The sequence below is a fragment of the Podarcis tiliguerta genome (assembly GCF_965153285.1).
Source record: "Podarcis tiliguerta genome assembly, chromosome: 13".
In the NCBI taxonomy this organism is placed as follows: domain Eukaryota; kingdom Metazoa; phylum Chordata; class Lepidosauria; order Squamata; family Lacertidae; genus Podarcis; species Podarcis tiliguerta.
Window position 1 is genome coordinate 27,679,083 of NC_139546.1, and position 280,696 is coordinate 27,959,778.

At 41.6% G+C, this 280,696-nt stretch overlaps 29 protein-coding genes and 1 long non-coding RNA gene across 37 annotated transcripts; 21 read left to right on the forward strand and 9 right to left on the reverse strand.

Moving 5' to 3' along the window:
- The first annotated feature begins 11,073 nt into the window (after positions 1–11,073).
- Positions 11,074–20,835, forward strand: LOC310663426 (epididymal sperm-binding protein 1-like). Its single transcript, XM_083411249.1, has 7 exons — positions 11,074–11,240; positions 12,589–12,735; positions 13,999–14,163; positions 15,720–15,881; positions 16,304–16,450; positions 19,435–19,599; positions 20,588–20,835. The coding sequence occupies exons 1-7, from the start codon at positions 11,174–11,176 to the stop codon at positions 20,620–20,622; spliced, it is 888 nt and encodes a 295-aa protein (XP_083267375.1). The 5' UTR covers positions 11,074–11,173; the 3' UTR covers positions 20,623–20,835.
- Positions 20,836–23,175: 2,340 nt separating this feature from the next.
- Positions 23,176–30,629, forward strand: LOC310663439 (epididymal sperm-binding protein 1-like). Its single transcript, XM_083411272.1, has 5 exons — positions 23,176–23,447; positions 25,698–25,844; positions 27,668–27,832; positions 28,801–28,860; positions 29,749–30,629. Exons 1-5 carry the CDS (start codon positions 23,381–23,383, stop codon positions 29,892–29,894), a joined length of 585 nt encoding a protein of 194 aa, XP_083267398.1. The 5' UTR covers positions 23,176–23,380; the 3' UTR covers positions 29,895–30,629.
- Positions 30,630–33,953: 3,324 nt separating this feature from the next.
- Positions 33,954–35,744, reverse strand: LOC310663349 (olfactory receptor 2AP1-like). Its single transcript, XM_083411153.1, has one exon. It carries the CDS (start codon positions 35,349–35,351, stop codon positions 34,344–34,346), a length of 1,008 nt encoding a protein of 335 aa, XP_083267279.1. The 5' UTR covers positions 35,352–35,744; the 3' UTR covers positions 33,954–34,343.
- Positions 35,745–37,626: 1,882 nt separating this feature from the next.
- Positions 37,627–40,708, forward strand: LOC310663353 (olfactory receptor 2AP1-like). The gene is made up of 2 exons (XM_083411158.1): positions 37,627–38,171; positions 39,448–40,708. Exon 2 carries the CDS (start codon positions 39,464–39,466, stop codon positions 40,448–40,450), a length of 987 nt encoding a protein of 328 aa, XP_083267284.1. The 5' UTR covers positions 37,627–38,171; positions 39,448–39,463; the 3' UTR covers positions 40,451–40,708.
- A 3,589-nt stretch (positions 40,709–44,297) lies between these two features.
- On the forward strand, positions 44,298–54,327 carry LOC310662487 (olfactory receptor 5V1-like; the record flags this gene model as incomplete). The annotated part of the gene is made up of 2 exons (XM_083409420.1): positions 44,298–44,680; positions 53,542–54,327. The coding sequence occupies exons 1-2, from the start codon at positions 44,513–44,515 to the stop codon at positions 54,325–54,327; spliced, it is 954 nt and encodes a 317-aa protein (XP_083265546.1). The 5' UTR covers positions 44,298–44,512.
- A 2,558-nt stretch (positions 54,328–56,885) lies between these two features.
- Positions 56,886–59,827, forward strand: LOC310663410 (olfactory receptor 2D3-like; the record flags this gene model as incomplete). The annotated part of the gene is made up of 2 exons (XM_083411229.1): positions 56,886–56,905; positions 58,879–59,827. The coding sequence occupies exon 2, from the start codon at positions 58,898–58,900 to the stop codon at positions 59,825–59,827; it is 930 nt and encodes a 309-aa protein (XP_083267355.1). The 5' UTR covers positions 56,886–56,905; positions 58,879–58,897.
- A 3,602-nt stretch (positions 59,828–63,429) lies between these two features.
- Positions 63,430–64,383, forward strand: LOC310662488 (olfactory receptor 1f45-like; the record flags this gene model as incomplete). The annotated part of the gene is made up of 1 exon (XM_083409421.1): positions 63,430–64,383. One exon carries the CDS (start codon positions 63,430–63,432, stop codon positions 64,381–64,383), a length of 954 nt encoding a protein of 317 aa, XP_083265547.1.
- A 1,881-nt stretch (positions 64,384–66,264) lies between these two features.
- On the forward strand, positions 66,265–68,906 carry LOC310663346 (olfactory receptor 1E16-like). The gene is made up of 2 exons (XM_083411148.1): positions 66,265–66,381; positions 67,760–68,906. Exon 2 carries the CDS (start codon positions 67,790–67,792, stop codon positions 68,825–68,827), a length of 1,038 nt encoding a protein of 345 aa, XP_083267274.1. The 5' UTR covers positions 66,265–66,381; positions 67,760–67,789; the 3' UTR covers positions 68,828–68,906.
- Positions 68,907–73,128: 4,222 nt separating this feature from the next.
- On the forward strand, positions 73,129–74,115 carry LOC310662489 (olfactory receptor 8A1-like; the record flags this gene model as incomplete). Its single annotated transcript, XM_083409422.1, has 1 exon — positions 73,129–74,115. One exon carries the CDS (start codon positions 73,129–73,131, stop codon positions 74,113–74,115), a length of 987 nt encoding a protein of 328 aa, XP_083265548.1.
- Positions 74,116–79,476: 5,361 nt separating this feature from the next.
- LOC310662491 (olfactory receptor 2AP1-like) lies at positions 79,477–82,935 on the reverse strand (the record flags this gene model as incomplete). Its single annotated transcript, XM_083409427.1, has 3 exons — positions 79,477–80,445; positions 80,740–80,820; positions 82,879–82,935. 3 exons carry the CDS (start codon positions 82,933–82,935, stop codon positions 79,477–79,479), a joined length of 1,107 nt encoding a protein of 368 aa, XP_083265553.1.
- A 1,298-nt stretch (positions 82,936–84,233) lies between these two features.
- On the reverse strand, positions 84,234–88,388 carry LOC310662492 (olfactory receptor 2AP1-like; the record flags this gene model as incomplete). Its single annotated transcript, XM_083409428.1, has 2 exons — positions 84,234–85,205; positions 88,332–88,388. The coding sequence occupies 2 exons, from the start codon at positions 88,386–88,388 to the stop codon at positions 84,234–84,236; spliced, it is 1,029 nt and encodes a 342-aa protein (XP_083265554.1).
- A 4,910-nt stretch (positions 88,389–93,298) lies between these two features.
- LOC310662493 (olfactory receptor 1E16-like) lies at positions 93,299–94,538 on the forward strand (the record flags this gene model as incomplete). Its single annotated transcript, XM_083409429.1, has 2 exons — positions 93,299–93,390; positions 93,537–94,538. The coding sequence occupies exon 2, from the start codon at positions 93,567–93,569 to the stop codon at positions 94,536–94,538; it is 972 nt and encodes a 323-aa protein (XP_083265555.1). The 5' UTR covers positions 93,299–93,390; positions 93,537–93,566.
- Positions 94,539–97,689: 3,151 nt separating this feature from the next.
- On the forward strand, positions 97,690–100,751 carry LOC310663351 (olfactory receptor 6B1-like). Of its 2 annotated transcripts, none has more exons than XM_083411155.1 (2): positions 97,690–97,986; positions 99,682–100,751. In XM_083411155.1, the coding sequence occupies exons 1-2, from the start codon at positions 97,942–97,944 to the stop codon at positions 100,636–100,638; spliced, it is 1,002 nt and encodes a 333-aa protein (XP_083267281.1). In that variant the 5' UTR covers positions 97,690–97,941; the 3' UTR covers positions 100,639–100,751. The 2 variants fall into 2 exon arrangements, with proteins under 2 accessions (XP_083267281.1, XP_083267282.1); XM_083411156.1 differs by lacking the exon at positions 97,690–97,986 and adding an exon at positions 99,368–99,459.
- Positions 100,752–106,553: 5,802 nt separating this feature from the next.
- On the forward strand, positions 106,554–112,943 carry LOC310663347 (olfactory receptor 10A7-like). Its single transcript, XM_083411149.1, has 2 exons — positions 106,554–106,880; positions 110,598–112,943. Exons 1-2 carry the CDS (start codon positions 106,824–106,826, stop codon positions 111,564–111,566), a joined length of 1,026 nt encoding a protein of 341 aa, XP_083267275.1. The 5' UTR covers positions 106,554–106,823; the 3' UTR covers positions 111,567–112,943.
- Positions 112,944–113,885: 942 nt separating this feature from the next.
- On the reverse strand, positions 113,886–114,896 carry LOC310662494 (olfactory receptor 5AP2-like; the record flags this gene model as incomplete). The annotated part of the gene is made up of 1 exon (XM_083409430.1): positions 113,886–114,896. One exon carries the CDS (start codon positions 114,894–114,896, stop codon positions 113,886–113,888), a length of 1,011 nt encoding a protein of 336 aa, XP_083265556.1.
- Positions 114,897–122,149: 7,253 nt separating this feature from the next.
- On the forward strand, positions 122,150–139,896 carry LOC310663332 (cytosolic phospholipase A2 gamma-like). Its single transcript, XM_083411117.1, has 14 exons — positions 122,150–122,383; positions 123,244–123,360; positions 124,138–124,280; positions 126,623–126,821; positions 127,588–127,696; positions 128,852–128,992; positions 130,631–130,684; positions 131,377–131,442; positions 133,931–134,059; positions 134,242–134,367; positions 134,989–135,096; positions 135,945–136,099; positions 137,031–137,205; positions 137,681–139,896. The coding sequence occupies exons 1-14, from the start codon at positions 122,360–122,362 to the stop codon at positions 137,836–137,838; spliced, it is 1,704 nt and encodes a 567-aa protein (XP_083267243.1). The 5' UTR covers positions 122,150–122,359; the 3' UTR covers positions 137,839–139,896.
- A 3,889-nt stretch (positions 139,897–143,785) lies between these two features.
- Positions 143,786–161,229, forward strand: LOC310663331 (cytosolic phospholipase A2 gamma-like). Of its 2 annotated transcripts, none has more exons than XM_083411115.1 (15): positions 143,786–144,056; positions 144,870–144,989; positions 145,159–145,301; positions 147,580–147,778; positions 148,943–149,051; positions 149,817–149,975; positions 151,144–151,197; positions 152,217–152,282; positions 153,249–153,374; positions 154,061–154,186; positions 155,552–155,596; positions 156,693–156,776; positions 157,771–157,925; positions 159,279–159,444; positions 159,970–161,229. In XM_083411115.1, the coding sequence occupies exons 1-15, from the start codon at positions 144,033–144,035 to the stop codon at positions 160,131–160,133; spliced, it is 1,740 nt and encodes a 579-aa protein (XP_083267241.1). In that variant the 5' UTR covers positions 143,786–144,032; the 3' UTR covers positions 160,134–161,229. The 2 variants fall into 2 exon arrangements, with proteins under 2 accessions (XP_083267241.1, XP_083267242.1); XM_083411116.1 differs by having other exon boundaries at positions 144,873–144,989.
- Positions 161,230–166,523: 5,294 nt separating this feature from the next.
- LOC310662495 (olfactory receptor 11A1-like) lies at positions 166,524–167,498 on the forward strand (the record flags this gene model as incomplete). Its single annotated transcript, XM_083409431.1, has 1 exon — positions 166,524–167,498. One exon carries the CDS (start codon positions 166,524–166,526, stop codon positions 167,496–167,498), a length of 975 nt encoding a protein of 324 aa, XP_083265557.1.
- A 3,433-nt stretch (positions 167,499–170,931) lies between these two features.
- Positions 170,932–171,891, forward strand: LOC310663362 (olfactory receptor 6B1-like; the record flags this gene model as incomplete). The annotated part of the gene is made up of 1 exon (XM_083411172.1): positions 170,932–171,891. The coding sequence occupies one exon, from the start codon at positions 170,932–170,934 to the stop codon at positions 171,889–171,891; it is 960 nt and encodes a 319-aa protein (XP_083267298.1).
- Positions 171,892–174,424: 2,533 nt separating this feature from the next.
- On the forward strand, positions 174,425–175,381 carry LOC310662496 (olfactory receptor 6B1-like; the record flags this gene model as incomplete). The annotated part of the gene is made up of 1 exon (XM_083409432.1): positions 174,425–175,381. One exon carries the CDS (start codon positions 174,425–174,427, stop codon positions 175,379–175,381), a length of 957 nt encoding a protein of 318 aa, XP_083265558.1.
- A 3,261-nt stretch (positions 175,382–178,642) lies between these two features.
- On the forward strand, positions 178,643–189,017 carry LOC310662497 (uncharacterized protein; the record flags this gene model as incomplete). Its single annotated transcript, XM_083409433.1, is given in 4 exon segments — positions 178,643–179,617; positions 181,541–181,639; positions 188,040–188,729; positions 188,733–189,017. Coding segments are annotated over 4 exon segments (2,049 nt in total).
- Positions 189,018–195,444: 6,427 nt separating this feature from the next.
- Positions 195,445–196,407, reverse strand: LOC310662498 (olfactory receptor 14J1-like; the record flags this gene model as incomplete). Its single annotated transcript, XM_083409434.1, has 1 exon — positions 195,445–196,407. The coding sequence occupies one exon, from the start codon at positions 196,405–196,407 to the stop codon at positions 195,445–195,447; it is 963 nt and encodes a 320-aa protein (XP_083265560.1).
- An 8,198-nt stretch (positions 196,408–204,605) lies between these two features.
- Positions 204,606–206,809, reverse strand: LOC310662499 (olfactory receptor 14A16-like; the record flags this gene model as incomplete). Its single annotated transcript, XM_083409435.1, has 2 exons — positions 204,606–205,571; positions 206,723–206,809. 2 exons carry the CDS (start codon positions 206,807–206,809, stop codon positions 204,606–204,608), a joined length of 1,053 nt encoding a protein of 350 aa, XP_083265561.1.
- A 4,589-nt stretch (positions 206,810–211,398) lies between these two features.
- Positions 211,399–216,850, forward strand: LOC310663381 (olfactory receptor 5G9-like; the record flags this gene model as incomplete). The annotated part of the gene is made up of 2 exons (XM_083411194.1): positions 211,399–211,998; positions 216,180–216,850. The coding sequence occupies 2 exons, from the start codon at positions 211,399–211,401 to the stop codon at positions 216,540–216,542; spliced, it is 963 nt and encodes a 320-aa protein (XP_083267320.1). The 3' UTR covers positions 216,543–216,850.
- Positions 216,851–219,597: 2,747 nt separating this feature from the next.
- LOC310663329 (albumin-like) lies at positions 219,598–237,685 on the reverse strand. Of its 2 annotated transcripts, none has more exons than XM_083411111.1 (15): positions 237,433–237,685; positions 236,222–236,279; positions 234,223–234,358; positions 232,940–233,151; positions 232,045–232,177; positions 230,587–230,684; positions 229,206–229,335; positions 227,852–228,063; positions 226,731–226,863; positions 226,201–226,298; positions 225,335–225,473; positions 223,252–223,475; positions 222,884–223,016; positions 221,510–221,566; positions 219,598–219,765 (listed from the first exon to the last, which is right to left on the reverse strand). In XM_083411111.1, exons 1-14 carry the CDS (start codon positions 237,515–237,517, stop codon positions 221,519–221,521), a joined length of 1,839 nt encoding a protein of 612 aa, XP_083267237.1. In that variant the 5' UTR covers positions 237,518–237,685; the 3' UTR covers positions 219,598–219,765; positions 221,510–221,518. The 2 variants fall into 2 exon arrangements, with proteins under 2 accessions (XP_083267237.1, XP_083267238.1); XM_083411112.1 differs by having other exon boundaries at positions 219,598–219,761; positions 237,433–237,621.
- Positions 237,686–239,184: 1,499 nt separating this feature from the next.
- Positions 239,185–241,831, reverse strand: LOC310663452. Its single transcript, XR_014504493.1, has 2 exons — positions 241,615–241,831; positions 239,185–240,705 (listed from the first exon to the last, which is right to left on the reverse strand). It is a non-coding gene; the product is annotated as an uncharacterized lncRNA (long non-coding RNA).
- A 2,198-nt stretch (positions 241,832–244,029) lies between these two features.
- On the reverse strand, positions 244,030–260,773 carry LOC310663327 (alpha-fetoprotein-like). Of its 5 annotated transcripts, none has more exons than XM_083411104.1 (15): positions 260,435–260,773; positions 259,843–259,900; positions 258,281–258,416; positions 257,040–257,251; positions 256,105–256,237; positions 254,057–254,154; positions 253,402–253,531; positions 252,488–252,702; positions 251,141–251,273; positions 250,319–250,416; positions 249,570–249,708; positions 248,316–248,539; positions 247,335–247,467; positions 245,480–245,536; positions 244,030–244,210 (listed from the first exon to the last, which is right to left on the reverse strand). In XM_083411104.1, the coding sequence occupies exons 1-14, from the start codon at positions 260,517–260,519 to the stop codon at positions 245,489–245,491; spliced, it is 1,842 nt and encodes a 613-aa protein (XP_083267230.1). In that variant the 5' UTR covers positions 260,520–260,773; the 3' UTR covers positions 244,030–244,210; positions 245,480–245,488. The 5 variants fall into 5 exon arrangements, with proteins under 5 accessions (XP_083267230.1, XP_083267231.1, XP_083267229.1 ...); XM_083411105.1 differs by having other exon boundaries at positions 244,030–244,205; positions 260,435–260,671; XM_083411103.1 differs by having other exon boundaries at positions 244,030–244,205; positions 245,480–245,559; positions 247,313–247,467; positions 260,435–260,671.
- A 3,458-nt stretch (positions 260,774–264,231) lies between these two features.
- LOC310662500 (olfactory receptor 6B1-like) lies at positions 264,232–266,361 on the forward strand (the record flags this gene model as incomplete). The annotated part of the gene is made up of 2 exons (XM_083409436.1): positions 264,232–264,279; positions 265,371–266,361. The coding sequence occupies exon 2, from the start codon at positions 265,378–265,380 to the stop codon at positions 266,359–266,361; it is 984 nt and encodes a 327-aa protein (XP_083265562.1). The 5' UTR covers positions 264,232–264,279; positions 265,371–265,377.
- Positions 266,362–271,513: 5,152 nt separating this feature from the next.
- LOC310662501 (olfactory receptor 6B1-like) lies at positions 271,514–272,476 on the forward strand (the record flags this gene model as incomplete). Its single annotated transcript, XM_083409437.1, has 1 exon — positions 271,514–272,476. One exon carries the CDS (start codon positions 271,514–271,516, stop codon positions 272,474–272,476), a length of 963 nt encoding a protein of 320 aa, XP_083265563.1.
- Positions 272,477–276,970: 4,494 nt separating this feature from the next.
- Positions 276,971–277,960, forward strand: LOC310663352 (olfactory receptor 6B1-like; the record flags this gene model as incomplete). Its single annotated transcript, XM_083411157.1, has 1 exon — positions 276,971–277,960. The coding sequence occupies one exon, from the start codon at positions 276,971–276,973 to the stop codon at positions 277,958–277,960; it is 990 nt and encodes a 329-aa protein (XP_083267283.1).
- Between the last annotated feature and the right edge of the window lie 2,736 nt (positions 277,961–280,696).

Below are 280,696 nucleotides of genomic sequence, written 5' to 3' on the forward strand. Positions count from 1 at the left end.
GGAACAAGATGATATGAAATGGGTTAATAAACTCCAGGAATTCTGGATCAAGTTTTTTTCCCCTCCAGCCCGCAATGTTCCAGCTCAGGACTGATAGGGGGGAGTTCCTGTTGAGTCCGATTCGCTGTCATTTCGGGGAGGAATGTGAGACCTTTGGGGGCAGGGCAGGCCCCACAAAGAAATCAGTTATTTTACTTTGCATAGGCACCTGCTGAAGGGTCCTGGTCTTGAAGTTGGTATTGAGGTATTCTGACTGAGGTGACAGAACGGGTCTCCCGTTAGCTAACCCAAGGGCGGACACTTCAGTGGGGAACACCACGGGGTTAGCTGAGACTGCCCCACCGCGAGGTCTAAAGGTCGCCGATGAAACCATTTGGTTTATATGTCCGGCCGGATCTTCAGTCAAATCTGCGCCATTTTTTGATGTAGATGGAACACTCCCCTGGCCAGCTGCCAGCAAAGGTGCTGGGGATGCTCGGCGTGCAGGTACCGTTTGTATGACGGGTCTATGCCGCTCAGGGGAATATGAAGACTCCAGTTCCGGCATTGATGGATTAGATGGTAAGGAATTGTTTTGGTGGGAGGCACTCTGAGTTACACTCTTCGGCGGAGGGCTCTTGGAGGGCGAATCAAAATTTATCAAGAGTTGGGATGAGCGGCCAACTTGTGTGGCAAAACTTGAGTCTGCCAAGCATCGGTGGGATTTACCCACAAGTGGGGGAGGTATGGGTTTAGGAGCTGGGCTGAGGTATGGAAGACTTCCTGCTTCCTTAAAGCACGACTCCGAAAAGCTGGCAAGGTTATCCTGAGAAGTGGACAGGACTTTTCCGTTCTTCTGGACGTGTATGAGCTGATGATTAAGTACTTCTAGTCTATCAATTATTTCTTGTTGTTCCCTCGGTGGAAGGTCGCCAAAGGTGGCTAAAAGCTCTCTTTCCTCCGGTGGGGTCAGAGAGTTACTTGCGCCAGTGGGATCCTTTAAGGCTCGTGGGGACATGGAATAAGTCCAGTTTCGAGATGGATGGATATCCTCCGGAATAGGAGGCACGATGTCCCGAGGTGTTCCCAACCTCTCCGACCGGGTCCGCTCCGTGTCGTAACCGGCAAGTAGGAGGGGATGGATCATGCTATCCATAAAAACTCTTGTTGGGATGATATCGTACCTAGCCAAGAGTGATTTCTGCCTGATGATAGCTGAGGGGATCCTTGGAGAGTAAAACGCAAGCATCACTTTCTGTTGCCTGAGGTGCTGGTTCAAAGGTAATACTGCAATGAGATCGCATTGTGTGGTTTCTATGTTTAGTAGGTTGCTTATATACCTTTTGGCCCCATCCAGAGTGAGCCACCTTGCTGACCCTACCCCGATATTTAGGCAGATTTTCTTAGGTTGCAGAGACAATGCTTGATGTTTCAGTGCGGGATTTGGTTTATATTTAGGGATCCCTCTTCCTTTTTTGGTTGAGGATAAGGTTCTCTGGCACTTCATTTCCCCCGTAGCTACAGTTGGTTCGAACTTTGGCCAGAGGTTATCAATTTTCTGTTCAAGGTTACATAGCTGGGAGGATAGCACATCAATCTTCTTGAATATGCAGTTAAGGGTTCTGACCACAAGGTGGAGATGTTCGTGTTGTTCTTGTCTTGCGCAGTCCTCGACTCCGGCGTCCACCCCCAGTGGGACACTCCCTCTTCCTCCGAGCTTGCCATCCACAGCTGTAGTCTGGGGTAAAAGTAAAGGTAATTCCTCTGGTGTTGACGTTGTTTCTGGTGACATTAGAGGGTGAAAACGGTTCTGAGTTTTCACCCTATAGCAGTGATCAGTGGGGACACTCCATTTGCCAGACACAGGGGGGTCGGTTTTAGATTGTTTGGCTCTTGGGGAGGGCAGAGCCTCGTCACAGTCCCTTAGGCGTTTGCCTTGGCCCATCGTTGTGAGTCTTTTAAAATAGCAGTGGTTAAAAGGTAATAAAAGGTAATAAAAATAGAAAAACAACCTAATGTGGGCTGGCGAAAAAAACCAGTGTGTCGAAGGCTGCCGAGGGGTACGGTTATCTGCTCGTTGAAGCTGATTTGCGATGCAGGCTTTGTAGATTATCAGCAATGTAAACTCCTGGTATGGGCTCCGTCACCCTGGTGCAACCTTCAGCAAGAACTTGAAAGGCTGGGGGCCGCAACACAAATTTTAGGGAGGATTCGAGATGAACTCCGGCAAATGCGTCTTACCTTGTCGCCATTTCTACAGCAGCTTCCCCAGATCAATCCAAAGCAATCCTCCTTCGTCAGACTTAATTAAAATCTGGCATCACATCAGTGGAGAGTCCAGCAATTACTTGTCTAGCAAAATGCAAAACTAAAGTAAATAACTTACTCCAGTGGTTGTAAAATCCAAATCGGGAGAAGAGGTCGGAGAGAACTGGGAAGAGGAACCTTACACGGTGGCCATCTTGCCTCTGCTGTCAGAGTAATCTATCAAGTACTGAGCAGGTTTAGCTACATCAGGTTTACTGCACTGTTCTCATACTTCCACAGCATAACCCTGGTTCTAGTGATTCCACGCACAGTACAGCTTGCATGGGAAATGAGTGAAGTCATGAATGAATGAATGAATGAATGAATAAATAAATAAATAACTGATATGCAGAAGCAGCAAACATGGAATCTGTGCATCCCCTTGTGGCCTTGGTGATTAATTTGGGAGAAAAGAAAAGAAAGTGCTGATTCTCAGGCTGTTTAAAAGCTACTCCTTTCTGTTCTCAAAGACTCATATGTGTGTATATGCGTGGCTGTTCACATCCCTTTTCATGTTCAAGGACATCTGTGCCATTTCTTTGCACATTCCAGGGTAGATTCCTGGCACCAAAGACAGATCCTGTGACTGAGTCCTGATTAGGTCCTGACTGAGTGTGCTAGTAGGATTCATCTGTCATGATCCTGGAGTTATTAAGGTGATGAACACCCACGTGAGAATAGTGAACATTCTTTCCAAATATCCCCCAAATGCAGCAAACAGATGCTCTGGGCAGGCAGATCTGTTAAATCTGATTGGATCTTGCTTGCTCACTGCCCCCTTGCCAAGCATTCTGCTTCCTAACCTTTGGCCATGGCATTGACCTGATCAAGTGGTCAAACTGAGACCATGAGTGCAACTTCTCTTTAAACCAACAGTGGGACAAATGCCCTGTTTGTCTGCTCTCATTTCTTGTAAGTTATTTGCATTGGTAAATAAAAAAAATGCTGAGGTTTAGAAATCCTTTTTAAAAAAATTAAAATTAAAAAACTCCCTCCTGGAAACTCTAGTGAATTGCTGGACAGTCAAGGAGGAGGAGGTAACAGTGGCAATGGTGAGGTGGTCCCAGGAATTTGGCCATTCAATAACCATGGCCCAATGGGAAAACTTATGGAAGATCAATTGGAAATTCACAAATTGTTACACGATTAGAGAGAACTTTCAAAAAATGCAACACCGATGGTATCTAACACCATGGAAACTTTCGAAAATGTATAAAAATGTGTCCAGTAATTGTTGAAGATGCGGAGACTCAGGAACTTTCTATCATATGTGGTGGATATGTAGTAAAATACAGGTATTGCGTGGCGATTCCCACCTCCCACCAGTTGGAATAAATGAAGACACAGGACAACGCTATTTTAGGTTAATGGGCGAAAAATGGCCACAACTTTATTGGTTACAGGTAAGAGCGGTATTGGCTTTAGGCACTGGTCCTATCAGACTATCCGGCATGAGAACCGGAAAGTGTTAACACCAGCAGGGGGAGCCCCTGAGATGCACATCTCTAGGCACTCCCCGAGGGGTCACCGCTCGGGCGGGCGCTTTAGGCCCTAGCCTCCATAGGTTTCGCCCCCTGGAAGCCTTTACCGGACTACCCTTAAATATTTGGGGGAGGTGATGGCGCTCCCCCCCAACTCATCTGCATAATAATACCCCTACCAATGCCTAACTGCCAAACCAAGGATGTTGTGACGATTTGCTATGAGGTAGGGGAAAAAACCAAATGGCTTTTCTTCAGTGCCAATTAACCAAGTGGAAAAATTCCTACCAGGCCCCTTACGGCGACCAACCAAGGTCCATAGCAAGGTCAGAGGGAAAACCTAGAGGGTGGGTGGGTGGGAAACCACAGCTGCTGCGAGGACGAAAAGGGGAGATCCCGGGGCTGTGCCGACCTTAAGTGACCCAGGCCATGCCCCCCAGGCCAGCCGAGGATTGCCCAGGTCGCGCGGGGCTGAAGCCAGCCCTGCGCACATGTTGGGGACATGAGCCCGCAACCCCACCCCCTCCTTATGTCGGGAGTGGCTTTCTGGGAGAGTATCCATGCAGAACTGCAAAAAATACTAAAGATCTCTTTCAATAAAAAACCAGAGGCCTACCTCCTGGGAATAACAGATTTGGATATTCTGCAAAAGAGGAAGGGTATCTTTTTATAAGTGACGGCGGCAGCAAGAGTTCTGATCACAGCAAATTGGAAGAGTAATGAAATCCCCTCTATACAAGATTGGATCCAAAAGCTGACAGAATATGCCGAATTAGATGGTCTATCAGAAAAAATAAATAATAAATCAAAACAGGAATTTGTTTCAAAATGGGAGGTTTTCAAAGAATATCTGAAAAATAAATATAGTAGTTTAAATTCTGTTGCAGCATTGGAGAAACTTCAGTAATAGTTGCAAGGTAGATATAAGAAATTAGATATATTAAGAAAAAGTTTAATTATGATAGAAGTGTTTATTGGCAATAAGTACAGTGGTGCCCCGCAAGACGAATGCCTCGCAAGACGGAAAACCCGCTAGACAAAAGGGTTTTCCGTTTTGGAGGTGCTTCGCAGGACGAATTTCTCTATGGGCTTGCTTCACAAGACGAAAATGTCTTGCGATTCCTGGTTTTTTTTTCCCGCTCCCCACCCACTTTTTCTAAGGCACTAAGCTGCTAATAGCCTTTTAGCAGCTAATCCGCTAATCCCTTAAGCCTTTAATAGCCGCTAATAGCCGCTAAACCGCTAATAGCGCTAATCCGCTAATCCGCTAATGGGCTTGCTTCGCAAGACGAAAAAACTGCTAGACGAAGAGACTCACGGAACGGATTCTTTTCGTCTTGCGAGGCACCACTGTAATATGAAATCGAAATATGGAATAGATGGGAGGTTGTGTCTTTAGTGTTAAGACCAATATATGTTTTATTGTTTGCTAAGAAAATTATGTGTCTATGGTTATTCCTGTGTGTAATTTGGTATTTGTGTTTGTTTTCTTTTTTCTTGCTGTATCAATAAAAATCTTAAAAAACAACAACACAATGGTAAGAGACCACAGGTGAGCAAGAGGAATGCCATTATGGAGCCCATCTCTTCTCTAAGGGACTCTGACAGGCATGAGGCGGGTATTCTTTTTATAAGCCCCACTTAGACCTTTCCTTCCTTCAACTACAGTTGTCGGATGTTTGCACAACCACAAGAAATGGCAGATGTTTGTATTTCCCAACAGCAGCTCAGTGTGCCTCATCATTTTTTATTTCTTCTTTCTACACAATGCTAAGAACAAAGTGAAGTGGGTCTTGTAATGAGTAAATAAGGAGGCTTCCTTAGAAAAGGATTACATCTGACCTGAAATAGAGAATTACTCTCTCTGTGTATCAACATACAGTGGTACCTGGGTTAAGTACTTCATTCCAGAGGTCTGTTCTTAACCTGAAACTGTTCTTAACCTGAAGCACCACTTTAGCTAATGGGGCCTCCTGTGGCTGCCGCGCTGCCGGGGCACGATTTCTGTTCTCATCCTGAATCAAAGTTCTTAACCTGAAGCACTATTTCTGGGTTAGCGGAGTCTGTAACCTGAAGCGTATGTAACCTGAAGTGTATGTAACCGAAGGTACCACTGTACAGTTCTACCTTGTTTGGAATACAAGGCATGGCTTCTGATTGGCTGCAGGAAGTTCCGGGCTCCCAGTCCTCTCTTAAGAGGTGTGCTGATTTCTGAGGCACAGTGGGGCCTAGCACTGGATCACATAGCCCCACTGAAGAAACACTCCCACAGGGGCCAAACTAGGTTTGTAGGGATCTTTCTTTATAGTTTTGAAGGCTCTGGCTCATGATCTTCTGGATAACTTCTTGTTGGGTGACTTTTTAAAATATTAAGCGTGGTTGGGATCAGGGCAGTCAGATTAGAATGCCATCTTTGGCGATATCATCACACACACACACACACACTGGCTACAGTACAATCCTGTTCAGTATGGCAGAGTCTTATGCTCTTCAGTAACCTACTTGAGGTTTGAAAGCCTGTAGGAAATGTCATGTTGTCTAAAACAACACAACAGTTCATCAGAAGCGCTTCCTTTCCTTTGTCGGGCTCCGTTCAACCATTTGAAAATGGCTATGTGATGCTTTCTGTCTGTTCTGCCAAATATATGCATCAACTATGCTTTGTTTGCTGTGCAAAATCAACAAGGTAATGGAAGGTGATAATATGCAAATGATCAGCTTAAGGCAAGGCAGGGATATGGATCAGTGGGAGAGTTTGTCAGGGTGCGATATACCATGGTAAGCAGGAACAGATATTCAGACCACAAAAGGGGGAAAGTTAAAGTCCATTGTATGGAGTACAAAGCAATGAAGTACACGTCTACAAGGCTGCCATGCAACAATTCAAAAAGAAAATTCCTACAAAACTTCAGTCACAACATGGGATATAATTCCTGTTTAAAGGTGGTTCACTGCAGTCAAAATGACACATTCAGCCGTCTTCAGATGAAGTGAGTCCTGGACTTTTTTGGTCAGTGCAGGGCACTAATGGAATAAGCAGACCTTCATATGGTCTGTTATATACATAGTTCTGCAAAGCTCGACTTTGATTGACACCACTGCATGTTCTCACCCATTTTCCTTCTGGTTTCCCCCCTCCTTTTCCTGCAACCTCTTTCTCTTCTTATGCTAGTCAAATTAAATATCTTTATTTCAGTCCATAGACCCACAAAACAGTTTCAAAACAAGATACAGTTAAAACAACCAAACAGCAGGCGAAAGATACAAACATCGTATGCTAGTGTCTTCCATTCTCTTGAGCTTGCAAAAATTGCATAATTTCTTTAGATCATGCCAGATCTGATACCTACACAGCATGATCCCTGCAAAAAATATCTTTATTTTTGTTTTTTCACTCTGGAGTTGCATAAAGCATAAAGCTAAACACAGATTCAGAGTAAAATTGTTGCTCATGTCAGGTCAGTTTGGAAGGCAATTATTCCACAATGGGATGGAAGCGATTTTAAAAAGCATCCTGTTTGAAAGATGCAGAATGATGATAAGAAGTTTCCTGTTTCTGAGATGGAGACTAAAGCTAGAGACAAATATAACCTATTTCTAAAGAATTGTTTATAAAGATGCCCAGTGCTAACTTTTGGCAAGATCAACCCATGGTTCTAAAAACTGAGCTACCAGGAGAAGCAAAGACTGTGCATCATTAAACTATACGGGGAAAAAATAGTGATGAGGAAAAGCACTACCAAGCAGTACAGTGGTGCCTCGCAAGACGAAATTAATTCGTTCCGCGAGTCTCTTCGTCTAGTGGTTTTTTCGTCTTGCGAAGCAACCCTATTAGCGGCTTAGCGGATTAGCGCTATTAGCAGATTAGCGGCTATTAGCGGCTATTAAAGGCTTAAGGGATTAGCGGATTAGCTGCTAAAAGGCTATTAGCGGCTTAGCGGCTTAGAATAAGGGGGTGGGGAGCGGAAAAAAATCTCAAGACTCGCAAGACATTTTCGTCTTGCGAAACAAGCCCATAGGGAAATTCGTCCTGCGAAGCGCATCGAAAAACGGAAAACCCTTTCGTCTAGCGGGTTTTCCGTCTTGCGGGGCATTCGTCTTGCGGGGCACCACTGTACTTTGCTGCTGTGGTCAATAGCAGTTTGTTGGCTTTTCAAATAAGCATGTGGATAGCCCCACTGCAATAATAAATCATTGTGGATCCCTCTCCAATCAGTTTGCAATTACAGTGGTACCTCGAGTTACAAACACCTCAGGTTACAAACACTTCAGGTTACAAACTCCACTAACCTGGAAGAGTTACCTCCAGTTGAGAACTTTGCCCCAGGATGAGAATGGAAATCGTGTCCTGGCGGCGCAGCAGCAGCAAGAGGCCCCATTAGTGAAAGCACACCTCTAGTTAAGAACAGTTTCAGGTTAAGAACAGACCTCTGGAACGAATTAAGTTCTTAACTAGAGGTACCACTGTATATGCAACAACAATCAATTGTCTGATTGTCCCCCCCACCCCAAAGTGGCTATTGCATACCCACCAACATTTCTCCAATGAAAATGGGACATCCTATTTCATAGTAGTAGTGAAGCCTTATTTACCTGGGGATCCAGGGCCAGAGCCCATTCGCTCGCACTCCCCGCCTTGAAAGAGACAAGTGCACCAGGGATCTATTTCTTCAGAGAGAAAGGCCTTATTTGCATCTGTACAGAGGACGCCAGCAGAATCATTTCTAAAGACTGGCGCGCCCTTCGAAGCACGCATACAGCTTTTATCATCCCCACACCGGCCCTTTGACACCAAGTTTCCTCCAATCACACAATGCCAGCATACCTTTTTACCCCTTTTTGGGCATTAGGTAGTAACTTACTCTATTCCCTTCTTTGGGCATCGGGTGGGGAGGTTTCCTTGCATTTCTAAGCATGCGCAGCAGCCTTGTTTATCTCAACTTGCACAGCCCCTTGCACAACCCTATCTTGCCTCACCAGTAACTGTCACTCTTGCTTCACCCGTTACTGGCAAGTCAGTCTTGCTTCACCAGTTACTGACAAGTCACCCTCTCTTCCCCCAGGGTGCAGAAAAACTCTTCTAACGATGAAATAGAAGGCTCTAAGGTCTTAGGTGGTAAATCCAGCCCAGTAGGTTTCGAGATCTTAGACATAGGTTCTGAGGCATTAAAGGAAAGGTCTTCCACAGAAGAGGTACGGCCACGTTTTAGGTTCGTCATGCTGGGCCCCTAGAGCAGCTCGGTTATCTAAGAGTCCTTCAAAGGCCAAGCAAAAGCTGGTGGAAGGCCAGGGAAGCGCGGCCGGTGGCTGCAGCTAATCAGGTTGTTAGTGAAGCTCATTAAAGAGATTTATAGCGCTGAGATTGCAAGCTTCCACAGGGTGAGTTCCTGGCGTTAACATCAAACCATTATCGTGCCAACTTCTCGAGAAAAATAGGAGCAAAGTAACTTACAGCATGAACTGAAAGGGGAGCTCCGGCAAGCGCGTCTTACTTCGTCGCCATCTTGGCCCCGCCCCCTGTATACAGTGGTACCTCAGGTTAAGAACTTAATTCGTTCTGGAGGTGTGTTCTTAACCTGAAACTGTTCTTAACCTGAAGCACCACTTTAGCTAAAAGTGCTGCGCTGCTGCTGCACGATTTCTGTTCTCATCCTGAAGCAAAGTTCTTAACCCGAGGTAATATTTCTGGGTTAGTGGAGTCTGTAACCTGAACCCTCTGTAACCTGAACCGTCTGCGACCTGAGGTACCACTGTAGTTACGGTACCTATCTTCTTGGCCTGGGGGTTGCATAACTCTACCCTCCCAACATTTCTCCAATGAAAATTGGGATGTCCTACCAACATTTTTTTGATGAAAATAGGGGTGTCCTAAGGAAAATAGGGACATTCTGGGATCAAACCAGAAACCAGGACAGTTTCTGTAAATTTGGGACTGTCCCTGGAAAATAGGGACACTTGGACAGGCGGTATATTATGTGAGTGCGGTAAAATTTGGATAACCAATTTTACACAACACAAACATAGAACAACTTAGAGACTGCTCTGTTGCTGTTAAATTATCAAGAGAAATGACTCATGCTTAAGCAGATACAGAACATCATTTCACGAGGCCAAGCTATGAGCCTTACATGGCAGGACATGCTATGTATGTGTGGATTGCTAGCTAAAGACTTGAAAGAAGAAGTTAGAGGTTGTGCAAACTCAGTATGATAACCTAGGTTCACCATCTCTTATAATCAAAATCTTCTCCCAATCTTCACTAAATCAGCTCTGTATCACAGAGATGGGGAAACAGTTTGTAATGCAAGGGCCACATTCCCTTCTGGGTAAACTTTGGGGGCCACATGCCCTTGGTGGGCAGGGCCAGAAGCAAAAGCACAAACAGCAATTATTGTAATTTTTATTTTTATAGAGTAGGCTAGGTTCTACAAATATTCAAGCACCCCTTTCTTTCCTCCACTCTGGCAAGCAAGAGGCATTCTCAGAGTTCAATGACACATTCCAGCCAGTGACAGATCTACACTGGTTGTTTATAATGTTAAAAATGTGTTAATAAAATGTGACACCAGAAGGCACTGTAGAGCAGTGAGCCTTCAACAATAGAAAATTGCATTGAGAATGATATAACGTCATATTTAATAACATTTTTACAGATCAATGTAGATCCAGCCCAGGCCAAAACACTCAAGGAGCGTTCAAGCCTGGGCAGGGTGTATGACTTAAGGAACATCTTGAGGGCCAGATAGAGAGACCTGGGTGGAATCTAGACACATATAAAAACCGTTCTGAAAATGCTTTTTAAAAAGCATTTTTTAAAAAATACATTGAATTTTCCATAAGGCTCATCATTGCCCTCTAGTGTCACATTGTATATTCTACTTAAAACACACTTAAAACATTTTATTTGCAGCTGTATAGCTGAGTCCCTGGAGGCCAGGCCTGAGCTTCCCTACCCCTGCTTAGGGATGTAAGAACAAGCAATTTCTATTCTGACCTGTCAAGGTCATCTTGTTTCCATTTGTTTTGCCAAATATGAAATTATTTGTCTTATTTGTCTGCTATATAATTTATGTAATTTGTAAATATTATTAATTTTACATAATTAACAGTGTACTGGTAATTATTTCCTCACTATACTTGTCAGCGAAAAGGTCATCCTTTTCTAAGGAAACCTCCTTATTTACTCATTGCAAGATAAGACCCACTTCCCTTTTTCTTAGCATTGTGTACAAAGAGGAAACAAAAAATGATGAGGCACACTGAGCTGCTGTTGGGAAATACAAACATCTGCCATTTCTTGTGATTGTGCAAACATCAGACAACTGCAGTTGAAGGAAGCAAAGGTCTAAGTGGGGCTTATAAAAAGAATACCCGCCTCATGCCTGTCAGTGTCCCTTAGAGAAGAGATGGGCTCCGTCATGGCATTCCTCTTGTTCACCTGTGGTCTCTTACCATTGTTGACTGAAGCTACGGGTAAGAAATATTCCATGAATTGTTTCTGATTCATCTTAACGAGGCTAGTGGATCATTGATCTCAGCTTTCAAAGGATCTCTTATAGCTAGCCATCACTTGCATCAACTTCTGTTTAGCTATGGTCCTGTCTTAGTGGGGAAAAGATGACTTACAGTCTGTCCGCCCATCAGTAAGCCCCATTGAGTTAATGGGCTTACCAGTGCTATTTTTTCTAGAAAAAGAGGTGCTGGAACTCAACATGAACAGCTCCCTTGTTCTGTTATAATGGCAATGCCACCAACCTGAGAGGTGCTGGAACTGAGTTCTGGAGAGTTCCGGCTGAAAAAACAACCCAGGGCCTTACTCCTAGGTAAGTGTGCACAGGATCGCAGCCTTCATAGAGGTTCTGTAGCCCTTAAACTAAACCTCAGGCATGTATAACTAAGGGTAGACTGAAATTCCTTCCCCTTAAAAACCGCCACATCCTTTCCTTGGAAAAATGGGGCATGGTTTTCTACTGCTTTTAGAAGACATTTGAAGGCACTTTAAACATCTGAAGGTGCTGAAAAACTTTAGGGAAGTTTTTAATGCTTGATTTTTTAGTATGTGAGGTGAGCCACCCAGAGTTGCTGGGGAAACCCAGCAAGATGGGTGAGGTATAATAATAATAATAATAATAATAATAATAATAATAATAATAGGCTAACCCATACTTACCTTTGCTCCACATTTCTAGGCACAGGTCTGGGATTTTCAGGTCCAATTCTGACTGCTTATTTTTGGACCTGGCACCCCTGAAAACCCACTCTTTACCTCTGAATTGGAGCAAATGGCAATCCATGGAAAACCCAAATTGCCATTTGATCCGATTCAGTGGTAAAGATTGGGTTTTCCTGGGAAACTGCTGGGCAAAATAAACAAACAAATAAGCACTCAGACATAGACTGAGAAAGCATGGCTGTTGGTCCCCAGTGTCTCTACCACAGCCCAGGTTGGGTGGGATGCTCCAGCGGCTACATATGGTACCAGTCTGTGGCACACTGGGGAGGGGGGAATGCCAGCCCACCACAGGAGACAGCATGAGAAGCAGTGGCTTGCTCTGCATCCACTGCTTGCTCGCTGCTAGTTTTTGAAGCCACATTCACATGATATTAGCCACTATCCATATTGATGCTGTAGTTTCTAGACAAATACTGCTGTTTGGTGTGTGATTTTCTTAAACCAGCTTCAAATATGACTAGAAAACTGAATGCCGAGTAAGTGGAAATCGAGACAGCTGTTGCACATGCATGGGTGAAAACTACACTGTTTCCATTTAATGAATTGTAGTTCTTATTCTTACACCTTTGTCCCCTGTTTCCATTTCAGTTGAGCATCCCTGTGTCTTCCCATTTATTTACAAGAATAAACGCTATTCCTCTTGCACCAAGGATGACCACCATGAGCTGTGGTGTGCCACACTGACTGACGATGCCACAAAAAACATGTTACAATGGAAAGCATGTTCCCCTAAAGGTGACCTGTATTTTCTTCTATTTCTGGTTTCCTATGTCACACATGCATAGCCATTTTACTGAAATAAAGTAAACAGATCCTCCTCATGAACTTTCCAAAGGCATCTGATTGGACATCGTGGAAACAAAATGTTGGATTAGATGGGCCTTTGGTCTGATGCAGCTGAACTCTTTCTGTGCTCTTAAAGAGGTTTGGGACTCCCATCAGTAGCTTTTATAGATCTTCCTTAAACCCGAACTATTACAAATTTCCTTCCAAGGATCAGTGAAAAGCTCTGAAGAAATGAAACACATCACCAGTATGTTAAGTTGAAAATATGGTTCAAACTATGTACCTAAGAGGCACTTTTGTACAAATATTTCCTACTAAATAAAAATCACATGTCATCTTTTCTAACATTACTGATATTAAAGGTAAAGGTAAAGGTACCCCTGCCCGTACGGGCCAGTCTTGACAGACTCTAGGGTTGTGCGCCCATCTCACTCAAGAGGCCGGGGGCCAGCGCTGTCCGCAGACACTTCCGGGTCACGTGGCCAGCGTGACATCGCTGCTCTGGCGAGCCAGAGCCACACACGGAACGCCGTTTACCTTCCCGCTAGTAAGCGGTCCCTATTTATCTACTTGCCCCCAGGAGTGCTTTCGAACTGCTAGGTTGGCAGGCGCTGGGACCGAACAACGGGAGCACACCCCGCTGCGGGGATTCGAACCGCCGACCTTTCGATCGGCAAGCCCTAGGCACTGAGGCTTTTACCCACAGCGCCACCCGCGTCCCTAACTGATATTACATTGGCATAAATGCCAGCTATCTTCATGTCTTGTTTTATATCTAGAATAACTGAATTCATGCACTTAATCTTTCTTTATACTTTCTTGTTTCTTTAACATTATTGTCAGTTGAGTAATTGCCACCTGCTCTCACAGGCTCCTGACCAATTCTTTTGTCCTTGGTTTGTAGCTATCTTTCTAAGTTTTTGCAAAGGAGATCCCTGGCAAGGTTTATATATATGTGACTTATGGTATCTATATGGTGTCTGAAGAAGTGTGCATGCACACGAAAGCTTATACCAAGAACAAACTTAGTTGATCTCGTAAGGTGCCACTGGACAATTTTTTTATTTTTAAATATATTTCGACTGCGTCAGACCAACACGGCTACCTACCTGAATATATGTGACTTGTTTACCATTTTGTTTTGTTTTTTTGTATTTTGTGATCATCACTAGTATGTTTCAATGCATATAATCTCACTCTGTTTGGGTCTAGAGTATGGAGGTAATGATGGTGGACGAGCCTGTGTCTTCCCCTATGCGTACAAGAACCAAACCTTCTATACCTGCACCAATCTAGATTCGCAGAAAGGGAACTTCTGGTGTGCGACAACAGGGAGCTATGACAAGGACAAGAAATGGAGCTACTGTGCTGATACCAGTGAGCATAATGCAGGGGCCTGGAATAACAGGAGTGGTTGGCTGGATGAATAATTAGTCAAGGCACTTTGTAGGCCAAGAAGAGTGAGAGGGAAGTTCAGTATTCCCCAATCTGGTGCCCTCCAGACATTTTAAACTGCAGTTCCCATCACCACTGACCAGTAGCCATACTTGTTGGGGACAGACTGATGTGAAACACCTGGAAGGCCCCACGTTGGGAGCACTTGCTTTGCATGCTAAACATCAAAATTTCATTCCCCAGAATCTCCAGGTAGGGCTGGAAGGGAGTCCTTGCCAGTCAGAATAGATAACACTAAGCTAGATGGATCTAGCGTCTGACTCAGTTATAGCGTTGTAACATTATGCATGTTACAACGCTATAACTACGTTATAAACATGTGGCTCTGTAGAGCACAAAACTTTGTCTGTGCAATTTCACATATAGTTTTTTTTCTTTTGTTATAACGATTTAATTTATGACTTACTTATAGCGTTTCCCCTCTGTGTGTTGATCCAGCCTATGTCAGCTTTCTATCTTCTTATGAAAAGTTTGCTTATTCTTAGAATTCATGAGCACAGTTCTAGGTTCAGGCCAACACATCTGAAATGACAGGTTTGGATAGGACCACAGAGAACTGAGTAAATAGTCTTCAGAACAGTGAAAAAAGGATTAGTTAGATGAACCACTAGTCACACATGATATAATAGCTTGGTGCACAGTATATACCAGTAATAGCTTTGTGAGTTTATATGAGAATAAGTGGCACGATAGAAGTTATAGAAAAAGGAATATTATAGGACTCAGCTACATTAGCCAAAAACCCGCGTTTTAAATGTGTTATAAACATGCAACACCAGATGGCACTGTAGAGCACAAAACTTTTCTATCTGATTTTAAATAAAGTTTTTTTTGTTATAATGATTTGATTTATTACTTATTTATAGCGTTTCCCCCCTGTGTGTAGATCCACCCTACGTCTTGTGACTCACGTCATGGAGATGGAGGGGGCTGACCAAAGACATAATCCTCCCTCTCTCCCATAGATCAACCCAAATATAATTCTGAAAAATTAATATTTATTGATTTTTAAAAGAAAAGTTGAGAAGGTGGATTGGCATTACAAAATGTTCAAAACAAATACAATCTTTCGAAATAGGTGAACATGGTTCAAACCAACACCAGAAAATAAAATAAAAATAAAATTCAACCACCAATCAATATGCATTAGTCATCAGAGCCCTTTTTTCACTGTTTCATATTTTAAAGCAAATATTCTTGATCACAATGAATATCAGAAAATCGTGTGAGCAGAGCAATATAAAGAAATGTAGCAAATTCACTGTGCCCACAGAAAGGGGGGTGGCATAGAATTAATGAACCTTTCTAGAGGAATTAGTGCTGATTTACAAGTCTGCTTTTAATATCTAGTCTCTAGTTTGGTAATTTTGAATGTGTTGTGGGACAGAGAAAATGGATAGGAAATAGAACATTAATGACAGGATTAGGGAACCCCTGTTGTATGAGATGACCATCCCTCTATCTCCACCTTTCTGCAGGACTTTCTGCCAATTCTCAGGGGCCGTGCGTCTTTCCTTTCATCTACAAAGGCAAATCCTACTCATTTTGCACAACAAGTGGGGCATCTACTGGAAAGCTCTGGTGCTCCCTCACCAGCAATTATGATACAAACCCCAAATGGACTTACTGCGATCCTTCAGGTAGGGGATGAAATCCAGAGGGAAAAGTCAGATACCCTTGTTTTACCATTGGGGAACATATAAGAGGAGGTGGGTGGGTCAGAAGAGAGACAAGGTTGTTTTGCGTGATGGACTGGAAACATCTTCTCCTCTTTGGCAATTTTATTCAGAATTAAATATTCACATTGGTGGGCGCCTACATGGTGTACATTTATGGAGAAAAATCAGGGATGTGTGTAGGATGTACATTCAAGATATGATTTTGGTAATACTTTCGGATGCATCTAGAGTTTGGTCTTCTGCCTTCAAAGCTGGCTCATGAGTCTGGAAACAGCAAAACTATTGCATATGAACCTTGAGTCAGCTTTCTTCTTATCATGCATTTCCCACTAATCCCTCTTAATGTAGTTTTTCAATTCCCAAACCTTTTATTTCTTCCTCAGAACCATGCCCATGCACCTTCCCCTTCATTTTCAATGGGAAATCCTACTCTGCCTGCACCACGGATGGATCTGGTGATAACACACTGTGGTGTGCCACGACTGCGAACTATGACAAAGACAGTAAATGGAAGGCATGTGCCCTTCAAGGTAGGCCATGTTGTGGCAGGAAACTTGTCAACTATTTTCAGGAATATGGGAACTTATTCCATGGAAGTTTGGTAGAGATGTAAAACAGTGGTTTACAGTGGTTCCTCAGGTTAAGTACTTAATTCGTTCCAGAGGTCTGTTCTTAACCTGAAACTGTTCTTAACCTGAAGCACCACTTTAGCTAATGGAGCCTCCTGCTGCTGCCGCACTGCCAGAACCCAATTTCTTTTCTTTTCCTGAAGCAAAGTTCTTATCCTGAAGCACTATTTCTGGCTTAGCGGAGTGTGTAACCTGAAGCGTATGTAACCTGAAGCGTATGTAACCCGAGGTACCACTGTACTAGGGATTGCTATATGGGATTGATTGGGACAAAAAAAGACTAATAAGGATAATAATAATATTATATCTGCATATGAAGTATCTTTAAGTTCACCATTGATTTTCAACCATCACTAGGCCTTATTTTCAATTTACAGAAGCCCCATTGTGTAGCACCCTGCTTGTGGTTAACGCTTAGCTGGAATGAAATATTCAACGCAGCAATAGAGAAATTAAAATAATAATTTATTTGTCAGACAAATAAATGATTGGCACAGTGGTATATTTACCAAAAGCTCTGCACACCCCAGCCCTGGTGGCCAGCACTTATATTCCCTCAGCCCAGCCTCCTTACTCCTCCTTTGGCTGCCTCTGTCCAATCAGCCTGGTTGAAATTCCTATTGGCTGTTTGCTAGAACCAATCATAAAAGATACACCCATTTCCTATTACCTTTTATGGGAGACAAAGAGCTATATTTCCTTCTATCATATATCTTACATTTGCCTTGACAAGGCATCTTAATTATCAGATCACCCTATGCCCTTTGCTCTTCTGCTCTTGGCTCTTCTGCCCTTGGCAACAGGGGCAGATGGCTAAAACAGATGGCTCATGGTTTTAAATCTTGTCATATAAACAGAGGTCTTGGGTTCACCTTCTCACACACCATCAATGAAATAAGAATCTAACATAAGAATCTAACATTTCTTACTTTCTAGATTTTGCATAATTACACTAAAATCAATACATTTCATATATATATATCATAGATTGATTTTTTGGAAGAAACGATTAGTAAAGAACAGTTTCCAAAGTGACCAAAAAACAACCTCAGAGCAGTCTCTCTTCCTCACCAGGCTGCAGCTGTTGTTACTTTTAGCTCTTTGCCTTTTAACCTTCTCAGGATATCTTAAACCTTGAGAAGATATGGCTGAGTTTGAGTAATTACCAACTCTAATTAATGTTTTTGCAGCTTGGATTGTATTCTGTAATTTGTATGACATTGTTACCCGCTTTTGCTCCTTTTTACAACTTTGAAGTACTGCAACAAATCAATGAGGGGCCCTGTTCAGAAAAATAAATATCTGCCAAGGCTAAACCTCTGAAGCAAGCATCTCCAGATATATTTTTAAGCTTATTTTAAAATACAGATCTTTGATCAGATGCCTCAATTGCTTGTGCTGCGCTTGTACCCAGGCCAGGACTAGCCCACCCATGAAGCAAGCTGAAGTGACTGCCTCAGGTGGCAGGATCCAGAGGGGCAGGAAATCTAGCCTCCAAAGAATACGCTGCCCATTGCTGCCACCCCAGGGGCAGCAATGTCTGCGGTGCGCTCCTTGGAGGCTAGATCTGCTGTCTCTTTGGCAGCCTCCTCAATGCTGCCTCTATAGTGGCTTCTCGGTGAATAGGGGGCACTGGTGGTCTCCTCCTACCCCTAAGGAGGAAATAACGGGGGCTGCAATCTGATTATTTTGTAGACTCATGCAACATCTGAACAAAAAGGACTGAAAACAGAACAGGGGATAGGAGTGCTTGGGGAAATGTTGGCTTGGAACCAAATATAGACACGGCACCTGAGAATTTACATATAGTTTAAATGAAAACACTATCCACCATTTGAAGTCGATTATGGAAATCAAAAGTATAGTCTGAGCTTTCAGGGTTGCCATATTTTGAAGAGCAAAAAAGAGGACACATTTGCCAACTTCTACTTTTAGCTACAGATTGCTATGACAACTCTCATTTTAAATACCCCTACTATATATAGTAGGGCCAACCTCCTGCCAACCTAGCAGTTTGAAAGCACGTCAAAGTGCAAGTAGATAAATAGGTACTGCTCCAGCGGGAAGGTAAACAGCGTTTCTGTGCGCTACTCTGGTTTGCCAGAAGCGGCTTAGTCATGCTGGCCACATGACTGGCTCCCTTGGCCAATAAAGTGAGATGAGCGCCGCAACCCCAGAGTAGGTCACGACTGGACCTTTACCTTTTTACTATATATAGGCTATAGAAGCTGTGATATATTGCTAGTAGCAATGTTCTTAATTTTCAACAACAACAACAATAATAATAATAATAATAATAATAATAATAATACATATTGCTACCTCACTTGGCACATGAAAGTATTTCAGCTCATGTCCACATCTTTGTGAACATAAATGTGCACAGAACAATTTATTGGACTATTTGATGTGTATATACGGACTCTCCTTAAGGGCAGGGGGATGTTAACTGTTGCTCTCCCAGACTCCTTCTCCAAGATCTTGTAGCTGAGCTAGTGTCCTTTTAGTTCAGCCACAAGAGAAGGGATTTATACAGTATGTAGCTAGTTTAAAATTCTGCTCTGTTGTGACTCTCTGCTGCAGCTTAGCTTAGCTGGGTGCCTTAAATCTGAGTCTAATGCACTAGAAAAATTTTCCTGGGTTATTGCAAACAAAAAAACCAAACCAAAAAAACCTGGACATTTTGCCAAATTTTAAAAATCTGCCAAGACAGAAATTTTAATCTTGAAAAAGAGGACATATCCTAGAAAAAGAGGACATATGGCAACCCTAGAAAGGTTGCTCAGTCCCTGCATGATTGGCCTTGGTCCACTTCTTCAACACATAATTTTTAAGCACTCTTTCCTTTTTGATCCTTCTTATTTTTGTATTCCCTGCATCTGTAGAATATGAAGGGAACTCCAATGGCCAGGCCTGTGCCTTCTCCTTCACCTACAAGGGCCGCAAATTCTTTACCTGCACCAATGAGGATTCTGATCATGGCAGATTCTGGTGTGCAACAACAGGCAACTATGATAAGGACAAGAAGTGGAGCTACTGCGCTGACACAAGTAAGATGATGCTAATGGTAGTGTGCTACTAAGTTTAGAAAACACCTGAAGGCAGCCCTGTTCAAGGAGGTTTTTAATGTTTGATGTCGTATTGTGTTTCAAAGGGTGTTGAGTTAGATATTTTGGTTGCTAAATCAAAGAAAGAGGTGTGATGCATCGTTAAGTCACACCCTCCAACCAGACTCCAAATCAAAGAAAAGAATAGGTTGACTTCCACCCAATTCAGGTATATGTGGCTCACTGCCTGTCACGTTTTGGCACACAGTCAAGACCAGAAAATGTAGCTAGCTGACTGAAATTTTAGTTTGATTCAGCAAGCCCTGCCTGCCTGCCCATTTGATACTTTAGATGGCACCCCAGTTCCTTTGTTTTATTGCGGACTTGTCATCATGGCTTGCAATTTAGCCCTTGTGGTGACATGATTGTTTGTGGGCTATGGCTTTTTGCTAACAGTGCCAAAACTCTCTTCGTTGTTCAAGAGTTTATGTATAAATGCATCCAGAAGTGCAGTGGGTCATATCCCACTAACATGTACTCTGAGTATACCCACTGAAATTAGCCATGCCCATTAATTTCACTGGGTCTACTCTGAGCATGACTAACATTTGCAGAAATGAGTTGACATTGTACAGTTTGTACTGAGCATTCAGTAGACGTCAGTTGATCAAACAGGAATGGATCTGGAATGGAATGGGTGCTGAAAACTTGATGTATGGTGCTTGCAATATGACTCTAATGCAAGGTTTGAAAGTGCTAAAAGGCAATGCTATGATGAGTCACTGATGTTTAGCATGGGGAGAGAATTCTGGGTCACAGTGTCTGAGTCCACAGGTTTGTTCTAGATATATGTTATGAAGTAAATCTGTTGTACTTCCCAGGACTTGATAGTTGGAAGAATCCTTTCCATTTTTTAATCATTTGGGCTGTAAGTTTCATTGGAACTGTTCAACATTAATGGTATTTTGACTACTTTGTTCTCGTTTTCCAGGAGCTCAACCAGGTGGCGGCAATGAATGTCAGTGATTCCAGTTATCCAGTTTGGATCACAACAGGTGGATGGGTAAAAGAAAGGTCATTGGGTGTGCCGACTAGAAGCCTTGCTAAGTGGGTTGTGCTGCAAACAATTTAGAAGAATGATGATCCTGTGACATATATATATGTATCTCTGCTTTGGGAGGGCTTTACCCTGTGAGGTGGCCTACAAATAAATAAGATGTGGCAGTGGGAGATTATTAATCTTTGTCAAACTGTATCTTTGTGCTACAAAAATAAAACATTCCTTTTAGTTTGCTGGGCAGCATAAAAAAATGTACAATGAGTGATCACTATGAAATATGACAAGTGCGGGAGAAACTTATTGCAATTGCATCAATGAGATTGCATAGTCTTCATTGGATGAATGAAAATATGTACATGTGGCTGGTTGTATGTGAGAGTTTGTGTGTTCTATCACACACTTCACCCAAACATCCAAAGCATGACCTTGACAGAAAGAGATAACAGAACCAGTTGAAGCCAGCTGTACTCAGCTTCTCTGAAGGAGTAACCCAAACATCAGGAACGTTCTGCTTGTTTCTTTCACACTGAGAAGCTTCCAGAACCCTCTTGAATTAATTAGAACAGGAAAGATCTCTACACATCAGATCAATACTTTCTGTACTAAGAAATGCAAACTGATACTGTCATCCACTCCTAACTCGGACAGCCACTCCAGAAGGATATCATTGAAAGCCACTGAGAGGTCAATGAGAATTAACAGAGACACATTTCGCCTATCTCTCTCCTGACAGAGGTCATCATATAGGGCGAAGCAGTGCCTGTGCCAAAATCAGGCCTAAACCTTGATTGAAATGGGTTCATTTGATAAAAAACCTCAACATTTACTTCTATTTTCATTTTATGAGAAATGTTGGTGGCACAAAATAGCATATGCACAGTATGCATAATAGTTTCTCATTTGCACATATTTGTGACCAAGCATCATGAATAGAAAGAACATTTCATAGAATTTATGGCATATTGAGTTTATTGGTAACTGGGAACCATGCTAGTCCTGGCTCCCAGGTTATGACTCATATGTTTATTGCATTCCTACTTTATATTTGTATATATGAATGTAAAACATTTTAAATGTGCATTTACAAAATGGAATATGTGACACAGCCCTTAGATTAATAACAAAGATTAGTTTGATGTTGATCAACAAGATTACCTGGAACTGTTGCATGAGTCAGTAATATGGTTTCAGAGAAGCCTGCATTACCAGGAGCAGGAAATTGTTCCTTTTTTTTGGAGGGGGGGAGCAAGTTATTTGAAATCCCAGACACTTTTACAGAACTGGACACAAATCTCTCATGCTGTTTGCTTTTCCAAGCTTCACTTCATTCCACTAGGGTGCTCTGACAACAAAATTGGACCCAGTTCCCATTTTTAATTAATGGGTTGTTGAGGGAACTGAGTTCACTCTCATTATGTCGAGCTTGTTGCAATCATTGCATTGCTTGTTATAGAACACGTTTTCTTGGATTTGCTGAAAAAAATTCTGTACACACTCAGTAAGCATAGCCCATTGAGACGCTCCCCTGCCACCGTTGACCTTAGCCAGATTTTTATTCTTTGCAAGGTACTGAATGACCACTATACGGTACAAGTGGTGCATGGCTGAGCAAGAGAGGTACGCCGATAAAACACACACGCTTTATTTGCTCAACAATTCCTGCGCTTTCATAAGAAAAAAAGCTCAACAACTTTGTTGGTGTCCTGGTTTTTACTTTTTGAAATATTGCAACTCTAGAGACGAGAAGAGTCTTCTTTTTTTTATGGAAGCAGAAAATATTTCCATGAGTTCGTGGAAACCATGCCCTATCTCTCTGTTGTGTTGCCAGTTGCGTTGCTAGAATGCGCCACTACATCATCCAAGTGACCTCTGAAGCATGTCAGTTTCAAATATTCTGATTATATCTACTAATTTCAGTTAAGTGTTTTTGTTTACTTAATTTAGGAGTGGCAGCTAACCCCCATCCACCTGGCTACACCCATGGTTACATGTCTTGGAATTGCTAATAATTTTCAGCAATAATAGAGGTCTTTGAAGGGAGTGTGGAAAGTCATAGAATCATAGAATCATAGAGTTGGAAGAGACCACAAGGGCCATCGAGTCCAACCCCCTGTCAAGCAGGAAACACCATCAGAGCACTCCTGACATATGTCAGTGTGTCAGGAATATAACACCCCCACCAGTGCTATTTTTCTAGAAAAAGAGGTACTGGAACTCACAAGGACATCTCCCTTGTTCTCTTAAATTGGCAATGGAGCCCACCTGGGAGGTGCTGGAACTCAGTTCTGGCGAGTTCCAGTTTTTTAAAAAGGCCCTACTCCCCACTCTCAGAACAGCCAATTCAGAATGACAATGAAGTTCTTCTGAAGCTGAGGTGTTGCCTTCAGGGTTTTGCACTAGCAATGAATTATAGCTCAGACCTAACACCAATGATTTGCTCACTGTAATTTCAGAAGTATTACGTATGTGGGAAATCTCACACCAAAGCAGTGCAGGGATACAGGAAAGGGGAAAAAAATGGCCCAGCCCAGCTGATTACACACCTCTCTTGAGTTTCTTGTCCCAGTATTTAGTATTTGAGATTCCTTTGCCTGGTATGAGTGTCATGGCTATTTATGGAGTGCAGTGTTTTGCAACCATAATTAAGGGTGTGTGGAGACTGTGCTAAAAAGAGGACACCACAAAGAAGCACAGGGATTTCAAACTCTGGAGTGATCAGCAACTATGTGGTTCATCACTCAACTCCTTGTTTGTACCTGGGTCCTGTTACCCTTCAGTGCAGCATATCCAGGTAAGAATTTCCTTCTGCCTCCCCAACACTGCACAGCAGGAACTATCTCCCTTCTTCTGTTTTCTTCTTTCCTGCTTCATTACTTTAAGAGTGGAAGCTCCTGTCCTGTGAGAGAAGCTGTGGAGAACATGGTGACTCAGAAGCAATGATTTTGTTTCCTGGTGGCACTCAGTTGTATGGAGTATCGAAACTTTTTTTTTAAAGAGCAACATCATGTTCTCATCTGTTTATTGGGGGATTTAGTGAGGTTTACTATTGAGTAAGATTGCATAGGATTGTACTGTTAATATATATAGGGTAGAAGTGGAAAAGAAGAATTTGTGTGAGGTACAGAAGATGCTTTCCTTGCCTGGGCTGTGGAACAAGGGCAGTGGGCAAAGTTTAAAGAAGAATCAGGGCAATACTGAGCAGGAAGTGTTATGTAATGCTGAATAGTGGTGCTTTGGGCTGAGGAGGCAATGTCTCTTTTGCTACCGAGCCTGACAGCTGTGGCTTCTGAGGAACCATCTCCTTGACACATTCCTTCCAGTTCCTTTGGTGGCCCATATAGGTATACAGTCTGCTCTGCTTCTTCTCATCCCCACCCACTGCCTTCTTGAGTGAGAAGTGACTGAAGAGGAGAAGGACTAAAAAGCAGCAGTCACTGTGAGGACAGTGCCATGCCAGTTCCCCACACGAAGTTCCCCCTTCATGGCAGGAGGGGATGGCAAAGAGACCTGATAAGGCAGAAGGCTGCATGACATTTGCCTTTTTATTTTGGTCATTTGCAAATGATTGTGCATGAAAACATAAAATGGCCACTGCTGGATCAGACCAAGTCTGATTCAGCATACTCCATTCAGTTTTGGTCAGGCGATTGTTTTTCTTAAGGCAATGGTTGGCGCATGCAGAGAACCCCCTTTCCCCATTCATGTACTCCCCAACAACTGGTATACAGGGGAATACAGATGGAAAGCATTTAATTGTTATGGCTAAGAGTAGTTGGTGCTGCTTTCCTCCATCACCTTTGTCTAATCTCCTGTCAAAGTCATTGAAGTTAATGGCTATCACCTTGTAAAATTAATTATGCTTGATATAATGATGCTCGAGACTATCTTTTATCTGTCCTGAAACTCCTGCCAATCACTCTCATTGGGTGTCTCTGAGTGTTATGTAGCATTATAAAGGAGAGATTTAAAACTGCTCTCTATCCTGTGTTTCCACATTATACATAATGTTTATTCTCTCTCCCTCCTCATTGTCTCAAGGTCTCCAAACACTTAGGGGTTCCCCCTCCTCAAGGATTGTTTTGCTGGCACTTTCCCATACCTTTCCCAGGTCCACAATATCATTGTATATATTGGTACACAAATGCCGCTTACTGTCCCACAGCTCCAGTATTAATAAATGGTGAGAAGGGAAGGGTCATAGCTCAGCTGTAAAGCATCTGATTTGTATTTAGAAGGTTCTGGGTCCAGTTTCCAGTATCTCCAGGTAGAACTGGGAGAAACCTGCATCTGAAATCCTTGAGAGAGACGACTAGTCAGTGCTGAAATAGATGCAACAGTGGTATGGCTCACTATAACAGCTTCTTATCTTCCTAAAGTCAGTGAACTCCACCTCCCCCCCAAAAAAACCCGCTTGTGACTTCCTAAGTTTACATTGCATGTTTCATGGTGTCCCCCCCCCCCCAATTTTGAAGAGGAAGGAATTATTCAGTGTTCAGTATAAATGATACTGATGTTCAAGGGCCGATTACAAAAATTCTTTAATATCTGGAATTCAACACCATACTCTTTTTGTAGGCTACAAAGTTGTGGAAAACAACATTACAATAATAGGTAAAGGTAAAGGTACCCCTGCCCGTACGGGCCAGTCTTGACAAACTCTAGGGTTGTGCGCCCATCTCACTCAAAGAGGCCGAGGGCCAGCGCTGTCCGAAGACACTTCCAGGTCACGTGGCCAGCGTGACATTGCTGCTCTGGCGAGCCAGAGCCGCACACGGAAACGCCGTTTACCTTCCCGCTAGTAAGCGGTCCCTATTTATCTACTTGCACTTAAGGGTGCTTTCGAACTGCTAGGTTGGCAGGCGCTGGGACCGAACAACGGGAGCGCACCCTGCCACGGGGATTCGAACCGCTGACCTCTTGATCGGCAAGCCCTAGGCGCTGAGGTTTTAACCCACAGCGCCACCCGCATCCCTATTACAATAATATGATCTACTCAATTTAAATCACAATGGTCTTTACCCGTTTTCTTTAACTGTTTCAGACGTTTCATCCTGTGTCTTCCCGTTTATCTATAAAAACAAGACATATCATACCTGCACCAAGGATGGATCCAGGTTCCATTGGTTGTGGTGTGCTACAACCAGTTCCTATGACAAAGACCACCATTGGAAGTCTTGCTATGAGACAGGTAAGCACATCACCAGAGTTTGAAAATCTCAGTGAAGGTAGCGTATGCACACACACACATATTTACTAAGAAGTAAATTCTACTGAGTTCAATGGGATTTATTTATTTGACTTCATTTTTGAATTACTACTACTATGACTACTACTACTATTTATACTCTGCCCATCAGGGCAGGTTCCCTAAAAAGATATTGAAGCAATTTCACAATAAAAATAATCAACAATTAAAAACAATTTCGTATGTGCAAACAATGTCATTTATACAAATAATTAAAAATTGTTCCATATATATAAGAACAATTTGAAATCTAATGAAGATTGTTATTGTTGGCATTTGTCTGTCTCAGGAGACCATGGAAGAGACCATGACTTCAGGGGTGAAGTCAAACCATTGGGAGCGCTTACAGTGCCTGCTATGGCTCTGGAGACCAATAGTGAAATGTTTTGATACAGATGCAGACCGGGATAAAGACAATCACTTCAATAGGCAGCAGAAAGACAATAGAGATGACAACAGTCCAATATTTAACAAAAGAAGAGTTCCAAAGGATAGGTATCACTATCCTAAAGGCTTGGTTTCCATACCATATGGAAAGGAAGTCCTGATGAGATGGTATCTGCGGTAGGCGCTCTACTGCAGAGCAAAGTGATCTGCGAAGTGTGCATAGAACTGCTCTCCTCTTCTTAGTGTTGAAGCTCTTCTCCTCTTGTTTCACCCACAAGAGATGAAAGAAAACAACCTCAAACCCTACGGAACGAGCAGATGAGTTCCTGTATGCCGCAAATGTATTTCTGTGCTGCCAAGCACCACAATTCAGTTGTTGTAGCAGTGGTTGTAGTAATCACCATCACAGTAATTTTAAATTATATATTTCAAAACAATGTGATAAAAATATATTAAACAAAAGCTAATTCCATGAATAGGATAAGAGCAGCATCAAGACAATTAACAGTCAGATTAGGCTGGTGGTGTGACCTATCCAAAATATTTTTGGGAAACAAGCGGTGTTTGCAGTGTTGCAGACAGCCATTAGAGAGAGAGAGTCAATTAATTATATCTAGATTTGTATCATCCAGAAACACTTTGAGAATCCAATGCAAGTTCAGACAGCTTGCCCAAGAATGGAACTTTCTATGCAAATCTGGTTTCTGCAATTTGCTGAATGACTTTGGTTAATTTTAGTATGATGTAATTTGGGCTCAATTACTCTGAAGTGGTAAGGCCAAGAAACAGGCTTACTGTTTGCTTTTTGTGGGAACCAGGCCGCAGTGTTTTGAGCTTCATTGTAACATGTACCCAACAGGCATTTTCAGCAGATCTCTATCTGCAGATCTTCCATATTCTTTCATTTGCATGCTAATTTATCTCTGGCAGAAGTAATAAGATTACCATCAGTTCCTATGACTTGTTTACAACTATATCTTTTAGCAATTGCAGTTAACATATCCAAGGAGTTAGCAGAAGATACATGAGGTATTACCTAGATCTGAGTTGAAATTTCTCAGGAAAAAAAGTCTGGTCAATTTTTGAAGAAATTATTTTTCAACTTCTGCCTGAACCTTTGGAGAATTTGGAGAAGATCAGCCCTCTCTTGGAGAATATTATGTGTAATGGTCCTCCCAGCTTAGCCATCTATGAATATTGGGTGCAACTATGAATCCATATCACTCTGCTGCTTATTATGCCAAAACACCAATGAAACTTTGCAGTCATAATTCAGTGCAGTCCTAAATATGCTGAAATTTGCTTGTCCCAGTGTGTTGTGAAGCACATAGACTCTGGTGTCATAATATTTGCCTCATATATTTCTTGTCTCCAAACAGAGCATGGTGGCAACTCTCATGGAAAGCCCTGTGTATTCCCCTTTGTTTACAACGGGAGGACGTTCTATACTTGCACAGATGAAAAAGTCATGCCCAGGAAGTTTTGGTGTGCAACAACAAGCAGCTATGACAAAGACGGAAAATGGAGCTACTGTGCTGATACTAGTAAGCCTGTCCATGATAGCCAGCTTCATGGTTCAGAACCTTCTGCACTACCAAAGTGGAAGTAAAGCAAAGCAACAAGCAGCAGATGGTAACCGCTGGTCTAATTAAGACCAGCAAGATATGGCATAAGCCTAGAAAGAAGGCAGAGGCACAAAAATAGCATTATGTACTGACCTACAGTAATATGTGTACTGGGGTGTCTAAGCAACCTATGACCCCCCCCCCCAAGAAGTTGTTGGGATACAACTCACATCATCCCTGAGCATTGGCAATGTTGGCTGGAGAAGATAAGATTTGGAGCCCAACAACATCTGAAGGACATCCCAAACTAATGCTTATTTGTTTTTCTTCTATTATGAGTTCAAGGTAATTTAAGGGACATGCTGCTTCTCCCAGCCAGCGATGAGGTTTTATTGTTCCTCACCCTGAGATCTTGGAATGAAAAGCAGGTTAAAATATTTTATATAAAATTACTGGCTTTATGAGCCCCAGTATCATTACTGGTCCTGATTTGGATTCTTTTCTTGCCTCTGGATGACATTTTAGGTTCAAAAGGCTAAGTTAAAATTTTAATAGTTACAGTGTCAAATTCAGCCGCCTTCCTTGCTTCCACTTGATGAATGGGATGCTGACAGAACAGATAAGCTCCAAGTTTGTTAATTATTTATTATCTCACAGCTCCACATTCTTCTGCTCCCCAGCTTCCAGATTAAAAGAACAGTTGATAGTTAATAAAATGCTTGGTTTAAAACGAGTAAAAATCAATTAAACCTCGATTAAAATCTGTGAAGCCCTGGAGCTGGCTGCCTGGCCTGTCGCCATCATAACCAGAAGCCAAAAAATTTAATAAAGTTATTTTTAACTGTTTCAATCCATCTTGTACATTAAGATGATAAGGCAGAAATTACAGTCCTTTCCCTTTGAATATCTCTTATTTATTATTATTATTCTCTTTCTTTCATTTTTAGTAGTTGTTGGGAAGTCTAAAACTGATGTGACTCAGGAAAGGGCTTACTGTGACCCTGCAGGTAAGAATATGAAAGCATCTGGTTGGCTGCTTTGGGAAACTTTTGATTTGATAGGCTTTTGATTTGACTCAGCAGAGTTCTTATGCAAGAAATTAATTGAGAAGCCCAGCTTGCTTCCAATATCCCAGCTATTGGATCCAGATTGCTTACAGCTGTGAGCTGTGACTGGTTCCGGTATCTTATTCCCAAGATGTGCATGTCTCAAAACAGAATCAGACAGCAAAGTTCAGAAAAGGACAGAAATCGATGAAATGCTATGTTTTGGAGATGAGACTTGAATAATTATACAGTGCTTATTTCAGAATATGACAAGGAAACTGGATACCAACATTTGGAAAATACTTTTGAGCTGTATTTATAATTTAAACCATTTGGAATAAAAAGTAATAATAATGGGGTATTGGATAAAAATGTAGTTACAGTATAAGAGCAGTAGCCTGCTACAGCAAAAACAGAAACAGCTAAGAGTCCTGAGACATTTTAAGGAATGACAAATTAATTATGGCATGAGTTTTCATAAACTTGACTTGATCAGATGCATGGAGCATTTTTCTTAGTTGGCAAGTGTATGTGTATATCATTAGCATAGTCTTTCACCACAGAAATTGTCTTGGTAGGTTATAGTAAATTTAAGAAACTGAAGATGAAAAATACTCTTTTCTGATGCCCAGATTCTGCCGTCCAATGTGGCTGCCTCCTGTTGCCTCATAGTACAGTCAGCTCTGCTCTGTCCTCCAGGAATTCATTCACACACACTGATCTTCTGGTGAAAAAATTCCTCCTCTGTCTAAGCATTCTCTCAAACTTTCAGCACACCAATGAATAACAAAGAGACCAAACAAATCAATCAATCATGCACCTAACATTTTGCTTCTTCTTTCTCTGCAGATCCTAATTGCCTTGTAGCTTCCAGAGGGCTGAAAAGGTTAGATAATGGAAAGCATGGAAACATCCTGCCCAAAGAATACAGCAGAGATGAAGATCATGGAAAGGATCAAGAAATGACAATCCAAGATCCTGCCTCATCCTTCTGATTCTTCTCAAGCCCTTTTCAGTATGCAACTTTCAAATTAGCAGAACAGTTTGTTGTGGTGGTGGTGACCGTGGCGAAGCGACATGCTCTGGCACCTAGAGCGGCGAACAGGCAGGGGCATGGCTGGCACGCATTGTGGGGGGCACACGTTGCACGTTGTGGGGCAAGGGGCATGCATCGCGCATCCCAAGGGTGCACGGTGAGCGGCAGGCATCCTGGGTGGGGGGGGCCCTGCTGCGATGGAACCCCCCAGGAATGGCACCTGGGGTGGAACGCTCCCTCCGCCCCCCACCTTCGTGCGCCAGTGTGTGGTGATTCTGTGCACCTCAACAAAACATAGAATGAGGGTCATATTGTTGATGTAGGCTGCAACTTACAAGTAATCTTTGGGCCTCGCCAGACTGGTGTATTCTTCAGCATGTTGTTGATTTAATAATAATAGTGCATTAGTAGTGGATCTATACTGGACTGTTTTATTAGTTCTTCCACAATGCAGTAGCACAACCAGACTCCTTCATCTGCCCCAGCTGCAACAAAACATGTCTCTCCTGTATCAGTCTCTACAGCTACAGCAGACGCTTAATTATCCAACAGTTTAGCTTCACTCACAAAGGCACACTCCTCCATTGTCTCCTGAGATAGATGGAGGCCAACAACAACAGTGTTTGTTGTTGCACTATTTGAGGGTCATTCTTGTGCTATAGCATGATAAAGGTGGGATAAAAATGAAACATCATCATTGGTCTTATATCATAGAATCATGGAGTTGGAAGAGACCACAAGGGCCATCGAGTCCAACCCCCTGCCAAGCAGGAAACACCATCAGAGCACTCCTGACATATGGTTGTCAAGCCTCTGCTTAAAGACCTCCAAAGAAGGAGACTCCACCACACTCCTTGGCAGCAAATTCCACTGCCGAACAGCTCTTACTGTCAGGAAGTTCTTCCTAATGTTTAGGTGGAATCTTCTTTCTTGTAGTTTGGATCCATTGCTCCGTGGCCGCTTCTCTGGAGCAGCAGAAAACAACCTTTCTCCCTCCTCTATGTGACATCCTTTTATATATTTGAACATGGCTATCATATCACCCCTTAACCTCCTCTTCTCCAGGCTAAACATGCCCAGCTCCCTTAGCCGTTCCTCATAAGGCATCGTTTCCAGGCCTTTGACCATTTTGGTTGCCCTCCTCTGGACACGTTCCAGTTTGTCAGTGTCCTTCTTGAACTGTGGTGCCCAGAACTGCACACAGTACTCCAGGTGAGGTCTGACCAGAGCAGAATACAGTGGCACTATTACTTCCCTTGATCTAGATGCTATACTCCTATTGATGCAGCCCAGAATTGCATTGGCTTTTTTAGCTATCTATGATTGAGTATCTGAACCATCCTGGGTCCATTTTATTCATGCAGCCAAGGTTCTTTTCAAAGCTCCAATGAGAATAAAACTTTGATGAGTGGTTTTCAAGGTGAAAGTCTCCATCAGAAGTCATGGATTTTTATCCCTTAGAGCTGCGGAATATTTTTGGTTCAATGGGCCAGAATCTTATCAGGGGAATGGAGAAGTCCCTGCTTTCCCTCACCTAGCCTGGCAAAAAGGGATCTGCTTGCTACGGCTCTTTCCAGCAAACTGAGCAAGATTTAAGCCCCACTTGTCAGCTGTGTTATCAGTGTTACAACAATTTAATTACTTTTATATACCTAAAATGATCTAACAAAAATGCAGTGCATAAAACATCTTTTGGCATCTTGGCAAAGTGTCTTCAATTTCTCTCACGTGGTTTTGTAGTGATTTGCAAGCTGCTGCTGACCATTGGATTCTAACCATCAGTCTATCTTATCTCTATCTCATTGTTCATCCATGCAGCTCAAGGTGACTGTGTGTGCGTTACATGCCACCCCAATCTCAGAGTAGTGCAAAATTCCAGGGGTCCAGACACTTAGTCAAGGTTTGTGTTTCCTTTGGAAATGAAGCATAGCGGAGACAGTAGTGTATTTATTATGTATGGCTTATTTACACACATATGCAACCTGAGCCGATGATGGAGGGGTTCAAAGCATTGCACTCCAATAGGGTCCTGTTTCTCCCATTGATTTAGCCTTGGATCAAAAAAGGAATCAAACATGGCTCTCTGTCCCTCTGCTCAGCTTGCTGGCTTTAACTGATTGACACTTTTTCTCTCTAGCCCATATGCTAGCAAACAGCTTTGTCTCTGCTATCTCTCACACCCATCTACTGTCTGACACAGAGTATCTGCTTGGTTAATCTCCCATTACCTTCCTTTTGTTCTCCATGATGATTTTCTGAGAATGGAAAAACTGGTTTGGCCTGTATTTTGACACTGCTAAATTCAGTGTGTGGCAGCCAATCTCAATACTCCAAGCAGTGATTAAACACCAACACCCATTAGACCCAGTAATTTAGAGGAGTCAAGGTGCCCACCCAAACACACATAAATGTATCCTCACAGCTACACTGTAGAGTGGATCAGGCTGAGAGAGAATGATAAACCAAAGTAATCTTTAGAGCTGAGCACAGATTTGAACTCAGATCTGTCCAATTCAAGGCTAGCCCTCTAGCCATTTCACTAGTCCTCAGCCTGGATCTCTTTTAAATTACTAAATGTCAGAAATCCCTTGAATAACTGTAGATTAATACCTGATAAATGTGTATCCTTTTTCTTTCAAGCTACCACGAGTTTCTCTTGAAACAAACCTCAGCAAATTGAACTGGAACTGTGCCATACTTTCACAAATTCCCATTCATTTCAACAGGCCTTGAGCAGGATGGCATTGCTGTTCATTGTGCCCCAAAAAAGGTTGTGCTGAAATTTTAATACCGTGGTACCTCGGTTTTCGGACGTCTCCATTGCCGAATGTTTTGGAACCCGAACGCCGAAAACCCGGAAGTAAATCCTTCCGTTTTTGAACGGGCCTCGGAAGTCAAACGGTTTCTGCTGAGTGTACCACTGTACTTTTCTCAATTTTCTGTGCCTTGGTTTTCAAACGTTTCAGAAGTAGAACAGTCTTCTGGAATGGGTTACGTTCAATAACTGAGGTACCACTGTATATGGTTTTTCTTCCTTTCCTGAAAAGACCTGGCTTACCTCCACACCATGTGTATTTTGTTGGATGGATTCAAATGCATACTGGAAATCTAGGATTGCACAGTTACAACACATGTTGTCAGACAATTTGTACCCACACATAGAAGCAGAAGAGGAAGAGCTTTGAGCAATCGCTTCCTGAACAGATTGGAGTGTGTTCAAATCTGCCCCAAGGAATGAACAGAACAGGGGAGATCTGCTTCTTGTTAGCTGTAAAGTAGCCTTCTTCAATGTGGTTCCTGCCAGGCCTTTTGGACTACAGTTCTCATTAGCCCCAGTCATTGGTGAAGGCTGCAGTATAGTGTCTTCTGGCAGTTATAAGACATCATGTTGAGCAAGTAGTTCTCAAAGGTTTAGTTAAGGATGCAAAACTCCCCATGGATTTATTATTTACTTTGCTTAATTTAAGTTACATAGTGAGGGAAACAAATCTCCCCAGCCTCCTTCACACAGCAAAAGACCAGAGGGGAAGTATAATCCACAGTGGAAATGAGAAGTTTCCTTTCGTCATTATGCAGACATGAAAGTTTCAAGGACCTCTTTTGCAGACAGAATAATGAGAGGTTTAAAAAGCAGTGGGCTGCATTCATCTATTTTTTATTCTGAGTAGACCCATTGAAATTAATCACCATGACTAACTCAGGCTCATTAATTTCAATGGAACTACTCCAAATAAGAAATGGTTGAATGTAATGATCTGTCCACTGGGTTAGAAACGCACAAACACACTCATACACTGATCGCGTACCCTCCCCCCATGCAAACAAATCTAACTGCAGTCAACTAAAGACAACCAACCATGCCCTGCATGCCCCCCTCAACCTCTGTCACTGACAAGGAAAAAATAATAAGTGACTAGAAAGAAAATCTACTCAAGTGATGCTGACACAAAAAACCTGAGTAAAAGAACGCAAGCTTTACCACCACAGCATCTCTCACTCTCTCCCCATTCTCTCCCCCCCCCCAACCTCACACTGTATCCAACATTAATGTCTCACATTGAATGCAACTGGTAAGTAAAATGGCTCTATGACCTGAAAAAGAGATAATGCAGGTATTTTTGTAACCCAATATTTTAATTTTTTTTTAAAAAGCCATCTAATATTATTTTCCAATTTAATCCAGATGTATCAGAATCCCATTTAAACTCAGGCCCATTAGGTAACAAAAAACAAAACAAAAACAAACATGGAAGCTGTAAATACAGATCAAATGGAGGGCATATGGCATGGCATTTTGGTGAGGATAAAAATCATGTGGATGCTGGGGGGAAAATGCTTGCATGAGAAGCACCACATCTACAATAAACCACTGTGTGTAAGTGCCCTGTGTCTCACACACCCATTTGCTTTAATGAGAAATTATTGTGAGCTTTTGTGTTGGCACACATTTGTCGATGGCTCTTTTCAGAGACTTGCTCACCTCCTTGTTCCTCAAGCTGTATATCAGAGGATTGACCAGAGGTGTAAAGACCGTGTAGAAGAGAGAGAAGACTTTGTTCATTCGGCTCAGTGTGTCTGTATTTGGGAACATGTACACTACTATTAATGCCCCGTAAAAGATAGTGACTACAGAGAGGTGGGAGGAACAGGTGGAAAAGGCTTTCTTCCTCCCCGTGGCAGATGGGATTCTCAGAATTGCAGTGATGATGTAAATGTACGAAGCAATGGTCAGCAGAAATGGCGGAAGGGTAAACACAGAGGTAGTGATGAAACTGGACAACAGAATAAAATGGGCACCGCTGCAGAGGTGTTGTATCAATGGCATGAAATCACAAAAGAAATGGTCTATTTCGTATGGAGCACAAAAACTGAACTGTGCCATTGTTAGTGTAATTGTGGTGACTACTAACAAGCCACTTAGCCAAGATACGAGCACTAACTGGACACAGAGACGGTTGTCCATAAGGGCTGTATAGTGCAGCGGTTTACAAACTGCAAGATAGCGATCATAAGACATCACTGCCAGGAGATAACATTCTGTTGCTGCTAGAAATGCAAAGAGCCAGAACTGCAGCATGCATCCTTTTGCAGAAATGGTTCTGTCCCCAGATAGCAGGCTGGCTAGCATTCTTGGCAGAATGTTTGAGCTGTAGCAGGTCTCTAAGCAGGATAGGTTACCCACAAAGAAGTACATGGGTGTGTGAAGGTGCTGGTCAGAAATGACTAGAACAACAATGAGGATATTCCCAGCCATGCTCGCAAGGTAGATGGACAGAAAGATCAGGAAGATGAATATCTGCAGATCCTGGAGATCGCTAAACCCCAGCAGGACGAAATGCATTATGATTGTTTGGTTTTTCTCTTGGATGCTACTCATGGAATGCATCTGCCATAAATCAAACAAAACATTAAACATGCTTTCAATGCAGGTAGCTACAAATAGAGAATGAAAAGATAAAAAAGAAAAGAAAAATGCAATTTTACTGACAACAGCAAAAGAAAGGCTGGGTCGATGGTCTTTATGGTAACAGTACTGGAAAACATTGATGTGAAAATGTTATTTATAAGAAGATATATACTTATAAGAAGATAAACACACACAGGACACCCTGCTGGGCCAGACCAAAAACCCACCTCATCCAACATCCTGTTTCCAACAGTGTTCATTATCTTCTTACATCACACTCCTGTATGAGACAGTTAATGAAATGTTTCTTACCTACTGGTATGATATCAAACAAGCGATAATGGCTTATTCCTTTACCGTATGGGTTTGTTTTCCAAGAAGAAGAAATGCTTCCTCTTTTGGTTTGTTGCAGATATTGAATCGAGCAGCTTTGAATGTTTGTATTTCTAAATGCTCTGCTCCATGTTTTTTAATATCTTTTCCAGAGGAAGGCTGGACACTATTTAACTGTGAAAGAGGAAGTAGTATTTTTGTTGTGGTCGTCACTGTTGTTCTAAATGACATTTTCAAATGAACATTGGTGGCTGGTGACTTTTGGAACTCATGGGGAAGAGATCCCAACAGGAGGTGGAGCCAGAGCCAATGATGAGCAGAGCCAATTAATTCTGCTCTGGTCCCCATCCGCCTCCCTGTTATGTTCCACAATTGGCAAGACTGATAATAAGGAGAAGAAAGCTGCCATAAGTAGTGCCATCCCCTGGACTAGGTGCAAGAAAGCAGGCAGTTGGGGGCTGGTTGAGGGAAGAATGAGGTTGGTGGGGCAGTGCCCCACTTGCTGCAATGGAGCAGCCTTCGTGGCAAGCGTTAATTTACAAAAACAGTGTTGTGTTGAGTGCTATGCCATTCCTTCAATGGCCAATTCTCAGGCCAATGTTGCTAACGTAAGCAAATCAGCCACACACATTCAGGAGGGAGGTATCAATGGGCTCAGGGTAAGTTCAAAGTTTCCATAAGGATAACAAACTTTAGGGGAAAGCTTGGGGAGGAAATGAGTTGGCCCAGCTTATGAAACCCTTGATGAGGACGGCTTAATTACCCCATCATACTACATTGTTTTGTCCCTATAGTCTGCAGCAGGGAAAAACATGTTCTCACATTGGTTTCTATTCCATTTAATTCCTTGTACAAATGAAGGTACCCATTTCACTGATGCATGAACAAGGACACAGAACCGCACAGAGATAGGAACTATTGCACAGTATGTTGTGTGTACTTGTGTTTTGTATTGTGTTTTGTATGCAGGTGGACTGTGGTCTAAATCACTGAGCCTCTTGGGCTTGCTGATCAGAAAGTTGGTGGTTCAAATCCCTGCAATGGGGTGAGCTCCAGTTGCTCGGTCCCAGCTCCTGCCAACCTAGCAGTTCGAAAGCATGTCAAAAAAAAAAGGGGGGGGGCAAGTAGATAAATAGGCGGGAAGGTAAATGGCATTTCCGTGCGCTGCTCTGGTTTCGGTGTTCCATTCCTCCAGAAGCAGCTTAGTTATGCTGACCACATGACTTTGTCTGTGGACAAACGCCGGCTCCCTCGGCCTGTAAAGCAAGATGAGTGTCGCAACCCCAGAGTCGTCTGCAAATGGACTTAACTGTCAGGGGTCCTTTCCTTTTTTAATTCTGTCATAAAATTATTACAGTGGTACCTCGGGTTACAAACGCTTCAGGTTACAAACACTTTGGGTTACAAACTCTGCTAACCCAGAAGTAGTACCTCGGGTTGAGAACTTTGCCCCATGATGAGAACAGAAACTGCACCCTGGCGGTGTGGCGGCAATGGGAGGCCCCATTAGCGAAAGCACACCTCAGCTTAAGAATGGTTTCGGGTTAAGAACAGACATCCGGAATGAATTAAGTTCGTAAACCAAGGTACCACTATATTTTTTATTATAATATTAATTATGATTTTCAGTTTCCTACATTTCAATAATTTTACAAGGAGGGGCACAGGGTTAGCTCATTCACACAACTCTCTTCCCTCCCATGGTTCAACAGCTTATGCTGCCACAGCCACACTGTGATGTGTATGAAGTGTGGACAAATTCCAGTATGCACATTCCTGTAAGCCCACTTACAGTAGAGCATAAAATACATTAATTTGCCTCTTTCTGTTTTGAGCCATTGTTTACTCAGTTTGCTTACTGTTGATTTCTTCCAGTGAAACTGAAAGGGGAAGGGCCATAGCTCAGTGACAGAGCATGTCCCTTGAGTAGAGAAGGTCCTAGATTCTTTGCATGGCATCTCCCTGCCTTAAACCCTTGGGAGCTTCTGTCAGTGCAAAGAATACTGAAATGACCAATGGGCTGACTCATTATGAGGCAGCTTTCTATGTTCCTATATGATATTTTTTTAAAAAGAGCAAGCTTTGAGGTCAGTAGTTTAATTGCAATATGCTTAAGTTCATAAGTACCAGTAGTTTGATGCTTCCAGCCTTAAAACACCTATTATTAAAATGATGTCAAAGGAGACTGTGATTTCCCTGTGGGAAGAGAGAGATGCAATGCACCAAGAAGGAAAATCATTCTGATGGAATATATATGGAGAGAAGAAACACTGAAAACAAAGATGCCTTTTTTAATTTCAAGAATGAATTGAGGTCAGGAATAAGATGGGGAAAATGAGAAGAGGCTGTTTTCAGAACAGAGATACAGCAGAAGAAGTAAATTGAATTCCGGCACTATGGGCATGTTGTAATCTATACATTTTAAAAAATGTTATTAATCAAAGCAAACAAACTACAGTCAACTGAGACATGAAAACAGCGATAATGAGGAATAAGGTAAGCAAATTACTGGCTTTTCCATTGATGTGTAAGAATGAGATAGGAGGAAGGGGAAAAGAAAGAAAGAAACAGAAGCATCTGGACATGGCTGGCAAGAGGTTGCCATGTGCTTTGATTGAAACTCTAAAGACACAATGGGCATTAAAAGCCATTTGTACATAAGGACAAATGTAGGTGTCATAAATAAAATAATAGAATAATAGAACTTGGAAGGGACCCTGAGGATAATCTAATCCAACCTCCTGCAATGCAGGAATAAGCAGTTGTCATGTATGGGGATTGAACCTGTTACATAATAATAATAATAATAATAATAATAATAATAATAATAATAATAATAATTTATATGCCACCCATTTGACTGGGTTGCCCCAGCCACTCTGAGTTGCTTCCAGCAAATTATAACACCAAACATTAAAAACTTCCCTATACAGGCTGCCTTCAGATGCCAGATAAATGTTCATCTCTTTGACATCTGATGGGAGGGTGCTCCACAGGGTGGGTGCAACTACCAAGAAGGCCTTCTGCCTGGTTTCCTGTAACTTCACTTCTCGCAGTGAAAGAACTGCCAGAAGACGCTCAGACCTGGACCTCAGTAACTGGGCTGACTGGGCTCAGACGATGGGCGTGGAGATACTCTTTCAGGTATACAGGGCCAAGGCCATTTAGGGCTTTAAAGGTCAGCACCAACACTTTGAATTGTGCTCGGAAATGTAATGGGAGATAATATAGATCCTTTAGGACTGGTGTTATATGGTCCCTGTGGCTGCTCCCAGTCATCAGTCTGGCAGCCTCATTCTAGAATGGTTGTCTTGTGTGCAGGCAAGTGTATGTTAGGTGAAATGTGCACAAAATAAGATTGTATGAATGTTTTCATGGTGTGGAAATGTGAACCAAGTATAAGACAGAAAAGAAAAACTAAGGGAAACTGAAATTGTGAGGTTTGTCCATCCCTAGTATTTGCTACTATTAATGAAGAATTAAAAAGCAAATATATTATTAAGGATAATGTGCATCATGCTCAACCTAGGTCCTGTTAAAAAATCCTAGTGATGGAGAGGAAATATATTTGTTTGAGCCCTCTAGTTGTGTTCACTTACGACTTGAAAAGTTGTCCTGGAAAACCTCCTCCCATCCTCTTCTCTCTACCCCTCTCTAGTTTAATATCTGCTGTATAACTGCCAACATCTAAACCTTATGGTGCAAATGAAAAGAGCTAATGTATATTAATCCTTTCCACCCATCTGAAGTAGAGTTTATCTAATCTTTCCAGGTGTGAAGCTAATACAATGGCAAAAGCAGAGCTGAGAAATCAAACAGTCCTCACTGAATTCCTTCTGCTGGGATTTGGAGATCTAGGAGATCTTCGGTTTCCCCTCTTCCTGCTCTTCTTAGTGATCTACATTGTGACCATGCTTGGGAATATTCTCATTGTCGTGCTTGTTGTGACTGATCGCCACCTTCACACCCCCATGTACTTCTTCCTGGGAAACCTGTCCTGCCTGGAGACCTGCTACAGCTCCAACATCCTTCCCATGATGCTGGCCAATCTCTCTGATGGAGGTCCAAGAACCATTTCTGTAACTGGATGCATGATCCAATATTACTTCTTTGGCTTCTTAGCAGCCTCAGAATGTTATCTCCTAGCAGCAATGTCCTACGATAGGTATGTGGCAATATGTAAGCCACTGCTCTATACGGTACTGATGAATGGCAGAGTTTGTCTCCAGCTCATAGCTGCATCTTGGATCAGCGGTTCATTGGCTATTAACGTGACTATATATTTAATGCACCAGTTAAGGTTCTGTGGCTGCAGTGAAATCAGCCACTTCTTTTGCGATTTCAATCCAATATTAAAGCTCTCGTGTAGTGACACACAAGTGATTGAACTTTTAACCACCTTCCTAGCTGCGGTATGTTCCTTGCCTCCCTTCTTGTTGACCCTGACATCTTATGTTTATATCATATCTACCATTGTGAGAATCCCCTCCACCAGTGGGAGGCAGAAAGCCTTCTCGACCTGTTCCTCACACCTCACTGTGGTGTCCATTTTCTATGGCACAATCATGATTGTCTACATGTTGCCCAAAACAGATGCCCTGCGAGACCTCAACAAAGTCTTCTCTCTCTTCTATACAGTCCTGACACCTTTCTTCAATCCCCTGATATACAGCCTGAGAAATAGAGAGGTCAAGGAAGCCTTCAGAAAAACATTTACTAAATGTTGCATTTGGGAAAGAATGCAGGGCCATCGTTTAATATGCTTGTTTATCTAGAAGTTGATTTTGCTCCTCGTTGAGGATGTTATTTTTTCCTTGGGGAAAAAATCACACACACATTACCCTACTTAATACTGTTGTAATGCCCAAAAGGCATTCACATTGGATTGCCTCCTTGGTAATGGCAGATAGCTTTTCCAGTGTTGTAGGTTTGGCTTTATAGACAACTTGTATATAGTAGTTCTTAGCTGATTATTGGTCCCATCTTTTTGTTGCAACCATTATTTTATAAATAGGAAAGTGTATAGAAATTATGCCAAAAAATAAAAATAAAAGTGTGAAGGGTTGTGCATATGTGGGTATGAGACAAATTAAAGTGCTAGTATATTCATGCCTGCCACAGTCACATATAAAGAAGGGTGTGTGTGTCTTTATTTTTATTTTTTGCAAACTTGAGATGGAATATGCTGGTGAGGCAAACAGTATCATTCCTTTTCCAACACATTTTTTTGCTGTCAGAAGTAATTCACCTGGTGGAGCCACAATGCTAGCTTGCTGAAAATGGTGTTGCTGCTACCTACAAGGAAGGACAGGAGGATGTGGTGAAGTGGCAGAGAGTTTGCTCTGCCCATGCCATGCACCTGCACTGAATAAACATCTGCCAACCTCATCTCTACCCCTCCCAGTAAGCAGCTGCCAGGAATCTAGCATTGCAGCTCTGCCCTTGTGGAGGAGACACTTCTGTTTGCTATCCTCCATAGGTGCAAGCAAATTTCTTTCCAGCATCCTTTACTTCTGATGTGAGCATCATGTCTTGTTTACATGTAATAATCATTTAGCTCTCAATCATCTTTCCCTCCATTCCAGTTAGACTATAATAATAATAATAATAATTTATTATTTGTACCCCGCCCATCTGGCTGGGTTTCCCCAGCCACTCTGGGCGGCTTCCAACAAAGATGAAAAATACACTAAAATGTCACATATTAAAAACTTCCCTGAACAGGGCTGCCTTCAGATGTCTTCTGAATGTCAGGTAGTTGTTTATCTCTTTGACATCTGATGGGAGGGCGTTCCACAGGGTGGGCGCCACTACCGAGAAGGCCCTCTGCCTGGTTCCCTGTAACTTGGCCTCTCGCAGTGAGGGAACCGCCAGAAGGCCCTCGGAACTGGACCTCAGTGTCCGGGCAAAACGATGGGGGAGGAGACGCTCCTTCAGATATACTGGACCGATACTGGAGTATCTGCAACTATTTAAATTTGTATATGAGGAGCAAGTTCAGTCTTCCCCTTCATACAAGTAGCTACTCCCTTTTGTGTTTGACCCTGCCTTCTAATACATTGATTATATTATGCATGACATACACACCTGACACAATCAGTGACATAGTGTGAAAAAGAACACTTGCATGCATTGGCTTTTTGTAATCTCAAGTACCATTGATTTAAAGGAGATCCCCTGCTGTCTGTACCCCTTTTAAACCATTTCCTTTCCATCTATACACTGAATGTGTGGAGAGAGAAACAGGAAGTACGTTTCCCTCTTCTTGGATGGGCAGCTTTGCAAGTATACCCTGGGTCTCCTCTGTGAACTGGCTAGATTGCAGGCTAGATCGTCCTCCTGCCACCAAATTGGCCAATGATGGCAGGACTTAGAGGGTGTTCCCCTATGCACAAGACCAACTGACCAATAGCGTTGCTTGGCCGGGTGTCCAGGGCAAGGATAAATTCCCAGCCTGCTGGGCCATTGGGCCTGAGGAATATCCCTACCAACCCTGACTCCATGATGTCCATGTGTTCAGCGCCACGCCTGAAAGGAGCTATTATGGATGCATATTGGGGACCTGCACAATTAAGTAGCCCAATTATTTCATTACATTTATTTATTTCATAAAATGTATATGCCACTTGTCTGTCGAAAACCTCAAAGCAGATTCCAAAAATGATCAAGCAATAAACTCGAGAAAAAATTGCAACCTTAAACACACAAAAGTTAAAATACTAAAGCAGTTTAAAATTACCTCAATTTTCTAAGCATCTGGGTAGGCTTGTCTAAATAAGAATGTTTTTAGCAGGTACTGACAAGAGTACACAGAAGGAACCTGCTTGGAGTTCTAAAGTGTAGGGGAAGCCACACAAAAAAATTGAGTTCATACAAATCAGAAATGAGTATGATGTGGTGTAGTAGTACTAATTCCACTAATTGAAGCATTGTGGTGAGCTTATGCCCACTGAGCTCTAGGAACCCGTTTTTGGACCAGATGATAGGGTGGGTCTGTCAGCTCAGGGAGGGGGGGTCCACTTTCTCTTCACACCTTGGCCACATGCCAAAAACATTATCTGAAACCCTCTTTAAATTCCCCTCTCCCAACTTACTGTTAGGCACAGAAGTGGAGTGGGGGAAGAGGTAGAAGTTGAATCATACCTGCCCTATGTCATGATCCTTAATAGTGCTGTAATGCACTACAGATTTTCAATTGTTGGGAAGCTCATAGCTCCACTAGAACTCCCTTTTCACTCTCTGATCTCAAGGTTCAACTCCATAGCTTTGCTAGAACATGGACCAAGAAAGGAGTGAGACATACTGTAGTCACAGTGATATAAGATTTTAAAGGGAGATCTTAATTTTCAAACAGAAGACACAGTTCTATGGTCCCTGACTAAGAGTTCCACTTACAGCCTGATCAGGTATACTAACTCCTTTTCCCTGTATAAATCAGACATTTTGAACTACCAGAATTAATTACCTGGACATTTTAAGCCCAGCCCTCAGAAGTACTAGGCTTTGGGCAATGTAGAAATCCCATGGAACGGTAAATAACCTAGGTATCTCTCTTGGGTTTAGGAGGCTGGTTGCATCATTCATACAGTTCAGAAAGCCAGCAAATTAGAAGCCACTCTCCCAGGATCATTTCCTTTAAGTGCTTATGGGAAGCTATATTACGAATATTCATTCACCATAGGTGAGAAGATGTCAGTTTCTTTATAAAGGATTTGGAGAAATGGTGCTAATGAATCCTGGGACATCTGTGATTGTGACAGTGACTTACTACAGGTAAGTTCTAGAACACTGCTATTCTTGGCAGCATTGTACCATCTTTCAAGGCCCCCTTTGACTTTAAGGCAAACAAATTCATTAATTCAATGATTTTTAAATTGACTGTCAGTAAAAAAAAAAAAGTGAAGACTATGCTCTCAAGCTAATGTAGTTTACTGTGTTGCTCTCCTCCCTTTTTATCCCAATTAAAGAGGCTGAGCTTATTTTTTGAAAAAATATATCATGTCATCATATAGAGTGCATGAATGATGATTTATCATGAACATCCAGCTCTTTAATGTTATTTTTTTCATCATAATGGATTGTATCTATTCTAGACTAAGTTGCTCTTTGAAATCCATGAAAAATGCAATCATGATTTAACTAAGACCCAATGATTTATATGGGAATGAAGTCCCAGTAATATTGAAATATATCCAACTAAATCATTCCCTCAGTAGAGCCGTTGGAATGGGCACAACCAAGTCCATGGTTTCCCTGGGTCTGCTCTGAGAGGACAGAATATAATCCTTAAATTTAGTTCGAAGTCACTGACTTCATTCTATGACACCTTGGAATGTACCTTAACCTGATAATAAGGGTAAATAAATATATTCTCTCCTTATATTTGACCGGACTCCTTCAGTGGCCTTAGAATGCTGACTGCCTGTTGGTGATGGTGAATGGGAAACCATGGGGAGGGAATTCAGTATCCTGAAACGAGGCATGGCATGGCTGGGTAGAACACGGAACAGGAGAATTCCACACTGCAACAGTTTGTTGTAGATATAAATGCCCTTCTCCTTGCCTAGGGAACAAACTCAGGATGCCTGCACTTTCAATTTCTGATTTCAACTGCAGGTCTTTCATATTTAAACTAAGTTGTGACCTTCAGACCAATCACATTCCATAGCTTCATTCCTAGTGTGGGGAACAAAATTGACTAACCTAACTCAAAATACACTGCACAGTTACAATAGGAGCTCATGTACAAAATGTTCTTGATATTTCTCCTACACTAAAACGTATGTCCTCCCGGTTAGATTTTAAAGTTGGTGTGACATTTGTTGGATAAAAAGACAATGTTGGAAATAAAAGAAGGAAACCAAACAGTCATCACGGAATTCATCCTCTTGGGATTTGGGAATCTCCCTGAGCTACAGCCTTTTCTTTTCTTGCTCTTCCTGATGGTTTATATTGCGACAACAGCTGGGAACCTGTTGATCTTTTTCCTGGTTTGGGCAGATCAGCACCTGCACACCCCCATGTACTTCTTCCTGGGGAATTTGTCTTGCCTGGAGACTTGCTATAGCTCAATCATCGTGCCCAAAATGTTGGCCGATTTACTAACTGGTGTCGGTTACATTTCTGTTAGTGGATGCATAGCCCAGTTTTATTTTTTTGGCTGCTGTGTAGCGATAGAAACTTTTCTCTTGGCAGTAATGTCCTATGACCGCTACCTGGCAATATGCAGTCCTTTGCTCTATGCCACTATTATGCATAGAAAACTATGTTTTCAGCTCATGGCAGGAGCATGGGTAAATGGTTTGATGGCTAATAGCATTGTGCTGATTTTCATGGTTCAACTATCCTTCTGCGAACCCCGTGTCATAGATCATTACTTATGTGATTATTTCCCATTGGAAAAAAAGTCATGCAGTGACACAAGCATGATTGAATTCCTCGTCCTTTTCTTTAATTTCATTTTTGTCGTCATCCCGTTTCTATTGACTCTCACGTCTTACGCTTGCATCATCACCACCATCTTAAAGATCCCATCCACCACTGGAAGGAAAAAGGCCTTTTCAACCTGCTCCTCTCATTTAATTGTTGTCTGCCTATTTTATAGTGATTTAATCATTGTCTACATGCTGCCGGACACCCCGATCCTGAGAGACCTCAATAAAGTCTTCTCCATTTTCTATACAGTCTTGACTCCTTTGCTCAACCCTCTCATCTACAGCTTGAGAAACCAAGAAGTTCACAGAGCCCTAAGACGAATTTGGAAGAAACTGACAATTTCTTTTTCCAATGAGTGATTTGAACTCTTCTATCTTCTTTAAGTTTATCAGGTAGTTCAAGTATCCGTGTCTGCAAAAGCCTGGGTCCACTGTGATCTTTCCACTCACAGTGAATGTTAGGGGGATTAGAGGTGGATTTTTTTTTACCTTCAATTCTGCCCGTGAACGAATTCAGGAATAGAATTGAGGTATGGTGATGGTCTCCAGGTTTGCCCAGGGTGGGGTGGCATAATTGGAAGCCCCAAGGATTGAAAGCACAGGGAAGATTGGAAGGCTGTGTACCACCATATTTTCTGGTCTTCTTCATGTGCTGAATCAGTTAGAGGCAGTTCTACTCAGAACAGAACCATTGAAATTATTGGACCTCAGTTAGTCATATTCACAGCTTTCCATGGGTTTACTCTGAATAGAACTGATGGATACAAGGCAATAACTTTTGTCTTAATCATTTCCCTCCAAGAACTGACCTTCCATTTCTGCTGTTTCTTGGGGTAAGTGGCACACTTAGATAACAGTGTATGGGAAGTCACTAGTCACAAGAAGAAAAAAGGGGCAGACTTCCAGGCACTTAGGAAAAGTGTAACAGTTTCCCATCAGGTATATAAATCACCCATGCAGTGTTTTTTTCTTTCTGCTGGGAGGTCTCCCATTTCCCATTTTAAAGTCATTTGCTGAACTTTAGAAGTGAGTGGGAATTTAAATCCAGGTATCCACAGCGTAAGCATCATGTTCTAAACCCACTCCAACTGGAGCACTGTATTGGCTGGGGCTGATGGGAATTGCAGTCCAAATCCTCTTCATGGAACCAGGTCAGGGAGGTCTGCTCTAACCACTGTACAACACTGGCTTTTCACCAAGGAATTTTTAGAAGAAGTGCTGATGAGTCTCTGTAATATTCTCTCTCGTTTTAAAGGCATGGGTTTATATATTCTAATCTTCAAAATGTCTCCAAGTGGACAATGCAAAAAGAAACAAACGCTCCTTGTAATTATCCATATTATGTGCTTTGTCAACCTTTCAAGATTGTACTTGTGTGCTGTGTTTGCAAAGGTTATGATGATCTGATGTTTTGTTGATATTTTAACAAGAATATAAACCAATAAATGAAATTCTCTCCTCTTCCCAATAGCACTGGAGTCATGTCAGACATGGGAAATGGAACAGTTGTTTAGTTCTTTCTTGGTGTACTAATTCCACTAATCAAAGCATTGTGGTGAGCTTATGCCTACTGAGTTCTAGGGACCCGTTTCTGGACCAGATGATAGGCTGGGTCTGTCAGCTCAGGGGGGTCCACTTTCTCTTCACACCTTGGCCACATGCCAAAAACATTATCTGAGACCCTCTTTAAATTCCCATCTCCCAACTTACTGTTAGGCACAGAAGCGGGGATGGGGAAGAGGTGGAAGTAGGATCACACCTGTCTTGTGTCATAATCCTCAATAGTGCTGTAATGCTGGGTGTGAATCTGGATTATAACTGTGGATCAATGAAGATTATGGACTTTTCAGAGCTTGTCCCCCTGGCTGGAAGAGTCCGCAACCAGAAGGAGGAGGAGTACCAGGAGGAATGGATGAAATTCAAAGACTATTTACTTAAATACGCTAAGATAATGTAATTGGAAAAACTTGCAAAATATGAGATAGGCTTAGGATTTAAATACGTGATGTTAGAGAATAATATGTTTAAAGTTAAAATGAAAAGAAAGAAAGATGTTAAGTGATTAAGTTTATTTTATGAGGAAATTGGTTTTGGAAAACTGTTACAATGATATACACTGAAACTCAGGCAGGGGGATTTGAGGAAGTCACTTAACAATGTTACTAAGATTGGATCAATACAGCTGAGATCTATGTTTGTTTGTCTGTTTAATAAAATATTTGGAAAAGCAATAAGGGCATCAGTGTAGTTGGAATTACCTGAATATTAAATATGCCCCCTAATGGGCTGTCTTTTGGATACATTTTTTATCAAAATCTAGGTCCTTAAGAAATGTGTCTTAGTTTATTACAACTAATGCAATTGCATGCTTTCTTTGTGTCAGGGGTGGGAAACGTTATCCGCTTGATGGCCACTCTCTTTCTGAGTAAACTTCAGTCTGGGGAAGGGCAGTAGAAAAAGTGGGCCAAGCAATCAATGCTTTTTTTTACTTTCTGCAGTAGGTTAAATTTTACACACAGAACTTGCTTTGCTTCATCCATGAACACAAAAGGGATTATTGGAGATCAAGGACTTTTGGAACTCATGGGGAAGAGATCCCAACAGGAGGTGGAGCCAAAGCCAATGATGAGCAGAGCTAGTCAATTCTGCTTTGGTCCCCATCCGCCTCCATGTTATGTTCTACAACTGGGAAGACTGATAATAAGGAGAAGGAAGCTGCCATAAGCAGTGCCATCCCCTGGACTAGGTGCAAGAAGGCAGGCAGTTGGGGGCTGGTTGAAGGAAGAATGAGGTTGGTGGGGCAGTGCCCCATTTGCTGCAATGGAGCAGCCTTTGTGGCAAGCAATCATTTTAATAAGCAGTGTTGTGATGAGTGCTATGTCATTCCTTCCATATCCAATGCTCAGGTGGTAAGTGTTGTTGCTAATGTAAGCAAATCAGCCATACACATACAGGAGGGGGGTATCAATGGGGCTCAGGGTAGGTTCAAAGTTTTCATAAGGATGATGACCTTTAGAGGCTTTTTAAAATACTTTTTAATCCAGCTTTACAGTACACATTTAAATTCAAACAATGGACATGATCATCGACATTTAGGATTCCCTAAATCCTTGGACTTCCCTCCAGCCTTCCATGGTTTCCATTTCCATTCTTTTTCAACTGCATCATATATTTCCCCCATTTTTCTTAAAATAATCCATTTTCATCTTAGTTTATAGTACATTACAAGTGTTACTCAAATCCTGCCAAAGTTTTTTGTTGTTTACAATATTTTCTTAGATGATTTGTAAATTTCTCCTATTCCTTATTAAAGTTTCTTTCTTCCTGGTTTCCAATTTCCTCAGTCATTTTCGCCATTTTGGCATAGTCCATCATCTTTTTCAGTCATTCGTCTCTGGTTGGGACTTTATCTTCTTTCCATCTCAGCATGATAATCCTTTGGGGAAAATTTAGGGAGGGAATGAGTTGGCCCAGCTTATGAAACCCTTGATGAGGGTGGTTTAATTACTCCATTACAGTGGTACCTCGGGTTACATATGCTTCAGGTTACAGACTCCACTAACCCAGAAATAGTACCTCGGGTTTTGCTTCAGGATGAGAACAGAAATCGCACAGCGGTGGTGCTGCAGCAGCAGCAGCAGGAGGCCCCATTAGCTAAAGTGGTGCTTCAGGTTAAGAACAGTTTCAGGTTAAGAACGGACCTCCAGAACGAATTAAGTACTTAACCCGAGGTACCACTGAATCTTACATTGTTTTGTCCCTATAGTCTGCAGCAGAGGAAAACATGTTCTCACATTGGTTTTCGCTCCCTTTAATTCCTCGTACAAATGAAGGCACCCATTTCACTGATGCATGATTAAGGACGCTTTGTGGGTGGACCCTGGGTCTCCTCTCTGATCGTCCTCCTGCCACCAAATTGGCCAATGGTGGCAGGAATTAGAGAGCATTGCCTTAGTGCGGGACCAACTGACCAATATTGTTGCCAGGGCAAGGATAAATTCCCAACCTGTTGGGCCGTTGGTCCTGAGGAATATCCCTACCAACCATGACTCCATGATGTCCATGCATTCAGTGCCACATCTGAAAGGAGCTATTATATATGCATATCAGGGACCTGCACAATTAAGTATCTCAATTATTTCTTTTAATTTTTTTATTTCATAAAATGTATATGCCACTTGATTATTAAAAACTTCAAAGCAGATTCCAAAAATAATCAAACAATAAACTTGAGAAAAATTGGCAACCTTAAACACACAAAAATAAAAATACTAAAACAGATTCAAATGATCTCAATTTTCTAAGCATCTGGGTAGGCTTGTCTAAATAAGAATGTTTTTAACAGGTACTGAAAGGAGTACACAGAAAGCACCTGCTTGATCTCAACAGACAGGGAGTTCTAAAGTGCAGGGGCTGCCACAATAAACAAATGAGTTCATACAAATCAGAAATGAGTATGATGTGGTGTAGTAGTTCTTGTTGTTTAGTCGTTTAGTAGTGTGTGACTTTTCGTGACCCCCTGGACCAGAGCACGCCAGGCACTCTTGCCTTCCACTGCCTCCCGCAGTTTTGTCAAACTGGTAGCTTCGAGAACAGTGTCCAACCATCTTGTCCTCTGTCGTCCCCTTCTCCTTGTGCCCTCAATCTTTCCCAACACCAGGGTTTTTCCCAGGGAGTCTTCCCTTCTCATGAGGTGGGCAAAGTATTGGAGCCTAAGTTTCAGGATCTGTCCTTCCAGGCCGATTTCCTTCAGAATGGATAGGTTTGATCTTCTTGCAGTCCATGGGACTCTCAAGAGTCTCCTCCAGCACCATAATTCAAAAGCAGGTGTAGTAGTACTAATACCACTAATCGAAGCAGGGTGGTGAGCCTATGCCTACTGAGCTCTAGGAACCTGATAGGGTGGGTCTGTCAGCTCAGGGGGGGTCCACTTTCTCTTCACACCTTGGCCACATGCCAAAAACATTATCTGAAAACCTCTCCCAACTTACTGTTAGGCACAGAAACGGGGATGGGGAAGAGGTAGAAGAAGAAGAAGAAGAAGAAGAAGAGTTTGGATTTGATATCCCGCCTTTCACTCCCCTTCAGGAGTCTCAAAGCGGCTCACATTCTCCTTTCCCTTCCTCCCTCACAACAAACACTCTGTGAGGTGAGTGGGGCTGAGAGACTTCAAAGAAGCAGGATTGCACCTGTCCTGTGTCATGATCCTCAATAGTGCTGTAATGCTGGGTGAATCTGGATTATAACTGAGGAGCAGGGCATCAGTGCAGTTGGCATTACCTGAATATGAAATATGCCCCTTAATGGGCCGTCTTTGACCCTGGTAACAGACCTTGCTTTATACATATCCCGGAAAGTACAAGCAAATATCTGGAACTCTTAATATTAAATTAAAGGTCAGCACCCTGATCCTGTGTTACTTTCCAACCAAGTTTAATCATCACGTCATGTAAAAAGGAATAGAATTCTGCCTAGATGATGAAATCGTCTTATATTAATAAATTCATTATTCAAGAAAAACACAGATAACCAATTAGTCATTTCTAACTAGGACCATGTCCCTTCAACTTCAACCAGAGTAAACAAAGTGGTAAACAGACAGGAACTTGCAAGAAAGAAGCAATGGTTCCAAGGAATGATGATACTACAATATTAACTCAACCAGGAAGCTCCACCTCCTTTTCCGAGATTTACATGGGTTCAAAATAGTGTTCTTGCCCCAGATTTTCAATTGTTGGGAAGCTCAGAGCTCCACTAGAACTCCTTTTTCACTCTCTGATCTCAAGGTTGAACTCTTTAGCTTTGCTAGAATATGGACCAAGGAATGAGTGACACACACTGTAGTCACGGTGATATAAGATTTTAAGGGCAAATCTTAATTTTCAAACAGAAGGCACACATCTTCTATCCCTGACTCAATCACCTACTTACAGCTAGATCAGGTATATTAACTCCTTTTCTCTTTCTGATTAGTATGTGTCTATGGCAAATGGTTGTTTTCACAGTTCAAGAGAATCTCTTTTACCCTTCAAATCTAAGGTACAGTGGTACCTCGGGTTAAGAACTTAATTCTTTCTGGAGGTCTGTTCTTAACATGAAACCATTCTTAACCCGAGGTACCACTTTAACTAATGGGGCCTCCTGCTGCCTCTATGCCGCCACCGTGCGATTTGTGTTCTCATCCTGAAGCAAAGTTCTTAATTCAAGGTACTATTTCTGGGTTAGTGGAGTCTGTAACCTGAAGCGTCTGTAACCTGAAGTGTCTGTAACCCGAGGTACCACTGGATATATACCGCTGTCCACCTGTAACCTTGCTGTCTGAAAGAGCATCTGTATACTCTGTCTTTCATTTCATGTCATAAACCAATTCTTCTTTAATGCTCTTGTTTGTGAACATTTTTATTAGGTATATGGGTTAACAGTAGAGATACATTCATAAGACATGCACATATTGACTATGGCAAAAGTTTCGAATCCTCTCAGGAATATGCATAGAACACATGTAAGTGGTGGACACACATATGGGTTCAGATGCATACCTTGCAACAGTGCTTCTGTGGGACTGAATCATTCCCTCAGTGTGTGTAGTCCAGGACTGCCTGTTACTAATATATAGACAAAGCAGTCCAAGTTAAATAGTTCCCAGCCTCTTTCTTTTTCAGTGGGAGCAATGCTAGCAAGTGCCTAGCTCTCCCTCTGGAAGCAAATGGAAGTTGAAAGTGTTTTGGCTTGACTAGTTCATGCCCCATGAACTTCAACTAGTTTCTTCCTGTACAGTTAATCACAGTAGCAAAACAAAAGGAAAACAATATTATTTTGATGGCTCTGCCTGACCTTAAATTTTACTGCATGCTCAAAGTAGAATTAATTTTCTGGCAGTTTAAAGTAGTTGACATTCTTGCTGTGAACAAATGTCAAGGGAGATTACACATTCCTCCAGGATAAAAGGAGTAAATAACCCAAAGAGGAGTGCTAAGCACCCCTCTAGGATCAATGGCAAATAAGAGCGATGCCTTTGGGACATCATGATCTAGAAGTGTTCAGATTGATTCCCTGCATTGTTGTTAGTATCAGCCTGAAGACAGGTACTGGAATTGAAGATGTCAAAGGATGTTTTGAACCTTCAGGCGCTGATATTGCTGCGGAGAGAATCCACAACACTGCTCATTCTACAGTAGACACGTTTAAAGGTAAGGCAACCTTTCTCACATATTTACAGAATGGGAAAAGACAAGGTCCACATTTTATCACCACTGGATATTTCTGATATTGCTTATTGATGTTGCTTTTTGGTATTTTGATATTGCTGTGCAAAATCAATTCAGCTTCAGAATTTAATAAAACCACTGAGATCTGCCCTGCAATACAATCTCAAAGTCTTGAGTAATCCTGTGGTCTAGATGATATGTGCCCCTCTTAAAGGTAAAGGTAAAGGGACCCCTGACCATTAGGTCCAGTCGTGACCGACTCTGGGGTTGTGGCACTCATCTCGCTTTGCTGGCTGAGGGAGCCAGCGTACAGCTTCCGGGTCATGTGGCCGGCATGACTAAGCCGCTTCTGGCGAACCAGAGCAGCGCAGAAATGCCGTTTACCTCCCCGCTGGAGCGGTACCTATTTATCTACTTGCACTTTGACGTGCTTTCGAACTGCTAGGTTGGCAGGAGCTGGGACCGAGCAACTGGAGCTCACCCCGTCGCAGGGAATCGAACCGTCAACCTTCTGATCAGCAAGTCCTAGGCTCTGTGGTTTAACCCACAGCGCCACCCGCGTCCCTTATGTGCCCCTCTTACTACCCCCCCAAACCCCCCCCCCCTCTGCTAGGAGAGGAACAACAGAGAGAGAGAGACAGAGAGAGAGGAGAAGAAGCAGCAAGAGCAGCAGCAGCTGCTGCCAAGTGTGTGGCTAAAAATATCCAGTTACAAATTCACATTGTGAGAGCCACACCTATACATTTTCTAGTTTCTTTCAAATACGCTTTCAGTTTAGTTCGACCCTTTTTCTCCTTTCTTTTTTTGTTTTCCAGTGTTCAGATCTTATCTACATTTCGTGCTGGCAAGTGCAAAATGGAGCAGTCATGTCATGATTACAGAATTTAGGTGATAAATCTGGCTAGCAGAAAGTGAATGGTGTTCAAACACCTCACCATTGTAAAATTCACACTCCAAACCTAGAATTACATATTACAAAGATTGCTTCAACACTGCTGTAAATTAAATCCTTCCATTCTTGTTTTCCAGTGTGCAAATCTTATCTACATGATCTCCTGGCAAGTGCAAAATGGGGCAAATCAAACCATGATCACAGAATTCATTCTCCTGGGGTTTGAGGGGGGTCAGAATCTGCAAACTGTTCTCCTGTTGCTGTTTTTGGCGATTTACATTGTGACCATCTCTGGGAACCTCATCATCGTTTTTCTTGTTGTGTCTGCCCAGCACCTTCACACACCCATGTATTACTTCCTAGGGAACTTGTCTTGCTTGGAGACCTTCTACAGCTCCACCATCCTGCCCAGGATGCTCTATAGTCTCTTTACAGGGGACAGGTCCATTTCATTCACTGCTTGTGTCACACAGTTTTACATTTTTGGCATACTTGTTACTACGGAGTGCTTCCTCCTAGCCGCAATGTCCTTTGATCGTTACTTAGCCATATGCAAGCCATTGCATTATGCTATCCAAATGACAGACAGATTGTGTCTTCAACTGGCTGCTGGTTCCTGGGTGAGTGGGGGCTTAGCTGCCACCATAACCACATCTCTCATGTCCCAGTTAGTCTTTTGTGGCCCTAATGAGATTGACCACTTCTTTTGTGATATTGGCCCAGTCATTGACTTGTCATGCAGTAATACACATACAATAGACACCTCAATTTTAATATTGTCATCACTGTGTGCCTTTCCTCCTTTCCTGTTGACCCTGGCATCCTATGTTTGCATCATCACCTCCATCCTGAAGATCTCTTCGCGTTCCAGCAGGCAGAAGGTTTTCTCTACTTGCTCCTCTCACCTGATAATGGTGACAGTTTTCTATGGGACACTGATTATAGTCTACATTGTACCCAAGACAAGCATCCTGAGAGACTTGAACAAAGTTTTTTCTCTCCTGTACACCATATTGACTCCCCTTCTCAACCCCATCGTATATAGCTTAAGAAATAATGATGTCAAGGAGGCCCTTAAAAAGGGTTCTATGAAATTTGCAATTCATACAGGAATTTAGAAGATGGGCTGCAAATTTCACAGCACCATTTATTTATTGGTAATATTCCCCACATACTTCTCTGCTTAGATGCAGATCTCTGGAGTAGTTTCAGCAATAAGGCTCACTTAGTTGGTGTGGGGGGATTATGATGTAAAATATTTATTAAGCATTTCCATACCAGTCCATCATGGGTGGTATAAATAATAAAGATAATTCATGTGGTAAAATAGATTCTCCCACTAAAATCTCTGAAGCACTTTGGTCAAGAAAGCTGCTTACTTCTGCATCTTGACTGTCTGTTGGGACTGCTCAGAAAAATAATTTTGGATTTTTTAAAAAATAAAAATAAAAATCTATGTCCTTAAGAAATGTGTCTTAGTTTATTACAACTAATGCAATTGCATGTTTTCTTTATGTCAGGAGTGGGGAACATTTTCAGACTGATGGCCTCTTTCCTTCTGAGCAGAGTTCATTCTGGGGAAGGGTAGTAGTAAAAATGGGCCAAGCAATCAATATAAATTTTTATTTTCCTCAGTAGGTTTATTTCTACACACTGGAAGAGGAAGACAGTATAGAGTTACAACAGGGGTTTGCAGGAGGTTACAGCTCAAAGGTAGATGGGAAAGCTGAGAAATAATAACTGACCAACATGTTGTCATTAGAAAAAATTCTAGACCCACCATCTTCCAGAACATGGCGAGCCTTAAAAGTAGGAAAGCAAAGAGGTCAAAGACTGAGGGCACTTAGCGGCACCTGTAAAGGAGGAGATAATGATGACAAATGAGGAAGTGGGAGAGACGGGGTGTGTGTGGAGATTCACTCGGAACAATGGCATTATCCCAGAGTCTGGGTTCTATAGCCTCTCTCTGTAGATTTTTTTTAATAAAAAAGGACTGTAAGAAACTTTTCCTTGTCTTTATACTTTCCTGGGCAACCAGGATGACAGCATCCTGACAGACACAGACCTCTTTTTGCTTCATCCATGAAAACAAACAGGATTATCAGAGCTCAAGGACACATTCCAGTCATCTGAAAACACTCACTGAGGTTTCTAAGCAGGGTCAGTGGGAGGAAGGTGGCCTGGAAAGAGAGGTGTGTGGCCAATGAGGTGGTGTGGTATTTGGGGAATCCCAAGATCCAAGCAGAGAAACTTGGAGGGACCCATTTGGCTCCTAGACATGAAGTTCCCCACCACTTTCCTACACTGTATGCTCTCATAATGTACATTGCGTGGCTTTCTTTCCCAGTTTCTTCCCAATGTGTTGACTTTCTTCCCAAACTACATGACAATACATTTAAAAACATTTATCTGAGCTTTAAAACAACCCCTCTCAAAACATTATAATAATTCTAATAGGTAGGAGCAGATAAGAAGAGGGATGGAGGAGGAATCAACCTTTCTCAGATTCAAAGGAGACACAGTTGATCCAAACAGGATGGATCACAATATGGAACAGATCAATAGGTCATTCAGAATCTGTGGAATAGTGGATGACTTTACCAGGTGGCTCAGTGGTTTTCTCACTGCCTTCATCCTTAACCCATTTCCCCTTTAACACTTTTAAATAAGAATATCTATCTGTCCACAGATCTATCTGGGCAGCCATCACATGGTGGTCCTTGCTGTCACACACTTACTCATAGAGCAATCACCCTGAGAGCGATGAGATTTGATGACATTATGTCACTCTCAGGGGGAATTGTGTGGTGAAAACATGGCTGCCCCATGTAAACACTGGTGGCAGATATATTTTTCTTAGTCCCATCCCTCTGAAAACAGGGATGGACCAGAGTTCAGGGGGTCTATCCATGCCTAGGTAAGAAACAATAATAATGCCAAAAACATATTCCGCTCAGTATAAATATTAAGATCCCATACATGAATATTTCTAACTAAAACCATTTTATGTATTTGGATATCCAGTCAAATCTTGTTTAGGGTTGGAGGTGAAACGCTATTGTGTGGCCCATTTACACAGTTTAATAGGAAAAATATATTCCATTTGCCACTTGCTATACTTTCCCCCAAAATACATTTCCCCCCATTTCTGGAAGGGAGACAAAAGGTACAAGTGGAAGTGGCAGTGACAGTAGTTGGTTGCGGGTCTAGTGGTGTAAACTCCAGTGTGAGATGCTTCTCCTCAAGGAGCACTGTGCTCCAATTGGGGCCTCTATATTAAGCTGGGGACACACCCATCTCTGAGGGATCCTTTTTGCAATATTCTCCCCAGTTCATACATTATAATCTCTGTATAAATCAGACATTTTGAACTACCAGAATTAATTACCTGGAGATTTAAAGCCTAGCCCTTAGAAGTACTAGGCTTTGGGCAATGTAGAAATCCCATGGAACGGTAAATAACCTAGGTATCTCTCTTGGGTTTAGGAGGCTGGTTGCATCATTCATATAGTTCAGAAAGCCAGCAAATTAGCAGCCACTCTCCCAGGATCATTTCCTTTAAGTGCTTATGAGAAGCTATTTTATGAACACACATTCACCATAGGTGAGAAGATGTCAGTTTCTTTATAAAGGATTTCGAGAAATGGTGCTAATGAATCCTGGGACATCTGTGATTGTGACAGTGACTTACTACAGGTAAGTTCTAGAACACTGCTATTCTTGGCAGCATTGTACCATCTTCCAATGCCCCCTTTGACTTTAAATTGACTGTCAGTAAAAAAAAAAAGTGCAGTCTATGCTCTCAAGCTAATGTAGTTTACTGTGTTGCTCTCCTCCCTTTTTCTCTCAATGAAAGAGGTTGAGATTATTTTTTTGACAAAATATGGCACATCATCATATAGAGAGCATGAATGATGAAGATTTATCATGAACATTCAGCTCTTAAACGCAGTCATGATTTAACTAAAACCCAATGATTTATATGGGAATGAAGTCCCACTAATATTGAAATATATCCAACTAAGTCATTCCCTCAGTAGATCCATTGGAATGGGCATAACCAAGTCCATGGTTTCCCAGGGTCTGCTCTCCAAGCCACTGATTTTATCCTATGCCACCTTGGAATGTACTTTAACCTAATAATAAGGCTGAATCATTTGAAAACAAAGATAACCTCTCCTTATATTTGACTGGACTCATTCAGTGGCTTAGAATGCTGACTGCCTGTTGGTGATGGTGAATGGGAAACCATGGGGACAGAATTGAGTATCCTGAAATGAAGCATGGCATGGCAGGGTAGAACATGGAACAGGAGAATTCCACACTGCAACAGTTTGTTGTAGATACAAGTGCCCTTCTCCTTGCCTAGGGGACAAGCTCAGGATGCCTGCACTTTCAATTTCTGATTTCAACTGCAGGTCTTTCATATTTGAACTAATTAGTAACCTTCAGAACAATCACATTCCATAGCTTCATTCCTAATGTGGGGAACAAAATTGACTAACCTAATTCAAAATTCACTGCACAGTTACAATTGGAGCTCATGTACAAAATTATTTAAGTTTATCAGGTAGTTCAGGTATCCATGTCTGCAAAAACCTGGGTCCACTGTGATCTTTCCTCTCACAGTGAATGGTAGGGGGATTATAATTAGAGGTGTTTTTTTAAAAATCCATGATTAAACATAAATTCTGCCCGTGAACGAATTCAGGAATAGAATTGAGGTATGGTGATGGTCTCCAGGTTTGCCCAGGGTGGGGTGGCATAATTGGAAGCCCCAAGAAGGGAAGTTTGGGCGGGCTGTGTACCACCATATTTTCTGGTCTTCTTCATGTGCTGAATCAGTTAGATGCAGTTCTACTCAGAACAGAACCATTGAAATTATTGGACCTCAGTTAGTCATATTCATAGCTTTCCATGGGTTTACTCTGAATAGAACTGATGGATACAAGCCAATAACTTTTGTCTTAATCATTTCCCTCCAAGAACTGGCCTTCCATTTCTGCTGTTTCTTGAGCTCCTGTGTGGCACACTAAGTGGCACACTAAGATAACAGCGTATGGGAAGTCACTAGTCACAAGAAGAAAAAAGGGGCAGACTTCCAGGCACTTAGGAAAAGTGTAACAGTTCCCAATCAGGTATATAAATCACCCATGCAGTGTTTTTTCTTTCTGCTGGGAGGTCTCCCATTTCCCATTTTAAAGTCATCTGCTGAACTTTAGAATTGAGTGGGAATTTAAATCCAGGTATCCACAGCGTAAGCATCATGTTCTAAACCCACTCCAACTGGAGCACTGTATTGGCTGGGGCTGATGGGAATTGCAGTCCAAATCCTCTTCATGAAACCAGGTCAGGGAGGTCTGCTCTAACCACTGTACAACACTGGCTTTTCACCAAGGAAGTTTTAGAAGAAGTGCTGATAAGCCTCCATAATATTCTCTCTCTTTTTAAAGGCATGGGTTTATATATTCTAATCTTCAAAATGTCCCCAAGTGGACAATGGAAAAACAAACAAACGCTCCTTGTAATTATCCATATTATGTGCTTTGTCAACCTTTCAAAATTGTACTTGCGTGCTGTGTTTGCAAAGGTTATGGTGATCTGATGTTTTGTTTATATTTTAACAAGAATATAAATCAATAAATGAAATTCTCTCCTCTTCCCAATAGCACTGGAGTCATATCAGACATGGCAAATGGAACAGTTGTTAAGGATTTCATCCTACTGGGATTCTCGAGTGTCTCACATAGCCGGATCCTTCTCTTCATACTCTTTCTGTCCATCTATGTGGTCACACTATCAGGGAACAGCCTCATCATTGGCGTCACTAGCATTGACTCCCGGTTGGCCACACCCATGTACTATTTTCTCCGGAACCTTGCAGCCATTGACATTTGCTACATCTCCAGCACGGTTCCACAGCTGCTAGTCCATTTCTTGAGCCAAACCCAGACAATCTCACTTCTGGCCTGTGCTACCCAGAACTACGCCTTTTTTGCCTTTGGTGTGACTGAATGCTTTCTTCTGGCTGTCATGGCCTATGACCGCTATGTGGCTATCTGCAACCCCCTAAACTACATGCTGGTGATGGGGCAGGGAGCATGTGCTAAGATGACGGCTGCTTCATGGGTCTGTGGTTTCCTCCAATCAGTGGTCCTCACAGTGTATACCTTTCATGTGCCCTTCTGCAAGTCCAACCGTATTGACCATTTCTTCTGTGAGGCCCCTCAGGTGCTCAAGTTGTCCTGTTCTGACACTTATATGAATGAAATGGTCATCTTTGCTGTGGCTGTAATGGTCCTCATTATCCCCCTCTCCCTAGTCTTTGTGTCCTACACCCGCATTGTGGGAACCATTTTGCGCATGAGCTCAGCAGCTGGGCGCCTGAAGACGTTCTCCACCTGTGCTTCACACCTCATAGTTGTCTCCCTTTTTTATGGGGCAGCCATTTTCATGTACATGAGGCCCAAATCCACCCACTCAGCCAATCAGGACAAGATGATCTCCCTGTTCTACTCTGTCATTACCCCTATGCTCAACCCCATTATCTACAGCCTCAGGAACAAGGAAGTGAAGGGGGCAGTGATGAGAATCCTGAGGAAAACACTGGATTCTTAGGCTGTATCACTGAAACAATAAATTGATTCTGTCAATACTCAGATATTGTCTCCCTCTAGTGATAGCACCGAGTCTGGGTTTTAGGGGACCCTTGGGTAAGATACTTTCAGTAGTGTCCCCCCCCCCCAATTGACTCACTTCCTCTTTTTTGCTCCTGTTGCCACTTTCCATTTGTTTGCTTATATCTCTGGGACCAATCTGTATCATTTCCTGGGCGGGGGGGGGGGGGGGATAATGCATCGGTCTCAAACTTTTTTTTAGACTTGTGTGCATACTTACATTTCTTAGCAAGTATTGTGGGTGGCACCCACATTGGTCACTTCTCCACCCTTCCCCTGTTGTGCTTTTTTTTTTAAAGGATCTGGGTCAAAGTTGGATATACAGTCATACTTTGGAAGCCAAATGGAATCTGCTCCAGAAGTCCATTGGACTTCCAAAATGTTTGACTTCTGAGGCACAGCTTCTGATTGGCTGCAGGAGCTTCCTGCAGCCAACTGGAACCCGCAGAATCTCTGCCAGATGTTCAGCTTCCGAAAGAACATTTGCAAACTGGAACACTCACTTCTGGGTTTGTGGCATTCAGGAGCCAAAATGTTTGACTGTTAAGGCTTTTGTCAACCAAGGTACGACTGTAGTAGAATTAACATGAGAACTGAAAAGCAAATAAAGCTAAAACAGGAAGTGGGAAAGAGTGTCACTCTTCCAACTTCCTCCTGCAGCTGTATGTACTTTACAACTGGGGGGGGGGGAGCCACTCCCAAATCACCTCACAACAAAGGGGGAAGTAAATGGAACACGATTATTCTCATTATTGAACGCAAGCTCTGTTGGACACAAGCTATGCTCATTTTTCCATGCCAGAAAATTGGAGAACCAATTTAAAAAGACAAAATAAATCAGGCTTACTAGGAAGTTGGGGGGGGGGAACGATGGAAATTTATATAGTTAATAACAAAAAAAGCAAGAGAAAATATTTAGGAGTGCGAAATAAATGAAACACAGTAACCTGTGATATTTCCACATGCGTGTCCCTCCCCCATTGCTGACTTTTGAGGCTGGTTGTCCAGCTGCTGTGGAATTTTAAATGTTTGCCCAGGAGAAACGTGGTAGCCGCAAAATATTATACTGTCTGTGAATGGGACTCTCTGGACTTCCATGTGTGTTAGCTGAAGATGATTGATGCTTTGTACAATAGGGCGGTTCACAAAAAAAACTTTTTTTTTTTTTAAAAAATGCCTGCTCCAAAGGTCTTATCCTACTACACTAGGGATTATATAGCTACATCTGAAATTTTCATGCATACCAGTTAATATCTTGACCCTCTCCACTGAATTGAAATTTCAACCTTCACAACATAGGAAAACAGCAAAGTAAACAGTTTTTTTCGTGGAGGAGGGTCAAGATATTAACTGATATGCATGAAATTTCAGATATAGCTATATAATCCCTAATGTAGTAAGACCTTTGGAGCAGGCATTGTTCTTTTAAAAGTTTTTTTATGAACCGCCCTATTGTACAACAGAGAATATGGAGAAAGAAGTAATGTAGGCACCTCTCTTGGGTATAGGAGGCTCGCTGCATTATTAATCAGCAGCAACTCTCCCAGGATCATTTCTTTTAAATGCTTATGTAGAGCTGTTTCAAGATCACTCTTTCTTCATAGCTCAGAAGACTTCAGTTTTTTAGCATGAATCTGGACAAATGATGCTACAGACACTTAGGATATCCTTGAATATAACAAAGATTTGCTGCAGGTAAGAATATTAATATTATAATAATTTATTATTTATACCCTGCCCGTTTGGCTGGGTTTCAACAGCCACTGTGGGCGGCTTCCAACCGAATATTTAAAACAACACAGCATCAGACATTAAAAACTTCCCTAAACAGGGCTACCTTCAGTTGTCTTTTAAAAATAAAATAGTTGTTTATTGCCTTGACATCTGCTGGGAGGGCGTTCCACAGGGCAGGCACCACTACTGAGAAGGCTCTCTGCCTGGTTCCCTGTAACCTCAATTCTCTCAGTGAGGGAACCGCCAGAAGGCCTTCAGTGCTGGACCTCAGTGGATGATGGTGGTGGAGATGCTCCTTCAGGTATACAGGACCGAGGCCATTTAGGGCTTTAAGGTCAGTACCAACACTTTGAATTGTGCTAGGAAACGTACTGGGAGCCAATGAAAATTTTTCAGGACCGGTGTTATATGGTCTCAGTGGCCACTCCCAATCACCACTCTAGCTGCCACATTCTCAATTAATTGCAGTTTCCGAGTTACCTTCAAAGGTAGCCGCACATAGAGCGCATTGCAGTAGTCCAAGCGGGAGATAACTAGAGTATGCACCACTCTGGCAAGTTATCAAACACTGCTATTCTCTGCAGAGTGATGCCATTTTTAAAACTCTTATATGTCTTTGGGACACATCAGTTCATTAATTCAAGGATATTTGGATGAATCTCAGTAGCAAATATGGAGTCTAATATGTTTTCATATCTCAGTCCAATTGACCTTCCTCCTCCGAATTTAGAAAAGCGGAGCTCATTTTTGGCAAAATATTTCATGTTGTCCTATTGAGAGCTTGAATAATGCAGACTCATAATAAAAACTAAATGTATATCTTTTGGTTGCATTCATGATGCTTTTGTTATATTGGATTTGATCTAGACCAGGAGTAGGGAAACTTTTTCATTCTAAAGGTCACATTTTATTTTGGGCAACGATGTAGCGGTCTAGAAGCAAAAAGCATCATCAGGGTTTAAGCACACACTTGAATCAGAAAGAAAGGGTAAAGGAGGCTGTCAAGAAGGACTGGCCATGGATGCCAGTCATTAGGGCAAAATGGGGTGGTGTCCTCCCACCTGCACAAACTCTTCCCCCTTCCATTCCGTCAACTCCTAACTACAATGCAATTGCTTCAATTCCACTATCTGCTTCTGCCTCCTGCTAGCTGCTGCACACAAAGTTCAGAACTCTTTATCTCTGTGGCTCACAGCTCTCCCTCTGCACATCCTGTAGGGTGGATGGGTGTTTCTTTCCACAACAGACTCTCTGAGGTAGAGGAGGAACACTGCCTAGAATCATTGTGATTAGCTTGGGGTGGGGGTAACTGAACAGGCACAACATTTCCTAGTTCACTCTAGCATTGCTAATGGCCACCCCTAGCCAATCCCATTGCTTGCCTCTGCCAGCACATAAGCAATGAACCCACCCTAGGAGAAGATGCGAGAGTGGCAGCATGGCCTCTGTTGTGAATTTGGGAAAGCAGTTATTATACATCAAAGGATATGTAAATAACAAAAAATTCAAAATAATGTACATATCTATTTGGGGGTAATGGGCTCATGTCAAACCAACCAAACAACTTTATGCTGGAGAAAAATAGGGGAAAAAAAACATTTCTAGCAACCATCTGTGCCATTCTAGGGATCAAACAGACTGAAATAAATTCATTTCATTGTTCACTTTTGATGGATTTGACTGACATCCCTGTTGCGTTTACAAGAAAATTGCATGCACAAAATATAATTCATGGTTCTTCTACATTAAAATGTCTGTATTTCAGATTATATTTTATAGTTGATGTCTCATTTGTTTGACACAAGACCCATGTTGGATAGAGAAGAAGAAAACCAGACAGCCACAGTAGAATTCATTCTCTTGGGATTTGGGAATCTCCCTGAACTGCAGCCTCTTCTTTTTGTCCTCTTCCTGATTGTTTTTATTATGTCACTAACTGGGAACCTCCTGATTGTTTTGCTCATTGTGGCTGATCAGCAACTTCACACTCCCATGTACTTCTTCCTGGGAAATTTATCCGGCATGGAGACTTGCTACAGCTTGATTATCTTACCCAAAATGTTGGCCAATTTGATAATTGGAGAGAGAACCATTTCTGTTCGTGGGTGCATAGCCCAATTTTATTTCTTTGGTTTGTGTGCTGGTATAGAAACATATCTCCTGGCAGCAATGTCCTATGACCGCTATCTGGCTATATGTAGACCTTTACACTACAGCACCATTATGCGTAGAAGGTTCTGTGTTCACCTCATGGCTGCAACATGGATTAATTCTTTGCTGGCGAACTTCATTGTGATCATCATGATGGCTCAGCTATCCTTCTGTGGTCCCAATGTCATAGATCATTACTTTTGTGACTTCATCCCGATTGTAAAACTGTCCTGCAGTGACACAAGCATGGTTGAAATCACCGCCCTTTTCTTTAATTTCGATTTTAATGTTGCCCCATTCTTATTGACTCTCACATCCTATGTTTGCATCATTGTCACCATCCTAAAGATCCCATCCACCACTGGAAGGAAAAAGGCCTTCTCCACCTGCTCCTCTCATCTAATTGTGGTTTGCATATTTTATGGCACTTTAATCATTGTCTACATGTTGCCAGACTCCCCAACTCTAAGAGGTCTGAATAAAGTCTTCTCCATTTTCTATACCATCTTGAATCCTTTGGTCAATCCTCTCATCTACAGCTTGAGAAACCAAGAAGTTCACAAAGCCCTAAGACGAGTTTGGAAGAAACTGAACATCTTTTGCAAGGCATGATCTGAACTCTTTCCTTTCCATTAAGTTTATCAGCTAGTCAAAGTACTCATGTATGCAGAACCCTGGCTCCAGTGGGAACTTTCTTCTTACTGTGAATAGTGTGTGTGTGTGTGTGTGTGTGTGTGTGAATTATAATTAGGATCACATCATCCTATAGTCCTGATCTTCTGTTCTCCATTTTCCCCTGTGGCTAGCTATTTGTTAAAGAATAATCAACTACTCAACAAAAGCAAATTATGTAATAAACATCAGATCTAGGTTTGCTGTTAGTTTTATTCAAGGGTTGTGTTTTTTAAAAAATATTTTCTTTATCACAGAAATGCACACTCAAGTCATATCCCTGTTTGTCTATATGTACTCCCATCTTTTGCAGTCTTTTTAATGGGCTGAATCCAACCAAGTTGGATAGATCCACTGAAATTAATGGATGTAAGTCTGTCAGCTTCATTCATTTTAATATATTTCTTTTCAGAACAAATGTTGGATACAAGGCCATGTTTTTTGTCATGATCATTTTCTTTCAGGAACTGGTGTTCCTGATGTTTCCAATTCTGCAGTTTCTTGAGCTGTTCTGTGACTTGGGGTTCATTGATCAATTAGATAAAAGTGAATGGGAAGTCATCAGTCTCAAGAAGAAGGAAAAGGTGGTTCTCAACCTGGTCTATCAACCACTGCTGCAGCTTCCTTCTGTAGTCTGGTGTGTGTGTGTGTGTGTGTGTGTGTGTGTGTGTGTGTGTGTGTGTCTTACCTCTTTCCTATATGTGGCACACAACCATGACTTAGGTGGCCCATATACCCTCCAAAGTTCTCTGCTTCATGCCTTACTAACTTCTGAGTTCCTTTGGACTGGGACGAGAATATGGCAGAGAGACTTCTCAGTTATGTCCAAGCTTCCCTGGGGAAGTTCATTCTTTCCTCTGCTACTTGGCCTTCCAGTGTTATATAATGGCTTTTCTTACCTACAATACATTTGATCTGCCAAGTTGTTGTCCTAGTTTATCAGCTTCAGTGATAGTATCTGCCATCTTTTCTCTTGCATATTGATGTTTTACATAAATGAGTTTTTAGGGTTCATTATGGTGTGAGCATTGTTGTTGTTGTTTGAATGACAAGCTAACCATGTTTCTAATTCATGTGATGAGCTTTTATCCCTTCATTGATTTTTTAAAATCAAGCTGCTGCATTCATGGATGTGATACTTTTTATTAATATTATTACATCTTTTATTGAAATTGATCTTTTATATTATATTATATTATATGTATGTATGTATATATATATATTATATTTATATTTTATATTATGATATCTTTTATTAAAATTGATTATTTGTGTTTGCTTGTCTTGGATGTGTTTCTCTGGAAAGACAGGATATAAATTTGTTAAACAACAATAAAGAAACAATAGCCTCTCTCTGCTCCCAGAACCTCCTGTCCAATACAAGACTCCCTCTCCATTTGTATTTTTTGCTGCTTCTATTCCCATACTAGCTACCAACAATATCCTCATCTTCCTGCCCTACCTGGGTTACATAGTACAAACTGATGCCCAGCTATAATACCTGTACATAGTAGCTGAATTTTAAAGGGAGCAGCTAATGAGATGCAAGTAAGAGAAGTAACCGCTAGGAGGAGCAGAAGGCAATTTGAGCCTAAGACTTAAAGGTAGATAAAGACATAGAGATCCAAAGTGCATCAAACTCTGGAGTGCAGGAAAAAGGTGACTGCCATCTCATGGAGGAGGAATTAATATCAGGATTTCCTTTGGGTTTAGAAGGTTGGTTGCATCATAAATGATTTCCACACAACCAGAAAATCAGAAGCACGTCCCCAGACTTGCTTCTTTTAAGCTATTGAAAGAAACCTCTTCAGAGGCACTCATTTTGCAGCTGAGACAATGAAGTTACAGCTCGTTGTTTTTCAACATAAATTCAGAGAAATCCTCTCCTACCTGTACTGATCCTGGTACTAATCACTGAATGCAGATACATAAGGGAAGGTAAGTACTAAATCCACACGCTTTATATTCATCATCTTTCAAAACCCTGACTAACATTAAGAACCAAAATCCAAGAATATTGGAAAAGATAGCAGAAGTGGAATGTGGCTCCTGTTGTTAATTTTTGGGTGCAATTCTATAAAGGGTGGAAGATCATGTGCATGGCATTGTTCCCCTTTGGGGGAGCTGTTTTAATAAAATGTTCTCCTCCCCAATGGTTTCAATGGTAAGGAAAATACATAAACCAGTTCCAAGATTTGATGTGCTTTCCTCCTAGTTCTGATGTGAGTGTTGGGGAGTACAGATACAGATTCATTGAGTATACAACTTATGGGTGTGTGTAAACAACAACTGAAAACACATACAGGTATCTGCATGTACACAGGTTTCTACATGAGCTGTACAAAATTAACAAGTGTACACTCTTTCACACAAGCACCTGTACATGTGTAGAGATAGCTTGTATTTGCATCCAGGGCAATGTGTTTGTATTTTGTGCACCTATACCTCAGGGGAATAGGAGGACTTTGGATCCAAAGTTTAGCCTGATCCATTTTCAACATGACTCCAGAAGCCCTCCTTTTTGCTTTGTCTGATATTGGAGCAACATTCATAGGGGAGGGGGGCAAAATTTGGATGGAAGCAGGAGTGGCTGGACACTGCTAAGGATGGAAGAATCTATCTAATTTGGTTTTCTCAGCTTCTATTTTTTCCACATTCAGTTCACCACATATCTGCAGCAATCTGTATTTCTTAAGAAAAATCCCCATGAAGGTTGTTCTGCATTTTTGTGTGTATTTCTTACAGACACATTCTGGCCAGCAATATACAGTGGTGCCTCGCAAGACGAAATTAATTCGTTCTACGAGTTTTTTAGTCTTGTGAATTTTTTCGTCTTGCGAAGCACCACTGTGTATTGACGGTTTCCCATAGGAATGCATCGATGGTTTAAAAAAAGGTGCAAGACGTTTTCGTCTTGCAAAGCAAGCCCATAGGGAAATCCGTCTTGCGAAGCAACTCAGAAAACGAAAAACTCTTTCGTCTTGCGAGTTTTTTGTCTTCCGAGCCATTCGTCTTGCGAGGTACCACTGTAATGCAATTTTGTATGGTACTTCCACAAATCTACATTTTTTTTTGCACACTTTCCCATAACACGTGCATATTTGTGAACACTGTTTGGATAACTACATCACAAAATTTGGATAGTATGGGAGGATGGCTATGTGTTGATTATCACATTATACCAGAAAATGTGAATTTGATAAATTTAGCATTGAATGTGAAATGAATCAAATTTCCACGCCATTCCTACCCTCCACCCATGGATTTCACTCTCAGTGTGCACCTCTGTATTAAAAGTGCTCTGATTATGTTATAGGGCTGCCTTGACCTCAGCTGGATAAAGACAATGTGGAGGAATGAAGAAGGAAACCAGACAGCAATCAAAGAATTCATCCTTTTGGGATATGGGGATCAGCCTGAGCTGCAGCCTTTGCTTTTCTCCCTCTTCCTCATGATTTATATTTTGACGCTAGCAGGGAATTTCCTCATCATTTTGCTGGTTGTGGCTGATCAGCACCTTCAAACTCCCATGTACTACTTCTTGAGTAATTTGTCATTCCTGGAGATTTGCTATAGCTCCGTCACCTTACTCAAAATGTTGAGCAATTTGATAACTGGAGAGAGAACCATTTCTGTTAGTGGCTGCATAGCCCAACTATTTTTCTTTGGCTTCTTTGCAGCTATAGAAACATACCTCCTGGCAGCAATGTCATATGACCGCTACCTGGCAATCTGTAAACCCTTACACTATGCCTCCATCATGCATGGAAAGCTCTGTGTTAAGCTCATGGCTGGGCCATGTATTAGTTCTTTGCTGGGCAATGGCATAGTAGCCTATCTGATGGCCCAGATATCCTTCTGTGGTCCAAATGTCATAGACCATTACTTTTGTGACTTGATCCCAATGGAAAAACTCTCATGCAGTGATACAAGCCTGATCGACCTCTTCGCTTTCCTCTTGTGCGCATTGTACACCATCACCCCATTCCTGCTGACTCTCATATCCTATGTCTGCATCATTGCCACCATCTTAAAGATCCCATCTGCTATTGGGAGGAAAAAAGCATTTTTGACCTGCTCCTCTCATCTCACTGTAGTTTGCATTTTTTATTCTACAATAATAATCGTCTACATGTTGCCAGCCACCCCGACTCTGAGAGATCTCAATAAAGTATTCTCCCTTTTCTACACCATCCTAACTCCCTTGATCAATCCCCTCATCTATAGCTTGAGAAACAAAGATGTTCACAAAGCCCTAAGAATGGTTTGTAGTAGATGGCTATTTTTTGTAAGGAGTCATCTGAATTTGTCAAGGATCCGGCTGAATTCATCCCTTTCCTCAGTGCTTAAAAGTCAATCAGAAGTTTTGAGGCATAGCTGCTGACCTCATCTGGGCGGCCACACCATTTGGTTGTTGAATTCCTTTTGGTGTACTCAAAAATGTTGTTGGGATAATTTTTGCTTTCGGTTCACATTTCTGAGCAACTCTTGTGCTATGACTTTTAGCTTAGCAATGACATGTCAGTTGCTTGCTCTGTAGCTGCTTAGCCCTGTGTTGATGGCAGTAATATGTATAAACAAACAAATGGAATATATCCTTGTGCTTCAAGGCATCATCCCAACATCCACATTTAAACTGGAGCTTTTATCCAGGAGGTTAAGATAAAAATATCCAGTATAGCTTGTCAGTGAATTGTGTGCCTTGGAAAGATGAAGACCTGGAAAGTTAAACAGCAAAGAAACAAACAAACAAATCCCAATTGGACACCGCATCTGACATGGTTTGAGTTTGCAGTATGAGGAGAGGTGAGTTTAACTGTTCCACCCATTGCATTTATTATGAACCTCTCTTGCCCTCCCCTTCTGCTGCTGCTGCTAGAATGTCAGAGCAATTTCAGCTGCAGTTCAGCACAGAAACTCAGAGAGGAGCAGTAAGGTTGAGTCTTTATTCAGAGGGAAACATCAGCGAAACTCTGTGGCCAGGTCTAGCCTGATGAATCAGTTGCCAGAAATGAAGATCTGAGCCTCACACTTCCTCCTAAGGTTCCTCCTCAGCTGGCTACCTTCCTAACCATTGCAAACTCCTTTGAGGAGGAGCTCTCTGTGCCTTTTGTTCTGCTTTATGTAATACCCTCCTTGATCTTGGGGACAGAAGAGGAGGGGAGAAGGAAATAGTGGAACTGGCAGGTTGCTGGGGATCCGTCACAGCCTCAGCCTGCTTCTCCTACTTAACTGCCTCACTTTCACTTAACCTGTTGCTTACTCAGCTTCCAACCCATCTGCTCCCCCTTCTTCCTCTGGTCTGTCTTCTGTATCCCACCAGAATTTTCCTGGCTTAGAGCCTTACCACTCTGATGCTTCCTGGGGTGTGTGTGTTCCCCAGCTGTAGCCTCCCACCATTCTTCTTCATCTAGGTAGTCCGTGACACAGAATCACTTGTTTTTCTAAGGGTATGGTAGTTTAGGAGAACAATTTTCCTCTGCACTGCACCAGGTGGGATATATAGGTAGGTACTTTGCCCACCTCATGAGAAGATAAGACTCCCTGGAAAAGACCCTGATGTTGGGAAAGATCGAGGGCACAAGGAGAAGGGGATGACAGAGGACAAGATGGTTGGACAGTGTTCTCAAAGCTACTAACATGAGTTTGACCAAACTGCGGGAGGCAGTGGAAGACAGGAGTGCCTGGCGTGCTCAGGTCCATGGGGTCATGAAGAGTTGGACATGACTAAACAACAACAAAAAAGGTAGAGAGAAATTCATTTCAACTTGCATTCCAAGGCAAACTTACCCAATTTCCACATTCTGAAACAAGATGCAAACTGAAATGCAGCCATGTTTCAAAATCCATACATCTCTAGATTCTGTAATGCAGTTCTTAAAGTAATGTGTACAAAAATGCCCGTGTGAGTGCCAAGTGTCGAAGTGCGCATATAAATGCGTTTATAGTCACAGCCATCCCTTTCTTCTGACAATCACATTTTATCCTTGTACTATTGTTAACAGATTAAAGATTTCATTGACTATTGGAAGGCAAAAGTCCTTTTTCACCCGCCCTTCTTGTTTGCCTTTTTAACGTACAATAAATGATTAGTGGCAGTGTTACAAGTTACTAGACACCCATAAGCAGACCTCAGCTAAGTTTTCTTCATTTTTGACAGTCTTGACTTATTTGTGGGGAAGGGGCGCAGGGATGAGAAGATGCTAGGGAGAGCCTCAACACCGAGCCTGAGCAAAGGGGAGGGGAGGTAAGTCCCTCTTTGCCAGCACCCACGTTGCGCAGAAGGTTTGCACACAGAGAGAGGAGGAGAAGAATGGGGGTCACACGACTGTTATGCTGGGGAAGGTATAAGGACCACCCACTCCCAGATTCTGCCAGCGACTGAGCAGACATGGACTTGTGACGCTCTGCACTGTAAAATAGTTTGTACAGATAATAAAGCCTTGAAAAGACAGGTTGGAGTCTTGCCTGTTACTCTCGAGCAACCACACCATCATCTGACAGCAGGCAAATAATATATAATATATAATTTCACACAGGGGTGCCAACTTGCCCTCAGGATTGTGGGTGCCCACTGACACAACATGGATGTGTGACATCACACACACATGCCTGCATGTAGTGTGTGTGACGTCACATGCACTATGTGCAGGCGTGTGTGCGTGACGTTGCACATCCGTGTTGAGGTGGCCTGCGGTGGGGGCTCCTCTTCCTCCTCTTCTCCACAGCCAGCAAGGCACCCTTTTCTGTGGTGAGGGGCTTGGACTTGGAAACAGAGACTTTGCCTCTGTGTCCGAGTCTCCCCCCCCTCTGGAAAAGGGTGCCTTGCTGTCTGGCTGCAGAGGGCGGAGCTGAACTGTTTCTCTCTCAGAGGCAGCACTGCTGCTGCCTGCTGGTTTTTCTCACTGATGTGATTCCTCCTAATATGATTTCTACAGCTGCAGTCTAAAATGGAACTATATGGGTTAGAGGACATACAATTGTAGCCCTAGTCCAGGGCACTGGTATAGGTTAAACACTCCAAGAACCTGATCACATGAAAAGAGAGGCTGTTCCAAAGGACATCATAGCAAAAATCTGGTGTAGACAATGTGATGTCCACCAGTGGAGATGTATTAAATTTGATGTATTAAATCAAATGAAAGTAGGTAATTTCCTCCTTATCTCCTTACCCTGAGTAGATGGCCATAATAAGTACAATGGCTGTAATATGTGTAATCTTTGTGCAAGCACATCAGGATAAATACTCAATAAACAGATTTTGTGCTGGATCCTTTAGATTTATCTGTGTCTGTTTCTAGATGTGTAAAGGGGACAACCTACAGCTGTGTATACAGATTACCCTGGCAGCAACCAAAGGGGCATGATCTATGCTGCTTACTGCATTTCTTTCCATCATGCCTAGCTATGGAGTAATATGTTTCTTGTAGTATATTTCTGTGAACTGTGTTCAGCTGCATACAATAATATATCCTATTCCGTCTGCTCAGACTTATGTGTGCATTGCTTTTGTTATTCTTGCCATCCTTCAATCAAGCCTGAAATCCTCACCCTCAAGCATCCATATTGCCTTCAAATCCCCAAAGGACCACTTCCTTAGGCAAAACTATCTGACCTTGGAAGAAAACACTGCCTACTGTTTAAAGTAATTGATGTAATCATTGATGTAACACCATTCTCTTCATTTCAAAGGCCATTCATTTCAATGCAAAGGGAACACAATTTAAATTGGGAAAATAACGCTATTGATTATGCTTAAAACCCTGCACACCAGCAACAGCAAATACTAATTGGTATTCACTTAATTGATTTCTATTCCGAATATGGGGTAAATAAGCAAGCTTCATCACTTTCCTCTTCAGTTTCCATTTCTATTTTTGTTTTGAATTCTCTAACATATTCTCTAACCTATAGATGTTCTAGGTCACAATTTACCCAGATGAGATAGTAGTCCACAGAGGAGGAATTAATATTGGGATCCCTGTTGGGTTTAAGAAGTTGCTTGCATCATACATGTTTTCCACACAGCTAGAAAATCAGCAGTAAGTCTCCAGGCTCACTTCCTTTTACGTTTTTGCAAGAGGCAGTTTCAGAGACACTCAATTGCATGGTGTTGTTCGTCACACAACCTCTGCTAGCAGCACTAACTCCTGGAGCATAATCCAACAGTAAATGGGTGCATGTAAGTACTAAAGCCATATGCTTTCATCAAAGCCCTGCCTAACCCTCAGAACTGAAATATCAGATATCCAAGAATTTTAGACTGAATAAGACACATGGCATTTGGCTCCAATTATTAATTTCTATTGAAATCATTTACACATTTTTCAAACAGGGAATAAGTTTTGTTGAATTTTCTGCAGTGGTGTTTCTGAGTAATCATGTATAGGTTTGCACAGTACTGTCACCAAAATATGTGAATGTTGTTGTTGTTTAGTCGTTCAGTCGTGTCCGACTCTTCGTGACCCCATGGACCAGAGCACGCCAGGCACTCCTGTCTTCCACTGCCACCCGCAGTTTGGCCAGATTCATGTTTGTAGCTTCGAGAACACTGTCTAACCATCTCGTCCTCTGTCGTCCCCTTCTCCTTGTGCCCTCCATAAAAAATATGTGAATACCACTTCATTAAAACCATTGGTTCTTGTTATGTTGTAGGGTTGTGTTGACCTCCAGTTGATTAAAGCAATGGGGAACACAGAAGAAGGAAACCAGACAGCAATCAGAGAATTCATCCTCCTGGGTTTTGGGAATCTGCTTGAGCTGCAGCCTTTCCTTTTCTCCTTCTTCCTCATGATTTACATCTTGACAGTAACTGGGAATTGTTTCATCATTTTGCTTGTTGTGGCTGATCAGCACCTCCACACACCCATGTACTTTTTCTTGGCCAATTTGTCCTGCCTGGAGACTTGTACCAGCTCAGTCATCCTGCCCAAAATGTTAGCTGATATGATATCTCAAAAGAGAACCATCTCTTTAAATGAGTGCCTAACCCAGTTTTATTTCTTTGGCGCTTTTGTGGCTATAGAAACATATATCCTGGCTGTGATGTCCTATGACCGGTATGTGGCAATATGTAGACCTTTGCTGTATGCTTCCATCATGAATGGAAAACTATGTTGTCAGCTTATGGCTGGGACATGGACAAATGGTCCAATCTTTAATGGCATACTAGTAGGTCTCATGGCACAGTTATACTTCTGTGGGCCCAATGTCATTAATCATTACTTTTGTGACCTCGCCCCAATTGAAAAACTCTCTTGCAGTGACACTAGCAGGATTGAACTCTTTACCCTTTTCTCGGCCTTCTTTATCACCGTCACCCCATTCTTGTTGATTCTCATATCCTACATTTGTATTATCAGTACTATCCTGAAGATTCCATCTGCTGTTGGGAGGAAAAAAGCATTTTTGACCTGCTCCTCTCATCTCATTGTGGTTTGCACTTTTTATGGTTCAATAATCATTGTCTACATGTTGCCAGACACCCCGACTCTGAGAGATCTCAATAAAGTATTTTCACTCTTCTACACCATCCTGAATCCCTTGATCAATCCTCTCATCTACAGTTTGAGAAACAAAGAAGTTCACAAAGCCTTAAAGACTCTATGTGGTAGATTGACAGTTCATGCAAGACTTTGCTCCTCTCCATCCTTTAACCTTATCAGCCGTTGAAGATCCTTGGTCATGGCTTACGAGAGTAAGATGTGAGAGGCTTTGTAATAGAGTGTTTACAGGAAGGCTGTTTACAGAAGACAAGTTCCACCATCCTAAAAAAATACTCATATTCTAAACCCTTTTTTGTACTGCTCTTCTCATCCTGCTATGGCTTGTATTTTTATGACACCATAATAATTCTCCAGATGTTTCCCAACACCCAAATTCTGAGACAGTTTAGTAAAGTATTCTGCACCCGACTCCCTTGAACAATCCCCTGACAAAAACCTAAGAGCTGTTTGTAGCAGATTACTATTTATTGCAAGGATTTACCTGACTCAATCCCTTTCCTTACGTTTAAAAGCTGATCAAAAGTTGTGAGGCATAGCTGCTGAACTACTCCATTCAGTTCCTTTGATTCTATATGGGTTGCTAGCATTATCGCTTGTTGTGAGTCAGCTAGTTTATCTGACTGTACCTTCATTTCTTATTTCTTACTAGCTCTTGCGTTATGGCTTTTGGCTGAGCAACAAAGTCTTGGTTTTATGTATAAAACCAATAGAATGTAGGGCATCTGTGTTATAAGGAACAAAACATGGACCCCACCTTATTTTCATAGCCCTGAGTAGACTGCTGTAATATGTGTAAATGATCAAAAGGAGGGGCTGCCTGGGCTTGTATATCCCAACACCCACACTAGCACTTCGTTCAGCAGTTCAATCTTCTGCCTCATGTTAGATCACTCTACCTTCTACTGCCAGGTAAATACATAATATTTTAAAAAGAAAATATCACATTTTTATCTGTGAAGGAAGCCCTTTCTGATTTCTACTCTAATCTTGCTTTTGATTTATTATGGATTTATTATTGTTTTTTATGGTTTCTAGCTTAATTAAGCTTACAAAGCAGTTTTGAGAATGTTTCTATATAGCTCAACTATGACACAAACATTTGTCTTCCCTGTTCTCATTCTCTGGTCCACCCTACTGCCATAATGAATGCAGTGGATGTTTCAACATAAATCACAGCCAGGTGAACTGCATAATTTTTAGAGTTCTTTGCAAGTGGCCCCTCAGAATTTCCCATGCTATTGGGAAATCTTCAAGTTTCTTCAGGGTTAGAAGAAAATGTTCCTCCAGAATAAGTCTCACCTTTGTAGTGGCAGTAGCAAAGCTTCTTTCTGAATGGTTTCCCCTCCCATTAGTTGTAGACATGCTTAAACATGCAAATGATTAAGAAGGTTGCAAAAAGAGTACTTGAAAGGCAATGGCCATAGTGGGAAATGATGTGTATATTTTATTCCTACTATACCCTAAAGTGAAACACAAGGCAACACATTCATGGACCAGCCCAAAATATATTGCTACCTGAGGCAAAAGACAATATGGTGTCCCTTCATTCCAAATAGAGACTGGATTGGCATCTTAACCTTCAATGCTGGCATTACCCCTGAAGGCAATTCAGCTTTGGGGGCATGGAGAGCTTTTCATTTAGTGCTTTGATATGGCTTTCTCTTCTGCAGCATTTGCTGCTTAAGGCAGGCAACTCAATCTGACCAAGTGATCAGGCAGTGAGGCAAACAGCCCAGGCTATACACTCATGCATGAGCATTCATGAGTCTCCTTATGTGATGCACAGTGACACCACCAATGCATTTGTTTGGGTTGGCAGAGAGCTAGAAGGGTAGTGAGCAAGCAGCAGCAAGACACCGAGGAGAGTTATGTCTGTGCCATGCAGCCTGTCCCACATACTGTCACTATTTTGCAAGTCGGATTGTAGCCCTTATCAGAAAACTAAATGTAGTCTTGCATAATTCAAGCGGAATAAAGTGTCCTAGTGCCCATGCCCTAGCATAAGCAATCCACATAAAACTCACCCAGAGACTGTGCAGTGATGGGGAAAGAAACTGAAAAGTGTGGGAGGAATGAATGATTAACAGGAAGATGTGTAAATACCTTGGAAGCAAATCAGGATGATTGTGCATTGCCTTATAACTGCCCCACAAACAAAACAGAGCCAGAATGGTTAATAAAAGTGGGGTGTAGTCTAACCTCTGTCTATTAATTCCTAATAGACTGCTACTGTCTTGTTAACTGCAAATTGCAAACTGTATTTGTTTGACTGTAACTTAGTGGCTGAACTATGATCATCATAATAAAGAATGATGGATTGTCATTGATGTATTATTTATTTTAAAAAATATTCCTCCGTACCACTGCCTTTATTGTGCACAGCCAGCTTCCATTAAGGAAGGAAAAAAACCCTAACAAAAATTAAATAATCAACTGTAAAAGCAAACATTTGGAAAAACAGAGAGGGGTGTAAAAGGTACAGAGCTTTTTTCAGCTGGAATCTTTTTGGCACCTCTCAGGTGGGCACCATTGCCACTGTAAGAGAACAAGGAAGGTATCCATGGTGAGTACCAGGACCTCTTTTTCTAGAAAGACAGCACTGTGTCCAACCAGTTTCAAAATCCAGCCCACAGAAAAATCCTCAACTTGGAATGTCAAATGGCAGATGCCAACTGGAACAATAATAAAAGTCTTAGGCATGGAAAAGAATGGAGGGTAGAAGGCACTGAACATCCTGAAGTAGAGATTGGCATGATCATGGAGAAAGGCCTCTCTCACATCTCAACCAGCCATTCCTCAGCCACCCTTGTGGCACAAGTGGATCCCCAGAAGATCCCAGGGAGTGAACAAGTTGGTATGAGAGGAGGTATCCTAGGCTCGTGCCATTTCAGCTAAGACTTGGAGGTTCTTGAAGTTTCATAGCCCACTTCCAAGTATTTTAAAGTTGAGTGCCTGTGTCAAGCTCTAGGTGTGGAGGCAGAGCTAAGGCAGTGAGTTCCAGAGCAGAGATGGAAATGTGGGCATTAACAATGGTCCAGAGGATATGGAGAAAGTTGTATAGTCACTGACAGCTCCTCCTTTATTTTCTCATTTATTGAAGCCGAGTCATTGCTTGCAGCTCGATTTCCCTCCTGCCACTGAATAGACCCTCCCACCCCAGTAGATCATGCGCAATAGAAGCATTTGGTAGGCAAATGGAGGCTTCTATTGAAACACTTGGCTTCCCATGTGGTCTGCTGCTCCCTTTGCTCCTGAGGCCAATTGACAAAGAGAACTGGAGATCAAAGCAGTATAGGGTAGGAGGAGTTATTGTCGGGAGCCATAGAAAGGGTATTTCAGGTCACCTTTAGATCTTCAGCTGGAACAAGGGTCTCCATGGGGCCCAAGCCCCTTCTTCCAAAGAGGTCCCTTTATAGTTTAGGTAAGACAGGAACCTGACATTGTTCTAAAAGAAGCAGAGGTGTGTGGGGGTAGACTGCCCCAGAACTGCAGCGCATGTTGCCTGCAATTAGAGGACAAACAAGCTTGCACTCATTAGACATTCCATCTTTGCCTTTCAGAGTCATACTTTTGTTGAAATGTTAAATTGTGAACTGTCCTGAGATCTATGGGTATAGGCGGTATACAAATTTAATTAATTAATTAATTGGGAAACCTGTTAATTTTCTGTAGGTGAGCTGGAGCCCAGCAATATTTCCTGTGCTGATGATTATAAATTGGGACAAGCAACAGCCTTAAATAGAAGTGAGAAGGATTAGATCACTATGTCCATTGCAGCATTCAATACACGGCAACATATTTCAAAGAGACAAGTTTCAGAGAAAGGTGTGAAGTGCAGATGGAGGACCACCTAGACCTACACAATCAAGTAACTTGGCTAGCACCAATTGCAATTCAGCTTTCATCCTCCCTTCCAGATTAAATCCCATCCGTTCAGTATATACCGTATAGTGGATGTCCTTGAACCATGTGAAATTTCTTGCTTCTACCTGAGAATACTCAGGAAATATTGGAGGACATCCTGCAAAATCAAATTCTGCATGTCAAATCTCTCTGTCTTCTTGTAAAAAGCAAACATTACTCTGGCTTTCCATAGAAATGTCCCAATATGTGTCGATTAAAATACACACACATGAACAGTCATGAGCACAGACATGCCAGATACAATTTTAATTTTATTACTTTATTTTATTTAAATATTGTTTCCCCTCCCCTATGTTTTTAGCTGTTATTATTTTATCTGTAAGATGCCTTGAGTCTTTGTCAGGGGAAAGGCAGGATATAAATAAATAAATAAATATACTAAAAATATTATTAATATATTGATGTAACTAACATGCAATCCTGTACATGTATAATCAAAATCCCCAATGGCTTTAACAGGACTTACTTCCAGAGAAGTGTGCACAGGATTGGATTCTTCCAGAACAATCCTATGCATGTGTATAGAAAAGGAATTTCTATTGAATTCAGTGGAGATTAAAAAGGTAAAGGTACCCCTGCCCGTACGGGCCAGTCTTGACAGACTCTAGGGTTGTGCGCCCATCTCACTCAAAGAGGCCAAGGGCCAGCGCTGTCTGAAGACACTTCCGGGTCACGTGGCCAGCGTGACATCGCTGCTCTGGTGAACCAGAGCCGCACACGGAAACGCCACTTACCTTCCCGCTAGTAAGCGGTCCCTATTTATCTACTTGCACCTGGGGGTGCTTTTGAACTGCTAGGTTGGCAGGCGCTGGGACCGAACAGCGGGAGCGCACCCCGCCGCGGGGATTCGAACCGCCGACCTTTCGATCGGCAAGCCCTAGGCACTGAGGCTTTAACCCACAGCGCCACCCGCGTCCCTTTCAGTGGAGATTACTCTGAAGTAAATTGGCATAAGATTGAAATCTTGATGACACAGAACATAACCACATAGTGGTGATGAATAAGAGTTGAACGAGAGATTGAAATGGCACAGCGATATGGCCATTTAGGCTGGCATTTGAAATTCCATTAAAAATGTTCATATTGGTTTAGTTCAGTGGTAGGGAATGAATGACCCATTAGATATTGTTGGGTAAAACCCTTACCATCTGAGACCATTTTGGCCAACAATATCTAGAGACCCTCTGTCCTTTAGCATTATAGAGATGGAGGCCAATTCAGTAGGTAAATGCAAGTAATTTATAGTTGTTCTATCAACAGCCAAATACACATTTTACAATATAAAAAATGATGCTTGATTTCATATCTTCACCAGCTACAATTTTTCCATAGTAATCATGATTATGAATTAACAGGTCCATGAAAATGCAAATCAGATCCCCCTGCTGAAAAGTGTGCCACAACAACTGGGGAAGTGAAAAAAATATGCTGAAGAACTGAATTGCAATCTGCACATTAATGTGAGGGGTTTTGGCTCAGGCTGCTTTATTGAGGTATTTGCAAATGTGAGATCCTCACATCCCATTAATGGCAAATCCTTTCTCAACCCTTCATCTATGTGTATTTCTGCATACTTCACCAGATCCAGCACAACCTTGCGAAGCTACAAAACTCTGCTGCTGAATTTTCTGACAGATCTGAACAGAGCTTCCTTCACCTCCCTATTTCTCAAGCTGTATATGAGGGGGTTCAGCGTGGGATTCAGGATGGTGTAGAACAGAGAAAACATTTTGTGTAGTCTCTTCAGTGCTTCTGTTTCAGGGACAATATAGACAAGGAATATTGACCCATAGAAAAGTGACACAACAATCAGATGAGAAGAGCAGGTGGAGAAGGCCTTTTGCCGCGCTGGCTTGGATTTAATTTGCAAGACAGTGGAAATAATGCAGCTATAGGAGGCCAAAGGTAGTAGAAAAAGGGGTAATGTCACCATCAGCCCTAGTATAAAAACTGCAGTTCTTACTATGTCAGTATTGCTACAAGAAAGGTTTGCCACAGGATATACATCACAAAAGAAATCATCAATTTCATTGGGCCCACAGAATGTGAGCTCTACCACAAGAGATGTTATGATAGTGTTGGCTAACAGACCACTCATCCAAGAAGTGAATGCTAACTGGAAGCAGAGTCTACCATTCATAATGGTTGAGTAGTGCAGAGGTTTGCATATTGCCAAATACCGGTCATAGGACATCATGGCCAGAAGATAACATTCCGTAGCTGCCAAGAAACCAAAGAAATAATATTGTGTGATGCATCCCATAATGGATATGGACCTATCCCCAGTAAGGAAACTGACCAGCATCCTGGGGAGGATGGTTGAAATGTAGCAAGTCTCCAAGAAGGACAGGTTCATGATGAAGAAGTACATGGGGGTTTGAAGATGCTGGTCAACCACAACCAGAAAAACAATTAGGAGGTTTGCAACAAGCGACAAAGCATAGATGGCAAAAAACAATACAAAGAGGAAGATTCGCAGTTCAAGGAGATTGCCAAATCCCAGAAGGATGAATGTTGTAGGGCTTGACATATTTTTCTTTATTTCTGTTTGATGATGAATCTCAACATCATCCTGAAATACAATTTGAGAAGTTTTAGTGAGCTTGGACACTCCTGTTTCACCATCCACTGATGTTCGAAGCTAAAGTTGGCAGGATCCAGGTATCCAATATGGTTTTCACATGCTGTATTATTTAAAAATAATGGTCATGGGGTATCATGTGTTTTAAAAGCTCTGCCACGACCCTACTTCTTTTCCTTTGAAGCACTTCTCGCATAGAAAGGGTTAGAGTTAGGGCCAGTGAGAAGGGCTGATTTGCAGAGGTGAGGCATTTGGAGAGAAGGATCGTGCTTAACCATTTCCTACCTGTGGCTTTCCCATTTCCTCCCTGAAACTAGGCAATATTCCCAAAGCTGGGATTCGAGAACTATGTTGCTGCCCTTCCCACTAGGGATAGTGATGTAATGAGAAAGTAAGACTGTACAATCTTGAGACGGGATTGTATCTCTTACAAAAGTATGAGGGAGTGGGATACTGTTTTGGGTGCTTTCAGGTAATACAAAATATTTTCCCTGGAAGTAGAAAACTTACACAATGGAAAATCACCAGATTGTAAAGCAGGCAGGGCCAAACGTGGCCCTCCAGATGTTTTGGGACTACAACTCCCATCATCCCTAGCTAACAGGACCAGTGGTCAGGGATGATGGGAATTGCAGTCCCAAAACATCTGGAGGGCCATGTTTGGCCATGCCTGTTTTAAAGACTGCAATCAGGGAAAGATCTGCAATGCAGATGTAATAAAGTGTGTGTCTGAACTCGTGTGTGTCCAGCACTCATATGTTTTTCAACATATGGTTTAGGATCTTCTGTTGAAGTTAAAACGTGCTTTTGCTGTGAATATGTGTTTCTACTCTTAACCGTATGCCCCAAGATGTTCATGCACCAGAGGAAGGAAGAAAGGTTGGTTTATTGCATGAAATGAAAGGGACAGTTTCATTAGTTTACCCTGCCCAGTTGGTATTTGAAAGGACATGGCCTTAGTGAGAAATGACTCACTTGTATCCTGAATCAAGTTTACCTTAGAATAGGGGAATGCTTTCTGTGTGGAACAGCATACGTTCCTACAGGATGTTGTAATCAAACTTTGCTGGTGACACAGTGTGCTGTCTGCTGATATTCACAGTATTAGGAGACACACTGTTACACAGGATGCAAGCACAGCACCGATGACAGATGTGTGCCCGGTCTGGGCATAAATAATAGAGGATAGACCAGGATTTCCCATGGCAGTCTGGTTTTTTAAAAATTTGTAAATAAATAAATGGCTTTGCATACTGCTTGATTGTAAGAAAACCTTTTAGCAGTTTACAAAAGCATGAAATAAAACATTAAGATTATCTGTAAAACAGCTCAAAGCAGGTATTTAAAAACAGTGAAAAGATGAGTGAAATCATCAATAGCTAAAAAAGAAGACACATTTGTTTTTGCTACATATCTGAGGAGGCTTGGCTAAACAAAGAAATTTTAGGCAGGCGTTGAAAAGAGTATAGCGCAGATACCTGTCAAATATCAGTAGGTTGGGCATTCCAAAGTATAGCCGCTGCTCTAGATTTCTTACACTACTGATTTCTTACAAGTGTGGAACACATGTTCTTTAGCACCTTCTACAGTGCACATTCCACAGAGCTAAATGTTCAAGTTGGTACATATGTTCCACTATGAAACATCTCTTATTTCACAGTTTCTTCTCACGTTTAGCTGAAATCTTCCTCCCTGTAATTTCTTCTGGTCCTACATTTTTGAACAACAGAGAACAAGTCTGCTCCCTTGTCTCTGTGTTATACCTTTAAACATTTGAAGAGAGCTGTTACATCTTCCCTGCTTTTTGTTAAAGGCAGCATTCTACCACATGTGTACCACAGGACTTCTAGTCAATCACTTGGAGTGAGTGCTGAACATACTGTAGCCAGGCAATAGCCAACCTTTTCTTTTTTGGCTGGAATTGGAGAAGGAAAGAAAATGTGCCTGGTGTCATGTAGCTATGGGGAAGGAGAAGAAACTCTGGTAAACAGTGAAGTCCCATTTCCCACTGCTGTCATCTCTATTAATACAATTGGTATTGCATTAACATTTACATTATTTTCATTATTTTAACTCTGAGCACCTAGTCCTGGAGTTGTTTTCTGTGAAATTCAAAGTGTTGCCTCCAGTATTCCAAAAAGTTTAAAAATAATTGCTTCAGTAAAATATCTCATTTTGTATGCTTGACAACTCTGTGACTTTCTTAATAAACTTGAGGACTGAGGAACATTATTATTTTGTACAATAATAAAGTGAGAAAGAAAGAAAGAAAGAAAGAAAGAGGAAGGTACATTAAGTAACTGTAAATCTGAACAAAAATGAGAACAAACAGATTTATGGAGCACATCTTTCACTTCCCATCAGACAATCCCACAGTTCCAAATACAGCACATAGTGATGAAAAGCTAATGCATAAATATTTACCTCCAAAATGATTATATTTCTAGGTGGAATTTCTGATGTGTTAGATTCAGGTTCCATCACTAGAAGACAAGTCTCTGATTTGCTGCTTCTCTATCCAAACCATCTTTGCTTCAGGTGGATGTTGTGGAGTCTTGCTTCCTTACCGTAGCAGAATATCAGTGTGCTCTTCTAAAAGCTCCTCATTTGTCTTGCTTCTATTTATTAGGAAAGTATCAGCAGATGCACTTATTCAAATATGGTTAAATGATCAAGCACAAATGTTTCTGTAGATGGATACTTGCAAGTACTGGGGGGATGGCACTGATCAATTTTTTTTCTATGCTTGGCTCTGTGTATCAATAATTCTGGGAGCTATGCCAAACATCTTAAACAATTAGCATGGTAAGGCTCACATAATAGGACATCAACGATACTCCAGCCAAATGAACTGGAAAAATGTTCTCAGATGCGGAAAGTTACAGGTTCACTCATGCCAGGGGAAATTCATTTTATTGATTACATATTACCCTCCCAAAGCCTGGTTTTGATATTATGAAACAGATGTGTTTTCTTTAAAAAATAAATATTTGCAAATATAACAAGATGACTAGAAGGAAAAAAGAAAGATAGCAGCATGTGACATTGACAATAAGCATTTTACACCAATCCTAATATAAACATATAGATTAACATACACAGTCCATGTATCCAGAAATGTATCTAAACAAGACTGACAGTTGGGAGCTTTGTGCTCAATCATAAAAGGGACAATGAGGTCTTCAGACCACTACGTAGTAGATGGTGGATGTTTGTCCTTCCAACATTGAAGTATACATCTCTGATCCAGCATAAGAGTTTCCAGAATCTACTTCTGCTGTCCACTTGCATCCTCTCCCCAGGGACGCTGGTGGCATTGTGGTCTAAACTACCGAGCCTCTTGGGCTTGCCAATCATAAGGTCGGCATTTCAAATCCATGCAATGGGTTAATTCCCATTGCTTTGTCCCAGTCATTTGTTGTCGAAAGCAATCATGGTGCAATACAGAGTTTAAATTTGTAAAAATTATGTGTCCATCTCACAAGAAACTACAATTACAAAATCTTTCTGTATGCTTCACCAGATCCATGAAGACATCCATCAGATCCATTTACTCGGAATAATCCTACAACAACTGAAGAAGTGGAAAAACTGGTAAACAGCTGAACTGCAATTGACACATTAGACCTGAAAGTTTTGGATCAGGAAATCTCAATGATGAATTTGGCATACATAGTTCCCTCAGACATCATCAAACATCCTTGATAATGTCAAATTCTTTCTCAGGACTCCCCTCACATTTCTGTATCCTTCAACTTCTCTATCAAGTCATTTTGGAGCTATGAAACTCTATTGCTGAATTTTCTGACAGATTTAAGCAGAGCTTCCTTCATCTCTCTGTTTCTCAAACCGTATATGAGGGGGTTGAGCAAGGGAGTCAAGATGGTATAGAACAGAGAGAGGGTTTTGCGTAGTCTTTTCAGTGTTTCTGTTTCAGGGACTATATAGGCAAGGAATAATGATCCATAGAAAAGCGTCACCACAATTAGATGAGAAGAGCAAGTGGTGAAGGTCTTCCACTGGGCAGCTTTACACTTAATTTGTAAGACAGTGAAAATAATAAAGGCATAAGATGCCAAAGTTAGGAGGAAAGGGGGACCTGTGCCTATCACTCCTAAAATAAATGTTGCAAGTTTTACGAGCTGAGTATTGTTACAGGAGAGGTTTGCCACTGGATATACATCACAAAAGAAATGATCAATTTCATTGGGCCCACAGAATGTGAGCTTTAGCATAAGTAAAGTGATGATAGTGTTGGTCAACAGGCCACACATCCAAGAAGTGATCACCAGTCGGATGCAGAGTCTACCATTCATAATGGATGTGTAGTGCAGAGGTTTGCATATTGACAAATACCGATCATAGGACATCATTGCCAGAAGGTAGCATTCTGTGGCTGCCAAGAAACCAAAGAGATAGTATTGTGTGATACATCCTGTAATGGATATGGACCTATCCCCAGTAAGAAAACTGGCCAGCATCCTGGGGAGAATGGTTGAAATGTAGGAAGTCTCCAAGAAGGACAGGTTCATGATGAAGAAATACATGGGGGTTTGAAGATGCTGGTCAACCACAACCAGAAAAACAACCAGGAAGTTCATGACTAGAGATAAAACATAGATTGCAAGCAACAATATGAACAGGAGAATTCGCAGTTCAAGTACATTGCCAAATCCCAGAAGGATGAATGCTGAAGGACTTGATTGATTTCCTCCCACTGCTGTTTGCTGGTGATGACTGTCAGCATCATTCTAAAACACATTTTTTTAAAAAAACATTAGCAAACTAATGTTGTCACATTTGTATTTGTATTTTAAGAGATATCTGCTCTTCCAAAATGGCTTTGGGAAGGGAAGATTTGCGGTGGAGAAGCAGCTGGAAAGAAGGTTGCTGGACCTTTTCCTACCTGCTCCTTTCTCATGTTTCCTCCCCCAACCCAATCATGATCACAGCATCTTGTATTTGAAACCCATGCCATTTCTCTTCCCAATAGTGACAGGAATGGAATCCTGAGAATAAGATTGGGGAATCCCATGCATATTATATGAATGGGATATTGCTTTGTATGTTCCCCAATAAAGAAATCTAACACAACAGAGAATCTCAGAACTGTAGAGTTGGGAGTTACCTTAAAGACCACACCCCTAACTAGTATGGAATAATGGATTTGTTTATTATTTTGCAAAGGGTGTTTGAGGAGATTACAGAAATCACTGTGTTAAAGCTGACCAAAAGTCCAGAGGTAGCATTATTATCAATTTACGATGGGGCGGAAGGTTCACAGGCTATGAAGGACTTGCTCAAATATTTATTGACAGCTGCATGAATTATTATAGCCAGAAAGAGGAAGGAGCAAACTGAATATAAAATGGAAGAATGGTATAAAGAGGTGTGGGATACAGTGGTATCTCAGGTTACATACACTTCAGGTTACATACGCTTCAGGTTACAGACTCCACTAACCCAGAAATAGTGCTTCAGGTTAAGAACTTTGCTTCAGGTTGAGAACAGAAATCGCACGGCGGCGATGCGGCAGCAGTGGGAGGCCCCATTAGCTAAAGTGGTGCTTCAGGTTAAGATCAGTTTCAGGTTAAGAACGGACCACCGGAACGAATTAAGCACGTAACCAGAGGTACCACTGTATAGCTATTAATGATGAATTTGGCATTAAGGTAAGACGGGGAATATGCAGGAGAAATGATTTTAAGGAGATATGGAGGGTGTTTGTATAATTTGTACTGTTAAAATGGAAAGGGGTCAAGCCATTGCAAGAGGTGTTGAATTTTTGGGAGGTTGGATAGTTACAATGGAATGGTCTTGGTGGTGGGGTGCACATTTTTATTCTTATTCATTTATGATTATTACTTTGTCAAATAATAATAATAACAATAATAATTCCACACCCCTAACAGTACAGAATACTTCACTAACTTCTGTGATATAACCATTCTGATGTTTGAAGACACCCATCTCTATTTCCATACATGCCCTTTTTGTGCTGTGCTGATTCTATTATTGGTGTTCAATGTGATTCCTCCTAATATGATTTCTACAGCTGTAGTCTAAAATGGAACGAAATGGGTTAGAGGACATACAAATGTAGCCCTAGTCCAGTGTCTTGTTTCAGCTATCATGCCCAGATGAAGGGCACTGGTATAGGTTAAACACTCTAAGAACCTGATCACATGAAAAGAGCTTGCTGACCATAGAAAGGGAGGCTGTTCCAAAGGACATCAAAGCAAAAATCTGGCACAGACAATGTGATGTCCACCAGAGGTTTGGGGCTACAATTCTTATCAGCCCTATTTAGAGATGGAGGAGAAAATTGATTTTAATGAGAAACTACCTAATTTGATTTTTTAAAAACACACACACACACACCAAAAACACAATTGCCCTTCAAAGTTCACACTTCCTCATATTTTGCAATATGGTTCTTATACCAAGTAATACTGTATATTAAAAGGAAAGTGTCATGGAAATGCAAAAATGAGCATCTTCATTTAAACTGCATTAACCCCCCCCCCAAAATACGTTTCTATAAAAATATTAAAGAAATGTCATGATTAAAATTCACAAATTGCTATGGAAATGTCGAGAACTAAATTTAAGAGTATAAAAATGAAAAACTGAAAGAAATTGAAATGGAAAGACTCACACATCCATCCCCCCTGTACATATGGCCAAGGGTCAGGGATAATGGGAGTTGTCCACAATATCTGGAGAGCCCTACATGAGCTATTCCTACACTACAGGAAAATACGAAGGATGAAAGGACCTGAAAGTGAGATTACTGGATACAGTGAAGGAGATACAGGGAGGATGTGTGTGTGTGTGTATTTACTGGTGACTGGACATTTGCCTCCTCCCCTTCCTCATTACAGAGAACAAAAATAAGCCATTTTAAAAAATGATCCACACAATCTCATCTATCTCTGGAGTTTTATGCTTAATTATTCAGGATATTTCAAGTGATTAATAGATGAAATGGGGAAGGGAGAGAGAAAAGCAGCTGAACCAAATACCTTGATTGTTGTAAAAAATATCAATATTTTTATTACACTAGCTTAGGAAACATTCTCCAATCCTGAAGTAAAGTACATATAGATTTTGATTTTTCTTCCAGAACAGTCTCACTGAATCAAACAAGGTAACTCCAGATCCTTATTACCTATATTAAGTGAACAGAATTCTGGGTAAAAATCAGCAGCTCGGAAACTTCATTGATTGCAAGATTCCAAATGAAGATGAAGAACGTAACTGTCAAAACTACAAACTCAGTTGAGCCAGAAATGAAGTACATTCAAAATATTCAAATGTCACGAAATATTATTTAAACTATGAGTACCTAGCATTGGATTGAGAAATCCAACATGTTATACCCGGTTGTCTAAAGAGTCTAAAATTGATCTGTCCAGTAAAAGATGGCTTTTCATACATTGTATGCACATTTTCCTAATAAACCTTGTGACTGAGCTATAAAGAGGAAGGCAAATTAAGTAAATGCGATTGATCTGAACTAGTGCTTTTTTCAGGGGGCACTCAAGGGTATGCTGTACCGGCACCTCTTTTTGTTGTTGATAAAAAGTGTGACACTTACAGTAACAATTTCATGGTGAGTACCGGCACCTATTTTTCTAGAAAAAATAGCACCCTATTTTTTAACAATCTAAACAGAAATCAGATCAGACTTACTGAACCCACCTTCCACAGTTCACCATGAAATTGATAAGAGTTGCCATATGAGTTTGAAATGGTTTCTGTGCATACCTGATAGAAATATGGTGCCTATAAACCATATTAAATTCTCATGAAATAAAAAAGAAACACCCTGTTCCAAGGATAGCACATGGGGATGAGAAACTATGTATATTTACCTCCAAAATTATTGTGTTTCTAGATGGAATCTCTGATGTGTTCAGCTCAGTTTCCATTCTTAGGACGCACAGCTCTCTTCTGATTCCTTATGGTGCTCCCAAGTTTTGTTCCAGGTAGATGCTGTGGAGTCTTGCTCCAATCTTGCTCCCATCCACTAACAAAATATCAACGTGCACTTATTAAAGTTCAAATGTTCAAGAAGTCTGGCTTCCATTTAGCAGCAAAATATCAGTAGGTACACTTATTTAGACACAGTTAAATAATCAAATACAAGTGCTTCTGTCACTAGATGTTTGCAATGACTAGGAGAAATCATTAAGCAGTTTCTGCCTGTGTTTGGCTACCTATATTTGTTATTCTGGGAGTTATGCCAAGTGTCTTAAACTATTAGCATTAGCTGTTAAACTATTATCTCACATAATGGGATGTCAATACTGCAGACAAAGGGGGGGGGGAGTTCTCAAACAGGGAAAGTTAGATGCTCACTTATGTCAAGGAGAATTCTATGCGATATCTTTATTGTCATTGTCCCATGCAGAACAATGAAATTGAAAAACTACATAAAACATTCAAAACCCCCTAAAAACTCTGAAACCCCATTTTAAAATACACTATACTATACTATATGCTGCGTATACACTATACACTATACTATATGCTGCGTTTAGAACCTGAATTGCATTTGCATAGAAATTGTTTCTCAGGCGGCTAGTCCTGGCCTTTATAACCCTATACCTTCTTCCAGAAGGCAGAAGCTGAAAGAGATCATTTCTGGGGTGCGCACTATCCTGTGCTATCTCTGCCACTTTCTTATGGCACCTGACAGCATAGATTTGATCTAGGTGGGAAGAGTGCACCCAATTATTCTCTCTGCAGTCTTTACAACCCTGGACAGCATTGTTTTTTCCTTGGCTGTGCAGCTCCCAAACCACACAAACAGAGACCATAAGTTAATACACTCTCCACAGTGCAATGGTAAAATGCCATCAACAGGTCCTTTGAGAGATTATTTTTCCAGAGGATTCTCAGGATTCTCTACGCTCTTCCAAACCCATGTCTATTTAATTAATGGCACCAAACTGATATTAACATACACACACATACTGTCTCAACAGGATGAACAAGAATAGCCAAGCTATATCCACCGAGACTTTAATTTTCAAGTGTAGGAGTAAAAATAAACAAATAAAAGAAATAAAGTTGGATCATGATGTCCTTGTGGAAAAAAATATCATACCTGAGAGCTGGATCCATTGCCATATTAAGAGTAGTCCCATTGGATTCAACGGAACTTATTTACTGATCTTATAATCTTTACACTAAGGATTTTGCCCAAACTGCTTTATTGAGAGCAAACTCTAACAGGCATTAGGCATGAGAAAAGACTGGATTTCTTAACATTACTGAATGGGTCTATTCTAATCATGACTAATGCATTCTCTGCATTCTGAATTAAGTGAACTTTTAAGGACATTTCTAAATGAAGCATGTTAAATTAATCTAAACTGGAAGGTACCAAATTAACGAATGACAGTAGTATAGAAGATGTCAGGGTATGAGTAGTCATAATCAGTTCCCTTTCCCCCAGCAGTATACACAGCTAGCAGATGAAGTAGCGTTGATTAAAGTTACTCCAGGATAGAGCTATCGTTGTGTAATCCTCTGCCTTTTAAAGAGGAATTGTGATCTCATCAAGGGTACACACTGAGTAGCACAGGAACCAGCTCCTAAGTGCCGAGGTCCCTTCACCTCCCCTAAAATATTTGAGGGGCCCAGGCCACCCAAAAAAATGGGTATTGCCACTCAAATAGTGTGTGTGTGCTGCATCATGTCATCGATCATGTGGGGCAGGGCTTACCTGGATCCCGCTCCCATATTTTATTCAAGTTGGCACCCCTGCTGAGTAGTCCCCCCCCAATCTGGACTGAGCCTCAGTTTATTCACCTTTCCCCAGAGCAAATGGAAGCCTTGATCTAATGTCATTGGTAGACAGTTGGAGCAGAACTGGGGAAATAATGATACCCTGTGCATGTGTGATGACATTCCAAACTGTCTCAGAACATTCCTAGGTGAGCTTTCATCGCCTTGAGAGTACTATGACGAAGTTCATAAATACTGAGCTGATTTCAAATCAAGTCATGGGGCATTGTCTATCACTAAAACAAACAAACAAACAAACAAACAAACAAACAAACTGAGAAATGCATGATTTTAACCCAGATTCTCATTTTGCAAAATCATAAATGTGGTACTGCCAATATACTTTTGAAAATAAACATCACAGCAAAAAGCCTGCTATTTTTCCATTATTGTTTATAAAATCAATCCGGGCATAAACTGAACACTATAGGAAGCTGCTGCTGTCAAGCAGGAAGTTTGAACACTAGAGGGCAGCTAAAGGCAATCAATTTAGGTATATAAATCAAATGTCTTAAAACAGGTATTTTGTTATGATTTTGTTTTTAAAACATACACCCCACACCAGTGGCAGAGCATATGGCTGTGCTACCCAGGATGGGCGTGCTCCCAAGGGGGGTGGGGCGCACTCCTGAGGGGGGCAGAGTGCGCTCCTGAGAGGCGTGAGGTGTGGAGGGTGCCCTCCCAGGTGCAGGATAGCCACTTGGGTGCATGGAGTGGCATGCACATTCTGTAGCCGAGGGCAGAGCAAGCTGCCCATGGGGGCAGAGTGAGCTGCTGATGTTAGACATTCAGCACACCGCTGGCCTGCAACTCCCAAGCCTCCCCCAAGCTGTCAAAATGAAGGGGGGAATGCCGCCAGTAAAGCGGCGCAGCTCCCTCCCTTACCCTGACCGCTCGGGGTAGGCCTGGGAGTCGCGGGCCGGTGGCGCGCCAAATGTCACCCCCTCAGTGAAGACACCCGGGGCAATCCATCCCCACCGCACCCCCTTCCTCCGTCCCTGCCCCACACAACTGAACTTGAAACCAGAAGGCTGTAAAATTCCAGTCATATGTTTCATCCAGACAGTAAAGCAATCCCATGAAGCAATAATTAATACAAGAATCCCCTTAGGGTTTAGGAAGTCAGTTGCAAGATAAATGGTCCCCGCCCCCAGGTAGCCAATCTGCAGCAAAGTCCCACAGGATCACTTATTTTAAGAGAGAAGCATCTACACCCATAAACATTATCACTAACAGTTCTGTATAAATGTGGCTGTTCCAGCTTGCTCAGAGCCTACTGTGTTTCCTTAATTTTTTTACTACAGGTTTTGAATCCTGGAATATCACTGCGCATCAAAGAGATTGGTTGAAGGCAAGTGCTAATCCCATATGATGCTATTCTTTTGTTGGTGAGGTACCATATTTCAAGAGCCTTTTTAAACGATAGTTTGTTTTTACCAGTGTTAGGATAGGTTAGCTTTAGTTTCTTTCCGCTTCTCTTCTTTCCAGTTGTATGTGAAGTTCTGTTAATTCAAATGCATGTTTCGAACTACCTTGTGGATGTTTCTGGAAAGGCCATGTCAAGTTAAATCATTAATTTCCACATTTATTTTACTAATCCTTCACAGCTTTCTCTCACCCATTATATCAATGTAAAGTTCGAGGAAGAAATACACACAGAGGATCCTACCATGAGGCAGCTGCCTCTGGCGGCAGATGCTGTGGGGGGGGCACTCCCCATTCCCCCTGAGTTCCCCTAGTTAGCCTCCTGTCCTTTGGTACATTGGAGGATGCCCCATCAGGAATGCTGAAATAAGATTCTGGGGAATGGCTTTATTTCGGCTCACGTATCATTCTGGAATGTGTAAGACAGTGTCAGGGAATGGTCTGAAGATGACGACTGGGGAATGCATTCTATGGCAGACCAGCTTCTCTCCGATGGAGAGTTAGATGGGGAAGAGTGGTCCCCATTGTCCATGGTGTGTTCAGAAGCAGAGAGTGAGAGAAGTTGAACAGTTTAGGGAGGAGTTACCCAGTTGTGAGATAATGACAAGAGAAACAGAAGGGAGGGGGCAGCTAGTCAAGACATCACTAGAGAGTGTGGGGGACTCCTCCCTCACCACGTACTCAGAGGTCCAAATGTATTAGAGAGCAAAGGAGTCAGAGGGAGGGAGGAACTTCCCGTCAGTGCCTAAAATGCTGCGGAAGTTGGAAGGAGGATTTAGAATAGCCAACTGCCCTCCTTGCGGAGAGCTGTGTATTTGTGCTTGCAACATGATGTCGTAATAAAAGGACTATAAATATATCAACTGCTTGTTAATTCTTATCTGTGAAGGTACAGAAGGAAGGAGAGGACTCTCCATGCCTGACAGGTAGGTAGAATCACCTTGAAATGCAATCTGAATTGAATTGCTCTCCCATCTCTGCACTTAGTCAGGAAGACAGATGGGGAGAAATGACAACTGCCTTCCCAAATTCACCCAGTTCATCAAAACATTTCTATATCAAACTCCCCTTTTCATTCACTACTCCAACTGGAAAAAGAAAGCTCAGCTCATTTTTGGATAAAGATACTTGTGTTGTGTTTTTGCTTAGCATTGCAGCACTCACATTGCCTTAGGCTGAAATCCTGCACACACTTGCTTGGGAAAGTGCTTTGTTCCAATGATAACAGTGGGGTGAACATCTGACTAAGCATACTTGGCATTTATTAACTGATTGATTTTAGAAAAACTATACTCCACCCTTCCAAAGCATTTGCATTGCCTGGGGGGCGGGGTGGGGGGCTTACACCACTTAAAAGCAACAGCAGTAAAAATAGAAGCAGACTTTGCACTGCAAATTCTAAAATGACTGCTACTCAGATAAGAAACCATTAATAATTCATGCATGTCACAAAGCCATAGCTTGCAGTAGCCAGGTCTCATCTTATCAGGAATGTGCAGAGCTGGTGCATGAACCTAGGACAAGAAAAGACCACAGCTGCTTTCTGAGCATCCAGATGCTTAACCACAAGGTGCCATAGTGATAGCAAGAAGCACCACCCTCGTTCTGAATTGTCTTTATGATGATGCTACATGATGGTACTGCGGGACAGGTTTTAATAGGTAGGACAGTAATATGAGGATTGTAATCTCATTGGAAGCTGCAACAGAGATGGTAAGCGAAATCTGTCCCACATACTATAATCCACTAAATTTTGCTTGAGCTACTCCTATTGCAAAACAGCTTCCTTGTGCTGCTGATATTAGGAGGGTGGGATGTCTTTATATCAAAATTCATCTTCTTCTGCTTTTATTTTCTAGGGTTGATGTGACCTGCAGTTGATTAAATCAATGTGGAACACAGAGAAGGAAAACCAGACAGTTATCACAGAATTCATTCTCTTGGGATTTGGGGATCTCCCTGAGCTTCAGCCACATCTTTTTGTACTGTTCCTAGTGATTTACATTGTGACAATAACTGGGAATCTCCTTATCCTTTTGCTAGTTGTGTCTGATCAACACCTCCACACCCCCATGTACTTCTTCCTGGCCAATTTGTCTTGCTTGGAGACCTGCTATAGCTCTATTATCTTGCCCAAAATGTTGGCCAATTTGATAAGTGGCAAGAAGTCCATTTCTCTTAGTGGATGTCTGTCCCAGTTTTATTTGTTTGGTTCTTGTGTAGGTATAGAGACATATCTCCTGGCAGCGATGTCCTATGACCGCTACCTGGCGATATGTAAACCTTTGCACTACATTTCTATCATGCATGTAAAGCTCTGTGTTCAGCTAATCATTGGGGCATGGATCGACTCTTTGCTGGCTAATTGTGTAATATTATACATGATGGCCCAGTTATCCTTCTGTGGCCCAAATGTCATGGATCATTACTTTTGCGACTTCATCCCACTTGAAAAACTCTCCTGCAGTGATACAAGCATGATTGAACTTGTCACCTTTCTTTCGACCTTCATTTTCACTATCACCCCATTTCTACTGACCCTCACATCCTATGTTTGCATCATCACCACCATCCTAAAGATACCATCCACCACTGGACGGCAAAAGGCCTTTTCCACCTGCTCCTCTCATCTGATTGTTGTCTGCATTTTTTATGGCACAATAATCATTGTCTACATGCTGCCAGATACACCAACTCTGAGAGACCTCAATAAAGTCTTCTCTGTCTTCTATACGGTCTTGACACCTCTCGTCAATCCTTTAATCTACAGTTTAAGAAATAAAGAAGTACACAGAGCCCTAAGAAGAGTTTGCAGCAAGGTGACGCATTTTGCAAGGATGCCGAAAAATGTACTGTTATAACTGGTTTCAATAAATGGATCCCTGCTTTGCCTAACCATTTCTACAGTGTGTGATGCTCTTAACTGTAATATATTTCCTTCAAGAGAATACAGGAGGGATAGGGAACCAATGGTCTTCCAGAGGTTGTTGAACTCCATCACAAATCCAGTGGCGGATCTTGGGGTCTCAATTTTCAGCAGCTCCTTGTGTGATGCCAAAATTTGGCGCCCCTTCTACCTCTCATGCAGTGCCCCTGAGACTCTACACCCAAATCCTTCTCTAGCACATCAGCTCCACCTGAATGGAATGGAGTTGGAGTCCAACAGCCTCTGGAAGGATACAAGTTTCCCACGAAAGGAGTTGTGGAGCCAACAATCAGTAGTACTTTCTTAATCAATATTGTGGAAGTATAAGGTATTGTACTAGAAGCAGTTGGAAAAGTTCGTTGATATGTTGAGATGTTTATATCCCAGGTTTCTGTTCCACAGCATGGGATCCACTGGCTAAAAAGCAAAGTTTTGAAAATGTAACTCTGGAATATAAATGATTTAAAACAAGTGGAGAATCTCAGGCCCTAGTGCCAAAAAGCAGCTGTTCTTGTTTTCAGTCTGCAAACAATATGCAATTGATTACTTCCCTCCCAATTTGCATTGTTGCCTTTGCATTGAAAATGAATATTTTTGAATAACATAATGATTATGTATTCCACCACAGTAAGAAAAATAATGTCTCAATAAAACACTGAAATAAATAAATTGCTCAAATAAATAAATAAATTGCTCAAATAAATAAATTGCTCAATTCTCAGTTGCAACCCTTTCAGTTGTTTTCATTTACAGTCGAACCCTGTGGATGTTTACAGAGATGTAAGTCATGTTTTGTTCAATGAGCCTTATTCATATGGGTGTTTGCATCAAATTGCAGCCATGCAGTGCAATCCTAAATACTTCTATTCAAAATTAAACCCTATGAGGCTTTCTTTCTGGTAAAAGAGATTAGGAGTACAACATTAGTCAGGATTAACTAGGCTAAACCAGGCGTCTTCTCTTTTATTTGCTGTGCTGTTTTAATGGAATTGTTTTTCTGCACTGTAATAATGGATGTTCAGATTCTAATGCTTGGGTAAATGGTTTTTATATTTTGTAAACTGCTTGGAAGTCTATTTTGACATTAAGCAGTATACAAATTAATTCATACTCAAGCACAACCCTGTGGATTACCGTATTTTTCGCCCCATAAGGCGCACCGGCCCATAGGACGCACCTAGTTTTTTTGGGGGGAAATAAAGAAAAAAAAATTATTTCCCCCCCAGGTGCGGGGCTGGGGCGGGAAGCTGTCCCCCGAGCTTGTGGGGCTGGAGGCGGGGAGAAGCAGGCTTCTCCCCCCCCCCGCCAGCATTTTAACCAAGTCGGGGGACAGCGGGAAAGGTGCGCTGCACCTCCCGCTGTCCCCCGAGTTTGCGGGGCTGGCGACGGGGAGGAGCAGGCTTCTCCCCCCCGCCAGCATTTTAACCAAGTCGGGGGACAGCGGGAAAGGTGCGCTGCACCTCCCGCTGTCCCCCGAGTTTGCGGGGCTGGCGACGGGGAGGAGCAGGTTTCTCCCCCCGCCAGCCTTCTAACCAAGTCGGGGGACAGCAGGAAAGGTGCGCCGCGCCTCTCCCGCTGTCCCCCGAGTTTGCGGGGCTGGCGATGGGGAGGAGCAGGCTTCTGCCCCCGCCAGCCTTTTAACCAATTCGGAGGACAGTGGGAAAGGCGCGCTGCGTCTCTCCCACTCTCCCCCGAGTTTGCGGGGCTGGCGACGGGGAGGAGCAGGCTTCTCCCCCCGCCAGCCTTCTAACCAAGTCGGGGGACAGTGGGGAAGGCGCGCCGCGCCTCTCCCGCTGTCCCCCGAGTTTGCGGGGCTGGCGATGGGGAGGAGCAGGCTTCTCCCCCCGCCAGCCTTTTAACCAATTCGGAGGACAGTGGGAAAGGCGCGCTGCGTCTCTCCCACTCTCCCCCGAGTTTGCGGGGCTGGCGATGGGGAGGAGCAGGCTTCTCCCCCCGCCAGCCTTCTAACCAAGTTGGGGGACAGCAGGAAAGGCGCGCCGTGCCTCTCCCGCTGTCCCCCGAGTTTGCGGGGCTGGCGACGGGGAGGAGCAGGCTTCTCCCCCCGCCAGCCTTCTAACCAAGTCGGGGGACAGCGGGAAAGGCGCGCTGCGTCTCTCCCACTCTCCCCCGAGTTTGCGGGGCTGGCGACGGGGAGGAGCAGGCTTCTCCCCCCGCCAGCCTTTTAACCAATTCGGAGGACAGTGGGAAAGGCGCGCTGCGTCTCTCCCACTCTCCCCCGAGTTTGCGGGGCTGGCGACGGGGAGGAGCAGGCTTCTCCCCCCACCAGCCTTCTAACCAAGTCGGGGGACAGTGGGAAAGGCGCGCCGCGCCTCTCCCGCTATCCCCCGATTTTGCGGGGCTGGCGATGGGGAGGAGCAGGCTTCTCCCCGCCGCCAGCCTCCAAACCAGGTCTGGGGACAATGGGATGGCGGCGTTCCGCCTCCCTGCTCTCCCCCGAGCTTGTGGGGCTGGGGGTGGGGCTGTCCTGAAGCCTGGAGAGCGAGAGGGGTCGGTGCGCACCGACCCCTCTTGCTCTCCAGGCTTCAGCGAAAGCCTGCATTCGCCCCATAGGACGCACACACATTTCCCCTTCATTTTTGGAGGGGAAAAAGTGCGTCCTATAGGGCGAAAAATACGGTAAGTATCTAAGAAGTTATCACCATAGAGTTCAGTGAAACTTACAGCTAGGCAAGTATGTGCTGGATTGCAGGTCTATGTATTCCTCAGTCCATATATAACTCTATTTAGATACACAAAGAATTATGAAGTCTGGACCCAGCCCTTTGAGTATGATATTCTGGCACAAAACATTTTTCTGACAATCTACAAGACCATTGTGAATAAACTCCATCTCTTTTAATTTATTACTTCTATAATTAAGCAATAAAACGTCATCAGAATGAATGCCATTCCTTGTTCAGGCTTTTGAGGGCAGCCTGTGAGTACATTAATTAAGAACCTTGGCTTTTCAAGAGTCTAATGGCTTCCCCAAGGCATGAGTCAACATGTAGCTTCCCAGGTCATTGATGTCCTGTTATGGTAATAGCTCACTATAACTCTTAGAATTCAAAACATAGAAAGGCAAACCCTGGCAAACTGCTGAGTTCTTTTTCCTAACCATAGGAAAAAGAATCCATTTGTAAAAATAGTCTGTTAAATAAGTTTACATTCTCATATTTTGCTGCTAAATAACAGCAAGGCAACTTGATCATTTGCACATTAAATAAGTGAGTACAGTAATATTTTGCTACCAAAGAAGCACCAGACACCAGAGTCACCACTGGAATGAAATGTTTGGACCAGAGCAGGGATAGAGAAGAGAAGCTTCCATCCTACATATGGAAACTGAATGGAACGCACCTAGGAATATAACAGTTTCAGAGGTAAATATTTATCAATCATGCTATTAACCTTTTGTCTCCAAGTACTATATTTGTGATATAGTATTTCATTCTTATAAAGGTTTAAAATGGTTTATATACACTGATAGTGGCTGATAAGAAGGGAAAGTTGGGTTTTGTCAATCTAACCAATCTGATCTCAGTCTGCCTCTTTCTGTAGGTCAGTCTCATGTTTTGTGGGAGAAAAGGTAGCTTGTTAGCTTGTAGGCACAGAATAAATTAAACAACATATTTTATCACTGGGCCAAATTTTTTTAGGATCTTTGGCATTGCAGGGTCAACCTTTTTTGGATTTCACAGAATATGTTCAGGGAAACATATTCTGTTGTATCATTGATTTAAGTTAGTGCATTAACAGCCCATCTTCATTTCATCGTGGACTTCAAGGTGGCATACATGGGGTTCCTTGACATTCCATATCCAGGCACTCACCAGACCTAAACCTGCCTCATCTGCCCTCAGTGCATGCTCTGGGGCAAAAATAACACTGCTGTCAATTTATTAATATTTTGGATTAATTTGATGTACTATAGAACTGAGAAAGCTGATTTCAGCAAACAGCAATGTCAAGGAGCAAGGGATGGTGTGCCTACTAGGTACCAAGCACTGACTAAGCTCAGCTGCCTATTTTCATAATGTCCACTTCCTAGTCTGACGTTGTCCTGTTTGACTCACTGAGATAGTTCTGGAGTGAAAATTGAAGCTTATATGACGCTCCCTCCTGCATTGTTTAACATGCCTCTTAACTAACAGGAGAAATAAGATACACAAAAATCATTTTCACAGTTTCATAAGTTTCATATAAAATACCTGACAGAATTTAATTCTAGTTATAGATTAGATGCCCTGGTGTGTACATAGGCAGCTCAATAAGGTGCTCAAAGGCTGAGGTGGTTGAATAAAGGATGCCACTTCAGTCTGCATGTGGAGGAATCACATTGTTTTTTAAATATATTATTTGAAATAAGAAAAGATGCACATGCATGGAAGACCTTAGCCCATATTACCCCCCATTGTGCTAGATTTCTGCAGGCAAGGAGATTTCATTTATAAGGAAGCATTCAATGTGGTATTTCCCACCTACAATTTTGAAGAGCTGCCTTCATTTCTCAGAATTCTACCGCCTCCTTCCCACATAATTCAGCTCCAAATATAGCCATTGAGCACATCTATTTATCTAGCAGTAAAATATAGCAGAGTCCTAAACTACTAGCAGAAAACTAACAGCCAATCAAGGACCACATCTTCATAAAACACCTCCTTGCAAACAGAAAACTAGGATAGTAAAGTCATAATTTATTTTTATATATAACCTGGGATTTTTTTTATTTTTTATTTTTTACAAAATAGGGAACATCTACTGTCAGAAGTACTGAATTCTACTCCAACACTTTCAATTCTTCAGCATCTGCAGTTCTACATTTGTGTGATGTCATGGATTTTGCGGTTACACAGGTTTGGAACCACAAATTGGTGGGTGAAGTGGGGTAAAGAGCAGGGACAAACCAAAAGGTTGGTAAGAATCGTGAGCTCTTTGCCTCTCTTCCTGCTTTTCCTCTGCAAATCGTCCCTCGCAGTCTCCTGCGACTGTCCACATTAGTCACAAACATCCATGGGAGGGAAAACAGGAATGGGGTGGGTTGCTGAGCTCACTAACATTTTTCAATTGTATTTCAGAATGAATTTGAGATTCAACAGCAAAAAGCAATGGGAGGAAATCTGTCAACCCCTTCAACATTCATCCTTCTGGGATTTGGCAATGACTTTGAACTGCGAATCCTTCTCTTTGTCTTGTTCCTTGCCATCTATGCTTTATCTCTTGTTGGGAACCTCTTAATTGTTTTACTTGTTGCAGTTGACCAGCATCTTCACAAACCCATGTATTTCTTCCTCGTGAACTTGTCGGGCTTGGAGACCTGCTACATTTCAACCATCCTGCCCAGGATGCTGGTCAGTTTCCTTACTGGGGATAGGTCCATATCTATTAAGGGTTGCATCACACAATACTATTTCTTTGGTTTCTTGGCATGCACAGAATGTTACCTTCTGGCAATGATGTCTTATGATAGGTATTTGGCAATATGCAAACCTCTGCACTACCCAACTATAATGAGTGGTAGACTCTGCCTCCAGTTAGCATTCATTTCTTGGATGTGTGGCCTGGTGACCAACACTATCATAACTTCTTTTTTGGGTCAACTAACTTTCTGTGGACCCAATGAAATTGATGATTTCTTTTGTGATGTTTATCCATTAGCAAACCTCTCCTGCAGCAATACCCGCCTAGTAAAACTTGCAACTTTGATTTTGGGGTTTATGGGAATAGGGTCCCCTTTTCTCCTAACTTTAGCTTCTTATGTCTGCATTATTTGTACCATCTTGCGAATTAAATCCAGAGCTGCCCAGCAGAAGGCCTTCGCCACTTGCTCTTCCCATCTGATTGTTGTGACACTTTTCTTCCTTTCGTTATTCTTAGTTTATGTGGTTCCAGAAACAGAAAAATTAAAGGAATTACATAAAATCTTCTCTTTCTTCTACACCATCTTTACTCCCATGTTAAATCCTCTCATTTACAGTTTGAGAAATAGAGAGGTCAAGGAAGCTTTGTTCAAATTTGTCAGAATTTTTTTGTGATTGAGTTCCATAACTTCATAGTGGGTTGGATCATGTGAAGTATACAGGAAGATAAAGATTGGTTTTGTTATTAACTGGGTTGCTTGAGGCATTAAGTTTTCACATAGTCATTAAAGTGCATCAATAAAAGCAAATTTTGAAAAAATAGTACATTTTCAATACATATTACAATACCTCTTTTGTGATGATTTTAAAAAAAAATATAGAACTTTACTAATTAATCTGAAAATGGAACAGAAGTGTGGAAAAACACACACACACACAAACGTCTAATATGTGCCATAAACAGAGAGATTGGCTCATCCCTTGCCATTGAATAACAATCCTTTGGGCTGGGATTCAAGTCTTTTCAAAATGATACTCAAACTGCCACTGTCACTGGTAACGTAACAAGGCAAAGAATAAAACAAGCAGAAACCTGCAGTGCAGTCCTAACTTCATTTACTCAGAAATAAATCCTATTGAATTCAGTGAGGCTTACTCCTCAGGTAAGAGGAATTAGGATTGCAGCCTTAGTCAGGATAAACTAGCCTAAACTTCTCTTTAATTGCTATTTTGTTTAAATGAAATTGTTCTATTGTGCATTGTAATAAGCAATGCTTATATTTTAATGTTTGTGAAACTGGTTTTTATGAAATTGTTTTTATGAAACTGTTTTATGAAACTGGTTTTTATGAATTTTTATGAAATTATGACATGTTTGTCAAACTGGTTGAAAACTGCTTAGAAGCCTATTTTGGCGTTATGCAGTAAATGAATTAATTCATATGCAAGCACAACCTTGTGGAATGTATATTTAAAAAGTACGTCCTGTAGAGTTCAGTGAAACTTACAGCTAGGCAAGTACAGCATGTGCAGGGTTCCAGGCATTGTCTTGACCCAATTCCTCAGGTGCATAAATAACTCTATTTGATGAGTCCAAGCATGATAAAGTCTGAATCTAGCCCCCTGAGATTGATATCCTGACACAAAATATTTTTCTGAAAATCATACCACAACTGGAATACAAGGCCCAGTTCTGGACGCAACAATTTAAGAAGGACATTGACAAGCCGGAACATGTGCAGAGGAGGGCAACCAAGATGATCAGGATCTGGAAACCAAGTCTTATGAGGAACGGTTGAGGGAGCTGGGTATGTTTAGCACAGAGAAGAGGAGACTGAGAGGAGATATGATAGCCTTCTTCAACTATCTAAACTCTCTAACCATCTTAACATGGAAGATGGAGCAAGCTTGTTTTTTCTTGCTCTGGAGGGTAGAACTTCAAATTGCAAGCAATGCCTTCAAATTGCAAGAATGAAGAATTCAGCTAAACATCAGGAAGAACTTTCTGACAGTAGGAGCCATTAGATAGTAGAACATGCAGCAATACCCACCTAGTAAAACTTGCAACTTCTATTCTCTGGTATATGGCAATAGGTTTCCCTTTTCTACTGACTTTGGCTTCCTATGTTCGCATTATTCTCAACGTCTTGCGAATTAAATCCAAAGCTTCCCAGCAGAAGGCCTTCACCACTTGCTCTTCCCATCTGATTGTTGTGACACTTTTCTATGGCTCATTATTCTTAGTCTATGTAGCCCCTGAAACAGAAACCTTAAAGGAACTTCATAAAATCTTCTCTTTCTTCTACGCCATTTTGACTCCCATGTTGAACCCCCTCATATACAGTTTGAGAAACAGAGAGGTGAAGGAAGCTCTGTTTAAATCTGTCATAAAATTCAGAAATATGGTTTCATAGTTTCATGGTGTCACATAAAGTGCTGTGATTAAGTTTTGAGAATGATTTTGTCATCAACTGCTTGTTGCATTCAATCTTCTTATTTTCCTCAATGAAAAAACTTGATCCAAACTTCTCAGACTAATGTTCTTTTTTGCATTAAGTATTCATTGGGTGTTGTACTGCTCTAGTTGTTGCGATGCAGTTCTCAGCAGTTAAAAGATAAAAGTACCTCAATGAAAGCGGATATTCAGGAAACAATATATATATTTTTATGTCTGTTTTATTCTTCCTTTTTTTTAATTGATACACTCCCCCCCCCCCCAAAAAAAAAACAAGACAAGAAATAAAACCAAACCATGATATGGACAATATGGACAATATTAATTACAAATCAATAAAACAAAAAGCGGTCCTTGGACTATAGACCCAACCTCCTGTCCATTATCTATTATTTGTTGCTCATACACATTTTTGTCTTAAATTGTCTAATTAATTAATTATTGATTTATCTAAGGTTTCAATCTTTCTTAAATCTACTACTAAAGTTATTCAAACACTGTAACAGAGTTTAAACTACTGTAATTGTTCTTCAAAAGAACTTTAAAACTTCCCATTTTGAGATGAATTCCTGTTTCGGTTTGTTCTTTATTTTTTCTGATAAACTATCTAACTCCGCATAATCTGTTAACTTTTGGATCCATTCATGAATAGAAGGGATTTCATCACTCTTCCACTTTGTAACGATAAGAATTTTTGCTGCCACTGTGGCATCTAAAAATATACTCTTCATTTTTTGCGGGATATCCAAATCTGTGATCCCCAGGAGGTAAGCTTCTGGTTTTCTCTTAAAGGAAGTCTTTATTATTATTTTTATTTCTAGTTGTGATGCAGTTCTCAGAAGTTAAAAGATTAAAGTACATCAATGAAAGCAGATGTTCAGGAAACAATATATTTTCAATATTTATTTAAATAACTGTTGTGTCATGATTTTTTAAAGAAACATCTTTCAAAGTAATGTGAAAATGGAATGGAAGTATGGATGAAAAAACATGCAAAAGTGTAAAACTTCCCATAAACAGACTTGCCTATCTCTCATCACTGAGAAATGATTTTGGCCTGGGATCCATTTTCTTTAAGATGGTACTCAAAATGCCAATGGCACTGATAACGTTAACAACAAGAGGAATAAGCAAGCAAAAACCTGCAAGGATTTTTTTAAAAAATGATCTGTGTCACCTAACAAGAATGTTCTTTTCAAGGCTCCATTAAGTTTGGGAGTTGCATTGGCAGTGGCTTAGATGAGCTGAGGAAAAGAAAAAAGGACATTTCACAAGGACACAAAGCCCTGCCATGCCAGCCCCATCCTCAATAAATACTCTGCCTTCCCTTCCACACTGTGGGAACAGCAGCAGGAGCTTTTTACATATAGACATATAAATAAAATCTGCACCTTCCACCATAGGAGCCCAAGTCACCATTTTATCTCAAAGTAAACATTTCTAAAACGATTAAAAAACAAACGAACACATTTTAATATACTTGTGTATATTTTTTGAATCAAGAGCCATATTTGTATTGCCAGCTATGAGGACTGGTGAGACTAGGAAGATAATTTACCAGTAGTCGCAATCTGCTGTTTAGATCAGTTTGCTTTGAAATCCATTGGGGGTCAATTTTGCAGGATTCCTTTGTAGTTTTGTGGAGGCGTAGCAAGGTCAGGTGGTACCCAGTGCGATTTTTTTTTGTCACCCCCCCCCCATATTGACGGCTCAGAGTAGGCTTGGGAGTTGTGGGCATGCGGTGCGCTGAATGTCACCCCTGGGTGCACCACCCCCCCGCGACTCCCAAGCCTACCCCGAACTGTCAAAATGAAGGCAAAGCAGTGCAGCTACCCCCTTCCCCCGATGGCTCGGGGAAGGCTTGGGATTTGGCGGCAGGCGGCGTGCTGGATGTCACCCCCCTAGTTAATTAGAGTTTAATTTGGACTAATGTACATGCATGTGCTGGGATGCGGGTGGTGCTGTGGGTTAAACCACAGAGCCTAGGACTTGCCGATAGGAAGGTCGGCGGTTCAAATCCCCATGACGGGGTGAGCTCCCGTTGCTCGGTCCCAGCTCCTGCTAACCTAGCAGTTCTGTTTTTCCTCAGGACATCTCTATTTTAACCAGAGAAACATTGGAGGGTATGGAGTTATGCAACCCCTGAACCATCTGAAGACAGCCGTTTATAGGGAAGTGTTTCAAAACTGCTGCAAATACAGAAGAAACATTACGTGGCACTTGTAAAAATGCCAGATCTGCAGACCTAGAGATTGTTGCTCAAGTTTACTCAAGTGAGATCTTATGTGAAGATTCTGAAAGATAGGTGGGGCTGTCTTCATTCTTCTCATTGCCAGCTCATAATTTTGAATCGGATCCGAGTCCTGATGAATTCCTATTATTATCTCATCTTTCCAAAGTTTGAAGTTACCTGAAGTTACCTTACGTTTATTTATTTATTTCATAAAGTTTATCTACTGTTTGATTGTAGAAGACACCTCAAAGTAGTTTCCAAAAGTGGTTTAAGTTAGTCCTAAATTAGGTATTTCATCGTCTATTAACAAGGCTACAGAAAATGTCTTTGAGATCAGCACCTAGCTACTCTTCTACACTTTAAAGCAAACTCTTTTGAAAAGCAATGATAAAACACAATATTAAAAGCAGCTTAAAACATCCAACAACCACAGAAATAAGGTGGGTCCCAAAAATATTCATCTCAAGTATCAAAAGCCAGGCTACACAGGTGTGTGCATATATCTATATGGTTATATATTTTGCTTCTAGGCATCCACAATAAATTTTATATGTTTATATCAACATAAAGCTCTTCCATGGGGTATTTTACTTATCTGCAGCTATTTTATCTTACTGTTTGGCATCCCCATCTGCTAGTAAAGACCTTGTGCAGTGTAGAATTATTTCATTTTTTATTCAGCTTTTTTCTTATTTACATGTGTGTGCATGGGGATATACTGGACATGCAGTCCATTGTGGTGGGGGGAGGGTTATGGTCAGAAAAAAATATCCCTCTTCCCACTCTGGCTGGAACATCTAAGAAAATGATTCCTTTGTTGCAAGAGTCTAGCCATGGGGGAAAGTTATTTTAGTTTTCACTGTGCCAGGAAGGGAACAGATACTTGAAGTGAGTGAATTTTCCTGTTTGAGAACTTTGTTTCTATAATATCATTGATCTCTGATTGTGTTGGCAATACTATAACAACAATGCAAAATGTTTAAGATGCATGCTATACCTTTCACAATTCTTAGCATTTTCCTTTCAGTTAATGCACTGGTCAAGCCTCACACTATGGCATTTGAGTACAAATAATAATCATCAAACCTTTTATTGGCATCACATACAAACATTCAAAACAAATCAATACAGAATTACCACTTCCCCAGTGGCACAAAACATTTGCTAAAAGAAAGGAGGCAGAGCCCACAACTGTGGGGGGAAAAATCCATCATTTGGGGAAATTATTCTCACTCACTAAAAATAAGAATGAAACCTTCCTCCCCCCCCCACCCACAGTATGTGTTTTTAATAATTCAAAATCATTCATAATTGATTTGCTTTACAATAAAAGCTAACCAAAGAGTTAAGCTAAAACAAAAACAAAAACTGGGGAAGGGTGGAGTGATGCAGGGAGGGGTAGAAACATTGAGTTCCAAACTACAGAGTCACACTTTATGTCATTTTGAAAAGTTTGTTCTTATCAGGGGACTGAACCTGGAAGACTGCCATCAATTTCATGGATCCAGCACTTCTTTAATATGCAATATTTTGAATCTTAAAAGAACAAGATAGGCATCGGATTTGGCATGACTTTGCAGAGCCCTAGCTCCCCAGACCATAAGCACTAAAAGATGCCAAGTGGGACAGATTTCTGAACTAGAATGCCACCTAATCCACATGATTCTTGCTGTTATTCTTGCTCTCAGACCTGGTCAGCATTATAAGTACCTCAAAACCCCCAAAACTGCCAGCTGAGATTGCAACAGGGTCCTTGAGGTTAAAGGGTCCCTTCTTTCCCATTCCTCCCCTTCTACCAATAGTGAAAATGCGGCTTTCCTTAGTTCTGCAGTTATTAATAATAGAAAGCCAAATGCATGCAAGACTGCTTAGTTCTCCTCCCCCAGTCATTGTGAATATCCATCTGTAGAAATAGTTTCCACCAGAACACTTACTGTTTAGCTAAGTCTACATAGTGATATTTTGCTGCTGAATTGAAGTTATCCTCCTTGATCAGTTTCAGTTTAAATAAGTAGGCACGGTGGTGTTTTGCTATTGAATGGAAGCAAAACCCTTTAATTAATCGTACTTTGAATCTTTTGCTACTGAATGGAAACAAGACAAGACAAGACGCCATAATCTAAAACATGCGGAGAGTATTGAGAAGGCACTGAAGAAACCCTTATTTTACAGATGGAATCCAGATGGAACACATCAGAGATTCCACTTGGAAATATAATCATTTTAGAGGTAAATATTCATGTTATCTATCATAGTAGCTTTTCATCCCCATCTGCTATATTTGGGGCAGGGTATTTCATTTTTATTTCATGTGAGATTTAAATGTTTCATATGCACACAAATGAACTCTGCTGCTTTCTTAGTAAACCTTGACACTGGCTGATTGGAAGTGAAAGGTTTGTTCTGCAAATGGGATCTGATCTGTTTCCAGACAGATAAGATCTATGATGTTCACAGGATCTGTCCCGTCTTCATTTGGAACATCAATCTAATGGTATATGAGGAAGGTTTAGATTTGGCAAGAATGCAGACAATACACGTACTGACATCTTTTCCTGGGTTGATTAATTTTACAATGTTCAGAATTCTGGGAGCAAGTTTTTGGATTTTGCAAGCTGTTCAGAGAGAAAATGTATTATTTATTACATTTTACATCCCACCCTTCTTCCACCATGTAACCCAAGGCAGAAGGGCTCCCATGCAGGCACAGTCAAACACAGATCTGCTTAGCTTCACCATCTACCCTCAGACCATGTCCTGGGACAACAATAAATGTATCAGTGTTTTGGATTTCTCAGAAGCACAGCAGAACTGAGAAATCTCAGAGGGGTTTCAGAAATCAAGGAGCCACTTTAACTCCAACTATTCTGGATTATAATATCTATATATATAACTGGGATTAAAAAGCCAAACATTTAACTTGTTTGAGACCATCTGAAAACTTGTAATGTCTGCCAAACATTGATTAAGTACAGCTGCTTATATTAATCCACAGTTTAATTTATAAAGCAAGGCGGAAACAGTGTTCTGTAGAACTCAGGCAATACTCACGCCATGCATTTAAATCACTCTTATGCTACTTAAATGGTCATGACTTCCCTATGCATCCTGGGTACTGTAGTTTGTTAAATGTGCTGAGTTTTTAGGAGATGCCACCCTCCTCACAGAGCTACAATTTCAGAGTGGTTTAAAAGTAAACCCCTCTTCCCACAGAATTCCTGGAACTGTAGTTCTGTGAGGGGAATATAGATCTCCTAGTACCTCTCAGCACACTTAACAAACTACAGATCCCAGGATTCTTTGAGGGGAAGTCCTCAGTGTAATAGTGCTTTAAATGTATTATGTGGATGTGGCCTCAGTGATATCGTTCTGGAGGAAAAGGCAATCAGCATTTGAAACCTACTCCCTTAACTGTAAAATATGTCTATTATCGGATGTAAAAGGACCAATTTACACAACAAACTGGATATGCCTCTGTTACGTTCAGAGAATGTGAATGAATGTGTTGCACAGCCAACTATAATCTTGTATGTTTTGGGGTTTTTTAATAAAAAAATATATGCATGAATAGCCTCCCTCTCTAGAGTCAGCAGGCATGATTTATGTGTCCAAGGCATTTTTTAGTTTACAAACATAGCAACTATAATAGTGGGTTATAACCTCAAAATTGCATAGAGAAAAAGAAATTTCATTTGATAATTATCAAAGGATTGAGAATTTTATTGTAATTCTTATGGGTGGGATGCTTTTTCTTTTTATCTTATTTGTTTTTGAGGTGGCCAAGAGGTGTTTGAGAATGTCCTTTATTTCATTCTATAAATCACCTACTGTATCTCTTGGCCTGCATTTTGCAAACTTCCAGAGTGGCTGCAATTACAGGAAATCTTAGCCAAGAGTATCCTAGGGTTTTGAGGAAGTGCCGGCTGAAAAGGCTGCAGACATCCAATAAGTGACTGTAGAATGGAAGAGGACATTCACTCACACACAGTGGTGGCTGTTGCCAAGTGAGACCAGTAGGGCAGAAAGCAGAGAGTAGGTGCAGACAGAGCCAGCAACTGAGAGCGCCAGCTTATTCTAGTTATGTTCCCATTCACCTTCCTGCTGTTACAAAGACAACACTACATGGACTAAGTAGGAAGTAAGTTAGGAGGAGTGTTGCTGGCCACTGCCTAGGGCAGACTAAGGTTCTTAGACTAAGGGCAATGACCCTTTAGCCCTAATAAACCAGCCTCCACTGATCATGCACCCAGCATCCACCTTGTAAGTAAATGTGAACTGTTAAAATGAAATACAGAAGAATTTCTCAAGCATCTGGAGAAAGAAGAAAGAAATCAAACATACAACCTCTTTTGACTTGGCAAAGGCTATCTAGGAATTTGGGGGCAGGAATCAGCACAGCACAATTTCTAAAATGATAATGTTTCACCATCAATTGAAATATAATAACAACAATAGCAGCAGCAGCAGCAACAACAATAACTTATTATTTATACCCTGCACATCTGGCTGGGTTTCCCCAGCCACTCTGGGTGGCTTCCAACAAAATATTAAAATACAGTGGTCTGTTAAACATTAAAAACTTCCCTAAACAGGGCTGCCTTCAGATGTCTTCTGAAAGTCTGGTAGTTGTTGCTCTCTTTGACATCTGGTGGAAGGGCGTTCCACAGGACGGGTGCCACTACTGAGAAGGCCCTCTGCCTGGTTCCCTGTAACTTGCTTTCTCACAGTGAAGGAACCGCCAGAAGGCCCTCGGAGCTGGACTTCAGTGTCCGGGCAGAACAATGACGGGGACGAGATTCAGGATAAGCAGAAAAAAGTACTTAGTCATACAACATAAATTTAATGTAAGGAGTTCAGTGTCTTGAGTTAACATGGTGATGGCCATTAGATGAAATGGCTTTAAAATGGAATTTGACATGGATAATTTTCTATTTATCAGTGACTACTAGTCATGACAATTAGGAGAATGTATGAAGCAATGTATATCATGAATGTTAGTTGCTGCCTGGGAGTCACAAGTGAAAAAAGTGCAGTTGTGCTCATGAGCTACTTGTGGAATTCTCCTAGGTTATCTGGTTGGACACTGTGAAAATAGGATGCTGGACTAGATGGGTCTTTGGCCTGATCCAGCAAGGATCCTCATATGTTCTTGTCCTCATGGCTTCAAGAGGAAGTAGGCCACTGACAGTCGGCTGCTGGAGAGCAACAACAGGAGATGACTATTGCTCCTATGTCTTGCTTAACAGCTTCCCAGTGGTTGACAGCTGGTGAATCTTGGGTACTGGACTAAGGTTGCAGCCCTATGCCTACTTGCCTGGTAATAAGCTCTGTTGAATACAGTGAGACTGACCTCGGAGCAGATATGTTTGGGTTGGGATTTTTCATCAAGCTTAGGTCTTATGAAGCAGGACTCTTATTTTGTCCTTATGCTATATCATCATCATCATCATCATCAACATCAATATCATCATCTTTTTCCTGATCCAAACTTGTCCTGCATTATCTACCTCCTGTTACTTCCATTTATCACTGTATTTCATTTGTTGCAAATTGTCAGACTGGGGGAAGGACTGAGACATGGGTGAAATGTATACAGCACTGCACATTATTAATGCTACATAAATGTGTAGTAGTAGCAATGATAAAAGTGATGCTAGTGGGAGGCTTCTTGCCTCTCCCCATAAAAAAATGCTTTGTACAGAGGGAACTAGCATATTTATGAGAAGGCTTCCTATCATGGTGTTATACAACTACGTGTAAAGGAGGGTTGAGTTTTAAAAAAAGGAACAAACAAATGTGTCAGAGCATTCAAAACATACAAAACTCAACTTCCATTACTAAGTGGAACAGTACTGATAGGACCATACTGGGTGGCTGGCTTTGTGACTGTCAATGGGAGGGGAAAGAAAGAGTCACTAAGCTAACACTAGTCAAATTGCATTTCAGAATGACTTTGAGATTCATCTGCAAACAGCATTGGGAGGAAACCAGTCAAGCCCTACAACATTCGTCCTTCTGGGATTTGGCAATTTCCTTGGATTGCGAATTCTCCTCTCCGTATTATTCCTTGCAATCTATGCTTTGTCTCTTGTTGGAAACCTCCTAATTGTTTTACTGGTTGCAGTTGACCAGCATCTTCATACTCCTATGTACTTCTTCCTCATGAACTTGTCCTGTTTGGAGACTTGCTACATTTCAACCATCGTACCCAGAATGCTGGCTAGTTTCCTTACTGGGGATAGGTCCATATCCATTAAGGGGTGCATCACACAATACTATTTCTTTGGTTTCTGTGCAGCCACAGAATGCTATCTTTTGGCCATGATGTCTTATGATAGGTATTTGGCAATATGCAAACCTCTGCACTATTCAACCATTATGAATGGTAGACTCTGCCTCCAGTTAGCATTCACGTCTTGGATGTGTGGCCTAGTGACCAATACTATAATTACTTCTTTTATGTTGGAGCTCACATTCTGTGGACCCAATGAAATTGATCATTTCTTTTGTGACATATATCCAGTGGCAAACCTCTCATGCAGCAATACGCACCAAGTAAAACTTGTAACATTTATTCTAGGGCTTATGGGAACAGGTCCTCCTTTTCTACTAACTATAACCTCCTACATCTGCATTCTTCTCACTGTCCTGCGAATTAAATCCAAAGCTGCTCAGCAGAAAGCCTTTGCCACCTGCTCTTCCCATCTGATTGTTGTGACACTTTTCTATGGGTCAATATTCCTTGTCTATATAGTTCCTGAATCAGTAACACCGAGTGAAGTACACAAAACCTTCTCCCTTTTCTACACTGTCCTAACACCCACCCTTAACCCGCTGATATACAGTTTGAGAAACAGAGAAGTGAAGGAAGCGCTTTTCAAAACTGTCAGAAGATTCAGCAACAGGGTTTCATAGGTTCACAATGTTTTGATAGATAAGATTAGCAGACCTTCCAAATGTCCCTATTTTCCGGGGACAGTCCCGATTTGCAGAAGGCTTTCTGGTTTCTGATTTGATCCTGGAATATCCCACTTCCCCTTAGGATGTCCCTGTTTTCATCATCTGTGGGTTAAACCACAGAGCCTAGGACTTGCCGGTCAGAAGGTCGGCGGTTCGAATCCCCGCAATGGGGTGAGCTCCTGTTGCTTGGTCCCTGCTCCTGCCAACTGAGCAGTTCGAAAGCACGTCAAAGTGCAAGTAGATAAATAGGTACCACTCCAGCGGGAAGGTAAACGGCATTTCCGTGAGCTGCTCTGGTTTGCCAGAAGCGGCTTAGTCATGCTGGCCACATGACCCAGAAGCTGTACACCGGCTCACTTGGCCAATAAAGTGAGATGAGCACCGCAGCCCCAAGGTCTGCCACGGCTGGACCTAGTGGTGCATGGTCCCTTTACCTTTACCTTTACATGCACGTGCTAGAAAGAGATGAGATCATAAACTGTGGAATTGAACCAGCTGCAAGGTCGTTAAGATTGGAAATTGAGAGATTTCATTTGGTGCAAAAGATGGGGGGGGGAGGGGAGCCTATGGCTTCTTTATATAAAGTTTTCTTTTCTATATTTATGATTCAGTAACCCTTCTTTGAATGCTAGTTCAAATTATGTATGTACAGGTGAGGAGAGATGAAAGTGGATTGCAGATATGGAATATAACATTGAATGGAACTGTGTGTGTAAAGAAAAAGGAAAAAGGAAGGGAAGCTCTATTTTGCAAAAGGTTTACACTGGAAACTTAGAGCTGACTCTTCCCTATCCTTTATTATTTGTGGACTGAATTGAATGATGCTAAAACTACTTGGAATTTAATTTAATTGGAAGTACAACTGCACATTTATCTCTGGCCAAACAGAGGGATGAAAGGAATCTGCAAGTTTGCCAAGAAACTGATAAGGTTCATTACTGAGTTATTTGTAGTTTGCCCGACCACTCTCCTTCCCAGGCTGAGAGGGAAAATGGTGAAGACAGGTTATGTATTGGGACAGTGTGAATTTTGCAGCTGCTGTTAAAGTTGCAAAACAGTGAACCATGGGACGGAGCAATGGAGAATTTCTGAAACAACAATGGGATATTAGCTCCACCCAAGGCATGATAGAGAACAGCAACAACCAGGAAAAGACAGACATAATATTTTACAAGGACAGAAAGAAACATCATGGAAGAAAGATTGCCACACACAGGAAGAACAAGGATACAGTTTGAATGCCTCACTTGTAGATTTATATATTATTTAATGTCTCAATAAGAATGGAAGTTGTTAATATTGCAGTTGTTGTATAAGGGATTGTTATTTTGACGGGAGTGTAACTGAAACTGATTCTGGAATGCAGAAATAAAATAAATCATCCAACCATCAATTCTAGCATGTGGGGGGGGGAGACACTTAAATTATATAATTTGGTATTTGAATGATTGGTATTACTAACTGTATTATAATTTGGCATTGTTATAATGAGGCTATTATTAGAATGTAATTGAAAACTAATACAAATTATTCCCACCCCCCAAAAACACATTTTTGTGTTTCTGCAATCTCCCTTAAGTCTGCTATTACCTCCCTCTTGTGTGTGAAAGTTGCCATTTTGACTAATCAAAGTCACACACTTTAAGAACGTGTTTGCTGTTAGAAGAAGAACCACTTACCTTCCAGGGAAGTGGTGAATGAGGCCTACCCCCCCCCCCCAGCATTTCCTATCTGAAGAAGGGCAAGGGCCACCACCAATACACCAATGGGACACATTGCTTACACCCTCCACTGTCCTGAGAAAACTCCTTAATCCCAATTTTATTTTATTTTATTCTTTTGTAGATTTACAACAAGGATAGCACACAACAATACATAAATTTTAGAAAGAGGCAATGGAATTCCATTGGAATTCTTCAGCTTCTCTAGCTGTGGCACAAGTACTAACAAGAAATTATTTTTTAAAAAAAATTGTTTTAGTAAATTATACCATTACTTTCAACAGCTTCCATGGTGACTTACAAAGAGGGGTTGGTGGGAATGCAATGCATGCAGGTGATCCCAGGTTCAGACATCTCCAGGTAAGCTCGGTAGTGTCTGAAATCCTGGAGAGTCACTGCCACTCAGTGTAGGAAATATTGAGTAAACAGACCAGTAGTTTGACTCAGTATATGGCAGCTTCCTATGTAATACTGTCATGCTGTGCAAAGATTTTGCTGCAGCTCCTTACTTCCTTGTTAGCGGAAACAGACATAGAAAGCCACCCAGTAAAGGTTAAGGTAACTGAGCCAAACCGATAGCTTTTCTGACAATTCTGTATAGGGCCTCCTTGACATCTCTATTTCTCAGGCTGTATATGAGGGGATTGACCATGGGGGTTAAGACTGTATAAAAGAGAGAGAAGTATTGATGAAGTTCCTTCAGTATGTCAGTTGTGGGAGCCATGTAGATGCTGATGAGAGACCCGAAGAAGAGGGTCACTACAATGAGGTGGGAAGAACAAGTGGAGAAGGCTTTTTGCCTCATGCCTTTGGATTGGATCTGGAGGATATTGATGATGATAAGCACGTATGAGATCAAGGTAAGTAGAAATGGGGGTATGGTATCCATGGATGCCAGGATGAGGGTTGCAAGTTCTACCACATGGGTGTCACTACAGGAAAGCTTCAGCACTGGGGCCAGATCGCAAAAGAAATGGTCAATTTCGTTGGGGCCACAGAATGATAGCTGCAACTCTAGAGAGGTTATGATGGTGTTACTTAGAAAACCACTTATCCAGGAGCCACAAATAAGCCATAGGCAGAGCCTACCATTCATGAGAGAGGTGTAGCGCAGTGGCTTGCAGATGGCTAAATATCGATCGTACGACATCACAGCCAGGAGATAGCATTCAGTAGATGCTAAGGAACCAAAGAAATAGTATTGTGCAATGCAGCCATTAGCAGAAATGGATCTCTCTCCTGTTAGAAGACTGAAAAGCATCCGGGGAAGAATGGTTGATGTGTAACAGATCTCCAAGCAAGACAGGTTCCCTAGGAAGAAGTACATGGGAGTGTGGAGGTGAAGATCAGCCAGAACTAGCACAACAAGGAGGAGATTCCCAGCCATGGTAATAAAGTAGATTGCTAGGAAAGCCAGGAAGAGAAGAGACTGCAGTTCTGGGTAATGATCAACCAATCCAAGAAGAATGAAGCTGGCAATGGTAGTTTGATTTGTTCTGTTTTGCAGTTGCTGCAGGGAAAGAAAGGAGGTTGTGAAACAAAGAGCAGATTTATAACTATTCATTGATTCATATGATTTGTATATCCTGCTTTTCTGCTCAAAGCAGCTTACAAATAAAAAGTAAATATAACAGCACCAATAATTAAAACACAAAACAATGAAATGGAAAACAGCAGCAAAAGTAAAAGAGCAGCATTAACAATAGAATAATAGAGGACCTATTTCATGTCAAGCTAAAAGTTTCAGGTAGCTACAGAAATCTGGCACTCATCATCCCTGGCCACTGACAATTTTGGATGGTGCCCAAGGACTTGTAGTCCCCAACATCTGAAGGGTAGGTATTATGTTAGCTGTTTTTTCAATATAACATGTATTGACTGCTTTCATGGCCTTAACCTACTATTTCCATAGTGAATCCGTAAATACTATAATTTTCTCTGAAATGCAAGGATTTTTCTTTGCTGAGAATTATCTTTCGGTGGAAAATATATACAGCCCTGGTAACAGGATATTAGAGACATCATAAACAGGCGGTGCTCATCATCACATTGATTCCTTCTGAGAGCTTAAAGAAGCATCTGGTTGTCCAATCTTGGAAATAAAGTGATGGTTGAGCTGGTCTGCTCTAGAAAGGCAATTCTTATTCATATGAACTAAAGGTTCTGCTTCATATAGGAATTCCATTATGCCCCACCCCCTCAGGGTGTGTGTGCCAAACTATTAGCTATTGATATTCCTTGTGTTACTTCCACTCAATTTCTCACTGAAAATGAAAACTCTGTAGAACTTACTATGTTGGAGATTAACTTTTGGATTTTTTAAGGCAACCATTAGCAAGAAGGTCTCTATTCTGTACCTATGGGCTATTCTTGAGAGCCACACTGCTAGAGAATGGGGATGCAGCCCTACACACAGATTGCTTAAAGTCCCATGAAATCAATGAGATTTAAGTAGCTTACTGTGCAGAACTTTAGCTTGAGAATCAAGAGAGGTCAACATCAACGGCAGAAGTTGTGCAACATCACATTCTTTGCAACTGAGCTAGTATCCAGAGCTGACTGAGATTAGCATGCTTGCATTGCTATGTCAGGAACAACCATTACTGCAGACCTTCCAAGTGTCCCTATTTTCCAGGAACGTCCCTGATTTAGAGAAGTCGTCCCAGTTTCTGATTTGATCCAGGAATGTCCCAGAGGCATCTGAAGGTAATCCTATATAGGGAAGCTTTTTAAATGTTTAATGTTTTATTATGGTTTTATATATGTTGGAATCTGCCCAGAGTGATGGGGAAAATCAATATGTGGGGTGTGGGGTATAAACCGTAAAATTATCATTATGGAATGGGATGTCCCTATTTTCATTGGATAAATATTGAAGGTTATGTTATTGCAAGACATTACAAAGAACTGGGTAAGGATATCATAGCAACAATTAATTCCTATTGATAACAATGGGTGTACTCTTAACATGGATATGTTTGGATACCATCAACCCATGCAAGCAATTTTATGCAGAATCCCCTCCTTCTCTAGCAGTGGCTTGCAGCTACAGTATATATGAATAGGTTAAAAACCATATTGCAAATGATTACATAACAGATTTTGAAGGCCACTGTTATTGTCTAGGTTTGCAAGTTTGTAGGGTAGAAATGTGTTCTGAAATAAACCATGACCAGTCCCAGATTTGAACAATCTCTTTCATGAAGTCCAACTATATATCAACACAGTATTACACAGAAGATAAAAAAGAGAGTGACCGGCCATACAAATGTGGTTTCTTTCTCCATTGCAGCATATAACTTTGATAGCAAGTTGTGGGCATTTTCTTTCTTTTTTAGAATTATTTTTGGTACAAATTATTTGTGGCAAGGGTAGCCCTTTATAGTGCCCTCCAGATGTTGTGGGCTACAAATCCCACCACCCTGACCTATGACCAAACTGGCTGGGGCTGATCCATAATATATTGAGGGCATCACAATGGATGTCTCTTCTTTATGGGCTGCCAATTAGACATCCAAAAGCACAGTTGCTGCTGTTTAAACAATTTAATTATATGCTTTGGTACAGGACTCAGATGGTCACTGTCAAAACAACAGGTCCCATTAGGCAGCTTTGGTACAAGTCAATTGGTTTGATTGTCACACTCTCTCAAATATATAGAAAAGGGAATCTCACTCTCCACAGGTTGGATGGGGGGAGGAGGAAGAACTATTGTAAAAAATTGGTTTACCTCAAAGTTGATTCCATTTGGGGGTTGAGTGGTATGTGTACTTCCTTCACCCATTTCTGGGTTTGGGGATCACCATATACAATCCTTTATACACTCCAGCTAATCTTCAAAAGAGCTGTACGTTGACTGTACTGGACCTTGGGAATCTTAAGTGAATAATAGCATATAACAGCATCTCCCAAATATTTTGTTCTCTCTCATTCTCTCTCTCTCTCTCCTTTTCTCCTTCTCTGAAATCTTCACATCTGTATTTAAAGCTAAGCAATGTCGTCAGCTAGTTGAAAGAAGAAAGTATTGCGTAGGCAAGGTTTTCTTTTAAGTGCAGCACTGTTGGGGTTAAGCCTCTTAAAGAAGTAATGAGAGAGAAAAAAATGGCATTCCTTCAAGGAGAAAAGAAACCATAGGGATGGTGTCCTTAGAGGGCAATTGCCTCTCACACAGATGTGAGGGTTTAATGTGTTTGTAATTGTCTGTACAAATGGGGAAAAGCTAATCACCCACTCTTAAAATCTTACCAGAATCCAACCCTAATCTATGGGGGCTTTTCTATAACATCTCTCATTTTTATTGAAAAAGAGTTTTCGTTTACCTATTTTGGATAGTACTTTCCTTTAGGACATGCGTTCTCTTCTCACCATGGAAAACCACCCAGCAGTCTTGGAGATGAATAGCAGTGCAGCTGGGTTGGGCTGGGGAGGGATCCTTCCAAGCTCATTGGTATTTAGTGCAGGCAGGGACTTAGGGCATGGTCAGCACCCGGGGGTTAGGCTGGGTGAAGGACCCTTCACTAACCCCTTCCTATTGTTGGCCAGCTTGGGAGGCTGGTTGATTTGGTGCTCTAGGGACCTGGCATGCACTGCCGGCTGAACAGCAGGGGTGGCTGGCACTAGTCAGTTCACACACCCACAGCTCACTTTATGCACACCCTTCAAGTGTTTCAAATTTCAATGGACAGTCCTGGAGACACAAAAGCCATCCCAGCTTCTGATTTGATCCCGGAATATCCCTATTTTCCCTGGGGAGGAAGATGAACTGGTGCTTGTCCTGAGTGATGAAGATGAAGGCAGTGGCAGCTGCAGGACAGCATCCCGTTGCCCCTCCATGGACTCTCCATGACCATGGCTGCTGGACTCCTCCCTCGGGCAGCTCATTGCAGTTGCTGGAGAGCAGGCAAGGAGGAGGAGAACCTGCCACCACTGAGGCCCAGCCCCGTACAACGCTCTGCTCTGAGGGGCAGGCAGAAGGTAGGGCTGCCCTGGGTAGGAAGAAAGGGGGAGTGGAGCGGAGCACAAGGAATCTAGATTTTTTTATATTTCTTTTAAAAAATGCTTTGTGGGTCAGCATCTAATCTTGCCTCTTTCTAAAATTTATTTATTGCTGTGTGTTTTCCTTGCTGTAAATCTACAAAAGAATAAAATAAAATAAAATTGGGATTAAGGAGTTTTCTCAGGACAGTGGAGGGAGTATGCGCTGCATCCCATTGGTGTATTAGTGGTGGCCCTCGCCCTTCTTCTGATAGGAAATGCTGTGGGGTGAAATAAATGGGTGGTTGAGGAGGGTCGGTTGGCAGGGAGAAATGTTTTCATTGGAGGAATGTTGGAGGGTATGCAAGAGAAGAAGAAGAAGAAGAAGAAGAAGAAGAAGAAGAAGAAGAGGAGTAGGAGGAGGAGGAGGAGGAGTTGGACTTGATATCCTGTTTTACCACTACCCTAATGTGAATACAGTGGTACCTCGGGTTACAAACACTTCGGGTTACAAACGCTTCAGGTTACAGACTCCGCTAATCTGGAAGTAATACCTTGGGTTAACAACTTTACCTCAGGATGAGAACAGAAATCATGTGGCTGCTGCAGCGGGAGGCCCCATTAGCTAAAGTGGTGCTTCAGGTTAAGAACAGTTTCGGGTTAAGAACAGACCTCCGGAACAAATTAAGTTCTTAACCCGAGGTACCACTGCATACCCTAACAGCCATCACACTGGAACAGGTGGGGTTGCTGGGACAGGGCAACCGTAGAATCATAGAATTGGAAGGGACTCAAAAGCTCATCTAGTTCAACCCCCTGAAATGCAGAAATCACAGCTAAAGATGATGTGTGTCAGGTGCAGACATCCCCATCCTTTCTCTGATGTGAACAACTCTGCCACAAATGTGGCTTGAAATGCAGTGGGAAGGCGTTTCTAGCCTTGGATGTGAACATAGCTTATGCAAGTCAGGTCTATATAAAATCTGCTGAAAGTGGAGATCACCAATACTGTATAGTAATCCAGCTTGAACGAACCAGAAATTATACACGGAGCACTCCTTACCTTCGCTTGCTGTGAGCAAAGGTAGGAGAACCCAGCTGTACAAGAGGCAGGTTATAATGGAAGCCATTAGCTCTTTAAGGCAGCTTGACAGGCATAGGAATGCAGAGTGGCCTAATTTACCCTCTTAAAAATTTTTAAGGTAGTAACTAGACTTTATTTGCATAGCCGACAGGCCATAGCATCAAAGGACAAACACCAACAGGAATACATTACAGATATAGTTAAAATCTTGTGACCTATTAAAACCCTAGGTAAATTAATAATCTCAGTACTTAAAACTTGGCAGAAGTAATAAAATAATAATAATAAAACATAATGATAATAATCATAAAAACCTAGGCGAGGAATCCGGGTGACGACACTGATATCATTCAGATACCAGCTCTCAATTTAATTAATTTACCCTCTTTATAAACCCCTCTTGGCCACTCCTTCCTCTCACAACTACAAACACCAGGTTTTTGCACATTGGACAGGGCCTGAGCAAACGATATATGCATACCTAACTCCTGCATTGATATTCATGTATGTTTCAGACTACCAGTTCAGTGGCTATTAAGCTAAATGATGAGGCAACACACACACACACACTGCTTCATCACCCTGTCCACAACATGCAAAGATGCAAGAGGTTTTGAGCAATTTTGTGGGCGTGGATGTAAGGAATGAAAACGTCACTTTTTCATAAAAGGCCCAAAGGTCGCAAGTTGCAATAGCTAAGGAAAAGGTTGTGACAGCTAAGTAACCGCAACCTCGCTTAGAAGCTTACCTTTACTGGCATGGGGTTAGAATGCCTGGAAACAGGGCGGTTTGCTGCTAGAATGTGGTTTATCTGGACATTTCAGCATGCTTCAGCAGGACAGAACTCATGTCCACCTAGGAGGCAGTCGGGAAGTGGCTTTATCACTTGGGTAAATGTGTAAGAGCACAAGAACACACTTCCTTATTTGGCCAAAAGTAATTAAGGGTGATGGTCTCTGAATTCAGAGGAATGGGAGATGTCAACAGAGGCAGAGAATTTAGTATTTTAATTAAGCGGTCATGATAGGCTGTGAACCCTGTATGCCCCCAACCAACGGGGAGGCAGGGGAGGGACCTAGCGCTTGGTTGAAATATATGCTTGTGTTTTACTGAACTTGGGTGTGGCTGCTTTTGGATGCCCACACTTTCAAAAATGTGTAATCAATAAACTCTTTGTTGCTTCACCAATTTTGTTCAGGCTTTATTTTGAAGGGGTCCCAGGACTCAGAATCTTGGGACCTGCATTTTATATCTCACAGTGGAGATGCAACAGTGGGGCAAAGCTAGCATCGATCTGGTTGATGGTTTTTATTTAACCAGGCAGCTAAGGGCAGGAAACATTATTCTTACTCTGACTGGGCTTTAGGATTGGGCTAAAAGCTTTCTCTGTGCAAGGCCAGATCCTTTGGGGGGTGGATAGACTTGTCAAAGTGCCTTCTAATCAGCCCATTCCGACACTGGTGAGATTAGCTGGTGTAGCGGAAGCAGCAGACATCCATTTAATCCTGAATGCTGCAGCCAGGACCATATAACACCGGTCTTAAAGGATCTACATTGGCTCCAAGCATGTTTCCAAACACAATTCAAAGTGTTGGTGCTGACCTTTAAAGCCGTAAATGGTTTTGGCCCTGCATACCTGAAGGAGTGTCTCTACCCCCATTGTTCAGTCTGGAGAGATGGCAAAAAGTCTGAATCTGCAACTGTATACAAACTTGTCTGAGAATAAGCCTCATTGCACTCCTTCCTTTGAGGCAGACACACAAAATCAATTCCTACCTCATTATATGGAATCCCAAGCTTGCCAAGGCCTTTCTTCACCTCTTCCTTTCTAGCAGCAGTAGCTGCTTTTTCACCCTCTGAGAGAGCTTTAGAAATACGGACCTTTACTGTGCCAAAAAGTACAAAACAGATCTAACAGAAAAGCAGGATATATGAATCATATGAATATTTATATCTCCTGGCTGTGATGTGGTACAATCGATATTTAGCCATCTGCAAGCCACTGTGCTACACCTCACTCATGAATGGTAGGCTCTATTTGTAGCTCCTGGATAAGTGATTTTCTAAGTAACACCAACATAACATCTCTAGAGTTGCAGTTATCATTCCGTGGCCGAAACAAAATTGACTGTTTCTTTTGAGAAATAGACATGTCTATACAGAGCTGTCAGAAAAGCTATCAGTTTGGGTCAGCAACTCCTGCTATTTCCTTCTGAAAATTGGGCTATTTCTCTCACATAGCCCACCATGCACCTTATACATTAGGTCTGGTCTTCAGGTGCAGTGGACAATGCTATTCCATTGAAAATTCAGAAGTAAGATTCAACTAAAGGTCCAATTTGCATTTTTACATGAAATGAGGGTGGGTATCATCTTCTCCTTTGCCCCAGGATGTAAAATGTCTTGGGTCACCCCTACCTGCCCCTGAAAAGTGACTGATATTCTATGCCGCCATATTTAAGGGAAACTAATAGTTCCAAGAAAGTATGGAGAGGCTATTTTGCTCATGCTGATTTTTAATTCATTCCATGTCTTCAGAATATGGCAAGCCAAAGATCTTAGAAAATGAGCCAACAAACTATAGCATTCTTCCCAAACACACCCACACCAGCAAAATTGGGATAACTGCAACAGCTGATGCTTTCAATTAGTTAAATCCACCAGCCGTGCAAATAGAAAGCCTGGAGCAGCAGCTGTAAGGCAAATATTGAAGGGATCGTATTACTTCTAAACACATTCCCTCCCACTCTCCTGAGTCATTCAGTACTGGCCAGTAGCAGAGTCCGGGTAGAACTGTGGAATGCTGTATCTCGTGCAGGAAGTCAGCTTAATGTGAAGAAAAGAGGAACACCGCAGGCTCAGTGCCTGCCAGAAATTTAAAAACCTGACATTTAGAGGAAGCCCTTCGGCTACGCCGTCATTTGAGTGTATAAGAACTGAACCGACCTTGAAGAAATAGGGAAGAGAAGATGGCAAGTAATGCAACTGGGAAGGTAAGCTATACCTCTGAGAATTAGCAGTGCACCTGTCACTGTGACAGCCATCATGGTACCCTCAAAATGTTGTTGAACTCCCATCAACCCCAGCCAGCATAGCCCATGAGCAGGGATGTGGGTAGTTGTTGTCTGTGAGTCCATTTTATTTGTTAATAGCCATCACAAATATATAGTCTGTTAGGTCTTAGCATAAGTGGTTGCCAGAACAATGTTGTTTATTGAAATTTTTGTCTTCATCAGTTGGACTGCTAAAGCAAACATAGGAAAAAAAATGTAGTATATTTTTCATCAACTGCCAACACCGAAAATGTTTTCTCCCTACTGTTCAAAAAAGGGAACTTTGGAAAGTCCCACATTTGTCACCCCTAACTACCAGTTGACACCTCTATACATTTCTACAGAAATTCTGTTCAAATTGTGTGAAGGGGCTGGGGAAGCTGTAGCCCCCCCCCCCCATATTATTGGTCTATATCTCCTGTTATCCCAGACTATTGGCTATGCTGGCTAAGAGTGATGAGAGCTGGGCATACAGCAACACCGAGTGGGTATATTATAGTAGACTCAGCCAAGGGTTGGTGTGCACCTTCATTTGCTACTGTTGCCACATGGCAAAGTAGATATTTGAATGGAAGCATCTCACACCTCCCAAATAAGGAACAGTGTGGTGTGAAATAACCCCGTGTGGATATCACTATACAGAGCTGGGGAACACAGCCACAGATGTCATTGCATCAAATTAAGATACTAGCTTTCTTGGCTGAAGGTCAACACATGGGAAGCATCAAGTGCTCTGCTTTGTACGTGTTGGCATGTGACTGTAAGTGTTCTGTTGAATCTGTTTTGTATTTTTTTGGCAGGGAGAAGCTAAGGTCCGTATTTCTAAAGCACTCTCAGAGGGTGAAAAAGCAGCTACAGCTACCAGGAAGGAAGAGGTGAAGAAAGGCCTTGGCAAGCTTGGGATTCCATATAATGAGGTAGGAATTCATTTTGTGTGTCTGCCTCTAAAGAAGGAGTTCAATGGGGCTTATTCTCAGACAAGTTTGTATATGGCTTCAGACTTTTTGCAATCTCTATCTGATATTAAACTGTAAATACATTATCATGTAAAGCATCAGATATTGGAAACACTAAATGCCATTGACTGTTACCTGCCAAATACAGTTGTACCTCCACTTACGTATCCCTCTGGGATTCCATTCTGCTCAATTCAAGAACACAACACGTCTTCTCCACTGCAGACACAGCCATTTTGCCTGATTAGTCGCATGAGCCAGTGTGGTGTAGTGGTTAAGAGCTGGGGAACCGGGTTCACGTCTCCGCTCCTCCACGTGCAGCTGCTGGCTGACCTCGGGCTATTCACACTTCTTTGAAGTCTCTCAGCCCCACTCACCTCACAGAGTGTTTGTTGTGGGGGAGGAAGGGAAAGGAGAATGTTAAGCCACTTTGAGACTCCTTAAAGGGAGTGAAAGGTGGGATATCAAATCCAAACTCCTCTTCTTCTTCTTCAAGACACGTGCGCTATCGCCTACGTCACTTCCCTCAGTAGCAGAACACAAACTTTACGAGTACATCTACCTCAGAGTTCGCAGTTGCGGTCCGTGTCATCGCCTGTTACTGTTTTACAGCATCTGGAAACTGTATAATTCATTATGAATCACCCTGTATTTAATTCAAAGACATCAAAGTTGATGTCAAACAATATCTAACCTACAGAGGTTACCTACTGAGTATATCTGCATTCCTTCCATTAGGACCAAATCCCAAATATTGCTGTCCTGGGATCAGGTGGAGCTGTGCGGGCCATGATTGCTCTCTATGGGACACTAGCGGAGCTGAAGAAATACAACCTCTTGGACTGTGTGATGTACTTGGGCGGGGTGTCAGGTTCTACCTGGTAAGTGCAGAGTGGTAGAGGGGAGAGCAAATACAGGACTTAAGAAGGTAGAATTATTTGCCTTGCTAGCTAGTTCAGATGAAGTTAGAAGCCATCTTGGCAAGTAAGTGTTACATTTATAAATACATAAATATGCTTTGCCTCACCTTTCACAGCCCAGTGCCCTGCAGTTATTTTGAACTACAACTCCCGACAGCTCCAGCTACTCCAATAATAAAAATAAAAATAAAAATAAAAATAAAAATAAAAATAAAATAAAATACCTCAGCCACTCCGGACGGCTCCAAACAGAATAAAAAAGTGATAAAATATCACACATTAAAAACTTCCCTAAATAGGGTTGCCTTCAGATGTCTTCTAAAAGTCAGATAGTATTTCCTTGACATCTGATGGGAGGGCGTTCCAGAGGGTGGGCACCACTACTGAGAAGGCCCTCTGCCTTTTGGTAGCTTTTGGTAAATGATATGGTTGTTTAAGGTTTAAGAATTCATATAGATCTCTCTTTCTCCCCCCCTCCTCTCTTTTGCATAATGCTAGAATCCAGGATCATCCAATGTGGGGAGATTCGGGATAGGTAAAAGGAAGTGCTTCTTATGGAATTCTCTGCCACAAGGAGCAGTCGCTACCACCACTCTGAGTGGCTTTTAAACAGATGCATGGAGAATAAGCTTATTAGTAGCTTCTATTCATGATGGCTAAACACTATTTCCAGTATCAGAGGTCCAAAGTCTCTGAATAACAGTTGCCGAGGATCCAGGGTGGAGTAGGGAGTTGCTATTGCAACATGTCCTATACATGGGCTTCCTGTAGACATCTGAATGGCCAGAGTAAGAACAAGATGCTGTTCTGCTATGGCTTGGGGAGGTTTGGCAATACCAGTGTTGCAGGAAGAAGTCAACCTTACACAGTGACTGACAGAAGCCAATGTGCCAACAAGCTGGTTTTACCACATGACAACAGCGTTCTCATTACCCGGTCCTACAGATTCCTTCAAAATAAATTCCTAATGAGGGTCACATCTGAAATCCTTCCATTTTTTCCAATATAAATGTTCTATTTCATTAAAAGGTGCATTTCAGCCTTTTTACTTCTAAACCACCTCGAAATGGCTCGTGCCCAGGTAATAACACCTTAAAGAAAAGCACAACCAAGAGAGATAAACAAGTTTAGCATCCAGCAAGAACCCAGTTTATGGAAAAATAAGCTATTGAAATAGGACAGCTTCCAAACCAGAATCATCAGTTAGGAAAACCAGAAGGCAACACATCATTAGCTCATAGGATGCATACATGAAAGGAGAGGTCAGGGAGCTAAAACTGTCTTGCTTTACTTTATCTTCTTCTGTCCATCAAAAAGTCATTAACATACCATTCTTATATCTTCCTAAGTTTTAGGGAAGATCGAGGAGATACTATCTGTGCCCTTGAGCTACACAAACAATCCTTCAGGGATAGATAAGCAAGAGATACAGTGATTCAGTAGTTTACACAATGTAGAAAGACAGAAAGAGAGACTGTTACAAAACGCAGGGATACAATAATTAAACTACACATTGATACATAATTCTATACAGTGGTACCTCGAGTTACAAACTCCTCAGGTTACAAACGCTTCAGGTTACAAACTCCACTAACCTGGAAGAGTTACCTTGAGTTGAGAACTTTACCTCAGGATGAGAACAGAAATGATGTGCCAGCGGTGCAACAGCAGCAAGAGGCCCCATCAGCGAAAGCACGCCTCTATTTAAGAACAATTTCAGGTTAAGAACGGACCCCCAGAATGAATTCAATTCATAACTAGAGGTACCACTGTATAGAGAATAAATGCAATTACTATGGGATAGATACATGAAGCAGCTAAAACAGAATCCTTGTGTCAAAATTTATGTATTAAATCTTACGCAGTGGCAGCCACTGACAGAAGATAATGTGCCAACAAGCTGGTTTTACCATGTGACAACAGCGTTCTCATGGCCCAGTCATATGAATATATTCAGTGCTGGATTTATGTATAAGCTAAATAAGCTATAACTTAGGGCCCCACTCTCTTGGGGGGGGGGCCCAAAAAAATTAAAGGAAAAAAATTACAATTACTTTGATAAAATACATATTTTGGTTTGTGCAAACGGCTTTAGATACCTATTAGGTCCATAAATTACCATATAGCATAAATTCAACACAAAAAACAGTGACAATTTGTTGTTGACAAAGGACAGCTGGACATATAAAGGGCCCCATTACCTTCAGTAGCTTAGCGCCTCATCAAACCTGAATACACTCCAAATGACAAGCACAGAAATCCTTCGCATGTTTTCCAACGTAAATGTTCTGCTTCATTAAAAGGTGCATTTCAGCTCTCTACAAACATGAAGACTGGGCAGAAAAAATAGAAGCCTTAGAAAAAAGTCAGTGTGAAACCCTTGTCAAAGGCCAGTGGGAATTTCAGAAGGCAATGAAAGCTGTGATTGGGGCTGCGGAAGATGAATGTTACTCTTTGACTGATTTCTGGTCCTATTTCCTTGTGCATAAACTGCTAAACGAGGTGAGTGGAGAACTGCAACACACACACACACACACACACACACACACACACACACACGTTCTTCTACAGGGGTGGGAAATCACATTTCCATCGCCACATGCCAATGGTGGTCAGGACCAGGGCTGTCTTAAGCATATGTGGCGTCGGGGTGCAAAGATCCACCCCCCCCAGGTTGCCCAGTCCCAGGGGTGCAGGAGGGTGAAGCCAGCCGGCCGCCACAGCAACTTGCTGGCTCTGTCACCCCCGAACTTGAGGTGCAGAGCTGCCCGCAGCGGAAGAGCCCCCCGCAGCGTTCCAACTGACGGGCGGGCTCTTCCCTGGACTCAACTCTCGGGCCCCTGACTCTCGGTCTGGCGCCCCTGAGAGCCTGGTGCCTGGGTGGCCTGCACCCCTGGTGCCTATGGGTAAGAAGGCCCTGGGCAGGACCAAAGCCAAAACTAGGTGAAGCAACAGATATGAGAGGCTCTATTACAGTTCAGGGTCACATCCCAGTATGGCAAAAGCACTTGGGTGGGGCGGTTGAGGGGTGTGGCCTGTAGAAAGACCAGGTGCCTAGGAAGGACTGAAGGGATATGTGTATATGTTATTATTAGTAGTAGTATTAGTATATTATTTCACCCATGTGGGTAGAAGTGCTTTGAGGTTGTGTTATACATAGCATTCCTGGAAGACCAGGGTTGAAGCTCCCTTTAAAGAGGGCCAAGAGTAGTTTGGAAGCCATTTAGGTATCAAATTAATTTAATTTAACCAAATGCCTGCATTTCAGCTGGATGAGTCTGAACTACCTGTGCACAGGGGAGCTTGTGAGAATGGGAAAAATCCTTACCCGATTTATAATGCTGTGGACAAGCAAACCTATGAGCAACAACATGCAGGTAATTATATCTATTCAGACATACATATTGTGTCTAAGAAAATCAAAACAGGCAGATGGCCATTTGTTGGAGGTGATAGTAGTCGCGTCCCTCATTGAGCAGGGGCTTGAACAAGATGACCTCCAAACTCCCATTCAGCTCTGTTTCTATAACTAAGTTATGCAAAGTAAGGGAAAACTGGTGAATGGAATCCAGGCATGTGATTAATTAATTTTAATTAACATCCAGCCCACTTCCAGTGTTTGGGGGAGACAAGAATATTTCCCTCACAGTGTTAAAATCCCCAGAGTTCTCTGGGAAGAGGGACTGAATATTAAACCACTCTGAGAATTGTAGCTCTGTGAAGAGAATGGAGGTCTCTTAAATCTCAGCACCATTGAGAAACTGTAGTTCCCATGATTCTTGGGGTAAGCCATGACTTTTAAAAGTGGTATGATACTGCTTTAAATGTATAGTGCAGATAAGGCCATAACTATCTACTCAACACCCAAATATTGGCTCTGCAAATACAGTGGTATCTCGGGTTAAGTACTTAATTCGTTCCGGAGGTCTGTTCTTAACCTGAAACTGTTCTTAACCTGAAGCACCACTTTAGCTAATGGGGCCTCCGGCTGCTGCCGTGCTGCCGGGGCACAATTTCTGTTCTTATCCTGAAGCAAAGTTCTTAACCTGAAGCACTATTTCTGGATTAGCAGAGTCTGTAACCTGAAGCGTATGTAACCCGAGGTACCACTGTAGCCAGATGTATCAGGACAGAAAACAGTTGTACTTAATTGCTGAGTGTTAAAATGGCTAATGCTGAAACCCTCACTCGCCTTCCCCAGGAGCAAGGAAGGTCCACTGATTTCAACAGGTTTTACTTCTGAGTAGACATGGTTGGAATTATGCTGTAAGCTGTCATTCTGCCTCTTCATGATGTAAATGTTAAAGTAGCACATCTCTTCCTATTTCACCATTTAGATGTGAGAAGTCTTTACTCACCACCCTGAGGGAAGTTACTAATCTTACTGAAATTTGTTTCAACTTCTTTCAAAATCCCAACAGATGTTTCTCTTGTTGCTGTAAGGGAGATGTTGGTGGCAGGTTTGCTCATATTTCCCCTGGGCATCCAGCCCTTCTCATATCTTTCCCTCCAATCTTTTGTTTGTTTTCCAGGCACCTGGTTTGAATTCACCCCACATGAAGCTGGGGTTCCTGGCCTGGGAGCATATGTAGATATGAAGCACTTTGGGAGCATATTTGAAAATGGGCAACTGACTGAAGAAAAGAAGAAAAGAGATATCTGCTATTTGCAAGGTACCTGACCTTCCTCAGCATCTTAAGAGCATGCCATTCCCTGAATGCCAAATTCCAAGGAAAGTAACATTCTGTGTTCTCATGGCCAATGAATAGGAATGTAAAGGAGGCTCCTGAATGTCTAGATCAAACAAATAAGCTATGTACCAGCCACTCCTTCGTCAGATGTGTGTGAGAACTACAGATGGAGGATGAATCTTGAAATATATTCGGAGTCTAGTGTTGATTTCGTGCTCTTTATTTCAGCTCATGTCAAACAGGGAGTGAGTCTTCCCCAAAATCTCTGCCTATATATACATTATTTATACAATGGGTCCCGTGTGATTGGCTGATTCAACTCCCCTCCTGGAGCCTGATTGGGCTGCTGTTGCAGGCCAATCAGGTTGCTGATTCACTTTCTCCTGGAGCCGGATTGGGCGGCTCCTGCAGACCAATCAGGATACTGCCTTCTAGGATCCTACTTGCCTTTTGTTCTAGGATCCAAGCTCAGTACATAACAAATCTGTTCAGTTCTCATGCTAATGTGAACCTAACAAATTTGTACTCCATGAAACAAAACACACCTCTCCTTTGGAACTGGCCCCTTTCCAATTTTTGTGACACAGTTCCCCAACGAAACAATGCATACAAAAGTGTATGCACTAATGAAATGTGCATACAAACATATGCATAGTAGACAAAATTGTTTTTAAAAATTGGGTATGGTAGGAGAAATGTGCATGAGAATGCATACAAATATTCCTGCAAACCCTTTTTTAAACAAACAAACAAACAAACAAACAAACAAACATTTATTAGGAGACCAGAAGTCTTCTTACTGGGCATTATGATGATAAACATCCCAAAAGAAAGCAAAAGAGTATTTCTATATACAACAATGGCTGCTAGAGTGTTAATTGCCAAATATTGGAAAGGGGATTTGATACCAACTAAAGAAGAGTGGCAAATGAAATTGTGTCAATGTGTAGATCTAGCCAAAATGACAGAAACAATAAAAAACCACTCAAATGTAAGGTTTAGAAAAAGAATGGGATTGTTTTAAAAATCAGCTGTGTAAACATGGTTCCCAAATTAAAACTCGGATGTGCCTAGATTAAATTTCACAAAATAAATAGACAGCTGGATAAGATATTTTACGCACAGAGAAGGTTGAAAGAATACTAGAACACAGTACAAAGGAAATGAAATAAAGAGAGATGACAAAGCTGTAAAGAGATAGGGGGAAGTAAAATATTGTATTATGGAAATGAACAAGTTTAGAAGAGTAAACATTATGTACATAAATGAAGAAGAAAAGATGATATATATTTGTAAATTTTAAAATGCAACAGCAGCAGCAGCAGCAACAACAACTGCAAAAATGGGCAAACCGAGCTTAACATTGGAAAAATGGGAAATTGTCAGAAAACAAATTTAGCAGATTTGTCTATCCCTGGTGAGGATGGGTTACAGCCGAAAGCCCTGGTGCTAACAATCCGTACAAAAATGGGCTCTTTGTCTGTGTGTGATTACATTCATAACCTTCCCTTTCTGTGCTGATATTATGTCATAAAAAAATAAAATATTAACTTTGTCGTTACTTTTACTGCCGCCAGGTGAAACATATGATTGTTAATGCCACAGCTTTCTTATTTTTAGGTTTATGGGGAAGTGCCCTTGGAAGCGAACAAGAACTCTATAGGACTATAATAGGTATTGCTCTTTTATCTTCTTTTTAAAATATGGGGTGTGCATTGTCTCTGTGTGTACTCTGAATTATAAAGTGGATTGGGGTTTGGTTTTTTTGGAAGGTTTCCTGCATGAAAACCTGTGGGTACATCTGCATACAATTTTACAAGTTTAATTCACTCTGGAGGTGGGCTGGTACCTGCATATTTCATTCACTTTGGCCAAAGAAGAAGAAGGGAATCTGGGGACACTAGCCCTTTGCAGTGATTCAAAGCTTCACTTAGTATTAGAAGTGGCAAATGCAGTATCTTTAAACCTGTATCTTGTCTCTAGGACCTAAGCTCTAGGTGAACAAAGGCTGACTAGTGATTATGGTTTTGATGAAATGAGGCACCATATTCTGTCAAAATGAAAATCGAAAATTCGAAGTCTGAACAATGTATTGGTTGTCCCCTCCCTTTTTGCAACCTGAATGTTGCCAGCTATTTTGCTACTTGTTGCATTTGGGAAATATGGTTTTTCATACTGTTCAGAGGCAGTTTGGCTCTGTATACCGGTTGTTGAGAACCATGAGCAGGGAGTGTGCTCTTGCAAGCAGATATCCCAAGCCAACATTTAGACATTAGGTTGGTTGGCCAATGTGAGAACAGGATGCTGGATCAGAAGACCCTTTGACTCTTCTCATTGTGTGTGAACATGCACATTTCTTTTTCAAGATTCTTTGCTGAATTATCTAAAACAAAAGAGATCAGGAGACTCTTCCTCAACTTCAACAAACTTAGGTAAGATGTTGCAACCAACATTAATATCCTGGTCTCCCTTGTACTTGGATTTGATTTCAAGTTCAGTTGTGTGCGTTAATGTCTATAACTCATAGTGTTGCAATTTTCCTGGTTTTTGTTTGTGCTTTTCTCATCTGTGTGCTTGCGTAAAACTGTGTTGCTATCCACCCATATGCAGAGAGTGTTACAGGGTGCACAAGTACTAAGGTAAAGGTAAGGACGCGGGTGGCACTGTGGTCTAAACCACTGAGCCTCTTGGGTTTGCCGATCGGAAGGTCGGCGGTTCTAATTCTCACGACGGGGTGAGCTCCCATTTCTCTGTCCTAGCTCCAGCTCCCAGTTCAAAAGCATGCCAGTGCAGGTAGATAAATAGGTACTGCGGGAAGGTAAGCAGCGTTTCTGTGTGCTCTGGATTACGTCACGGTGTTCTGTTGCGCCAGAAGCAGTCTAGTCATGCTGGCCACATGACCCGGAAAGCTGTCTGTGGACAAACAGTGGCTCCCTTGGCCTAAAAGCAAGATGGTGCTTCAACCCTATAGTCACCTTTGACTGGCCTTAACTGTCCAGAGGCCCTTTACCTTTACAAGTACTACATTAGTGATGTCTAAAATTCCTGGTAGAGGACAAGGATCCTGAGATCATGTTAAGCGTAGCCAAATTCTGTGCGTTTGCCATAAAACTTAGGGAACAAGCTGTGCTATCACAATGATTAAGGCCTTAAATGATAATTTTAGGTTATATGTTAGTGACTAAGTTTTAATTTATATATTTTTAAACTGTTGCTAGATCTGTAGTGTCCCTGTTATACCTAATTGCAAATTCAAATGTATCCCTCTCGTGTTTTATATCTTCCTTGATATTGTATGTGGGCTGGAACAATTCACTACATTAGTGTCTATTCCATCAAGGATGAAACAAAAGAATGGCAAAGCCATTCTGGAGGGTATCACGTTGGAGGGTATCACGTTGATAGTAGAATATGTGCCTAAGGGTTTCAACAGGTTGAGTTCAATATTTCTCAGGTTGAATTAAGTTATTGCCATCATCACCCTCCAAACTTAGTGAAGTATCGCTGGGACAATTGTGAAGCATTTACCATGCCCTTCCACCTAACCATGGGATCAGAAAAGGTCTAATGTTCAAGAAATATATTCCTCACTAAACACCAGGAAAAACTTTCTGTTTGATGTTCAAATGGACTCCCTCAGGAAGTGGTGGACTCTCCTTCATTGGAAGTATTAAGCAGAGATTGAATGGCCATCTGCCATGGATGCTTTAGCTGCGATTCCTGCATGGACTACCATATATAGGTTGAATGAGATGGCCCTTGGGGTCCCTTCCAACTCTACAATTCTATGATTCTATAGAAGTATTTTGTATTATATGAGTATTCTTCTGCTTTATGGTACAATCCTATACATGTCTGCTCATAAGTAAATCACACTAATTTTGATGGGCTCTACATACATACATGGGACGCGGGTGGTGCTGTGGGTTAAACCACAGAGCCTAGGACTTGCTGATCATAAGGTCATTGGTTCGAATCCCCGCGACGGGGTGCGCTCCCGTTGCTCGGTTCCTACTCCTGCCAACCTAGCAGTTCGAAAGCACGTCAAAGTGCAAGTAGATAAACAGGTACCGCTCCAGCAGGAAGGTAAACGGCGTTTCCGTGTGCTTCTCTGGTTCACCAGAAGTGGCTTAGTCATGCTGGCCACATGACCCAGAAGCTGTATGCCAGCTCCCTCGGCCAATAAAGCGAGATGAGCACCGCAGCCCCTTTACATACATACATCATTTTATTTGTATGCCACTTTTCCAAAGTATAAACCATGCACAAGGTAGCTTACGACATGAAAAAGGTGTGTGAGTGGCAGCCTTCCCACAATGCACAACCACCCCATGTGCAAGCAATAGTATGTTTTCAGCTAACAGCACTGAATCAAACAGTACACAAATAGATTTTAGTCTAGAATGTTCCACTTCCTCCCAACGTCTAGCTATGCTATTTGTTGTTTGTGCCCTTAGGCCTTACTCAAAGTCTGTTTGGGGGTGCAAGCAATGAGTGATTTTCTTCTAGATCAGGCATCCCCAAACTTGGCCCTCCAGGTGTTTTGGGACTACAACTCCCATCATCTCTAGCTAACAGGACCAGTGGTCAGGGATGATGGGAATTGTAGTCCCAAAACCTCTGGAGGGCCAAGTTTGGGGATGCCTGTTGTAGACACAAAAGTTGAGAGGAGGTGGAGGAGTAACTTTACCAGCAGGTGGCAGCAGAGAGGCTTCAGTGGCTCTGCAGCTCTAAGCTAATGGGCATTGTTAAACCAGATCTAAATCAAATGCCAAAATAAATTAGTCAGTCTTAGAGACTATGCACCTAGACTTGGAGGTAGAGTAGAGTTGCATATGCTGTTCTGCCTCGAGCAGCAATATGTCTTGAGCCAGGCCTGAGTATTTGTAATTCTCTTTTGTATGCTCTTTTATTGCCAAGATCAAGATGACCAGAAACTTAAGACACTCTATGAGGGTTATCAGTCCATTCTAGAGCTTCACCTCTGTGAAACATCAGATGGTAGGACAGCAGATAAGCATTTTGACCACCTCCGCAACATTTTGAAAAGTAAGTGAGCGTCAGACAAAATCCCAAATATTGCTGCAAATTAAGATGAGTTTGTTTAATATATTATATTTGTTATGCCTAATAAAGCTTTGGTGAAGTAAAAGTCTTTCATGTACCCTTAGCTATTGCTCATTTTTCTTTTCCTGCTTTAACACTCTGTGTCATTTTGTCTGCAAAAATAGGCCATAGCTCCAGCAGAAGCTATGAATTGCTTAGAGAGATCTGCAAGACCTGGTTTTCTGCTAATGCGGAAACAAGAAAGAAAGACTGTATGAGACTGTGTCAAGCACTGGACCTGGATTTTGGAGGCAAGTGTAATAGCAGCCATACGTTGCCTTTGAGCAGCTGTTCTTCCCGAAAGTCTCCTCAAAGATATCTGAGTTTGGTAGTACAATGTAATCTGGAGGAGTGTCTCTCTTTATTCTTAATCCTTTTATGCCCAAGTGTTAGCACCTCTTCCTTCCCCATTTTTTCTTCTTTTAAAACTTATCCACAATAACAGTGCATGTCATGGGGTTCCAAAAAATCTGCTACTCTTTGGACCTTGGAAATCCATTTTACCTCTAAAGAGTTGTAATGAGTGAAAAGATTTGAAATGGAGAGAATTGAACATGGTGCCCTCCATAAGTTTTTAGATTCCAGTTGTTGTTAGTCTGAGCCAGGATGGCTAATGGTCAGGGCATGGTGGGAGTTGTGGTCCAAACATCTGGAGGGCACTATGTTGGCTATCCCTGCTATAGAACCAAATGATCTGGGGAGCTCTAATCTCAGACAGACTCTGGGATGACAACTTGACTGGTTTAAGATAGATTCATTCCATGTTCAGTCAACCAGTCAGTCATTTTATTTGGATACTGTCTTTCCAAAGTTAAAAAAAATGGTGAAATTATTTTTTCCCATTCTTGACTCTGAATATTATCCCCTTATAGGTTTTGCCAGTGATTCCCTCCGTGTTTTACATGATGTGGTGAGAAAGACGTATTTATGCCTTTTGAACTGGACATGGGGAAGCACTAATAACTTCCTGTACCACTGCTGTAAGCATATGTTGCATTGATATTATTATTTTTATATATGGATACCACTGTTCTGAAAGTTATGCTCTTGGGCTGCAGCAAAATCTCTCTCTCCCCCCAGCCAAACATGGCTACCCAGGAAGAGACAGCTTGTGGTAACATATAGCTGCTTCCTGGAGCATTTCCTGATAATATTCCTTCCTTCCTTCCTTCCTTCCTTCCTTCCTTCCTTCCTGTCTATTATAGGATCAGTAACTAGGTACTTAGCTATACTTATCTGAACCAGCCAAGGCCTTGGCACTTACATGTAGCACAGTCCACCAGCCACTTATTCACACCTGCCACTTTTTGCCTGAATTCCCAGAGTTGTGAGCCCATAGCTCCATGAATGTCATGAAATAACCTGGTTATGATGCAGAGTGTGATATCTGTATCATAGATAAACACAGCTCATTGCACACATTGCTCATGGCCTTCAAGGAAACCACAGGCAAAGGGTTATGGTTTGAGAAGTTGCCCACTCATTGCGTCTGTGTTGGAGGTACCTTTACTATAGATGAGTGGACTTGATTTGGGATGCCGATGGCAGGTTAGCAGGACTTGTGCACTTGGCTCAGCTCTCAAATCCTTTACATGGGCTCAATCCACTTACCACCTTTCATCAGCCTGTAGACATTTCTGATGCAGAAATATGACAAACTGAAGACTGGGGTGGGGTCGGGGACTGAAATTGACAGATTTGCCCGTATATAAGCAGTAGTAGTATTGGTATGGCTTCTTAATAACTAACTTAATAACTACGTAGGCAGCAGGTTGATATTGATTCCAAAAGCTTTGTATTGATGCTCTGTTTCACTTCATATGTCTAGCGGATGTTGAATGTCCTGACTTGACAAGCAAACAGGTTGTCTCTCTGATTGATGCTGGCCTGGCGATAAATGCTGCTTACCCATCCCTTCTTCAGTCTGAGAGGAAAGTGAAGTTGATCCTCTCCTTTGACTTCAGTGCCGGAGATCCTTTTCTGGTAAATTCATTTAATTTACAGGGGCAATCAAACATGGCTAAAATTCTGGTCAAAGGCCAATTCTGTTAGGATTCATTAAACAATATTACATAAGCTTTGGTATCCATCTTTTAGGTTTAAATAATAATAAAAATAGATAGGAGAGTGGGATGTTGGTAGTCATTTTCAAATATCTGAAGGGCTGTTACACGGAAGATGGAGGAAGCTTGTATGCTACTGCTCCAGAGGTAGGACTTGAACCATTGGATTCAAATTACACGAAAAAGATTCCAACAAAACATTAGGAATAACTTTATCATGGAAAGAGCCATTCCACAATAGAATGGACTGCCTCAGAAGATGGACTCTCCTTCATTGGAAGTTTTTTAAAAGAGGTTGGATGGCTGTCTGTCAGGGGTTCTTTGGCTGCTGTGCCTGTATTGCAGGAGCTTAGACCTCATAACCATTGGGGATCTCTTCCATCTCTTCAATTCTTTGATTCTAATATGTTGTTATCTAAAACTTCTTTCTGAAGATTCCTTACCAGTATCTACCATGGCATTACTCCTTTTCATGCCACTCTGTGATATCAGAAGTGCCCTCCCATCAGATGTCAAGGAGATATAGAACTTTACAATTTTAGAAGACATCTGAAGGCAGCCCCGCACTGGGATGTTTTTAATGTTTGACATTTCATTACATTTTTATATGTGCTGGAAGCCGCCCAGAGTGGCTGTGGAAACCCAGCCAGATGGGTGAGGTAAAAGTGCCCTGGGACTTCCTAAAGCAGCTTAGGAGAGAGCCTAACTGTATCACTTCCCATGTCATGATGGTAATGTCTGAAGGGTCCCTAACAGCTGCCCAGGAAGTAGCCATGAGTATTCTTTTCAGTCAGCTTCTGTTTACCCAAGTGGATATGGCAATTAACTACAGACTTCCTCCTTCGGTTCAGACCATTAAGAAAGCCATTAAATACTGTGAGGAACATGGAATCCCATTTCCCAAGATCGATGAGAGAGAGCTGCAGGACACGGATGATTTGAAGGATTGCTATATCTTCAGAGGAGATGCAGAATGTGTCCCAACTGTCGTGCACTGTCCACTGTTCAACAAAGTCAACTGTTCAGGTAATGTGTCGATGAGATCCATTTGGTAAGTGTGCAGTTGATCAGATAGTGGAGTTAAAAAATTACCAAGACAAAATAATTGGATACATCATTTTATTTCTAGTGCTGAATTCCTTCCTTATTCTTAAACTGAACCAATCTCCCTGTAGTTCTTACTTCCTTTTGCTAGCAAGGTTTTTACAGTTCCAGCATTTGAATTTCCCATACCATCTTCCTTTCTCCAGATTCATACAACTCTTTGACCCACCAAGCAGATTTAATTTTATTTGGCTCAGCAAAACTCCAATTTTCATTAGTGATGATGGGGACCAAATTCAGAATTAGAATAGGATCACTGGAAACAGAAGAAGTCTTTTATCCTCTCTTTCAGTAGGACAGATGAGTCATGCTCAGTGTTATAATTTTTCCCTACAGTTAATGGAATATGTTTTCAATTCCTTATAATTCATTAATACGCAGCAACTCTCATTTTCAGATAAAATTCATGAATACAGAGAACAGTTTTCTACATTCAAGATGAGCTATTCAAAGGAGGAGATTGAAAAGTTGCTCACTGCAGCAAAGCAAAATGTAGCAAATGTCCACAAAAAGATCTTGGAGGAGATCAAGAATGTTGTAGGTCCTCCTTCATAAAGGGCTTAAGTAAAGTTTTTTCCTCTTCAACATTTGCTTGACAACAAAGTTCACATAACAAGGATTTTTCCTCTGCTAGAGTTCTAACTTTTTCTATTATCGGCTCAATTTGTATCCGCTATTCTAAAAGTATCAGATCAGTATATATATCACTGATCAATAAAAACATAGCATATATCAATGGCCTCATTTGGACACAATGCTGAAGTTTGACTTGAAATTAAATTAACAAACGTTGGGATTTATTGCAATATTGAACTAACTTCAGTTTATTATTTCTGAAACTACAAACTATGGTTAGTACCTATACAGTGGTACCTCTGGTTACGAACACAATCCGTTCCGGAGGTCCATTTGTAACCAGAAACCACTCATAACATGAGGCGCACTTCTGCTAATGGCACCTCCCGCTGCTGCCGCGCCACTGAAGTGCAATTTCCGCTCACATCCCATGGCAAAGTTCACAACAAGGGGCATCTACTTCCAAGTTAGCGGAGCGCGTAACCCAAAGAATTTGTAAGGAGGATGATTGACAACATGAGGTACCACTGTAGTTCAGGGAAAGAAGAAAATCTCAAATTGCCATTTACGATCCATCTGTGGTCGGGAAATGGAAATCAATCAAATAAAATTGGCATCCATTGTTATCTTTAAGTCCTCAAATGATGTGTACTGAAATACCTTTTAAATATTGTTTTGATGTATCCTTTCATTTAATGTGATATAAGTTACATGAGTTATATAGTTACATGAAATAGTGACTGTGAGATAAGTAAATGAGTATTTGGTGGTAACTGAACCGCAGCGAGATGGAAACACAGACTGTGATGAATACAGTTCGGAACGAAAATTTCTGCCTTCTTACATCTCTAGTTGGCAATGAAGGACTGGCAGTAGTAGACAGATACATTTGGACCAAAGGCTATACCTGAGTCTCCCTCAGATATATAACATCACATGTGCTCTATTCACATACAACTCATGTGTAGGGCTTTGCTGTGTTGAAGGAGTAGCAGGACTATGCTTTCAGCCTTGCCTTTACATCAGTACTGCAAGAACCATGTGCAGTGTGTGGTTGAGCTTTCTCTGTGATGTGTGAATACCTGCTCATGACTCCCACATGACTGGGAGACCTGCACAACTGGTTGCCCTGATTGGGGGGGAATATTCATGTGCAGATCCTTGCAAATGGAAGTTTAAGCTGTTGATAACCACAAATAGCAAGCTTTTACTGCAGAAAGGGGTAGTCATGTCATGGAGGGGGCTAAAAGTGTGGCCTTGCTCCTCCAACAATGTGGCAAAACTCTACACAGGAGTAGCATGTGAATAAGGACTTTGCTATTCATGTATACCACGACATATCCTCATCTCCCCCCATGAACTCAGGCTATCCCTTGCCATTCAAAAGTTAAGGACAAAGTTTGCAAGCAGATATGCTCCTCATAACTCAAACATGCACCCATCCAGCATGTGACCAAGTTAGACAAAGACTCCTTGTGGTTACAGATTTTTTTTCTTGTCACACTCTTAATTAAGCACCAGTACTATAGCAAAAAGCAAGCATTTTTAAACAAATTTGCCGAACGTTTAATGGGGAGAGAAAGAGCAAAAAATGTGAAGAATCTTAGTTACGGTGTGGAACATATCAACATCAATTCATCCACAAACAAATGACATGCTGTTTAAGCAAAGAAGAAAATAAAGTTCTTTGATGCACAAGTTTAACACTATCAAACACAGAACACATTTGCCTCACCCTGCATGAATGCACAGAATCTTTCCTCAGAGCAATGCGTTGTGGAGCAAGAAACTGCAGACATGTTGCAATCCTTTTGTCAGCGTTCCCAAACAACTCCCTCTGTTTCCCCATTTGCACCCAAGCCTACTCCCATCAGAGCAGGGCATACCTCTTAACCTCTGCAGCCCAAGCGTGTGGATGAAATTTTGGAAGAGCAATTATTTGTTTATTATTTCATGAAATTCATACACTACTTGATTGAAAAAGAAAATACCTCAAAGCTGTTTACAAAATAAAACATAAAACAATTTTAAAAGCAATTTACTTCCACGAGAATGTGTGGTGATTGCATCTGTATATATTTGGTATGTAACCTCAAGTCAGAATTTAAAGAGCTGTGTTGGTATGTTCTGAATTCAGAAGGCTGTTTTAAAAAAGAAGTCCTGCCCAAGAATTGATCGGGGATGTGTGGCCTGGTCAAGATCAATTATAAATTTATAGGAGTCAGATTTCTCAAAGCAGTACTAACCTAATTCCTAATGATTTCAATGGGACTAGATAGTGGGTGGCCAAATTGAAGTTGCTGGGTGGCCAAACCCTCACCATTGCTGGCTGGGGTTGATGGGAATTGGAGTCCAGAAACATCTGGAAGTCCAGGCTCCTCACACCTACACAATAAACAGATATTCTGGCTCTAATGTATTCTCCTGATCCATCCCATTATTTCTGGTCAACCATACTTAAGACCTTGCAGAAAATCACTCTTTTATGGCACACAGATTTGGCTGATGTTCTCTTTGTTTCCTTTTAAACACTGAATAGTAGTTTATATTATTTTATCGGGTATTTAAATTGTGGATTTTAATATCTGATTGTTGTTTTTTATGATGTTTTTACCAACTACTACTTCTAAACTCCATTGCTCTTTTCATTATCTGCTTTTATTATGATAAATTGTATTACACACAGAGAGAAACACAAGCACACACATATTTAGTGTGTTTCTAGTGTAGGTTACCTTAGGAAAGCTTTTGAAGAGTAGCATCCAAGAGTCTGAGATAAATATGCATATCATGGCTTCATGTAATGTGTTTTGCTAAGCACCTATCTCAGAGGTGTTTCTGCATAGACCAGGGGTGGCCAATAAGGTGCCCTCCATCGTCCCTGATCATTGGCCATTCTGGCTGAGGGCTAAATTGTATTCAAAAACATCTGGAGAGCACTAGGTTGGCTACCCCTGGTTTGAACAAATAATCTCCTAAAAGTGGTGCGTGTGTCGCAGAGAGTAGCCCTGCCAGGAACCACAGGGGCAAAACCCTTCTAAATACATTTTTGCGTGGTCCTGTGACAAATCATGCATCAACAGAACAGTTAAATCATTGTAAACACAGAGCTGTTTGTCTCTCTGACATCTACTTTTGCTGAATCGTTCATTCAGATCCACTTTTTGTTAACCCCTTAGGCTTTCAGTTATGCCATTTATTTTAAGCCACACCAGCCTTGTTATCTATTTAGTATGGCAACTTAACATTAATCTGCATTGACAGACACACAATCCACATACAAAAGCTGTTGGCAGTTGAAGCTTATCTCAACAGCAATGGAATAACATGGTTCACTGGGTGGGTATCAGGAACAGGTCAGCAATAACGGTATTAGTGAAGTTAACTCCCTTTATTCAAAGAAAGAAGACTAGGCCTAGTGATCAGAGCAATTCTTCCCAGCAGATCTTTCCTGAATTAGGCAGTTGTGAGGAGTGAAAGTCCCCTGGTTCCTTCCGAATCAGTCTGAGGTTCCTTCAACTTGCTTATCATTGCTCTGCCCTCTTCATACCTCTTCATGTTCTAGAAGACCAGGGAGGAGGGTAGCAGCCCATCACAGGATGGGGAGACAGCCTGGCTTCCTCACTAGCCTAATTCACTGCTGCCTCTTGTCCCCCCCCCTCCTCTTCTGCCTTTGGTTCTTGACTGCTCTCTGCCACACACTCTTCCTGCCCACTAAACCCTGTTACCTCTTCAGCTGCCAACACCTCCTCTTCCCAGTGTGCTTAATCCTCTCCATCTGACCACATCATCGTCCCACCACCAATCTGAACCTTCCTCATTTCGAGTGAAGATTCCCTTGTGGGGTTCTCCAACTAGTGCCTCCCACCACTCCTCTGCATCTAGCCAGCCCATTACAACCCTCTATGGGCAAGACACCCCTGACAATGGTCTACCACAACTGAGGGCAGCAGGCTAGTTTAGGATGCACAAAGCAGGTCACAAGACACACACACAGGTCTATCCTTCATCAGCTTACCTCCCCACTGCCCCCTGCATCTCAACATTTGCCACCTAAGGTGGCAGGAAGCCTCCTACTATCTAATCAATGGAAGGGCCAGTTCTACTTTACTTCTGCCTCTGCTCCCTGTCGTTTATCTGGTTAATATCCACCCTATTACCTGATGACCTTTAAGTTTACATTTGGAAACCTCCAATTCTTGTGATGCTGAATAAGCCCATTGTACAAAGCTAAGGGGCACATTCATTACCTCAAGTCTACTGATACGTGAACCTCAGAAGGTTGTTCATGAGATAATGTGGACCTTGAGCTAAAAAGGTTCCTCAATTCTATTCTACCAAGTTAATAAACAATGTAGCAACCCAAGAGATATACCTTTCTTTTGTATTTTTTTTCTGAGGGAAAGTCTGTATTCATCCACCAGGAAGGGTTGAATTGATTGTGTGGTGGGTATTTTTTGGCATAGCTGAAAAAAACTCTGGTTGCCATAGCAAAAATATATGCTCATAGCATTACAGTAGCATATATGCTTGGCACTAGTGCACAACAGGAGTGGTGATCAATTGCCTTGGTAGAGTTTACCCCATGATTGCCCTTGTGACAGGGACTTAACTTTTTCTTGCCAACTTCTGTGTCCCCGCCCTCTATTAAATTTCCTTGGTTTTAAGCCCTCCAGGAGACACAACTGACAGAATCCTCTGTAGGTGGTTGAAGTTTTCTGTGGCTGGGTAAGTTACATTTCAACTTGCTTTCTCTCTTGTCTCCACTCTCCACAGTTAGCTGTCCTTTCTAGTTCTGACCCAACCTTTCATACCTCTGTAAAGTAGTACTCCCCCCGCCCTTGTAAGAGGAGGATTCAGAATATCAGTGTTTCTACAGCTCCACCTCTCAACGTTTTATGTTGGAATTTGTATTGGTGAAATAAGGAATCCTGCATATCCTCTGAAACAAGTTAATATTTAGCAAAGTCTGGGGGTATTCTCCTGGTGATAGAGAGGTTCTGGGGTGAGGCTGCCACAAATTAAACTCTCTGCTCCAAACTCCTCCATCATATAAGACTGTACCTTGAACCCTAGACTGTTCTTCAGACAGCATGCCAAGCCAAATTGGAATCTCTGCACCAGCTGAAGTTTTTGAATAGTGCATTAAGCCATCTAGTTGTGAGATTTGAAAGCCAAGAAATGCTTAAGGGATCTTACCATTACTGCCAGGATGAAGCTCTCTTCCTTTTCTAGAGTCTCAGGGTAGTTCCATACAGCAGTTTATTGTGGGCTCAATGCTGCTTGTGCATGGAAAGCTTGTAAAGTGTCTGCATTATATTATTGCCAAAATGCCACCCCATATTATTTCTGCATTTAATTTACATTTATTGTTTCAATGAAAAATCCAGTAACTGAATGAATAAAACAGCAACAGTAAATCTGGATTAAATGGAGAGGGGGAAATGGCATTGTATTTTGATGAAGATGATTGTGTGTGAATGCTGGGAGAAATTAACTAATAAATTATTTGAATCCATACTAAGATGCCATGAGGAAGTGCCCTCAGTCTCCCTTGAAGGGAACGACTTTGAAGTTGGGAATCAGATGATGTTTGGAGGGGGGAGTGTTCTTTACTGGGTTTTTGTGAAGTGATGAGGGGTCTTCTTTCATCACATCTATTTACATAAGCATTAAAAGCAAGGACAAGCCAGCTTTATGGGACATTTGACAGCTCTGTTGCTATAGGCTTTGAAAAGGTGCTATTTGTCTCACTATCTGCTCTGGAGAAGGAAAGATAAATGTGAACATTGCCACCTCATAAAAAGCCAGTAAATATCCACACCCAAAAGTGCCAAGCCACCTGAAATTGCCCTCCCTCCTGATCTTCAGAAGGGTTTTCACCCACACCCACTCCTAAAATCTCTTAAATTGGGTTAGACTGAAATTCAGCCCAGCCCAACTTATAACCCAGCAGCAGGTTCCTTCCTGCCCATTTGGCATCCAGTGCTATTTAGTAACAGGAGATGAGTGACTGAACGGTTTCCTCTTGTCTCACCAAGTAGCTGTTTGTTGCTCTAAAGTAACTGGAGAAAAGCAGAAGCAACAGGAAACAAGAGGTGCTTTTGTTCTCACTGTATTCAGGACCCCCCTGCTATTGCTTCCTCATTTTGAGCATCAGTAAAGAAGAGGAGATGAACATCTTTCCACCTAGGACGGTAAGTGATATCTACCTTACAATCAACAGTGCCTGATGGTTTCTGCTCCAAGCGAAAATAAGTTCTACTCAGTAACAGTCCTCTAATTCTAATGCATGCTAAGCTACAAGCAATAATGGGTTCGTCTGAACTTTTCTTTGCTGTGCCTCAAACATGGCAAGGGGAAGTTAGGACCAAAGCATCTCAGATTATCTAAGAAAGGGTGGGTCCATTTAGATATAATGCAGAATGATGTATTGAGAAGCTTGAAGGCTGAAGAGAGGGAAGCCAGATTCTCTCTCCCTCTTTTAATAATGCAAGAAAAAACAAAACTCTGCTATCTGGTCCAATGGATTAAGATTTCAATTCCAGGGAGATTATCTTGTCACTTGGGGGAAGGGACATAGTTCAGTGGTTGACCATCTGTATTGTATGTAGTAGCTTCCAGCTTCAATCTCTAGGGTCTCCAGGTAGGGCCGAGAAACTTTCCTGTCTGCAACTCTAGAGAGCCACTGGCCATCAGTGGAGACAATGCTGAAACTAGATAGTCCAATGGTCCAATTAAGTATAAAGTTCTGAATTGGACCATTGGAAGGAAGGAGGAAGTGCAGGGAATGTACAAGACGGCAGCTCACTAACACAAGACCAACTGATGTATCTGAACTAGCCCAGTTTGGTTTGACTTAATCCACTGATGAGACCGTTATACTGGCCTGAGAAACTAGAGCCACTGAAACAATTTCCGCAAGTGATGGTTTGGTTTTCATAGTCAAAAGATGGTGTCATTGCATTTCCTAGCATGAGAAACCTCCCCCCCCCCATTTCATTTCTCAGCAGGAAAAATCTGAAGTCCGGATCATTCAAACCCTCACACAGGGTGAACAAGCAGCTGTTGCTTCTAGAAAAGAAACGGTGAAGAAATGCCTTGCCAAGCTTGGGATTCCACATGATGTGGTAGGGTTTCATTTATTATTAGTAATAACAATTAATTATAATGATCAAACAGAAGCTTCATCAGGCTGTGTAAAACAAGTATGCTTTGGGTATTGAAAACACATACTTTATTTTTTCATTCCTTGATTAAACAGAGATTTGTTAAGTCCCCTCCCTTTTCTTCCACCAGGACAAAACCCCAAATATTGCTGTCCTGGGGTCAGGAGGAGGACTGAGGGCCATGATTGCCCTTTATGGGACATTGACGGAGCTGAAGAAATATGATCTCCTGGACTGTATTATGTACTTGGCTGGGGTATCAGGTTCAACCTGGTAAGTGAATGTAAATGGTTAATGAGAACAGCAAGCTGTGGCATGTGGTAGAAGCTGCAATCTCTGGCAGCAACACCTTATCACAACTGATAAAAATCTCTGTGCCATCAGCATTTACAAGATCAAACTCAGCCCATGGCAGCAAGGCAAAAGCAACATGCCTAACAAAGCTACATTTTTCACCGGGCTCAGTTGGTAATGACAAGAGGTTGTAATTCACATGTTAAATTACAGAAAAGACAGCTACCTCACAACACAGTCTCATTTTAGGCTCTATTCATGGGCAAAGGATCTTGGAAATGCAAAATATATAGTCTTCACAAATCATTTGTGCAAGACAAAGGGCACACACAATTCCCCACAAGAAAGAGTGGGTGGTGTTGGCATAGTGAATAAAATAGTTTTCACTATCCTGGCATATAGAGTCATTTTACAGAAACATCCTGCAACACAGAGAAATAATAAGGATGTCACATTGGTAAGCAATTATTACATCAAAGAATACCTTTTCTCATGCTCTGGTGCATACAGTGGTACCTTGGTTTGTCAACAGCCTAGTTTACGACCATTTTGGATTACGACCAATTCAAACCCGGAAGTGCGCGTCCTAGTTTGTGAACTTTTTTGGATTATGAGCTGGTTTTTTTTGGATTACGAACACCTTTTTTGGCCCCATTGGCAAAAGTGCGCCTTGGGTTACGACCTGTTTTGGTTTATAAATGGACCTCCAGAACGGATTATGGTCGTAAACCAAGGTACCACTGTATGTCTTGTCAGTGAATGGAGAGGAGTGTGATCACATGCATTGACTCTGATGTCTGACTTCTGCACACTGAACAGAATGGGCTTTATGTCAGTAGAGCTGGATACATGGAGGCTGGGGCTATGGCCAGTTGCCATGATATATGGTTTTATTGACTGTGTGGGACCAAAGGAACTTAGGGATTCTTCAACTGTTACTATATTGTACACTTACTCTTTATCACATATGAATGAACACTGTAGACTTGGAATTTTTAATCCCAGCTGATTGCAATGTAACTTCTTTTATCACTCATGAAAGTTCATTCAAGTGTGTGTCTGGTTGCATGTAAACTCCAAGCTGAAACTAAAAAGGAAGAGAGTTGTTAAAGCTTCTGACCTGCAGAGAACATTCTTCATTTGCTAGTCCTTCGAGTATTTTCAAAATTAGTAGGTAGTCGTGTTGGTCTGACACAGTCAAAATATATGAAAAAATTGCCCAGTAGCACCTTAGAGTAATGGACAGTTATATAGATAGATAAATAGAGAGATAGATGATAGGTAGATATAGATAGACGTGGGTGGCGCTGTGGGTTAAACCACAGAGCCTAGGACTTGCCGATCAGAAGGTTGGCAGTTCAAATCCCCACGATGGGGTGAGCTCCCATTGCTCAGTCCCAGCTCCTGCCAACCTAGCAGTTTGAAAGCACATCAAAGTGCAAGTAGATAAATAGGTGCCGCTCCGGCGGAAAGGTAAACAGTGTTTCCGTGCGCTGCTCTGGTTCTCCAGAAGCGGCTTAGTCATGCTGGCCACATGACCCGGAAGCTGTACGCTGGCTCCCTCAGCCAATAAAGCGAGATGAGCACCGCAGCCCCAGAGTCGGTCATGACTGGACCTAATGGTCAGGGGTCCCTTTACCTTATATATATTTCAAAATAGGATTGTGTCTGAAATCCATTGCTCCTTCACATTGTTTCAAACATATTGTTGCATGTCAATCCAATCTCTGAGAGGTAGAAAATCCCAGGGATTCCAGAAGCTTATTATTCAGGGTTTGCGTTTCCTTTGGAATGAGGTACAGTCGAAACTGTGGTGTCTTTAGCATATATGGTTTATTCACACACACATATATAACCATCCCTCACAATGGAGGGGTTTACAGCATTGACATCCCCAAATGGGTCTTGCTTCTCCCATAGCTGCAGCCTTCTATTCCAACAGAAATCAGGCATGGGTCTATCTCTCCCAGCTGCCAAGCTTCTAGCACACATCACTCAAGTCTCAACTCTGCCTTTATCTTTCTATGTACCGGCAGGTTGAGGAAGGGGCCCCCACCCATTTGTTATCTGACCCAGAGCCACTTTTTTGTTATCTTAATGGCTCATACTTAGAGGGCCATTACCTCACCAGGAAGCTAGCCTGCCTAGTCCAGGAATTGAATCCATGCTGGATCCAGGAATTAGACGGGGCCCCTAGATATACAGCCTACATCCCCTCCACAAACTCATCATAATATTTATATTGTTCCATGAAAAGGTGCATGTCAGCTCTCTACAAAAATGAAGACTGGGCTGAAAAAGTAGAGGCCTTGGAAAAACTTCAGAAGGAAACACTTGTAAATGGCAAATGGGATTTGAAGAAGGCAACAGAAGCTGCATTGGAGGCCTCAAAAGATGAACATTACTCCTTGACTGATTTCTGGTCCTATTTTATTGTGTATAAAATGCTAAAGGAGGTAGGTGGAGATTTTTTAAAAAGGTTTTTTTAAAACCACATGAGACCTAAACTGAACAAGAATATAAAGAAAGTTAGCAGTTACCAAAAGTGACCAGGACAGTATTTTCCCCCTCAAGGCCCTACCATTATCTCTTATATATCATATGAAACATATAAATCCATTCATATATTCAGAAGCATTAAAATTAGGTAGGTAATTTTGTTTTCATCTCTGGATTATTATGTGGTATAGTGTTGTCTGGAGCTAGACAGGAAGGGTTTGAAGAAGAGATTTTGCCTGCAAGTTGGCCAACCATGATCTGATGCACCCCTGGGAAGAAAGAATGAGAGTCATAGAATCATAGAATCATAGAGTTGGAAGAGACCACAAGGGTCATCGAGTCCAACCCCTTGCCAAGCAGGAAACACCATCAGAGCACTCCTGACATATGGTTGTCAAGCCTCTGCTTAAAGACCTCCAAAGAAGGAGACTCCACCACACTCCTTGGCAGCAAATTCCACTGTCGAACAGCTCTTACTGTCAGGAAGTTCTTCCTAATGTTTAGGTGGAATCTTCTTTCTTGTAGTTTGGATCCATTGCTCCGTGTCCGCTTCTCTGGAGCAGCAGAAAACAACCTTTCTCCCTCCTCTATGTGACAAGTGTGGGTTGGTGTCAGGAACCACTGACCACTTCCCTATGTGGCAATCAGTGTCATTATAGCTTCTTAATCTAGAACCATGTGGATTCACTCTCTACTCAGAGTGGCCAGCAACCTTATAAAAATTATTCAGCATTTTAATGCAGATTTCTCCTAATAAACACACGTTTGTATGCAGTTTTGACTAATGCATACATTTTTGCAAGAAATGCATCCTAATACCATGCATTCTGCATGATATTTTCACTTATATATATTCATTTTTATGCACACTTCTACCTAATATATGCATTTTTGTGAACATTTGTTATCGAAGAGGTGCATTGCAAAATTCGGACAAGTGTGAATTTTGTGTGTGTGGTTTGGTTCTCAACTTGCACTCAGAAAATGCAGATTTGATCAATTCGTCTTCAAATGCAAACCGAATCAAATTTCTCCCCCTGAATGTTACACACAAGTAAACCCTGACAGTTGGGGAACATGTAGAGTAGTAAATTCAGTTAACTAAACCCATGTATTTTCAGCTTGATGAACGCAACTTGACTGAACACAAGAGAGCATGTGAGAATGGGAAAAATCCTTATCCCATCTATGCAGCTGTGGACAAGCACAGATACGAAGGACACCACGTAGGTAATAACATGACGATATCATTTTCTCTTATTATTTTCTCCCATCCTTTGGTATCATTCACTAAGGCCTTTCTCCACATGCCTCCCCCTACAGTGTTAGCCAGATGGCTACCAGTGAGTGCCAAAACTCTGCCAGCTTACCCAGGACCACATCAGATTTGACTTTAAAATGAGCTGATCCATCTCCCTCCCTGCCAAAATAAAGAAGTCAATCAATCAATCAAGACTAGCAGCAAAACCAATTCAAATTTTCCAGAGGGCAGCTCTTCAATATACCAGCATGGGCAAAGCAATCAAGATGACCTTGTCTGTGAGGTTACATTGAAGAGCTCTCCCTGGGGAAACTGAGAATGGTTACCAGAATCCCTAGCATCATCATGGGAGAGGGACGACTTTGCAGCCCCAAGGGTTACACTCTGATTGCTGGGTATTTCTGTGGGTAAAACTACCCACCCTGATACTGAAACAGAGATTAGCAAGTTCATCTGAGCAATTGGATATTAGCATGTCCCTGCTTGCCCAAAGAATTTCATGGTTATTGCTGACTTCCTTTCAACTTCACTTCAAAATCCCTCCAAGTGTTTCCCCTGCACAGGGCCTTCCAAATCACTTTGCATTCTGTTTTAGATGGAATTTCTTGGCAGCTCTTTCTTTGCTGATTTGTTCCCCATTCATTTGTCTTCTGGGCATTCTGTTCTCATTAGCACTTTGGGATTTTCTTCTCATCTCTCTCTCTCTAACTTTCTTTTATCTTCTTTCCTCCCAGGCAGCTGGTTTGAATTTACCCCACACGATGCAGGGGCTCCTGGCGTAGGTGGGGGTCACAGTACAGCAGGATATGTCGAAACCAAACTCTTTGGGAGTCTGTTTAGAAATGGAGAACTAAGCAAGAAGAAAAAGGAGAAAGATATTACCTACCTTCAAGGTTTGCCAACCTAGTTTTGCTTATTTGAAGCCTGTCATTCTCAGAATGCCAAGTAGAATAATCTCCTCTGAACCAGTGGTGGCTGGAACAGGTGGGGTGGAGGGCAGGGGCACCAGCTGTAAATGAAGCTAGACCCAATGACAGTCAGGACTACCACCCAATTGGTGGCAAGACAGAAGGAGCTGGGGGCAGGTTGAGTATAGTTTGAGGTTGATGGACAGTGCTCCATTCATTCTAATGGACCAGCCTCCTCTGCTCTGAAGGTATTCTAAAGATGCACAAGAAGCAACTTCACATCAAGTCCATTTGGCTTCATGCTGTTTCAGCTCAGTACTATCTCTTCTAGCAATCTGGGCCCCAGACATCACAGGCTTACAACTCCCATTATCCCCCAACATTGCCTATGCTTATTTTGGCTAGTGGCTAGTGAGAGTTCTTTCTGTGATGATCTGGATGGTCAGAGGTTTCCCATCCCTGGTTTATACTGATTGGCTACAGCTCGCCAACATTTCAGACAGGAGTCTTTCCACATTCAGCCTTACCTGGAGACAGCAAGGATTGAAATTGGGATAGTCTGCATGCAAAACATGTGCCATGGCCCTTCCTCTCTTTTTGCAAGATCAAAGAATAGAGTGGGTGTGTGATCAGTTGAGAGGTTTAGCAGTGGAATTCTATCCATGCTTACTCAGAAGTGAGTTCATCTGGAACTTGCTAGGGACTGTGTTTAGAACTGCAGCCTTAACATGCATATTTACAACACTGGAGTGTTGAAACCATCTAGATTTATGGGGTACATAAGAGGAGTTCATGCAGCAACATGTCCTGGAGCAGTCAAGATGGGAAAATGTATAACCAAGGAGACTATGATGTGTGCATTGCTATCTTTATAATTTTTCAAAGGATGGAGCCATTTCAAACATGGCTAGTTAAATGCTATATGAGCTTTAAACATCAGGTTTGGACATTTACTTACACCAAAGACCAGTGCTTTTTTTCTGGGGGGAAGCTGGGGTACGCATACGCCTAAACATTTTGTGAATCTAAGTTTGGCTCCATTGAGGGGCAGTATTTCAATATGAGTAGGAAAATTAGAGTACCCCTAAACATTTTTATAGGGGGAAAAAGACTGCCAAAGACTGTTAAAAAGCCATCTCTTCCTGATTTTCAGGTTTATGGGGAAGTGCTCTTGCAAGCGAGAGAGAAATTAAGAAGGAAATCCTTGGTAAGTTGCTACATTTTTGCCTCTGTTTCTCAACAAAGCAAAATTCTTCATTGTGACTCAACACATTTCTGAGTTAAGAGCTCCTTGTTCATGAGCTATAGACAGAAACAGACAACAATAGTGCTATGATTCTTTAAAACACATCTTAAGTTGCATGCATGCTGTGGAAAGTCTTCATGGTCCAAAAATCTTTAAAACACATGACAAAAAATAGCTTTCCTGAATGCTTATACCCTTTTTATATTGTAAGCCACCCCTATGATCCTTGGATGAAGGGTGGTATTGATTATTAATTAATTATAATAAAACCCATGTCAGACTCTTAAAAGATCCAGTGATGATGAAACAGCATTTACCAGACACTAAACTCAGACCTTAGCCATGAAATCACAAAAATCTATTTGTTCTCCTTGAACAACACACATAATTTATCTTAAATGTAAACATAGGGTGGTATGCAACTAAATAGATCCACTAGCACAAGGATTTCTGCTTGCTCCCTTCCCTGCTCCCTCTCCAAATGCACTCTGGCCAGAACAGATATATTGGGGCATAGGGAGTATGCAGGGATAGAAGAGTTGACAGAAATTCCTTTGCACAGCCAAAAGTCCGTGTACTAGCAGATCTATTTCACTAGATGCCTCCCAAGCACCTACTTTTGAGGCTCGCTGGGTTCTGGGAGATGGAGGGCCTGGAATGCTTTCTAATGACAACGTGTCAGCTAGGTGTTGTTCCAGCTGTCCCATGATTTCCCAGCTTTCCACCTCATCTGCCTCTGAGCTCAACCCCCTTTTGTAAATCTATACCATCTTCCTCCTCCCTGGAAGGGTCAGGATGGGGAGGCGGTCTCCACCATTCATCCTCCTCTGCCCAGTCCCTGACGTCTTGTAGTAAAGCTACTCTGGTCTCCTTTGGGAGGAAGTGCAGGGCAGAATTTTAATAATATATTCAATGAAACAATGATACATATGAGAAAGTAAGCCTTACATGTGTGTTAACATAGGGATTTGTCTTTCAAGGTTCTTTACTGGATTTGCTAAAAAAGGACAAAGAAGCTTATTTTAAAGCCCGTGAATTGAATCCAGGTAACTCACATTTCCTTCCATCAGTTTTCTTTCCTCATCTTTATGAGGAAAGTCATTGCCATAAACCAGGGGTGGACCATATTTTGAGGGCCAAAGAATGACATTCTCTTTGGGTAAAATGGGTGGTGGTGGTGACACACTTTCTCCCACTGTCACCACACAGAGGGAGAGCAACAAACCAGGAAACACAGAGAGACAACAACGGGCACCTTTTTGTTTCTCTCTAACCCATCTCCTTTCTTTTCCTCCCATTCTTTCACATCCCTGTACAGATACCTATTCACCCACACTCATTCCTACAATTACCTTCTCCTGGGATTTCTGGTGTTCTATGGACTTGTGCCTTCAGACAATTTGGAAGCTTCCCACGGATTATGAACAACTTGCACTTCTTTCTTCCGTACACACCAGAAAGTCCCTGTTACCAAGCAGTATAAGCAGATCTTTGTGAAACTTTAGGCTAAGTACAGGTTACAGTAGTGGCTTGCAACTGCCTCAACAGTTTGGGTTCAGGAAAGTATATCTGTCTTTGAGATCTCCTCAGGAGTGGTCCTCCCTTTTAAGCAGAGCGATTTTGGGTGTAATGAAAAAAAACACGCCAGAAAATTGTTAGTTATGCTTATTATAGGCTTGCTCCCAAGAAGGGGTGCTTGAGAGATTTTTGTTCCTCAGGTGCCAAACTGACTTTGTCAGCTTTGCATGTCACTTGTTGTTCTATCCAAGGGAGAAATACATATTGGGCTGGTCTTGGATCTTATTGACCTATGCAGTTCTTAGGAAATGTTAAAGGCAAAGAATGAAAAGGAGGTCATCCATTCCCCACAAAGTTCTGTTGTGTTTATGAGGTGGAGGGATAGCAGTTGCTGGACATCTGAATGAAATGACCACTGTAAAAAGCTCATTTGGAATAAATAGAGAGCAGGCCGGCCTTTGTAACCAACTTTCCTGTTGTGTTTCATTCTCAAGAGTACCAGGCACTTAGTTTTCTTTGCAAGGCTTATGAGTATATTTTGGAGTTGCAACTGTCTATATTAGATGCTTCAGCAGCAGCAGCAACTGGATTTTTTGACCTTTTAGAGAACCTCCTGAAAGGTAAGTGATTTCTAAGCAACGTATTTTCTTCCTTTTGAAAGCAGTATGGTGCTTTGTGAATAAATTGATGGGCACTAGTTCAGAGTAAGCTGTCTGGAATTAAGGAATCTGTTAGATATGCCCATTAACTTTTTAATTTTCTTTATTATTATTATTATTGTCCATCAAAATTCAAGTTTGCCAAAATATAATTACAACAAAAAGTGTGGGGAAGAGAAATGTTAATGTTATAACTAAGTATGCCTTAAATAAAAACAGATTGCAAGAAAAGCAACAATGCTACTTTCCAAACAGAATATATACCATTACTTAAGAGACTTACAACATCCCTAAAAGTATACTTAAACTTGCGGTTTCCCGTTGCACCATTATGTTATGATCATGCTCTACTTTTCTACAAAGCAATTATGAGGCTGTCCTCCTTCTCTTACTCTGAGAAGAGTTATTAATATTATCATATTTATATATTTCCCAAGTTTTGATCATCCATTTTTCCACAGTCCTTCCTTATATCATAGAATCATATATATATATATATATATATATATATATATATATATATATATGTTATTGCAGTTTTTAATACAGGTAGCTGTCCATTAGGAGTAAATCACCCATTCTTTTCCCTTTGTTGCTTAGTTTTTCATCCTGCTTTTATTCACCATGCCTCTCTATTTTCTGTGAAGTCCATAGTACCAGCAAAAGCTATAAGGCGCTCAAAGAGATGCGTCAGTCCTGGACGACAGCAGATGAAAAGGCAAAAGAGGAAGCATGTTTGAAACTGTGGGAAGCTTTGCATGATGATTTTGGAGGCAAGTACCATAGTGCTCATATATTGCCTTCTAACAGTGACTCGCTACAAAGTTAGGGAATCGGGTTTTGGTAATATAATATATGTTGGTGCTCACTTTATTATTTGTGTAATAATTATCCTAATAGCAAACTCAAGTGACAAGTGCTAACACTATTGCACCCAAACAACAGCCACTTAAAAGAGAGAGAGAGATACCAGTATGGAGTGTGCAACAAATACACATGTATACAAGCATGCACATTTGTGTGTGTGTGTGTGTGTGTGCGCACACACATACAAACACACACATTTTGTTAATTTTTAACAAAACTACTAATTGGGAACCCTCCCCCCAAAGGCCTGATGAATACTGAGCATGTTCAGTAGCTGCAGAATGTACAGTAACAGTCTGAAAAGAGAAATGGAATACAAGGGGAGTGGAAAGGCCTCATAAAAGAGAATGGCTGGAACCCAGGACCACTCTTTTAGGGTTGAGAATAGACTTCAGCATCCATACCTGTTGCTTATGCTTAGAAGTGAACTTCCTACTCCACATGAAAAGTGTTTCGTTTTTTTAAATCCCAGAGAAACCCTGAGCCAATTCAAAGGCTCAGAAATGTGTCATTCTGCCAGACATGTGATGACCTCTCCTGTCACACAAACTTATCACTGGAAATCAAGGATGGTGGATGTTTGTAAGCTTTTACAATGCTTGTCTGACAACCACAATTTTGGAGCTAGGTGGGGCTGGGGGTGTTAAGCGGGTGTAATTTGGATTTTCTCCAATAAACCACACAGTTTCCTAATTAGAGGGTCATGGATCAGCTTATTTTTAAGCCAACTAGCAAATGTTGCAGGGACGGGACATTGTTCAACTTTTTAGAGAGTGAGCCCCTTTCAATGAAATGGAAGTTACTTTTGAGTAGGGATGGAGGAGGAATTCAGTTCACTTTGCAATTAAAGTTGAACATGTCAAATTCACAGAAGAGTGCATATATTGGTGAAATTAACAGCCATATTGCTTTTCTTCTAACACCCCCACTCCCAAAAAATGTGTCCATGGGAATTTAAGAAGCTTAAGCTATGTCTTATCTCCCTGCGGTATCTTCAAGCTGCTTGTTGAGATGGTCTATACAGTGGTACCTCGGGTTAAGAACTTAATTCATTGTGGAGGTCTGTTCTTAACCTGAAACTATTCTTAACCTGAAGCACCACTTTGGCTAATGGAGCCTCTCACTGCCCCTGCACGATTTCTGTTCTCATCCTGAAGCAAAGTTCTTAACCCAAGGTACTATTTCTGGGTTAGCGGAGTCTGTAACCTGAAGCGCATGTAACCTGAAGTACCACTGTAGTTCTCAAATGGTTGTTTTTCTTCTGAAAACAGGAGTTATAAAAGTGATTTCTATCAGCCCTTTTCAAGCCATTAAAAGTAAGTAATTGCTTTTTTATTTGCATTGCCTTTCTATTCTCTGTAGCCAGTGCCATTTAGAGGATAGACATAGAGTTAGATTTGGATCTTTAATGCCTGAATAAAGCCCCATTTTAGACTCATTGAGTTGAACCCAAAGAACTATGAACAGAAAGTGGTCAGGGATGATGGGAATTGTAGTCCCAAAACATCTGGAGGGCTGGGTGTGCCTATGCCTGTTCTATTTCATTACCATTGTGTTGAAACAGGAAATGTGTTGCATAAAATCTCATGTCAACATGGAAGTGGACCTTCTTGGTAGTAGCACCCTTCCTTTGTAATGCCTTGTCCTGGATAGTTTGAGAGGTGAAATAGTAATGAGCTTTATATGTCTCTTTGAATGGTGTATTTTTAAAAACCCACTTGTTATATGTATTTTTAGAAACTGAACAATAAGAAATCCTCATAAACTTCAACCCCCCCAAGAAACATTCAATGGATATATAATGTAAATTATATAGTTAAACATGAAGTTTGTAAGTAGCTTAGAATTGAATGTACTCTCTGTTTTAGCAGATTGTCCCAATGTGAGCCATGGGTGGTGAGAGGGCAGCATTGCTCTTTCCATTGAATTCAATAATAAGTACCATACAGTTTCAAAATCACATTTCGTATTTGTGTTCCTGAACACTCTAAGGTGCTTTGTTAGTTTCTCCATAAGGGATATGTCCTTTATTCTGTCCCACCATGCCTCTGGAATTAAATTATTTGCTGCTTCGCAATGTTGTGTATTTCTATTTCTAGCTGCAAACAATGATTAATAGGTCCTTAATGAATAAATTCTTATTGTCATCTAGATTCAGATTTAATAAAGCTAGCCTTGGATCAGGTTGTATCACCTGATCCAAGGCTTCAAAGATTATTTCCCAAAATAATTGAAAGGTGTATGGTTTATCCAATCTTTTGTGTACTATTGGCTTCAGTGTGAACTGTTCAGTTTTATTTGTTTATATAGTTTTGTTCTGCTTTTGTTTGGTTTTCAGGAAGCCTTATCGAATGCTATTGTATTGTTATTTATTTATGTGGCATTCTTAGCTCTGAATCTCATTTAATTTAGACTGGATCATGCTCATCCACAAAACCAATGTATGTATTCTGAAGTGGACTTGGGGAAGCACCGATAACTTCTTTCACAACGACCGTAAGATTGTTTTGCAATCACATTCATGATAGTTTACTTATAATTGTAAGTTTTTATATTTTACAGCAGAATCTCAGTTTTTGAATGTAAACCATTCCGGAAGACCGTTTGACTTCCAAAACGTTCGAAAACTGAAGCGTGCATTTCCGGAAGCAATTACTCAATTTGGAAAACTCAATATGGAAGCCGTGTGGCACGTTCGGCTTCCAAAAAGCTTTCAAAAACTGAAGCATTTACTTCCGGGTTTTCAATGTCCGGAAGCCGAAACGTTCGACTTCTGAGACACTCGAGAGCCGAGCTACCACTGTACTGCATGATTCGGACTGTGACTGCCACATCATCATGCCATGGGGATACTGTCGAATAGGGATAAGTTTAGAGATGGGGCAAGGATTTGGACTAGGGATGGTCAACTATTGGTTGACTTTTCATGGAAAGAATCAAGTAGTGATGGCCGTGTCCCCTCCCCTAAGGACAAATTATCTCACTCTGCAGAAGGGGATGGGTCACACCTATTAGAGGGGCTCGTTGTGAGACAGCTTCCTATGTTATGCGTTCCTGCTCCTAAGAGAGTCAGCTAGCAAACAGCAGTTAAAAGTAAAATACTACTTCCAACTCTTTTCCAAATAAAACCTTTCATTTAAAGTAAAAAAGGGGAGACCTGGTAAAGTAATTCTTGAATTGGTAGATTCAGCTAACAAGTCATAGAGCCAAACCTTCTCTTTTCCACTAGCATTTTCCATTAATGGAGAACTTGGAGGTGCATGTGGCAGCTTTAGATATATTTCAAATTAAGAAGGGGAAAAAATGGAAATCCTCAGGAACAGTATGCTTCACCTTGGAACACACTGGAACAGAGTTGTCTTGGGGCTATTTGACTCATATTTGTATCCCAACTGATCTTTCTCCAGAGCTTTATTAATAATCAATCACCAATAAGTTTGTGTTGGTTCAAACATTTACACTGAAATTTTGTGTGATGTTATGTTCTTAGCTGATGTTAAAGTCCCAGCGCTAAAAGGGAAAGATGTCGTGTCCCTGATTGATGCTGGCCTGGCAATAAATACTGCTTACCCGCTTATTCTCTACCCTGAGAGAAATGTGAAGCTGATCCTGTCTTTTGACTTCAGTTCTGGGGACCCTTTTGAGGTAATTCATTTTATGAAAGGGACACACAGATAGGCATACAAGGCTAAAATAATGTCTCCCTTTCTAATTTTTCATGGCAACAGGAATTCAGATGATGAAGTGAAACCTTGTAATGGATGTGACTAACTTAGGACCATTAAATTCAGTGAGACTACTCTGAATTTAACTTAGTTGGATACAAATCTTTGACTCATTTCCTGACCAATCAATTGTTGTCAGAAACTCCCCTCTCTCTGTGAAATAACTATGATACAACCTCTTCTCAAGCATTATCCCAGTTTTCCATAGATGACACTGCTTGGGAATATCCGCTCACCTGGGACTCTGGGTGGGCAGCTGTTGCAGCATGGCACAGCCATGGTGGGTCCAGGAGACTGCCATATTCTAGTGGCTGGAGGAGGTGACGGCTGGCACTGCCCACCTCCAGCTACGTCGGGCACTCAGGTAAAGGTGGGCAGTGCTCGCTTGGCCAACCAAAGGCAGGAGCTTAGGGGCTGCAATCAGCCTGCCCCCAGCCTATTTAAGGGGGCAGACAGGTGTTGGCTGCCCTCATGGCTGACTGGGACAGATCAAGTGGCAAATGAAGCATTGGGCTGGATCCTTAGTCACAGGGGTACCCCGTTAGAGGGGTTTAGGGGGGCTGACTTTGTCTGGGATACCACTGGGGGACCAATGGGCCAATGCACCACTATAAATGGCAGCCTGTGTGGGGTCATAGCATCCAATCCATGTTGTGGGTCACTCCCCAGGACAAGTTTGACCCCATCAGGTTCCTTTCTGGTAGCAGGCAGGCTGCCTGATGCAGGATACATGCCCAATGCCTTAGCCAAACCTACTCTTTTCTGTAATCAATAAACCTGTGGCCTAATTCAACTCAATACCAGTTTCTGGTGCAATTCTTCTCCCCCCATTCACCTGCTGCAGCCATTATGCTCCTGTGCTGTCAAGTATCAATGTATGTAACACTGAGAATCTGATGTTAACAGAGCATTGGAGGAGGGAGCAATGTTACATCACTTCTCAAGTTGCTGAGGTAATGTTAGAAAAAAAGGATGTTTAGGAAAGAGACATATAGAAGCTTAGTGGCAGAACACCATTTTTCATGCAAAACACCCCAGGGACAACCCCTTGCATCTTCTGGTAGAGCTGAGAAAGATTCCATGCCTTAAATCCTAGATATTGCCAAGAGGTGAAGACAATACTGAGCTAGATGCGCTGTTGCTCTGCCTTGATAAAAGCCAGCTTCCTATGTTCCTCTGAGCCCCTAAAAGCAACACAGGAAGCAAAGTGGCAGCTATTTTTCCAAGTGGATTTGTCAATGCATTAAATAGTTTTCTCTTCCTTTTGGCACAGACCATCACAAAAGCTGCAGACTACTGCAAAGTCAATGGAATCAAATTTCCCAAGATAGATGAGAAAGATCAGCAAGAGAAAGATAACCCGTTGGATTGCTATATCTTCAAAGGAGAAGGCCTAACTATCATGCATTTCCCACTATTCAACAGAGTCAACTGCCCAGGTAACTTGAGAATGGGGCTCATTTGGTGTTTTTTGTTTTGTTTTTAATGATCAGAGATTAAAATGATTGAGAAGTAAGAATCCAGTGGGTCATTTCCTCCCAACATTAAATTGCTCTGGTAGCACATTCACCTTCATGTTTAAACTCATCTTCCATATTTCCTTTCTTTCTGAGACATTTTCCCTTTTCCTGACTGGTGAACATTGCCTTCCTTAAGGTTCCTTTCTCCATATCAGATAAATCCTACTGGGGCCTCATTAAACATCCCTGCCACATACATTCCAACATTTCACAACTGAAAATAGGGACAGACCTCAAAGCCTCTATTCACAAGCCACCCAATTGCACATTGTTCTATGCAGTCTATGTTCGTCTTTCACCTCCCATTCTAGTAAGGTTCCATACATCCTAGATATTACTTTTATCTTGTTTGGTATTAATTTTCTTTCCAATAAATGCAATATTCTTAAACTCATCAGTAATGGGTTACTTTATAGTCACCCTCCAATGTGTCTGTTTTTTCAGGTAAAATTGAAGAATACGCTTCAACGTTTAAAACCTTCAAGTTGAAGTATTCGGATGAAGAAATTGAAAAGTTACTCACTGCAGCAAAGATGAATGTAGCAAATAATCATCAAAAGATTCTGGGTGAGATCAAGGATATTATGGGTTCTCCTCAAAGGCCTTAATCAAATGTTATAGGCCTTCTAACTTGTGAAGAGCCTCAAAGAGCTGGCTCTCCTATGAGATTTTGTTTGTTTGGAGAACTTAAAATCACTTTTGGGTATTGGTTGGGTGCAAAACTGTAATGTCTGCATTAAATATAAAACATATGCTCAGGAAGAATTCCTTTCCTTTTTGAATGTGTGTTTCAAGCATTGTCTGTTTATACATAGGTGATTCTCTGCTTCAAGATTGTGGAACTTTGACCCTCCAGATGTTGTTTGGACCGCAACTTCCAGCATATCTGATCATTGGTCATGCAAGCTGAGGCTGATCAGAGTTGGAGTCCAACAACATCTGGAGGGCCACAGGTTCATCATGCCTGGTCTAGATGGTACAGTACTAATAATGAAAAATATAGCAATGATTATGATAAAAAATAACATGTATAATACCATCAGCGAAACAAGTTCATATTGCATATCATTGTAGATATAACACTCTCTGGATAATGTGTTATATGGATTAAATTGAATGACTATGGTCCAAGGAACTCTCTCCCTTCTATTTTTTGTTTATGAGGTTCTTTTAATTGTTCTGTATATTACACAGCTTTCTACATGGTGTAGTACTAAGAGTGATAAGTATAAGGCAAGATTCAGATTAAGTTACTTCAGTCCCACTGAAGTTGCAGCTAACTTGTCCCATTGATTTCTGTTGGAGAAGAGCACATAGGGAGCTGCCTAATTCTGTGTCAAATCATTGGTCCATTTTTGCTCAGTGTTGGCTATACTGACTGACACTGACTGTCCAAGATTTCAGACCAGGATCTCTCCCAGCCCTTCCTGGAACTGTTTCATATGTTGTCAGATTGAACCTGCAGGCAACATGCATGCTCTTCCACCCCCAATTAAATCTATCACAAATATGTGATTTACAAGGGAAGTTTTGCAAAGGAAAACAATCTCACTGGACTCCACAGCTTCTCAAGAAAATAAGCCCTCTCTGAAAGATGAGACATCCAGTCAAAGTATGAATAAAACAAAGAAACAAAATAAGATCAATGTAATGAATGTAATATGTAGAATGTAATTAATCTAATAAAGATAGCACCTAAATGTTCTTTCATATGTTGTCAGATTTTATTGGTAAGTACAAGGTTTTGAAAGGGAAGTGCTGGTAGTATTGCCACGCTGCCAAAGGGCTAAGAGCTGCACCTCATCCTTACTTTTGTATTAGGAGCTCACTCTGTGTGAATCTGTGGATAGAGCTAGACAGAGACAAAAGTGGACAGATCACTAGATGAGGCTCATGTATTTTTTCGGTAGAATACATTACAGCCGCACAGAAGTCAGAGGTTTGTACACCAAGATTTCAACTTATGCTCACATTTCTTATGTGATCCCAACCTTACATTCAGGCTTATTTCCAGAGGCAAAAATCCAGACAAAAGAAGTTGACATTTTCCCCCCAAGCACCACCCTCTGTCCCCGACCAGAGAGAAACGAGCGCAGCCATTGATGGACTGTGTCCTGAATCCCCACGTCGGCAAGATGGTGGTCCAGGAGTTCATGATCGACCATGTCGAAGGCTGCTGACAGGTCTAGAAGAATCAGCAGCCCCGACCCGCCTCGATCCAGTTGCCTGCGGAGATCATCTGTTAGGGCGACCAGAGCCGTCTCGGTCCCATGACCAGCACGGAAGCCGGACTGGAATTGATCCAGAGCCGATGTTTCATCCAGAAACTCGCCAAGCTGTTCAGCAACCGCTCTCTCAATCACCTTACCCAGGAATAGAAGATTCGAAACCGGGCGGTAATTGGATAGATCTAAGGGATCTAATGATATTTTCTTTAAGAGTGGGCGCACCACTGCCTCCTTCAGTTCCCCTGGGAATATCCCGGTGCCAAGGGACAAATTGATGATATCCCCCAGGGGGGCCCGCACCTTGTCTGGACACGCTCTTATCAGCCAAGACGGGCATGGGTCAAGAGGACAGGTGGTGGGCTTTCCAGCTCGGAGGAGTCTGTCCACATCGGCTGGGGATATCCGGTCAAAGTGGTCCAATACTGGACCCGAGGACAGTTGAGGAGCCTCCAGTTCCTTTATTGTACCCAAATTGGCAGGGAGGTCATGGCGGAGCAAAAAAGCTCGCAAATGCCTCACAGCTGTGTGTCAGATTGTTATTTAAATTTGACTGTCCTTCAAGGGATGTTAAAGACCTAATTATACTAAATAATTGCGCCGGGCGAGAGCTAGCGGATGCAATGGAGGCCGAGAAGTAAGACTTCTTAGCGGCCTTCACTGCCATCTCATAGGTTTTAATGAAAACCCTATAAGATGTTCTTGAGGCTCTGTCACGGGCACCCCGCCATACTCGCTCTAGCCGTCTGAGGTCCCGCTTCATTTTCCGAAGCTCCTCGGTAAACCAGGGAGCCAGGTTTCTGTGAGGTCGCAGAGGGCGCTTAGGTGCGATCTCATCGATGGCTGCCAGGTGCTGGATATTCCAGCCCTCAACAAGCTCAGTCAATGAGTCACCAGGGGGAGCAAGGTCCCGCAAGGCTTGACGGAATCTATCAGGGTCCATCAGCCTCTGCGGGCGAGCCCAAATTGGCTCGCCACCTAAGTAGGGTGGGGGTGGAAAGTCAATCCTGGCTTTCAGAGCGTAGTGATCAGACCATGGCACCTTCATCGAAGGAGACATGATCACATCTATACCGACGCCAAAGATCAAATCCAGCGTGTGGCCTGCTTGATGTGTGGGGCCCGAAACAAACCGGGAGAGCCCTAGTGTCGCCATGGAAGACACCAGGTCCAGAGCCTGTGAGGAGGCGTGGCATCAGCATGGATGTTGAAGTCCCCCAATACCAATAGGTTAGGGAACTCCAAGGCCCAGCCGGCCACTGCCTCCAGCAGGCCTGACAGGGTGGCTGCTGGTGCGCTAGGTGGCCGGTACACCAGCCAGACAGCCAAGCTCACCTCAGAGCCCCACACTAGGCCAACAAATTCAATGCCGGGGATCAATGGTGATGGTAGAGCCCTGAAAGAACAATCTTCCCAGATTAATAATGCTACCCCTCCCTCCCGGCCCACAGTCCATGACTGGTGGAGGACGGAGAAACCTGGGGGCGCCATCTCTCATAAGGTAACAGTTTCGCCTTCACGCACCCAGGTCTCCGTCACACAAGCCAGGTCGACCCCCTGCGAGGTAAAGAAATCTCACAGGGTGGCGGTTTTGTTGCCTATAGACCTGGCATTGCACAACACCAGTGACGGAGGTGAGTAATCCTCGTCCCTCGGGATGGGGCGCAGATTGGAAGGGGTACGAGCATATCCGTATCTCGATCCCCTTCGCCTATAACATCTGCCCCCATCGCCATACCTCCCTCGCCCCTCCACGGTAGCAATCCCAAGCCTCATACTAGCCTCCATTTACAAAATAAAAAAACAAAACAAAAACAATTATACCTAAACAAAACCAATCCCCACCCCACTCAATATTCAACCCCAAACCAAAATAAAACGGAACAAAATAAAAATACATAGATAAAAACCACTGTTCACGGTGGTACAACAAAGTAAAAAGTAAAAACACCTTTAAAACACTTTTAAAATATATAAAAACATTTTTAACATTTGCTGCAGCAGCACCAGTGTCCTTAAAGCTGTGGCGGATGTGAGTCTGGGCCCCGCCCCCTAGGCCTGGTGGAATTAGCCTGAGGAGGGAGCGGCCTTCCCCAACACTCATGGTGCAGCACGGTGCACAAAAGGAATGCTCAGTGACATTGTGGCCACATAAATTTAACTGTCATCTAAATGTTAAAAAAAAAAGAAGGGACGCGGGTGGTGCTGTGGGTTAAACCACTGAGCCTAGGACTTGCCAATCAGAAGGTTGGCGGTTCGAATCCCCTTGACGGGATGAGCTCCCGTTGCTCGGTCCCTGCTCCTGCTAACCTAGCAGTTCGAAAGCACGTCAAAGTGCAAGTAGATAAATAGGTACCACTCCAGCGGGAAGGCAAACGGCGTTTCTGTGCACTGCTCTGGTTCGCCAGAAGCGGCTTAGTCATGCTGGCCACATGACCCAGAAGCTGGACACCAGCTCCCTTGGCCAATAAAGCAAGATGAGCACCACAACCCCAGAGTCGGCCACGACTGGACCAAATGATCAGGGGTCCCTTTACCTTTACCTAAATGTTAAAAATATTATATTTTTGTTATAAAGAGAATGACAGGCATGAAAAGAGTGACAGTGCTCTTGAAATAAACACACACTGAGCCAAAGGAATCTTGGGTGACCAAGCTAAGTGGGTTAGGTAGAAAGAGTGGGAGCTTAGATCAGAATAAGATATTCCTTCATGAATCTTGATCTCAAGCTCTTTAGGACTTTGAAGGTTAAGATGGTGTGGGTCCCCTTTGAGTAATTTCTCTAATATTATCTATCATAAATTGTTTGGGCTTCATTTGAAATTCTCAGTGATGTTTTCAAAATATTACTCCACTACAACATTAGAATATCCCAAGAGGTCAATTAGCCAGTAAGTGCCTGTTTCTTCTTCATAAGAAATTACATTCTGGATAAGAAGTCCTGAGCATGAAGGGGAATCAGCCATTGTCACTGAAACTGATCCAGCAACATGACTTCATCTAATCCCTTAAAATTGGGGACTTGATAACAAACCAAAAGACCTTTTTCTGATCAGTTCTAAAGAGTGACTCTAGATTATAATCAAAGGTGAGTAGTCCAAGTTATCTATTGCTTTAGATCCCAGTTTTGAATTTTCTGCACATACCGTTGTTGTTTAGTCGTCTTAGTCCTGTTTGACCCTTCGTGACCCCATGAACCAGAGCATAACCTTGGAAACTCTCGCTTTCAAAGCTTCTCCTTTTTTATGTCCATGAAGTTTTCTTGACAAAATACTGAAGTGGTTTGGCAGTTCCTTCTCCACACATACTGAATACATGATTATTCCAAACAGCTTGCCATAAAAACAAGTCCCCTATGGTGACCAGATGCAAAGGAGGACAGGGCTTCCATGCCCTTTAATTCTCTCATTCTGTCTTCTCTCCAGCCTACACTACTGTGACATGTTCAGCTATTTTTATTAGATAAATTCTTTTTTTGCCAGGAGTCCTATTCTCATTTGCATCTAATCAGCCAAGAACTCTGTCACAAATTAAAGAGGAGCTTCTTTCATCTCTCAGCTTTAAGCAGAGAAATGTTAGTGCAACCGGCTTGCAGAATTTTGGTGGAACAAGTTCAGTGTGAAATCAGGGAAGGACATGGTGGCAGTGAGTTTGGGGCTGAAAGGGTACACCTATGGAACTAATGTCACTTTAGTATTTCTTAAATTATGGGAAGCCTAACCTCCTAATGCAGTTGGGACAGAGTTAATTCTAGGCTGTGTGAATGCAGTGATCACATGAACATACAAAGCTGCCTTATTTGGTATGCAGTTCCAACAATACACTCACCAGCTGACTTGTGAAAACAACTGTTCTTACTCTTCAGCACTTCGACATTGCATGGCCACACACAATATTCTCAGTAAGACATGAAATGCTGGAGCAGTGATCTGCTGCCAGATCATAGCATGGCGTCATTTGTATGGTGAGGATTCCCAGCTCCATTTCTCTGTTACATCTGAATCAGGAGAGGCTGTGACTGTTTTCAAAGATGCCTAGCTGCAGTGGTTGGGTGGATGAGAACCAACAAACTGAAGCTGAATCTTGTCAAGATAGAGACACAAGGTTTCACACCATCTGAATAAACAGTTGGTGTGTAGTTTGTGAATGATCCTTGATCCACCTTTGTCATTGGAGGGCCAAATGACCTTTTGACTTAGGGTGGGATGCCAACAATGCCCTTTCCTTGGTCGCTCTGATTCATGCATCAATTACTGTAATGCTCTTTTATGTGGCACTTTCATTGGAATTGTTCCAGAAGCTGCAGCTGGTGCTATTACACTTGAGTTGAAGGAACTGCAATGCCTGACAATCAACTACCAGGCCCTGTTCAATATTTTGTTGTTAACATAGAAAGCCTTGAAGAATTCAGGACTGCGTTACCTGAAAGACTGCTTGCTCCTACATGGGGCAGTAAGATCACTTAGATCATCTGGGAAACTTGCTTCAGATATCTTGTAAAGACTTACTGTATCACGATGCTCTGATTTTCCCTGATGCATAAGATTTTACACAGTTATATGTGCTTGAGTCCCCTACATTGTTTTATATACTCTTATATAGATACGTTCATCATTTTAAGCTCTGCTTTTAAATTAAGAAATTGCAAAATATAAAATATATTGTATTCTTCCTTCCTGTTGACTACCTCCCTATTTTTTCCTTTCTTTCTTTAAGCAATTTTTTTTTAATTGTTGATTGGACAAATTCCATTCCTCCCTTCAACAGAAAAAGATGCAAAAACCTGCTGGGCGTAATGAGACCATCATTACAGAATTCATCCTTCGTGGCTTTGGAGACTTCCACGACCTACAAATTCTTCTCTTCATTGTTTTTCTACTGATCTACATCATGACCATGGTTGGGAACTTGATCATTGTTGGACTAGTTGTGACTGATCGGCACTTACACACCCCCATGTATTTCTTTCTGGGCAATTTGTCTTGCTTAGAGACCTGTTACAGCTCAACCATCCTCCCCAGAATGCTGGCCAGTTTATTAACACATAATGATAGTGTGTCTATTCATAGCTGCTTGGTCCAATTCTGGACTTTTGGGGTTTTAGCAGGAACAGAATGCTATCTCCTGGCAGCAATGTCTTATGATCGCTGCTTGGCAATATGTCGACCACTGCATTATTCCACACATATGAATGCAAAGGTTTGCCTCCTGCTGGTGGTTGGATCTTGGATGAGCAGCTTTGTGATGGACACAACAGTATTTATATTTGTATTGCAGTTAACATTCTGTGGCCACAATGTCATTCAACATTTCTTTTGTGATTTCACTCCATTGATTAATCTGGCCTGCAGTGACACACGGAGGGTTAAACTCGTATCAACTGTTCTGACTTCAATAGCTACCCTGCCACCATTCATTCTGACCTTAGCATCATACATGTACATCATTGCAGCCATTCTTCAAATTCCATCCACCACAGGGAGGCAAAAGGCCTTCTCTACTTGCTCTTCTCACCTCATTGTGGTGACCATTTTCTATGGCACTCTCATCATTGTATATGTTTTACCAGATACCAATGAACTGAAAGAGCTGAACAAACTATTCTCTGTTTTTTACACTATCTTGACACCTCTAGTCAATCCCCTCATATACAGCCTGAGGAACAAGGAGGTGAAGGAAGCCCTGAGGAGAGCAGGCAGCCATATGTGCAAATGTGGCCTTCAAATCTTTAGATGTTGCATAAGGTAACTAGACTAGAAAAAAGGAATGATATGGAGTTTGTGAACCTCACACACACTAAGAAAGGCAACATTCAAAAGTCATTTAGGCTATGTTCTAAGACCTTGGAGACATGTTACAGAGCCCTCTATATTGTAGCTAATGAACATTATAGGTGAACATTGTAAGCCACATATGACAAATCAATTGCAATACCTTTTTGTAGCCATTCCTAATGTCCGCACAATTAATCACATACTCATACCATTCATGTAACCTCCTCTCTAACATTCCCATTGCTCTGCCCCTAAGCACATTATGCTCCCCTGTGTCTAACACATCCCATTCGTGTAATGCATATAACCCATCAACATAGCACATCATTTCCACATGCACTTCTTCTTACTAGTTACATACCCCTCTCCATTCCCTCAAAATACGATGTTAAACCTTTCCACACACCGACTCAACTGCTACTCCTTCTTTCTCACACACAAGCCCCGTTGACCAAGTCCCATTACTCACGGGACCAAGGCAAATATAAGCTTGGTCAAAATGAATGTGGTCATTTCCACTCCACCATGAAGCCTACATACTCACATGCATATGTACACACACCTACAGTATGCACATATTTTTGTGTTGTTGTTTTTTTACACACTAGATCACAGAAGAACTGCTATATAAAATTCAGTGAAATGTGGGTTTCAAAGGATATTTGTGTTTCAGTTTGCATCTGGGAAGTGTGAAACAAGTATGCTGGTTTTTAAGTGAAAACTGTGGAGGAGGAGGAGGTGCACAAGGCAAGTGTGGCACAAAAAACTACACATCTTTTGGTCTCACACTTGCAGGAAGCAGCTAACTTGTGTGAGAATGCAGGACCAAAAATGGGACATTCTGGGATCCAATCAGAAGCAGGGATGGCTTCTGTAATTCTGGGGTGTCCCAGTCAAATTGGGATGGTTGGAGGATATGCAGATCCAAGCAGACCCTCATCCAGCGACTGGTAAGGAGCACCATAGCTTCTGAACTCTGAACCAAGGGAATCTTGAGTGACCAAGTTAGGTGGGTCAGATGTAAAGATAACCATTCATGGGGTGGAAACTAGACCAGTATGACATATTCCTTCAAATGTCTTGGTCTCAAACACTTTAGAACTTTAAAGGTTAAAATTACATTCAGCACCTCAGTTAAAATAGAGCTATTTCAAATAAAACATAGAATCATAGAATTGTAGAGTTGGAAGGGACTCCAAGGGCCATCTAGTCCAACCACTGCAAGACTCCTGCCCACAGCTGTCACTGGGTGGACTCGAACCACTAACCTTCTGGTTAATGGCCAGATGCACTAACCCATTGCACCACAGGAGAGACTAAATATTTGAAATGCATTTTCTTATTCTTCTCCCTTTCTATTTGCTTTATTTTGTATTTTGGGATTGAAGCTCATCAAACTCACCCTCCAAGTACAACCTTGAGATGGTGTGCTCCCCCACCCTTGAGACATTTTTCTAATGTTATTATAAATAATGTTGGTTTCTCTTGAACTTTTTGGAATTTGAGTGTTTAGTGATGCTCCTCCTCCTTTTTCAAACTTATCCCCACTCCACCATTGGCATATCCCAAGAGGTTAATTAGCCAGTGAGTGTCTTCTTCTTGCTTTCTTCATATGTAATTGCAGTCTAGATAAGAAGCACTGACTATGACAGAGAATCACCCATTGTCACTGTAACTGATCCATCAGTATGATCAGTGAAATCTTCATCTTATTACCTGAAGAACGTGAATTCCATAATAAAGCAAAATGCCTTTGCAAACATCAATCGTATACTGTTCCTGTCTAAAGATTAGAAACCACTGGTAAGTAGTTGAAGTTTTTCCCTGTGTTGGATTCCAGAATAGTATTTCCTGCACATGCTGAATACACAATTATTGTGATATAAAAGCAACTCTACTGGAAGACTTGCTGAGCACAGGGAAATGATCCTGTACAAGATAATGCAACTATTATTATTATTATTTATTTCAACTTGGCCAACTGTAAGAGGAGAAACACCAGGGGCAGCCGAGTCTGTGCCAGAGATCCGTCCTCCTAGCACTTGTGCCCCTGCAGCTTACATGGATTGGATGGGGTGATGTAGGGTGGCAGTGAGGTTGTGGATGTGTCAGTGAAATGATGGAACCAATGCAGTGCCCCAGCCAATGCGCCAGTGCATACGAAACCTTACAGCTGCCCTGCCTCCCCTCAATCTGGATAAGCTGAAGTGATGTAAGTGTGGGAAGATGAACCCACGGCATCACCCCACCACAATGTGCTCCCAACAATGCCTACCACTTGCTCCTAAATCCTACTACTGTATGTCCCCTCCAACTGGTAAACTGGCAAGCCGGAGTGTCCAAAAGGCACGGGAGAAGAAATTCAAGGGAGCCTCACACAAGGGAGGAAAGAACCTGGGAGGCATGAATGGGAGGACGACTTGTCCCATGTCCCATAAACCTGGTGAGTGGGCTTTGAAGTGAGGTGTGCAAATCAAGAGTTCTCTCCTGCGCCTTCTGACCATCTTGGGGGCTCTGTTTACACACAAGAATGAGAACATTGTTGGGGCATTGACCCTTTGCTGGTCATGGTAAATGCCTGACGTTGCTATCTTCCAGAAATGGCCATAGATAACCTATTGAAACCTTTGAATTTACTTGTCTTGCCCATATCTTGCTTCTTTTACATCTTAGGTTGACCACAAAGGGACCATTATTTTATCTCAAATCAAGAAGCTTGAACACACATTTATACTCTATACATAACTTCTCAGTGTATAACTTGAACACTGCTAATAATAACATATTTTTTTTAAATCCAAGTTTCAATGTCTCCCCATCCCCTACCCAAACTGTTTTAACTCATGGTGAGGTCTAGCAGTGAGAGCTTTGGGTTGTCAACTAGCATCAGAGGGATTAAATAAGAGCACAATAACATATGGAGAACTCTGATGAATCCGACTAAAGGTCTATCTAGTCAGTGTCTAGTTTCCCATAATGGCCAACAAGATGTCTCTGGGAAGCCCACAAACAGCATATGAGTGCAACAGTCACCTCCTCTTGTCCTTTCTCTGTGACTTGTACTTATGGGCATACTGCCTTTGATCCTGAAGGCAGTATGCAACCCTCTTAACTAGGAGGTTGTGATTTAATGATTGTTGCTTACAATTGGTGGGAAAAATTAATACCTCTATTGTTTCCACAAACTGTATATTCTATAATGGATGCATAAGAATCCATAGAAAGACGGTCCTGATGAATAAAGAAGACTCTTGTATTCCCTCCTGTGCAATGATATTATAACTTCAGCTATATGGCCCTTGCTTATGTAATATTGACTCTCCTGATGATTGTTCCTGTTTGCATTTGTACTTGCAAAACAAAGAAAACAATGATCACACCCCACCTCATCTCTTCTATTCCACCAGATGAAAACCATGACGAAAGAGGAGAGAAATGAAACCAACATAGCAGAATTCATCCTTCTTGGTTTTGGAGACATCCAGGAACTCCAGATTTTTCTATTCATGCTGTTTCTAATTATATACATTATGACCATGGTTGGGAACATCCTCATTGTTGTACTAGTTGTGCTTGATCAAAGCTTACACACACCCATGTATTTCTTCCTTGGGAATCTGTCTTGCTTGGAGACCTGCTACAGTTCAACCATCCTCCCTAGAATGCTGGCCAGTTTCTTAACCAAGAACCAAAGTGTTTCGGTGAATGGGTGCATTGTGCAATTGTGGGTTTTTGGCTTCTTGATAGCAGCAGAGTGCTACCTCCTGACAGCAATGTCCTACGATCGCTATGTCGCAATATGCAGGCCCTTGCATTATCCATTTCTTATGAATTTCAAAATCTGCCTCCAGCTGGTGGCTGGTTCTTGGATCGGCAGTTTTGTGGTAAACATGATCTTGTTAATTTTTACACTGCAGTTAACCTTCTGCGGCTATAGTGTTATTGATCATTTCTTTTGTGATTTCCTTCCAATAGTGAATGTTGCCTGCAGTGACACACATCAAATAAAAGTTCTGTCATTTGCTCTGACCTCCATCTGCACACTGCCACCATTCAGTATAACAATAGCATCCTATGGGTGCATCATTAATGCCATTCTTGGCATCCCGTCCTCCACAGGAAGACAAAAGGCCTTCTCTACCTGCTCTTCTCATCTCATTGTGGTGACCATTTTCTATGGCACCATCATTGCTGTGTATATTTTGCCAAACACCAACCAACTGAGAGAGCTGAACAAAGTCTTCTCTGTCTTTTACACAATATTGACACCTCTCCTAAATCCTCTAATATATAGTCTGAGGAACAAAGAGGTGAAGGAGGCCTTGAGGAAAGTAGCTTACAAATATGCACATATAAGAGTTTATTAAAGCCATGATTTCAAATTGAATGGTGAAGCCCTTTTCTATTACAAAGGCATCATTTTGTACTGGTTGTAGGTCTTCTTCTGAACTAAACAAGTGCAAGCCTTGGAAGTAACTGAATGGAACATTCTCAGGGGACTCTCATGCACTCAACTTTCAGCTCTCTGTGGAAAGATTTGGATCCAAATAGAACAATATGAATGTAAATCTTTCTTAGTGTTGAAAAATATTGCATATGTACCTTGCTTAGAACTAATTGTTATTCCTTTCATGCTATATGGAGGTTGAACTGGTGTTTGTTAAGCATCTGCAGTGTGACTTCAATGGACTACTGTTCTGACCAGCAAAATGAAACATAGAATCATAAAATTGGAAGAGGTCATGTAGTTCAATCCCTTGCAATGCAGGTATCACAACATGCAGTCCTCCACCCAATTTGAAACCATAACGGGCCCTGCTTAGACATTAGTTTACACCACAATGCCTATATTTTTAGCGCATAGTAATGACTGGAAGAGTTTTTCTTCTAAGAATACCACATTTCAGGTAATTTTCCTTAAAACCCCTCTTTGGATAGTCAGCATGTGATAAAAAAAAATGTTCAAAACAATTCTCAGAAAAATGTCTTCTGAGAAATGTTGGGTCAGTTCTAAGAAATGTTCAGCTTTCCTTATCATTCCCGATGAGATGTGCTTCATTGAGCTATTCCTCAAAGAGATGTTTAATCAACATGGTGTTTAAAAACAAGTTTTTCTTAAGAGACTAATTACGGCATAATGCCCACTGCTTCTCACACATCCCTTTGGCAGTTGTAGCCTAAATAATGAGCTTTGAGCATGAAGAAGTGATCTGGTTTTAAATTAAACTGATCCATGAGATTGACTGATGAATCTTAGAATCTCAATGCCAACAGAACATGACTTTGAAAAGCAATCAAGCAGCCATAGTCAAGAGACCTTTGTGTTTCTAATCCTAAAATTAAATATTAGGAAGCAGAAGGGAGCATTCCAAGATATTGACTGCCTTGAATTTCAGGTGAGAATTACATGCACAGGCTGAAAGCATGATTATTCCTATCACTGTGATATAAAGGCAATCTACTATAATGACCAGTTTGCTGTCAGACTCAGGTGTGTCTTTGATCATCCATTTAGCATTGTGACATGCTCAGAAGTGGCATCATAATTCCTTCTTTGTTGACACCTTGTGAAAATGCAAGAGCCCTGTACTCCTTTGTATACAATCAATCCAGAGCACCACCAGGATTTATAGAGGGACTTTGTTAATCACCCAATTGCTACAAGAGCCTTGTTCTCTTCCTATCTAGGCACTCTAAGGTAGGATATGGGAAAGCTTTGGTTCTCCAATGTTGATGATCTACAGCTCCCACCAAGCTGATGTTGATAGGAGCTGATGGGAGTTGAACAGCATCTGGAGGATCACAGTTTCCCCATTCCTATCCTTCCATAATGGACCAATATCCAATCTGCCTCTTCAGTTACCTAAATTTCAATGGATAAATGATAAGGCAGCCTTTGCTTAGATACACCTGGATCTGGATATATCTGGAAGATAAGAGAGAAAGTAGATGCTATATAGCATAAAAAATTATGTTGATGTGGGTGCAAGCTTTTAATAGTCACAGAGCTCCTTGCTAAAGCTGGGCAACAGCTAACACTTCACTGATCTACAAGAGCAAATATTTGAGTTATTTGAAATATTTCTCTGTGTCTGTTGGTAATTTACACATGTTCTGATTATTCTGATTATTGATGGCATTGCATTTCAGAGGATAACTATATCTTGCAGCTATCACTTAGAGGTGTTGGTGATTAAATGGTATATAAAACCTGTTAAATAAAATAATAAATACCTTGCCTCACTTGACCAACCCAATTTATAACCACAGATTATTTTGACATGTTTGCTCCATCAATAAATTCATGTGGTTTCACCCTGACATAATTCAGAATCATCCAAAAGACAAAGTTATTTTGTTTCTCATGTTCTTTAGTTGTGGCAGCATGGTTGCATTTCCTGACTGATCCAGGGTGAGAGGGATCACTAAAATTCTGGAGCCATGATTGCCTGGTCAATACTTTGTAAAGCATTCAAGTTGGTCTCAGGCTACCTTATTAGGAAGAAGGATGATATCATTTGTATAGCTTTTATGCCAAAAATCGTAATACGCTTGCAATATCAGAAAGGCAGCAATCTTTGCATTACGGGTTTCTAGCCACTGAGTGGCTCCCTCAGCCATTTTATAAAGCTCACCTAGGGGTGCCTTATTTCCAGAAAAAGGCAGGTTAATCTAAGCATTCAAATTCAAAACAGTTCACCTTTGTCCTTGTTTTTCTTATATCATGGGAATAATTTAAGCGAGACTTGGAGGAACAAATACCTGAATAGGACTATTGGGAGACTTGAATCCGGGGCGAGATCCCTTTAATTCAGATGGGGGCAAATACTAGAATAACATGAGGAGAGCGTAATATTGATTGTACAAATTGTTCTTCTTCCCCTTCAACAGATTAAAATGATGTTGACGTTGGAGAGGAGAAATGAAACCATCATTACAGAATTTGTCCTTCGTGGCTTTGGAGAGCTCCAGGAGTTACATATTCTTCTCTTCATGCTGTTTCTAATCATCTACATCATGACTATGGCTGGGAACCTGATCATTGTCACATTGGTTGTCACTGATCAGCACCTCCACACCCCCATGTATTTCTTTCTGGGCAACTTGTCTTGCCTGGAGACCTGCTATAGCTCAACCATCCTCCCCAGAATGCTGGCCAGTTTATTAAGCAAAAACTCAGGTGTATCCGTTAATGGCTGCATTGTGCAATTATGGGCATTTGTGTTCTTAGCAGTAACTGAGTGCTATCTCCTGGCAGCAATGTCTTACGACCGTTACATAGCAATATGCCGCCCCTTGCATTATTCTGTCCTTATGAATTTCAAGGTTTGCCTCCAGCTGGTAGCTGGGTCTTGGATTGGCAGTTTTGTCATAGACACAATATTGTTAGGTTTTATACTACAGGTAACCTTCTGTGGCCACAATGTGATTGAGCATTTCTTTTGTGATTTCATTCCGATGATGAACCTGGCCTGCAGTGATGCAAGTCAGGTGAAACTGGTATCGGCTGTTCTGACTTCTATCTCTACCCTGCCACCATTCGTTCTGACTATAGCATCATACGTATGCATCATCACTGCCATTCTTGGCATCCCATCCACCACAGGAAGGCAAAAGGCTTTCTCCACTTGCTCTTCCCATCTCATTGTGGTGACCATTTTCTATGGCTCTCTCACCATTGTGTATCTTTTACAAGACAACAATCAACTGAGAACACTCAATAAGGTATTCTCTATCTTTTATACCATCTTGACACCTCTGCTTAATCCCCTTATATACAGTCTGAGGAATAAAGAGGTGAAGGAGGCCTTAAGGAGAACAGCCAACAAATGCGCTAACTGTATAAGAGTTCATTGAATTATGTTTTCTTTTTCTCCCCCCCCCCCCCGATTCTAACAAAAATATTCTCCCATTTACTCCAATGTAAATCTGAAATACTAAAGTCAACGGGGTTTTACTTCAGATTTAGAAACAGCAGCGATTGATGATCTTCCTAACATGTAGCCTTGGGAGCAGCGAGCATTTGGGTAGCACTTTTCAAACCCATATGCTAATTCCTATCAAGTTGGTTCTGGAGCTGTGCTACATTTGGTCATTTATTTTAAGTTGATATATATATATATATGCTGCCAACCTTAAGAAAAAATAATAATGGTGGTAAACAGCAACACATCAACAATAAAATTACAACCATAAAACAAATGCACAATGCCATGGAGACTCATCACCACTGCCACTTCTTCCTCCAGCACCATTGTGTCACATGAAGTTACAGGCTGCTTTACAAACCACCTCATGCATTGTGTGTTCTTGTCTGTAAAGAATCCCCAACATTCAAGATCCTGACTGTGTGTAGATGCACCACATGACTGGGGCACCTGATTGTGCATTTGTCCTGATTGCGCAGTGCATCTTCCTTTGAGCAGGAGCTTAGACATTGGGGTTTCTTTTCATGCAACCCTGTGCAACATGTGTTTGTTGAATGAAGAAGATGTCACTGGAGAGTCACTGCCTGGCTGTGAGTGCTGAAGAGCCCAGACTCACTGGAATAACTCTGGGGTTGGGTCAAATGTCAAAAATGTTTTTAAATAGTTTTTAATTTGTGCTGTTTTAAATTTCGGTTTTATGGTTTGCTTTTTGCTTGTTGGGGGAGGGATTAACATTTAGTTGGAGTTGGGTATTAGTTTAATTTTTAGTAGAACTGTGAATTTTTTGTTTTGTTTTTTAATTAGTTTCTATTGTTTTATATAGTTTGTATTCTGTTCTTAAGAGGGGAGAGTCAGGGCTGCCTGGGAGCAGGCCCCAGCCAACAGAATGGTTGGGGCAGGTTCCACGGGGGACACACACAATCTCTGCCCTGGGACACACTGGAACACCCGATCTCAGTGATCATGGGTAGGAGGAGGAGTTATGCTAAGACCAGACCATGTCATTACTGAGGAGGCAGGTTTTGTTGTTGTTTGAAGACCATAGTAAAACATACTTCTGGAAGTGTTACCCAAGGAGAAAGTCACATATTGTATTAATGAAAATTCCTCTCCATCATTGCTCCCACTTTGTATAGAAATTGGCTACAAAGTTTGGAAGGCCAGAGGTAACCTAGAGGGAAACCAAGAACATCTGCTAGTCTCCCCCTCCCATGTAGATAGCAGGAAGAAGATCCATGGTAAAAGATCCATTTCTCAGAGATTTACAATATCTTTATGGCTCCCATGGCATTTCAAAAGCCCTAAAGGGCTAATATCTTTCAGGAAGACAGGGCATTTAGCCTTCTAAAAAAAAAAAAAAAAAAATTACCTCAGTTTGGGGAGAATTGTTGGCATAAAATCCACACCGAGGTTGTAAGACTCATTGCTTCTCACACTTTCTTTCCCTTGCAAGTACTCTGCACTCAAATCTAAGAAGAAACGAACTTGTAGAACACATCTTACCTAGGCTAATATTCCTTTTCCAATCTAGATGGTCCTTCTTTGAACTCCTCTTTCTTTTCTTTTACTCTGTTAGGATTTTTGGGTGTTTTAGTATGACTTCAGGGAGACATTTCAGAATTGAGGGGAATCTATCATTGTACATGTTTAATATTGCGAAAAGCTTGAAAACAGACCTTTGTGTTATAATATGAATACTTATAAATTAACGAATAACTAAAAAAAGGAATCAAGTGATGTATATTCCAATGTATATTGTCACTCATTCTGTATCACATGAAATTGCATGTGACATGGTGATTATTGCTTGAACTGTTTATCATTTGGTACGCTATAGAATGTTTTTACATGTAAAAATACAAACACATACCACACATTCCCATGAGTCTTTTCTTCTGAGTTTGATTAGACTCCTGGGAGTAATGGAAGTAAATATGGATAAAATCCAGTGCAGCATCTCAGTATAGAGAGCAGTAAGAGAAATTGCCTCCCAAACAGCTATGGGGAGAGAATGGTGTGATACATTGAAAAGGCAAATCACATTGGCTGCCCAGAAAAACAACACAGATCGCAACCAGGCATGAAAGCGAAGCATGTAAACACTTGCATGAAATCACCCAAGATCTGCCCACAAACAGCTTGGTAAGTCTATTTGAATAGATGACTTTTCAATTATTTTATTTATGACCTCCTGGATAAACTGTGTACACAGTTCAGGAAGATCTAGAAACCAGAGTTTTACAGTGCAAAAGCCCATGCTCAGTTTGTCCCAGCCAGGGTTAATGGCTAGGAATAGAAGAATCTCACATATTTTATTACTGTAAATTCCTTGGGGGGTCTCTTTTATTGTGAGAAGTGATTTGTGAATTCAGTGAACCTAATGAAACATCTAGAAGCAGAACCTTGAAGGCATAACAGACCTACTGGATAAAAAGCAAGTTTTATCACAAGTTAAATATATTTATGGGTTTCCTAGTAAGAAATCTGCAAAGGTCAGATGTGCAGAATAGCCACCATGCCACCAAGAATTATACATTTTCATTCATTAAAGAGAATATTCTGGCCTGCACATCCTCATTCCACATAGAAGAGGCCAGGTCAGCCTATGTCGGTCTTAGCAAATGCATACTGGAAATGTGACATGGACAAAAACTGTTAAATCTCTATCACATGAAATTCCATGTAACATGGAGATACCTAATTGTGCCTCCTTTCTTAAATAAAGGTTTATAAAGATAAATATATAAATAAAATAGGGACATGGGTGGTGCTGTGGTCTAAACCACTGAGCTTCTTGGATTTGTCAATCGGAAGGTCGGTGGTTCGAATCCCTGCAATGGAGTGAGCTCCCGTTGCTCTGTCCCAGCTCCTGCCAACCTAGCAGTTTGAAAGCATGCTAGTGCAAGTGGATAAATAGGTACTCCTGCAGCAGGTAGGTAAACAGTGTTTCTGTGCACTCTGGCTTCCGTCACGGTGTTCCATTGCGCCAGAAGTGGTTTAGTCATGCTGGCCACATGACCCAGAAAGCTGTCTGTGGACAAACACCAGCTCCCTCCACCTGAAAGCGAGATGAGCTGCGCAACCCCATAGTCACCTTTGACTGGACGTAACTGTCCAGGGGTCCTTTACCTTTTATTTTATCTTTCTTAAATGTGTTTGCTCCTCTTTGCAGGAACCACACACAAGCACTATGTTCAACCAGTCATCTGGAATGGTGGAATTCCTTCTGCATGGATTCTCTGATATTCAGGAATGGGAGACATTTCATTTCATTACTTTCCTGGTCATTTATCTGATGGCTGTCACTGAAAACCTTCTCATCATCACAGTCATCACCTGCAGTCCTCAGCTTCACAAACCCATGTACTTCTTTCTAGCCAATCTGGCATTCCAAGACCTTGGCTCCATATCTGTCTCAGTCCCCAAATCCTTAGCAAATTCCCTGATGAACACCAATACCATATCATACAATGGATGCATCTGTCAAGTGTCCTACCTTCTGTTCTTTAGTATATCTCATTTTTTCCTCCTTGGCATCATGGCGTATGACCGCTACATTGCCATCTGCAATCCACTGCACTATGAGACTGTGATGAACAAGAAAGCATGCGTCCAACTGGTGATCAGTTCATGGATTTGTGGGCTTCTCTATTCCACAGTATACACTGGAAGTACATTTACAATTGAGTTCTGTTCGAATGAGATTAATATGTTCTTCTGTGAAATTCCACAGCTATTCAAACTTGCTTGCTCTGATTCATATCTCATCGCATTTTGGGTTATTTGTGTTGGTGCGTCTCTGGCTTTTACATACTTTGCTCTGATAGTTTATTCTTATGTTCAGATCTTCAGGGCAGTTCTCAGAATTCCTTCTGCCCAGGGAAAGGAAAAGGCCTTCTCAACTTGCCTGCCACACCTTATTGTAATATCTGTATATTTTGCCAGTGGTTCATTTGCCTATCTAAAGCCAACTTCTGGGTCCCTATCAGCCATGGATCTTGTGGCTTCTATGTTCTACTGCATGTTGCCTCCAGTTATAAACCCAATAATCTATAGTATTCGGAATAGGCAACTGAAATCAGCATTGTGGAAGTTGACTGCAAAATTTTTCACCCCAATTTTTCTTCCCCAATTTGCAATATGTTTCTCTTCCTGTAAAAATCTAGTAAAACATTTTTAAACATACAGATAAAACCTGTGTTGAAATCTTTATTTTCATTTCAGTTGCAAATCTTTTGAGAACACACTTGCTAATTAATAGTAATTGTTGTTGTTTAGTCATTTAGTTGTGCCCGTCTCTTTGTGACCCCATGGACCAGAGCACGCCAGGCACTCCTGTCTTCCATTGCCTCCTGCAGTTTGGTCAAACTCATGCTGGTAGCTTCGAGAACACTATCCAACCATCTCATCCTCTGCCATCTCCTTGTGCCCTCCATCTTTCCCAACATCAGGGTCTTTTCCAGGGAGTCTTCTCTTCTCATGAGGTGGCCAAAGTATTGGAGTCTCAGCTTCAGGATCTGTCCTTCCAGTGAGCACTCAGGGCTGATTTCCTTCAGAATGGATAGGTTTGGTCTTTTTGCAGTCCATGGGACTCTCAAGAGTCTCCTCCAGCACCATACTTCAAAAGCATCAATTTTTCGGTGATCAGCCTTCTTTATAGTCCAGCTCTCACTTCCATACATCACTACTGGGAACACCATAGCTTTAACTATATGGACCTTTGTCGGCAAGGTGATGTCTCTGCTTTTTAAGATGCTGTCTAGGTTTGTTCTCCTTCTTTAATAGTTGCTGTTATGTCCAGATCTTAAGGATAGTTCAAAGAATTCCTTCTGCACATAGGTGAACGCAATCAGTGTGTGGACTGCAGAGCACTATTCCACAGCATACATGGGAAATAGTCTGAAAAAAATTCTGTGTCAATAATAGTCTATGGAATACCACAGTTGTTATTATGTGTTGTCTGAATTGGTGGGTCTGTGGAATGTTCTTGTTCTAATCATTTTTCCTTCTGTTTAGATTTAGCTTTAACTATACAGACCTTTGTTGGCAAGGTGATATCTCTGCTTTTTAAGATGCTGTCTAATAGATTCAGAAATTGATCTTTAATTTCTGTGTTCCATTAGAGTAATAAACTGTTATATAGGTTCAGCAATAGCTTTTACTATTTTCATGCTCTGTTGCAGAGTGGATTTTTTTTTTAGTTAATTTACTTGTTTTGTACTTATTTTCACACATATTTTTATGTTGTTTCTGCTGAATTGTGCCAGGTCTATGGCAAGTTAGAACTATGCTTTCAGCTTGATTGTATGTGTGATTGTATTGGCCTAATACCATATTGGCCTGAATATAAGCTGCACTTTCCCCCCAAATTCTGACCGTGAAAGGTTACAGTGCAGTTCAATTTGCAACCTTACAAAAATTGGCTTTTATGATATTGCTGCTGAAACAGACATATGGTAAAAGGGAACAAAAAAAAAAAAAAAGTTTTATTGCCGATTTGCGAGGTTGAGACTGTTGTGGAATTAATTCTAATGTCATTCATCGCTTTCACTTGTGGGTCCTCTCTAGTACCAGTAGGGTTTTCTTCTACATCTGCCATTTATAGCTGTGAGTGCCTGCGGAATTTTAAGGGAGCGGCTTCTATTCGGGTATTATTTTTTTACTCCCCTCCATTGAATGTTAAAGGTGTGGCTTATTTGTGGGTGCGCCTTATATTTGGGCCAATATGGTAAATCTCTATTCAGCAGATTTCTGCAAGCAGAACACTTCCTTCATTGACAGAATGTGATTGTCCTCAGACTCATGTAAGTTAGGGGAGATGGCCCCATGGAAAGTGGACTTTCTGTATTCACAGAGTTGCAAACATTCTGGGAAACATGAGCTACAAACCACCCACCAAGTCCAGTTTTTGCTTTGAGTCATAGCAAAGCATAAAAAAGAGGGCAGGTGGATTGGGAGATCTGGTGAAGGGTAAGAGAACAGGGCTCCCCAGATGCTCTGTGGTCTTAATTACCCAAGGCCATGCCTCCCACAGGTCCTGATTGGACAGCGGGGCCACCCCTAGGTGGGTTCCACCCAGCACCAGTGATGTGGCCCAGACGGCAACAAGAGAGGCGTCAATCTCACCTCCACCAGAACACTGCAGGGCCCACGATACCTGGACACAACAGCGCCCACCAGAAAAAAGGTGAGCGGATTTCTCAGATACATTTGTACCTTGGATCCCAAATGCCTTGGAGTCGAATATTTTGGCTCCTGAACTCCGCAAACCCGGAAATGAATGTTCCCATTTGTGAATGTTCTGTGGAACCCGAACGTCTGGCGTGGCTTCTGCAACTTTCGATTGGCTACAGGAGCTTACTGCAGGCAATTGGAAGCTGCGTCTTGGTTTCCAAAAGTTTTGGAAGTCAAACGGACTTCCAGAATGGATTCTGTTTGACTTCCGAGGTACGACTGTATTTAGAACAAGCTTTTTAAGGCTTGCACCTTTTCCAAATCTTTTAACACCCTGTAGCTATCAAAAAGAAAGGATATTTAATGTTTTTTAAAAATAATTTAGCCTCACCTTGAGGGAATGTTCAGGATGGCAATAGAGGATATATTATTTATTAATAAGAGGATATATTATTTATTGATATCCTTCCTAACTTGCGCTAGCATGTTCCTTTACTTAGCAGAGTGCATTCCCCTTTACACAGCAGAAAACTTGTCCCAGGCTCGTTAGAACCTCTTACTATTATGCAATTCAATCTACCTCAGATTGAACTGTATGTTCCTGGTAAGATCCCCTTTTAAATCCCTCCTTAAAGAATAAAGACACCACAGTCTTATTCATAAGCAATAAAAAGAAAGTTTACTCACGATCCGGCAGAGCACAGTGTGATCCCTGAAGGCAGGCTTTAGGCTTAAATTTACAAACGTATAAAAACAGGTTTACCCCATAAGGGAGGTGACCTGAGGGACTGCTTGGCTGGCAGCCAGCAGTTCATTCCAGGAAGTTCACAGGACAAAAGGAAGATGGAAAAGAGAGAGAGTGGCAGCATGCCTTGTCCTTTTACCAGGTCTGGAAAGGTCACACCCACCCACTAGTTACATGCAAGGAAGGATGTTCCAGGGCAGGAGGAACAGGAAGTTTTGACTGGCTCGACCAAACATTCCCTTGCTTGTCCACTCTAGGAAAACAAGGAATGTTGTACTTGACTGCTCTCAGTGGATTACATCCCACACACCTTGGGTATAAAAGCTAATGTTTCTTGCCATAGCAAAAAGGTGTTTTCTCTCTTTGAAGAACCTTCACAGTGAGGTAGTAAGACTTGTTGCTTTTCTCACTTTCCTTCTCATTCAAAAACTGGGCACTCAAATCTGAGGAGAACAGATAATTGAACATCACAACCACAGCATAAATTATATAGAATAATTAAGAAATCATCAGTAAAATAATTACAAATCACCAGTATAACAACCACCTTCTATAAAACACTATTAAGAAAGCAACTAAAAGAAATTAAGCTAAACAGAACAACCATAACAAAAGTCATATTATAAGATTCACAAGGCACTATAGCTGCAGGTAGCAACGAAGTCAGAAAATGAACAGATTGTGTTAGATTTTAGCAGGAGTATACTTATGTTGTCCACATGGATCAGAGGCATGCAGTGAATCTTTTTATGGGGATACGTTAGGGCCGGAGGTGCCAGCTTTTAAGGGTGATTTGGCCAGGGGCAACATCTGTGTGTGAGCATCACCCCTCCTTCCCTAAGCCGGACAGAAGCTTCTCCAGCTTTGGGAAGGAAGTGCCTGGCTTTAGTACTTTAATACTCTCATTTACCAGGAATATTGAGGGGACAAGCCTAGTTCCCTGGTCCACTGACTGCCTGCAACGGACACGGATCAACAATATTCAAAGTTTATTTGGGAAGTATAACACAGGTTGAGCAAGGAGCTAAACTAAAGATTTATAGATGCAAACATTTTCCTAAGGGATTTATATATGAAGCAGGGCTGGAACTCTTATTAGGCAAAGTGAGGGGGCCACTCCAGTTTTGTTGGTCAAATACAGTGGTACCTCGGGTTACATATGCTTCAGGTTACATACGCTTCAGGTTACAGACTCTGCTAACCCAGAAATAGTACCTTGGGTTAAGAACTTTGCTTCAGGATGAGAACAGAAATCGTGCTCCGGCGGTGCGGCAGCAGCGGGAGGCCCCATTAGCCAAAGTGGTGCTTCAGGTTAAGAACAGTTTCATGTTAAGAACGGACCTCCGGAACGAATTAAGTACTTAACCCGAGGTACCATTGTAGTGACATCAAAATGCTATTTATTTCATTTTAAATTATTGCCAGAGTGCAGAAGAGGAATTTGTAAAGGGTTTTCTGGTGTGTGTTTTTGCTTCAGGTGCCCAAATTTCTTGATTCGGCTTTTTCTTGGTAAAGAACTCTATCCCACTGGAATTCTGCACATACTGCTTTATTTTGAACAGTGTGGATGGTACTGTCACACAGAGATAGCTGCTGTAGTTCAAGCAAAGTGTAGTTGGTGATCCACACCAAATATCCTCCCCATTGCTGGGTTCATAACTGGTGGCAACATGCAACAAACATAGACGCCACAAGATCTGTCTATATGTTGTGTATCTTATTTGCTGGTTCTGTATACAAATTCTCCAATGGCCTATTCTATTCAAAGATTCTTGAAGCAGTACCTTCCGGTTTGCTGCGGGAGGAATGGCAGTGCGTTTCAGATCGTCTGCTTAAGGGACGACCATTTCGGGCTGGTTTGAGCAGTGGGGAGAGTGCTAGGACTCAGTACCCCCAAAAAAACACTCCATGGAAGAGTGGGGCTTTGAGGGGACTGGCAGAGTGAGAGGAAACTCATTGTGATCCTCCCTTTGAACTCACCTCTGTCTCAGCAGCAAGTGGGGGGGAGGGAGGGAAAAGCAATTTGAGTTCGCTCAATTCAGCACCAGCGCACTCATCAGCCATAGTCACAAGCTGCCATCGAAAGCAGCAGATCTTCCAATCAAGGTAATTAAGAGCCAAAAACTGTATAGAAGAAATTAGGCACTAAAATTTAATTTAGCAAAAACGGAATCTGTCTATATGTCGTGTATCTTATTTGCTGATTCTGTATACAAATTATCCAACGGCCTATTCTACTGAGAGATTCTTGAAGCAAACATATTTTAAAAAACATTCACAGACATTTTCCAGCAGTCCTCTGCTTTATACAATAGTTGAAATTAAAAGAATCAGCAATAGCTGTTATGTTATTACAATTTTTAAGGAAAAAAAATAAAGAACTTGGGACATGATAGATAGATATTATATTAAGTATTATATTATAGAAAATATTTTTAAAACATCTTAGTGTTATAATGGAAATATTTATAAATGAATGAAAAAGAAACCAAGTGATGCATGTACCTCCATATATTGCTACTCAATCTACGTATATCAGGTGAAATCCCATGTGACATAGTGATTCTTGCTTGAAACCTTTATCATTTGGTATTCTAATAGAACACTTTTACATGTAAACCGTAAAATACACATGCATTCCACACATACGCATGAGAATTTTCTTCTGAGTTTATTAGACTCCTGGGAATGGAGAAACAAAATATAAATAAAAGTAATTACTGCATCTCCTTATTCTGTTAGTCAGTGAGGAAAACTGTAACTGAGATCACCTCTTAAACAGTGATGGAGAGCTAAAGATGTGACAGACCATACTGGGTGATCAGAGAAAAGCAGAAAATGAGCAGACATAAAGCAGCAGCAACAACAACAACAACAAATACCACCACATAAAATTGTATTAAATTCTCCAGGATCTGCCCATGAATAGTTTGGTGAGTCAGTTTTTATGGATCACTTCTCAAGTGGCTTATTGAGTATCAACTTTATAAAAAACCAATTTATCACAAGTTAATTATACTGAGGGCAATTCTGGACAAAACTTTAAGGTTCAGGTGTGCTGAGAAGTTAACATGTTACCAATATCTGTTTTAACATTTTCAATCACTGGTCAACAACAATTTTGTTGTCTGCATTTTTTCAGTTTTTTTAGGACGAATCTGATGCGCTGAATCCAAAAATCACATTGGTTTTGCTCAATCAGGTCAAGTTTTTGAGCTATGGCCACATGTCGGGTTTTTTTACATTTTTGTTCACATGTACGCTTGTGTGGAGCCTTTTAGAAGAAGTTGGTGGGGGTAAAATGCCATGTCGAATAATTGTTTTGATTGGAAATGATTATTTTAATGACAAAAAGTATTCAGGTCCGATAGTTCTGGGTGATTATGTCGACAAGGGATCAGTTTGAAGTCATAAAACCTCCTTTTTTTCTCGGAAGAGAAGGACTTGGTGTACTGTGCAGATATTGCGCAGCTTCTGCTCAAGCTTGGAGTGCCACAGTACGAACCCAAAGATTGGAGACTGTTCATTGACAGCAGCAAGCGATCACTGAAATGTGTTCTGCTACACAATGGCAACCAGTTTGCCTCTATACCCCTGGCTCACTCGAGTACACTGAAAGAGAACTATGAAGAGGTGAAGTATGTGCTGGAGAAAATTGGTTATGATCAGCATAAGTGGTTTATTTGTGTTGACCTGAAGATGGTGAACTTTTTGTTGGGACAACAGTCTGGCCTCACCAAGTACCCATGTTTTCTGTGCATGTGGGATAGTAGGGACCGTGCTCAGCATTACACAAAGAAGGACTGGCCTGTGTGGGAGGAATTGGTGCCTTGCAAAAAAAGGAACGTCATCAACGACCCTCTGGTGGACAGAGACAGAATACTCTTCCCACCGCTGCACATCAAGCTCGGCTTAATCAAGCAGTTCACCAAGGCTCTGGACAAGGATGGTGACTGCTTAACTTACTTGTGCCAGGCTTTTCCAGGATTGACCATGGAGAAGTTGAAAGTGGCATCTTTGACGGTCTTCAGATCTGTCAGCTCATCAGAGATCCAGAGTTCGGAAACTCAATGAACGAAGTGGAACTGGAAGCGTGGAAGGCATTTGTTCTGGTAGTGAATAACTTTCTTGGCAACAATAAGGCCAGAAACTACGCAGAACTTGTCAACATGCTGACTGCTTTCAGAAACCTGGGCTGCAACATGAGCGTCAAGATGCACTACCTATTTTCACATATGGACTGGTTTCCTGAGAACATGGGTTCAATGAGTGACGAGCAGGGGGAGAGATTCCATCAGGACATGAAAGAGATGGAGACCAGGTATCAGGGTTGCTGGGACGCAGTCATGATGGCTGACTACTGTTGGACTCTGAAGAGAGACCTCCCTGCCGCTGAGCATTCCAGGAGTTCCAAGAAACAGAAGTTCAAGCCCTGAAGTTTGAAAAATGGTGAAGCAACATGCAATTTACATGTACTTACCTTTATCAATGACCACCATTTAGTTTACAATTAACCTGGCCTGATGGAGAGAAACGGATGCCACTTCCTGATTCAGCAGTGCAAAAATACCCTAAATCAGTTGTAGAAATCTAGACAACATTCAAAAAGTAAAAAATTGTTGCCCAGTGATTTGCATGAGGCCCTGAAGAGAATGTGTCAGCTGCAGATTCTCTTTGCTGGTGCATGCTGGAAACCCGTGACATGGAAAAAGGCATCATTGAATGATGGGGATCATCGTGGTCTTTTGGATTATGATGAGAATTAATGCCTGCTTTACACACACACACACACACACACACACACTTCTGGCAGTGGAAAAGGACAGCACTACTAAACAAGCAGGTTTTCAGGTCAGAATTTCATGCTTCCACTCAGCATAAGCACCCTCCCTCCCCCCAAAACCTGCACCCCAGCCAGGACTGATGCACCACTCTTAGAGGTCAATTTACCATATCAAGAGCTCCACCCCTTAAGACACTTAGTGGAGTTGCAAATTTTCTAACTGCATTATACTGGGAGGAATGATTTCAGATGTCATCCCCACTTGAAGCTGCACCAAAGTAGAACAATGCTCCAGTGGCAGAAACAGAATGATTAGTTGCCACTTTTGTAGTGTTAGACTGGTTAACTTAGACCATCTCTACTGAATGGTTGTTGCAGGAAACGCTCACTGAGGCCTGAGACAAACAATCTGATTCAGTTAAATGTCTTGAGAATAATGTTTGAATGTTTTTGGCACTGTATTCAGCAGGTAAAGCCCTGCAACAAGATGGCTTGTGGAGGGTTTCTGCTCAGGGAAGCAGCAGCTGCCTTCTATTCCCTCTCACCTCAGTTCCTCTGTTTCTTTCCAACAGTCATCAGTAATATCCAAGGCAACACGATGACCAAGTACAACAATGCAATATCAATATAAACTCTTTATATAATCTATACGAAACATTGAACAATATGAAATATTTTTATAATATGTAATACTAACCACTTAGAGATTTCACATTTTTAAAGGTGTATACTTTTTAATTTTAAGATGAACAACAAACAAATGTTTATTGAAAGAGCAATGGTTTCTGGCTTACCTAGGTCAATCTATTTGATCACATGGGGAACCTGCATGAAAGCCTCTGATACTCTTCTCCTTTCTAAAATGGGTTTGTTTTCTCTTTGCAGGTACCAAATACCTACACAATGTTCAACCAATCATCAGGACTGATGGAATTCATTTTGCTTGGATTCCCTGATACTCAGGAGATGGAGACATTCCGTTTCATTGCTTTTCTGCTTATTTATTTGTTGGCTCTCATTGAAAACCTTCTCATCATCACAGTCATCTCTTGCAGTCCTCAGCTTCACAAACCCATGTACTTCTTTTTGGCCAATCTTGCATTCCAAGACATTGGTTCAATATCTGTCACAGTCCCCAAATCCTTGTCAAATTCCCTGATGAACTCCAAGACTATTTCATACAGTGGATGCATTTGCCAGGTTTTCTTTCTCATTCTTTTTATTGGATCTCACTTGTTCATCCTTGGTATTATGGCATATGACCGCTACATTGCCATCTGCTGTCCATTGCACTATGAGACTATCATGAATAGAAAGACATGCGTCCAACTGGCAATCTGTGCATGGGTTGGTGGGCTTCTGTATTCTACAATATACACTGGAAGCACATTCACACTTGAGTTCTGTTCCAATGAAATCAACCAGTTATTCTGTGAAATCCCACAGTTATTTAAAATTGCTTGTTCTGATTCATATCTCATCGCATTTCGGGTTATTTGTGTTGGTATATCTCTAGCCATTGCTTTTGTTGCTCTGATAGTTTATTCTTATGTTCAGATCTTCAGGGCAGTTCTATGAATTCCTTCTGCCCAGGGAAAGGAAAAGGCCTTCTCAACTTGCCTGCCACACCTTATTGTAATATCCTTATTTCTTGCCAGTGGTTCATTTGCCTATCTAAAGCCAACTTCTGGGTCCCCATCAGTCATGGATCTTGTGCTTTCTATGTTCTATTGCATGTTTCCTCCAGTTATGAACCCAATAATCTATAGTATACGGAATAGGCAACTGAAAGCAGCATTGTGGAAGATGACAGCAAATCTATTCACCCTATTCTTCCCCAATTTGCAACGTCTACAGCATTGATTACGTTTCTCTTTCTGCACAAAAATAGTAAAACAATTGAAAATATTTTAAATCATTTATAATAAAGATAAAACCTAATGATTTTGAAATCATTATTTTCATGTCTGAAGCAGATATTGGAGAACACACATGCTAATTTATAACAATTCATAAAGTATTATATGGGTTCAACAATGGATCTTATCATTTTTATGCTCTATAACAGAGTTGAAACATTTTAGTTAATTTACTTGTTTTCTACTTCTTTTCACACATATATTTATGTTGATTCTGCTGAATTGTGTCAGGTCCATGGCAAGTCAGAACTATGCTTTCAGCTTGATTGTATGTGTGACTTTGCAGATGTGTGCCCACATTGGCCTAATAAATCTCTATTCAGCAGATTTCCGCAAGCAGAACACTTCCTTCATTGACTGAATGTGATTGTCCTCAGACTAATTTGAGTTAGTGGAGATGGCCCCATGGAAAGTGGACTTTCTGGATTCACAGAGTTGCAAACATTTTGGGAAACATGAACTAAAAACCACCCACCAAGTCCAGTTTTTTTACTTTAGAGGCATAGCAAAGCATAAAAAAGAGGGCAGGTGGGTTGAGAGATCTGGCAAAGGGTAAGAGAGCAGGGCTCCCCAGATGCACTGTGGTCTTAATTACCCACGGCCACGCCTCCCACAGATCCTGATTGGACAGTGGGGCCACCCCTGGGTGGGGCCCCAGTCAGCACTAGCGATGTGGCCCAGATGGCAACGAGAAGGGTGTCAATCTCCAGTCCCCGCCAGATCACTGCAGGGCCCTCAATGCCTGGCCGCAACACTGCATTACAGGAAAAGGTGAGTGGACTTCTCAAATACAAGATTCAGGTAGGTAGCCGGGTTAGTATGATGCAGTCAAAATAAATAAATAAATTGTCCAGTAGCACCTTAGAGACCAACTAAGTTTGTTCTGAGTATAAGCTTCAGAACTGTGCATGCATATGAAAGCTTATACTCAGAAAAAACTTAGTCTCTAAGGTGCTGCTGGACAAATGTTTAATATTTTAATTTATTTCTCAGATACAGTCATACTTTGGATCACAAACGCCTTGCGAGTTGAATGTTTTGGCTCCTGAATGCCTCAAACCCAGAACCCAAATGTCTGGCGTGGCTTCCGCGGCTTTGGATTGGCTACAGGAGCTTCCTGCAGCCAATTGTAAGCCACACCTTGGTTTCCAAATGTTTTGGAAGTTGAACGGACTTCCGGAATGGATTCTCTTTGACTTCCGAGGTACGATTGTATTTAGAACAAGCTTTTTGAGGCTTGCACCCTTTCCAAATCTTTTAATTCCCTGTAGCTATCAAGAAAAATTGATATTTAATTTTTTTAAAAAATAATAATTTAGTCTCAACTTGGATATAAAATGATTGTTGCCGTAGCAAAAACGTGCTTTCTCTCTCTGAGGAACCTTCACAGTGAGGTAGTAAGACTTGTTGCTTTTCTCACTTTCCTTCTCATACACTGTGCACTCAAATCTGAGCAGAACAGGACGTGTGGCATGTCCCTTCCCTATGCTGACTTTTCTTTCCCCTTGGAGATGGTCTCTCTTTGGAACTCCTCTTTCTTTTCTCTTGCTTCAGGGAGGGATTACAGAATTTTCTGCTGCGTCTCTTAACAATATACCAGAATCACTGAATTCTGCAGAGAACTAGCAACATTTCTCCATCCTTCCCATTGCTTCATTAACTCCCTACCATGGAAACGCTTCATTAGATTAGTATTAGTGAAGAAGCTGAGTACAGACTCTCTTTTCTGCATGCTTGCACACAGAGCACACGCTGTGTTTTACTCTGCTAAAAGTCTGGCAAGCTGAGTGGCAGCAGAAACACACCGGACTCCCTCATTATCTCACACAGAGACCCACTAGTGTCATTGTTGTATGTTGGAACCTTAATACTCCTTATTTGTAATCATATTGCATTATTGCTTTGGGTGTGCGCGCATGCTCACGCACACACACATATTGCTTGATGAATTTCACAGGCTCCTAGTTTTGCTGTCTGTTTTCTTTTATAGGCTTTTGGAAATTAATTTGGGGTTAGTTTTGACCATTCAGGGACACTTTTAAAGTTTTCCTGCTACTCTTTTTACTGCTACTCTTAATAGCAGTAGCAGATGACATGGTGCAGTGTAGTGGAGAAGCTTACATAACCTCCATTCAGGTGAGTCATTGCTGGAGGTAAAAGGTCAAGGTCAAGGACCCCATGATGGTTAAGTCCAGTCAAAGGTGACTATAGAGTTGCGGTGCTCATCTTGCTGTCAGGCTGAGGAAGCCGGTGTTTGTCCACAGACAGCTTTCCGAGTCATGTGGCCAGCATGACTAAACTGCTTCTGGAACAATGGGGTACCATGGTGAGTGCCAGAGCGCACTGAAACACTGTTTACCTTCCCGCCACAGCAGTACCTATTTATCTACTCGCACTGGTATGCTTTCAAACTGCTAAGTTGAAAGGAGCTGGGACAGAGCAATGGGAGCTCACCCCGTCACACAGTTTCGAACCGCTGACCTTCCAATTGGCAAGCCCAAGAGGCTCCATGGTTTAGACCACAGCAGCACCTGCATCCCTTTACCTTTATCTTCATTGCTGGACAGGAGTGAAATAGTCTGAAGAGTGGGCAGAGGTGGCAGAGGCTCAGGAGACTTTTCAGGGGGAGGGACCAGTGATTTGTGGGGGTCTGTGCCACTTGCAAAGCAGGGGGAAGAGGTAGAGGCTGTGCAGTTAGAGATAGAAGAAGAGGAGGCAGGGCAAGAGGTGCAGGAAGAGGCAGAGGTGGATGACACAGTGCCAGAGAGAGTCGGGCTGAAAGGATCAGCTGGAAATGCACACAAGTGAAATTGCCAGTCTTTTGCATGCACCATGCCAGAAGAGGGGATTTAAATATGCTGGAGTAGACGTGGGTGTGACATGCCATTGTTCCAACTTCTGGGATGGAGCACAGGTGTGAAGAAGGAGATGCCCATCTAGCTATTTAGCAGGGGTGGCACATGTGATTCTCACACCTTAGGAGCTAATGCAATTGAGTGCTTTGCCAAGAAAGAACTCAACTTTCAATTGTGTGTCCCAAGAGCTGCAGACAACAAAGATAAATAATAACAGCAGAGTGGAGTGAAAGGGAAAGGATAGCATAAACTGGAGTGGGAAAAGTGCAGAGGGGTGAGTTATGTTGTCACTGGCAGGTGACATCCGTAATCAGAGAGCATGAGTTTACACCGAAATCAATTCCTTTTTAGTTCTTTCATCTCCAGCAGATTTATAGGTGCCTAGAACCTATATTCCTTCATCTGCTTGAAATTTGGAACGCATGACTGCAATTTTCTGAACAGTGGCAGGCTCCCCAGCCCCACAACCTTCCATGAATCAAAAGACAACTGAGACTGGTTTGGATTGAAACAGGCCACAGCTTTGTTGAATACAGATGAAAGAGGATTGGCTTGGGCATGGGGCAATGGAAAATACGTCCAGCCCGCCTGCTGGAAGTGACACATAGGGCAATCTGAACAGGTGTTACTAAAATATAAATGAAATAGGGTGACCCATGCAGGGACCGCCGTCTGGGCGAATGGCAATGGCCCTGGTCCCTGGCTGGGTGTGAGGACATGGCAACTCCCCCCGGATCCCTTTAACAGGATACCCTAGCTTTTGGAGGACCGGGCAGAGACTACTACTTCCCCTTCATCCAAGACAAGGACTGCCCCAATGCCCAGCCCCAGTTGCAATGATTGCTATGAGGTAAGCAAAACCAGCAGGCTGGAGACAATTTGCCTTGTGGACAAATTCCCACTCAGCTACTGTAGCCACGACAAGGTAATTCAATAGCAGCTTGAACCAAGGGAGGGTCGTTGGGTAACTCAACAAGGAAAAACTGGTAAAGGCTCCAGGTGTGGGCTGTTTAAATAGCCTGAGTGCAGACCTGAGGGAAGCCTTCCTGCTCTGTCAGCTCTGCCCACCGGCCCAACCCATATCTGAGCCTGTGCCCCCGTTTGACAATCCTGGGCACAAGCTAAGATCTGGCATCTGATAGGCAGCATGGGCTTCGTAGAGCTCCAACTGGTTGGACTTTCCCTGCATTATAATGCCAACATGCTGCATACACATAACACCTTGCTCCATTCCCTGCTAAATGTTACAGAGCAGCATATTCTGCATAATGCCTCCTGTGGGAAAATATCTGAGGTTGTTGATGTTGTTCTTAATTCGTGAATTATCATCAGAAAGCAACAAACAACAAGATGAGGCAAATAAAAACAAAAGTAAAAGAGCAAAAAGAGACAGGTTTATCTCCCTATGCAGTAGTGGTAGTGACAGGATGACCCAACACTCAAACTGCCAGGTGGCAGCACATAGCTGCCATCTGTAAACACATTTTACGCATGGCAACAGATTTCACCAAGCCTTTTCCTGTTGTGACTCAGTAGAACACCTAAGTAAACCACAGCTAAGTGGTCAATACAGTCATACCTCAGGTTAAAGTAACTTCAGGATGAGTATTTTCAGGTTGCGCGCTGCGGTGAGCCAGAAGTAATGGAGCGCATTACTTCCGGGTTTCGCCGCTCGCGCATGCACAGACAGTCAAAATGACATCACGCGCATGCATAGAAGCAGCAAATTGTGACCCACACACGTGCAGATGCGTTTGCTTCAGGATGTGAACGGGGCTCCGGAACGGATCCTGTTGGCATCCAGAGGTACCACTGTACAGGCCAAGACATCTTAAAATTCTGTTACAGAAAGTATACACTATATTTTGAAGTTTGTTTTTTTAATTATTTTTATTAGTTTTCCAAATTATTGCAAATCAAACCAAATTACTTTAATTTAATACAATTTCTTTTTTAAAAAATCAGGTTTCCTGCTTGTGTTGCTAACATATGTCAATCATTTCCTCCTGTTGCCACATCATCTCTTCTTTGTTGTCCACTTGTTCCTTCACTTGTTGTTAGTCCATTCTCACAGCTGATCATATTCTTCTCCTTACAAACAGCACCTCTGGTCTTATAAATATAAAATACGTAAATATAAAATCCATTTCACATCATATACATTGATGTTTCAGACCTGGTGTCCCGGGAGAGTTAATTACTCTCTTCCTTCATTCAGTTCTTGCAGTGTTTATCTAGATGTTACAAGGTCACACTCCATTCCTTTCACTGTTCACCAGCTAGCGTACAGGCTGCGGGTATAAATAACTCACAGAGTACAAGTCCAGTCTCCACTATTAAAAGTCCCCTCTGGAGTTCTTCCTCAGTACACAGCCAAAAACAGACTCCTTTCTCAAATTCAACCTCTCGACAGATCTTTCAGCAGCCGTTCATTCGACTTGCTCTGCAATGCTCCCTCACACTCCTGGTCCAGTCCAAAGATAATTTTAAATAAAGTCCATACAACCTTGGTCAAGGGGGGAGGGCATAATAAAATCTTGTTACATTCCTTGTTGAGCATAAATCAAAAGCCTTCTGCCTCTTTCCATGGTGACAGACAGAATGACATCACCATGGCTACACACGTCTCTTTCATTTTGCAGGGGAAAACAAGGCGGAAAAAGAGACCATTTGAAAACCATATGAAAACACAGAGCAGCTTTTCCTCCTGCTTCCGTTTCCAGCTGTGTGAGGATTCTCAAGCTTCAGGGGGGAAAGCAAACATTCAAATGCCTTCAAAGAACCAGACCCAGTCTTTTCGGCAGCTGATTGATTGCAGCCCATTATCCTATGCTGTTCTAGGAGCCTCTTGATTAATGTCAATATTCCAGATTAAGGAGGATCCCAACACAAATCATGCCAGAAATGGAGGCTCGTCCATGGCAGGGACACACTCCCAGGTCGCACTTGTTCTGCCTTTCAAGTTGGCAGACATGGGCTTGAGCGGCACAATGGGTAGCAGTGAACTCCCCAGACACCACTGGGGAGCATTGCAAGAATTGATTTCTCATAAATCCTCTCTTCCCGCTGCCTGAACTTTCCTGCAGCCCCTGCAGGGCTATGAAGAACAACCACCATTGATCGTGGGCGTGGCCGGAAACCTACATTATATTTTGAAGATTCGAAACAACCACATTTTCTTTAAGTGGCTAGGAAAAAGAGATTAACTGGAAGAACATGACATTGTTCCTAATTGCTTTCTGTTTTCTAAACATTTGTATTTATTTGGACAGAATGATTTCAGATGGTGGATGCTTTAAAAATGTATATGGGAAAACTGTTGTAAAGTGAAAAATTGGAAGTGTAGAAACTTTAAACATATGTTTCAGAATACAAGAAAGTTAAGAGATTCACTGGAAGAGATTAAGAGATTCACTGGAGATAAACTAGCATGTAAGTTGCTAAAGGTTTATACTGTATTTTTCTGTAAGGACATAAGATTTCATAGTGGTAATTAAAAAGAGAAAAATTGCATTATTATTTCCTTAAAAGCATTGATGATTGTGGGAAAAAATGAGCAAAAACGTTGGAAATAAGCTTCCATAATGCCAATTTCAGTTCCCTGTTCCTAATGCTATAGATTAGGGGATTCATGACTGGTGGCAACATGCAATAAAACACTGAAAGTACAAGATCTATTGATGATAGAGACTTAGAAGTTGGCTTTAAATATACTAATATACCAATGAGAAAATATAATGATATTACAGCAAGGTGTGGCAAGCAAGTTGAGAAGGCTTTTTCCTTTCCCTGGGCAGAAGGAATTCTTAGAACTGCCCTGAAGATCTGAACATAAGAATACACTATTAGAGCAATATAAATGAAGGCCAGAGAAGCAATAACACAAGTATTCCAAAATACAATGAGATATGATTCAGAGCAAGCAATTTTGATTAACTGTGGAATTTCACAGAAGAACTGATTGATGTTATTGGAACAAAACTCTATTGTGAATGTACTAGCAGCGTATGATGCAGAATACAGAAGCCCAGCAGTCCATGCACTGATTGCCATTTGGATACATGCCTTTCTAGTCATGACAGTCTCATAGTGCAGTGGGCAGCAGATGGCAATGTAGCGGTCATATGCCATAATTCCAAGGAGGTAAAAATGAGATCCAGAGAAAAGGACAAAGAAGAAAACCTGACAGATGCATCCATTGTAAGAAATGGTCTTGCTGTTCATCAGGGAATTTGCCATGGATTTGGGGACTGTGACAGATATGGAGCCAAAGTCTTGGAATGCCAGATTGGCTAGAAAGAAGTACATGGGTTTGTGAAGCTGAGCACTGTAAGAGATGACTGTGATGATGATGAGGTTTTCAGTGACAGCGATCAGATATATGATCAAAAATATAATTAACTGAAATGTCTCTGATCCCTGAGGATCAGAGAATCCATGCAGAATGAATTCCTCCAATCCTGAAGACTGGTTGAACATTGTGTGAGTGTGTGGTACCTGCAAGGAGAAGAGAAAGCCATTTTAGAAAGGAGGCAGAGAATGCTTTGATGCATGTTCCCCAATATGATCATGTGGCTTCACTTAAGTAAGCAATAAACAACTGTAGGGACTACCACAGTAAAAGTCAGTTTCTGTAAGTGTAGATTGAATATTATGTGTCACCTGTAACACGGCTAATTCTGCAGACTGAAATAGTTGAGTGGGCATGTATTGGTAAACAAATAAACAAGCTCTAAGCCAGGGGTCAGCAAACTTTTTCAACAGGGGGCCAGTCCACTGTCCCTCAGACCTTGTGGGGGGCTGGACTATATTTTGAAAAAAAAAGAACGAATTCCTATGCCCCACAAATAACCTAGAGATTCATTTTAAATAAAAGCACACATTCTACTCATGTAAAAACACCAGGCAGGCCCCACAAGTAACCCAGAGATGCATTTTAAATTAAAGGACACATTCTACTCATGTAAAAACACACTGATTCCTGGACCATCTGCAGGCCAGATTTAGAAGGCAACTGGGGCTTAGTTTTCCTATTCAAGTTCTAAGCTGTAAAGGGCTTAACATACTATTTATAGCACCTTGAAATTCAAAGCTGCCGCCAAAATTTCGCTAAATTGAACTTCAGATAATGAACCTGCAATCTACCTTCCAGGAGAATTATCTGAGAGGCTTGAAGAGAAACTAGGGGACCCTTGACTTTATTTATCTACAAGAGCAGTACTGTCCCAGTTTTTTTGGTGTATGAATGTCTTGCTTTTGCTTAATCTAAGTGGAGTCTGAAATTCTTACCTCCAAACCTGATATGAATGCACCACTGGTCCTTTCACTCCCAGAGGCAAGAATGAAAAGCAGGCATCAGTTCTCAAAATGATCCAAGTAACCCCAATGATCATCAATCTTTGTCCAAATCAGGTTTCTGAGATGCACAAGCAAAGTGGGACTTCATGGGAGAGGTGCCTCATTTTCTTCTTCCAGTGTGTGCATGTGTGCTTCTGCTCATTCTGCTAACAGGAAGCCTAGAATCATGCCTTCCCAAACCTGAATAGAAAGAATACAAAGCAGACATCAATTTCCAACATAATCCAAGTAACCCCGTCTGTCAACTTTAACCGTCTTTGTCCATGCCATGTTTCCAACATCCATAACCAAAGAGGGACTTACTCTGGCCTGTTCTCTTCTATGTGCAGGCAAGAATATTCTCTTTATTGAATGAAATTGTATCATTCTTGGTGACATGGTGACTCTTCTGCACACCTAACCTTTGCAGACTCTGGACTAGAGAATCCATAAATAACTTGTGATAAAACTTTATTTCTATTATGTAGGTCACCAATAATGGAAAAGTATCCCATGCAATTGACTTACCATGCTGTTCAGGGGCAGATCTTGGGTAATTTTATCTGCTTCATTTTCATACCTGATTAAGATCTGTGGCATTTTTTCCTGGGCAGCCAATGTGATTTGCCCTTTCAATGTATCACATCCTTCTCTCTCCACAGCTGTCTGAGAGGTGATACTGTTCTCTGTACTGGCAGAAATGTAAGCTGCAATGAATATTTATTTCCACCACTCCCAGGAGTCTAATCAAACTCAGAAGGAAACACTCACAGGTATTTGTGGTATATATGTGTATTTTACTGTTTACATATAGAAATATTCCATGGAGTACCAACTGATAAAAGGTCATTTCTGGCCAACCAATGCGATTTGCCATTTTCTCTGTGGATCACATCCTTCTTACTGTTCTCTGTATTGGCAGAAGTAAAAAAGAGATACTCCAGTTAATTTTACCCATATTTATTTCCTTCACTCCACATGAGTCAGGGGTTCCAACTTGAATAAAGTATTGTGGGGGCAAGGCACGTAAGCCCCACCCCACACAATCAATCACATGATACAACATGCACACACCTTTTGAATGGCAGTGCCCATTAATTTTTGGGGCTCACATATTTTCTTCTTCACAATAATATTTATTATTTTCATACAAAAACATAACAAAAGAGAGAATAAACAATAATAAGGGGGAAAAAATAAAATGAAAAGAAAAAAAGAAGAAAGAATATAAAACATAAAATACATCCAATCACCACATAAATTAAAACTTAATTAATTACTTAAAATCCACCTTCATCAACATATTACTTGACTTCCTCTAATCTCTTCCATCTGAATTTCTTAGTAATTATATATAGCAGTTTCCAATATTATTATTTCATAAAACCACATCACAGTCATAATCATATTTCCTAACTTTTCTTATCTTACTTTTTCTTATTTAATTACTTAATCCTAATTTAGTCCTAGGCTTAATTAATTCTTTCAAGTGGTTACATATCTTTAATATTACAATATTTATTCAAATAGTCTTTGAATTTCTTCCAGTCTTCTTGGTGTTCCTCTTCTTTCTGGTCGCGGATTCTCCCGGTGAGATCAGCCAGCTCCATAAACTCCATCATCTTCATCTGCCATTCTTCTATGGGCTCACATATTTTATTGGGGTGTTTGTGTGAAAGGACTTCAGCCCCTAGAATTAGCTCCTATGACATGAGTCAACAGTTGTATGCAGCAGCAGCAAAAAAGCTAATATTATTCAAGGCTGCAACAGCTTTTTGTCTACTAGGAACGAAGCATATTCCCGTCCACCTCTGCTTTAAAAATCACTTCAACAAGTCTGAAAATTTTTCAGATATCCCATATTCTGTGTTCTATTACCATCTGGACTCATAACCTTTTGTAGGGTAGAAAACAGCTATTGATCACCTGTGTAGAGTAATCAATAAAATAATTTTTATTTTTATTTTTTTAAAATAATTATTATTGATTTTCTTTCCTCATAACAAATTTCCAATATCCTTACTAAACATTCATTTTCCGATTTCCCCCCTCCCTATTGACTTCCCTCAGCTTCCATTTCTGGTTTGTTACATCAAATGATACATTCTGCTGTTTATATATACTGTATTTTTCGCCCTATAGGACGCACTTTCCCCCCTCCAAAAATGAAGGGGAAATGTGTGTGTGTCCTATGGGGCGAATGCAGGCTTTCGCTGAAGCCTGGACAGCAAGAGGGGTCGGTGCGCACTGACGCCTCTCCTCTCCAGGCTTCAGGAAGCTATCCGCAAGCCTTGGGAGCCCGCGGGAGTTCCCCCCGGGCTCCCCCGGCTTGCGCAGAGCTGCTTGCACCCCGAAGCCCCGGCGCGCTGAGCAGTCGCGCCGGGGCTTCGGGTAGCTCTCCGCAAGGCATGGGAGGGCTCCCCCGGCTTGCGCAGAGCTGCCTCTTATCCCGAAGCCCTGGCACGCTGAGCAGTCGCGCCGGGGCTTCGGGTAGCTCTCCGCAAGGTGCGGGAGGGCTCCCCCAGCTTGCGCAGAGCCGCCTCTTATCCCGAAGCCCGGCGCACTGAGCAGTCGCGCCGGGGCTTCGGGTAGCTCTCCGCAAGGTGCGGGAGCCTGGTGCCGGGCTCCTGCAGCTTGCGGAGAGTTGCCTGCACGTTGAAGCCTGCGCAAACTGAGCTCAGCGCGCCCAGGCTTGGCACAGCTCTCCGCAAGGCACGGGAGCCCGGCGCTGGGCTCCCACGGCTTGCGGAGAGTTGCCTGTTCTGGGGGCTGGGGTCGGGGGAAGCTCGGGCTTCCCCTGCCCCAGCCCCAAGCCTGGGGAAAAAATATCCCCCCCCCAAAAAAACCCTAGGTATGCCTTATGGGACGATGCGTCCTATAGGGCGAAAAATACGGTAATACTATATTATCACATTGTTATACTTCTTGTTCTCTGTAAATAAATTTGTAAATGTTTATTTAAATTCTGCCAATGAGTCCATTTTTTTTTGTTTCTGCAAATATACTGCAAAAGGTTCCCATTCTTTTTCAAAATCACTACTGTATTGTCCTTTTCACACAGTTTGTCCGGTAACTTTGCTAACTCTGCATAGTTCATCAATTCTCTTGCCATTGTTCTTTTGATGGTACTTCTCCAGTCTTCCAATTTTGGGCTATTAAAATTCTAGCTGCTGTTGTAGCATACATAAATAGTGTCCATTTTTCTTTCGGCAACTCTTGTCCTAAAATACCTAACAAAAACGCTTCTTGTTTTTTCACAAGCATTATTTTAAACATTTTCCCCCCAGTTCTTTATATATAATTTCCCAAATTTTTTAAATGACGAGTAATCAATAAAAGAATTGGCTGGATCTCTAGATCCAAAGGATGGGGTGCTGCCAGAGTGAGTGTGTCCGTCACAAGAGTGACATGGATGGGTGGGTGGGTGGGTGGAAGGGATGCGGTGGCTCGGGTACCATGCAGGCCTGATTCCCACAAGCAAGACACATGCATCACTGGCTGAATGTGATTGTCCTCAGACAGATGTGAGTTAGTGGAGATGGCCCCATGTGGAGTAACCACTCAGCAGATCAAATTTTGGTGTAGAATTGGTGGACAGTACTAGAGAAGGGAATATCTGCTTTAGCCTGGAAAGGCAAGAATGAGAATACTTTTTATTAACTCTGTGAGGGCACATTCACTCAAGTTCTATGCTTGATCACCTCCTGCATCTCACCACAGAAAACAGCAATTTGGCAGGGCTGCTTTTACGAGGCCAACACCAACACACATCGCTATACATATACACACTATTTACAGATGTTACAAGTAGTCTTTGCTCTCTGATCCCAGAGAGGGTTCTTTGCTGCAAAGTCCTTGCTGTGTTAAAAGTCTACAACCAAGTCCTTAGGTTCAGTTGCTTGCACAGTCCTGCAACTTCTCTGAGTTCTCTGAGTTCTGAAATTTGGCAATTTCTCAACTTCTTCCTCAGACAATCTCTTCAAAAAGTCTTCTTTCAGATCCACCGTTCCAACATATTGCAGGAATTGTTGAAGGCTGTCTCCTACCACAAGCCACACCTGAGCCCTTTTATACATAAAGTTTCTTCCCAAATTTGGTCATTAATACAGATAACAGTATCACAAGATGTATGTAGGTGCATTGTGGGGAATGAATGATCTCTGCTAGTTCATAGAGAATTAACCTATTAACTGCATTCCTTAACAAACATATTGGCAGTATCCGTCTTACTTTGGGTGCAATACCAGCACCATTTGCTGATCTGCCTCAGATAGCAAGCTGTTTTGGACTGAGCCTGATTAGAAAAAAATATATATTTGCAATAGTTTCTAATTAGCAGGTGCATATTTAAAAAAGAGAAAAATAATTTGCTTGGAGAAATAAGTATTTCAGATCACAACCAGTTTCACACATTCTCTTTGAACGACATGGAGAAAGATGATCAGACAGCTTTTCTCACACAGTTGGCTGGAGTGTGGTGCTGATAATGCCAAGGTTTCAGGTTTGATCCCTGTATGGAACAGCTGAATATTCCTCCATGGCAGGGGTTGGACTAGATGATCCTCTGGGTCCCTTCCAACTCTACAATTCTATGATTCTATGAGCTACATATGGGATGTACACAGGCCACAATATTTGCCATTTCACTGTGTGTTTAGTTTTTTGTTTTGTTTTGTTTTCAAACTGTTTCTGAGTTACCCTGAACTCTCTCCACATTGATCTGTGTATTGAGTTCCAAGCCACTCTGTTTAAAATGAATCTCTGTGTTCTCCATTCAATATAATGGGAAATCGAAAAATGCATATAGCCTTTTCCCTGGATGAATTTTACAAACACAGCAGCCTGTTCAGAGTGGATTAAGGCCACCAGATTGCCAACACTTTGGTCCAAAAGCTTTTTGTGCAGAAACTAAAAGGGATTCACTTTGCTTCATAATTTATGTTAGTTTCACCTAGAATGCTGGGTTCTGAAGAGCTATGGACTGCTAAAGCAGAGCACTTTAAAATCTGAGTGCAAGAGCAAAGTCCCTAGTAATAACTAAACATGTAACAATAACAAACAGGGGGCAGCAGATAGCAACAGTCAGAGAACCAACAGCAACCAAAAAGCCACAGCTAAGTCATCAACACAGAAAGATACATCTTAAACCTTAATTTTCAAAGCAAAGTGCTATTCCTTAATAATTAATTTCACGAGGGACACACATCCCTCAAGGAGCTAAGCAAAATTATTGTGGATACAAACATTCCCCAAAGGGATTCATTAGAAGAACATGAAATAGTTTCTAATTAGGAAGTGTGTTTTCTAACTGTTTGCATCTTTGTCAGAAGAAACAATGACTAAAAATAATGTCCAGTTTCAGGCACATTTTTAAAACTTAAGTGGGCAAAACCCAGAAATGTTTGGTTTTATTTAAAAAGTATTTATTGTATAATGGTTTAAATAAAATATTAAGTAAATGTCAAGTCCCCCGCCCCTACAATCCAGGAAAGGTGATCTGGATGGTAGGCCAGAAATGCTATCTCCCTCTCCTATCATGCGCCAAGTCTTACAGGTGGAAGGTGGACAGAGCTTCCCATCTGTCAAACATCTTCTCATCTGTCCAATCTCAATGGCATCTGGTGACCCTTTTTTGCCTGCAAGGGTCTTGCAGACTCCCTTTTCAACATGGTATCATGCACAACTTGAAATGGGCTTTTGATTATCTGGCAGCATTACCTTTCATAATGCTTTGCAGGCACCCTTGAAGACCCCCTTGTGGCTGAGCAAGATTTCTACCCCTCAAGTCATATCTGAGGTTAGATATAGGTTAAGTGCGTGTCCCTTTGCCAAAATGGGATCAAATAAGGAGGCTTGCTGAGTAATAGCTGGCTAAGAATTTGGGGGAAAGACTAGCCATCAAATTCCAGAATGCCATTTTCAGTTCCTTATTCTTAATGATCAATAGGTTCATTACTGGTGGAAACATGCAATAGGACACAGAAATCATGAGAGCCATTTTTTATAAAGACCCAGATGTGGGCTAGGCAAATGAACCACTTATGAAATATAAGTATATTACAATAAGGTGTGGCAAGCAATTTTCAATGGCATTTTGCTTTCTCTGGGCAGAATGGATTCATAAAATGACCTGTAAAATCTAAACAGAAGGAAAAATGATTAGAACAAGAACATTCCACAGACCCAGCAATTCAGACAACACATAATAATAACTGTGGAATTCCATAGACTATTATTGACGCAGAACTTTTTTCAGACAATTTCCCATGTATGCTGGGGAATAGAGCTCTGCAGTCCACACACTGATTGTGCTCACCTATGTGCAGAAGGAATTCTTTGAACTATCCTTAAGATCTGACATAAGAGCAACTATTAAAGAAGGAGGACAAACCTAGACAGCATCTTAAAAAGCAGAGACATCACCTTGCCGACAAACGTTCGTATAGTCAAAGCTATGGTGTTCCCAATAGTGATGTATGGAACTGAGAGCTGGACCATAAAGAAGGCTGATCACCGAAAAATTGATGCTTTTGAATTATGGTGCGGGAGGAGACTCTTGAGAGTCCCATGGACTGCAAAAAGACCAAACCTATCCATTCTGAAGGAAATCAGCCCTGAGTGCTCACTGGAAAGACAGATCGTGAAGCTGAGGCTCCAATACTTTGGCCACCTCATGAGAAGAGAAGACTCCCTGGAAAAGACCCTGATGTTGGGAAAGGAGAAGGGGACGACAGAGGACGAGGTGGTTGGACAGTGTTCTCAAAGCTAGCAGCATGAGTTTGACCAAACTGCAGGAGGCAGTGGAATACAGGAGTGCCTGGCGTGCTCTGGTCCATGGGGTCACAAAGAGTCAGACATGACTAAACGACTAAACAATAACAACAATTAAAGAAGGGTTAGTAAGGGCCATGGTTTGTAGATTAATTCATTATATTTGTTCCTTTTACATCTCTGATTGTTCTGTTGGTTTCTAGCGATCCAATGGGATTTGTCATTTTCTCCATTTATGACATGTTCCTCTCTCCACATTTGTTTGGGACGTTGTCACATTTATTCTTCTTTCCATTGGCTGAAGTGATTTGGACTGACTCCCTATATAGTTCTTTCACCTCCACAAATTTAATCAAGTGAAACAATTTCTAAGAAAGAAGTCTGAAGATTTACTTGCAAGATTTCAGACAAGTGACAAGTTCCAAAATCTTTTTATATGTAGAGGAGAAATGGTTTCCAGCTAATAATAATAATAATAATAATAATAATAATAATAATAATAATTACAATTTTAGAAAAAATTCAATAAAATTGCGGGAACTTTGCAGATACTAAGACCTGTCCACTAGTCAATGACAACTGGGTAAGAACTGAGTGGAAAGATTGGCAGTCAACTTCCAGAATGCCATTTTTAGTTCCTTATTCCTAAAGCAATAGATTAATGGGTTCATAAGAGGTGGCAACACACAATAGAACAATGAAGCTACAAGATCCATGGTTGATAGGGACCTCGATGTTGGCTTTAGATAGGCAAAAGAACCACTTATAAAATATAAGGATATTACAACAAGGTGTGGCAAGCAAGTTGAGAAGGCTTTTTTCTTCCCCTCAGCAGAAGGAATTTTTAAAACCACCCTGAAAATCTGAACATAAGAAAAAACTATTAATGTAAGGTAAATAAAAGCCACAAAAGTTCCAATCCAGACAGCCAAAAATGCAATGATATATGAGTCAGAGCAAGCAATTTTGAATAGCTGTGGAATTTCACAGAAGAATTGATTGATATCATTGGTACAGAACTCTATTGTGAATGTACTTCCAGTGTATATTGTGGAATAAAGAAGCCCGATGCTCCATACACTGATTGCCATTTGGATGCATGCTGTCCCATTCATCACAGTCTCGTATTGCAGTGGATTACAGATGGCAACATAGCGATCATACGCCATGATGCCAAGGAGGAAGATGTGAGATGCAGTGAAAAAGACAAGGAAGAAAACTTGACAGATGCATCCATTGTAAGAAATGGTATTGGTCTTCATCAGGGAATTTGCCATGGATTTGGGAACTGTGACAGATATGGAACCAAGGTCTTGTAATGCCAGATTGGAGAGAAAGAAGTACATGGGTTTGTGAAGGTGATGACTGGAAATGGTGACTGTGATGATAAAAAGGTTTTCAATGGCGGCCATCAAATAAATGGCTAGGAAAGTAGTGAAATGAAATGTCTGCAACTTCTGATCATCAGAGAATGCATGCAGAACAAATTCAGTCACTCTTGATGATTGGTTATGCATTGTCAGCTTCTTCAGTGGCTGTGAAAAGAAGACATATCCATTTTAGAAAAAGAGAAGATGGAAAACGTGCTGATGGAAACATGCCCAAATGCTCAAGTGGATTGAATTAGGATATTAGGTTCTTGCTGAGAATTTAGTGCCTTAGAGAAGAAGGAAGTCCCCTGCATGGTCAAGAAACTATCATTAGACCTGGGGATACCTATTTTGCAATTCTTGCCCAGAAATTAGCCAGGTGGGTGTGAGCATTGCAGAGTGAACTAGATCCTAAGTGGCTGTTCTTTCTGCGCTATTCCCAACAGAGGCAGTGCTTTCTTATACAAGTTGGTAGTTGATACATGCCTATGGAAAACTCTCCTCTAGCAGAATTCAGAATGAAATTATGTTTTCCCTTCCAAACAAATTATTTGTGGAATTTTAAGATATGCTACACAAGTTTTGAAAAGGTTGCCAACATTTCTCACTACAGCACTACTCTGCGTTGACAGAGCTATGATTTGGTTGTCACATCTGACTGCAGAGCACTGTTCTGAAACAATTCATTCTCAGAATGAAAAGCAGAGTTGAACACGACTGTAATTCATGTATCACTTTCCTTGCAGCTAGGTAATTTAATATTTTATTCAATGTTCTTATGAGGTGCAGCTCTTTAGATGGTAAATGTATAATATATCACCCAAAAGTGATGCATTCAGCACCACTTGGTCTGAAGGCCCTTTTGTTCATTCTGCTGCATGGAAGCCTGAAGTTTTGTCTCAAAGTCCTACGCTGATGGCACCACTGCCACTTTTTAATTCCAGAAGCAACAACATCAGATCCCATCCCATCAGATCCCATCACAATCCAACTAAACCCTGTGAGCCTGATCAGTCTATTCCTTGTAGTTCTGACATGGACAAAGAAGAATTACTGAATTGCTGCCACTGTCCTGTTTTCTTCAATGTTTTTTAAGAAATGAGTGTGCACTGGTAGAAATATTTTCTTTATCAAAGCCCCAGTTTAGATGGTGGCTTTATGCACACCTAACCCCTGAATATATTTCTTCAGAGTATCCAAAGTATAATGAACTTCTGATACAATCAATCAAATTGGTAAAACAAATAAGGTGACTGAAAATACCACATGAACTTACCTAGCTGTGCATGGGTAGATTCTGGGTTACCTAATCTTACTTTATTTCTCTCTCTCCATCGCTGATCATGCAGTTCATTGGTGTAGCCATCCACCAAATGTGAGCTGCTATTTCCTCCATTTATCATGTTTTTCTCACTCTATCTGTTTCAAAGATGATCTGTCTAATTGCTCTTTGCATTGACAGAAATGAAAGAGACATGGCAATGAAGTTTATATTTGGTTCATTCACTCCCATGGGTCTAATCAAGCGTTGAAATAAATATTTAGAAGTGATTATGTGTGTTCTGTTGGTCATATATTAATTGGCAGATGTTGAAAGACAATGTGGCAAAGAACTTTATCAATATTTGCCTCTTATAGTTCTTCAGGAGCTTCACTCCCAAGAGGCAACTCAAGCTGTGAAGAGAAGATTCTGTAGGTGTGGGGGTAGTACGTGTACGTGTATTTTGCTGTTTGATTTCCATATGATATATGGTTATAGACGTCCGAAGCATGCAGCTTCATTTCAGATACCACATGAATGGCTGTTGAGTGAATATTCACTTAATCAGTGGTTTTCAACCAGTGTGCCATGGCATCTTGGGGTGCCTTGAATTATAGTCAGGGGTGCCGCAGGCAACACTGGCCTCTGTCCCTCTCTCCTTTCCTCCCTCCTCTGATGTCCTCTCGCATCTCTGCCTCCAAAAGGCTTGCACAGCTGTTTGTTGCAGCAATCTTGACGACAAGCTCTGTGGGGAAATTGTGCCTTTGGGGCTGGCCAGGGGTGCTGGTTGCCAGGAGCTGATGTGGTCCCAGAATAAGCAAGCAAGAGGGTGAGGGAGCCCAGCCAGCCAGTCTGCCAGCCCTTGCTGTTGGGAATGGACAAACCCCTGTGGGACAGTGTGAGGAGGCACCTCTCTTTGGGGCGGGGGGGGCAGCTCAGAGACCAGGGGTGGCAACAGTGGCTGCCCAGAGGACCCCCAAGGAGACGGGAGAGGAGGCTGAGGGAACACTCCACAATGGAGGGTGTTCAAGAAAGGGTGAGAGGCTGCCAGCTCTGCAGGCAAGGGGTGGGCTTCTGAGTCCCACAGGGGTGTTGCAGAAAGAATGTAGTTGGTCAAGGGAGCCATGGACTCAAAAAGGTTGAAAACCACTGACTTATGTCACTTGATTGTGATGGCTTGAAGTTTTTGTAAACTGACTCAATTCAAAGGTTTATCCTTATTCAATTTTATAGTGTGTCTAAAAAGAGCAATAGCTACACTTTTAGAGGTGCAGCAGCTTTGCGGGACGGCCAGTGCCTCCCTTTCCTCTGACGATGCAGGGCTGGGCACCAGGGTCTGATCCCTGCTGGAGTGTGAGTCTCTGAAATCCTGCTCTGCATCAGCCTGCTGAATTGCCAATGGCAAGCTGGCCCGGAGGGCTGGGGCTTGAGGGAACCATCAGGCTTCTTTCAGGTCTGCTCCCAGGGGATTTGAAACAGCCCATGCCAGCCCCCGATGCCCAGCACTTCTTCGTCAAATCAACCCACCCACCCACTCCAGTAATTTTTGCGTTTACTCATTGAATTGACCTTGCTATTGTTGCGTTGGTTGCCATATTTGTGGGGCTGGGTAGGAATTTGCCTATCAGGCAAATTGGCTATGACCTGGAGGTTTTGTCTACCCGGTAGCAATCATCACAACTTTGGTGGTTTAAGCATTGGGTAACATTAGCCTTTACAGGGACACAGTTGGCGCTGTGGGTTAAACCACAGAGCCTAGGACTTGCTGATCAGAAGGTCGACAGTTCGAATCCCTGTGACGGCGTGAGCTCCCGTTGCTCGGTCCCTGCTCCTGCCAACCTAGCAGTTCGAAAGCATGTCAAAGTGCAAGTAGATAACTAGGTACCGCTCCAGCGGGAAGTCAAACAGCGTTTCCGTGCACTGCTCTGGTTCACCAGAAGTGGCTTAGTCATGCTGGCCACATGACCAGGAAGCTGTATGCTGGCTCCCTCAGCCAATAAAATGAGATGAGCGCAGCAACCCCAGAGTCGGTCACGACTGGACCTAACGGTCAGGGGTCCCTTTACCTTTACTAACATTAGCTTTTGTGTATGTGTGTGTGTGTGGGGGGGGTGTGTGTTTTGTACCCTCACCTTTCCTTTCAGAAGTAGGATATCCCATTAAAGGGATCTGTGATGGAGTTGCTTCTGTCCACTTGCCCAGTTGGGGGGCTTGGCCCTCAGCACTCCTAGAAGCTATGACCCCGTGGGAATTCCTGCTGTTGGGTTGACCCTGATGTCATTTCTGGAAGGCAGCCTGGAAATAAATGCTCACCCAATGCCTATGCCAAACCACTTCATCTGTAGTCAATAAATTTGTGGCCTGATTTGATCCCATTCAGCTGTGTGGTCTCCTTTATTGGTGGCTCACCTGAGCGGAGATGGGGAGGAAGTGGGCCTGCAATTTGATTTGTTCCGTTTTGTACTTGCTGCTGAAAGAAAGGGTTTCATATATTTATAAAATATGTACATTGGATAAGATTACAAATTTTGTGATAGTTAACAACACTATTAGGGCTTCCTTTGAAATCTCTCAGGTAGTTAGTCTGAAGAGGAAACACTTCAAATTTACTAAAGATTTTGAATTAGGCAGATTCTAATCTGTAATGTCTAATAAAATCTTTATTCAAAAGGCTTAATTCAGGGAGGGGAGGAAAGGATGGGAAGCCTTCCCATTTTGAATGTATTCATCTGAGGTAGATGTTCTTCAAAGAGATGCACAAAACTGATTTGGAAACTAAACTCAAAGATTTCCCAAGAGTCTAATTAGGATATGGGTATTTGCTGCTTTCCCACTCTTCTTAAGCAATTGTACTTTGAACATTCAGGCGCAAATGAACCTTTCTCATTGTAGCTGATCCATGAGCATGACTGAAGTAGCTTCATCTCAATATTTAAAGCAACTGGTTTTGAAGGCCAGAAGTTAAACTTCAAAGATTTCTAGCAAATTGGAATTCAGGTGAGCAATACTTTCCCATGCTCTTCAGCAATGGCAGAAGAGACAGCTACCATTTTCTAAAAATCCTTTTAATCTTTTCAATTTTATTTTGTATTTATTGATATTTTAAATTTTATTTTGTATTCATCAATTACTTTCAGCTTGCCTCCCTGGTTTATTATTTGTTTTGACAGATCTAGAAAGCATGTCAGAAAACTGTCAATTATTTTATTTTTATTTTTTTAAGGAAAACAATATGTCTTACAGCATAATCCTAATCATGCCAACTCAGAAGAAATTCTGTTGGATTCAATGGGGCCCACTCCCAGACAAATAGAATTGTTTGTTGTTGTTCATAGATCTCTTTGCAACTTGCAGGAATTAGAAAAGGGTGGAGACCCTGCATGTATCCATTGAGCAACTATATATTGATGCTTTGTTTGGAAAATATACTGCACATTCTTTAGCGCATATATATATATCCAGTAGCACCATAGAGACCAACTAAGTTTGTTCTTGGTATAAGCCAGTGTTTCTCAACCTGTGGGTCCCCAAATGTTGTTGGACTACAACTCCCATCATCCCTGAGCTCTGGCCTTGCTAGCTAGGGGTGATGGGAGTTGTAGTCCAACAACATCTGGGGACCCACAGGTTAAGAAAGGCTGGTATAAGCTTTCTTCAGAATGACAACTTGTACCAAGAACAAACTTAGTTTGTTAGGTCTCTAAGGTGCTACTGGACTTTATATATATATATATATATATATATATATATATATATATATGAGAGAGAGAGAGAGAGACTGCATCAGACCAACATGGCTACCTACTTGATTCTTTAGCATAACATTTGAAAATCTAAAAAATAAATAAATCCATTCCTTGGTTGGATGACAATGAAATTCAGAAGATGGAAGGTTTTTTCTTCTCCTTCTTTTCTTTTTAGATACCAAACTAGAATATTTATTAACCCCATATGTTCTAAATAAACAATTTATATAAAATTTAAACAGATCGTGTACAGTGAGCACAAACTGCTGAAATTAAATGTGTTTAAAGCTACTTAAATCAATTATCTATTGTGATTCTTGCCCATTCTCCTCTGAAAACCTGATCCCAAGAATTGGTGCACCCTCTGAAGCAGCATGGAAACCAAAGGGTCAACAGGGAGATAAGGGCATCAGTGAAAATCATGACCCATCCTTGAGAGGCTTTCACTAGATCAAGGACTTTTCCATGAATGGAAAGAGTCCTGTCCATAAAATGGAACCAATTGATACAGCCTACACACAACTGAGGACGCGGGTGGTGCTGTGGGTTAAACCACAGAGCCTGGGACTTGTTGATCAGAAGATCGGCAGTTCAAATCCCTGCGCCTGGGTGAGCTCCCGTTGCTTGGTCCCTGCTCCTGCTCACCTAGCAGTTCGAAAGCACGTCAAAGTGCAAGTAGATAAATAGCTACCACTCCAGCGGTAAGGTAAACAACATTTCCGTGCGCTGCTCTGGTTCGCCAGAAGCGGCTTAGTCATGCTGGCCACATGACCTGGAAGCTGTACGCCAGCTCCCTCGGCCAATAAAGCGAGATGAGCGCCACAACCCCAGTGTTGGTCACGACTGGACCTAATGGTCAGGGGTCCCTTTACCTTTTTACACATAACTGAAGAGCTTAAAGCTTAGTTGGATGTTACTGAAACTGTGTTTTTTTTTTTAAAAACTAATAGTAATTGCATTAATTGTTATCTTCCCACTCCACTAGATGAAAACTATGCAAAGACTAGAATGGGTAAATCAAACCATCATCACAGAATTCATTCTACTTGGATTTGGAGAAGTCCGGGACCTCCAGATTCTTCTCTTTGTTGTGTTTCTAACAGTCTACATCATGACCGTGGCTGGGAACCTGATCATACTTGCACTAGTTGTGACTGATCAGCACCTCCACACACCAATGTACTTTTTCCTGGGCAATTTGTCTTGCTTGGAGACCTGCTACAGCTCAACCATCCTCCCCAGAATGCTGGCCAGTTTCTTAACTGAGAACCAAAGTGTTTCTGTCTGGGGCTGCATTGTGCAATTTTGGGCTTTTGGGTTTTTAGCTGCAACAGAGTGCTATCTCCTGGCAGCAATGTCTTATGATCGCTATGTGGCCATATGTCGACCCCTGCATTACTCAGTCCTGATGAATTTCAAGCTTTGCCTCCAGCTGGTAGCTGGGCCTTGGTTTGGAGGTTTTGTGATAAATTCAATCTTGTTAATTTTTATGGCACAGTTAACCTTCTGTGGCCACAATGTCATTGAGCATTTCTTTTGTGATTTCATCCCCATGACGAAACTGACCTGCAGTGATGCACACCAAGTAGAGCTTTTATCAATTGTCCTGTCCTCACTCTGCACCTTGCCACCATTCGTTTTAACAATAACATCATATGTGTACATCATCACTACCGTTCTTGGAATCCCATCTACTGCAGGGAGGCAAAAGGCCTTCTCTACTTGCTCTTCTCACCTCATTGTGGTGACTATTTTCTATGGCAGCCTCATCATTGTGTATCTTTTGCCAGACACAACTGAATTAAGAGAGCTGAATAAAGGTTTCTCTGTCTTTTACACCATCTTGACACCTCTGGTCAATCCTTATATATACAGCCTGAGGAACAAAGAGGTGAAGATGGCCCTGGGGAGAGCTATCAGAAAGTGGGCAAATTACTTCACATTGTAGGCTTCTTCAAGCTTTGCTACTGTGAGGAAGCAACATAGATACAACAGTACTGCAAGCCCACACCTTTACCTCACCTCCATGGCATTTTTTTGGTAGCTCCCATGTTTAGTTGCTACTTCTGAAGTGGGGACATTACTGTACACATGGAAGCTCCTTGTGTAAGGCACATGGTTTGTTGTAATGTGGATTTGCATTCACAGATGTGGGAGACACAAATATCTAAGTGTCTCCTGTTAAAATGGCTTCAGAGGGCACTGTGTAATGTGGTTAAGATGCAAATGTTCAATAGCATTAAGATGTAATGTTGTGAGACATGCATGGAACTTTTTAATGAAGTACAGTCGTACCTCGGGTTACATACGCTTCAGGTTACGGATGCTTCCGGTTACAGACTCCGCTAACCCAGAAATATTACCTTGGGTTAAGAACTTTGCTTCAGGATGAGAACAGAAATCGTGCTCCGGCGGTGTGGCAGCAGTGGGAGGCCCCATTAGCTAAAGTGGTGCTTCAGGTTAAGAACAGTTTCAGGTTAAGAACGGACCTCCGGAACGAATTAAGTTCTTAACCCGAGGTACTATTGTAGTGATTCAGGATGACTCAAAATTCACATCCAGCAGATGGCAGCAGATTTTACCAGCAATTTTGTTCCTATGGTTTGACAGCACATAACAAAATGAGCAAGGAGTCAAAATCCCCACCCTGTACTTTTGTGGTCTTTTGTTTTCATCAGGTTGTCTCTATTAAGTGGATTCTATTTTGAAACTTGCTGTGGTTGGATGATTTATTTTGTATTCATCTTTGGCTATTACTTAGGGTTGCTTTTTTGGCAAAATCACAAAAGAATGCAGTTTTTAAGCTATCCTCAAGGGAAATTGGCAAAAATGGTGTATGGCAACCCTACTATTACTGCAGTCTTTTGGCTAAAGCTACTAGGAAACTGAGCTATAATTAATCAGTGTCCAACCAGAAACTGTGTGAGTACAACAAAGAACTTGCATTTTTGAATTGTAATGTAAAAACTCAGCTTTGGGCTCCATAGAACCATTCACCATAATTTTTTTAGAATTGGATGCAGAGGGCATTGTCAGGGTGCTGTTGGCAGCTGCAGCCGATTCCCAGGAAAGCAGTGTTCTGTTTATTAATACAAGTTACAGAGGCAAACTGAAGATGCTCCGTGATGCCTAATGTTGCCCCGAGTGAAACTCCACCCCTTCTACGTTATTCCCCTATTCATCGCTATTCATCTGACTCCTCCTCCTGCCTCCAACGGTGGCTGGTACGTGACAGTTGCCTCTGAGCTCTCTGTTCTCTATTCTCATTCAAGTGCTGCTCAGGCTCTGCCAGTTGAATGCTCTCCACTTCCTCCTCCTCCTCTCCTATTATTTCCCAACTTTTGCCCTCATCTCCCTCTGAGGTATGCCCTGTGCCAAACCACTCCTGGAGGTCTATGCTATCTGCCTCTTCCTCCTCTCTAGGCGATGCCTGGGACAATGGTCTCCACCATTTTCCCTCATCTACCCAGTCCCTGACAGGAGTGAAAATTCCCAAAGGATCCAGGCTCATACTAGGCTGCAGCAGCATAACAACTGGTGATGTATTTTTGAAGAAAGCTACACCGTACTTCAAAGTAGTGGAACTTTTCATTCTACCCACAATTCCCTGGGAACAACACAACTTCCACCCAGAAGTCTCTGACATTATGTGTGATGAAGCATCATTTCCAGAGCATTGTCCACATATAATAATCTTAATAATAAGCACTAATCAATCTTTTTGTTTGGTTTTTCCCAAAAAAAGTGACCGAAAGTGATTTACATAATGAAACAAAAGTTAAAGCAAAGTATTGTTGCAGTCTACCACCATCTCCAATTGGTGCAAGATTCCAATGGTTTCAGGTGCTTACCAAGGGTTCGTGTTTCCTTTGGAAGTAAGGCACAGAAGAGACTGGGGTATCTTTATGAAATATGGTTTATTTACCGTAAATAAGCCACCATTTCTTCAGCTGCTGGCTGCTCCTCCAGCATGTTCACACATACAGTACCTCCAATTCCTCCTGCTGCACCCCTTCTTCCACAGCAGGCTCCCAGAGAGTGGAAAAATCAATGAGTTGTAGCTTCTCAGCCCCAGTTAGCTCACCCTTCTGAGGCACTTTCCTCTTTGCATCTACATTCTGGACCTCTTCAGCTTGCTGCCTTGCTTCCGATCCAGATCACCACAAAACTCTACTTCAAACTCTGGCTTTATCTTTTGAGGGAGGGAGGGGGCCCACCCATTTCCCATCTCACACCAAGGCCCTTAATCCTTTGTCTTCTATTTTATTTTTTCAAAAATACCTTATTTGACAAACAACATTAACTTTCACGACAATCCACCATACACCACAATATACAACACTGCACAACAATACAGTATATACATCACCAGTTAGAAATTTTATCTATATCTGTTTTACAGAACAGAGTGCAGATTACCAGAGAAATGATCTGTAGAACAAAAGATAGGAAATTCACAAAAGTAAGTGCAACATAAAATCTTCAACCCACTCTTGGGAATTTCACCGACATTTTTCTCTCTTTGACAATTTCTGAGTGTGATTTATTTTCTTGTGGAGAATGGGTAGGAGGAAAACACAGAAGACATTTTTCACACAGCACTAGTTTTTTAATGAATTGCACTGGGGGTGCATATTCCTTAAAGGGTAAAACAGATTTGTTGGAACTCGGAGCAGCAGTACTGCCTCAAGAGTTCAATTAGGACAAAAATATTTATTTTCCTCTTAAACAGTAGATTTGGAACACAGATCAGGAACAATGGGAATGGTGACTGCCAGATCTGAGAAGATAATCAAGTCCTTTTGCAATAACAACAGAGATTTAACTGCTATATAAGTACAAGTCCCAAGCTTTAGATTTTCTGACTAAGGAATACAGGTAATTTCTATTGCTGTTATTTCAGGTGAGCATCATAATTCACCATACTGTGACAGTGCTGAAATATCTAAATAGATCATATTCAACATGCCTCTTTAATGAACTGAAAACTCTGGCCTGACCTTCTTCCTCCCCCACCCCACATTAATTTACAGAACTGGAATGAGAAACAGGGCCTCCACAGAGAAAACTATATGATCTATCCTAGAACCATATGCTCTATTCACCAGAATTGCAATATAAGCATCATTGCATGTCTTTTATTTTATTTGCCTCTAGGAAAAAAAACAAAAAACCATGGTAGAATCAGAGTGGGTGAATCGAACTATGACAACTCAATTCATCCTCCTTGGATTTGGGGATCTCCAGCACCTGCAAATTCTTCTTTTCCTTCTCTTTCTAATCATTTACGCTTTGACTATGACTGGGAACATCCTTATCATTGTCCTAATTGTGACCGATCAGCGCCTTCATACTCCCATGTACTTCTTTCTGGGGAATTTGTCTTCTTTGGAGGCCTGCTATACCTCAACAATACTGCCCAGAATGTTGAATAGTTTATTGACTGGGAAAAGGATAGTCCCTGTCCATGGCTGCCTTATGCAGTTGTGGCTTGCAGCGTCCTTAGCAGCATCCGAATGCTACCTTCTTTCGGCGATGTCTTACGATCGCTATGCTGCAATATGTAAACCCCTGCATTATACAAGAATAATGAACAACAAGGTTTGCCTTCAACTGGTAGCTGCATCTTGGCTGTGTGGTTTCATAGAAAACACTGTATTGATCGTTTTTGTATCTGAGCTAACATTCTGTGGCCGCAGTGAAATAGAACATTTCTTTTGTGATTTCCTTCCTATCATTCAACTGTCCTGCACTAACACCTACAAGGTTCAACTTGCATTGACCATCATGGCATCCTTCTGCACACTTCCGTCATTTATCTTAACCATTACATCATATGTTTACATCATTAATGCCGTTTTGAGAATTCCCTCAGCAACTGGTAGGCAGAAGGCTTTTTCCACCTGCTCTTCTCATTTGGTTGTCGTGTCCATTTTCTATGGAACAATCATTATTGTCTATGTGCTACCAAAAACAAAAATACTAAAGGAGCTGAATAAGTTTTTTTCTGTATTTTACACTGTCCTGACACCTCTGGTCAATCCCCTTATATACAGTCTGAGGAACAAAGAAGTGAAGGAAGCTTGGAAGAGGATTGTCAGCAAATGTAAAAGTAATGCAGTGATGTGAGGGTGCTGAACTCTTATGGGTGAAGCCCCTTTGTGGGATTTGCACATCATTTGACTTTCAAGGACTACTAAGCATTGCAAACAAGTACTGAGTATAACTTTATTTCAGGAGTACATGGAATGAAGCAGGGCCTTTTTGTTATTTCCATGCAACAATGGCAATGCCAACTCTCCTTTATTGACATACAGTGGTACCTTGGGTTACAGACGCTTCAGGTTTCAGGTTACAGACTCCGCTAACCCAGAAATAGTACCTCGGGTTAAGAACTTTGCTTCAGGATGAGAACAGAAATCGTGCGGTGGCGGCGCCAGCAGCAGGAGGCCCCATTAGCTAAAGTGGTACCTCAGGTTAAGAACAGTTTCAGGTTAAGAATGGACCTCCAGAACGAATTAAGTTCTCAGCCCGAGGTACCACTGTATTTAGATGGATAGAAAGAGTCATAATTAAAAGCGCACTAAGTGCACAGTTTCTGTGTATCATTTCTTATGATCTGTGTATCAACGACGTGCCCTCTCAACGAAATCCCAACTATTGTGTAATATCCAATGAATTCAGTTTTTTTTTTTTAAACAGAGCATTCCCCCCAACACACCGGAACACATTCACCTGGTTGGCTAGAAAGCATCAGAAAGGATTTGAAAGACAATGACAAATGCTGAAGGTGCAAATGCAGACAATTTCAACGAGAAAGAAAAGAGGAAGGCATCTAAAGAAAGTTGTGTGGCTGCATGAGGAGCATACAGTTTAACTGAGATTTAATAAGGCCATGTATAAGAAATGGAAGAAAGAGGAAATCACAAAGGAAGGGTATATACAAATAGCCAACGTCTGCAGGGAAGTCGAGTGGGCCAAAGTTCTAAATGAGCTCAGGCTTGCAACAGAGTTTAAAATAAAAGTTTATTTGGCTATGTTCAAAGCAAAAGGAAGAACAAACAAATGGTAGATCCTTTGCAAGGTGAAGACAGAGAAATGCTATTGGGTGATAGAGAGAAGGCGAAACTGCTCAACACCTACTTTCCCTCTGTCTTCACCCAAAAGTGCCCAACTTGGTGATATGAGAATAAATTATGCAAGGAGGGAGCTGTAGCCCACAATATAAACCCCAGTTGTGCAACATCTTGGGGAAGGCCCCAAGAAGTCAGACCGTGCACTGCAGCTGGTAGCACATATGTGTTTGCATTGCTCTGCTCACTGTTGCTGTATTGTGTCATCTGTTTAAATGAGCAGCAAGCAGGTGTCAGGTGCAACAATGAGCGCATGGTATCCTGTGCTACTTTTTGTGTGCTGTGTGACCTTTTGTGCACCCCTCAATATAGCCTGAAACCTTCATATGAGGTGAAGGATGCTATCGCTTTGCCTGTGCTAAAGTAAGGTTCAACTACCACTCCATCCTGCTTATCTATATAGAGGTGCAGGCATCTTGTCATTCACACAGGCAGCAAAATGTCTACATATTGCTTTGCTCGCTCTCTCTCTCTCTCTCTCTCTCTCTGAAGGCTTGCCTGCCAAAGTAAATTGGCAGGACACATAACATTGGTAAGTTAGTCCAATCAATAATGCAGTAAGTGATTTCTTCATCAGCCTATAACTTTTATACCACCTCCCTCCCCCTTCCATTAATGTTTCATCCGAAGCTGAATTGAAATGATGGCAATGGATCACTAGTTAGAGTCCAAGTTCAAAGAAGAGTTCTGTGTTCTTGGCATCCAAGGCTGCTGAAGAGTAAATATTTGATGTTTAACAACATACTCTGGAAACTTGTACTGGGATGAGATAACGAAACAGGATTGTGATAGGGATCTCCCCTCTAACCTATGCACATCAGAAAAAAAATCCCCAGACTGAAACAACTGTGGTCGTGTTCAGGCCATTATTCTGATTGTGCAATACAGAAAACCAGGAATGGATGTAGGGGTGCAAATGCAAGCCCATCGCTCAATGACCCTGGTCTTCCATAGTGTGTGGTCAATAATAATAATGTGTGTTTACATTTTTTAAAATTCTAATTTTGAAACTAGGCATTTCAGTTCAGTAGTTTACTCAAACCATAAATGCCACTATTTCTACTTACCCCAAATTAGAATACAAAGCAAAACCATCTTTTCTTATCAGCTGAAAGAATAATTCACTTGGAGTACGTAGTGGGACTTTGCCATGCATTGTGGACATGGTAGCTCTATATTTTTGCTTTGTGAGGAAATATAACAGTAAAGGAGTCACCATATCCATATAGGAGGCAGGATCTGGAAGGGGTGTAAAGGTCAGAAGAAAGCAATGCAGCCTGCTGAGGTACACAAAGCCAGGGATGAGGAATCTGTTGTTCTCCAGATGCTGACGGACAGGGCCTTAGCTAGGGAGTGGTGAGGTGGGCCCCTTACAGGGGCACATGCAATGGGGTGGGGGTGGGGCTAAATCAGATAAAAATATGCCCATAAATATAAATATTGATTATTGCCTCATAAGAAATGGTTTTAAATAGAGGGTGAATTGAATGGGTGGAGGAGGGTGGGTTGGAGGAGAGGTGAAAAGAAGAGCTAATTTGTCCGTGGCTAGGGGGCGCAATCTGGATGGTTCTACCAAGGGCGCAAGATCACCTAGCTACAGCTCTGCTGATGGACTACAACTCCCTTCATCCTCGGACATTTGCTATGCTAGCTGGGGATGATGGGAATTGGAATCCAAAAATATATGGAGAGCAACAAGTTCCCCATCCCTGCTCAATGCTCAGCTCTAAAGGAACATAGCAGCTTCTTCGTGCTTCCAACAGTTGCAAGATTTATCTGGCTCAGAGTTTCTGACTCATTCTGACCCTTTTGCCCTACCCTGCACACACCATGATTAAAGCCCAGATGTGGGAGAGCAGACACTCTAGGGATGAATAGTCAAATAGAGACAGCAAGTCCATGGGAAACAGGTTTCTGCTTGTCTGCTTGGTACCAATAGTTACAGAGTGCTCCCAAATTCCAACACACCACCTCCTTTCACATGCACACACACGCAAGCCCATATGTTATATTTTTAATTAACTGAATCACTGTACTGCAACAGGGGAAGATTTTAAACACTTTATTAACTCTCAACAGTAAAACTATAGTGAGAGATGAAGATTATGGAAGAATCAAATCCTTGTTTCCTGTGAATCAGAAAGGTGATGCATCACAAGTGAAGAAGCAACCAAGGATGTTTGAGCTTATTTAAGCTTTATTTCCAGCGTTCTTCCTTTCTTGAGCAAGAAGAAAACAGCAAATAATTATTTGCAGCAATCAAATAAGAACAAGCAGAACATTTTAGAGAAAACGAGGTACCCCTCATTTCACATCTAGTGGTCAGTTCACACAGTCCCGTTATTTTGAAACAACAATAATTTTAATTTAAAGGCACCCAGCACACACACACTTGGTGTACTTTCTTGTAAGTTGGGAGACTAAACTCACCCTGGATGGACAACTACTTCAGCAAATTCTATCCATTTATGTCAAAGGAAAAAGAAGTGATCGCTGGGTTTTGCTTGGTTTTGTTTGTTTGTTTTTTTACTAATAATGAAGGGGAGAATTTGACATGCCCTTCTGGGAAAAAACCCTGCTTCTATTATTCTGAATTTTTCCAGGATTCATGCCTTAAGAATGAAAGGTACTCCAAGGGCAGGGAGAGGATATAAAGCATAAAAAAGAGCAATAAATTAGGAATAAGTATATTTGGACAGGCAAACTGAACTAAGCAACCTACAAAGCAATTCAGTAGCAAGTAGTATGTTTTAAAAGCCCAAGATTGAAATTTTTTAGCCCTACTGACAATCAGGTAGAAAATTTGAGAGGGAGGTAAGACCAGAATGTACACTTGAAAATGTAAAGTGTGAACTATGTTTCTGTGTATTATACTTGGATTACCTCTGAGTGTATGTTTGTTGGCAAATGTGGGTTTGCTGCTGCATAATCAGAGGCCTTTAAGTATTTGGTTTGGAGAAGCCTCCCTACGGCTGTAGACATAAAAGGGGTGTGTGTGAGAAAGGCATTGGTTCCTATTGTGTGTACAGTTGTACATTGGTTATTGAACGGAATCTGCTCTGGAAGTCTGTTTGACTTCCGAAAACTAAGACATGGCTTCCGATTGGCTGCAAGAGATTCCTGCGCTCAATCGGAAGCTGCGGAAGCCATGTTTTGGCTTCCAAAAAAAGGTTGCAAACCAGAACTCTCACTTCTGGGTTTGTGGCATTTGGGAGCCAAAACCTTCGAGTCACAAGGCATTTGAAAACCAAGGTATGACTCTATATACATCCCCTCTTTGTTACCTCTCATTAGAGGCACTATTTTCTCAAGAGCCCGCCCCCCTTGATTGAGGGGACCCAGGAGCACATAATGTCACATGTGCAATGTTGTGCAACGTCCTGACATTGTGTATGCAACACCGCGAGGAGCCGGGGACAGAGCCAAAAGCCCTCTGAACATTGAGGGGGCCTGGACTCCTCAAAACAAAAACAAAAACAAAACAAAAACATGGGGGGGGGGGGCTGAAACTGCCTCGGCCTCTAGGAGCTGGCACATATACCTCATCTGGGTGCAAGCTTCTGAAATAATTCAAAACTCTGAAAGTTTTATTTGTTGGAGGCAAATATGTGATAGATGCAATAGAACCTCCAGGGCATGATCCTCTTTGAGATATCTGAGATAATAAAATGGGTCCCCAGAATCTGAGTCTCTCTGTATCCTAGAGGAGCAAGTGTTAATCATGAAGACATGCATTCTGAGTGGTTCAAATATCCATTCTTTTGTCATAATGCCATGTTCTGGCTATAAATAGATACTCCAGACCTTGGCTAGTGGTATAACATAAATAAGAACAGAGGTTAAGCAAGGCCCTTCATATGTAATACTTTCACTGCAAGTAGTGGCAGATAACATTCATCCTACATTGTCAATGTTGATTTAGTTAAACCTTTTCACACAAGCCATGCTTGCACATCAGCTCACCTGAGATGGCTACTGCTCTCCAAAAACAGCTCTACTGCGCTCAACCAGTTTTGGACCCTGGAAGAAATGACAAACACGCTTTGACATTCCTAGAGAAAGAGCTCCAAGTTGACCATAGATCTCTGCATTGAACAATTGTGCCAGTTTAATTCTAGTAGTCTATTGTGAATGATACAGGGGCTTATTCCGGCACCTTGAAGAAACTTAAAACCTCCACCCACAGCCTCCCACTAATTTTATAGCAAAAATGGTGATTGCAATTGCATATTTCTAGAGCATTCAAATTCAACCATGTTTTCTTTCTAAGCTCCTGTTGCTCCCACCTCAACCTCCAAATTTGGCCTTGCATTGCTAAACACACCATCCCATCCTAACCACATTCCTATGTAGGTGGGCATACTTTTTACATGCAATACCAGTTTCTCTTTCTCTTCAAGAGAGAAATTCTGACCTGGTTCTGCCAGGGGGGATAGAAGAGGACAGGAACTGATGTTTGAATAGTGCTGTGAAACCTTAGGAGAGTCGTGTGGGGGTAGGGGTGGGGTTGGAATGCTGAAGACAAGCAAACTCCAGGCAACAAAATATATTGGACTGGAACTGGTGAAATCTCTTTTTCCATCACATTCTCTAGAATGCTTGATCAGGTTACATTTTTTCTTATGACAGTATTTACTGTAGTGAGCAACTACTGCCTGGTTGCAAATGCCCCCTTTGGCGGCAAGGTACTCAAGAGGGTAATGTCAAAGCAGCTGCAGGCATTCCAAGAGGAAATCTAGACCCATTTCAACTTGGGTTCAGACCCAGGTTTGAAACTGAATCTGCCTCGGTTGCCCTGACAAATGACCCATGTTGGTAGAGGAACCAGAAGAGCATGACACCATTGCTCTTACTAGACTTTTTCATAGGCCTTTGTTAGCACTAACAATAGTATCCTCCTGGACCGGAGGTGTTGGGTTGCCCCCAAGACTGGGGTGGGGGTGGGGTGGGCATCATACGTTGCATGTGTGTGACGTCACTCACAAGGCATGCAGTGTCACACATGTCTCTGGATGCCATGCAGTCCGGTGCAGCCTTCGGCTAGGCCATGCTAGTCCCTGCAGCATACTCTTCCTCCACCCAAGGCCTCATTCTATTTTTTTAAAGCTACAAATAGCAATTGCAACGCTATATTTCCAGAGCCCCACTTTCAAAACATGGAGCTTTTCTCCCTCATTTCTTTTGTCCCCACCACAACCCACAACCCTGAGAGCTACTTGTCATTCTTGTCACTGAGGAGGAGGTACTCATATCGCAATCAAGCACTTGGCCTCAGCCTTGTCAGGCTGTCAGTGAAGAAGAAACTGTCCCAGACATTTGTCATTCTAAGAAGTTTACCTCTGTCGTAAAGCATTCCTCGTGATTTTCAGTTTTGCAGCATTGTGTCACCATGGTAGTGAAATATCCAGTCACTTCTGCTATTTGCTCAGTGGTGCTATTGGGTTGGTGTTTTATTAAGTGGACAAGCTGCCTGCAATGAGAACAGTGAGTGATAGGTTGGAAGCATAAGCTGCATGTGTCTCTCATACTAGTGAAATCAAGTGTTGTTTCCTTCATGATTTCAGCAAGGTGGAGAGTTTCAGAATGGCAATATGTGTAGAGACTGAATAAAGGACAGGTCTTTGTGGCTAGGAACAGAGGTGAGGAAGGCTAAAGGTACTGGATTGCTTTGAAGTAGCCAACTAATTATTGGGCTGATTTCTTACTTTCGCTTCCTTAGTAGCAATTCATCTGGGGTAGCGGAGCATAGATCTTGGTGGGAGGTAAACAGTTCAGAAGAGAATGGTACAGGGACATAATCTGGATCTACTCCTAAATTGCTAAAGCAGTCCCGGCGGAACTCATAGGAATCTTCACAGCAGTTGTGCATTTGTTTGTTTAGTGGTTTAACTTCATGTCGCTGACATACTTCTCCTAGTAAAAGGTCTGTCTAGAGAAAGAGAGATGATATGTTGATCTTTGATGAACAGAAGAGTGATCAAAGCAACTTGCTTGCCACATAAATTAGCCACCATTTCAATACAATGAATGCAAGTGATGTAACTTTTGAAGACACGGTGCTTGTGAGATGCTAAAAGCTTGAACAATCCCATATTGCCACATGCACTGAATTTATTTCAATTCTATAAAATTACAATACCAAGTGAATATAAATAATAGGAAGATAGACACTAATAGCCATGATCAAGATTAGCAATGAAATTGGGGAAGGTGGGGGGGGGGGGAGTCTAATGGAGCTGCACTGGCAACTACAGAACAAATTCAATAATGAACAGACTTCACCACACAACACACACCTGAAATTCTATATTTTCAACCAATCCAGGTATGCGTGTCAGCCTGTTCTGGATAAGGTAGCACACTTACTGAAGGATCAGATACACAATGGTAAGCTAGTTGAGAGGCTGTTGAGGTCTTGAATGCTTTTTCACAGTTTTGGCTAGCACACAGTGGTGAACTACCAAGCTACCAAACTTTCCTCAGTAACTCAACATCCCCCATTGCCAGAGGTTGGACTGAGGAGGAATGGTTGGAGCTGCTGCCCCCTTCTCCTGAACCTTCCCAAGGGCAGGAGGACAGTATTGATTTGGAACAGTGGTTTGCAGAGGGGCATAGTCCAGAGGGGAAAAGTTGGGAAATATTGGGTGAGGAATGGCTAGAAGAGGAAACACCAGGAGAGAGACAGCTGGCAGATTCAGTGTCCTTGGACAGCATTCTTGACCCCCCTCCTTCACCTAAGACTAGACGGGCTTTGAGAGTGATAGAACAGAGAGCTCACTGGCAACAAGCTCAGATTACCTGACACAGGAGTGATGTAGATTAATGGGGATGGAGGGGGTGAACCTTTACTGGGACCAATGCCATTTCTAGAGAGATATGCATTTCTTTGTCTCTTGCTGTGATTATTAAAGAAACTTACTGGTAAGAACGCTCTTTTCACCTGATCTGCTTATTTACTGCCACCGGGGGGAGGGATCTGATTCCCCGAAGCCTGACACCCATCCAGTTTTCTGTCTGCTGTAATATGGCCCTTAGAAAATAAACTGTGGAGAGCACCAATGGGTATAAAGTGATTCTCACCCTCACTGTGGCATTCGGATGGGCAGAAAGGTTTCAAGCTCTTCAAAAAGCACATTGCCACAATGGGAATGGAATTGATCTCCTCCTACTCCTATTAAACATTTGATATGAATGCAAGGGCTGATTTCTACTTTCATCCATTCTCAGATGTGCAGGGAATATATTCTGCCCTCAACTGATCTTTACTGATCAGCAAATGAACTGTGTGTGCCATGTGTGTGTGTGTGTGTGTGTGTGTGTGTGTACTCTTTGTCCTATAAGTTTGTGTGGAAGAGATGTGTGTGCAGGGTGGCCACACCTACTGAAGGCATGCAGACCCAAGAGGATTCCCAAGGGTGCGTGTGGTTCTCCAGCCAAGAAACATTCAACATATATGTAAGTGGGTCAGCTGTAGACATACCGGGAGAAGTCAAATCTAAGCCATTGTCAAACATCCCTGTCCTTTAGGTCACATTCAGGTTACATTATGGGAAATAAGTTTTAGAACATGTTCAGAACTGTCAAATTCCATGTAAAAAAATCAATTTGAAATGGATTCCTCCCCCATTCCTAATTATTCCACTATTAGTTAGTGCATATTTGTTTGCTTGTTTTTATCTGAGCCCAATTCAAAGACATTACATTTAAAATAGTATTTAATAAACCCTGCTGAAAGAGAAAGAAATGTGGATGGAGGAAAGAGGCCAATAAGGAGGATAAAATACTTACATTCTCATCAGCACACACCAGTATGTGTGCGTCATCCTCCTTACAGCATTTGGCAACAACACCTGCGAATTTCATTGTGTACTGGTACAATTCTTCAAATGCCATCTCTGGAGCTCTCTTCGCATAACGGACAAGGACTCTGCAAAGAACCATAACCGAGAAGATTTTAGTCAATGAGAATTTGGGATGCAACCCTTGTCAGGGGTGGGGGTTTGCAGTAATGCTCAAGGACTCAGAAAACTGCATTGTCTTCCACAAGTTGACAGGTTATTGGAACAAGTGAAGTCACTTTTAGGGCTGCACTGTTGGGACCATTGGAGCTTCAATTTAAGAGTTCTCCCCATCTCGACAAAGTCTTGTGTGCCTATGCAAACAAACAAATTAATCACTATCCTGGATTTGATACACAGCTGCTGGAAGTTCATATAACTTAGCTGATGTTGCATATGCAGACAAAACACAGTTAACCGCTGTTTTTTTCCTTTCCTTCAAAATGGGAGTAGGAGGCAGCAATTGTTTCTTTGTGCCAACAGATTTTATTTCAGACTCATTTCAGTTTCTGCGTAGCATAGATTCCTCTAATTAGGTCTGCTTAAATTCCACACCATCCTCATGTCAAGATACACCAGCTATAGACTTTGTGCCTCATACATCATGCCCATATTCTCCTTCCCACCCCACATCTTTTGGGTTAACATCCATCCACATGAATTGTTTTCGAGAATTCTAAAGCTATTCTTTATTGCCTCTAATAAAAGTATCCATCCTCTGCATTCTGTCTCTACAAAGAGGTTATCTAAAACTAAATTAGCCCAACTAAATTGACCCCTATTCACAAGCTATAATCTGAAAAGAATAGAGCATACTCATTTTGGAAGCTGTGGTCTCCTGCTTTCTCATACAGATTGCAGTGCATCTTAAGTGTTTCCAGGGTATTGTCAGCGTGTTGTCTTAGCTCTCCTTCCTAAAGGAAAATATAACTGCTATTAAATATTTGGAAAAGTGCCTAAAACCAAAATCTCATACAGTCAAAACACACTGGGTTCAATGGCAGATGTGATTGTCAAAGTCTTTTCCCCCCAGATGCCTGTCCTCTTTCCACCCCGTGTGTGTGTGTGTGTAATTTGCCAAGCATGTAAAGCTGAATGCACACAAGTTAAATGTGTGCACGTTGTGAATCATTTAAGGTGACCACTTTTAATAGGGAATGGTAGCTTTAGCTGCATAAAAGCTTCAGTTCTAAAATAATAATAACAATAATAACAACCCTCCATGTGTCAGTTCCAGTGAACAAAAAGATCTGGGACTTGGATCTGTTTGCTCACTGAAATTAACACATGGATTTATTTATTTTCAAATGAAGCTATTAATTACATGAAGATGACACATAACTCACCCCTTGATGAAAGCACTCTTCAGGATGCTCAGTTTCACAGCACTTTTCCAACAAACCCTCATATTTACTGCCAACTTTCAACACCAGCTGCTTAGAAAACTCAGGGTTTCTCCTTCCAGTCTCATAAACAAACCTGGAACACAGGGAAGAACACATGGTGATTATGATGTTGTGTTATCTACAACAATAATAGCAATACACGTAGAAAGTGTTGAAAGTACTTCGAATACATCAACTTAGCAATTCATTAGGCAAACGCTGTAAGTTGGGTATTTAAATTTTATTGCTGCTGTTTGTTTGTTTATCAATATAACTTCAATATTGCAGCCGCAGGAGAGTTGCAAACTAAAACCAGGTTCAAGGGCTGCAAATTAAAATCAGGACTAGACTTTGAGCATCCATCTCCACAAAAGTTAGGAATTTTTGCAAAGTGATAAGGTAGCATGGTTTTTAGGTACACTGTATGAGGGCAGGGGGGGGGCTGTCTCTTGTAGACCCTTAGGGCCACTGATGCCAACTCCAGAGGGCCCTGGGGGCCTGGGCACCCACAAAAATTTTGCTGTGGGTACCTGGCCTCCACTACCAGCTGTCACTGGCTGCTGCCCACCACCGTGTGCTGCCTGCCATTGCTGCCCACTGCCTTACCTCTGGCACTCCAATGCTGTGGCAGCAACTGGGAAAGGCCTCTGTTGGGATCCACTGCCCCCACGCTGGGAAGCCACAGTCTGGGGCCCAAGTTGGCACCATTGCATGGGGCAGCCATTATTTCCCCTGCAGAATTGCTCTGAAAATAATGCTACATGATCACATGGTGTCACTTCCAGGAACATTCTCCTTGCCCTATTTGGATAGAGCACAGCAGGAACTGTGCACCTAGCTGTTCAATGTAGTTTTTTTAATTTTAAAAAACCTTTACCCTCTCCTCAGAGGGGTGGGGGGGATCATGGGAAGCAATCAGATTGGTTTTTAATTGTAGGTTACAAAGTATCCATCACATGATAATGAAGTTACGTTTCCTCTTTCCCCTCTGATACCACATGCGTTCTTCTTGCTCTCAGTATGCTTGGCAACTGAGTTTATAGAGTTAGGATTGAGACCAATCTGAATTCTCTATACCATACTTTTCTAGAAGAGTAGCCTTGTTCTCCGTGAAATTTTGGCACACTTCCTTAACCCCAAACTCCTTGAAAGTGGGAGTCAAATCAGCAGGTTTGTCATCATTTTCCGCATTTATGAGACATTCTTCTCGATCCAGCAGTTCCCTGTCACAGCAGTCCTTCACTTTAGTAGATATAGTGTCTTGATGGGTACAGATATACTCTATCAAATCTGCCTGTAAGAAAAAGGCTCAGAAATAACTGCCGTATTTTTCGCTCCATAAGATGCACCTGGCCATAAGATGCACCTATTTTTTAGAGGGGGAATGCAAGAAAAGAAATATTTTTAAAGGCAGCACTGAGCAGAGCCTGTATGCATCCCGGGCTCTACTCAGCACTCCCTTTCATGAGCCGTATGGAGCGTGTGTGTGGCGCTTGCAGGATTTTCCCCAGGAGGGAGAAGTCCCCAAGAGCCGCACACACACTCCTCACGGCTCATGAAAGGGAGTGCGGCTCTTGGGGGCTTTTCCGGGAGGTGGGGGAAGGGACTGAGGGGCTGCCCTCTGTCCCTTCCCCCACCTCCCACAAAAGCCCCCAAGAGCCGCATTCCCTTTAAAGAGTGCACAGCTTTTGGGGGCTTTTCTACGAGGTCGGAGAAGGACAGCCAGTCAGTGACGGGCTGCCCTTCTCCCTCCTTGGTGAAAAGCCTGCAAGAGCCATGCGGAGCATGCGTGTGGCTCTTGGGGGCTTTTCCTGCCTGCCTCCCGCCTGCATTCGCTCCATAAGACACACACACATTTCCCCTTACTTTTTAGGAGGGAAAAAGTGCATCTTATGGAGCAAAATATACGGTAGTTATTTTAAGGCAGGAGCTTTCAAGCTGACAAAGAGCAGCTTGGTGTGCCTGATCACTGAAATGCTCGCATTAGCAAAATAGGTCAGAGTCCACAGCTTTATACACTCAAATGGAATCTGATTTGCCCCTGGTGCCACCTGACCCCAGCTGAGGTAGAAGAAGCAATAGTATTCTTTAGCCAATTAGAGCACTGTTATGTGAAGTGAAGCAAGGAGCAGGTCAGCAGCTCCATCTTCTGTCAAACAACCAGTGTAGTATAGAAGAAAGCAAGGGAGAGCCCCACCAGGATCCTGTTTGAGACTCATGGTGTTTTCACCAGAGAACACTTTTGTATTCTGTGAGGCCTCCGTTCTTCACAGCTCAAAGTCATTTAACTAAGGCTATGCAAAGCCCCCAATTTGCTCCCTGGCCAGAATTCTTCCCATAAAGCTTTGGGCCAATCTGGAGATTATGACTAGACAATGCCAACATCCATGTTATTCTTGGTTTGAAGTAAGTTACATTAAAATTAACAAAACTTACAACATCAAGGACATACTCCAGAGTATCACCCTTGCAGAACACTTCATGGATGTGTACAATGTCACCAGCAAACTTGAGAATGATAGGAAAGTCTGCCTTTGGGAATTTCCGGCTCAGCTCAGCAACTTCCCTGGAAAGAAAGCAAACAAAATGTTGAGATTGTTTCAAGACAGATGCAAAGATAGATAGATAGATGATAGATAGATGATAGATAGATAGATAGATAGATAGATGATAGATATGGATATATATAGAGATATATAGAATTTATTCCCAGCAACACTGGCAGTTTATTCATATTGTGTCCTGTAGTCCACTATATACCTACAGTACCACACTTCTGAACAGTTGCATTCAAGGCTTCATGTTCCTTTCCTTCTATTTCATACAAGCAGATGAAAGCTGCAGAAATTTGCACCGGCTGCGTAATTCAGTACCCTGATAATCACAGCTTTTTTTCTGGAAAGAAAGTTTTTATCACTTATTGGTTAATGTGAGTAGACAATGCCAGGGCCCAAGAACTTTACTCCTGGTCATTTTCAGTGTCATACATGACACATTACACTTTTTTTTTACCACTAGCAGAAAGCAGACCATACTATGGAAATTTTGGAATAGCTGCCTAATTCTCAGTCCAGATCCTGGAATGCCATTGGGGATTGTTATCCTTTAACCAAAGTGTACACATGACCCTATTTATATCACTGGCTACATTTACGTTTGAATGGCTGAATCACAATCTAATAAACCAAATGTTGATGCAAACGTGATAAACAAATAAAGAGAAAACAAAACCTAAGAGGGTTTAAAACATGTGAATTGACTTTGCTGACTGAAACATCAGAACTATAATTCTTTACATCCCCAGGCACCTTTCAGTAGCACACCACAATCCAAATTCCTGTGGGGAATGTTAAATATAGGGGTTTTGTTTTTTGTTTTGCTCTTTTCTGATCCAATATTTCTGTGGTTCTTTGTGGGGGAAGCAACATGCTTTCAGTGTGCCTTAAATGAATGGGGTGGATGTGACCAGATGCCTCTGCTCTCTTCTTATAGCACCTTATGGTTTTAATTGCAGAGGCTTACAGTACTATGGCAATGTGTTTTGTGTGTGTTAAATAAAATGCATTTTGCTTTTCCCCAATGCTACAATTCTATGAGCATCTCACCACCCAGGTAGGCCTTCCAAGAAACTGCTGTGTAAAAGAGATGCTGAGCAGGGAGATATATCTAAATGAGCCTCATTTGGGAAATTGTTTCTGATACCTGAAAAAGTTTAATTTGTGCTCAAAGGTTCCTGTAATTCTCAAGAATACTTGATCATCCATGTAGCTAATGTCACACCACCATCCCCCCAAAAAGAGAAAGCACCCAGACTCACTGAAACCTCACGGATCTTTTCCCAAACTCTTTCAGGATGGAACAGGTGTGTTTCTGCAATCCGATGGCATAATTCTTTTGCTCTCTCACAGCCGGCAACTGTCAGAGAAAACAACATATACAAAGCAATGAAAATTAATTCATTGCAAGGAGCAACTTGGAGAAAAAGCAAAACAAAGGGTTTCTGATAGTGGCCCAACCAATACCGGGCAACCAAATCTACAGCTGGTTTACAACTAATTGAACTGAATTCATTCTCCTTGATCTATATCTCCTGATGAATCCAAGCTTTCAGAATTCTGACTTCTGCTCTGATAAACATATCCAGTAAAGTCTCGGAAAGAATTGTGGGAGGAATTGCACTTCAGTGAGAAAGCACCTGCCTTATACTGTATTTCCAGGCTCATTGTTTGCCATTTCTAGATAAACAAAACAGAGGAAGGGAAAGACTCCTAATTGAAACCTGGAAAAGTAACTGTCAAAATAGGTAGTATTTGGTTTGATCAGGAGTGGGTAAATGTTTTTAGGCAAGGGCCACCTTCCCTTCTGGGCAACTATTGGGTCTCTGTATGCCAATTGTGGGTGGGTCTAGAGGCCAATGTGGGTGGAACAATGAATGTGAGTTTTTCCTGTGTACAGTAGGCTACTTTCTCTGTCTCTCTCTCTCTGTGTGTGTGTGTGCATGCATGCGTGCGCCCGCCCGCGCACCCCCTCTTTGTATTCTTCATCTTGGCAAGCAAGAGGCATTATCGGAATTCAGGGACACATTTCAGCCAGTGTGAAACAGGGCCAGTAGGGTGGTGGTGGTTGGGGAGTGTTTGTACCATGGGGAGAATCCTGAGGGCAAGACGGAGAAGCTTGGAGGGTCACAGTCAGCTTCAGGGGCTGAAGGTTCCCACCCTGGACCACTGCTCTGAGAAGATGTAAAACAGCTCCCTATCTATCTAGCAGAAATACCAGACCCACCAAGTGTCCCTATTTTCCAGGGACAGTCCTGGATTTACAGAAGCCATTCTGATTTCTGATCTGATCCCAGAATGTTCCACTCTTCCTTAAGACGTCCCTATTTTCATCGAAGAAATGTTGGAGGGTTTGATAGGACATCCCTATTTTCATCAGAGATGTTGGAGGGCATGGAGTTATACGACTCCTGAGCCAATGAGATAAGTAACGATACAACCTTTAGAAAACATCTGAAGGCTGCACTGTATAGTTTTATTATGTTTTTATATGTGTTGGAAGCCGCCCAGAGTAAGTGGGGCACCCCAGTCAGATAAGCAGGGTATAAAAAATAAAAGTGTTATTATTATTATTATTATTATTAGTAGTAGTAGTAGTAGTAGTAGTATTGAATAGGATGTCTCTATTTTCATTGGAGAAATGTTAGAGGGTATGAAATACATTATGGAAGTGTCTTTAAATAAAATATTGAGGTGTTATGTGGGCTAAAAGGAAATACCTTTTCTCTGAAGCAGCCATCCTTGTCAGTTTCCAGACAGCAAGTTTGCAGTACCTTTTGAAACCCTTTAACTGTCGTATAGAGTACGGCAACATTTGCAAAAGGATGTCTTCTGGAAAGCTCATAGTAGTAACTGGGTCAAAAAGGAAACTTTCATTAATCTGGACTGCAGTTACTCTAAAAAAAAGGAAAAATTTGAGGTGCCAAGATCCTTTATAATTAAAGCTGTTGTTAAGGAGAGGGAGGACAATTATTAAACCTATGTTACTGAAAAGAATGACAAGGGGAAAAGATTCCAGTTGCCACACAGGATACTCAGGCACTCAGTTAGGCCACTTAACCATTGGCCTCAAGGTAAGAAATTTGACAGCATACAGTATATATAGGTAGCATTACATGTCATTTCCTCTAATTGCAAACCCAAACACTGTGTCCAGATAGCTATGGTCTCAAAATGGGGCCAGTGAGAAGGAAGAGAGAGGCACCAACATGATTGGTAGGACCCCATGGCTTACACAGGTCCAAAAAGAAGGAACTCCGTCCCCACCCTCCACCCCCCAAAAAAAACCATGCAAGCAATGCCTTCCTACTCAAACACAGAAAACAGCCCAATGAGGACTGAGTATGCTCAGCAGTAACATAATGTTGGGTGTTGGAGGTGAGGGAAGAAAGGAGTGGATCAACAAATCCTGGTAGAGGACATGGGGGGCTGGATTTAACCCTGAAGTATTTTATTGCAGCTCCAATCTAATTTTTAACATCTTGCATGAAATAGGTGAGAGTATTTGCAAGCGTCTGATTTGTAGGGGAAAGTCATATGTTACACATTATTTTCATTCTTCCCCCAAAGGAGAACCAGTTCAGCAAAATGACTACATCAACTCAATTGACTTACTTGTTCAGAAATTCAACTCCTGTATCTTGGTATACTTTGCATAAGTTGTCTCCATCTGGCATTACAAAAGGAGGAATTAATCCAGAAGTTTCATTTTTATGAGTTAGAAAGCAGTCATTTCGTTCAGGATCAACCTTGCCACAACACTCAGTAAATCCATATTTCTCTGCAAGACCTTCTTCATGACAAATTTCATCCAGAAAAACAGTACGCTGAAGGAGAGATGCAAAATGTTTTCATTTATTAGACATACACTCGCCTGTTTACTTGTTGCAGTTATATCAAATATCACATGTTTTAGGGGACATCTGTATAGTTGTCTTAAATTGTAAGCCATTGTTAAGTGCATCTAGGCAGCTGTTTATATGATCAAGTTTATATTTTATAAGAGATTTAAAGAAGGACAATTTCCAGATAGTTTTATGGAAAAGTCAAGTTTAGTTTATAAACCACCATAGTACAACATTTCATGCATAGTACCTAATACAACTTGTTTCACATGTTTGTTCACATATTACACTGAACCCGGGTACAAGTTCCTCTGCACATGTATAAGTGTGGGAAAAAGTGTGTAACTCAACTACTATGTTCATAGTTAGAAAAGGCAGTCATTGAAAATCACATGTGATAAACTGTACTAGTTCAACTATTTCTCTACACAGAAACGCATGTTACACATGTGTGAACACCTCTGGGTAAAAGAGTGTACATTTGTTGATTTGTTCAGTTAGGGACCTGCATCCACACTGTGGTGTGTCCTGCAAATCAAGTTGTCATTAAAGGTGAATCCTCTTTATCCAGGCAGGAGAGAGAACCAATGGGGAATTAATTACTATTTCTCCAGAGCTACATGTTATGGAAGGCACTGCCCTGCATCAAAAAAATTGTAATTAAGTGTGGCAGGTTGTCAGGAGAGAGCTTAGCTCAGCAGTGGGCCATATTACCATCAATGCGCACATTTGCTACCAATATGCCTTGCCAAGTGCACATTGTTAAGAACAAGCACCTTATGACAACCGGGCATACTAGGCAGACTTTTGTCTGATCCAATATGCCTAGCTCTGTGCTTTTAAACCAGGTATGTCCCCTATTTATGACTGTTGCATGCCTCTCTACATAAACTAGTTTCTTTATAAGTGGAATGTTTTCTGTCTAAAGTTCCCGGTTTGGTCATTTAATTTCATAATCAATCAGAAGAGCATCCATGATGGTCCAGGACTCCAGACTATGCAATTTACCAATATTTCAAATCATAACCTTCAAATTTAGGTCCCAAGGCTTACCAAAGGCTTTTCACAATCTGGGGTTGCTTGATCATCACTAGAACATTTCTTGGCGAGCTGTACAAGATTGTCATTCAGTTTAGCCACCTCATCGTATGAAGCTCTCTGCAGATTCTGAGATGACAAGCCGATGATGCTGGGAAAACACATTTATTTATTTATTTATTTATTTATTGGAATATTTATTTGCCGCTGTATCATAAAAATATATATCACAGCAGTTTACAATATAAAAATATAAAACCAGCCTCCAGTTCCGGTCTGCCTTAATGGAGGCAGCTCCCATGAAATTAGGAGATTGTTGGTGAAGGAAAAACAAGGATGATTGAGGATAATCTTCCCAGTTCCCCTCAGGGACAGGGGGGAATGGGCTTCACTCGCAGTTCATCTCAATACTTGGCTCTCGCTCTGGCATGGAATGTGGGAGGCAGGGAGGCGCTGAGTGCAAAAGCACTTTGCCTGCTGATAACTATCCTACTCCACCATTAAGAAGCAGAGGCTTAATTTGAACTAAAGTACAGGAACGTGCTGGAAGAGATGAGATCATAAAATTTGGAACAGAACCAGCTGCAAAGTCATGAAGAGAGGTTTGAACTTGAGAGAAGACTTCATTCAGTGCAAAAGACGGTGTGGAGGGAGGGGAGCCTACAATTTCTTGAAATAAAGTTGTTTCTCTACATTTATGATTCGGCAACCCTCTCTTGAATATTAGTTCAATTTATATATGTGCAAGTGAGGAGGGGTGAAACTGGATTATAGATATGGACTATAACATTAAAGAGAACTGTGTGTGTGTAAAAAAAGGAAAAAGGGAGGGAAGCTCTATTTTGCAGAAGGGTTACGATGGAAACTTAGAGCTGAGTCTTCACCATCCTTTATTATCTATGGTGTGAACTGAACAATGCTAAAAGGACCTGGAATTTAATTTAATTGGAAGTATAAATGCTTATTTATCTTCAGTTGAACGAAAGGATGAAAGAAATCTGCGAGCTTGCCAAGGTTCATTACTGAGTCATCTGCAGTTTGACAGACTACTCTTCTTCCCCGGCTGAGAGGGTGAAAATGGTGAAAACAGGTTATTTATTGGGCCAGAGTGATTTTTGCAGCTGTTGTTAAAGTTGCAAAACAACAAAGCACATTATGGAGCAATGGAGAAATTTCTGAAACAACAATGGGATATTAGCTCTGCCCAAGGCATGATGGAGAACAGCAATATCCAGGAAAAGATAGACATATCATTTTACAAGGTCAGGAAGAAACACCACGGACAAAATAATTGCCACACACAGGAAGAACAAGAATATAATTTGAGTGCCTCACTTGTAGTTCATTTAATGTGTCAACACGAATAGAAGTTATTAATATTGCAGTTCTTGTATAAGGGATTATTATTTCAACTGGAATGTAATTGAAATTAATAAGATTTTGGAACACAGAAATAAAGAAATAATCAAACCATCAAATCTAGCATGTGGGGGGCCACCTAAATTATATAATTCAGTATTTGAATGATTGGTATTAGTAATTGTATAATAATTTGGTATTGTTATAATGAGGCAATGATTGGACTGTAATTGAAATATATATGTACACACACACACACACACACACACAAAACCAAACAATAAAGTGAAAAAAGATAAAAACAAGTTAAAAGCAAATGGGAATTAAAACAAACATGAACACACCATTGTTGAGAATGTACTTTTAATCAGCGACGAACCGTATGCTAGTGCCATCTGGGTGGGCATGCAGGGGGTGGGGGTGGAGGGGAGGGGCATGGAGGGAGCCCGCTACGCCACAGTCTCCCTCAACAACACCCTCCTGATTTTACACAATTCCACATATACGTGTCGAGTCCGGGAATGTGACACCCATGTAAGGGGGGGGGGGGATGCCTGTATTAATCCTTTAATAGCCTTTGTATTTATTACTCCTTTTTGTTTTTGCATGTGAAGACTGGAGGTCATATCAAGGAAAACCATCTGAAAATACTTACATGCCTGGAAACTGACCCTCTGCTATTTTAATGAAATGTCTGAAGGTGTCATGGTCTCCTGTAAAGAATACAAAAATCAAATTTTCAATTGAGACATCTCACACCATTGGCAGTTTACCATGCAGTGGTACCTCAGTTTTCGAGCATCTCGGAAGCCAAACGATTCAGAAGCCGAATGTGAAAACCCAGAAGTAATTGTTTCAGTTTCCAAACGTGCCTCGGAAGTCAAACGGCTTTTGAGGTGCGTTTCTCAATTTTTTCAATGGATTTTGCCAACTGCCCATTGATCCTTGGTTTTCAAACGTTTCGTAAGTCAAATGGTCTTCCGGAACAGATTACGTTTGAAAACTGGGGTTCTGCTGTATAGGGTCAATACCACACTATGGCGTGGAAGAGGGTGGTCAGAGGGAGAAGGTATTTTATATTTGTTTTGAATCCCCATAATAGTGAATGTAGAAAAAGTGCTTCAGTTTTCAGAAAGCAGATCAGATCTGAATCCAGAGGCAAATTTCAGAAGAAGGTGGATGACTTCCTGGAGTGAAATATCCATATACAAACTTAATCATGAGGCTGGTGCATATCCTTATTATATATACAGAAGTGTTTCTTACGTAACAGTCGTATACATGTGGATATCAATTCATATGATAACAGCCAACATATCCACAAAAGATTGCAAATATTGCAACATGCCCCCAGAATGCTTCCTCTTTGCCATGTCCAAAGTTACTAACTCTTAGTTTGGAGAGGAACTGACTGTGGAACTCTCTGCTGCTTTACAGACAGGGAGCTAAAAAGGATTATAAAGGTACCAGGTGGAGACACCCTTAAAGGCCTTTTAGCCTTAATGACTTTATTATGTATTATTAAACACCATATTTATTGTGCACTTTATAAAGAATCAATGATACTTTTAAACTGATAAATGTTAAAATCAAAAGGATATAATAATAATAATAATAATAATAATAATAATAATAATAATAATAATAATAATAATGAGTTTTGCACAGGAAAACCTCACAATGGACTGAGCCCCTAGTCTTTGTTTAAAATAGTATAATGAAGCCAGCAATAATCTGACCATTCCAAATAGCTAGCTAGCTAGCTAGCTAGAAAGATAGATAGATATAGAACTATGCATATATTATACATAAGCACAAAATTAATAAGTTTAAAAAACAAACTTATCACAAACCCCCACAACATACCTACATCCCGGTACCTTCTGGGCAGCTGTTTAGACTCAGCCGAGCTTATCAAAAAAAGACAAGAAATTAATGTGACCCACTTCATAGTTTCAAATTATTGAGGGGCTGGGATGTAGAAAGCAGCAAATGGGTAGATGAGCTTTTTATACTTTTGTGCATGCATGTTGGGTTACTGTCACATTCCCAATTAGAATGTCAGAAATACTCCTGCTAATAATTATCAGACTCCCAGGAGGTAATGCAAACTTTGTTTGTTACCCGATAACTCTTAGGTCAACTCCCCCCCCCCCATCAATATTCTGTCCAAAGGTGAATTGAATTGATGTGAGTGGGCCTGGTCAATTTAAAGAGCTTAAGTTCAATGGTATCGTGTGTGACATTTGTTCTCAAGGCTGTTGAAGAGTAAATATTTGCCCTTTCAGAACAGGGGCTGAAAATCCAGACTGGAATCTTATTCATTAATCTATGAAAGTCAGAAAAGAAATGTCTAGTGGAGCTAGAGATTTTCAGACCAGCTGTCTTCTGATGACAGAAATCCTACTATTTTTATTTTGTTCCCATCCCACACTGATGTTTCACTGTGTTTTATATTATGTTGGAAGTCACCCAGAGTGGCTGGGGCAACCCAGTTAAATGGGCGGGGCAGAATTTCATTAGAACTTTCTTTTTTCTGGCTCTCACTTTCCATCAAATTATTATTGCAATGATGCATTGAAGGGTCTTGATTACATTAGAGGGGAAAATGAAAGCGCTTTGGGCTAATCACGTAATGAAGAAACAGTGAACCCTGTATTGTTATTTTAGACAACATCTGAATGTGTCTCAACAGACACTGCTTTAGATTGATATGCTTTCTTTCTTCCTTGTTGAGGAGGCCCTTCCTGGCCATGGGCAGGAATTTACTACATAAATTTCTTTTATATTCAGCTAAAGTCAGCAATGATTCCCTGCAGCACTGAGCAAATATAATATAATCCAACTTCCTGTTTACATAGAAATGAACAAATCCACCAATTTCAGTTTCTCTCTCTGTCTTTCACCACTTGATTACATTCAGCTCCTAAGGTGTGAGAATCACATGTGGCACTCCTGCTAAATAGCTAGCTGGGCATCTGCTTCTTCACACCTCTGCTCTGAGGCACACCTCCAACTGCTGAGACAAGCAGTTGGAGCATCTGCACACCCTGCCTCCTCCAGCACACTTAAACCCCCTCTTCTAATGTGGTATGTGGAAGTAACCGGAAACTCCCCCTGTGTACATTTCCACCTGCTCCTCTTGTTTTAAACCCCTCCTTATCCTTGGAGGCAGGGAGAGGAGCTGAGGAGATTCAAACAGCCCGAGTCAGTGTCTTCCACCTCTATGTTTTCCTGTCTCTGCCTGCCTAGCCTCTTCCTCTTCTCCCTGCCTCACAAGTGGCACAGAACCCCACAAATCACTGGTCCCTCCCCCTGGATAGTTCTCCTGTGCCTCTGCCTCCTCTACCCACCCTTTGGACTCTTACCTGTCCCTCCTTTCCCAATGAGCGGCAGCTTGAAATTGTGCAAGCCTTGAAATGCTGGTTCTAAGTATCTGAGAAATGCATTTTCTAACATGGATCTTCTTCCTGCTGTCCATGGGATGGCAATGGGGAGACTAGCATATGTTTTTGGCCTCCCTGTAGGGTCCCTCAGACTTTCAAATTCCTTGGCTAGTTTCTATAGGGATAGGTGAAGCTGAAGAAGGAGCCTTTTCATTAACACAATATATCAATCTTTCCTGGTTGAACACTTTATTTAGCCACGTATTTTACAATTCATAAAGGAAGGATAGCAAAGATTGATAACAAAGTCGACAGCAATGAGTGGATTTAGTAAGAGGTGCAGGCGATGATCAAGTATAGAATTTGATGGAATGTGTCCTCAGTTTAAAAAAGGAGATTCTTTCTTGCCTTTCCTGGTTAAAAAAGATATTCCCTTTTCTGGTATGGTTTACCAATTCTACAGCAAAAATTGGACTTGGTGGGTAGTTTGTAGCTCCTTTGCCAGAATCTTTGCAACTTTGTGAATCCAGAAAAACCACTTTTCATGGGTCTATCTCTTTCAACTCACATGAGTCTAAAGACAACTACACCCACTCAAAGATGCACAGATCTTGCTGGTGAAAATCTGCTTTATTAGGACAATATGGACCCACATCTGCAAAGGCATGCATATAATCAAGCTGAAAAATATAGTTCTGACTTACCATGGATCTGACACAATGCAGCAGAACAAACAGAAAACAGTGTGAGATAGTAAGTACAAAATAAGCAAATTGACAAAAAAAAAATCCACTCTTTAATATAGAGCACAGGAAAACAAATATAGAAATTGTTGTTAGTTAGAAAGTGTGTTCTTCAAAGGATTACATTTGGCATGCAAATAGTGATTTATGTATAATAAATGTTTAGAAATTATTTTTAGTTTTTTTGATGGAAATATAAAGGTAATCCATGTTTTGGCCATTAGAAATTGGGGAAGAATTGGTAGAAGAGATTTGCATTCAACTTCCATAATGCTGTTTTCAATTCCTTATTCCTAATGCTATAGATTAATGGGTTCATAACTGGTGGAAACATGCAATAGAACATAGAAGCAACAAGATCCAAAAGCTCTGTGTCACTTGATGATAGTGACACAGAGCTTTGCTTCAGATAAACAAATGAACCGCTAACAAAATATAAAGATATTACAATAAGATGTGGCAAGCAAGTTGAGAAGGCTTTTTCTTTTCCCTGGGCAGAAGGAATTTTTAGAACTGCACTGAAGATTTTAACGTATGAATAAACTATTACAGTAAGGTAGATAAAGGCCAAAGAGTCACCAACACAAATAATCCAAAATGCGATGAGATATGAGTCAGAGCAAGCAATTTTGAATAACTATGGAATTTCACAGAAAAACTGACTGATGTCATTAGAACAGAACTCAATTGTGAATGTACTGCCAGTATATATGTGGAATAGATAAGCCCAGTAATCCATGCACTGATTGCCATTTTGACACATGCTTTTCTGTTCATCACAGAAGGTCTTGGAATGCCAGATTGGCTAGAAAGAAGTACATGGGTTTGTGAAGCTGAGGACTGAAAATTATGACTGTGATGTTGATGAGGTTTTCAGTGACAGCAATCAGATAAAGGATCAAGAATGTAATGAAATGAAATGTCTTCAGTTCCTGAGTATCAGAGAATCCATGCAGAAGGAATTCCACCACTCTAGATGACTGGTTGAACATTGTGTGGCTATGTAGTACCTGCAAAGAGATGGCACAATCATTTTAGAGAGGAGGAGGAGGAGGAGAATGTTTTGACGCATGTTCCCCAATGTGATCAAGTAGGTTGACTTAGGTCACCAATAAACCATTGCTTGTTTAATAAATAATTTTTGTTTCTTCAGTTAACAAAATATATAGTCTGTTAAAAATGTAAAATCTCTAAGTGTTTGATATAGAATATTGTATTCCCTCCTGGAAAACCCCCCCAGATAACACAACAAAAATTAAAAACTAGTAGACGTAATAAAATTATTCCACGTGTGGGTTAACTTTTCAACAGAAATAATGTTTTAGGAAACATTTTAAACAGTCCAACGAGAGATTCTATTTGATGTTGAAAGGCAAGAAGTGTCTATTTATTTTTAGGCAGAAGTGGATCTTATTCTGAGCAAGGTGACCCTGAAGCCACTATTTCTGCCAAATTTCAGAAGGATAGTATTTTTTTGAAAACGGTTAGAAAATAGCCTACATGGGAGAGGCGCTGCTTGGTAAGAAACCTTCCAGATTTCAGACAAATACCGTATTTTTCGCCCTATAGGGCGCACATCCCACAGCAACTATGAACAAGGAAGGGGTAGTGGCAGACTTTGGGGGCAATCCCTGTATGTCTTTTCCCATGTCAGGTTTCCAGTATGCATAAAGAAAGAGGGTCAGACTGACTCATTCTCTTCAATGTCCTAGGGGAATAAGGAAGTGCTGAAAATAATATTCTCTTTATTGAATGAAATGGTACCATTCTTGATGACATGGTGACTTTTCTGCACATCTAAACTTTGCAGACTTTGGACTAGAGAATCCATAAATATGTTTCACTTGGAATAAAACTTGCTTTTTATTAATAAGGTCACCAGCAAACAGACTGAAAAGTATACCATGAGATTGACTTACCAAGCTGTTTACAGGTAGATCTTGGGTAATTTCATGCATTTTTACATGTTTCTTTTTTGTGCCTGATTGTGACCTGTGTTTTCTTTCTGGGTAGCCACTGTGATTCGCCTTTTCATCTGTGTATCATATCCTTTTCTCTCCATAGCTGTTTGAGAGGCTCTCTCTCTTACTTTTCTCTGTACTGGCGGAAGGAAAAAGGAGATGCTGCAAGGAATTTTATCCATATTTATTTCCATCACTCCCAGGAGTCTAATCAAACTCAAAAGAAAAGAATCATGGGTATGTGGTATGTTTGTATGTGTTTTACTGTTTACATGTAAAAACATTCCATGGAGTACCAGATGATATAAATTCAAGCAATAATCACGATGTCACATGGGGTTTCCCTCTTTCTTGTTCCTTTGCCATTGACAGTCTTGGGTTTGCCACTGAATAATGTGAAAAAATGCCTTCGAGGTAACTGCTTTTCAGAATCATCCCTACAACAAGAGTGTTTGTTATGTCCATAGAGACTATTAAAAGAGGAAATTTGGCTCATATGAAATAAAAACACCTGTTTTTTCTTCCATTGACACCCCTCATCCAACAAATTTGGGAAGCCTTTGAAGTAATCCAAAATTCTGACAATCTTGTTCATAGTGAAGCAAATGTGTGATGAATGCAATAGACCAGGCATGGCCAAACTTGGCCCTCCAGATGATTTGGGACCACAACTCCCATCATCCCTAGCTAACAGGACCAGTGGTCAGGGAGGATGGGAATTGTAGTCCCAAAATATCTGGAGGGCCAAGTTTGGCCATGCCTGCATAGACCCTACAAGCTTTGGTTCCCTTTCAGAACTGTGAATTAATAACATATCTTAATATCTCAACATCTAAGTTCCCTCTATCTTGTTCCTTTTTTCTTTTTTTTACTATGTGTCTTAAGATCCCAGGTGCCCTTCCCAGCATGTACATCCATGCAGAATCCAGCCAATCCATTTTACATCCCAAATGTGGGATGCACTTTTGACCATATGACTCTTCTATGCCCTTAGGCTCTTGTGTGAGTAACCTTCTGCCACACAGAACTGCATGGGAAGCTTTCATGGATATGCTGGGCTCATGGTGGCAGAAGTTTGTTTTATGAGGGGCAGGGAGGCGTTGCATGGCCCTTAAGTAGAACTATAACATTCTCACAGCCTGTCCCTACCCAGCCAAGAAAAGGAGTCATTTTGCAGAATATTCTCCTGCTAGAACCAAGATGGAGAAAATAAGAAAACTGAGTCAGAAAGCAGAGATTCTGGGCTGTTATCCTTTCCCTTACTAAAGGGAGAAGATGGTTTTCTTGAATGCTTCCACACATATAAAATTACTATATGTTTAGAAAATGTTCAGACCAGGAAAAAATGGTTTTGCAGAGCCTTCATCCTCAAGTGCTAGCTGTTTCCATGGAGGGAGGGGTTTTTGTGTGTTACAAGAACATTGTCCCTGAACTCTTATTCCATACAATCCAGTCCTGCCCTTTCAATCTATAGCCTGACATGAGGCAATGAGTAGAACTGACCTACTGTCAGGGGCTGGTAGCACTCAAAAGAGTGTGGGGTAGAGGCAGGGACCAGGACAGATACCCAGGAGAGGTGATTTGTGGGGTTTGACACCACCTGCAAGGCAGGAGCCAGGAGAGGACGGAGAGTCGGGGCAGCCTGAGATGGAGGAAAGTGTGCCAGATGTAGCAGAAGAAGAGGCTGTTGAGCCAACAGATGGGTCAGTAGCCTCTCCACCTTCCCCCATTCTGCTGTCTCCTAGAACCAGGAAGGTCTTGAAGCAGCGACTTCCATGCAAGAGAAATCTCAGGTTGCAGACACGTAACCCATCAGAACAGGGTATGTAGGCTGGCAGTGGAGGATGGAGTCTCCCTGTTGCTGCAACTATTCCACAGGGCCTGGACCTGTGGACATCTGCCTTGAGGCTAGAAGTGTGTATGAGTGTGTATCTGGAGCACTGTAGAAGCTACTGTACATGCTTTTCTTGTCAATAAAGACTTAACTATCAGAGGTGTGCCTTACTTGGCTAGGAAGGGCAAGAACACCTAAATCTTTTTCCATTCATCCACACATGGTGAACATCTCAGATGCGAGTCAGGCTGCAAACATGCTTAAGGAATCTGGGACAAGATAATGGTAAAGGAGCTGGCACATCCATGTTGGTGGGAGCTCTAGAATTGGTGGGTGAAGGTGAGAAGCAGGTAATGTGGCCTGCTGAATTGCTCTACACACACACCTGAAAAATGTCTTCTGGCAGCAATAGTTAGAGAGTGCCCCCAAAGGTCCTACACCCACCCCACTCCCCCACACTAACAGAGTATCCATGCACAAAATCACAGCACATTTATTTTAGCTCTGATTAAATGAATCACTGGACTGCAAAGGGGATGTTTATTTGTTTAAAGACTTTATTCATTCTCGACAGTACGGCTGTCATGAGAGATGAAGATTATGGAAGAATCACATCCTCATTTCCTTTGAATTAGAAGGGTGACATTTAACAAGGAAGCAAGCATTCGAGGGCGCTTGAGCATATTTGGACTTTATCTCCAGGATTCTTCCATTGCTGAGCTAGAAGAAAATAAGAACCAATAAATGATTTGCTGCAGTAAGCGAGAACAAGTCCCAAGGCTAACCTGCAGAACATTTTAGAAAATAAAAGCTACCTCACTCAATTCACACAGTCCCATTACTAGTTACATAAAGATCTTCCTGTAAGACTGAGTTGATTCGTCCCACTTAAGAACGTTCTACTCATAATGAGGGAAGATAAATTCCAGGAAGACTCAGATGTGAGTTTGGGGGGACCTTGTACCATTCCAAGTCTGAATATCAAGTTGAAAATGTGGGTGCTTGGACAGGGGGTTACATGAATTCAGATTGTGCACTTGATAATGTAAACAGTTAACTGCATGTAGGAACAATGTGTGTTTGCTACCATGCATTTCACCTGAATGCTCTATATTGCCACTGACAGACTTGGGCTTGCCACTGAATAATGTGAAGAAATGCCATCGAAGTAACTGCTTTTCATAATCATGCTTACAACAAGAGTGTTTGTTATGTCCATAGAGACTATTAAAAGAGAAAATTTGGGTCCTATGAAATAAAATCACCTGTCTTTTCTTCCACTGACACCCCTCATCCAACAAGTTTGGAAAGCTTTTGAAGTAATCCAAAATCCTGACAATCTTGTTCATAGTGAAGCAAATGTGTGATGGACGCAATAGACCCTACAAACTTTGGTTCCTTTCAGAACTTTGAAATAATAAAATCTTTTAATATCTCAACATCTGCATTTCTCTGTATCTCCAAGGGAAGTGTATTGTATGAATCTGGAAGGCATGCTTACTAAATGATTCAGATATACAGCCTTCTGTCATAGCGTAATTATGCATTACACTGAATACATGTACCAGTTGTGTCTACACATGTACAAATGTTCATACGTTTGTGTGAAAGAGCATACATTTCTTTGTGTAACTCAGTTATTGTCTATACAGGGGCACAGACTATATACCTGTTGAATGATACAAGTGAATAACTTATACTAGGGTTTGCCCCGGTTATTTGTGAACGCAGATATGCAGATTGTGTGCTCATATAATGTAACGTGAACATCCATAATGTCATGTTTGGCTATGGATATGTATCAGGCATGTAGCTAAAACAACAGAGAACTAAATGATTCTGGAAGGACACAGAACACTCCACTAACTTTCAATGCAATCATAGTCCCCCGTGCATAACTGCCTCCACAGCAGGTACCAGTTAGGTCTTTTCATCAGTACTAAATCACGGAGACACCTTGACACAAGCCTCTCTTTCACATCTGCTCACCTGAGATGTTTAGCTTTCTCCAAAAGCAGTTCGGGTCCTTTCAATCAGTTTGGGACCCTGGAAGAAAAACACACAATTCCCTCAGACATTGTTAAGGAAAGTATTCCTCATAGTTCTTTCACTGGATGAATCATGCTAGTTTAACAGCCTCTCATAAATTATATGGAGAGTCAATTCTTGACAAGCAAGGAACTTAAAACTCTGTCTCATCACCCACAGTCTCACTTTAATTGTTCAGCAAAAGCAGCAATTACAATTCCATATGTCCAGAGCATCACATTCAAACAAAGAAACATTTTGTTGTTGTTGTTCTCTTGCTCACACCTTAACCTTGAGACCCAGTTCCTGGTTTCCTGGAAACTCATTGTTAGTTGTTTGTCTACTAGATTTGGGCAAACTGAACTGTATTGAAGTGATTCAGGAAAATCTGGGCCTTGGTTTAGCCAGGCCCCAAATGGCTGCAATTTGGACTGTCCAAAGCAAACTGGGGCTGTCAGAGGGTGTAGTACCGGGCAGGAAGCAGGAGAAAGTATGAAAATATTTTTTAATTAGTGTTTTTATGGAGCAGCCAAGTAATTTCGTTGTCCCCGAAGGGGGCAATGACAATAAAGATATTATTATTATTATTATTATTAAAATGAGTGACCTAATAGGCAGTTATGTCTTTGTGGGAAAAGGTAGGCGTGAGTAGATGCCAGTCCTATTCTGCCTCTCCTTCTTCCTGCCAGACTCTTCCTTTTTCCTGTCCCTCAAAGCAGCACCCCATAAGGTCAGATCCTTCCACTTACCAGCTGAGCAGTATGGGTTGCTACTCCTTCACAAGTGGCTTCCCTTTCATGCAGGGAGACCATACTTGAAGCAGCAACAAATCTTTTGCTGTACCTTCTCAAGCAGCCTCCTTGTGTGCAAGGAAGTCACTCAACAAGGTGCAGTACCCCACAAGATTAAATCCAATTGGAGGGGAAAAGAAGGAGATGCAGCATCTCCTAGCTTCTCCTGCCCCTTCCTTACTATGGGAACAGATCCAGGGTGGGATAAGTGGTTCACAGAGCAGCAGAGGGTGGATTGTAGATTGGGACCACAGGATAGGTCAGAGGTGTCTATGAACAGCGCTGTTGTCTACTGCTATGGTAGCTCTCAATCTTCTCTGTAGCAACCCAGTTCAATAGTAACCTACCATTTTGTAGCCAATGGTTGGTGGTGGTGGTGGTGGTGAGTGTGTGTCTTGAACACAACAGTATACCATCAAATGCTTCCCATACACAAAAGCATCTGAAGCATCTGAGCTAGAATGTATTCCCCCATTCCCCATTTGAGTATTCTGGACTTGATACTTCTGCACTTGATTCTTTCTCTGCCTTGTATTCAGTGCAGTCCTAAGGACATCTGCTCACAGTAGTCCTCAGGGTTATCTTGATTCCAAATTAGTATACTCAGGGCTTTTTCTAACTGGAACTCACTGGGACTCAGTTCTGGCACCTCTCAGGTGGGCACCATTGCCATTATAAAAGAACAAGGGAGGTGTTCAAGGTGAGTTCTGGCACCTCTTTTTCTGGAAAAATAGCACTGAGTGTCCTCAGCGAAAATTTAAGTCACATTTATTATCTCTTATCTAGTCTCCCATGCCTTCTGCTCATGGTGTTGCTAGTTGCAATCCCACTAGTTGCATCCCATTAATGAAGACAACTGAGGTGTGTCTTCTCAGAGAGCTGCAGAAATGCCTGTTTGCCACACATCACTGACTAGGAGTTCAGGGCCACACATTCATATTCCACCACATGCCCATAGCCTTGTCACACTGCCAGTGAATGAAAAAAAATTTGCTATGGATACTTGTCTTCATTTTAAAAAATACCTCTGTTTCAAAACATGTCTTATGGTCATCAACTTCGCAGCACTGTGTCATCATGCCTTGGAAATCTACAATTATGCCCGCTAATTGCTCGTCAGTGACTGTGGGCTTGTGCTTTATCAAGTCGACAAGCTGCCTGCAACGACAACAAAAGTAAGTTGGAGGATGGAATCATTAGCCTCATGAAAAGTGATGAGAGAGTAAAAGCAGGCCAAGCATGTCCTTTCTTCAAAGCATCACTTCAAAATTGGGTCATTATAATCACTTTAGGTCACCACTAGGGATATTATGTGGGACGTGGGTGGTGCTGTGGTCTAAACCACAGAGCCTAGGGCTTGCCGATCAGAAGGTCGGTGGTTCAAATCCCTGCAATGGGGTGAGCTCCCGTTGCTCGGTCCCAGCTCCTGCCCACCTTACAGTTCAAAAGCACATCAAAGTGCAAGTAGATAAATAGGTACTGCTCTGGTGGGAAGGTAAACGGCGTTCCGTGCACTGCTCTGATTTCACAAGAAGCAGCTTAGTCATGCTGGCCACATGACTCAGAAGCTGTCTGCGGACAAACACTGGCTCTCTCAGCCTATAGAGCGAGATGAGCGCGCAACCTTAGAGTTGTCCTCGACTGGACCTAACGGTCAGGAGTACCTTTATCTTTAGGGATATTATAGGGTTGGAAATGATGTTACAAGGCAGGAGACAATGCTTCCCCTCTGAAATGGAAGGTAAAAGGTCCTAGGGAAGAGAGGGGTAGGAAAGGCAAAACCCCAGGAAATATTGAGGGAGGGGGGCTGGGAAGACAATAGGCTAAATAAAGGAATGGGGGTTCAAATAGGAGAACTTTCTGAGAAGCCAAAGAGGGTGGCAGAGTGTAGGCAGCAAGGTGCATTTGGTCAGAAGTTAAAGTGGTGAAGAAGGCTAAAGTCCATAAACACTAACTGATTTGAAATAACCAGCCAAATATTGGGCTGCATGCTTCTGGTTTCTTACTTTTGCTTCTTGCGCTTCAGAACTTCTGGATCAGCTGTGCATAAATCTGGATGGAAGGTGAACAGGTCGGGAGCAAATGGTGTAGGCTCATATTCTGGATCCGGTCCTAAACCACTGAAACATTCCCGACGGAAAGTTAAGGAGTCACCACAGCATTTGCACACTTGTTTGTTGATGTGATGCATTTCATGCTCCCGACATATCTCTCCAAGCACAAAGGAGACCTGGAAGAGTTTCAGAAAACAGTAACCAAAGGGGTCAAAAGGCTGAACAACACCTCTTTGAAGAAAGACTGCATTTTAATTTAGAAAAAAATGCAAGCAAATTGAAGTATATATCATTTGGGGAGGGGCAGTGATAACACTAGCACTGTGGAGGGGGATGTGTGAAGAGTACCTCTAGGGCAGAGTTATTTTCATTTGTATTCTAACCCTGAGCTAGGCATTCAACCTCTCCAAAAAGTCCATTGTCATGATGGGGATAGAAATTATTAGTTTAATAATCAGATATGCATTCTCATTGTAATGCAGTGCATGGCGAATGTGTCTAATTTTGTACTGCACACGTGAGAATGCTCTGTGTGTGTATCTTGCACTTTTTTGAAAGGTGTTACCTTGGGCCGTAGCCACCATTGGCATGAGGTCCACACCCAACCTGAAATGTTTGACATTGTACTATGCTTTTATATGTTCTGTAAGCCACCCAGAATGGCTGGGGAAACCCAGCCAGATGGGCGGAGTATAAGTAATAAAATTATTACTATTATTATTATGTCACATACAGATTAGATTTTTGCAACATGCAAAAAGGAAGGGATGTTATGGGGGGGGTAGAGGGTCTCATGGTTTGGAGCATGATGCTCCAGCATTTGTTGCTCTTCTAGATGGCCCATCCCTAGGAAGCAAGTGATGAGGGGCAGGCAATGGGCACAGCCCTGCTTCTATGGCCTCTGACCAAAACTGTGCCCTTAGATGCAATGGGCGATGCTATTCTGTTACCAGCAAGAGCCTGATGCCATTGTGACTGGCATTCGTAAATGGAATAAGAGGGATGTCATTTCGTACTTCACCAGAGACATTGCAATATCTTGGGCTGACCAGGGCTGTTCTGTACTTCTCAGCCCGATTCCAACAGCTTGCCATTACATTTAAATCCCCAAACAGTTTGGGCACTTAATGGAATTCTGAGGTGGTGGGTGGGAAGGAAAGGGGCAAGGACAGACAGAGAGGCAAATATGGAGAAGTAAACGCTCACATATTTCTCAGCACATGGCAGCTTGTGGGCTTCATCTTCGTGGCAGCATTTGCCAGCAGCTTTTGTGAGTCCCTTGGTGTATTCGTACAGTTGGTCAAATGTCAGCTGGGGTGCTTTCTTGGTGTAGCTTACGAGCAACCTGCAAAGAGATCTTAGTCAGAGGACATTTGGGATGCCATGCTCATCTGAGGTGGGCTTGCAACAGTGCTATTTTTCTAGAAAAGGAGGTGCCGGAACTCACTGTGAATGCCTCCTTCGTTTTCTTAGAATGGCAATGGCGCCCACCTGAGAGGTGCTGGAACTGAGTTCCTGCAAGTCCTGGCTTAACCCCCCCCCCTGCAGTAATGAGGAAATTTCATTGTCTTTCTCAGGTTTGAGAAGACAAGCAAGGCTTCTTTTAAGGACTATGGTGGGACTATGGGGAAAAGGAGTTTCATTTCAAGAGCTCTTCCCATCCCCACAAAGTCTTCTGTTTCTACCTAAGCAAACACACAGATAGTTTTTACCCTGATTTTTGTTACACAGCTAGTAGGACATCATATTACTTAGCTGACGGTGAATTCCTGAGAAAGATATGCGCAACAGCTAGAATTTTTACTCTTCAACAGATGAGGGGGCAATCATTGAAGTTGTTTTGTCTCAGAAAGGTTTTTTGCATCCTAAACTCACATGAATTGTTGAGCATCTTGCCCCCTTTCACAAGCTGGAAATCTTATGACAATAAAATCTTATGACAATAAAAAACATACTCATTTTGGAAGAGGTAGTCTCCTGCTGTCGCATGCAGTTCACAGTTTTTCTTCATCACTTCTAGGGTGTCAGAAATGTGTTTTTTGAGCTCTGCTTCCTGAAAGAAAGGAGAATTTCTGATATATGTATATTTTAAAGAGCAGAACTATAAGAAAAGATGCAGTTTTGAGAGGAAGTTTGAACAGGCTCTGTAACATGCCTTTTATGCAAAAGAAGACAAGAGCTTTATTGAAGGTAAACATAGATGAGGATTGACAAAGGCATTTTTTAAAACATAAAAATGGCTAAACATGAAATTTCACAGCATCATTTCCTACAGTGTAAGACGCAACACAGAAGAATCCATTTGAGGGAGCTAAAGGATGGCAATAGCCTATTATGAGGCAACAAAGGAAAGTCATATTTATGGCAAAATATGTCTTTAAGTGCAAATTTTATCTTAACACTCACATTTCTAAACATCCCTTTTGTACATTTTTGGTACAGGATCAAACAATTCAGAGAAATGTGAAATCCACAGGGTGATTACATTTAGTTCTATGCATTACTCTGAGAGGAGCGAATTATATCATTTTGCTTAAAAACATGCACCTTAGGAAATTTTCTTTCCGTGATCTGAACATAGGCAATGCCTGACACCAAAGGGTTGCTTTGCTATCCTAAAGTTCCCAGGTCCAATTCTTTGCATCCAAGGTAGTCCTAGGAGAGATCCCTGCTTTGTAAGAGCTAGTTCTACCTGTCCTACAAAATGTTCACAACCTGTCTTCTGCGTATCAGGAAACAAGCAAATATCCTTTGTATGGAGATGAATCATAACCCACCCCATGGCCAAGGCACTCCACAACATTCTCAAGAGCACAGCACTTCTCCAACAAATCACCGTAGCCTTTGCCAAGTCTCACAAGCAACTCTGGGGATAACTCAGGGTGTCTCCTTCCATATTCATGCACAAACCTGAAACACAGGAAATATCCCATTAAAAGAGTATGAAGATGAGGATGGCAATGTTAACACCAACAGAAATGAACGCTGAAAGGGAACACTTTTCAGCCCGAGGGCTACATTCCCTTCTCAGCAACCTTCGGTGGATGGGAGGGAGGGGAGGCACTGCCAGGGGTGTATAGGGCTAGAGTCAAAATAATTGCAGCAATACATTTGAATTGTACATTTGTATAGCATTATTTGAGTTAAAGGACATGTTCTGTCCAGGCAAAAGTCCGCGAAGGAAGATGAGGCTAGTAAGGGGTGTGGCCTGCATAGTTAGTTAGTTAATTAGTTAGTTAGTTAGTTAGTTAGTTGTTGTTGTTATTCCCAGCCAGATTGCCCTAGCCAATCTGGTGCAATATGGAAGCTTTGCAAGTCACATTTGGTCCCTGGTCTGAGGTTCCCAGTTTTGGCTTAGTGTTCAAATAACTTCAAATATATCTCGGCAATACTTCCAGCTTTCATGTACATTAGATATGAAACTCCCCATTAATATTCAGGTTTGCGTGAGAGAGAGGGGGGAGGGGGGAGGGAGGGAGAGAGAATGTTTCAGGCACTCCTGATCCAAATCAAGGACAGAGGTTTTTTTACACAACAGAGGAGATTTGGCAGAGTGATCACACTGTGTTGCTTCCAGGAATATTGTTTGAGGAAAAGACGGATGTCACTGTTGGGCCGCTCTCTGCCCCTCTCCCCTATCAAATTTTGCCACATTAGCCTTGGAAAGATGACTCATAATGATATCAAGAACAACTACAAAAACTACTACTGATGTCAACAACAGCAACAGCAAACGCTATCTGAGCTCTCCTCCCTCCCAGAAAACTACTGTGATCATACAGAAGTCCTAGTCTGTGCGCTGCCCTCCCTATGGAGAAAGCCATTTGAGTGGACAGAGTGGAGGAAGAATTTCTGTACTTGCTTCTGTAGGAACTTAGCTTTCCTCTTCCCTGCCCCAGCCTGCTCCTTCTCTACTCCCTCTTTCATGCCTTCTCCCTCTTGTCTTCCTGCAACTTTGTCCATTCCTTGTTTGGGGAGATTTATTTGCTCAGATCGTTATATCCAACTGACTCTCTCCCCCCCCCCCCCCAGTCACACTTCAACACCCTGTTTGCATGTTTAGCTGAAACTCAAAACTCCCTGTAAGGTTGAATGAAAGATTGTGTGGGATTTCTATGGCATACTTTGCCTGATGAAGAGTATGGTTGTCAGCATAGTGTTGGCACACTTCTTTGTTATCAATGAATTCTCTGACAGTGGGAGACAGATCTGCAGGCTTGTCATCATTTTCCGAATGGGCTATGCAATCTCCTTGTTCCAGCAGGCTCTTTTCACAGCAGTCGTGCACTTTAGAAGATAGAGTGGCTTGATGTGAACAGATGTACTTTGATATGTCAGCCTGTAAGAAAGGATCTGGTCAATATTTATGGCAGTGATCTGGCAGACCCAGAGTAGCTGGGAAAGTTAGTATCTGTTGTCGTATCACTATTATTATGCAATATAACAATTATTATCCTGCATATTAACGCAAGTCACAAAACCATATTTGAAATAAACTTATTTCAACTGAAATAAATTTATCACTTTTACATTGGCCTGACTGGGACCAAGGCGCAATGGGCACAGGAATGAAACTTGTCATTGTTTCTGGTCAGTAAACACAGAGATTCAAATGCAGTTCATTTTCTTACAGCCAATTCTTTTACAGCAGACTTTATAAAGACAAAGACTACTTTTCTATTCCCACAGGCTTTGGAGCAGCGACTGATATATGTTCAGTTTTAACTTTATGAATGTTTAATTGTTGTTTTTAATTATTGATTCCCCCCCCCACCACATGTTCTTTTCTGTTACTATTTTATCTGTAAGCTGCTGGGAGTCCCAGCCAGGGAAAAAGGCACAATAAAAATAAATAGGATGATGAGGAGGATATGCATAAATGAGCACACATAAGCACAGAAAAGAATAGGTCCTAAAAGCCTTATGTCTGCCTGACCCAGCTCTGTTCTAAATTCAGCAAATGCCAAACAACTGGCTTTTCTGAGCAAGAATGTATTGCTGAGTTGAAGTCAATTACATTGAAACTGACAAAACTTACCCTATCAAGCAAGCACTCCAGAGTATCGCCCTTGCAGCATTCTGTGTAGGAATGTACAATATCTGCAGAAAGCTTGAGAACTGTAGGGAAATCTGCCTTTGGAAACTTTTGACTGAGCAGAGCAACTTTTCTGAAAAGAAAATAAACAAAATGTTGTGATTGTGCCAAGACAGCTGCAATTTAATTCTAGTATTATCAGTAGGATAAACATATTGTGCCCTTCAATCAAACATGGTGTGTGTGTGTGTGTGTGTGTGTGTGTGTGTGTGTGTGTGTGTTAGAAATCCTGCCTATCTGGGCTGTGTGCTTGTGTGTGTTGCTTTCCATGGCTCCACACAAGAAGATAAAAGCTTCAAAATTTTGGGTACAAAATTTAGCATCCTGTGAATCCCCCATATTCTTCCTTCCTTCCTTCCTGCTAGATAAAGTGTCATGTCCCAGGAACTTTCCTGATGTTCACATCGCTCTTTCCTGATGCTATAATACTATGAACACCTCAAAAGGATGCTATCCGAGAAACAAGTGCATTTGGCATATGGTTTGCAGGTATATATGTTCGTCTTGCTTTTGACTTTCTTGGGAACGCTTAATCTATGTAGGTAATTCACTCTGCCCCACCTCACCCCCTTACTACCCCCAATGCAGCTAAACTTACAGAGCCCGCAGGGGCAGTTCTCCAAGCTTCCTGTGGACAGAGCATATCTGCTTTTGTCGAGCAAACTCTTTTCTCAAATACTTTGAGACTTCTGTTGCCTGTAGCAATAACAACAACAACAGCAACACTTTAACAACAATAACGATGATGGCAACAAGAAAAATGGAAATCAGAAGGAAAATGTGCTTGACTCATTCTAAAAACGTTAGGATAGGGTGGAAATCGTGTCCTCCCTTAAAGAGGGCATGTGTTGCGGTGAGACTTGGAAACTGAATCCCTGTGTTGTGGGTGGGTAAGATTGGTAAGCCACAACACCCGATTGGTAGGTCCCTCATAGCTGGGTTCAATCTGGCCAATGGGCGCAGTCCAAATGGATCGAGGGACCTATGTATGCCCATGCACGTGACCCAGAGCTTCCTCTTTTGGTGCGTGCATTCGGAACACCTGCCCACCTCTCCCTACTTTTAGGGCTTTGTGCTTGACCTTGCTATGGCGTTGTGTGTTGTCTTTTGTTGGGACAGGGGCACGGTAGGAATTTCCCCCACTTGGCTGATTGGCTGTTGCCATTTGGGTTTCACCTGCCACGTAGCAAATCATCACAACTTGTAAGGTTGCGGCTAGGCCCTGGTTCAGGATAGGCCATCCCTATGTGAAGGGTATTCTGTTAAAGGAATCCAGAGACTCAAATGGTTTGGTCAACCCTTGAGAGGGGGTTGTGCCCGTGCCTGAGTCCAGGGGGACATTTGGGTGGCGGACATAGTTTGTTCCCAACTTTCTGCCTATCCAGGTTTTCACCCTTGGCTGACCTATGCTGGAATCCTGGGTCAGTGCTACCTGCATGGCAGGGAGCTATTCGAACTGGAGCCTATGCAACCAGTCACTTTCTGTAATCAATAAAGTTGTGGCCTAAATTCTGCCAAAATCCAAACTAAAATTTGAGTCAAGCGTGAATTTATTTAGGGGGGAATTTCTGGGTCTGAACATGCAAATGTAAAGTATTTTTTTTAAAAAAATAAAAAACAGTGCCATAACAACATCCATTGCAAAAGTATTGGGCAAGTTAAAACACTTTTAAGTTTCATTGAATTCCATTGGAATCTATCTATCTATCTATCATCTATCTGTATCTATCTATCTATCATCTATCTATCTATCATCTATCTATCTATCTATCTATCTATCATCTATCATGTATCTATCATCTATCTATCTATCATCTATCATCTATCATCTATCATCTATCATCTATCATCTATCATCTCTATCTATCTATCTATCTATCTATCATCTATCTATCATCTATTTCTCCTTCCCTTCTAGTGACATTAGTGGCAGCCAAATGAGCAACTAACATAGCTGGATAGGAATGGTAATTGACAACTGCTTCTAGCATCAGATTGGTACATAGTATTCAATGTTGTATAAGCTTGTATTAGTATAATGGCTAGAAGACTTGGTTTTGCCTGCAGTGAGTGTCCAAGCAGCAATTATGGCAAGAAAAGGGCAGGAAAGAGTGGGAGAGAGCATGGGAGAGAGTTTTGACTTGCATTGGGCTGGCCTAGAGGTTGGGGCATTTATATTGAGGGCGGGTGTTCCAGTTAATCAGGGCCAATGCTTTTTTATTGCAAAAGGGATTTTTAATAAGTTTATTTTAAAAAAAGTAAATTACAAGTTGCATCATGTTACTTAGTTTTCACAAAAACCAGGAAGTGCCATAGGTTCTAACATTTTGCATTCTGTTATTCCCCCCGTACAGGGGAATGCCAAAGTCTGAGGAAGAATTATGGCAGAGACTGTGCTTCGGGGATAAAACACCTGCTTTATATGCAGAAGGCCTCAGGTTCCAATCCTTGGCATTTAGAAAGAAAATGTTTAGATTGGTGCAGGGAAGGGAAAGAAAAAAAACCCTACTGTGTGAATCCCAGGAGTAGACAAGATTTGGCTAGATTGACCAGTAGTCTAAGCAGGTAGGAAAAAAATATCCTAAGAAGCTAGCAGAGGTAAATTCCTTAACCATCAGCTACATTATTTGGATGATAACGGAATACCTTTTCTGCAAAGCAGGCATCTTTGTCAGCTTCCTTGCAGCAAGTTGTCAGTACCTCCTTATATTTTCTAGCTCCTGCAAAGATGCTGGAGGTCTTTGAAAAAGGGTATCTTCTGGCAATTTCATAGACATACCTAGGATAAAAAGTTGCCTTTCAATAACACAAACTGCACTTTCTTGCATGAAAGAATGTGGTAGTCAGCACCTTTATAAATTAAGATGATGATATAAAGCAGAGGGAGGGCAATCATTTATCCAAGACTACTAAGAAGAAGGAAAGACAAATAAATTCAAATTCCCACAATGGAGCCCCGGGCTGTGCACGCAAGTGGGCTACTTAAATCCAAGAGATTTCATTGCAGGAGATTTGTCAGTTTGTAGCATTCCACATCACTTCCTCCAATAACAAACTCAAGCAATCCATTCAGATGCCTATGAAGCCTAAACAGAACCACTGAGAAGCATGGTCATGCCACCCAGATTTGCAGATGCCTACTTAAAACAAACAAACAAACAAACAAACAAACAAAACAAAACAATGGCAGATATCCCACCACACACCAACCTGGTAAGGACTGAGCATCCTCAGCTGCCACAGCATATCAAGTGTTAGTTTGAAAAGAAAAAGAGGAAATAGGTGAGAATGGAATGGCAAATCCTAGACGAGAGTGTGTCTGGTCAGCAAGCTAGAAGCCTGGCCAGGAGAAGGTGGGGATAAGTTACAGACTGGCTGGCTAAGACATTGATGAAGGAGCACAGCTGTTTGGAGGTGAGGTTATCTTTCATTTTTGACAGCTTGCATGAAGTAGCAGTCAGAATTTGAAATTATCAGATAGATGATTTGAAATAGAAACTTGTACGTCTTATCTTCGTTTCATTCCTCTCACAAAAGGCAACCAAATCCTCAAAGGTATAGCACTGAATCAATCTACTTACCTTCCCATGGTTTGATCATGGTCTGCTTCGAATGCTTTGCAGCCCTCCTCTGCAGATGGTTTTTGAAAGGGAGGAATGAATCCTTGACTTCCATTTTTATGGGCCAGAATACAGTCTTTTCTTTCTGGGTCAACTTTAGCACAACAGTCAGCAAATCCATATTTCGCAATAATTTCTTGCTCGTGACACATTTCATCCAGAAAAACGGTACCCTGGTGGAGGGAAGCAAAGTATTCTCTTAATTGGTTGCAATTACAGTCACCTGTTTGCTTAGTCCACATAAAGAAAACATCTTTTTTTGCGGGGGAGGGGGGATATAAGCCTCTTAAATGTTAAACTGGCAGTTGTCCATAGAATTAAGTTTCTATATTCTACATGGTTTAAAGGACAGTCACCAGACAGATTTATTGAAAAGTTAAGTTGGTTTATAAACTGCTAGAATGCATGAGCCTTTATTTTCCTGTTTGATCACTGAGATCATCTGGAAGAGTTGCCCTCTAGTTTTCAAAAGCCTGATTAGCTTCAAGTAGAAGTTGGACATATAGGGTCATGGATCCCATGTTGTGGAAAACTATTCCAGCAGAAATTTAGCAGGCATCCTCACTGCTAATTGTCAGATATTTCTTGAAGACATTTTTGTGTTGGTAGGTCTATTCTGCTGAAACTTTTTAAAGATGAACTAGTCATCTTTATAATTGTTCCATATTGTTGTTATTGTACTTTGTACATTTTGTATATGGAAACTTTGTTGTACACTGTCTTGATACGTGGTGGGGTCTACGAATATTTTTGATAACCTATAACTCAAAATGTTCCTGCCAGTGAACAGAGGCAGATATTTTGAGCCAGGAGACAGAACCTGAAAACATAGGCTGTCCCTCCTTGGGGGTTTTTAAGCAGCGGTTAGATGGCCATCTGTCATCTCCTGCCTTCCTCCAAAGTCTGCTGCACTGCCCCTACCAAAGCAGCTGACAACATTAAAATGATAGAAACCATAAAATAAAAGCATAAAACGTTAAAAACAATCTGAAAGCAAAATACTGTAACATGTATCTTACCAGATCCCTGAATATCAGATAGTAGACCTGGATATGTTCCAACAAGAAATTAAAACTGCTATTAAAACTAATAAGTTCCCCATTCTAGAGTGCTACATCTCTGCATGGATCAGTTCCCAATATATTTGCATTTCTTTACAGTTTTATTTCTATGTTCTCTAAATTCAGCTCCCAAACACTTACCAAAGGCTTTGTACATTCTGGATCTGATTTTTCATCAGCAGCACATTTCTTCTGAAGTTCTACAATATCATTCTTTACTTTTGACACCTCTTCATATGTCGCTTGTTGCAGGGCTTGAGAGGATATGACTAGGGCACTAGAAAATGCATACATGATTTATTTGAAAAAATGTTCCCTCTGTGTATAACAATATTCTACATGACTTCTAAGAGCAAGCACGTTCTTTTGGGTGGTTAAAACCAAATGGGATTGTAAGGAGATTAAAAGAGATCTCTCACAACTGGGTAGACAGACATTAAAATGACATTTATACAATTCAATGTAAGCAAAGATTCCATTACAGTGGTACCTCGGGTTAAGTACTTAATTCGTTCCGGAGGTCCGTACTTAACCTGAAACTGTTCTTAACCTGAAGCACCACTTTAGCTAATGGGGCCTCCTGCTGCTGCTGCGCCGCTGGAGCACAATTTCTGTTCTCATCCTGAAGCAAAGTTCTTAACCTGAAGCAATATTTCTGGGTTAGCAGAGTCTGTAACCTGAATCGTATGTTACCTGAAGCGCATGTAACCCGAGGTACCACTGTATATATATTGGGGCAAGAAATCCTAACTTCATAGCCATGTGGATAGGGTCTCAGTTTGTGTAACAGACCAGGAATGGGAATGTATCTGAGCTCTGGTTTTCAAAATATGCAATGAGAAATATTAGAGGGGAAATAGGGGCCTCATGAGACAGAGAAACTAAACAGTCTTTAGGAAGGAGCTGACCTTATTTATGTAATCAGCTAGTACAAATAGTTATTGATGGAGAATAAGTCAAGCCAGGATTATTGCACTATTTAATAAGTCCTCCCAGATTCATTATATGAGTTTGAGCAGATTAATTGACTAGTAGTGTATACAGTAGCATTTAAATAAAAATGATTGTGATTGTTTTCAGATAACTTTAAACAGTTATGCCATAGGAAGATATTGTTCTAGGCTTGTTGAGAGGACTTCCTTTGCTGAAGTGGTCATAATGGTGGGAAAGCTGCCATTTCAAATTCCCCCCAACACTGCAGAATACACCGCAGATTTTCTGAAATCTTAAAAAAAGAAGCTTCTCAGACGCAGCAGATTAATGCAGGTTTGCTTATGAAAGACACCAACAATTGTGGGCTCCACAGAGGTGGTAAGATCTTGGCAGTTTCCCAAAGGCGCCTACTGGTGACACCAAGCCTGTCCTTAGGGTCATCAGAGACAATGGGGAGTGACCTTTCTAAGACAGTTCTTACCCTCTGTGGGGTTGGGTTTTTTATAGTAAGGCCCTATTTGATAAATAATTATAATTCTTGAAAAAATAATTGAAGGGCAACCCGATTTATTTACCAAGTGATTTTAAATCAATTAATCTGATTCGTCAACTCAATATTGGATTATAATGTTTACCAATGTGTCTCGCTTCATTTGATAATAGCTTCATACAATTTTGTTATTGGCAGTCCAGAATATTAAGCTAGTGGTAGTTCATAGCCTCTGTATCTGCTCAAGTCATTTGGAAAGAAATTTCCTGAAAAGACTTACATCCCTCGAAACTCATCAGGCGTCACTTCGGTAGCTTGTGCTATGGTGTCCTGATGTCCTGTAAAGAAGACAATAATCAAAATTTCACTCAGTGCTTCTAGTAGTGCAAGCCTTTGCACATATGTTCAGACCGAAACACTACTGAGTTGGGTAGGCTTTACTCAGTGGTAAATGGGTATAGAATTCCAGCCATATTAGTTAAAAAGAGAATGCAAGCACCCTTCATGCCTCTGGGATGCATGAGCCTTGCCCAATATCAGCACTTCAGCATCAGAAATGAAGTAGCAGTGGACCCCTCCGTGGAGGGAGGAAACATTGGCTGCTGAATCTTCCTTTCTCCGTACCCTCAAGAGTGGGAACTCTAGCTGATCCTATGGACCTTGGACAGCCTCCCATGGACCACAGGACTGCACTCATTGTGACTTTAATATGTATTAGTAATCCCTGTGTTTATCGTGCACTTGACTTACTTTTCTATCGCTATTAAAAATGAGGTTCAACCCCCACATTAAAAAATCACAAAGGCAATATTAATCTTACCAACCAAAGCAAACTGGTTTATGGCATTATATGACATAAAATGACATCTTACCTGCATGCCGGTACCTTCTGGGTAGGTGTTTTGACGCGGCTAAGCTTGCCAAGAAAAGAAAAGAAATGAATGTTACCCACTTCATGGTTCCAAATTGTTTAGGGGCTTTGAGGATGCGAAAGGTAGAAAGAGCAAAGGGGTAGGGGAGCTTTTATACTTTATCGCATGCATGTTGGGTTAATGAGAACCCACCTCGCGGTTGTATACTTGGTTAGGACACAATAAATATCCCTGCTAATAATTACATTAATAAAATATTTACACATTATATTTGTTAAGGGGGTATCTTGTCACACAAAGTCTGCCAAAGTTATTCCTCCACCCCAGAATCAGCACAAATAGACATTGGCCTTATCGTACTTCAAAGAATTTAAGCAAACTGCCCTCTGGGTTACCCTATAACTCATATACCAACCTTTCCCCTCTCAATATGTTGTCCAAAGGTGAATTGAATTGATACAAAGTGGGCCTGTGGCTCTTTGTCAAGTTAAAGAGTTCATGTTCAGAGCTGTGGTCTCTGACGTTAATTTCCAAGGCTGCTGAAAGGTAAACATTTGATCTTTTGCAACAGAGTCTGAAAACTCAGACTGGAGTCTTATCCACCTATCCAGGGATATCTGGAAAACTTTTCCAAATTTGATAATATGTTGTATCAAATTAAGTTTTACATAGAGCAGACCTAGGAAAATATATGAACCTACATTAGCCATGTGTATTAAAATAAAATTTTAAAATAGGGAGCAATCCTATACATGGGAAGCTGGCATAAAGTTATGTTAAGCCAGAGTAAAGCATTTCTGATTCAAACTCTTTTCTGGAACAGGGCTTTGGCTGACTGAGCTGGCCTAAGCGTGGCAGAGCCTTCAAATACTGTTTAGGTTGTTGTTGTTTAGTCGTTCAGTCGTGTCCGACTCTTCGTGACCCCATGGACCAGAGCATGCCAGGCACTTCTGTCTTCCACTGCCTCCCGCAGTTTAGTCAAACTCATGCTGGTAGCTTCGAGAACACTATCCAACCATCTCGTCCTCTGTCGTCCCCTTCTCCTTGTGCCCTCCATCTTTTCCAACATCAGGGTCTTTTCCAGGGAGTCTTCTCTTGTCATGAGGTGGCCAAAGTATTGGAGTCTCAGCTTCAGGATCTGTCCTTCTAGTGAGCACTCAGGGCTGATTTCCTTCAGAATGGAGAGGTTTGATCTTCTTGCAGTCCATGGGACTCTCAAGAGTCTCCCCCAGCACCATAATTCAAAAGCATCAATTTTTCGGCGATCAGCCTTCTTTATGGTCCAGCTCTCACTTCCATACATCACTACTGGGAAAACCATAGCTTTAACTATACGGACCTTTGTTGGCAAGGTGATGTCTCTGCTTTTTAACTGTTTAGGTTAGACCACCCTATTTGTTGGCTTAATTTATGTGGGGTTGTCAGGTCAGATGTCTGGGTTTAGGGTCCAGTCCCTCAGATTCTGCTCTACCATTTCCCCAGGATTCTCCCTTTTTAGGGTTTATGCCAGCTTAAGATCTGCCAGGCTCAAGTCAGCGGTCTGGGTCTTGACTGAGCCATGATGAGGGAGATATGGCAGCATATCTCCAGCTGAACTGTGAACCATATGGAGAGGAGGGTGATGTTGGTTTGTCAGGGTGCTCAGATAGGGCCGTCATATATCTAGGAAATCCTGGACATGTCCTCTTTTGGGAGGCCAACATATTCATCTGGGAGGGGAGGATTTTTACATTTTAAAGGAAATGCTCGATGTGTTGTTTATTTATTTGGTGTGTTTTTTTGTTCAGGAGGTATTGCCAGGAGATCACCCAGAACAGCATGGGCGAGCAGAGATCATTCCATCTGGGAAGCTGATATGCTTGCACATAAGGAACATTTGCAGGGACAGTCCATCCCATTTCACCACGTGCTCCCTGCTCCCTTGTACTCCAAATTCTTGTGGTCCATTCGCACTTCCACTTGTGTTGCACTCCATCTATATTTAAAAGATCTGTAGCAATGTTGGTGTTTATTATGCAAGCACTGTGTAACCAAAGATTGTAACAACTTAACTGCATCCATGTTTTTCTCTATTCGTAATTAAACAAATCATTTGAAGACAGCATGTATGCTGCCCTGATTTCCTCTGATAAAAGACAAGTTTAAAAATGCATTGAGAGGGAAACCTCTGCTGGGAGTGTAGCACAAATCCCCATTAACTATTTCGTATGGCATCAAATTCTAACCTGGAATTTTATAAAGTGGTCTGTTCCAATAATGTTATTGCCAATAATTTGAGCACATCACCTAGTGTTATAAGATCAGAGATATCACACTTTGACTCCTGGTGTAATGCTTTCTGCATTGGCATATTCTCATCAGGTGATTTTATGTGAGCTTACCATGTCATACTTCAAATCTATAATTTTAAAAGGTACACAAAAAACATGTACACACTGCTTCTCTCTCACTTTAATAATGAGTTCTTTCAGTCAATCCCCCCCCCCCCGATATTTTTATTTTCTAAAATGAGTGTCCCAAAAGCTCAACAGTATCCTCTGTGGCAGAGGTCTCCAGAGACATAGCATTTTCTCAGAAAAAAAAAAAAGATAAATAGCCACAAGAGGTAGCCAGAGAGTGCAGGCTGGAACATCTCACTTTGCTGCTTATCACATAGATAGACATTTTGTGTAGGAAATGAAAATATACACCATAAAATCCATATACTGGGTTACTGATATGCTGAGAGAGGAGGAATCTTGTTTGAAGGTACAAAAGTCTCTCTCTCTCTCTCTCTCTCTCTGTGTGTGCATGTATGTGTGAAAAAGAGAGAAGAGTAGAGAGAGTTTTAGAGGTATTACAAAATTATCACGTTGGGATCTTGACCTCTCAGAACCTTTTGCAAGTATTCTGTTGATTTTACAGCAAAGAAAAGAGTGCCAATGAGAACATTTATAGAACTGTTTACATAATACAGAATAGACTCACTCTTAAGGGAGTTCTGTCTCATTATGTGAGGTCCCATTGCATGTTGCTGAAGCACAGAAGTGCTTAAGTTTAATCTAGCATTTTGCAAAGAAAAGGATATCAGGTGATAGAGCTATAAAAGTCCACTAGTTGTTATATTTGAGAGTCAGAAGGGACTAGATAGGTCAGTGGTTGGTGGCTGCTTTAAAATATGTGTTGTAATCATTATTGGTTTACAAATAGCTATCATAAAAGATGGGTGAATCTGACCATTTCAGTTCTCACAGTTTCTCATTTTTCTTCAGTCTTAAATTCTGTTCTCCACAACAATTTACACTTTTTACCAGAAATCGTGTAAAAAAATATCAAAATATACAGATTTTAATATGCAATTTTGTCTCATGTTCATTTTCGGAAAGCAATTTCCCCATATGTAATGCATTTTGGTATGCCGTTTTCACTTATATATGCATTTAAACACATATTTTACCTAAGAACATGTATTTTTGTGCACGTTACTTGGCAGGTAAACTGCACTGCAAAATTCACTACAAATTTTGAAGGATGGATGTGTTTCAGATTGTGTATTATTTTGGAATCTGTCAATCACGTAAATTTGCCTTTAGATGTAATCTGAATTCAATTCTCTCTCTCTCATTCATCACTGCTGTATCTTATAATTGCTTTGCACAGGAACTAGATTCTTATAAGATCTCAAGACAGTTCCTATGCCTTATTTCTTTGTGCCTTGCAGTGCATTGCTCCCTCCTCCAGCTTAATATGGTAGTTAGCCAGCAATCCCAAGGCAGCATGCTATAATGGGGTCTCACTGACTTCTGGAAACAAAATATGGATGACATATTGTCAGAAAGTTCAATCCACATCTCCTCAAAGTGAAGGTAAAGTCTACTGGCATGGGGTGGGGAGACAATTATGCTGCCAATAAGTTTGATTTGTGAAGTGTTCAATTTGGTCATGATTACGTTTGAAAAGAACAGCACTGTATGAATAGCATTTTGAACATTTTGAACCACCACTGATCCAAGGTATTGTGGATTATATTTGTATATTTCCAAATTCAGTCCTTCCATAGTTGCCAGAAAAGGGTGACAACCTCTTGTTCACATGAATGCAGTGACATGATGATATCTCACCAGATATGTTAATTTATAACTATCTTATTCCTGCTTGTGGACTTCCTAGAGGCATTTGTTTGGTCACGGAGGGAAATGGGATGCTGGCCTAGATGGGTCACTGATCAGCTGAGATTTTCATATGTTCTTACATAAGCCTCATAAACTGCAATTTACTGCCTCTGTTCCTGGAATTAGACTGAACGATAGTGCTTTTCAATAAAATGTCTAAAAGTTACATTGGTTCCAGAAGTGGAGGTGCTGAGCTGGACATCTTTACCATGATATGTATCTACTAAAATTTGGTATCTGTATCATAAAAAATGAAATGCCCTTTCTTTCATGAAATATTTGTATATTGATGATGCACATCGTAGCTAAGCTTTAGAATTAATTGCAATGCATCTCTCCTATGATGCTAATGGAACTGGGTCAATTGTATGATCACAGGAATCACATAGGAAGATTATCTGGGCCATTCTTCTTCCTATTTTGCATTAGACATAAGCTCTAGAAAGACATGATCTCTAACAGCATGTGGCCAATGGCTGTTTAACTTTCCCATCTCTCCATCGCATAACATACTTTTATAATAATGAGAAACAGAATTTGTCATTCTCCACATGCTAAGTATCCAGAGGTGTTAATAAAGGATCTAATGAGCTTCCATAAGTGCACCAAAAGGAACTCATAAACACAACTTACCTGGCCATTGTGGGCATCAGTTTGGAGTGGTAACCAAATGTAAACACACACAGAGAGAAAGAGAGAGAGATGGGGGGCGAGGGGAGTTGTGAAACTGTCATTCATTCAATTTTTCCCAACTATTGGCTTTTTCTGTTTTTTACCTTTTTTAGTTATTGGATGAAGCAACTCATGGAAAAAAGAGAAAAGGATAATCAAACAACAGTGACAGAATTTATCATCCTAGGGTTCAAGTCGCTTCCTGAACTGCAGACTCTGCTCTTTATTATATTTTTAGCAATCTACGTGGTGACAATGGTTGGAAACCTCCTTATAGCTGCAGTAGTCCTAGCCAATCATAATCTCCACAAGCCCATGTACTTTTTCCTGGGGAACCTGTCTGTTTTAGATACCTGCTACACCTCAACAATCCTCCCTAGAATCTTGGCTAGTATTATAAATGACTACCATAGAATTTCCTTTAGTGGGTGTTTCCTCCAGTTCTATTTCTTCGCTTTCTTGGCTGGAGCAGAAAGCTATCTTTTATCTGCAATGTCTTATGACAGGTATTTAGCCATATGCAAACCTCTACATTATGTGACTCTCATGAACAACAGGTTGTGTGTTCAGTTGTCTCTAGCTTCTTGGATGACTGGCATTGTGGCTAGTGGATTTACAACATTTTTTGCTTCGCAGCTGACGTTTTGTGGCCCCAATGAAATTGACCATTTCTTTTGTGATTATGAACCATTGTTAATGCTCTCCTGTAGTGAAACTCAGCATACAGAAATTGTGATGTCAGTCTTGGGATCGGCATGCACCATGCCACCAATGATGCTGACCTTCGCTTCATATGTTTGCATCATCAGCACCATTTTGCAAATCCCTTCAAACAGTGGCAGGAGTAAAGCATTTTCTACCTGCTCCTCTCATCTTATTGTGGTCACCATTTTCTATGGGACCCTAATCATAGTGTACATATTACCTAAGACTGACACATTGAGGGACCTGAACAAAGTCTTCTCTGTTTTCTACACAATCCTGACTCCCATGTTCAATCCCTTCATCTACAGCTTGAGGAACAGAGAGTTCAAGGAAGCCCTTAGAACAACCATCAACCATTTAGTGCCATTGAGTAGAACTCAGGGAATTCAGCCCCAGTAGAAAACAGTAGAACTGTTCAGTAGTGATCTGCAGCTTGCTTATCTTTTTTTCTATTAAAAAGACCAATGAAATCAGCCAAAATATATGCATAAAGCCTAATGAATGGGAATAAACAGGGGGACACTGTGCCACTCTAGACTGTAGGCAAGATATCAGATTTTGCATGCATCTCTCCCCCATCTACAGGTAGAGACAGAAAACAGCAGCAGGGTGTTGAAGGTAGTGGACCCATATTCACCTTTCTTCTAACTTGCAGGGTTGTTGTTTGTTCGTTGAGGAACATTCAGTAACGCGTCACATCCCCAAACTGCAGGCTGAAATGGTAAAGCCTACTGTACCATCTCAGTCTTCCATATTTATTATTATTATTATTTTATTTGCAGATTCATAGGCCCCCTTTAATTTTTTTTAAAAAATGCAGAATAATTAAAAGAGCATTACACACAGAGAGAGAGAAATACTAGGGGCTGCTGCCCATGATCACTCTACCAGCCAATCCCTTTGCCAATCCTCCTCCTTGCTAACCTAGTGAACCCCCTCCCCCAATTTACACCTGGCAAAACACCTTCCCTTTACACCTCACCAATCTCTATCCCTATCCAATCCTTTTCTCTGCCCTTCACAGCTCATTACAACAATCTCCCACTTTTAAAGAAGGGAGGAGGAACTTCAGACAACAGTTTTCTGAAGAGTCTCTCCCCTCCATTAAATCTCACTGCAACCATGATTAATAAAAAGGGAAAGCCTTCACAGAGCAGTTTTCTAAAACTCTCTTTTAAGTGCCTCCCCCCCCCCCCTGTTAAACCTTGATTCAGCCATGTTTGAAGTGAGGGAAGTGTTTCACTGAACAGTTTACTCTTTGGCAGCTGCATGAACTGCAACGTGACAGAAGCCTTACCTTTTTTTATAAATATAGGGAGATATATATATTCAGTAGACCTTGTTCCTGCGGCCAGTGGCAGAGACAAGAATTTCCCTCCCCTCACTTCGACAAAGGACACTTGACTTCTAGGTATTCTTTTAGGAAGAGAGGAGGAAAGCAAACTCCTTACAGTTGCTCATTCACTGGCCCATAATTGGGGCCATGCTGGTCTTTGCAAATTGTGTTCTTCCAAGGACTGGGGAATACCGGTAAGTCTGCTTCCAAATTCCACTGCATGCTTAGATTAGGCCTCATGGATACTCTTAAACTGCAAGCTACAAGCATAATTTGCTCCAGAGAAGATACACTGGGATTAACAGAACCACCTTGGAGAAACACCTCAACAGACAATATTTCTCTACTCATTGCTCTCTTTCTCATCTACATAAGTGAAATAAACAATATATTGTTATTCTGAGAGGGTGTCCTTTGCAGTTTCCTGGACAAGATGACATCAGAGTTTATTTGTCCAAGTTATTGGATTATACCATCCCACTCTTCTAGATCTCCTACTTCCTTTTCCCTTTTGTTTTGCTTCAGATCATGAATCTGATGAAGTGAATGCTGTTATTTGGCACAACCTTAGCTTTGTAGCAATCCCCTTCCAGCAAATGTAGTCTGGAACAAATGGCAATGGGCTCAGATGTGTATGACCTCAGGGGAATTTCAGGATTTAGCCCATGGAATTGTATGAGAGAACTCATGCAGCAGATAGACTCTCCCACTGATCTCCATTCCTCAGCACCATGCAGAGGAACTTCTCAATATATATCTTTCTCATTAAGGTTTAATGGATAAACAAAAGACATAGATGAGAGGGGGAGCCTGGAGTTGTAGTCCATCCGATCGAACCACCTTCTCAATGAAGGGAATCCAGAGCATTTTCATGTGGTAATGAAAGAAGAGATAATAAAACAAGTCTGGGCTGGTTCAGAAACATACATGGAATCTCATATCACACATACATATCACACATTGTGTAGCCCTTCTGGTGGAACAGCTTCTTACCAGTATTGTTTTAAGGGGGGGAAATGGGGTGGCATAGGATGTTGTGCTGAATTCATTGGAGAGCTATAAACGCATTCATTCATTCATTCATTCATTCAGTCTAGCCGAAGTCTTTCCAAAGGTAAAATACATTAAATAGAATAAAAAAATATAAAAAAATATACAGTTAAAATAATTATTAAAACCAGACATTCTGACTGATAGTGTGCTCCCCTGAAGAATTGCCATATCCCCCTTTAAAAACATCCAAGCCAGTGTCCATCACTACTGCCTCTTGAATCCTAATTCTACACTGTGTGAAATGTTGTTGTTTTCCTTGTTGCAGTAGCAGTAATTAGATTTCTTAACCAGCCCCACATCATAAGGTCCCAAGACTAGTTACAACAATATAAAAATGTCAAGAGTTTAAACAATTATACTTGTGTGCTGAGTCTATTGCCATCAGTTCTACTTTGTGACCTCATGAACTAGGTTGGGGTTTATTTTAGCTCTCATTTAGACTTCCAACTTTTATTCTTTTTACCCACTGACATGACATGTTTTCATTGGAGAATTTCATGTGTCTTATCTGTAATACTTCATTCCAATTTATAGAGGGGAAGAGGCAAGGAAGCTTTGCTACCAATTTTAGAAGAAAGATGTTCATTCCATCACAAGGTCCCCTTTGTTCTTATATATAAGGACAAGGTCCCCTTTGTCCTTATATTGCATGCCCAGCTGCATAGTCCCCACCCCCCACCTGGCACACCTAACTCCTAGGGGGGTAAATGAATGGACACAACAACTGTCTAGGATTTAAAATGGCCACAACTTTATTGATTTCAGATGTAAGAAGCCTTGGCACAGGCATTGGGCATATATCCCACTCAGCCACCTGTTGGGGAACGGAGGGATGACAGGGTCTATTTGAGGGTGGGTCAACTGCAAAACGCAGGTTTATGCAGATGGCCCCCCAAACACTGAGGGAAACTCTATGGCCCACTGGCCTAAGCAACTGGCTCTTTGGACAGAGACTTCCCTCCAAACCCCTCTAACCAGTTACCCTGTTATCGCCCCCACAGAGACCGGGGAGGGGGGGTGAATCACTACTCCACCACCCCACAATTGGATGAAAACTATAGGATTCTGTCCAAGGCCTAAAACACCAACTTGTGACTAGTGCTGAAGGAAAGGCGAAACTTGCAGCGCAGGGAAAATTCCTTGCTGGTCCCAAATATAGCAACCGTCATAAGACCAAAGCAAAGCCCTCCTAGCTGTAAGGGAAAATGGTTAAAGTAGCAAGAATTAATGTGAGGAGGGAAAGGGTGGGTGACATGCCTGACCGACTGGATGAAGAGCACAGTGTCAGCTGGGATATATATCTGTGGGGCAGACCTGCGTGAAGCCTGCCCAACTCAGGTCCGCTCACCAAACCATGCCCCCCCCCCCCGGCCACCGCAGATTGGCCCAATTTGAAAACCGGGTTTGGTGGGAGCCTTTGTGGTGGCCGAGGAGAATGTGCACAGTGTCCACTGTGCGGTGTGTCCACATCGGAAGTGCCGCATCGGGCTGCAAACTTCACTCACCAGCAAAGCTCATTATCTGAAACAAGTGTTTGCTAAAGACTTAACCTGGAACTCCCTGTTGCAGTTTTGCCCAGAGAATTTACATCATCTCAGAGGAGAAAATAAAGAACTGCAAGATGTACCGTAGTTAGAGAAAATAGGCTAGAATGTCTTGGACAGACCTTTATTATAGTCATGTTTTGTTTGAGGAAAGAAATGGAAAAGTACCATAGTATCTATATCTCGGTGTCCTGCTACTTTGAAAGAAGAGGTCAAAGCACTGGTGGGGAGAGCATGTTTGGAGTTACAAAGGTCTGTGTGTGTTAGAGTGAAACAAGGGGGCAGTTCTAGAGAGATTACAAAATCATCAGATGGAGTGATGATGTCTGTCAGGACCTGCTGCAAATATTCTACTGATTTTATAGCACGATGATGGAGCTCTGGCGATATTTTAGCAGGAATGATAAGGAGGAGATCCTTTATGGAACAAAAATAATTGAAAATATGTTCTAAGGGAATGGGACATTGGGTAAACCAGTTGAAATAAAGGACCTATGATAGTCCTCTGTCAGTCATGTCAGTTAATTAGAACTAGCATTGGCTATAAATCATGTATGCAGACTTTCCAATATTCAGTCCCCAAGTAATAGGACTTCAAGTGATACAGCAGAGAAAGGTTTTATTCCTGAGGTCCTCAAGAGCTCAAGTCGTCAATCAGAATGGACTGGGCTGATCAGTGGTCTAAAGCAACTTGTTATTAGTTTTCTTGTGATGTAATATGTTTTAGGTGTCCAAGGCTGTGATCTGGAATATGTCAAAGCTTTCTCACCTTATGCTTGTTTGGTTTTGCACATGAACTAGTTTCATGAAACTTGTGGTAGTTGCTGATATTTCTTGGGGTTTATTTGAACCTTACATAGTAGAGCTTCTTTCCATAGCTCAATATTCCACCAGATAGTATACCTCAATAAAGTTGTAAACTTCTGGAAGCAAATGAACAAAGACATATTGTCAGGAGGCTCAGTTCTCACCTCCCTGAAATAAAGGTAAACATTTCTATATATTAATGGTCAAAGATGTTGCCAAGATCTGTAATCTGCTGAATATTCATTTCAGTTTTCAGTTTTCAATGTGAACATGGCAGGATTGTAGGAATTGTAGGTTGGGGAGCTGATAGTCAAATATTCCCCAAGCTGCTAGGAACTACATCTGTACTATGAACTTTGACTTGATTTGTGACACTCGTGCAAAAAGTTTCACCACAACTGCCTTACATGTGTGTATTAACATAACCAAATGCTATCATGTATTTCCATATATGCTAATTCTTCCCCCATTTTTAAAAAAGCAAAGATAAAACAACTATATACAATCAGAGAATAGTCTACAACAATTCTGACAATTCTCTCTCTCTCTCTCTCTTCCTCCCTCCCTCCCTCTGTATTTTTCTGTGTCAAGGTTTTATGTTAAAATTAAGCTCATCTGTTTCTGAAAATAAACTGAACAGAACTCTTTACAGTCAAATGAATGTAAATTAAAATTTTGGACCACTTAAGCATTTTAACAAAGTATTTTGCAGATAGGAAGATTATATATTTATAAATAGGTGGCACTCATATAACATTGGCAATTGTGGTTTCTGTTTCAATAATTATTTGGTTGATGGATGGAATAATTCATGGCAAAAGAAGAAATAGTAAATAAAACCGTGGTGACAGAATTTATCCTCTTAGGATTCAAGGCGCTTCCTGAATGGCAGGCTCTCCTCCTTGTTATATTTTTAGCAATCTACATAGTGACAATGTTTGGAAATATCCTTATAACTGCAATGGTCCTAACCAATAATCATCTTCACAAGCCTATGTACTTTTTCCTGGGAAATTTGTCTATTTTAGAGATTTGCTACACCTCAACAATCCTCCCTAGAATCTTGGTAAGTTTTATGAGTGGCTATCATGGGATTTCTTTTAGCGGGTGTTTCCTCCAGTTCTATTTCTTTGGTTCTTTTGCTTGCACTGAGTGTTATCTCTTATCAGTGATGTCTTATGACAGATATGTAGCAATATGTAAACCACTGCATTATGTGGCTATCATGAAGAGTAAGTTATGTGTTCAACTATCCTTTGCTCCTTGGATACTCGGTGCTGTGCTTACTGCATGTGCAACCTTCCTTGTATCTCAGCTGAAATTTTGTGGCCCCAATGTAATTGACCATTTCTTTTGTGATTACACACCATTGTTAACGCTCTCCTGTAGTGAAACTCAACAGGCAGAAGCACTGATGTCAGTCTTGGGATCAGCATGCATCATGCCACCATTGATCCTGACCTTTACTTCCTACATTTGCATAATCTGTACCATTTTGAAAATCCCTTCAAACAGTGGCAAGAAGAAAGCATTTTCTACCTGCTCCTCTCATCTTATTGTAGTCACCATTTTCTATGGGACCCTAACTATGGTGTACATGTTACCAAACACCGACGCACTGAGGGATCTGAATAAAATCTTTGCTGTTTTCTATACCATCCTGATTCCCATGTTCAATCCCTTCATCTACAGCCTGAGGAACAGAGAGTTTAAGGACACTGTTAGAGAAGTCTTCAGAAAACTTGTACCTATGAGAAGAATTCAAGGAATCTAAATGCAGTAGAACGAAATGCTTCTAGAAACACTTTTGAGTATGTAATTTGTGACTTGTAATTTAAATGAAGGTGGCAATATAATTACAGAAACAAATGGAATTGATTTTTTTTAAAATGTCCGTATATTAGCATAGAATCATAGAGTTGGAAGGGACCACAAGAGTCAGATACTCCAATCCCTTGCAATGCAGGAATCTTATGCCCAGCCTGGGGCTTGAACTCATGACCTGAGATTGAGAGTTTCATGCTATATGACACTTAGAAGGGTGGAAGGATTTTTAAAAAGTAGTAGCATTGTACCCTTATAAAACAGATGCAAAAAACACTCAGTGTCCCATAAAATTCTATGCAGAATGGCTGCATTTGCTCATTCGACTCCATTGCAGAGATATTCACATATTTAGCAGTTTTGTAGAGAGATGTTGATGGACACAGTTTCACTTTCAGATGGCTCTTTGCATGCAATAGCTGAAATCAGCTTCGAGTATTGCATTTGAATTATCAAGTTCCCTGCATATATTTCATTAGATATTGATTCAGTTGACTGCTGGGACAGCAAAACAGAAGAGAATGAACTGTAGGAAGAAGGAGAGGGTTAATAAAGCCAGTGTCACAGAAATTTAACGCCCTGGGGTTTCAGGCTCTGTCTGAAAGGCAGACTCTCAATTTTGTTATGTTTTGGAAGCCTGCATGGCTGGCTACAGAGCCTAGAAACCATTAGCATGTGGAATCCTTGGGCAGCTTCCAGTGTCCCCTTCATTTAAAACAATAAATCTTAACTAAAAGCTGGAGGGTTTGAATAATTAATTCAAAGTGTTGGTGCTGACCTTTAAAGCACTAAATGGCCTTGGTCCAGTATACCTGAAGGAGCATCTCCACCTCCATCATTCTACCCGGACACTGAGGTCCAGCCCCGAGGGCCTTCTGGCGGCTCCCTCACTGCGAGAAGCCAAGTTACAGGGAACCAGGCAGAGGGCCTTCTCTGCCACCCACCCTGTGGAATGCCCTCCCACCAGATGTCAAAGAGAACAACAACTACCAGACTTTTAGAAGATATCTGAAGGCAGCCCTGTTTAGGGAAGCTTTTAATGTTTGATGGACTACTGCATTTTAATATTTTGTTGGAAGCCACCCAGAGTGGCTGAGGTAATCCAGCCAGATGGGCGGGGTATAAATAATAAATTATTATTATTATTATTATTCTGCCATCATCATCTCCATCTTGTTACAAGCAGTTCAAGTAATTAACTGATGACCCTCAAAGTATGTGTGAGGGAATAAGGTGTGGAAGGGGCATGAAACTATGTACCTCAGGCACATTGTCAACATCCCCATTCCTGCTGATTCTACCTGGGCCATCCCATGTTGAACAGGAAATTCTGAAGGGAGATTCTTCAAGCATTTGGGTGAACACACCAAGAGCAGCAAAGAGCACTGTCTGCACAGGATTCTCTTCAGAGGATTGTATGAATACTACTACTACTACTACTACTACTAATGAATTTTATTTATACCCTGCCCTCCCCAGCCAAGGCCAGGCTCAGGGCAGCTAACACCAAATATATAATACATTAAAAACACAAAATCAAACAATTGATTAAAACACAGCTCAAAATCACAGTAAAATCAGAATAAAATTAAGTGGCCATCCCACAAATCACAGCCGTGAAGGTCGGAATATTAAATATATTAAATATTTGCCACCCGGGTCACCCGGGGTGGTCCCATATGGGCCAATAGAAAGGGCCAAGAGGGCCACTTACATACAGGGTTTCATGGAAAGAAGGGGGTCAGACTGGGCCCGGACCAAAGGCCTGGTGGAACAGCTCCGTCTTGCAGGCCCTGCGGAAAGCTGTCAAATCCCCCTTCAACTCAATGCATGGAGATTGTGGTGGAATCATTGGGGACATTGCTGGCATGCACAGTCCTGTGACTCTACTACAGTTTATTCCCCCATATGCCAGGCCAAGATCAGATCCCAGTTTGCTTGCCTGAATACCGCAAGCTTCTCAGAGCCCAGAGAACCCGGGGGCAAATGAGATCCCAAGTACCTGAAGACATACTTCACTAGATTCCAGTGACTGCCTTGGAAGGATGCTTCTAAGGCGTCCCATATCACCAATGCTAGAAGATTCCCCGTCTAAGTTAGAGTAGAAGGCTGTACTGACCCAACCCCAGAGAGCAGAAATGCCTGGAAATTCAGGCTCATGTGGCCACTTTGTAACAAGTGCATACCCCAAAGCCCAAAGAATCTCCATGACTTGAGGACCTCCTTGCAAGTCAAAGAATCAATAGCAGAATTAAGTGCTTGCAGCTACTACTGAGTGTGGTCTGAGAAATCAGTTTATATAAGCCCTCAATTCAGATGTCATAGCTGCTAGAAAAGTGTAGGTATTTTAGTTTCCAGAAGCTGGTAGCCTAATTTTCCCTATCTCTTGGCCGATCTCCTGTTTGCCATAAGCTCTGTTTGCCAGGAAAAAACACAACCTTAATTTTGGACAGCTTTATTGTGCTTTGACCTTGGCTTCACCTAGATATTTTTTTTTGGACTCAGCTTCTTACGGACAGGTGATTTGAATCACAGCCTGTGGTTGACCTTGTTGTATGGAATTGCTCCAATGAATGTTCAAGAACTGATATTTAAACTTGTTGGAACAAGGCACTCTGTGTTCTTTTGGGGGTTGCACATTGCTATAGTAGTTAGTACGGTGGCCAGATGATATTACAATAATTCCAAAAAAGGAGGTGCTCAATGAAGGTAGTCTCTCAAGAGTGCTGATGGGACTGGCCCAGCTTTCTATCTCTCCCTTTGTGTTAGCTATATTATTTTAAGGGTTTTTTTCTGCCACATTTCCTGTATTTTTTTGTGGAGGAGGTGTTCATTTTTGTAATTTGATGTCTAACTGCCTGCAGTGCAAGAATCTTTCACCCAATGTGGGGCTTGAACCCACGGCTCTGAGATTAAGAGTTTTAGGCCCTACTGACTGAGCTATCCCTTCCCAATAAATGGTACACTATCTTTCTCATTCAGGTTTCCATGCAATTAATGTTGGATAAACAAAAGATATTCAGATATGGAGTGGGTCATAGAATCAAAGAGGCTGACCAATCCGAGCACCTTCTCAGTTAAATAATTCACATCTCCAGCATTCCCTGCAGATGCTGCAATCTTTCAAATTGACATTTTCTCTTTGGGGAATTTCATGTGTGTTTACCATAATGCTTATTTCCATTCTATAGAGGGGAGGAGGGAGGGAGGTGGAGGACATAAATGCATCCCATTGAAAGGTCCCCTTTGCCCTTTTGTTATGCGAAATCAGCATCGGCTTGGAACTCCCTGTGGCTGAATTGCCCAGAGAACTTACATTGTGTTAGAGAAAATATAAAACATTGCATGATGTAATCAAACTAAATAGACCGGAATGCTGTGCACAAACCTGTATTGTAGTCAGATGTTTTGTTTTAGGAAATGGAGAAGTACCATAGAATCTATATCCAGCTATTCTGATATTTTGAAAGAAGAGGTCAAAGCAGTGATTGGGAGAGCTTGTTTCAAGGTAAAAAGGCCTCTGCAAATGAATGCAAAAGATGGGAGTAGTTTCAGGTGTGTGTGTGTCATAATCAGATGGAGTGTTGACCTCTCTCAGGACCTGCTGCACATTTTGTATTGATTTCGTAGCACAGTGATGGGTCTAACAGGAGTGATGGTGAGGAGATATTTTATGGAACTGGTTAGATAAATATGTTCTGTGGGTCCTCATTCATTATGAGGCAAGGGATATAGGGCTGCATCCAACTGTGTTCTACTCAGAGTATGCTCATTGTAATTAAGGATCTGACTTACTCGTGGCCTTATGTTTGTGTATCAACATAACCAGTCTCTCTCTCCATCTCTCTCATTCGTATGTGTGGTTCTCTATGGCTCTTAAGATTTTAGGTTCAGATCATTTATATCTGGGAATAGACAGGGGGAGGGGAGGAGGAACTATTTCCAGTAAGATGATATGAATTAGTAATATCAACCAAAATGATGATTTCATGAGCTCTTCACAGTCCTTTGGCTAAAATAAAATGGAGATTATATAGGGTGTTGGCCTTCTAATGTCATCAGATGTAAGTGCTAGAAAGAAGTGAACTCAGCAACACAAAATATATTCTGAGTGATAGAATATATTTTCTGCCAGTGGCAGTTTATGTTTCCCATCTCTTCTGACATAAGCTTTGATTTTGTTCAACATCGTCATTCATTTTACATTATCTTAGTCTCCATATTTTTTAAAAGGAATTATTAATCCAGGCTACAGAGATAGAATATTTATAATAATTTGATTAGTTTTCATAGCTACATCACTAAGAAGTTATACACCATGTGACTTATCTAGAGGGTGTTGGTTGATAGATGATAGATATATTCTATTCATGGAGTTAAGCAGATGGCACTCACAAAATGTTTATATCTGTGCTTTCTGTTCCAGTACTTATTTAGTCTCAGAATGGAACAATTTGTGACAAAAAAAGGAAGGGATAATGAAACAGTGGTCACAGAATTTATCCTTCTAGGATTCAAGACGCTTCCTGAACTGCAGACTCCACTCTTTGTTATATTTTTAGCAATCTACATGGTGACAGTTGCTGGAAACATTCTTATAGCCACAGCAGTCCTCGCTGATCATCATCTTCACAAGCCCATGTACTTCTTCCTGGGGAACCTGTCTATTTTAGAGATCTGCTACACCTCAACAACCCTTCCAAAACTTTTGGCTAGCTTGTTGAGTGACTATCATGGGATTTCTTTTAGTGAGTGTTTCCTCCAGTTCTATTTCTTTGGCTGTCTTGCTTGCACTGAGTGTTACCTCTTATCTGTGATGTCATATGACAGGTATGTAGCCATATGTAAACCATTACATTATGTAACCCTCATGAACAGAAGACTATGTATCCAGTTATCAGTTGCTCCTTGGATTATTGGGGCTGTACTTACTGCAATTACTGCATTCTGTGCATCACATCTGAATTTCTGTGGCCCCAATGAAATTGACCATTTCTTTTGTGATTATACTCCATTGTTAATGCTCTCCTGTGGTGAAACCAAGCAGGCAGAAATGTTGATGACAGTGGTGGGATTCGCAGGCATCATGCCACCATTGATACTGACCTTGACCTCCTACACTTGCATTATCAACACCATTTTGAAAATCCCTTCAAACAGTGGCAGGAAGAAAGCTTTTTCTACCTGCTCATCTCATCTTATTGTGGTCACAATTTTCTATGGTACCCTTCTCATAGTGTATATGTTACCAAACACCGACACACTGAGGGATCTGAACAAAATCTTTTCTCTTTGCTACACCATCCTGACTCCCATGTTCAATCCCTTCATCTACAGCCTGAGGAACAGAGACTTCAAGCAAGCGCTTACAAAAGCCTTCAGAAAATTTGTGTCTGGGAGAACAATGGAAGGAAACCAAATGCAGCAAAACTAAATGCTTCTGTAACTGAGGAGACAAACTGAAAACAATAGAAGCACTTTGGAGTAAGTGATTTGTGACTTGTAATTTCAAAAATCCACCAGTGAAATTAGTGAAACTAACAACACTAATTGCTTTTTTAAAAGATGCAGAGCATATACATGTATAATGTCACTCAGAAGAGTGGAGACATTTCCAAAACCTAGTATTCCACCCTTTGTAGTCTGTTGGGACTACAGAACTGATTAAAAGGAACCATAGGAAGGAGAAATGGGGTTAATCCAACAACTGTGACAGAAATTTAACCTCCTTGGGTTTAAGGTTCCGCCTGAAATGCAGGGTTTAGATTTTGTTGTGATTCTGGAAGTCTGCATACCTAACAATGGCAAGGCACCATTAACACATGTCATCTTCTGACAACTGTTGAATTCTCCTCATGCCAGACAGGTCCCACAACTTTTGACTGTCTGGGGCTGCATATTTTATCTCCCCACCCTGCCATGAACTGGCATTGAATTATCTTACAATGACCCATCATATTGTTGCATTGGGGGAGAAATGCGCCATTAAAGGGTGCCCTAACTAGAGATGTATCAGTCTGTTTTCATCCTGTGTCAGTTTTGCATGTGCTCATTCATAAATCTGATCCAGCATGCCACCATTTATTTGCTTGTTTTCAAATCCATATACTATTTATTGCTGGCACTCAAGAATTTGTCAAATTGCCGTTCTTGAAAAAATAGCTCAGAAATTGGGTCCTCCCTCAAAGAGGGCACATATCGCGGTGAGACCTGGAAAACCGACACCCTGTGTTGTGGGTGGGTACGATTGGTCAGCCACAACACCCGATTGGTAGGTCCCTCATAGCTGGGTGCAATCTGGCCAATGAGATGCAGTCCAAACAGGTCGAGGGACCTATTTATACCCATGCACATGACCCAGAGCTTCCTCTTTCGTGTGTGCATTCGGAACACCCACCCACCTCTCCCTACTTTTAGGGCTTTGCACTTGACCTTGCTATGCTGTCATGTGTTGTCTGTCTTTGGGACAGGGGCATGGCAGGAATTTCCCCCACTTGGCTGATTGGCTGTTGCCATTTGGGTTTCGCCTGCCGCGTAGCAAATCATCACAACTTGTAAGGTTGTGGATAGGCTCTGGTTCAGGTGATAGGGATGGGAGAACGCTCTCGCCATCCCTATGTGAAGGATATTCCGTTAAAGGAATCCAAGGACTCGATGGTTTGGTCAAACCCTGAGAGGGGGTTGTGCCCATGCCTGAGTCCAGGGGGGCATTTGGGTGGCGGAGTTGGCCATTCCCAGCTTTCCTCTTATCCAGGTGTTCCCTCTTGGCTGACCTATGCTGGAACCCTGGGTCAACGCTACCTGTATGGCAGGGAGCTAGTTGAACCAGAGCCTATGCAACCAGTCACTTTCTGTAATCAATAAAGTTGTGGCCTACATTCTGCCAAAAACCAAAACCAACATTTGAGTAAAGTGTAAATTTATTTAGGGGGGAGGTATCTGGGTCTGAACACGCAAACTAAAATATCTAAAAGGCAGAGCTTGAAGGACTCCCCACCCCTATTTTGTGTCTTGATTTTATTTCTTATAAAAATAATGAGGAACATGGTCACTCAGTGCCATCATTGTATGCAAATGTCTGGCTCTTTTAATAAATATTTTTCTACATAAAATATTTATTATTAATAATGATGGAACTAACAGGTGAAGTATATTTTTATTTTTTATAAACCTTTATTATTTGTAAAGGGGATCCTTGTATAAATTAATACTTGATTATCTCTTTGGAACCACAATACATCTTTGTACTTTTGTCATTCCAGGCTCTGATGCTTTATGGTTTAAATTTCTTATTCTTTATCTTCTTACTTGTTGTTGTGTTTGCAGTTTTTTTGTTCACAGATCAATAAAATATTTTAAAAGATAGAAGGAAAAGAATCCTCTCTACAGCAAAGGGCGCTGACTTTACAGGGTTCCCAGTTGCAGTTAATACTCTCTTTCAGATCTTTTGCCTCAATGAATGAAGATTGGGGTGGAGCCAATGAGGACATAGCTGGCAAATGCAGTCCTGTGACACCACCACAATTTATTCGCCCATCTCTATGGGAAGATTGGCATGAAAATTCATTTGCCTAAATTATTGCAGCATATAATCCCACTCTTCAGGGTCTTCTGTTTCAAACATTTTTTTTTATTTTAGATCAGGAATGCCAACTTGATGAAAAAAAATTGGGGGGGGGGCAGGTATGCCCTGCCCTGCATAATCAATCACATGATACAGCGCACACTCACCATTTGAATGGCAATGGCCATAAACTTGGGAGGGGCTGCCCCCCATATATTTTATTGGAGAGGTGAAAGCCCCTCAGCCCCTTGGAGTTGGCTCCTATGTTTGAGATAAAGCACCCAACAGAGGAGATGCTACTATTTGGCACAATCTTAGACTTGCAGCAAACACTCTGTGAGGTGAGTGGGGCTGAGAGACTTCAAAGAAGTGTGACTAGCCCAAGGTCACCCAGCAGCTGCATGTGGAGGAGCGGAGACACAAACCCGGTTCACCAGATTATGAGTCTACCGCTCTTAACCACTACACCACACTGGCTCTCGCCAGTAGATAATAGATGGCACACTAGTTTTCCCATTAAGATTTACATGTCCTGTAATTAGTGTTGGATAAAAAAAAGAGAGATACTCTGAGATGAGGGGGTCATGGAATGAGAGAGTTGAATGA

Coding starts and splice junctions, on each gene's coding strand:
- LOC310663353 (XM_083411158.1), top strand. CDS start 39,464: ATGGCAAAAGCAGAGCTGAGAAATCAAACAGTCCTCACTGAATTCCTT.
- LOC310663351 (XM_083411155.1), top strand. CDS start 97,942: ATGGAAACTGAATGGAACGCACCTAGGAATATAACAGTTTCAGAG. Junction 97,987..99,681: donor GGAATATAACAGTTTCAGAG/GTAAATATTTAT, acceptor ATTGTATTTCAG/AATGAATTTGAGATTCAACA.
- LOC310663349 (XM_083411153.1), bottom strand. CDS start 35,351: ATGTTTAATGTTTTGTTTGATTTATGGCAGATGCATTCCATGAGTAGC.
- LOC310663426 (XM_083411249.1), top strand. CDS start 11,174: ATGGGCTCCGTCATGGCATTCCTCTTGTTCACCTGTGGTCTCTTACCA. Junction 15,882..16,303: donor GACTTACTGCGATCCTTCAG/GTAGGGGATGAA, acceptor TTTCTTCCTCAG/AACCATGCCCATGCACCTTC. Junction 16,451..19,434: donor GAAGGCATGTGCCCTTCAAG/GTAGGCCATGTT, acceptor CTGCATCTGTAG/AATATGAAGGGAACTCCAAT.
- LOC310663346 (XM_083411148.1), top strand. CDS start 67,790: ATGTGGAGGAATGAAGAAGGAAACCAGACAGCAATCAAAGAATTCATC.
- LOC310663347 (XM_083411149.1), top strand. CDS start 106,824: ATGGAATCCAGATGGAACACATCAGAGATTCCACTTGGAAATATAATC. Junction 106,881..110,597: donor GAAATATAATCATTTTAGAG/GTAAATATTCAT, acceptor ATTGCATTTCAG/AATGACTTTGAGATTCATCT.
- LOC310663439 (XM_083411272.1), top strand. CDS start 23,381: ATGTGGTTCATCACTCAACTCCTTGTTTGTACCTGGGTCCTGTTACCC. Junction 27,833..28,800: donor GAGCTACTGTGCTGATACTA/GTAAGCCTGTCC, acceptor TTTCATTTTTAG/TAGTTGTTGGGAAGTCTAAA. Junction 28,861..29,748: donor GGCTTACTGTGACCCTGCAG/GTAAGAATATGA, acceptor CTTTCTCTGCAG/ATCCTAATTGCCTTGTAGCT.
- LOC310663332 (XM_083411117.1), top strand. CDS start 122,360: ATGGCAAGTAATGCAACTGGGAAG. Junction 124,281..126,622: donor GGGGTGTCAGGTTCTACCTG/GTAAGTGCAGAG, acceptor CTTCATTAAAAG/GTGCATTTCAGCTCTCTACA. Junction 128,993..130,630: donor AGATATCTGCTATTTGCAAG/GTACCTGACCTT, acceptor TCTTATTTTTAG/GTTTATGGGGAAGTGCCCTT.
- LOC310663331 (XM_083411115.1), top strand. CDS start 144,033: ATGAACATCTTTCCACCTAGGACG. Junction 147,779..148,942: donor TGTATAAAATGCTAAAGGAG/GTAGGTGGAGAT, acceptor ATGTATTTTCAG/CTTGATGAACGCAACTTGAC. Junction 154,187..155,551: donor TTTGCATGATGATTTTGGAG/GCAAGTACCATA, acceptor TTCTGAAAACAG/GAGTTATAAAAGTGATTTCT.
- LOC310663327 (XM_083411103.1), bottom strand. CDS start 260,519: ATGAAGTGGGTAACATTCATTTCTTTTCTTTTCTTGGCAAGCTTAGCC. Junction 253,532..254,056: donor GAACTGCCCCTGCGGGCTCT/GTAAGTTTAGCT, acceptor TTTTCTTTTCAG/AAAAGTTGCTCTGCTCAGTC. Junction 245,560..247,312: donor ATTTTTTAAAATGAAGACAA/GTATCCATAGCA, acceptor ACAATGTCTGAG/GGAATTGTGTGTTTTTCTTC.
- LOC310663329 (XM_083411111.1), bottom strand. CDS start 237,517: ATGAAGTGGGTCACATTAATTTCTTGTCTTTTTTTGATAAGCTCGGCT. Junction 236,280..237,432: donor CAGAAGGTACCGGGATGTAG/GTATGTTGTGGG, acceptor TATTCTTTACAG/GAGACCATGACACCTTCAGA. Junction 228,064..229,205: donor TGGAGTATGTCCTTGATGTT/GTAAGTTTTGTT, acceptor TTTTTCTTACAG/GCAGATTTGATAGAGTATAT.